At 52.3% G+C, this 247,701-nt stretch overlaps 3 protein-coding genes across 12 annotated transcripts; 2 read left to right on the top strand and 1 right to left on the bottom strand.

Moving 5' to 3' along the window:
• The first annotated feature begins 4,187 nt into the window (after positions 1 to 4,187).
• On the top strand, positions 4,188 to 87,394 carry LOC147122422 (leucine-rich repeat and IQ domain-containing protein 3-like). Of its 3 annotated transcripts, XM_085983576.1 has the most exons (7): positions 4,256 to 4,537; positions 8,327 to 8,647; positions 21,816 to 21,949; positions 24,633 to 24,732; positions 26,015 to 26,104; positions 81,798 to 81,945; positions 87,223 to 87,394. In XM_085983576.1, exons 1-7 carry the CDS (start codon positions 4,340 to 4,342, stop codon positions 87,240 to 87,242), a joined length of 1,011 nt encoding a protein of 336 aa, XP_085839702.1. In that variant the 5' UTR covers positions 4,256 to 4,339; the 3' UTR covers positions 87,243 to 87,394. The 3 variants fall into 3 exon arrangements, with proteins under 3 accessions (XP_085839704.1, XP_085839703.1, XP_085839702.1); XM_085983577.1 differs by lacking the exon at positions 87,223 to 87,394 and having other exon boundaries at positions 4,189 to 4,537; positions 81,798 to 81,990; XM_085983578.1 differs by lacking the exons at positions 81,798 to 81,945; positions 87,223 to 87,394 and having other exon boundaries at positions 4,188 to 4,537; positions 26,015 to 26,122.
• A 5,020-nt stretch (positions 87,395 to 92,414) lies between these two features.
• On the bottom strand, positions 92,415 to 131,691 carry cryz (crystallin, zeta (quinone reductase)). 3 transcript variants are annotated; one of them, XM_085983568.1, is made up of 9 exons: positions 131,610 to 131,691; positions 128,019 to 128,144; positions 115,826 to 115,978; positions 111,812 to 111,975; positions 103,393 to 103,444; positions 101,872 to 102,021; positions 100,236 to 100,337; positions 99,387 to 99,482; positions 92,415 to 96,501 (listed from the first exon to the last, which is right to left on the bottom strand). In XM_085983568.1, exons 2-9 carry the CDS (start codon positions 128,136 to 128,138, stop codon positions 96,340 to 96,342), a joined length of 999 nt encoding a protein of 332 aa, XP_085839694.1. In that variant the 5' UTR covers positions 128,139 to 128,144; positions 131,610 to 131,691; the 3' UTR covers positions 92,415 to 96,339. The 3 variants fall into 3 exon arrangements, with proteins under 3 accessions (XP_085839694.1, XP_085839693.1, XP_085839692.1); XM_085983567.1 differs by having other exon boundaries at positions 131,606 to 131,689; XM_085983566.1 differs by lacking the exon at positions 100,236 to 100,337 and having other exon boundaries at positions 131,606 to 131,689.
• Positions 131,677 to 157,454, top strand: tyw3 (tRNA-yW synthesizing protein 3 homolog (S. cerevisiae)). 6 transcript variants are annotated; one of them, XM_085983573.1, is made up of 6 exons: positions 131,677 to 131,765; positions 139,961 to 140,041; positions 142,220 to 142,318; positions 144,414 to 144,485; positions 151,588 to 151,721; positions 156,875 to 157,454. In XM_085983573.1, the coding sequence occupies exons 1-6, from the start codon at positions 131,703 to 131,705 to the stop codon at positions 157,068 to 157,070; spliced, it is 645 nt and encodes a 214-aa protein (XP_085839699.1). In that variant the 5' UTR covers positions 131,677 to 131,702; the 3' UTR covers positions 157,071 to 157,454. The 6 variants fall into 6 exon arrangements, with proteins under 6 accessions (XP_085839699.1, XP_085839695.1, XP_085839697.1 ...); XM_085983569.1 differs by having other exon boundaries at positions 131,703 to 131,936; XM_085983571.1 differs by lacking the exon at positions 139,961 to 140,041 and having other exon boundaries at positions 131,703 to 131,936.
• The last annotated feature ends 90,247 nt before the right edge of the window (positions 157,455 to 247,701 follow it).

The following is a 247,701-nucleotide window of genomic DNA, read 5'->3' as shown; positions in this document are numbered from 1 at the left end:
CGCGAGGGAGGGGGGCAGAGCGCGAGGGAGGGGGGCAGAGCGCGAGGGAGGGGGGCAGAGCGCGAGGGAGGGGGGCAGAGCGCGAGGGAGGGGGGCAGAGCGCGAGGGAGGGGGGCAGAGCGCGAGGGAGGGGGGCAGAGCGCGAGGGAGGGGGGCAGAGCGCGAGGGAGGGGGGCAGAGCGCGAGGGAGGGGGGCAGAGCGCGAGGGAGGGGGGCAGAGCGCGAGGGAGGGGGGCAGAGCGCGAGGGAGGGGGGCAGAGCGCGAGGGAGGGGGGCAGAGCGCGAGGGAGGGGGGCAGAGCGCGAGGGAGGGGGGCAGAGCGCGAGGGAGGGGGGCAGAGCGCGAGGGAGGGGGGCAGAGCGCGAGGGAGGGGGGCAGAGCGCGAGGGAGGGGGGGCAGAGCGCGAGGGAGGGGGGGAGAGCGCGAGGGAGGGGGGGAGAGCGCGAGGGAGGGGGGGAGAGCGCGAGGGAGGGGGGGAGAGCGCGAGGGAGGGGGGGAGAGCGCGAGGGAGGGGGGGAGAGCGCGAGGGAGGGGGGGAGAGCGCGAGGGAGGGGGGGAGAGCGCGAGGGAGGGGGGGAGAGCGCGAGGGAGGGGGGGAGAGCGCGAGGGAGGGGGGGGAGAGCGCGAGGGAGGGGGGGAGGAGAGCGCGAGGGAGGGGGGAGAGCGCGAGGGAGGGGGGGGAGAGCGCGAGGGAGGGGGGGAGAGCGCGAGGGGGGGGGGAGAGCGCGAGGGGGGGGGGAGAGCGCGAGGGGGGGGGGAGAGCGCGAGGGGGGGGAGAGCGCGAGGGGGGGGAGAGCGCGAGGGGGGGGGGAGAGCGCGAGGGGGGGGGAGAGCGCGAGGGAGGGGGGGAGAGCGCGAGGGAGGGGGGGAGAGCGCGAGGGAGAGACAGCGAGGTGAGGAGAGAGACAGCGAGGGGGGAGACAGTGAGGGGGGGGGAGAGAGACAGCGAGGGAGAGACTGAGGTGGGGAGAGAGACAGCAAGGGGGGAGACAGTGAGGGGGGGAGAGAGACAGCGAGGGAGAGACAGTGAGGTGGGGAGAGAGACAGCAAGGAGAGAGACAGTGAGGGGGGGGAGAGAGACAGCAAGGGGGGAGACAGTGAGGGGGGGAGAGAGACAGTGATGGGGGGAGAGAGACAGCGAGGGGGGAGAGAGACAGCGAGGGGGGAGGGAGACAGCGAGGGGGGGAGGGAGACAGTGAGGGGGGGGAGGGAGACAGTGAGGGGGGGGAGGGAGACAGTGAGGGGGGGAGGGAGACAGTGAGGGGGGGAGGGAGACAGTGAGGGGGGGAGGGAGACAGTGAGGGAGGGAGGGAGACAGTGAGGGGGGGAGGGAGACAGTGAGGGGGGGAGGGAGACAGTGAGGGGGGGGAGGGAGACAGTGAGGGGGGGAGGGAGACAGTGAGGGGGGGAGGGAGACAGTGAGGGGGGGAGGGAGACAGTGAGGGGGGGAGGGAGACAGTGAGGGGGGGAGGGAGACAGTGAGGGGGGGAGGGAGACAGTGAGGGGGGGGAGGGAGACAGTGAGGGGGGGGAGGGAGACAGTGAGGGGGGGAGGGAGACAGTGAGGGGGGGAGGGAGACAGTGAGGGGGGGAGGGAGACAGTGAGGGGGGGAGGGAGACAGTGAGGGGGGGAGGGAGACAGTGAGGGGGGAGGGAGACAGTGAGGGGGGGGAGGGAGACAGTGAGGGGGGGAGGGAGACAGTGAGGGGGGGGAGGGAGACAGTGAGGGGGGGAGGGAGACAGTGAGGGGGGGGAGGGAGACAGTGAGGGGGGGAGGGAGACAGTGAAGGGGGGGAGGGAGACAGTGAGGGGGGGGAGGGAGACAGTGAGGGGGGGGAGGGAGACAGTGAGGGGGGAGGGAGACAGTGAGGGGGGGAGGGAGACAGTGAGGGGGGGGAGGGAGACAGTGAGGGGGGGGAGGGAGACAGTGAGGGGGGGGAGGGAGACAGTGAGGGGGGGGAGGGAGACAGTGAGGGGGGAGGGAGACAGTGAGGGGGGAGGGAGACAGTGAGGGGGGGAGGGAGACAGTGAGGGGGGGAGGGAGACAGTGAGGGGGGGAGGGAGACAGTGAGGGGGGGAGGGAGACAGTGAGGGGGGGGAGGGAGACAGTGAGGGGGGGGGAGGGAGACAGTGAGGGGGGGGGAGGGAGACAGTGAGGGGGGGGGAGAGGCAGTGAGGGGGAGAGAGTGTGAGAGACAGCAAGGAGGGAGACAGTGAGGGGGGGAGAGAGACAGCGAGGGGGAGAGAGACAGCGAGGGGGGAGACAGCAAGGGGGGAGAGAGACAGCGGGGGAGACAGCGAGGGAGAGACAGTGAGGTGGGGAGAGAGACAGCAAGGGGGGAGACAGTGAGGGGGGGGGAGAGAGACAGCAAGGGGGAGACAGTGAAGGGGGGAGAGACAGCAAGGGGGGAGACAGTGAAGGGGGGAGAGACAGCAAGGGGGGAGACAGTGAGGGGGGGAGAGAGACAGTGAGGGGGGAGACAGCAAGGAGGGAGACAGTGAGGGAGGGAGAGAGACAGCAAGGAGGGAGACAGTGAGGGAGGAGGGAGACAGTGAGGCGGGGGGAGAGACAGTGAGGGAGGGAGAGAGACAGCAAGGAGGGAGACAGTGAGGGAGGGAGGGAGAGAGACAGTGAGGGGGGAGAGAGACAGAGGGGGGATTATGACGTTACCTGAGGTGTGAGGAGGGGGATTGTGATGTGATGTGATGCTGCCCTCCCCCTGTCCCCTGTTACCTCGGATGTCCTGGAAATGCCGCAGCCTCCGTCGGCTGTCCGCCTGGAGGCGGGCCGCCCGCGCCTGAGCCTGAGCTCCAGGCCCCGCCATTGTCCGCCTCCCTGCCCGGGTCAGGGGTCAGAGGCACCGCACCAAGCACCGCGGACAGTGGGGGTAGTGAGGAGAACACAACACACTCCGCGGCATTCACTGATTTTGTTTTTTAAAAAGTCATGTTGTGTGATGTAATAATACAGGGGCGGAGATGATTGGTGTTGTGGGGCGCGGGGTTTGGTTGCTTCCTGCCCCAAACGGCGGCCTGTGAGCAGAAGCCGCGGGTGTTTCCATAGCAACCGCGGGCCAGAGAGACAGAGACAGACAGAGAGAGAGAGACAGACAGCGAGAGAGAGAGAGACAGAAAAAGAGAGAGAGAGAGACAGAAAAAGAGAGAGAGAAAGAGAGACAGAAAGAGAAAAGGAGGGAGGGAGAGAGATAGAGATGACGGGTCCCCGAGACAGGGCCCGGAGCAAGGCGAGTGTCCCCAACCTTACAAACTCGGATGAATACAAGCCCAGTCTGTGCAACCTGACCTCATAATTTAACCCTTTTAGCCCCGGTGTCATTCTAGTGAATCTGGGCTGCTCCCCCTCCAAGGCCAGTATATCTTTCCTGAGGTGCGGGGCCCTGAACTGAACGCAGTGTCCAGATAGGGTCTGATTAAAGCTCTGTACAACTTGCTGACCTCTTGAGATAAAGGCCTACATTCCTTTACCCTTTTTGTACCTGCACACTAGCTTTTAGTGATTTGTGCACCTGGACACTCAAATCCCTTTGCTCTTGCACGGTTCCGCCTCCCTCGTCGTTAAGATTATCTGAATTGTCTTTCTTGGATGACATCACACTTGTTCACATTAAGCCCCATTTACCACAGTTTTGCCCATTCATTTAATCTTAATCTATGTCTGTTTGTAACTTCCTCCTCCGATCTACACTACTTACCATGCCTCCTAATACATTTTCAAACTAGTAAAACATTGAGAAAGAAAGAGCTTGTGTTTATATCGTACGTTTCACATCTCCAGAATGTCCAAAATCATTTCACAGTCAATGAAGTACTTCTGAAGTGTAGACACTTGTAATGTAGGCAAATGTTGCAGCCAATTTGCATGCAAGGTCCCAGAAACAGCAATGAGGTAATGACCAGATCATCTATTTTAGTGATGTTGGTTGAGGGATAAATATTGGCCCCAGGACACACAGGAGAACTCTCCTGCTCTACTTTGAATAGTGCAGTGGGATCTTTTATGTCCACCTGAGAGGGCAGAGGGGCCCCGGTTTAGACATTTCGAAAGACAGCACCTCCCGACAATGCAGCACTCCTTCAGTGTTGCACTGAAGTGTCAGCCGAGATGATGTGCTTTTTTAAAAGAGATGGGGAAGAGAGGAATGCTTTCTACAGAAAATACACTCTAGCCTCTGCATTTGTCCTGGTCGTGGTTAACATTTTTTCACCTTTCTCACTCCTTGGTGTCGTGTATCCCACAGATCTCCACAGATAAGAGAGGTCTTGTAGATAACAGTCACCTTGTGTCGCCTTCAAAATCCTTAATCCTGTCGCATGGAGAGATGGATCACATGGACAAAGAGAAGAAACTGGAGGAGATTGTGGTAGTAAACTTGTCCGGACATTATCTGATAAACCTGGGCGACTTGACCAATTGCCCGGCTCTGAGGATTTGCATCCTGTCCAGGAATTACATCACTAATATTAAACCCCTCTCATACTGTCGAAATTTAATCAAGCTGGATCTCCATGGAAACCATGTAAGTGAGGCAGGATGTGTGCTCAACAAAACAATGTCGCACAATTGGAAATCTAAGAATGACAGATCTGTGTCCCGAATGTTAAATGTTAGCAGCAACAGTATAGCTACTAACTAGTGCACAGTAAGAGCTAGTGAGTGAGACTCGTTGCATTCCTGTGTACGTGGGCTGTCGAAAGAACTTGTGCCTCATCCTGTCCTCGTACGTCCCAAAGTGCTTGACTGGCAATGCATTACTATTTACAGACAGTCACTCCAGAGTTAACAGGAGGGAGAACGTCTGTCCCAGACAGCGCAGTGCTCCACAGAGTAGAAGGGCATGGTGTGGCACCCATTGCATTCAACATGGTAAACCCTGCTCTCAGCTGTCTCATCTGGGCACATGTTGAGTGGAGGCCATAACCTTAGTGGGAGGGATAATCAAGACCAATTGTTTTGGTGTGTGTTTGTGTAAAGGGCTCATAAAATGTGCATCAGTGCTCAATAAATATTAGATAGAATTAACAGCACAGAAACAAACCATTTGCTCCACTCGAGCCTCCTCCCACTCGATTTACTTCATCTCACCCTATCAGCATATCTTTCTATTCCTTTCTTCTTCCTGTGTTTATCCAGCCTCCCTTTAAATGTATCTATACTATTCACCTCAACCACTCCCTGTGGTAGTGAGTTCCACATTCTCACCACTCTCTGGGTGAAGAAGTTTCTCCTGAATTCCCTATTGGATTTATTAATGACTATTTTATATTTCTGGTCTCCACTACAAGTGGAAACATCTTCTCTGTCTACCATATCGAACCCCTTCATAAAATTTAAAGACCTCTATCAGATCACTAGACAGATCAGATAGACTAGACAGACTAGATGCAGGAAGGATGTTCCCGATGGCCGGGGAGTCCAGAACCAGGGGTCACAGTCTAAGGATAAGGGGTAAGCCATTGAGGACAGAGATGAGGAGGAATTTCTTCACCCAGAGAGTGGTGAACCTGTGGAATTCTCTACCACAGAAGGCAGTTGAGGCCAATTCATAAAATATATTCAAGAAGGAGTTGGATATATTTCTTAAGGCTAAAGGGATCAAGGGATATGGGGAGAAGTCAAGGACAGGGTACTGAGTTTGGATGATCGGCCATGATCTCATTGAATGGCGGAGCAGGCTCGAGGGGCCGAATGGCCGACACCTGCTCCGATCTTCTATGTTTCTATGTTTCTATCACCCCCTCCGTCTTCTCTTTTCTGGAGAAAAGAGTCACAGCCTGTTCAGTCTTTCCTGCTGGCTGTGTCTTTTCTGGAAGAGAGAATTACATGGCAGCTCACCTTGCAAGGGGTCTCGTCCTCTGCCTACCAGCTGGCTCATGAGTGGTATTCAGGTGCCAGGTGGGTAAGGAGCACGCACCGCCTAGCGTGGTGGTAAGCCAGCAAACCCGACATCCCAGCTTTGGTTCCTGGTCTTTGCCGAGTTTGTTGATCTAAGCCGGCTCAGCCTGTGGCTCAGTGCCTGTGCTCTTGTTCCTGATCGATATGCAGCAACAACCTCGGAAATGTACACTCAATTTAATTGTTCTTGCGCTATGAGGTTGATTTCATGTCAGACAGGAGGAGCTCGTGTTAGCAAGCCCTGTGTCTTGGCAAATGGTCCTCATAAATTCTGGTGGTTTTTCTGGCCTCTTGCGCATCCCCGATTCCTGGGCCCCTAAGCTCTGGAATTCCCTCCCTAAACCTCTACGCCTCTCTACCTCTCCTTCCTCCTTTAAGACACTCCTTCAAACCTACCTCTTTATAGAAACATAGAAGATAGGAGCAGGAGTAGGCCATTCGGCCCCTCGAGCCTGCTCCGCCATTCAATGCGATCATGGCCGATCATCCAAATTCAGTACCCTGTCCCTGCTTTCTCCCCATATCCCTTGATCCCTTTAGCCTTAAGAAATATATCTAACTCCTTCTTGAATATATTTAATGAATTGGCCTCCACTGCCTTCTGTGGTAGAGAATTCCACAGGTTCACCACTCTCTGGGTGAAGAAATTCCTCCTCATCTCTGTCCTAAATGGCTTACCCCTTATCTTTAGACTGTGACCCCTGGTTCTGGACTCCCCCGCCATCGGGAACATCCTTTCTGCATCTAGTCTGTCTAGTCCTGTTAGAATTTTATAAGTTTCAATGAGATCCCCTCCCATTCTTCTAAACTCCAGCGAGTATAAGCCCAAGCGACCCAATCTCTCTTCATACGTCATTCCTGCCATCCCAGGTATCAGTCTGGTGAATCGTCGCTGCACTCCCTCCATGGCAAGAACATCCTTCCTCAGATAAGGCGACCAAAACTGCACACAATACTCAAGGTGTGGTCTCACCAAGGCCCTGTATAACTGCAGCAAGACATCCTTGCTCCTGTACTCGAACCCTCTCGCTATGAAGGCCAACGTACCATTTGCCTTCTTAACCGCCTGCTGCACCTGCATGCTTACCTTCAGCGACTGGTGCACAAAGACACCCAGGTCTCGTTGCACCAAGACCTGTCCTAGTATTTCCTCATGTGGCTCGGTGTCAAATTTTGTTGATTACGCTCCTGTGAAGCGCCTTGGGATGTTTTATTATGTTAACAACAGCAACAACTTGCATTTATATAGCACCTTTAATTTTCTCTTACAGGAGAGACACAGCTATCAGGACCTAGACAGCTGAAGGCACAGCCGGCAATGGTGGGGTGATGAAACTCAGGGATGCGCAGGAGGCCAGAATTGGAGGAGCGCAGAGATCTCGGAGGGTTGTAGGGCTGGAGGAGGTTACAGAGATAGGGAGGGTGTGAGGTCGTGGAGGGATTTGAAAACAAGGATGAGAATTATCCTTAAAAGCGCTTAGTTCTTAATCAGCGCAGATAACGGAGTGGGGAGGTTCCTTTTGCATTGCCTTAATCCACAACAGCTTGAGAAGTGGGGTCATGCTTGTTTAATAACACAATTGATAATAATGCTTTTATTTCTAGGTCTTCATCAGAAATAGGCTGATAGCGAATTGCACCCGATCTCTTGTTCTACTGATTTGCTCCTGTTGCGTTTTAAAAGGGAATGAGGAAAGGGCAGGGGAATAGGACTGTGGGGGAAAAAAAGAGCTTGAATTAATGTAGTGCCTTTCATGTCCCTCGGTCCCGTTTCAAAGTGCTTCACAAGTAAACACGCCAGCCAATTTGCGCACAGCAAGGTCCCACAATAAATGAATGAATGACCATTGAATCTGTTGGTTGAGGGATGAAATATGACCAGGACACCGGGAGAAGTCCTTGCTCTTCTCTGAATAGTGCCCGAGGGGCCCTTTACGACCACCTGACCAGGCAGTCGGGGCCTCAGTTTAACATCTCATTTGAACATCGGCGCCCCCTCAGTACCACACTGGAGGGTCAGCCTGGATTCTGCGCTCAACTGCCGGTGTGGGGCTCGATCCCATAACCTTCTGACTCCGAGGCAAAAGTGTCGCCAATTGATTAGCTCTTTCAGAGAGCTAGCACAGGCAGAATGGGCCAAATGGCCTCCTCCTGTGCTCCAAAATCCTATGAAACTAGGTGGAGAAAATAAATCTTGATAGCTGAGTGATTCTTCAGATCAAGCAGCATTACGCCTTCAGATGAGGTTCATTTTACTGCAGTATCATGTATAGTTAGAATGATAGAGCACAGAAGGAGGCCATTCGGCCCATTGTTCCTGTGCCGGCTCTTTATAAGAGCTATCCAATTAGTCCCACTCCCCTGCGAATGGCTATAATGTACAGTACTAATATCATTTGTTTTTGTTTATCAGATTACAGATCTCCCGGATGAATACTTTTGGTCTAATATGAAGTATCTGCAGGTCCTATATCTCCATGACAACATCATTGGAGACCTGAACAGTATCAAATCCCTGTATTTCTGCCCAAGCCTCGTTGCTCTGACCCTGTTCGACACCCCAGTGAGCCTCATACCAAAGTATCGGCATTACCTCGTCAACAACATCTGGTCTCTCAAAGCGTTGGACAACTTTGTCATTGCAGATGAGGAGATCATTGAGGACGGCTTGCACGGTGACAAATTCAAAGCTTTAAGCCCACATTTCTTTATTCATCTCCCCGTCCCTCCACAGGTTGGTGCCTACTTCTGTTGTTGAGGGAAAGAAACAGTTTGTTTTCCACATGGATATGCACTTGAGGTGCCGTGACCTACAAGGTTATGGACCAGGAGCTGGAAAGTGGGATTAGACTGGGATAACTCTTTCTCGGCCGGCGCCGACACGATGGGCCGAATGGCGGCCTCCTTTGCCGTAAATTTCCCTGATTTCTATGGGAACAGGCTGAAAATCAGAAATTAATTCAGAAAAAGGGGGACATCGACTTGAAATTAGAGCTAGGCCGTTCAGGGGTGAAATCACGAAGCACATTTTTTCTGCCCTCGCAGCGCGTTCCTATGCAGAGCTAGACAGGTAGCTAACAACTTGATATCTTCCCATAAAAATCACAAGGCTTGACTTTTCTTGTAAAGCTTTACTGAAAGATTCTTATTGTAAAACTGAAATACAACACAGAAATGGAAGCACACATTAGTATACAAGCGCATAACTGATATGCATACACAAATTTAGGTACGCTGAGCAACACAGTACATTTGGCATGTAACTTACCAAACACGTGGAAACACAGCTTACTGTGAATATACATTTAGCAAACTGGAAGGCATTCTCTTTAAATTAGCCCTGTACATAGTGCATCAAAATACAGCTACTAGTTAACCAGCTAGACAGAGAGCGAGCACTTCACGGCTAGCTGTGTAAGTTTGCTTACAGAGAAAAGTTACAAACTAAACATTTTCTACAACATACAGTGTACACTAATCATCTATAACATTCTCAAGTACTTACAGACAAATAATATCCAAGACTCAGGCGTGGGAACAATATAACTTCCCAGAGCATGTGCCGCTGTAGGTCTGTAATATACAGTAGTTTACTTTACTGCACTTACTGTGCTTTACTGCACTTTACTGCGCTTTTACTGCAGTTGCTAGGTACCAAATAGCCACTAGGTGGCGGCCCCCACAATGGGAATCGACCCAACTTACTCAAACCCCTGAATTAACTGGAAAACTAACATAAATTGCTACAGAGAGACAGCACAACATTGATGTAAAAAGACTACTGAGAGCTTGGTTTGAGTATAAAACAAGGCTTTAATCAACTGTTTCACAACCATGAGATTTCTAGTTACATCACGAGTTCCTGGTTACAGAAACATCCTGAGCAAGCTGGGCCCACGCCCGAGTATTTATACTCCTTGGACGGTGCCACCAGCTGGCCGCCCAGTGTTACTTCATGAGTTATTTCTTCATGAATGATGAGATTCGTGACACACTTTTTCACACAAAGGGTAGTGGAAATCTGGAAAACTCTCCCCCAAAAGTCTGTGGATGCTGGGGGTCAGCTGGAGCTTTCAAGTTTGAGATTGGTAGATTTTTGTTGGGTAAGGGTATCAAGGAATATGGAGCTAAGGAGGGTTGAGGTACGGATCAGCCATTTCCTAATTGAATGGCGGAGCAGGCTCGAGGGGCTGAATGGCCTCCTGTTCCTATGTTACTATTGAATCTGCTTCCACCACCCTGTTATGCAGTGCCTTCCAGATCATCACAACGCGCTGCATTAAAAACAAATTCTCCTCATCTCCCCTCTGGTTCTTTTGCAAATTACCTTAAATCTGTGTCCTCCTGTTACCGATCCTCCCGCCAGTGGACACCTTTGTCCCAATCTAATCTATCAAAACCCCTCCCAAAGATGAGACTTGCAAATGAAGATTAATTTGGAAAAAAAACCTACCCAATAAAAATATCACTGGGAGTCGGAGGAAATCCTAGGAAGGACCAAAAAACCAGGCACGGGAGTTGTTATCATTTGAATCTGCTTGGAAACCTGGATTGCCACTGCCCGTTGGAGTTGTTTTGCAAGATTTGGTCATTTGAGCGGCTATACTTACAATAAGTGTAAGTGAAAATTTGATTGATTTCACTCGGGATGTCGTGCTGTGCCCAATCATTACCTTACCTCGCCCCCCCTCCCTATCTCTGTAACCCCCTCCCACCCTACACCCCTCCCTATCTCTGTAACCCCCTCCCACCCTACACCCCTCCCTATCTCTGTAACCCCCTCCCACCCGACACCCCTCCCTATCACTGTAACCCCCTCCCACCCTACACCCCTCCCTATCACTGTAACCCCCGCCCACCCTACACCCCTCCCTATCACTGTACAATACAATACAATACAAATCGCTTTATTGGCATGATAAGGTACATCTTATGTTGCCAAAGCATCAAAATACATTTATGGTTGAACACATAAACGCGGTTCCATTCATACAGTGTATAAACAGGTATATCCCTGAGTTTATAATTATATTTTCGCCTTGTTTATATATACTCTTGTCTTAGTTTACTGGTTGTCCCTCTGTTCATGGCAAGCTGTAACATAGTGTGCCGCCAGTGTTACACAGCTTCTCTCCTCCCCCAGTAGGAATGGGAGTTTTTGGTTGTCAGTCAGATTTCTGAATTCAGGGCATATTTGTGAGAATTTTATCCCCCGCCCACCCTACACCCCTCCCTATCACTGTAACCCCCTCCCACCCTACACCCCTCCCTATCACTGTAACCCCCTCCCACCCTACACCCCTCCCCATCACTGTAACCCCCTCCCACCCTACACCCCTCCCTATCACTGTAACCCCCTCCCACCCTACATCCCTCCCTATCTCTGTAACCCCCTCCCACCCTACACCCCTCCCTATCACTGTAACCCCCTCCCACTCTACACCCCTCCCTATCTCTGTAACCCCCTCCCACTCTACACCCCTCCCTATCTCTGTAACCCCCTCCCGCCCTACACCCCTCCCTATCACTGTAACCCCCTCCCTATCTCTGTAACCCCCTCCCGCCCTACACCCCTCCCTATCACTGTAACCCCCTCCCTATCCCTGTAACCCCCTCCCACCGTACACCCCTCCCACTGTACACCCCATCCATCGCTGCAACCCCCTCCCACCCTACACCCCTCCCTATCACTGCAACCCCCTCCCACCCTACACCCCTCCCTATCACTGTAACCCCCTCCCACCCTACACCCCTCCCTATCACTGTAACCCCCTCCCACCCTACACCCCTCCCTATCTCTGTAACCCCCTCCCACCCTACACCCCTCCCCATCTCTGTAACCCCCTCCCACTCTGCACCCCTCCCTATCTCTGTAACCCCCTCCCGCCCTACACCCCCCCATCTCTGTAACACCCTCCCACCCTACACCCCTCCCTATCTCTGTAACCCCCTCCCACCCTACACCCCTCCCTATCACTGTAACCCCCTCCCACCCTACACCCCTCCCCATCACTGTAACCCCCTCCCACCCTACACCCCTCCCCATCACTGTAACCCCCTCCCACCCTACACCCCTCCCTATCACTGTAACCCCCTCCCACCCTACATCCCTCCCTATCTCTGTAACCCCCTCCCACCCTACACCCCTCCCTATCACTGTAACCCCCTCCCACTCTACACCCCTCCCTATCTCTGTAACCCCCTCCCACTCTACACCCCTCCCTATCTCTGTAACCCCCTCCCGCCCTACACCCCTCCCTATCCCTGTAACCCCCTCCCACCGTACACCCCTCCCACTGTACACCCCATCCATCGCTGCAACCCCCTCCCACCCTACACCCCTCCCTATCACTGCAACCCCCTCCCACCCTACACCCCTCCCTATCACTGTAACCCCCTCCCACCCTACACCCCTCCCTATCACTGTAACCCCCTCCCACCCTACACCCCTCCCTATCACTGTAACCCCCTCCCACCCTACACCGCTCCCTATCTCTGTAACCCCCTCCCACCCTACACCCCTCCCCATCTCTGTAACCCCCTCCCACTCTACACCCCTCCCTATCTCTGTAACCCCCTCCCGCCCTACACCCCCCCATCTCTGAAACCCCCTCCCACCCTACACCCCTCCCTATCTCTGTAACCCCCTCCCACCCTACACCCCTCCCTATCACTGTAACCCCCTCCCACCCTACACCCCTCCCTATCTCTGTAACCCCCTCCCACCCTACACCCCTCCCTATCACTGTAACCCCCTCCCGCCCTACACCCCTCCCTATCACTGTAACCCCCTCCCACCCTACACCCCTCCCTATCTCTGTAACCCCCTCCCACCCTACACCCCTCCCTATCTCTGTAACCCCCTCCCACCCTACACCCCTCCCCATCTCTGTAACCCCCTCCCACCCTACACCCCTCCCCATCTCTGTAACCCCCTCCCACCCTACACCCCTCCCTATCTCTGTAACCCCCTCCCGCCCTACACCCCTCCCTATCTCTGTTACCCCCTCCCGCCCTACACCCCTCCCTATCACTGTAACCCCCTCCCACCCTACACCCCTCCCTATCTCTGTAACCCCCTCCCACCCTACACCCCTCCCTATCTCTGTAACCCCCTCCCACCCTACACCCCTCCCTATCACTGTAACCCCCTCCCACCCTACACCCCTCCCTATCTCTGTAACCCCCTCCCACCCTACACCCCTCCCACCCTACACCCCTCCCCATCACTGTAACCCCCTCCCACTCTACATCCCTCCCATCACTGTAACCCCCTCCTGCCTGTTGTCGGGAATTGCTGGAGTCTATAATTCTTCTTCTTCTTAGGCAGTCCCTCGGGAACCAAAGATGACTTGCTTCCACATTAAAAATTAGTTCTCAGGTGACTGATCTGTCACAGGTGGGGCAGACGGTGGTTGAAGGGGCGGGTGGGTGGGGTGCTTGGGTTGATGTGCGCTCCTTGCACTGCCTGCGCTTGGCTTCCGCTTGCTCCCGGCGAAGAGACTCGAGGTGTTCGGCACCTTCCCGGATGCTTCTCCTCCACTTTGTGCGGTCTTGGGCCAGGGATTCCCAGGTGTTGGTGGGGATGTTACACTTTTTCAAGGAGGCTTTGAGCGTGTCCGTGAAGCGTTTCCTCTGCCCACCTGGGGCTCTCTTGCCGTGCCGGAGCTCCGAGTAGAGCGCTTGTTTTGGGAGTCTCATACCGGGCATGCGGACAATGTGACCCGTCCATCAGAGCTGATTGAGCGTGGTCAGAGCTTCGATGCTGGGGATGTTGGCCTGAGCAAGAACACTGACGTTGGTGTGCCTATCCTGCCAATGGATTTGCAGGATCTTGCGGAGGCAGTGTTGGTGGTACCTCTCCAGTGCTTTGAGGTGCCTGCTGTACATGGTCCATGTCTCTGAGGCATACAGCTGGGCGGGTATCACTGCTGCTCTGTAGACCATGAGCTTAGTGCTGGGTTTGAGGTCCTGGTCTTCAAACACTCTCTTCCTCAGGTGACCGAAGGCTGCACTGGCACACTGAAGGCGGTGTTGGACTTCGTCATCGACGTCTGCCCTTGTTGACAGTAGGCTCCCGAGGTATGGAAAGTGGTCCACGTTGTCCAAGGCCTTGTCGTGGATTTTGATAATCGGGGGCAGTACTGTGTGGCGGGGGCAGGTTGGTAGAGGACCTTTGTCTTACGGATGTTTAGTGTAAGGCCCATGCTCTCGTACGCTTCGGTGAAGGTGTTGACGATGGTTTGGAGTTCGACCTCCGAGTGAGCGCAGACGCAAGCGTCGTCTGCATACTGTAATTCGACGACAGAATTAAAGACAGGGTGACTGAACGTCTTGAAAATTTTCAGTTGATCGGAGAGAGCCAGGATTTGTGAAAGGTAGGTCATGCCTGACAAACCTGATTGAATCTTTTGAAGAGATGACTATAGTGGACAGGGGCATGTTTATGGATTTTATTAATATGGACTTCCAGAAGGCATTTGATAAAGATCCACAGAAGAGTCTGTTAATTGAGGTTGAAGCCCGTGGAATTGAGGGCAACTTGTTGACCTGGTTAGGAAATTGGCTGAGCGGCAGGAGACAGAGAGTAGGGATAATGGACAGGTACTCTAATTGGCAGGAGGTGACTAGTGGTGTCCCGCAGGGATCGGTGTTGGGGCCTCAACTATTCACTGTATTTATTGATGACAACTAAGATAATGGGATAGAAAGCCATATATCCAAATTTACCGACGACACAAACATAGGTGGCATTGTAGACAGTGTAGATGGAAGCATAAAATTACAAAGGGTAGATGGATTAAGTGAATGGGCAAAACTGGGGCAAATGGATTTCAATGTAGGCAAATGTGAGGTCATCCACTTTGGACCTAAAAAGGACAGAACAGGGCACTTTCTAAATGGTGAAATGCTGAAAACAGTGGAGGTCCAAAGAGACTCGGGGGTCCAGGTACATCGATCATTAAAATGTCATGAACAGGTACAGAAAATAATTTAAAAGACTAATGGAATGCTGGCCTTTATATCTAGAGGACTAGAATACAAGGGGGTAGAAGTTATGCTGCAGCTGTACAAAACCCTGGTTAGACCACACCTGGAGCACTGGGAGCAGTTCTGGGCACCACACCTTAGGAAGGATATATTGGCCTTGGAGGGAGTGCAGCGTAGGTTTACCAGAACACCCGGACTCCAGGGGTTGTTACAAGGAGAGGTTACACAAACTAGGGCTGTATTCCCTAGAATTTAGAAGGTTCAGGGGTGATCTGATCGAAGTTTCCAAGATATTAAGGGGAACAGATAGGGTAGATAGAGAGAAACTATTCCACTGGTTGGGGATTCTAGGAGGCATAAAAATTAGAGCCAGACCTTTCAGGAGTGAAATTAGGAAACACTTCTACACACAAAGGGTGGTAGAAGTTTGGAACTCTCTTCCGCAAACGGCAATTGATGCGTGATCAATTGTTCATTTTAAATCTGAGATTGATAGCTTTTTGTTAACCAGAGGGATATGGGGAAAAGGCAGGTATGAGGAAAAGGCGGGTATATGAAGTTAGGTTGCAGATCAGTCATGATCTCATTGAATGGCAGAATAGACTCGAGGGGCTAAATGACCTCCTCCTTTTCCTATGTTCCAGCCCTACCCCCCTCCCTATCAGTATAACCTTCTCCCGTCGTACATCCCTCCCTATTTCTAACCTCCTCCGGCTCTACACTGCTCCCCATCCCTGTGAGCTGCCCTACAACCCTCTCTCTGTAACCTCTTCCCGCCCTACATCCCTCTCCATCTCTGTAACCTCTTCCCGCCCTACAATCCCCTCTATCTTTGTAACCTCCTTCAGTCCTACAACCCTCCCTATCTCTGTAACCTCCTCCAGCCCCTACAATCCTCCGAGATCTCTGCGCTCCTCCAATTCTGACCTCTTGCACATCCCCGATTTAAATCGCCCCACCATTGAAGGCTGTGCCTTCTGCTGCCTGGGCCCTAAGCTTTGGAATTCCCTCCCTAAACCTCTCCGCCTCTCTACCTCTCTCTCTCCTTCTTTAAGATGCTCCTTAAAACCTACTTCTTTGACCAAGCTTTTGGTCACCTGTCCTAATATCTCCTAATGTGGCTCGGTGTCAAACATAGAAGATAGGAGCAGGAGTAGGCCATTCGGCCCCTCGAGCCTGCTCCGCCATTCAATGAGATCATGGCTGAGCATCCAAATTCAGTACCCTGTCCCTGCTTTCTCCCCATATCCCTTGATCCCTTTAGCCTTAAGAAATATATCTAACTCCTTCTTGAATATATTTAATGAATTGGCCTCAACTGCCTTCTGTGGTAGAGAATTCCACAGGTTCACCACTCTCTGGGTGAAGAAATTCCTCCTCATCTCTGTCCTAAATGGCTTACCCCTTATCCTTAGACTGTGACCCCTGGTTCTGGACTCCCCCGCCATCGGGAACATCCTTCCTGCATTTAGTCTGTCTAGTCCTGTTAGAATTTTATAAGTTTCAATGAGATCCCCTCTCATTCTTCTAAACTCCAGCGAGTATAAGCCCAATCGACCCAATCTCTCCTCATTCGTCATTCCTGCCATCCCAGGTATCAGTCTGGTGAATCTTCGCTGCACTCCCTCCATGGCAAGAACATCCTTCCTCAGATAAGGCGACCAAAACTGCACACAATACTCAAGGTGTGGTCTCACCAAGGCCCTGTACAACTGCAGCAAGACATCCTTGTTCCTGTACTCGAACCCTCTCGCTACGAAAGCCAACATACCATTTGCATTCTTAACTGCCTGCTGCACCTGCATGCTTACCTTCAGCGACTGGTGCACAAGGACACCCAGGTCTCGTTGCACTTCCCCTTCTCCCAATCTATTGCCGTTCAGATAATAATCTGCCTTCCTGTTTTTGCCACCAAAGTGGATAACCTCGCATTTATCCACATTATACTGCATCTGCCATGTATCTGCCCAATCACCCAACCTGTCCAAATCATACTGGAGTTTCTCGGCATCCTCCTCACAGCACACATGCCCACCCAGCTTTGTGTCGTCTGCAAACTTGGAGATATTACATCTAGTTCCCTCGTCTAGATCATTAATATATATTGTGAATAGCTGGGGTCCAAGGACCGATCCCTGCGGTACCCCACTAGTCACTGCCTGTCACTCAGAAAAAGAGCCGTTTATTCCAACTCTTCGCTTCCTGTCTGCCAACCAGTTCTTTACCCAAGTCAGTACCTTGCCCCCAATCCCTTGTGCTTTAACTTTACATGCTAATCTCTTACGCAGGACCTTATCGAAAGCCTTCTGATAATACTCCTGTAATGTGCCTGGGGTCATTTTACGATGAGAGATCTTGGAGGAGGTTACGGAGATTGGAAGGGGCCATGGAGGGATTTGAACACAAGGTTGAGAATTTTAACAGCGAGACGGTGTCTGATTTACGCTTTTCTGATGCGCCTTGGGAATTATTACTAGGTTAAAGGTGCTATATCAATGTAAATTGTTACTGTATGAACAAGCTGTGATGAAATATTCCATTCATCACTCATCAGTATTTCTCTGCCTGTGACTGTGGTTGGTTTCAGTTTCATTTCCATTGTATTGTACTGTGTGTAGGGCTCCGCCCATACCTGGCTCCTATGTAAGCTGGCCCAGCCTGCAGCACATCCAGTACGGCAGACCTCTGGATGGAAGATACATTCTCCTCTGTGTGTTACCTTCTAAGTCAATAAAAGCCTTGTTTTGTTTCGCTAACATCGAGTCTCGGATTTATTGAGGCACATCAATTTTATTGACTTAATTTTCAACACAATGGATCAACTCTTGAAACCCAAATGTTTGGATTTGGACCAGCATGCTTCGGACGCATCGGCACGCTTCGGACACTGGTTTATGTGTATGGAATTCTTCCTGGACAATTCCGCAGCCGTCAAAGACGCTACGGACGCTGCGAGTATGAAACTCGGAATTCTGCGGAATTGGGTAAGCCACCGGGTTTACCCTCTCATCCAAGACGCCGACACGTACCCGGCTGCCTGCGACATCTTAAAGGCGCATTACCAGCAGCCTACGAATGAGGTGTATGCTAGGCATCTGCTCGCTACTCGCGCACAGCGACCTGGGGAATCGGTGGAGGAGTTCCTAGGCACCCTGAAAACGCTTGGCAAAGACTGCAAGTGCCAAGATGTAAAAGCCGCAGTGTACACTGACGAGCTTGTTCGCGATGCCTTTATCACAGGCCTCAGCTCCACTTACATCCGGCAGAGACTGCTGGAAAAAACGGGATTGGACCTGAAACAGGCTGCGGACACAGCACGATCCCTGGATGTGGCCCAGAGAAACTCGGACGCCTACTCTTCAGCCCGCGCCGTCCACGCCGCCACGTGTGCACCAAGGGCGCCGCCATCTTGGAAGGCATCTTCCCCGCCCGGCAGCCCGACACCGTCGGGGCCCCGCTCTCCCCCCAGAAGCCCTACGACAGCCGCGACGCGTCGGGGACCCAACTGCTACTTCTGCGGGCAGCCGAAGCACACCAGAAACCTGTGCCCGGCGAAAGGCACCACCTGCTTTAAGTGCGGTAAGAAGGGGCACTTCGGGAAGGTGTACAGAGGGAACCCCGCCGGAAAACCCGCTACCGCCGTGTGTGCGCCGTGGGAGCGGCCATCTTGGACGCCATCTTGCCCGACCTCGTGGGGTCCGCCATCTTGTGAGCAGACAGCGTGGACGCCATCTTGTCTCGATCAGGGCCCTACAGTGGCATCGGTCACAGTGGACCAGACCAGGCCGCACCCGCTATCCAAATCAATGGTGGACATCGAGGTAAACGGGTGCAGGGTTAAATGTTTAATTGACAGTGGAAGCACGGAGAGTTTTATCCACCCTGAACTGGTACAACAACTCTCCCTAAAGGTGGTCCCTACTTGGGGTACCATCTCTATGGCTGATAAAACCCAGACATCGACCATTATGGGTTACTGCACGGTACAATTGTCCGTTAACGGAACTGTATACGATAATTTTAAAGTATTAATCATGAAGAATCTATGTGCGAGCGTGATCTTGGGCCTGGATTTCCAGTGCTACCACCAAAGCATCACGCTCAATTACGGTGGGTCCCAGCCGCCCCTCACAGTGTGCGGTCTGGCTACCCTGAAGGTAAAGCCGCCTTCGCTATTCGCGAACCTTACCCCTAACTGCCGGCCAATAGCGACCAAAAGCAGGAGGTACAGCTGGGAGGACAGGCGGTTTATCGCAACCGAGGTAGACAGGCTCCTGAAAGAGCGCATTATTGAACGCAGCAATAGCCCGTGGCGCGCCCAAGTGGTGGTGGTGGTAAGGGGTAGCGAGAAGAAACGGATGGTGATCGACTATAGCCAAACGATCAACAGGTACACCCAACTAGACGCCTACCCGCTACCCCGCATATCAGAAATGGTGAACCAAATCGCCCAATACCGGGTGTTCTCCACCATCGACCTCAAGTCAGCGTACCACCAGCTCCCTATCAGACCAGAGGACCGCCCGTACACCGCCTTCGAGGCGAACGGACGCCTCTACCAATTCCTCAGAGTCCCCTTTGGGGTGACGAATGGGGTCTCGGTCTTCCAGAGGGAGATGGACCGCATGGTCGATGACCACCACTTGCAGGCAACCTTCCCCTACCTCGACAACGTCACCATCTGCGGTCACAACCAGCAGGATCACGACTCGAACCGCGAGAGGTTCCTGAAAACCGCACAAAAACTCAACCTCACCTACAACGAGGACAAGTGCGTTTACAACACCACGCGCCTCTGCATACTAGGCAGCGTGGTGGAGAATGGGGAAATCGGACCAGACCCCGACCGATTGCGCCCCCTACGGGAGCTGCCCCTGCCCAACACTCCCAAAGCCCTGAAAAGGTGCCTGGGGTTATTTTCTTATTATTCCCAATGGGTCCCCCACTACTCCGACAAAGCCCGCCCCCTCTTGAAAGCATCCTCTTTTCCGCTCTCTGCTGAGGCCCGTGCCGCCTTCAAAAGCATTAAGCAGGATATTGAGCGGGCCACGCTACAGGCAGTGGACGAGAACACCCCCTTTCAAGTGGAAAGTGATGCGTCTGACTTTGCCTTGGCGGCCACCCTCAACCAGGCGGGGCGGCCCGTAGCTTTCTTCTCGAGGACCCTCCAAGGGCCCGAGATCAGACACTCCTCCGTAGAAAAGGAGGCCCAAGCCATCGTGGAGGCAGTGCGCCACTGGCGCCACTACCTAGCCGGCAAACGCTTCACCCTACTTACCGACCAGCGGTCGGTAGCGTTTATGTTCAATAATAAACAGAGGGGGAAGATTAAAAATGATAAGATTCTTAGGTGGCAGATCGAGCTCTCCACCTTCGATTATGACATCGTTTACCGGCCAGGGGCCCTTAACGAATCCCCCGACGCCCTCTCACGAGGGATGTGTGCCAGCGCCACCGGGGATCGGCTACAGACCCTCCACAATGACCTCTGCCACCCAGGGGTCACGCGGCTGTTCCACTTCATAAAGTCCCGCAACTTACCCTACTCGATTGAGGAAGTTCGGTCCCTGACCAGGAACTGTCGCACTTGCGCTGAGTGCAAGCCTCGGTTCTACCGCCCAGATAGAGCCCACTTAATCAAAGCTACACGGCCCTTTGAGTGGCTCAGCTTAGATTTCAAGGGCCCCCTCCCGTCCGTCGACCGCAATGTTTACTTCCTGAACATTGTGGACGAATACTCTCGTTTCCCATTCGCTTTCCCCTGCCCAGACATGACCAGCGCCACGGTCATTAAATGCCTCAACAGCCTGTTCTGCCTGTTCGGTATGCCGAGCTACATCCATACGGATAGGGGGGCGTCCTTCATGAGTGAAGAGCTACGCCAGTACATGCTGTCCAGGGGGATCGCCACGAGCCGTACCACCAGCTACAACCCCCGGGGTAACGGTCAAGTGGAGCGAGAGAACGGGACAGTATGGAAAGCAGTCACTCTAGCTCTAAGGACCAAAGGCCTCCCTATCTCCCACTGGCAGGAAGTCCTCCCAGATGTGCTCCATTCGATACGGTCATTATTGTGTACTGCCACTAATGCCACGCCTCACGAGCGAATGTTTGTCTTTCCCCGGAAATCCACCTCAGGCGTATCCATGCCGTCATGACTCTCCACCCCAGGTCCGGTATTCGTGCGAAGGCATGTGAGGGGCCACAAGACGGACCCTCTCGTGGAGTCAGTGCACCTACTCCACGCCAACCCCCAATACGCGTATGTCCGGCACGCCGACGGAAGGGAGGACACCGTGTCCATAAAAGACGTCGCCCCAGCCGGTAACGACAACAACCACGACAACAGCAGCAACAACGACCACAGCAACTCTTACCCACCCACTACTCTTTCATCACCCCCGGAAGAACATCGACCAACGGCACCCCCACCAACTACCCCTTCAACAACCCTGGCGGCACCCCCGGCAGAGACCCAGGAGGCCACCGGGGACACCCAGCTGACACCCGCGGCACCACAACAGCCACGTCGGTCGCAGAGGACTATCAAACCCCCGAACAGACTAAATCTATAGAAGGGGTGAATGTGATGAAATATTCCATTCATCACTCATCAGTATTTCTCTGCCTGTGACTGTGGTTGGTTTCAGTTTCATTTCCATTGTATTGTACTGTGTTTAGGGCTCCGCCCATACCTGGCTCCTATGTAAGCTGGCCCAGCCTGCAGCACATCCAGTACGGCAGACCTCTGGATGGAAGATACATTCTCCTCTGTGTGTTACCTTCTAAGTCAATAAAAGCCTTGTTTTGTTTTGCTAACATCAAGTCTCGGATTTATTGAGGCACATCACAAGCCCTTAGATCTTTTGCTGAAATGCAATCACTTATTGGTGTTTTTATCTCTCACACAGATCTCGACCTGGCGGAGTGAGTTGAAGCAGATCAGGGATCTGATCTCTATCATGAACAACATTCTTGCCCATCAATCTCCAGTGCTGATCCTTCAGCGATGGGTCCGTGGATACTTGACCAGAACGAAGCTGGGGTATAGATTGATTTACATGTGTTTTTGTTTCACGCGCTGTATAACAATAACTTGCATTGGTCAAAGGAGTCATGTTGCATGTAGGCACCCCGTTCACCACCTTAAACATTCACTCCCTCCACCACCGGCGTACCGTGGCTGCAGTGTGTACCATCTACAAGATGCACTGCAGCAACTCGCCAAGGCTCCTTTGGACCTGCGACCTCCACCACCTAGAAGGACAAGGGCAGCAGGCGCATGGGAACACCACCACCTCCAAGTTCCCCTCCAAGTCACACACCATCCTGACTTGGAAGTATATTATCTTTCCTTCACCGTCGCTGGGTCAAAATCCTGGAACTCCCTCCCTAACAGCACTGTGGGAGCACCTTCACCACACGGACTGCAGCGGTTCAAGAAGGCGGCTCACCACCACCTTCTCAAGGGGCAACTAGGGATGGGCAATAAATGCCGGCCTTGCCAGCGACGCCCACATCCCATGAACGAATTAAAAAAAAGATAGGTTTTAAGGAGCTTCTTAAAGGAGGAGAGGATTAGGGAGGGAATTCCCGAGCTTGGGGCCTAGGCAGCTGAAGGCACGGTCACCAATGGTGCAGCGAAGAAAATCGGGGTTGCGCAAGAGGCCAGATTTGGAGGAGCGCAGAGATCTCGGAGGGTTGTAGGGCTGGAGGGGGTTACAGTGATAGGGAGGGTTGTAGGGTGGGAGGGGGTGACAGTGATAGGGAGGGGTGTAGGGCTGGAGGGGGTTACAGTGATAGGGAGGGGTGTAGGACGGGAGAAGGTTGCAGAGATAGGGAGGGGTGTAGGGTGGGAGGGGGTGACAGTGATAGGGAGGGGTGTAGGACGGGAGAAGGTTGCAGAGATAGGGAGGGGTGTAGGGTGGGAGGGGGTGACAGTGATAGGGAGGGGTGTAGGGCTGGAGGGGGTTACAGTGATAGGGAGGGGTGTAGGACGGGAGAAGGTTGCAGAGATAGGGAGGGGTGTACGGTGGGAGGGGGTTACAGGGATAGGGAGGGGTGTAAGACGGGAGAAGGTTGCAGAGATAGGGAGGGGTGTAGGGTGGGAGGGGTGTAGGGCTGGAGGAGGTTACAGGGATAGGGAGGGTTGTAAGACGGGAGAAGGTTGCAGAGATAGGGAGGGGTGTAGGACGGGAGAAGGTTGCAGAGATAGGGAGGGGTGTACGGTGGGAGGGGGTTACAGGGATAGGGAGGAGTGTAGGGCTGGAGGAGGTTACAGGGATAGGGAGGGGTGTCTCTCTTCTCTTAGGCAGTCCCTCGGAACCGAGGATGACTTGCTTCCACATTAAAAATGAGTTCTCGGGTGACTGATGAGTCCAATGCGGGACCTACAGTCTCTGTCACAGGTGGGGCAGACGGTGGTTGAAGGGGCGGGTGGGTGGGGTGCTTGGGTTGACGTGCGCTCCTTGCGCTGCCTGCGCTTGGCTTCCGCTTGTTCCCGGCGAAGAGACTTGAAGTGTTCGGCGCTTTCCCTGATGCTTCTCCTCCACTTTGTGCGGTCTTGGGCCAGGGATTCCCAGGTGTCGGTGGGGATGTTGAACTTTTTCAAGGAGGCTTTGAGGGTGTCCTTGAAGCATTTCCTCTGCCCACCTGGGGCTCTCTTGCCGTGTCGGAGCTCTGAGTAGCGTGCTTGTTTTGGGAGTCTTGTATCGGACATGCGGACGATGTGGCCTGTCCATCAGAGCTGATCAAGCGTGGTCAAAGCTTTGATGCTGGGGATGTTGGGCCTGAGCGAGAAAACTGAGGTTGGTGCACCTATCCTGCTAATGGATTTGCAGGATCTTGCGGAGGCAGCGTTGGTGGTACCTCTCCAGTGCTTTGAGGTGCCTGCTGTACATGGTCCATGTCTCTGAGGCATACACCACCTTCAGTGTGCCAGTGCAGCCTTCGGTCGCCTGAGGAAGACCAGGACCTCAAACCCTGCACTAAACTCATGGTCTACAGAGCAGCAGTGATACCCGCCCTCCTGTATGCCTCAGAGACATGGACCATGTACAGCAGGCACCTCAAAGCACTGGAGAGGTACCACCAACGCTGCCTCCGCAAGATCCTGCAAATCCATTGGCAGGATAGGTGCACCAACGTCAGTGTTCTCGCTCAGGCCAACATCCCCAGCATCGAAGCTTTGACCACGCTCGATCAGCTCCGATGGACAGGCCACATCGTCCGCATGTCCGATACGAGACTCCCAAAACAAGCACGCTACTCAGAGCTCCGACACGGCAAGAGAGCCCCAGGTGGGCAGAGGAAATGCTTCAAGGACACCCTCAAAGCCTCCTTGAAAAAGTTCAACATCCCCACCGACACCTGGGAATCCCTGGCCCAAGACCGCACAAAGTGGAGGAGAAGCATCAGGGAAAGCGCCGAACACCTCGAGTCTCTTTGCCGGGAACAAGCGGAAGCCAAGCGCAGGCAGTGCAAGGATTGCACGTCAACCCAAGCACCCCACCCACCCGCCCCTTCAACCACCATCTGCCCCACCTGTGACACAGACTGTAGGTCCCGCATTGGACTCATCAGTCACCTGAGAACTCATGTTTAATGTGGAAGCAAGTCATCCTCGGTTCCGAGGGACTGCCTAAGAAGAAGAGAAAAACTGGACATTCTGGTACCTGGTACTGAAATACTAATGCTGCTGTATTTTATGTTTTATTTTACTAAACCAGAGCTGTCTCAAACCTACATAAACAAACTGTGCCAAGTAGGCAGGTGACCGCAGAGTTATGCAAACAGGGCATCCATGTACTGGAGGATGGCAGTATGTGGGTGAGTCAGTATGGTGCTGGGCTGTTGTAGTACTTGAAATTTGTGTTTTGAATAAGGGTAGGTCTGTGTATCAAAGCACTGAGTAGGACTGTGTAAAAAGACTTGCATATATAGCGCCTTTTATGACCTTAGGTTTCCCAAAACTCTCTCAGTACTGCCCTTCCGACAGCGCGGCGCTCCCTCAGTACTGCCCCTCCGACAGCGCGGCGCTCCCTCGGTGCTGCCCCTCCGACAGCGCGGCGCTCCCTCGGTGCTGCCCCTCCGACAGCGCGACGCTCCCTCGGTACTGCCCCGCCGACAGCGCGATGCTCCCTCAGTACTGCCCCTCCGACAGCGCGGCGCTCCCTCAGTACTGCCCCCCGACAGTGCGTCGCTCCCTCAGTACTGCCCCTCCGACAGCGCGGCGCTCCCTCAGTACTGCCCCCCGACAGTGCGTCGCTCCCTCAGTACTGCCCCTCTGACAGTGCGGCGCTCCCTCGGTGCTGCCCCTCCGACAGTGCGGCGCTCCCTCAGTACTGCCCCTCCGACAGTGCGGCGCTCCCTCAGTGCTGCCCCTCCGACAGTGCAGCGCTCCCTCAGTACTGCCCCTCCGACAGCGCGGCGCTCCCTCAGTACTGCCCCTTCGACAGTGCGGCACTCCCTCAGTACAGCCCCCTGAGACAGTGCGGCGCTCCCTCGGTGCTGCCCCTCAGACAGCGCGGCGCTCCCTCAGTACTGCCCCTCCGACAGTGCGGCGCTCCCTCAGTGCTGCCCCTCCGACAGTGCAGCGCTCCCTCAGTACTGCCCCTCCGACAGCGCGGCGCTCCCTCAGTACTGCCCCTTCGACAGTGCGGCACTCCCTCAGTACAGCCCCCTGAGACAGTGCGGCGCTCCCTCGGTGCTGCCCCTCTGACAGCCCGGCGTTCCCTACGTGCTGCTCTAGAGCACTGTGTGGGACTGTGTATTAACACTGGGTGAGGGACAGTTTAGTTCCAGTTTCATTTCCATGGGTGCAGTTCAGTTATTTGAATCTGTGCCTCTCCCTTTTCATTTTGTGCCACAGTAAACAATGCTGGTGGAGATAGGAAATATCGTCTGGCAATAGGTTTCGTTCAGAGAGCTGCTGGTGATGTAAAGTTACTATTTATTTATTGGTTTTATTTAAATGGTGCTGTTACAAAATCGAGTTCAATCTTAATCATCAGACTTTTTCAAAATGCCTCAAATGTATTTCTAATGTTTATTTAATGGTAGATTTGATCAATAGATATCTGGTAATGGAATTGTATTATTGATTATCCAGGTAGAAGAGAGCAGCAGCAAGCGGGATGGTCAATGTAATGCCGTCCATTTACAGATAGACATCAACAAACTGCAGCTTGAGATGTTAGAGGTACGTCTGATTTCATGAGCTGTTTATGTTAGTGCTGTTTGCATAGAATTACATGGAATATACGGCACAGAAATGGACCATTTGGCCCAACTCGTCTATTTACACTCCATTAGCGTCTCCTCCCATTCCGTCTACCTCATCTCAGCCCTTCAGCATATCTTTCTATTCCCTTTTCTCTCATAAGAACATAAGAATATAAGAAGTAGGAGCAGGAGTAGGCCATACGGCCCCTTGGGCCTGCTCCGCCATTCAATAGGATCATGGCTGATTCGAACCTAGACTCACGTCCACTTCCCTGCCCTCTCCCCGTAACCCCTAATTCCCTTATCTGCTAGGAAACTGTCTATCTCCGTTTTAAATTTATTTAATGTTGCAGCTTCCACAGCTCTCTGGGGTAGCAAATTCCATAGATTTACCACCCTCTGAGTGAAGAAGTTTCTCCTCATCTCAGTTTTGAAAGGGCAGCCCCTTATTATAAGATTATGCCCCCTAGTTCTAGTCTCACCCATCAGTGGAAACATCCTCACCGTATCTACCTGATCAAGCCCCCTCACAATCTTACATGTTTCGATAAGATCGCCCCTCATTCCTCCGAACTCCAATGATAGAGGCCCAACCTACTCAACCCCCCCTCATACGTCAACCCCCTCATCTCCGAAATCAACCGAGTGAACCTTCTCTGAACCGCCTCAAGAGCAAGCATATCCTTTCTTAAATATATAAACCAAAACTGCACGCAGTATTCCAGGTGTGGCCTCACCAATACCCTGTATAACTGCAGCAAGACTTCCCTGTTTTTATACTCCATCCCCCTTGCAATAAAAGCCAAGATTCCATCGGCCTTCCTGATCACCTGCTGCACCCGCACACCAACTTTCCGTGTTTCATGCACCAGGACCCCCAGATCCCCCCGCACTGCAGCACCCTGCAGCCTCTCTCCATTTAGATAATAACTTGCTCTTTGATTTTTTCTGCCAAAATGCATAACCTCACACTTTCCAACATTATATTCCATCTGCCAAATCTCTGCCCACTCACTTAGCCTATCTATGTCCCTTTGCAGGTTTTTTATGTCCTCCTCACTCACTGCTTTCCCTCCCATCTCTGTATCGTCGGCAAACTTGGATATGTTGCACTCGGTCCCTTCCTCCAAATCGTCAACATAGACTGTAAAGAGTTGGGGTCCCAGCACCGACCCCTGTGGAACACCACCAGCCACCGACCGCCAGCCCGAGAACGAACCATTTATCCCAACTCCCTGTTCTCCGCCAGACAGCCAATCTTCCACCCATGCCAATATATTACCCCCGATCCCGTGATTCGCCACCTTGATCAGTAATCTTTTGTGTGGAACCCCGTCAAATGCCTTTTGGAAGTCCAAATACACTACATCCACTGGTTCCCCCCCATCCACCCTGCATGCCACGTCCTCAAAGAATTCGAGCAAATTTGTCAAACATGACTTCCCCCTCACAAAACCGTGCTGACTCTGTCCTATTAAATTATGTTTATCCAAATGCTCTGTTACTGTTTCCTTAATAATGGACTCCAACATTTTGCCAACCACAGATGTTAGGCTAACTGGTCTATAGTTTCCAGCTTTTTGTCTACTTCCCTTCTTAAATAAGGGTGTTACATTAGCAGTTTTCCAATCTGCCGGGACCTTTCCTGAGTCCAGGGAGTTTTGGAAAATAATCACCAATGCATCCACAATCCCTACCGCCACTTCTCTCAAGACCCTAGGATGTAGGCCATCAGGTCTGGGGGATTCATCCGCCTTAAGCCCCATTATTTTACTGAGTACCATCTCCCCAGCGACCCCAATCGTGTCTAGCTCCTCCCCCCCCACCGCCCCCCGTTTGTCCAGTGCCGGGACACCTCCAGTGTCCTCCACTGTAAAGACCGACACAAAACATTTGTTCAGCGTCCCTGCCATCTCCATGTTCCCCACCACCAGCCTCCCGGTCTCATCCTCCAAGGTACCAACGTTCACTCCAGCCACCCCCCTTCCTTTTATATAGCTGTAGAAACTCTTGCTATCCGTTTCTATATTTTTTGCTAGTCCACCTTCACAATCTATCTTCCCCTTCCTAACCAATCTTCCAGTTACTGTTTGCTGGCTTCTAAATGCTTCCCAATCCTCTATCCTCCCACCAGATCCAGCCACCCCATATGCCCCTGTTTTCAGTCGGATACCATCCTTCATTACTCTACCAAGCCACGGATGGCTGTCTTCTCCCTTACTCCCCTTCTTCCTCAGTGGAATACATTTATCCTGAAAGATGTGAAATATCTCCTTGAATGTAGACCACTGCTCTTGTACCGTCCCACACCTCAATCTGTTTTCCCAGTCCACTTTAGTCAACTCTACTCTCATACCTTCATAGTCTCCTTTATTTAAGCTTAGTACGCTGGTTTGAGATCCAACTCTCTCACCCTCCAACTGAATTTGGAATTCAACCATATTATGGTCACTCATTCCAAGGGGATCCTTTACTAGGACATCTTTTATCAATCCTGTCTCACCACACAGGACCAGATCCAAGACTGCCTGCCCCCTGGTTGGCCCAGCCACACACTGCTCAAGGAACCCGTCCCCAATACACTCCATGAACTCTTCCTCAAGGCCGCCATGCCCAACCCAATCAGTCCAGTCAACATGAAAGTCAAAATCCCCCATGATTACAGCTGTTCCCTTATTACAAGCCCCAACTATTTCCCGATTTATACTCCGACCAACAGAGCTGCAACTGTTAGGAGGCCCAACAACCACACCCACTAGCGACCCCCTCCCCTCACCATTCCTTATCTCCACCCAAACTGCCCCACCATCCCGATCCCCCGACCCAACACCACCTCTGACTATTGCAGCGATTCCATCCCTGATCAACATAGCAACCCCACCTCCCTTTCCTTCCTGTCCGTCCCTCCTAATTGTCAAATACCCTTGTATGTTTAGTTCCCAGTCATGATCATCTTGCAGCCATGTTTCCGTAATGGCCACCAGATCACACCCACGTGCAGTCACTTGCACCGTCAACTTGTCCATCTTGTTACGAATGCTGCGTGCATTCAGATAAAGAACTTTCAAATATGTTTTCTGACAATTTATTGCCGCTTCTGTAGTGTATGTACCCGTCTACCTTTAAGGGAACTATTGAATGTAACCGTTCACCTTTAAGAGAACTACTTTAGGTGTGGCACTATTTGTTTGGCTTCTGTATACTGTAATACCGATAGTGACCACACCAGTATATAAGTGTTGTGGCAGGATTGCTGGGGCAGATTCGCCCGGACCTTCGAATAGTAAAGACCTGTTTGTTTGTTACTTCTGAAGTCTGTGTATTTATTAACTGCACAACCCACAGACTTTACAGTGGCGACGAGTCCGATCGTACCCTGCGGCAAGACTACCAAAAGCAACGAAGAGCGTCGAAGAGAGACAACCGCCCTCGTCGTGCTACCAAAAGAAAACACGAGGCTGCAACAACAGAAAGCAGGAAGACTAACAACAAAAGCTGTATCAGCAACAGGCACTGACTACCCTTCTGCCACGGTGCGGAGTGAGCCGACCAGCAAGAAACAAGGCGGCCGAAGAGACTGTGAGTAGGGGAAGGTGTAGAAGTATCCGGAGGATAAGGGCAGAGCACTCGACCTCGGTCGAGGGGGAGCTGTGCCGGCCAAAAGTCGGGTCCAACGGCATCGGGTGACAGCCGGACCGCGATCGGCGGGAAAACTCCGGGCAGCGACCGCAGCCACGAAGCGCTGAGCCTGCGAGTAGGCACGGGAAGAGAAACCCAGCCGCAGCCGGGGAGGGAAACACCGGTCTGCGAGAGGGCTGGGGAGGCGAACGGGAACCGTGCGGGTGAGAGCCGGGTGCGGAGAGAGAGACTGCGAGGAGCCAGTCCAGCGGCTGAGCTGTTCTCCACCAACGGGGTACTCAGAGCCGGCAAAACTGAACGTGCGGGAGTGGGTGAGAGACACAGCCGAAAACGGGGTGAGAGACTGCGCGAGAGCCAGTCCAGTGGCTGAGCTGTTCTCCACCAACGGGGTACCCAGGGCCGGTAGCACCGAACGTGCGGGTGAGAGAGCGACAGAGCCGGGTACGGAGAGAGAGACTGCGCGAGAGCCAGTCCAGCGGCTGAACTGTCCTCCGCTAACGGGGTGTACCCAGCGCCGGTAGAGCCGTGCGGGCGGGTGGAAAAGACATAGCCGAGTAAGGGGAGCTGTGCGGTAGCCAGCCAGCGGCTGAACCTGTCCGCTGTGGGGGAAGCGTACCCCTTCCACCGGGAAGAAACGCGGGAAGCCGCCATTAGGCGGAGAAGACGCCAGAAGCGGGAAACCGCCATTGAAGTGGGCGGGGCGAGAAAGGAAGAGCGGGAAACCGCCATTTTCGCGGGAAAACCGCCATCTTGATTGACATACCGCCATTGAAGTGGGCGGGGAGAGAAGGAAAGAGCGGGAAACCGCCGATTTCGCGGGAAAACCGCCATCTTTGAAACAAACAAAAAAAATAAGAATACTTAAAGAAATACTGGTGCTGCTCCCAAGGGAAGAAAGATGCCTAAGCGAGGGAATATTAATGATTTTAATTCTGAGATAGAAGACTGGGCCACGTACGTGGAACGCATCGAAATCTATTGTGAAGCCAACAAAATAGAGGAAGACGACAAGGCGATAACATTGTTAAACTCGATGGGCGCAAAGACATACGGGCTCTTGAAGGATTTACTAGCACCAGCTAAACCGGCGGATCAGTCTTTCGAAGAGATTGTGGTTGTTCTGAAGGACCACTTGAACCCCACACCGTTGATGTTGGCTGAACGATTCAAATTCTATGCAAGAACGCAACGGGAAGACGAAAACAACGCAGAATACTTGGTCGAACTGCGTAGGCTAGCGAAATACTGCCAGTTCGGAGGGAATCTGACAGAGGCACTGCGAGACAAGTTCGTAGGCGGATTGTCAAAGGAAGGGACGCAAAAGCGCCTACTCGAAGAGAACGACCTTACACTTGACAGGGCTGTCCTTATAGCCGCATCACACGAAGCCGCAGCGAAAGGAACGGCGGAAATGCAACTAAAGGCGGCGGCGCTCGGGGTGGACCAAATTACCTCGAGTACAACAAAATGCTATCGTTGTGGGAAGACAACACACGACCAGAATCAATGCTGGTTTAAGAACCAAGAATGTAGGAAATGTGGCAAACTGGGTCACATCGCTAAGGTATGCCGGTCAGGGAAGAAGACCAACAACCAAAGGAAGCCATCACAAGAAAAGTACAACAAGGTATACAAGGGGGCTGAGAAGAGTTCAGACGAACAGAATCCAGACTCAGATCCAAACGGCCAGGAGCTGGGTAGTCTGAGTATCCACCATGTGAGTAAGGAAGCTGACCTACAAACTATCTGGGTCATGCTAAAAATAGCTGGAGTCCAAGTGAAAATGGAGTTGGACACTGGATCAGCTGTATCAGTCATAAATCGAGGGGATTACCACCGGCTATTCTCACACATACCCTTAAGAGATACCAAGTTCGTATTGCAGACATACACGGGGCATAAAGTATACCCCATGGGAAAAATAAGTCAAGGTGAGAGATAGGGGTAAAGAACACCCAAGAATGAACTTGTATGTACTACATGAGGGAGGACCACCACTTCTAGGACGGGAGTGGATCAAGAAAATAGACATGGAATGGCACTACCTACAAGCAATGACGAGTGAGGACTCGGTGCAGACAAGCAGCTCAGACTCTGAGCCGGAAGACGATAAGTCCAGCCCACGTATGAAAAACAAGGTTAACATGAACTCACTGACTAAGGTTGGAAAAACGATGGCGTGCATAAAGACAGAGAATTCTGAGTCTGTTCAAGTCACAGACATATGCATTACGGAGGAACACCGAGCTCGAACTCAACGTTATTTCAAAGTACGACAACAATTCGAACAATTAAGTTACCGTCTCGTACAAGAGATGAAAACAATGAAAAAGTTCTATGACACCGAATGGGAGAGTCTGGAAAGACAACAGAACCTGCTGGCTCAAGCAGAGAGCGACCATAGAGCCATCGTGACCAATTACCGATCACACCTCCCTTATGATGTTCAGGAGTTAGAATATTTGCATGATCTAGAGATACAGCATAAAGGCAAACCACGCTACACTGAGGATTTTGTTCTGCAATTGGAGACGGAGCTAGTGCAGGCAAGGTTAAGAGAAGCTGAATCGCAGTGTGCACTTAAAGAGATGCAGAAAAAAATCTTGGACATGGAAAAGAGAAACGCTTCTTTACCTGATGTGAATAATGTGGCCATGTTGCAAGAGGAGCTTATCACTCAGTTAAATGAAAATAAACGGAAAATGACTGAGATAGACTGCAAGAATAAAGAAGATTTGATGGCAGTGAGACTTCAAGAGGCAGATAGCATAGCAGCCTTGGCTGAACTCCAACAGGAAATTGCGAAAGAAGCAAATGAAGAGGAATCTTCAGGAAGCCGGGATTTTGTTCCAGTTCTTCTCTACGACTCCTTACAAGCAGAGTGTGAGAAGTTGAAAGAACAGTATGAACAGGCCCAGGCTACAATTCTGGAGGGGATTAACTCGGCAACCTCCGAAAAGCTAGTTTCAGTAGAAGCATATGAACAACTAAAGGTTGAACATGAGCAAGAAGTCCAAAGGCTGCAGGAAATTCTTGATGAGCTCAAGGCCAAGACAGACTCATCGGTAGAAGTTCCATCCATAGATGAGAATTTAGAGGTGAAAGACATGGCAGAACATGAAAGACAAGATGTCCAAGAACTCATAAAAATATTGAAGGAAACCCAAGACAAATATGAGGCGGCAATGACCGAGGTTCAACGACTTGAAGAGCAGAGTCAACTGGGAATCCTTTCAGTGGAAGGGAAGGAAACTGTAAGAAACACAGAGACTGTAAGAATGGGCTCTGAACATGAGCTTGGGAGCATCAAGGCGCAACTTCTTCGAGCGCTTGAAACCAAAGTACAAGAGGAAAGGAAGGTGAAAGCATTGGAGGGAAAGGTGGATGAAATGGTGAAGACTCTGATCCACAGAGTCCCCGTGGAAGAGTTAACGGTCAGCCAACTCCTTCACATGCTGAGAGACAAGACTCCACAATGGGAACACGAGCTTCAATCTGCAAAGGGAAGGAATTCGGAGCTCCCAAAAGTTACGGAAATAACTGAGGTGGCAACACAGATTTTGTGTTACAGTTTACTCTATGAAGAGTTCGTTGAATCACGTCAATGTGAACAGAAGAATGTTGAAACAGCTGCTTCAGTAGAAGGATTAAATAGCCTGATACCGCAATCCCCGGTGGAAGGGAAGGTATTGAACTCACAAATGAGGTCAGTAGTGAAGGAATGGCAGACAACCCAGGAAGAGCGGGATGAATATGAATGCATGAAGAAGTCTTTTCAAGAAAGATGTCTAGGGAAGGAACCACCGTCAGCTAACGTCCAGACGGGTGAGGAGGAAGAAGAAGGCTCTCTCGCTGGCCTAACTCAGGACGAACCCGAATATTACCATGACCTGTTGAGTGACACTGAATATTACGAGGATGTGGTCTGCCCAGCTTGTGATGAAAACTCCCAAAGTGCTGAAATCCGGAGGAAGCACTTAAGGTCTAAGCAACATAGAGAGTTGGTGGCGCTACAGCTGGCAGCCGAGAAAGGAGCTCCGAGAGTTTCAAAAAGGCAGAAAAGAAAAAGAAGAAGCAGAAGATAATAACTGTCTAAAATATTAGCACTTCTACCATCTCAGGCGGGGCACTACGAAAGGAGCTAAATTAGCTGAAAAACTGGAAAATGTCAAGACAGCCAGTTGGTTGTAAAAGTCCGCACTGCTGGTTCAACAGGACGAAAGTTCAAGCTGTTACGTCAAGAAAAAGGCTATGGAGGAGTCACGCTAGCCAGGTGAACCGGCTACACCAAAGAAATGTTGTTTGGAACGAGTCAAGATCAGAGACTGAATCTATGAACTGTTTCCGCAGAGACTGAACCTGTGAACTGTTCCCACCGAGATTATATCTGTAAATTGTTTTATATGACATTGACTCCACCGAGATTATATCTGTAATTTGTTTATAGGAAGTTGAAGATATGTATGTTTAACGGGGACTCTGTAAGTAATAAGCTAAAAAGGGAGGATTGTAGTGTATGTACCCGTCTACCTTTAAGGGAACTATTGAATGTAACTGTTCACCTTTAAGAGAACTACTTTAGGTGTGGCACTATTTGTTTGGCTTCTGTATACTGTAATACCGATAGTGACCACACCAGTATATAAGTGTTGTGGCAGGATTGCTGGGGCAGATTCGCCCGGACCTTCGAATAGTAAAGACCTGTTTGTTTGTTACTTCTGAAGTCTGTGTATTTATTAACTGCACAACCCACAGACTTTACAGCTTCTACCCCTTTTACTACTTTACCTTTATCCTTATACATTCTGTCCCTTCCTGACACGCCCCGGCTTCCAATTACCCCACTGCCACCCTGCTCTATTGCCCTCTCCGCTGTCATTTTTATTTTTCACTCTCTTAAAACCTCCCCCCCACCAACCAGCCCAAAGCCTTCTCTACAGCCCTAGTTATTCGATTCGCCAGGATTCTAGTCCCAGCACTGGCCAAGTGAAGTCCGTCCCAACGGAACAGCTCTCTCCCGTCCCAGTACTGATGCCAGCGTCCCAAGAAGCAAAACTCATGTACTCGTCTAGTTTCCTTTTGAAAGTATCTATGCTATTTGCCTCAACCACTTCCTGTGGTAGTGACTTCCACATTCTAACCACTCTCTGAGTAAAGACATTTCTCCTTATTTCCCTATTGGATTTATTAGTAACTATCTTGTATTTATGGCCCCTAGTTTTGGATTCTCCCACAAGTGGGAACATTCCCTCCAGATCTACTCTGTCCAACCCATTGATTATTTTAAAGACATCAGGTCACCTCTGAAGAAAAAAAGCCCCAAACTGTTTGATACAGGTGTTTGTTCGCATAGATACAGCTGATACATTACATTATTACATTATCATCTACACTGCAAGTAACTGTACTCATTCTTAAAGAGAAATGGAAGACAGTTCATGGACTCCATTTCTCCATTGAAACAAATGATCTCAGATCCTGCAATTCTATATTTACTGAATTCAAAGAATTAATTGAAGTAAGAAATGTTCTATGGTTTGATTTCACAGCACAATTCTGCCTTGCAATCAATGTTAAAAACTATTGCTGAGGTATCTGGAGATAGTATTGGAGGCCGTCCCACTGGGTTCAGGGGTAAAATGCTCCATGTGATGTGATACTAACTAGGAAGGCCCCATGTGTGTTCCCCGGAGAGAGCTGGTAGCCAGGGCAATGCTGGGAGTTACATTCAGCTTTTAAGAGTGGAAAACTTGCCAGAATTCCAGTTCCTAATTGTTGGTGTGTCCCCCCATCTATGTGTGTGTGTGTGTCCCCGCCTGTGTGTGTGTGTGTGTGTGTGTCCCCGCCTGTGTGTGTGTGTGTCCCCGCCTCTGTGTGTGTGTGTGTGTCCCCGCCTGTGTGTGTGTGTGTGTGTGTGTGTCCGCCTGTGTGTGTGTGTGTGTGTCCCTGCCTGTGTGTGTGTGTGTCCCGCCTGTGTGTGTGTGTGTGTCCCCCCCGCCTGTGTGTGTGTGTGTGTCCCCGCCTGTGTGTGTGTGTGTGTCCCCGCCTGTGTGTGTGTGTGTGTGTGTGTGTGTGTGTGTGTCCCCGCCTGTGTGTGTGTCCCGCCTGTGTGTGTGCGTGTGTCCCCGCCTGTGTGTGTGTGTGTGTGTGTCCCCGCCTGTGTGTGTGTGTGTGTCCCCGCCTGTGTGTGTGTGTGTGTCCCCGCCTGTGTGTGTGTGTGTGTCCCCGCCTGTGTGTGTGTCCCCCGCCTGTGTGTGTGTGTCCCCGCCTGTGTGTGTGTGTGTGTCCCCGCCTGTGTGTGTGTGTGTCCCCGCCTGTGTGTGTGTGTGTCCCCCGCCTGTGTGTGTGTGTGTGTCCCCCCGCCTGTGTGTGTGTGTGTGTGTGTCCCCGCCTGTGTGTGTGTGTGTGTCCCGCCTGTGTGTGTGTGTGTGTGTGTGTGTCCCCCGCCTGTGTGTGTGTGTGTGTGTCCCCGCCTGTGTGTGTGTGTGTGTCCCGCCTGTGTGTGTGTGTCCCCGCCTGTGTGTGTGTGTGTCCCCCGCCTGTGTGTGTGTGTGTGTGTCCCCGCCTGTGTGTGTGTGTGTGTGTGTCCCCGCCTGTGTGTGTGTGTGTGTGTGTGTCCCCGCCTGTGTGTGTGTGTGTGTCCCCGCCTGTGTGTGTGTGTGTCCCTGCCTGTGTGTGTGTGTGTGTGTCCCGCCTGTGTGTGTGTGTGTGTGTGTGTCCCCGCCTGTGTGTGTGTGTGTGTGTGTCCCTGCCTGTGTGTGTGTGTCCCCCGCCTGTGTGTGTGTGTGTGTGTGTGTCCCCGCCTGTGTGTGTGTGTGTCCCCGCCTGTGTGTGTGTCCTCGCCTGTGTGTGTGTGTGTGTGTCCCCGCCTGTGTGTGTGTGTGTGTCCCGCTTGTGTGTGTGTGTCCCGCCTGTGTGTGTGTGTCCCCGCCTGTGTGTGTGTGTGTCCCGCGTGTGTGTGTGTGTGTCCCCGCCTGTGTGTGTGTGTGTGTGTCCCCGCCTGTGTGTGTGTCCCCGCCTGTGTGTGTGTGTGTGTCCCCGCCTGTGTGTGTGTGTGTGTCCCCGCCTGTGTGTGTGTGTGTGTCCCCGCCTGTGTGTGTGTGTGTCCCCGCCTGTGTGTGTGTGTGTCCCCGCCTGTGTGTGTGTGTGTGTGTCCCGCCTGTGTGTGTGTGTCCCCGCCTGTGTGTGTGTGTGTCCCCGCCTGTGTGTGTGTGTGTGTGTGTCCCCGCCTGTGTGTGTGTGTGTGTCCCTGCCTGTGTGTGTGTGTGTGTGTCCCACCTGTGTGTGTGTGTGTGTGTCCCCGCCTGTGTGTGTGTGTGTGTGTGTGTCCCCGCCTGTGTGTGTGTGTCCCCCGCCTGTGTGTGTGTGTGTGTGTCCCCGCCTGTGTGTGTCCCCGCCTGTGTGTGTGTCCTCGCCTGTGTGTGTGTGTGTGTGTGTGTCCCCGCCTGTGTGTGTGTGTGTGTCCCGCTTGTGTGTGTGTGTCCCGCCTGTGTGTGTGTGTGTGTGTGTCCCCGCCTGTGTGTGTGTGTGTGTGTCCCGCGCGTGTGTGTGTGTCCCCGCCTGTGTGTGTGTGTGTGTGTCCCCGCCTGTGTGTGTGTGTGTGTGTGTCCCCGCCTGTGTGTGTGTGTGTGTGTGTCCGCCTGTGTGTGTGTGTGTGTCCCCGCCTGTGTGTGTATGTGTGTCCCCGCCTGTGTGTGTGTGTCCCCGCCTGTGTGTGTGTGTGTGTCCCCGCCTGTGTGTGTGTGTCCCGCCTGTGTGTGTGTGTGTGTGTCCCTGCCTGTGTGTGTGTCCCCGCCTGTGTATGTGTGTGTCCTCGCCTGTGTGTGTGTGTGTGTGTGTGTCCCCGCCTGTGTGTGTGTGTGTGTGTCCCCGCCTGTGTGTGCGTGTGTGTGTGTCCCCGCCTGTGTGTGTGTGTGTGTCCCCGTGTGTGTGTGTGTGTGTGTCCCCCGCCTGTGTGTGTGTGTGTCCCGCCTGTGTGTGTGTGTGTCCCCGCCTGTGTGTGTGTGTGTGTCCTTGCCTGTGTGTGTGTGTGTGTGTCCCCGTGTGTGTGTGTGTGTCCCGCCTGTGTGTGTGTGTGTGTGTCCCGCCTGTGTGTGTCCCCGCCTGTGTGTGTGTCCCCGCCTGTGTGTGTGTGTCCCCGCCTGTGTGTGTGTGTGTGTGTGACCTCGCCTGTGTGTGTGTGTGTCCCCGCCTGTGTGTGTGTGTTCCGCCTGTGTGTGTGTGTGTGTGTGTGTGTCCCCGCCTGTGTGTGTGTGTGTGTGTCCCCGCCTGTGTGTGTGTGTGTGTCCCCGCCTGTGTGTGTGTGTGTGTGTCCCCGCCTATGTGTGTGTGTGTGTGTGTCCCCGCCTGTGTGTGTGTGTGTGTGTCCCCGCCTGTGTGTGTGTCCTCGCCTGTGTGTGTGTGTCCCGCCTGTGTGTGTGTGTGTCCCGCCTGTGTGTGTGTGTCCCGCCTGTGTGTGTGTGTGTCCCGCCTGTGTGTGTGTGTGTCCCCGCCTGTGTGTGTGTGTGTGTCCTCGCCTGTGTGTGTGTGTGTGTGTGTGTCCCCGCCTGTGTGTGTGTGTGTGTGTGTCCCGCCTGTGTGTGTGTGTGTGTGTGTCCTCGCCTGTGTGTGTGTGTGTCCCGCCTGTGTGTGTGTGTGTGTCCCCCCGCCTGTGTGTGTGTGTGTCCCGCCTGTGTGTGTGTGTGTGTGTGTCCTCGCCTGTGTGTGTGTGTGTGTCCCCGCCTGTGTGTGTGTGTGTGTGTCCCGCCTGTGTGTGTGTGTGTGTGTCCCCGCCTGTGTGTGTGTGTGTGTCCTCGCCTGTGTGTGTGTGTGTGTCCCGTGTGTGTGTGTGTCCCCCCCCGCCTGTGTGTGTGTGTGTGTCTGTGTCCCCGCCTGTGTGTGTGTGTGTGTGTGTCCCCGCCTGTGTGTGTGTGTGTGTCCCGCCTGTGTGTGTGTGTGTGTGTGTGTCCCCGCCTGTGTGTGTGTGTCCCCGCCTGTGTGTGTGTGTCCCCGCCTGTGTGTGTGTGTGTCCGCCTGTGTGTGTGTCCCCGCCTGTGTGTGTGTATGTGTCCCGCCTGTGTGTGTGTGTGTGTCCCCACCTGTGTGTGTGTGTGTGTGTCCCCACCTGTGTGTGTGTGTGTGTGTCCCGCCTGTGTGTGTGTGTGTGTGTCCCCGCCTGTGTGTGTGTGTCCCCCCGTCTGTGTGTGTGTGTCCCCGCCTGTGTGTGTGTGTGTGTGTCCGCCTGTGTGTGTGTGTGTCCCGCCTGTGTGTGTGTGTGTGTGTCCCGCCTGTGTGTGTGTGCGTGTGTCCTCGCCTGTGTGTATGTGTGTGTCCTCGCCTGTGTGTGTGTGTGTGTCCCCGCCTGTGTGTGTGTGTGTGTGTGTCCCCGCCTGTGTGTGTGTGTGTGTCCCGCCTGTGTGTGTGTGTGTCCTGCCTGTGTGTGTGTGTGTGTCCTCGCCTGTGTGTGTGTGTGTGTGTGTGTCCCGCCTGTGTGTGTGTGTCCCGCCTGTGTGTGTGTGTGTGTGTCCCGCCTGTGTGTGTGTGTCCTGCCTGTGTGTGTGTGTCCCCGCCTGTGCATGTGTGTGTCCCCGCCTGTGTGTGTGTGTGTCCCCGCCTGTGTGTGTGTGTCCCCGCCTGTGTGTGTGTGTGTCCCCGCCTGTGTGTGTGTGTCCTCGCCTGTGTGTGTGTGTGTGTCCCCGCCTGTGTGTGTGTGTGTGTCCCCGCCTGTGTGTGTGTGTGTCCCCGCCTGTGTGTGTGTGTGTGTGTGTGTCCCCGCCTGTGTGTGTGTGTGTGTCCCGCCTGTGTGTGTGTGTCCCCGCCTGTGTGTGTGTGTGTGTGTCCCCGCGTGTGTGTGTGTCCCCGCCTGTGTGTGTGTGTGTGTGTCCTCGCCTGTGTGTGTGTGTGTGTCCTCGCCTGTGTGTGTGTGTGTCCTCGCCTGTGTGTGTGTCCCCGTCTGTGTGTGTGTGTGTGTCCCGCCTGTGTGTGTGTGTGTCTCCCCGTCTGTGTGTGTCCCCGTGTGTGTCCCTGTGTGTGTGTGTGTGTCCCCGCCTGTGTGTGTGTGTCCCCCGCCTGTGTGTGTGTGTGTGTTTCCCCGCCTGTGTGTGTGTGTCCCCGCCTGTGTGTGTGTGTGTGTGTCCCCGCCTGTGTGTGTGTGTGTCCCTGCCTGTGTGTGTGTGTGTCCCCCGCCTGTGTGTGTGTGTGTATGTCCCCGCCTGTGTGTGTGTGTGTGTGTCCCCGCCTGTGTGTGTGTGTGTGTGTGTGTCCCCCGCCTGTGTGTGTGTGTGTCCCCCGCCTGTGTGTGTGTCCCCGCCTGTGTGTGTGTGTGTGTCCTGCCTGTGTGTGTGTGTGTGTGTGTCCCCGCCTCTGTGTGTGTGTGTCCCCCGCCTGTGTGTGTGTGTGTGTGTCCCGCCTGTGTGTGTGTGTGTGTCCCCGCCTGTGTGTGTGTGTGTGTGTGTGTGTCCCCGCCTGTGTGTGTGTGTGTCCCCGCCTGTGTCTGTGTGTGTGTCCCCGCCTGTGTGTGTGTGTGTCCCCGCCTGTGTGTGTGTGTGTCCCCGCCTGTGTGTGTGTGTCCCGCCTGTGTGTGTGTGTCCCCGCCTGTGTGTGTGTGTGTCCCCGCCTGTGTGTGTGTGTGTGTGTGTGTGTCCCCGCCTGTGTGTGTGTGTGTGTCCCTGCCTGTGTGTGTGTGTGTGTGTGTCCCGCCTGTGTGTGTGTGTGTGTGTGTGTCCCCGCCTGTGTGTGTGTGTGTGTGTGTCCCCGCCTGTGTGTGTGTGTGTGTGTGTGTGTCCCCGCCTGTGTGTGTGTGTCCCCCGCCTGTGTGTGTGTGTGTGTGTGTCCCCGCCTGTGTGTGTGTGTGTCCCCGCCTGTGTGTGTGTGTGTGTGTCCTCGCCTGTGTGTGTGTGTGTGTGTGTCCCTGCCTGTGTGTGTGTGTGTGTGTGTCCCGGTTGTGTGTGTGTGTCCCGCCTGTGTGTGTGTGTGTGTGTGTCCCCGCCTGTGTGTGTGTGTGTGTCCCGCGTGTGTGTGTGTGTCCCCGCCTGTGTGTGTGTGTGTCCCCGCCTGTGTGTGTGTGTGTCCCCGCCTTTGTGTGTGTGTGTGTGTGTCCGCCTGTGTGTGTGTGTGTGTGTCCCCGCCTGTGTGTGTGTGTGTGTCCCCGCCTGTGTGTGTGTGTCCCCGCCTGTGTGTGTGTGTGTGTGTGTGTCCCCGCCTGTGTGTGTGTGTCTGTCCCGCCTGTGTGTGTGTGTATCCCCGCCTGTGTGTGTGTGTGTCCTCGCCTGTGTGTGTGTGTGTGTCCCCGCCTGTGTGTGTGTGTGTGTGTCCCCGCGTGTGTGTGTGTGTCCCCGCCTGTGTGTGTGTGTTTGTGTGTCCTCGCCTGTGTGTGTGTGTGTGTGTCCTCGCCTGTGTGTATGTGTGTGTCCTCGCCTGTGTGTGTGTGTGTGTCCCCGCCTGTGTGTGTGTGTGTGTGTGTCCCCGCCTGTGTGTGTGTGTGTGTCCCGCCTGTGTGTGTGTGTGTCCTGCCTGTGTGTGTGTGTGTGTCCTCGCCTGTGTGTGTGTGTGTGTGTGTGTGTGTGTCCCACCTGTGTGTGTGTGTCCCGCCTGTGTGTGTGTGTGTGTGTCCCGCCTGTGTGTGTGTGTCCTGCCTGCGTGTGTGTGTCCCCGCCTGTGCGTGTGTGTCCCCGCCTGTGTGTGTGTGTGTCCCCGCCTGTGTGTGTGTGTCCCCGCCTGTGTGTGTGTGTGTGTCCCCGCCTGTGTGTGTGTGTCCTCGCCTGTGTGTGTGTGTGTGTCCCCGCCTGTGTGTGTGTGTGTGTCCCCGCCTGTGTGTGTGTGTGTCCCCGCCTGTGTGTGTGTGTGTGTGTGTGTCCCCGCCTGTGTGTGTGTGTGTGTCCCGCCTGTGTGTGTGTGTCCCCGCCTGTGTGTGTGTGTGTGTGTCCCCGCGTGTGTGTGTGTCCCCGCCTGTGTGTGTGTGTGTGTGTCCTCGCCTGTGTGTGTGTGTGTGTCCTCGCCTGTGTGTGTGTGTGTCCTCGCCTGTGTGTGTGTCCCCGTCTGTGTGTGTGTGTGTGTCCCGCCTGTGTGTGTGTGTGTCTCCCCGTCTGTGGGTGTCCCCGTGTGTGTCCCTGTGTGTGTGTGTGTCCCCGCCTGTGTGTGTGTGTCCCCCGCCTGTGTGTGTGTGTGTGTTTCCCCGCCTGTGTGTGTGTGTCCCCGCCTGTGTGTGTGTGTGTGTGTCCCCGCCTGTGTGTGTGTGTGTCCCTGCCTGTGTGTGTGTGTGTCCCCCGCCTGTGTGTGTGTGTGTGTGTGTCCCCGCCTGTGTGTGTGTGTGTGTGTCCCCGCCTGTGTGTGTGTGTGTGTGTGTGTCCCCCGCCTGTTTGTGTGTGTGTCCCCGCCTGTGTGTGTGTGTGTGTGTGTCCCCCGCCTGTGTGTGTGTCCCCGCCTGTGTGTGTGTGTGTCCTGCCTGTGTGTGTGTGTGTGTGTGTCCCCGCCTCTGTGTGTGTGTGTCCCCCGCCTGTGTGTGTGTGTGTGTGTCCCGCCTGTGTGTGTGTGTGTGTGTCCCCGCCTGTGTGTGTGTGTGTGTGTCCCCGCCTGTGTGTGTGTGTGTCCCCGCCTGTGTCTGTGTGTGTGTCCCCGCCTGTGTGTGTGTGTGTCCCCGCCTGTGTGTGTGTGTGTCCCCGCCTGTGTGTGTGTGTCCCGCCTGTGTGTGTGTGTCCCCGCCTGTGTGTGTGTGTGTCCCCGCCTGTGTGTGTGTGTGTGTGTGTGTGTCCCCGCCTGTGTGTGTGTGTGTGTGTCCCTGCCTGTGTGTGTGTGTGTGTGTGTCCCGCCTGTGTGTGTGTGTGTGTGTGTCCCCGCCTGTGTGTGTGTCCCCGCCTGTGTGTGTGTGTGTGTGTGTGTGTCCCCGCCTGTGTGTGTGTGTCCCCCGCCTGTGTGTGTGTGTGTGTGTGTGTGTCCCCGCCTGTGTGTGTGTGTGTCCCCGCCTGTGTGTGTGTGTGTGTGTCCTCGCCTGTGTGTGTGTGTGTGTGTGTCCCCGCCTGTGTGTGTGTGTGTGTGTGTCCCGGTTGTGTGTGTGTGTCCCGCCTGTGTGTGTGTGTGTGTGTGTCCCCGCCTGTGTGTGTGTGTGTGTCCCGCGTGTGTGTGTGTGTCCCCGCCTGTGTGTGTGTGTGTCCCCGCCTGTGTGTGTGTGTGTCCCCGCCTTTGTGTGTGTGTGTGTGTGTCCGCCTGTGTGTGTGTGTGTGTGTCCCCGCCTGTGTGTGTGTGTGTGTCCCCGCCTGTGTGTGTGTGTCCCCGCCTGTGTGTGTGTGTGTGTGTGTGTCCCCACCTGTGTGTGTGTGTCTGTCCCGCCTGTGTGTGTGTGTGTGTATCCCCGCCTGTGTGTGTGTCCCCGCCTGTGTGTGTGTGTGTCCCCGCCTGTGTGTGTGTGTGTGTCCCCGCGTGTGTGTGTGTGTCCCCGCCTGTGTGTGTGTGTTTGTGTGTCCTCGCCTGTGTGTGTGTGTGTGTGTGTCCTCGCCTGTGTGTGTGTCCCCGTCTGTGTGTGTGTGTGTGTGTGTCCCGCCTGTGTGTGTGTGTGTCTCTCCGTCTGTGTGTGTCCCCGTGTGTGTGTGTGTGTGTCCCCGTGTGTGTGTCCCCGTGTGTGTGTGTGTCCCCGCCTGTGTGTGTGTGTGTGTGTCCCCGCCTGTGTGTGTGTGTGTCCCGCCTGTGTGTGTGTGTGTGTGTCCCGCCTGTGTGTGTGTGTGTCCCGCGTGTGTGTGTGTGTGTGTGTCCCCGCCTGTGTGTGTGTGTGTGTGTGTGTCCCGCCTGTGTGTGTGTGTGTGTGTGTGTGTGTCCCCGCCTGTGTGTGTGTGTGTGTGTCCCGCCTGTGTGTGTGTGTGTCCCCGCCTGTGTGTGTGTGTGTCCCCGCCTGTGTGTGTGTCCCCCGCCTGTGTGTGTGTGTCCCCGCCTGTGTGTGTGTGTGTGTCCCCGCCTGTGTGTGTGTGTGTCCCCGCCTGTGTGTGTGTGTGTCCCCCGCCTGTGTGTGTGTGTGTCCCCCGCCTGTGTGTGTGTGTCCCCGCCTGTGTGTGTGTGTGTGTCCCCGCCTGTGTGTGTGTGTGTCCCCGCCTGTGTGTGTGTGTGTCCCCCGCCTGTGTGTGTGTGTGTGTCCCCCCGCCTGTGTGTGTGTGTGTCCCCGCCTGTGTGTGTGTGTGTCCCGCCTGTGTGTGTGTGTGTGTCCCCCCCGCCTGTGTGTGTGTGTCCCCGCCTGTGTGTGTGTGTGTGTCCCGCCTGTGTGTGTGTGTCCCCGCCTGTGTGTGTGTGTGTCCCCCGCCTGTGTGTGTGTGTGTGTGTGTCCCGCCTGTGTGTGTGTGTGTCCCCGCCTGTGTGTGTGTGTGTCCCCGCCTGTGTGTGTGTGTGTGTCCCCCCGCCTGTGTGTGTGTGTGTGTCCCCGCCTGTGTGTGTGTCCCCGCCTGTGTGTGTGTGTGTGTCCCCGCCTGTGTGTGTGTGTGTGTGTCCCCGCCTGTGTGTGTGTGTGTGTCCCCGCCTGTGTGTGTGTGTGTCCCCGCCTGTGTGTGTGTGTGTGTCCCCGCCTGTGTGTGTGTGTGTGTGTGTGTGTCCCGCCTGTGTGTGTGTGTCCCCGCCTGTGTGTGTGTGTGTGTGTGTGTCCCCGCCTGTGTGTGTGTGTGTGTGTCCCCGCCTGTGTGTGTGTGTGTGTCCCTGCCTGTGTGTGTGTGTGTGTGTCCCGCCTGTGTGTGTGTGTGTGTGTCCCCGCCTGTGTGTGTGTGTGTGTGTCCCTGCCTGTGTGTGTGTGTCCCCCGCCTGTGTGTGTGTCCCCGCCTGTGTGTGTGTGTGTCCCCGCCTGTGTGTGTGTCCTCGCCTGTGTGTGTGTGTGTGTCCCCGCCTGTGTGTGTGTGTGTGTCCCGCTTGTGTGTGTGTGTCCCGCCTGTGTGTGTGTGTGTGTGTGTGTATCCCCGCCTGTGTGTGTGTGTGTGTCCCGCGTGTGTGTGTGTGTGTGTCCCCGCCTGTGTGTGTGTGTGTGTGTCCCCGCCTGTGTGTGTGTCCTCGCCTGTGTGTGTGTGTCCCCCCGCCTGTGTGTGTGTGTGTGTCCCCGCCTGTGTGTGTGTGTCCCCGCCTGTGTGTGTGTGTGTCCCCGCCTGTGTGTGTGTGTGTCCCCGCCTGTGTGTGTGTGTGTGTGTCCCGCCTGTGTGTGTGTGTCCCCGCCTGTGTGTGTGTGTGTGTGTGTCCCCGCCTGTGTGTGTGTGTGTGTGTCCCCGCCTGTGTGTGTGTGTGTGTCCCTGCCTGTGTGTGTGTGTGTGTGTGTCCCGCCTGTGTGTGTGTGTGTGTGTCCCCGCCTGTGTGTGTGTGTGTGTGTGTCCCCGCCTGTGTGTGTGTGTCCCCCGCCTGTGTGTGTGTGTGTGTCCCCGCCTGTGTGTGTGTGTGTCCCCGCCAGTGTGTGTGTCCTCGCCTGTGTGTGTGTGTGTGTGTGTGTCCCCGCCTGTGTGTGTGTGTGTGTCCCGCTTGTGTGTGTGTGTCCCGCCTGTGTGTGTGTGTGTGTGTGTGTCCCCGCCTGTGTGTGTGTGTGTGTCCCGCGTGTGTGTGTGTGTGTGTCCCCGCCTGTGTGTGTGTGTGTGTGTCCCCGCCTGTGTGTGTGTGTGTGTGTGTGTGTCCCCGCCTGTGTGTGTGTGTGTGTGTGTCCGCCTGTGTGTGTGTGTGTGTCCCCGCCTGTGTTTGTATGTGTGTCCCCGCCTGTGTGTGTGTGTCCCCGCCTGTGTGTGTGTGTGTGTGTCCCCGCCTGTGTGTGTGTCCCGCCTGTGTGTGTGTGTGTGTGCCCCCGCCTGTGTGTGTGTCCCCGCCTGTGTGTGTGTGTGTCCTCGCCTGTGTGTGTGTGTGTGTGTCCCCGCCTGTGTGTGTGTGTGTTTGTCCCCGCCTGTGTGTGCGTGTCCCCGCCTGTGTGTGTGTGTGTGTCCCCGTGTGTGTGTGTGTGTGTGTGTGTCCCCCGCCTGTGTGTGTGTCCCGCCTGTGTGTGTGTGTCCCCGCCTCTGTGTGTGTGTGTGTCCTTGCCTGTGTGTGTGTGTGTCCCCGTGTGTGTGTGTGTCCCGCCTGTGTGTGTGTGTGTGTCCCGCCTGTGTGTGTGTGTGTGTGTGTCGCCTGTGTGTGTCCCCGCCTGTGTGTGTGTGTCCCCGCCTGTGTGTGTGTGTGTGTGACCTCGCCTGTGTGTGTGTGTGTCCCCGCCTGTGTGTGTGTGTGTGTGTCCCGCCTGTGTGTGTGTGTGTGTGTGTGTGTCCCCGCCTGTGTGTGTGTGTGTGTGTCCCCGCCTGTGTGTGTGTGTGTGTGTCCCCGCCTGTGTGTGTGTGTGTGTGTCCCCGCCTATGTGTGTGTGTGTGTGTGTCCCCGCCTGTGTGTGTGTGTGTGTGTGTGTCCCCGCCTGTGTGTGTGTCCTCGCCTGCGTGTGTGTGTCCCGCCTGTGTGTGTGTGTGTCCCCGCCTGTGTGTGTGTGTCCCGCCTGTGTGTGTGTGTGTCCCGCCTGTGTGTGTGTGTGTCCCCGCCTGTGTGTGTGTGTGTGTCCTCGCCTGTGTGTGTGTGTGTGTGTGTCCCCGCCTGTGTGTGTGTGTGTGTCCCGCCTGTGTGTGTGTGTGTGTGTCCTCGCCTGTGTGTGTGTGTGTGTCCCCCCGCCTGTGTGTGTGTGTCCCGCCTGTGTGTGTGTGTGTGTGTCCTCGCCTGTGTGTGTGTGTGTGTCCCCGCCTGTGTGTGTGTGTGTGTGTCCCGCCTGTGTGTGTGTGTGTGTGTGTCCCCGCCTGTGTGTGGGTGTGTGTCCTCGCCTGTGTGTGTGTGTGTGTCCCCTGTGTGTGTGTGTGTGTCCCCCCGCCTGTGTGTGTGTGTGTGTCTGTGTCCCCGCCTGTGTGTGTGTGTGTGTGTGTCCCCGCCTGTGTGTGTGTGTGTGTCCCGCCTGTGTGTGTGTGTGTGTCCCCGCCTGTGTGTGTGTGTGTGTCCTCGCCTGTGTGTGTGTGTGTCCTCGCCTGTGTGTGTGTCCCCGTCTGTGTGTGTGTGTGTGTCCCGCCTGTGTGTGTGTGTGTCTCCCCGTCTGTGTGTGTCCCCGTGTGTGTCCCTGTGTGTGTGTGTGTGTCCCCGCCTGTGTGTGTGTGTCCCCCGCCTGTGTGTGTGTGTGTGTGTCCCCGCCTGTGTGTGTGTGTCCCCGCCTGTGTGTCTGTGTGTGTCCCCGCCTGTGTGTGTGTGTGTCCCCGCCTGTGTGTGTGTGTGTCCCCCGCCTGTGTGTGTGTGTGTGTGTCCCCGCCTGTGTGTGTGTGTGTGTCCCCGCCTGTGTGTGTGTGTGTGTGTGTCCCCCGCCTGTGTGTGTGTGTGTCCCCGCCTGTGTGTGTGTGTGTGTCCCCCCCGCCTGTGTGTGTGTCCCCGCCTGTGTGTGTGTGTGTGTCCCGCCTGTGTGTGTGTGTGTGTGTGTGTCCCCGCCTGTGTGTGTGTGTGTCCCCCGCCTGTGTGTGTATGTGTGTCCCCCGCCTGTGTGTGTGTGTGTGTCCCCGCCTGTGTGTGTGTGTGTGTCCCCGCCTGTGTGTGTGTGTGTCCCCGCCTGTGTGTGTGTGTGTGTCCCCGCCTGTGTGTGTGTGTGTCCCCGCCTGTGTGTGTGTGTGTCCCCGCCTGTGTGTGTGTGTCCCGCCTGTGTGTGTGTGTCCCCGCCTGTGTGTGTGTGTGTGTGTCCCCGCCTGTGTGTGTGTGTGTGTGTGTGTGTCCCCGCCTGTGTGTGTGTGTGTGTCCCTGCCTGTGTGTGTGTGTGTGTGTGTCCCGCGTGTGTGTGTGTGTGTGTCCCCGCCTGTGTGTGTGTGTGTGTGTGTGTCCCCGCCTGTGTGTGTGTGTCCCCCGCCTGTGTGTGTGTGTGTGTGTCCCCGCCTGTGTGTGTGTGTGTCCCCGCCTGTGTGTGTGTGTGTGTGTGTCCCCGCCTGTGTGTGTGTGTGTGTGTGTCCCGGTTGTGTGTGTGTGTCCCGCCTGTGTGTGTGTGTGTGTGTGTCCCCGCCTGTGTGTGTGTGTGTCCCCGCCTGTGTGTGTGTGTGTGTCCCCGCCTGTGTGTGTGTGTGTGTGTGTGTCCGCCTGTGTGTGTGTGTGTGTGTCCCCGCCTGTGTGTGTCCCCGCCTGTGTGTGTGTGTCCCCGCCTGTGTGTGTGTGTGTGTGTGTCCCCGCCTGTGTGTGTGTGTCTGTCCCGCCTGTGTGTGTGTGTGTGTGTCCCCGCCTGTGTGTGTGTCCCCGCCTGTGTGTGTGTGTGTCCTCGCCTGTGTGTGTGTGTGTGTCCCCGCCTGTGTGTGTGTGTGTGTGTCCCCGCGTGTGTGTGTGTCCCCGCCTGTGTGTGTGTGTTTGTGTGTCCTCGCCTGTGTGTGTGTGTGTGTGTGTGTCCTCGCCTGTGTGTGTGTCCCCGTCTGTGTGTGTGTGTGTGTGTGTCCCGCCTGTGTGTGTGTGTCTCTCCGTCTGTATGTGTCCCCGTGTGTGTGTGTGTGTGTCCCCGTGTGTGTGTGTGTCCCCGTGTGTGTGTGTGTGTCCCCGTGTGTGTGTGTGTCCCCGTCTGTGTGTGTGTGTGTGTGTCCCCGCCTGTGTGTGTGTGTGTCCCGCCTGTGTGTGTGTGTGTGTGTGTGTGTGTCCCGCCTGTGTGTGTGTGTGTCCCGCGTGTGTGTGTGTGTGTGTGTCCCCGCCTGTGTGTGTGTGTGTCCCGCCTGTGTGTGTGTGTGTGTGTGTCCCCGCCTGTGTGTGTGTGTGTGTGTCCCGCCTGTGTGTGTGTGTCCCCGCCTGTGTGTGTGTGTGTGTCCCCGCCTGTGTGTGTGTCCCCCGCCTGTGTGTGTGTCCCCGCCTGTGTGTGTGTGTGTGTGTCCCCGCCTGTGTGTGTGTGTGTCCCCGCCTGTGTGTGTGTGTGTCCCCCGCCTGTGTGTGTGTGTGTGTCCCCCCGCCTGTGTGTGTGTGTGTGTGTGTCCCCGCCTGTGTGTGTGTGTGTGTCCCGCCTGTGTGTGTGTGTGTGTGTGTCCCCGCCTGTGTGTGTGTGTGTGTCCCCCCCGCCTGTGTGTGTGTGTGTGTGTCCCCGCCTGTGTGTGTGTGTGTGTGTCCCGCCTGTGTGTGTGTGTCCCCGCCTGTGTGTGTGTGTGTCCCCTGCCTGTGTGTGTGTGTGTGTGTCCCGCCTGTGTGTGTGTGTGTCCCCGTCTGTGTGTGTGTGTCCCCGCCTGTGTGTGTGTGTGTCCCCTGCCTGTGTGTGTGTGTGTGTGTCCCGCCTGTGTGTGTGTGTGTCCCCGTCTGTGTGTGTGTGTCCCCGCCTGTGTGTGTGTGTGTGTCCCCCCGCCTGTGTGTGTGTGTGTGTCCCCGCCTGTGTGTGTGTCCCCGCCTGTGTGTGTGTGTGTGTCCCCGCCTGTGTGTGTGTGTGTGTCCCCGCCTGTGTGTGTGTGTGTATCCCCGCCTGTGTGTGTGTGTGTCCCCGCCTGTGTGTGTGTGTGTGTCCCCGCCTGTGTGTGTGTGTGTGTGTGTGTGTCCCGCCTGTGTGTGTGTGTCCCCGCCTGTGTGTGTGTGTGTGTGTGTGTGTCCCCGCCTGTGTGTGTGTGTGTGTGTCCCCGCCTGTGTGTGTGTGTGTGTCCCTGCCTGTGTGTGTGTGTGTGTGTCCCGCCTGTGTGTGTGTGTGTGTGTGTCCCCGCCTGTGTGTGTGTGTGTGTGTGTCCCTGCCTGTGTGTGTGTGTCCCCCGCCTGTGTGTGTGTGTGTGTGTGTGTCCTCGCCTGTGTGTGTGTGTGTGTGTGTCCCCGCCTGTGTGTGTGTGTGTGTCCCGCTTGTGTGTGTGTGTCCCGCCTGTGTGTGTGTGTGTGTGTGTGTGTGTCCCCGCCTGTGTGTGTGTCCCGCGTGTGTGTGTGTGTGTGTGTCCCCGCCTGTGTGTGTGTGTGTGTGTCCCCGCCTGTGTGTGTGTCCTCGCCTGTGTGTGTGTGTGTCCCCCCGCCTGTGTGTGTGTGTGTGTCCCCGCCTGTGTGTGTGTGTGTGTCCCCGCCTATGTGTGTGTGTCCCCGCCTGTGTGTGTGTGTGTCCCCGCCTGTGTGTGTGTGTGTGTGTCCCGCCTGTGTGTGTGTGTCCCCGCCTGTGTGTGTGTGTGTGTGTGTCCCCGCCTGTGTGTGTGTGTGTGTCCCCGCCTGTGTGTGTGTGTGTGTCCCTGCCTGTGTGTGTGTGTGTGTGTCCCGCCTGTGTGTGTGTGTGTCCCCGCCTGTGTGTGTGTGTCCCCGCCTGTGTGTGTGTGTGTGTGTGTGTCCCCGCCTGTGTGTGTGTGTGTCCCCGCCTGTGTGTGTGTCCTCGCCTGTGTGTGTGTGTGTGTGTGTGTGTGTGTCCCCGCCTGTGTGTGTGTGTGTGTCCCGCTTGTGTGTGTGTGTCCCGCCTGTGTGTGTGTGTGTCCGCCTGTGTGTGTGTGTGTGTCCCGCGTGTGTGTGTGTGTGTGTCCCCGCCTGTGTGTGTGTGTGTGTGTCCCCACCTGTGTGTGTGTGTGTGTGTGTCCCCGCCTGTGTGTGTGTGTGTGTGTGTCCGCCTGTGTGTGTGTGTGTGTCCCGCTTGTGTGTGTGTGTCCCGCCTGTGTGTGTGTGTGTGTGTGTGTGTGTGTCCCCGCCTGTGTGTGTGTCCCGCGTGTGTGTGTGTGTGTGTGTCCCCGCCTGTGTATGTGTGTGTGTGTCCCCGCCTGTGTGTGTGTCCTCGCCTGTGTGTGTGTGTGTCCCCCCGCCTGTGTGTGTGTGTGTGTCCCCGCCTGTGTGTGTGTGTGTGTCCCCGCCTATGTGTGTGTGTCCCCGCCTGTGTGTGTGTGTGTCCCCGCCTGTGTGTGTGTGTGTGTGTCCCGCCTGTGTGTGTGTGTCCCCGCCTGTGTGTGTGTGTGTGTGTGTCCCCGCCTGTGTGTGTGTGTGTGTCCCCGCCTGTGTGTGTGTGTGTGTCCCTGCCTGTGTGTGTGTGTGTGTGTCCCGCCTGTGTGTGTGTGTGTGTGTCCCCGCCTGTGTGTGTGTGTCCCCGCCTGTGTGTGTGTGTGTGTGTGTGTCCCCGCCTGTGTGTGTGTGTGTCCCCGCCTGTGTGTGTGTCCTCGCCTGTGTGTGTGTGTGTGTGTGTGTGTGTGTCCCCGCCTGTGTGTGTGTGTGTGTCCCGCTTGTGTGTGTGTGTCCCGCCTGTGTGTGTGTGTGTGTGTGTGTCCGCCTGTGTGTGTGTGTGTGTCCCGCGTGTGTGTGTGTGTGTGTCCCCGCCTGTGTGTGTGTGTGTGTGTCCCCGCCTGTGTGTGTGTGTGTGTGTGTCCACGCCTGTGTGTGTGTGTGTGTGTGTCCGCCTGTGTGTGTGTGTGTGTGTCCCCGCCTGTGTGTGTATGTGTGTCCCCGCCTGTGTGTGTGTGTCCCCGCCTGTGTGTGTGTGTGTGTCCCCGCCTGTGTGTGTGTGTGTGTCCCGCCTGTGTGTGTGTGTGTGTGTCCCCGCCTGTGTGTGTCCCCGCCTGTGTGTGTGTGTGTCCTCGCCTGTGTGTGTGTGTGTGTGTGTGTGTCCCCGCCTGTGTGTGTGTGTGTGTCCCCGCCTGTGTGTGCGTGTGTGTGTGTCCCCGCCTGTGTGTGTGTGTGTGTCCCCGTGTGTGTGTGTGTGTGTGTCCCCCGCCTGCGTGTGTGTGTGTCCCGCCTGTGTGTGTGTGTCCCCGCCTGTGTGTGTGTGTGTCCTTGCCTGTGTGTGTGTGTGTGTGTCCCCGTGTGTGTCTGTGTGTCCCGCCTGTGTGTGTGTGTGTGTGTGTGTCCCCGCCTGTGTGTGTGTGTGTGTGTCCCGCCTGTGTGTGTGTGTCCCCGCCTGTGTGTGTGTGTGTGTCCCCGCCTGTGTGTGTGTCCCCCGCCTGTGTGTGTGTGTCCCCGCCTGTGTGTGTGTGTGTGTGTCCCCGCCTGTGTGTGTGTGTGTCCCCGCCTGTGTGTGTGTGTGTCCCCCGCCTGTGTGTGTGTGTGTGTCCCCCCGCCTGTGTGTGTGTGTGTGTGTGTCCCCGCCTGTGTGTGTGTGTGTGTCCCGCCTGTGTGTGTGTGTGTGTGTGTCCCCGCCTGTGTGTGTGTGTGTGTCCCCCCCGCCTGTGTGTGTGTGTGTGTGTCCCCGCCTGTGTGTGTGTGTGTGTGTCCCGCCTGTGTGTGTGTGTCCCCGCCTGTGTGTGTGTGTGTCCCCTGCCTGTGTGTGTGTGTGTGTGTCCCGCCTGTGTGTGTGTGTGTCCCCGTCTGTGTGTGTGTGTCCCCGCCTCTGTGTGTGTGTGTCCCCTGCCTGTGTGTGTGTGTGTGTGTCCCGCCTGTGTGTGTGTGTGTCCCCGTCTGTGTGTGTGTGTCCCCGCCTGTGTGTGTGTGTGTGTCCCCCCGCCTGTGTGTGTGTGTGTGTCCCCGCCTGTGTGTGTGTCCCCGCCTGTGTGTGTGTGTGTGTCCCCGCCTGTGTGTGTGTGTGTGTCCCCGCCTGTGTGTGTGTGTGTATCCCCGCCTGTGTGTGTGTGTGTCCCCGCCTGTGTGTGTGTGTGTGTCCCCGCCTGTGTGTGTGTGTGTGTGTGTGTGTGTCCCGCCTGTGTGTGTGTGTCCCCGCCTGTGTGTGTGTGTGTGTGTGTGTCCCCGCCTGTGTGTGTGTGTGTGTGTCCCCGCCTGTGTGTGTGTGTGTGTCCCTGCCTGTGTGTGTGTGTGTGTGTCCCGCCTGTGTGTGTGTGTGTGTGTGTCCCCGCCTGTGTGTGTGTGTGTGTGTGTCCCTGCCTGTGTGTGTGTGTCCCCCGCCTGTGTGTGTGTGTGTGTGTGTGTCCTCGCCTGTGTGTGTGTGTGTGTGTGTCCCCGCCTGTGTGTGTGTGTGTGTCCCGCTTGTGTGTGTGTGTCCCGCCTGTGTGTGTGTGTGTGTGTGTGTGTGTCCCCGCCTGTGTGTGTGTCCCGCGTGTGTGTGTGTGTGTGTGTCCCCGCCTGTGTGTGTGTGTGTGTGTCCCCGCCTGTGTGTGTGTCCTCGCCTGTGTGTGTGTGTGTCCCCCCGCCTGTGTGTGTGTGTGTGTCCCCGCCTGTGTGTGTGTGTGTGTCCCCGCCTATGTGTGTGTGTCCCCGCCTGTGTGTGTGTGTGTCCCCGCCTGTGTGTGTGTGTGTGTGTCCCGCCTGTGTGTGTGTGTCCCCGCCTGTGTGTGTGTGTGTGTGTGTCCCCGCCTGTGTGTGTGTGTGTGTCCCCGCCTGTGTGTGTGTGTGTGTCCCTGCCTGTGTGTGTGTGTGTGTGTCCCGCCTGTGTGTGTGTGTGTGTGTCCCCGCCTGTGTGTGTGTGTCCCCGCCTGTGTGTGTGTGTGTGTGTGTGTCCCCGCCTGTGTGTGTGTGTGTCCCCGCCTGTGTGTGTGTCCTCGCCTGTGTGTGTGTGTGTGTGTGTGTCCCCGCCTGTGTGTGTGTGTGTGTCCCGCTTGTGTGTGTGTGTCCCGCCTGTGTGTGTGTGTGTGTGTGTGTCCGCCTGTGTGTGTGTGTGTGTCCCGCGTGTGTGTGTGTGTGTGTCCCCGCCTGTGTGTGTGTGTGTGTGTCCCCGCCTGTGTGTGTGTGTGTGTGTGTCCCCGCCTGTGTGTGTGTGTGTGTGTGTCCGCCTGTGTGTGTGTGTGTGTGTCCCCGCCTGTGTGTGTATGTGTGTCCCCGCCTGTGTGTGTGTGTCCCCGCCTGTGTGTGTGTGTGTGTCCCCGCCTGTGTGTGTGTGTGTGTCCCGCCTGTGTGTGTGTGTGTGTGTCCCCGCCTGTGTGTGTCCCCGCCTGTGTGTGTGTGTGTCCTCGCCTGTGTGTGTGTGTGTGTGTGTGTGTCCCCGCCTGTGTGTGTGTGTGTGTCCCCGCCTGTGTGTGCGTGTGTGTGTGTCCCCGCCTGTGTGTGTGTGTGTGTCCCCGTGTGTGTGTGTGTGTGTGTCCCCCGCCTGCGTGTGTGTGTGTCCCGCCTGTGTGTGTGTGTCCCCGCCTGTGTGTGTGTGTGTCCTTGCCTGTGTGTGTGTGTGTGTGTCCCCGTGTGTGTCTGTGTGTCCCGCCTGTGTGTGTGTGTGTGTGTGTGTCCCCGCCTGTGTGTGTGTGTGTGTGTCCCGCCTGTGTGTGTGTGTCCCCGCCTGTGTGTGTGTGTGTGTCCCCGCCTGTGTGTGTGTCCCCCGCCTGTGTGTGTGTGTCCCCGCCTGTGTGTGTGTGTGTGTGTCCCCGCCTGTGTGTGTGTGTGTCCCCGCCTGTGTGTGTGTGTGTCCCCCGCCTGTGTGTGTGTGTGTGTCCCCCCGCCTGTGTGTGTGTGTGTGTGTGTCCCCGCCTGTGTGTGTGTGTGTGTCCCGCCTGTGTGTGTGTGTGTGTGTGTCCCCGCCTGTGTGTGTGTGTGTGTCCCCCCCGCCTGTGTGTGTGTGTGTCCCCGCCTGTGTGTGTGTGTGTGTGTCCCGCCTGTGTGTGTGTGTCCCCGCCTGTGTGTGTGTGTGTCCCCTGCCTGTGTGTGTGTGTGTGTGTCCCGCCTGTGTGTGTGTGTGTCCCCGTCTGTGTGTGTGTGTCCCCGCCTGTGTGTGTGTGTGTCCCCTGCCTGTGTGTGTGTGTGTGTGTCCCGCCTGTGTGTGTGTGTGTCCCCGTCTGTGTGTGTGTGTCCCCGCCTGTGTGTGTGTGTGTGTCCCCCCGCCTGTGTGTGTGTGTCCCCGCCTGTGTGTGTGTCCCCGCCTGTGTGTGTGTGTGTGTCCCCGCCTGTGTGTGTGTGTGTGTCCCCGCCTGTGTGTGTGTGTGTATCCCCGCCTGTGTGTGTGTGTGTCCCCGCCTGTGTGTGTGTGTGTGTGTGTGTGTGTCCCCGCCTGTGTGTGTGTGTGTGTGTGTGTCCCCGCCTGTGTGTGTGTGTGTGTGTCCCCGCCTGTGTGTGTGTGTGTGTCCCTGCCTGTGTGTGTGTGTGTGTGTCCCGCCTGTGTGTGTGTGTGTGTGTGTCCCCGCCTGTGTGTGTGTGTGTGTGTGTCCCTGCCTGTGTGTGTGTGTCCCCCGCCTGTGTGTGTGTGTGTGTGTGTGTCCTCGCCTGTGTGTGTGTGTGTGTGTGTCCCCGCCTGTGTGTGTGTGTGTGTCCCGCTTGTGTGTGTGTGTCCCGCCTGTGTGTGTGTGTGTGTGTGTGTGTGTCCCCGCCTGTGTGTGTGTCCCGCGTGTGTGTGTGTGTGTGTGTCCCCGCCTGTGTGTGTGTCCTCGCCTGTGTGTGTGTGTGTCCCCCCGCCTGTGTGTGTGTGTGTGTCCCCGCCTGTGTGTGTGTGTGTGTCCCCGCCTATGTGTGTGTGTCCCCGCCTGTGTGTGTGTGTGTCCCCGCCTGTGTGTGTGTGTCCCGCCTGTGTGTGTGTGTCCCCGCCTGTGTGTGTGTGTGTGTGTGTCGCCTGTGTGTCCCCCCGCCTGTGTGTGTGTGTCCCCGCCTGTGTGTGTGTGTGTGTGACCTCGCCTGTGTGTGTGTGTGTCCCCGCCTGTGTGTGTGTGTGTCCCGCCTGTGTGTGTGTGTGTGTGTGTGTGTCCCCGCCTGTGTGTTTGTGTGTGTGTCCCCGCCTGTGTGTGTCCCCGCCTGTGTGTGTGTGTGTGTCCCCGCCTATGTGTGTGTGTCCCCGCCTGTGTGTGTGTGTGTGTGTGTGTCCCCGCCTGTGTGTGTGTCCTCGCCTGCGTGTGTGTGTCCCGCCTGTGTGTGTGTGTGTCCCGCCTGTGTGTGTGTGTCCCGCCTGTGTGTGTGTGTGTCCCGCCTGTGTGTGTGTGTGTCCCCGCCTGTGTGTGTGTGTGTGTGTCCTCGCCTGTGTGTGTGTGTGTGTGTGTCCCCGCCTGTGTGTGTGTGTGTGTCCCGCCTGTGTGTGTGTGTGTGTGTGTCCTCGCCTGTGTGTGTGTGTGTCCCGCCTGTGTGTGTGTGTGTGTCCCCCCGCCTGTGTGTGTGTGTCCCGCCTGTGTGTGTGTGTGTGTGTCCTCGCCTGTGTGTGTGTGTGTGTCCCCGCCTGTGTGTGTGTGTGTGTCCCGCCTGTGTGTGTGTGTGTGTGTGTGTGTCCCCGCCTGTGTGTGTGTGTGTCCTCGCCTGTGTGTGTGTGTGTGTCCCCTATGTGTGTGTGTGTCCCCCCCCGCCTGTGTGTGTGTGTGTGTCTGTGTCCCCGCCTGTGTGTGTGTGTGTGTGTGTCCCCGCCTGTGTGTGTGTGTGTGTGTCCCGCCTGTGTGTGTGTGTGTGTGTGTGTGTGTGTGTCCCCGCCTGTGTGTGTGTCCCCGCCTGTGTGTGTGTGTCCCCGCCTGTGTGTGTGTGTGTGTGACCTCGCCTGTGTGTGTGTGTGTCCCCGCCTGTGTGTGTGTGTGTGTGTCCCGCCTGTGTGTGTGTGTGTGTGTCCCCGCCTGTGTGTGTGTGTGTGTGTCCCCGCCTGTGTGTGTGTGTGTGTCCCCGCCTGTGTGTGTGTGTGTGTGTCCCCGCCTATGTGTGTGTGTGTGTGTGTCCCCGCCTGTGTGTGTGTGTGTGTGTGTGTCCCCGCCTGTGTGTGTGTCCTCGCCTGCGTGTGTGTGTCCCGCCTGTGTGTGTGTGTGTCCCGCCTGTGTGTGTGTGTGTCCCCGCCTGTGTGTGTGTGTGTGTCCTCGCCTGTGTGTGTGTGTGTGTGTGTCCCCGCCTGTGTGTGTGTGTGTGTCCCGCCTGTGTGTGTGTGTGTGTGTCCTCGCCTGTGTGTGTGTGGGTCCCGCCTGTGTGTGTGTGTGTGTCCCCCCGCCTGTGTGTGTGTGTCCCGCCTGTGTGTGTGTGTGTGTGTGTCCCGCCTGTGTGTGTGTGTGTGTGTCCCCGCCTGTGTGTGTGTGTCCCCGCCTGTGTGTGTGTGTGTGTGTGTGTCCCCGCCTGTGTGTGTGTGTGTCCCCGCCTGTGTGTGTGTCCTCGCCTGTGTGTGTGTGTGTGTGTGTGTGTGTCCCCGCCTGTGTGTGTGTGTGTGTCCCGCTTGTGTGTGTGTCCCCCCGCCTGTGTGTGTGTGTGTGTCTGTGTCCCCGCCTGTGTGTGTGTGTGTGTGTGTCCCCGCCTGTGTGTGTGTGTGTGTCCCGCCTGTGTGTGTGTGTGTGTCCCCGCCTGTGTGTGTGTGTGTGTCCTCGCCTGTGTGTGTGTGTGTCCTCGCCTGTGTGTGTGTCCCCGTCTGTGTGTGTGTGTGTGTCCCGCCTGTGTGTGTGTGTGTCTCCCCGTCTGTGTGTGTCCCCGTGTGTGTCCCTGTGTGTGTGTGTGTGTCCCCGCCTGTGTGTGTGTGTGTGTCCCCGCCTGTGTGTGTGTGTGTGTCCCCGCCTGTGTGTGTGTGTGTCCCCGCCTGTGTGTGTGTGTGTCCCCCGCCTGTGTGTGTGTGTGTGTGTCCCCGCCTGTGTGTGTGTGTGTGTCCCCGCCTGTGTGTGTGTGTGTGTGTGTCCCCCGCCTGTGTGTGTGTGTGTCCCCGCCTGTGTGTGTGTGTGTGTCCCCCCCGCCTGTGTGTGTGTCCCCGCCTGTGTGTGTGTGTGTGTCCCGCCTGTGTGTGTGTGTGTGTGTCCCCGCCTGTGTGTGTGTGTGTCCCCCGCCTGTGTGTGTGTGTGTGTGTCCCGCCTGTGTGTGTGTGTGTGTCCCCGCCTGTGTGTGTGTGTGTGTCCCCGCCTGTGTGTGTGTGTGTCCCCGCCTGTGTGTGTGTGTGTGTCCCCGCCTGTGTGTGTGTGTGTCCCCGCCTGTGTGTGTGTGTGTCCCCGCCTGTGTGTGTGTGTCCCGCCTGTGTGTGTGTGTCCCCGCCTGTGTGTGTGTGTGTGTGTCCCCGCCTGTGTGTGTGTGTGTGTGTGTGTGTCCCCGCCTGTGTGTGTGTGTGTGTCCCTGCCTGTGTGTGTGTGTGTGTGTGTCCCGCGTGTGTGTGTGTGTGTGTCCCCGCCTGTGTGTGTGTGTGTGTGTGTGTCCCCGCCTGTGTGTGTGTGTCCCCCGCCTGTGTGTGTGTGTGTGTGTCCCCGCCTGTGTGTGTGTGTGTCCCCGCCTGTGTGTGTGTCCTCGCCTGTGTGTGTGTGTGTGTGTGTGTCCGCCTGTGTGTGTGTGTGTGTGTGTGTCCCGGTTGTGTGTGTGTGTCCCGCCTGTGTGTGTGTGTGTGTGTGTCCCCGCCTGTGTGTGTGTGTGTCCCCGCCTGTGTGTGTGTCCCCGCCTGTGTGTGTGTGTGTGTGTGTGTCCGCCTGTGTGTGTGTGTGTGTGTCCCCGCCTGTGTGTGTCCCCGCCTGTGTGTGTGTGTCCCCGCCTGTGTGTGTGTGTGTGTGTGTCCCCGCCTGTGTGTGTGTGTCTGTCCCGCCTGTGTGTGTGTGTGTGTGTCCCCGCCTGTGTGTGTGTCCCCGCCTGTGTGTGTGTGTGTCCTCGCCTGTGTGTGTGTGTGTGTCCCCGCCTGTGTGTGTGTGTGTGTGTCCCCGCGTGTGTGTGTGTCCCCGCCTGTGTGTGTGTGTTTGTGTGTCCTCGCCTGTGTGTGTGTGTGTGTGTGTGTGTCCTCGCCTGTGTGTGTGTCCCCGTCTGTGTGTGTGTGTGTGTGTGTCCCGCCTGTGTGTGTGTGTCTCTCCGTCTGTATGTGTCCCCGTGTGTGTGTGTGTGTGTCCCCGTGTGTGTGTGTGTCCCCGTGTGTGTGTGTGTGTCCCCGTGTGTGTGTGTGTCCCCGTCTGTGTGTGTGTGTGTGTGTGTGTCCCCGCCTGTGTGTGTGTGTGTCCCGCCTGTGTGTGTGTGTGTGTGTGTGTGTCCCGCCTGTGTGTGTGTGTGTCCCGCGTGTGTGTGTGTGTGTGTCCCCGCCTGTGTGTGTGTGTGTCCCGCCTGTGTGTGTGTGTGTGTGTGTGTCCCCGCCTGTGTGTGTGTGTGTGTGTCCCGCCTGTGTGTGTGTGTCCCCGCCTGTGTGTGTGTGTGTGTCCCCGCCTGTGTGTGTGTCCCCCGCCTGTGTGTGTGTGTCCCCGCCTGTGTGTGTGTGTGTGTGTCCCCGCCTGTGTGTGTGTGTGTCCCCGCCTGTGTGTGTGTGTGTCCCCCGCCTGTGTGTGTGTGTGTGTCCCCCCGCCTGTGTGTGTGTGTGTGTGTGTGTCCCCGCCTGTGTGTGTGTGTGTGTCCCGCCTGTGTGTGTGTGTGTGTGTGTGTGTGTCCCCCCCGCCTGTGTGTGTGTTTGTGTGTCCCCGCCTGTGTGTGTGTGTGTGTGTCCCGCCTGTGTGTGTGTGTCCCCGCCTGTGTGTGTGTGTGTCCCCTGCCTGTGTGTGTGTGTGTGTGTCCCGCCTGTGTGTGTGTGTGTCCCCGTCTGTGTGTGTGTGTCCCCGCCTGTGTGTGTGTGTGTGTCCCCCCGCCTGTGTGTGTGTGTGTGTGTGTCCCCGCCTGTGTGTGTGTCCCCGCCTGTGTGTGTGTGTGTGTCCCCGCCTGTGTGTGTGTGTGTATCCCCGCCTGTGTGTGTGTGTGTGTCCCCGCCTGTGTGTGTGTGTGTGTCCCCGCCTGTGTGTGTGTGTGTGTCCCGCCTGTGTGTGTGTGTCCCCGCCTGTGTGTGTGTGTCCCGCCTGTGTGTGTGTGTCCCCGCCTGTGTGTGTGTGTGTGTGTCCCCGCCTGTGTGTGTGTGTGTGTCCCTGCCTGTGTGTGTGTGTGTGTGTCCCGCCTGTGTGTGTGTGTGTGTGTGTCCCCGCCTGTGTGTGTGTGTGTGTGTGTCCCTGCCTGTGTGTGTGTGTCCCCCGCCTGTGTGTGTGTGTGTGTGTGTGTCCTCGCCTGTGTGTGTGTGTGTGTGTGTCCCCGCCTGTGTGTGTGTGTGTGTCCCGCTTGTGTGTGTGTGTCCCGCCTGTGTGTGTGTGTGTGTGTGTGTGTGTCCCCGCCTGTGTGTGTGTCCCGCGTGTGTGTGTGTGTGTGTGTCCCCGCCTGTGTGTGTGTGTGTGTGTCCCCGCCTGTGTGTGTGTCCCCGCCTGTGTGTGTGTGTGTGTCCCCGCCTGTGTGTGTGTGTGTGTCCCCGCCTGTGTGTGTGTGTGTATCCCCGCCTGTGTGTGTGTGTGTCCCCGCCTGTGTGTGTGTGTGTGTCCCCGCCTGTGTGTGTGTGTGTGTGTGTGTGTCCCGCCTGTGTGTGTGTGTCCCCGCCTGTGTGTGTGTGTGTGTGTGTGTGTCCCCGCCTGTGTGTGTGTGTGTGTGTCCCCGCCTGTGTGTGTGTGTGTGTCCCTGCCTGTGTGTGTGTGTGTGTGTCCCGCCTGTGTGTGTGTGTCCCCGCCTGTGTGTGTGTGTGTGTGTGTCCCTGCCTGTGTGTGTGTGTCCCCCGCCTGTGTGTGTGTGTGTGTGTGTGTCCTCGCCTGTGTGTGTGTGTGTGTGTGTCCCCGCCTGTGTGTGTGTGTGTGTCCCGCTTGTGTGTGTGTGTCCCGCCTGTGTGTGTGTGTGTGTGTGTGTGTGTCCCCGCCTGTGTGTGTGTCCCGCGTGTGTGTGTGTGTGTGTGTCCCCGCCTGTGTGTGTGTGTGTGTGTCCCCGCCTGTGTGTGTGTCCTCGCCTGTGTGTGTGTGTGTCCCCCGCCTGTGTGTGTTGTGTGTGTGTCCCCGCCTGTGTGTGTGTGTGTGTCCCCGCCTATGTGTGTGTGTCCCCGCCTGTGTGTGTGTGTGTGTCCCCGCCTGTGTGTGTGTGTGTGTGTCCCGCCTGTGTGTGTGTGTCCCCGCCTGTGTGTGTGTGTGTGTGTGTCCCCGCCTGTGTGTGTGTGTGTGTCCCCGCCTGTGTGTGTGTGTGTGTCCCCTGCCTGTGTGTGTGTGTGTGTCCCGCCTGTGTGTGTGTGTGTGTCCCCGCCTGTGTGTGTGTGTCCCCGCCTGTGTGTGTGTGTGTGTGTGTCCCCGCCTGTGTGTGTGTGTGTCCCCGCCTGTGTGTGTGTCCTCGCCTGTGTGTGTGTGTGTCGTGTGTGTGTGTGTGTCCCCGCCTGTGTGTGTGTGTGTGTCCCGCTTGTGTGTGTGTGTCCCGCCTGTGTGTGTGTGTGTGTGTGTGTCCCCGCCTGTGTGTGTGTGTGTGTCCCCGCCTGTGTGTGTGTGTGTGTCCCCCCTGTGTGTGTGTGTGTGTCCCCGCCTGTGTGTGTGTGTGTGTGTGTCCCCGCCTGTGTGTGTGTGTGTGTGTGTCCCGCCTGTGTGTGTGTGTGTGTCCCCGCCTGTGTGTGTGTGTGTGTCCCCGCCTGTGTGTGTGTGTCCCCGCCTGTGTGTGTGTGTGTGTCCCCGCCTGTGTGTGTGTGTGTGTCCCGCCTGTGTGTGTGTGTGTGTGTCCCCGCCTGTGTGTGTCCCCGCCTGTGTGTGTGTGTGTCCTCGCCTGTGTGTGTGTGTGTGTGTGTGTCCCCGCCTGTGTGTGTGTGTGTGTGTCCCGCCTGTGTGTGTGTGTCCCCGCCTGTGTGTGTGTGTGTGTCCCCGCCTGTGTGTGTGTCCCCCGCCTGTGTGTGTGTGTCCCCGCCTGTGTGTGTGTGTGTGTGTCCCCGCCTGTGTGTGTGTGTGTGTCCCCGCCTGTGTGTGTGTGTGTCCCCGCCTGTGTGTGTGTGTGTGTCCCCCGCCTGTGTGTGTGTGTGTGTGTGTCCCCGCCTGTGTGTGTGTGTGTGTCCCGCCTGTGTGTGTGTGTGTGTGTCCCCGCCTGTGTGTGTGTGTGTGTCCCCCCGCCTGTGTGTGTGTGTGTGTGTCCCCGCCTGTGTGTGTGTGTGTGTGTCCCGCCTGTGTGTGTGTGTCCCCGCCTGTGTGTGTGTGTGTCCCCTGCCTGTGTGTCGTGTGTGTGTGTCCCGCCTGTGTGTGTGTGTGTCCCCGTCTGTGTGTGTGTGTCCCCGCCTGTGTGTGTGTGTGTCCCCTGCCTGTGTGTGTGTGTGTGTCCCCGCCTGTGTGTGTGTGTGTCCCCGCCTGTGTGTGTGTGTCCCCGCCTGTGTGTGTGTGTGTCCCCCGCCTGTGTGTGTGTGTGTGTCCCCGCCTGTGTGTGTGTCCCCGCCTGTGTGTGTGTGTGTGTCCCCGCCTGTGTGTGTGTGTGTGTCCCCGCCTGTGTGTGTGTGTGTATCCCCGCCTGTGTGTGTGTGTGTCCCCGCCTGTGTGTGTGTGTGTGTCCCCGCCTGTGTGTGTGTGTGTGTGTGTGTGTGTCCCGCCTGTGTGTGTGTGTCCCCGCCTGTGTGTGTGTGTGTGTGTGTGTCCCCGCCTGTGTGTGTGTGTGTGTGTCCCCGCCTGTGTGTGTGTGTGTGTCCCTGCCTGTGTGTGTGTGTGTGTCCCGCCTGTGTGTGTGTGTGTGTGTGTCCCCGCCTGTGTGTGTGCTGTGTGTGTGTCCCTGCCTGTGTGTGTGTGTCCCCCGCCTGTGTGTGTGTCGTGTGTGTGTGTCCTCGCCTGTGTGTGTGTGTGTGTGTGTCCCCGCCTGTGTGTGTGTGTGTGTCCCGCTTGTGTGTGTGTGTCCCGCCTGTGTGTGTGTGTCGTGTGTGTGTGTGTCCCCGCCTGTGTGTGTGTCCCCGCGTGTGTGTGTGTGTGTGTGTCCCCGCCTGTGTGTGTGTCCTCGCCTGTGTGTGTGTGTGTCCCCCCGCCTGTGTGTGTGTGTGTGTCCCCGCCTGTGTGTGTGTGTGTGTCCCCGCCTATGTGTGTGTGTCCCCGCCTGTGTGTGTGTGTGTCCCCGCCTGTGTGTGTGTGTGTGTGTGTCCCGCCTGTGTGTGTGTGTCCCCGCCTGTGTGTGTGTGTGTGTGTGTCGCCTGTGTGTCCCCCCGCCTGTGTGTGTGTGTCCCCGCCTGTGTGTGTGTGTGTGTGACCTCGCCTGTGTGTGTGTGTGTCCCCGCCTGTGTGTGTGTGTGTCCCGCCTGTGTGTGTGTGTGTGTGTGTGTGTCCCCGCCTGTGTGTTTGTGTGTGTGTCCCCGCCTGTGTGTGTCCCCGCCTGTGTGTGTGTGTGTGTCCCCGCCTATGTGTGTGTGTCCCCGCCTGTGTGTGTGTGTGTGTGTGTGTCCCCGCCTGTGTGTGTGTCCTCGCCTGCGTGTGTGTGTCCCGCCTGTGTGTGTGTGTGTCCCGCCTGTGTGTGTGTGTCCCGCCTGTGTGTGTGTGTGTCCCGCCTGTGTGTGTGTGTGTCCCCGCCTGTGTGTGTGTGTGTGTGTCCTCGCCTGTGTGTGTGTGTGTGTGTGTCCCCGCCTGTGTGTGTGTGTGTGTCCCGCCTGTGTGTGTGTGTGTGTGTGTCCTCGCCTGTGTGTGTGTGTGTCCCGCCTGTGTGTGTGTGTGTGTCCCCCCGCCTGTGTGTGTGTGTCCCGCCTGTGTGTGTGTGTGTGTGTCCTCGCCTGTGTGTGTGTGTGTGTCCCCGCCTGTGTGTGTGTGTGTGTCCCGCCTGTGTGTGTGTGTGTGTGTGTGTCCCCGCCTGTGTGTGTGTGTGTCCTCGCCTGTGTGTGTGTGTGTGTCCCCTATGTGTGTGTGTGTCCCCCCCCGCCTGTGTGTGTGTGTGTGTCTGTGTCCCCGCCTGTGTGTGTGTGTGTGTGTGTCCCCGCCTGTGTGTGTGTGTGTGTCCCGCCTGTGTGTGTGTGTGTGTGTGTGTGTGTGTGTCCCCGCCTGTGTGTGTGTCCCCGCCTGTGTGTTTGTGTCCCCGCCTGTGTGTGTGTGTGTGTGACCTCGCCTGTGTGTGTGTGTGTCCCTGCCTGTGTGTGTGTGTGTGTGTCCCGCCTGTGTGTGTGTGTGTGTGTCCCCGCCTGTGTGTGTGTGTGTGTGTCCCCGCCTGTGTGTGTGTGTGTGTCCCCGCCTGTGTGTGTGTGTGTGTGTCCCCGCCTATGTGTGTGTGTGTGTGTGTCCCCGCCTGTGTGTGTGTGTGTGTGTGTGTCCCCGCCTGTGTGTGTGTCCTCGCCTGCGTGTGTGTGTCCCGCCTGTGTGTGTGTGTGTCCCCGCCTGTGTGTGTGTGTCCCGCCTGTGTGTGTGTGTGTCCCGCCTGTGTGTGTGTGTGTCCCCGCCTGTGTGTGTGTGTGTGTCCTCGCCTGTGTGTGTGTGTGTGTGTGTCCCCGCCTGTGTGTGTGTGTGTGTCCCGCCTGTGTGTGTGTGTGTGTGTCCTCGCCTGTGTGTGTGTGGGTCCCGCCTGTGTGTGTGTGTGTGTCCCCCCGCCTGTGTGTGTGTGTCCCGCCTGTGTGTGTGTGTGTGTGTCCCGCCTGTGTGTGTGTGTGTGTGTCCCCGCCTGTGTGTGTGTGTCCCCGCCTGTGTGTGTGTGTGTGTGTGTGTCCCCGCCTGTGTGTGTGTGTGTCCCCGCCTGTGTGTGTGTCCTCGCCTGTGTGTGTGTGTGTGTGTGTGTGTGTGTCCCCGCCTGTGTGTGTGTGTGTGTCCCGCTTGTGTGTGTGTCCCCCCGCCTGTGTGTGTGTGTGTGTCTGTGTCCCCGCCTGTGTGTGTGTGTGTGTGTGTCCCCGCCTGTGTGTGTGTGTGTGTCCCGCCTGTGTGTGTGTGTGTGTCCCCGCCTGTGTGTGTGTGTGTGTCCTCGCCTGTGTGTGTGTGTGTCCTCGCCTGTGTGTGTGTCCCCGTCTGTGTGTGTGTGTGTGTCCCGCCTGTGTGTGTGTGTGTCTCCCCGTCTGTGTGTGTCCCCGTGTGTGTCCCTGTGTGTGTGTGTGTGTCCCCGCCTGTGTGTGTGTGTGTGTCCCCGCCTGTGTGTGTGTGTGTGTCCCCGCCTGTGTGTGTGTGTGTCCCCGCCTGTGTGTGTGTGTGTCCCCCGCCTGTGTGTGTGTGTGTGTGTCCCCGCCTGTGTGTGTGTGTGTGTCCCCGCCTGTGTGTGTGTGTGTGTGTCCCCCGCCTGTGTGTGTGTGTGTCCCCGCCTGTGTGTGTGTGTGTGTCCCCCCCGCCTGTGTGTGTGTCCCCGCCTGTGTGTGTGTGTGTGTCCCGCCTGTGTGTGTGTGTGTGTGTGTCCCCGCCTGTGTGTGTGTGTGTCCCCCGCCTGTGTGTGTGTGTGTGTGTCCCGCCTGTGTGTGTGTGTGTGTCCCCGCCTGTGTGTGTGTGTGTGTCCCCGCCTGTGTGTGTGTGTCCCCGCCTGTGTGTGTGTGTGTGTCCCCGCCTGTGTGTGTGTGTGTCCCCGCCTGTGTGTGTGTGTGTCCCCGCCTGTGTGTGTGTGTCCCGCCTGTGTGTGTGTGTCCCCGCCTGTGTGTGTGTGTGTGTGCCCCGCCTGTGTGTGTGTGTGTGTGTGTGTGTCCCCGCCTGTGTGTGTGTGTGTGTCCCTGCCTGTGTGTGTGTGTGTGTGTGTCCCGCGTGTGTGTGTGTGTGTGTCCCCGCCTGTGTGTGTGTGTGTGTGTGTGTCCCCGCCTGTGTGTGTGTGTCCCCCGCCTGTGTGTGTGTGTGTGTGTCCCCGCCTGTGTGTGTGTGTGTCCCCGCCTGTGTGTGTGTCCTCGCCTGTGTGTGTGTGTGTGTGTCCCCCCGCCTGTGTGTGTGTGTGTGTGTGTCCCGGTTGTGTGTGTGTGTCCCGCCTGTGTGTGTGTGTGTGTGTGTCCCCGCCTGTGTGTGTGTGTGTCCCCGCCTGTGTGTGTGTGTGTGTCCCCGCCTGTGTGTGTGTGTGTGTGTGTGTCCGCCTGTGTGTGTGTGTGTGTGTCCCCGCCTGTGTGTGTCCCCGCCTGTGTGTGTGTGTCCCCGCCTGTGTGTGTGTGTGTGTGTGTCCCCGCCTGTGTGTGTGTGTCTGTCCCGCCTGTGTGTGTGTGTGTGTGTCCCCGCCTGTGTGTGTGTCCCCGCCTGTGTGTGTGTGTGTCCTCGCCTGTGTGTGTGTGTGTGTCCCCGCCTGTGTGTGTGTGTGTGTGTCCCCGCGTGTGTGTGTGTCCCCGCCTGTGTGTGTGTGTTTGTGTGTCCTCGCCTGTGTGTGTGTGTGTGTGTGTGTGTCCTCGCCTGTGTGTGTGTCCCCGTCTGTGTGTGTGTGTGTGTGTGTCCCGCCTGTGTGTGTGTGTCTCTCCGTCTGTATGTGTCCCCGTGTGTGTGTGTGTGTGTCCCCGTGTGTGTGTGTGTCCCCGTGTGTGTGTGTGTGTCCCCGTGTGTGTGTGTGTCCCCGTCTGTGTGTGTGTGTGTGTGTGTGTCCCCGCCTGTGTGTGTGTGTGTCCCGCCTGTGTGTGTGTGTGTGTGTGTGTGTCCCGCCTGTGTGTGTGTGTGTCCCGCGTGTGTGTGTGTGTGTGTCCCCGCCTGTGTGTGTGTGTGTCCCGCCTGTGTGTGTGTGTGTGTGTGTGTCCCCGCCTGTGTGTGTGTGTGTGTGTCCCGCCTGTGTGTGTGTGTCCCCGCCTGTGTGTGTGTGTGTGTCCCCGCCTGTGTGTGTGTCCCCCGCCTGTGTGTGTGTGTCCCCGCCTGTGTGTGTGTGTGTGTGTGTCCCCGCCTGTGTGTGTGTGTGTCCCCGCCTGTGTGTGTGTGTGTCCCCCGCCTGTGTGTGTGTGTGTGTCCCCCCGCCTGTGTGTGTGTGTGTGTGTGTCCCCGCCTGTGTGTGTGTGTGTGTCCCGCCTGTGTGTGTGTGTGTGTGTGTCCCCGCCTGTGTGTGTGTGTGTGTCCCCCCCGCCTGTGTGTGTGTGTGTGTGTCCCCGCCTGTGTGTGTGTGTGTGTGTCCCGCCTGTGTGTGTGTGTCCCCGCCTGTGTGTGTGTGTGTCCCCTGCCTGTGTGTGTGTGTGTGTGTCCCGCCTGTGTGTGTGTGTGTCCCCGTCTGTGTGTGTGTGTCCCCGCCTGTGTGTGTGTGTGTGTCCCCCCGCCTGTGTGTGTGTGTGTGTGTGTCCCCGCCTGTGTGTGTGTCCCCGCCTGTGTGTGTGTGTGTGTCCCCGCCTGTGTGTGTGTGTGTGTCCCCGCCTGTGTGTGTGTGTGTATCCCCGCCTGTGTGTGTGTGTGTCCCCGCCTGTGTGTGTGTGTGTGTCCCCGCCTGTGTGTGTGTGTGTGTGTGTGTGTGTCCCGCCTGTGTGTGTGTGTCCCCGCCTGTGTGTGTGTGTGTGTGTGTGTCCCCGCCTGTGTGTGTGTGTGTGTGTCCCCGCCTGTGTGTGTGTGTGTGTCCCTGCCTGTGTGTGTGTGTGTGTGTCCCGCCTGTGTGTGTGTGTGTGTGTGTCCCCGCCTGTGTGTGTGTGTGTGTGTGTCCCTGCCTGTGTGTGTGTGTCCCCCGCCTGTGTGTGTGTGTGTGTGTGTGTCCTCGCCTGTGTGTGTGTGTGTGTGTGTCCCCGCCTGTGTGTGTGTGTGTGTCCCGCTTGTGTGTGTGTGTCCCGCCTGTGTGTGTGTGTGTGTGTGTGTGTGTCCCCGCCTGTGTGTGTGTCCCGCGTGTGTGTGTGTGTGTGTGTCCCCGCCTGTGTGTGTGTGTGTGTGTCCCCGCCTGTGTGTGTGTCCTCGCCTGTGTGTGTGTGTGTCCCCCCGCCTGTGTGTGTGTGTGTGTCCCCGCCTGTGTGTGTGTGTGTGTCCCCGCCTATGTGTGTGTGTCCCCGCCTGTGTGTGTGTGTGTCCCCGCCTGTGTGTGTGTGTGTGTGTCCCGCCTGTGTGTGTGTGTCCCCGCCTGTGTGTGTGTGTGTGTGTGTCCCCGCCTGTGTGTGTGTGTGTGTCCCCGCCTGTGTGTGTGTGTGTGTCCCTGCCTGTGTGTGTGTGTGTGTGTCCCGCCTGTGTGTGTGTGTGTGTGTCCCCGCCTGTGTGTGTGTGTCCCCGCCTGTGTGTGTGTGTGTGTGTGTGTCCCCGCCTGTGTGTGTGTGTGTCCCCGCCTGTGTGTGTGTCCTCGCCTGTGTGTGTGTGTGTGTGTGTGTGTGTGTGTGTCCCCGCCTGTGTGTGTGTGTGTGTCCCGCTTGTGTGTGTGTGTCCCGCCTGTGTGTGTGTGTGTGTGTGTGTCCGCCTGTGTGTGTGTGTGTGTCCCGCGTGTGTGTGTGTGTGTCCCCGCCTGTGTGTGTGTGTGTGTCCCCGCCTGTGTGTGTGTGTGTGTGTGTCCCCGCCTGTGTGTGTGTGTGTGTGTGTCCGCCTGTGTGTGTGTGTGTGTGTCCCCGCCTGTGTGTGTATGTGTGTCCCCGCCTGTGTGTGTGTGTCCCCGCCTGTGTGTGTGTGTGTGTCCCCGCCTGTGTGTGTGTGTGTGTCCCGCCTGTGTGTGTGTGTGTGTGTCCCCGCCTGTGTGTGTCCCCGCCTGTGTGTGTGTGTGTCCTCGCCTGTGTGTGTGTGTGTGTGTGTGTGTGTCCCCGCCTGTGTGTGTGTGTGTGTGTCCCCGCCTGTGTGTGCGTGTGTGTGTGTCCCCGCCTGTGTGTGTGTGTGTGTCCCCGTGTGTGTGTGTGTGTGTGTCCCCCGCCTGCGTGTGTGTGTGTCCCGCCTGTGTGTGTGTGTCCCCGCCTGTGTGTGTGTGTGTCCTTGCCTGTGTGTGTGTGTGTGTGTCCCCGTGTGTGTGTGTGTGTCCCGCCTGTGTGTGTGTGTGTGTCCCGCCTGTGTGTGTGTGTGTGTGTGTCGCCTGTGTGTCCCCCCGCCTGTGTGTGTGTGTCCCCGCCTGTGTGTGTGTGTGTGTGACCTCGCCTGTGTGTGTGTGTGTCCCCGCCTGTGTGTGTGTGTGTCCCGCCTGTGTGTGTGTGTGTGTGTGTGTGTCCCCGCCTGTGTGTTTGTGTGTGTGTCCCCGCCTGTGTGTGTCCCCGCCTGTGTGTGTGTGTGTGTCCCCGCCTATGTGTGTGTGTCCCCACCTGTGTGTGTGTGTGTGTGTCCCCGCCTGTGTGTGTGTCCTCGCCTGCGTGTGTGTGTCCCGCCTGTGTGTGTGTGTGTCCCGCCTGTGTGTGTGTGTCCCGCCTGTGTGTGTGTGTGTCCCGCCTGTGTGTGTGTGTGTCCCCGCCTGTGTGTGTGTGTGTGTGTCCTCGCCTGTGTGTGTGTGTGTGTGTGTCCCCGCCTGTGTGTGTGTGTGTGTCCCGCCTGTGTGTGTGTGTGTGTGTGTCCTCGCCTGTGTGTGTGTGTGTCCCGCCTGTGTGTGTGTGTGTGTGTCCCCCCGCCTGTGTGTGTGTGTCCCGCCTGTGTGTGTGTGTTGTGTCCTCGCCTGTGTGTGTGTGTCCCCGCCTGTGTGTGTGTGTGTGTCCCGCCTGTGTGTGTGTCCCCGCCTGTGTGTGTGTGTGTCCTCGCCTGTGTGTGTGTGTGTGTCCCCTGTGTGTGTGTGTCCCCCCCCGCCTGTGTGTGTGTGTGTCTGTGTCCCCGCCTGTGTGTGTGTGTGTGTGTGTCCCCGCCTGTGTGTGTGTGTGTGTCCCGCCTGTGTGTGTGTGTGTGTCGTGTGTGTGTGTGTCCCCGCCTGTGTGTGTGTCCCCGCCTGTGTGTGTGTGTCCCCGCCTGTGTGTGTGTGTGTGTGTGTCCGCCTGTGTGTGTGTGTGTGTCCCCGCCTGTGTGTGTGTATGTGTCCCGCCTGTGTGTGTGTGTGTGTCCCCACCTGTGTGTGTGTGTGTGTGTCCCCACCTGTGTGTGTGTGTGTGTGTCCCGCCTGTGTGTGTGTGTGTGTCCCCGCCTGTGTGTGTGTGTGTCCCCGCCTGTGTGTGTGTGTGTGTGTCCGCCTGTGTGTGTGTGTGTCCCGCCTGTGTGTGTGTGTGTGTCCCGCCTGTGTGTGTGTGTGTGTGTCCTCGCCTGTGTGTATGTGTGTCTCCTCGCCTGTGTGTGTGTGTGTGTCCCCGCCTGTGTGTGTGTGTGTGTGTGTCCCCGCCTGTGTGTGTGTGTGTGTGTCCCGCCTGTGTGTGTGTGTGTCCTGCCTGTGTGTGTGTGTGTGTCCTCGCCTGTGTGTGTGTGTGTGTGTCCCACCTGTGTGTGTGTGTCCCGCCTGTGTGTGTGTGTGTGTGTGTGTGTCCCACCTGTGTGTGTGTGTCCCGCCTGTGTGTGTGTGTCCCCGCCTGTGCGTGTGTGTGTGTCCCCGCCTGTGTGTGTGTGTGTGTCCCCGCCTGTGTGTGTGTGTCCCCGCCTGTGTGTGTGTGTGTGTCCCCGCCTGTGTGTGTGTGTCCTCGCCTGTGTGTGTGTGTGTGTCCCCGCCTGTGTGTGTGTGTGTGTGTCTCCGCCTGTGTGTGTGTGTGTCCCCGCCTGTGTGTGTGTGTGTGTGTGTGTCCCCGCCTGTGTGTGTGTGTGTGTCCCGCCTGTGTGTGTGTGTCCCCGCCTGTGTGTGTGTGTGTGTGTCCCCGCGTGTGTGTGTGTCCCCACCTGTGTATGTGTGTCCTCGCCTGTGTGTGTGTGTGTGTCCTCGCCTGTGTGTGTGTGTCCTCGCCCGTGTGTGTGTCCCCGTCTGTGTGTGTGTGTGTTTGTCCCGCCTGTGTGTGTGTGTGTCTCCCCGTCTGTGTGTGTCCCCGTGTGTGTCCCTGTGTGTGTGTGTGTGTCCCCGCCTGTGTGTGTGTGTCCCCCGCCTGTGTGTGTGTGTGTGTGTCCCCGCCTGTGTGTGTGTGTCCCCGCCTGTGTGTGTGTGTGTGTCCCCGCCTGTGTGTGTGTGTGTCCCCGCCTGTGTGTGTGTGTGTCCCCCGCCTGTGTGTGTGTGTCCCCGCCTGTGTGTGTGTGTGTGTGTGTCCCCGCCTGTGTGTGTGTGTGTGTGTGTCCCCCGCCTGTGTGTGTGTGTGTCCCCGCCTGTGTGTGTGTGTGTGTCCCCCCCACCTGTGTGTGTGTCCCCGCCTGTGTGTGTGTGTGTGTCCCGCCTGTGTGTGTGTGTGTGTGTCCCCGCCTGTGTGTGTGTGTGTCCCCCGCCTGTGTGTGTGTGTGTGTGTCCCGCCTGTGTGTGTGTGTGTGTCCCCGCCTGTGTGTGTGTGTGTGTGTGTGTCCCCGCCTGTGTGTGTGTGTGTCCCCGCCTGTGTGTGTGTGTGTGTCCCCGCCTGTGTGTGTGTGTGTCCCCGCCTGTGTGTGTGTGTGTCCCCCGCCTGTGTGTGTGTGTGTGTCCCCCCGCCTGTGTGTGTGTGTGTGTGTGTCCCCGCCTTTGTGTGTGTGTGTGTCCCGCCTGTGTGTGTGTGTGTGTGTCCCCGCCTGTGTGTGTGTGTGTGTCCCCCCGCCTGTGTGTGTGTGTGTGTGTCCCCGCCTGTGTGTGTGTGTGTGTCCCGCCTGTGTGTGTGTGTCCCCGCCTGTGTGTGTGTGTGTCCCCCGCCTGTGTGTGTGTGTGTGTGTCCCGCCTGTGTGTGTGTGTGTCCCCGTCTGTGTGTGTGTGTGTCCCCGCCTGTGTGTGTGTGTGTGTGTCCCCCCGCCTGTGTGTGTGTGTGTGTCCCCGCCTGTGTGTGTGTCCCCGCCTGTGTGTGTGTGTGTGTCCCCGCCTGTGTGTGTGTGTGTGTCCCCGCCTGTGTGTGTGTGTGTGTCCCCGCCTGTGTGTGTGTGTGTCCCCGCCTGTGTGTGTGTGTGTGTCCCCGCCTGTGTGTGTGTGTGTGTGTGTGTGTGTCCCGCCTGTGTGTGTGTGTCCCCGCCTGTGTGTGTGTGTGTGTGTGTCCCCGCCTGTGTGTGTGTGTCTGTCCCGCCTGTGTGTGTGTGTGTGTGTCCCCGCCTGTGTGTGTGTCCCCGCCTGTGTGTGTGTGTGTCCTCGCCTGTGTGTGTGTGTGTGTCCCCGCCTGTGTGTGTGTGTGTGTGTCCCCGCGTGTGTGTGTGTCCCCGCCTGTGTGTGTGTGTTTGTGTGTCCTCGCCTGTGTGTGTGTGTGTGTGTGTGTGTCCTCGCCTGTGTGTGTGTCCCCGTCTGTGTGTGTGTGTGTGTGTGTCCCGCCTGTGTGTGTGTGTCTCTCCGTCTGTATGTGTCCCCGTGTGTGTGTGTGTGTGTCCCCGTGTGTGTGTGTGTCCCCGTGTGTGTGTGTGTGTCCCCGTGTGTGTGTGTGTCCCCGTCTGTGTGTGTGTGTGTGTGTGTGTCCCCGCCTGTGTGTGTGTGTGTCCCGCCTGTGTGTGTGTGTGTGTGTGTGTGTCCCGCCTGTGTGTGTGTGTGTCCCGCGTGTGTGTGTGTGTGTGTCCCCGCCTGTGTGTGTGTGTGTCCCGCCTGTGTGTGTGTGTGTGTGTGTGTGTCCCCGCCTGTGTGTGTGTGTGTGTGTCCCGCCTGTGTGTGTGTGTCCCCGCCTGTGTGTGTGTGTGTGTCCCCGCCTGTGTGTGTGTCCCCCGCCTGTGTGTGTGTGTCCCCGCCTGTGTGTGTGTGTGTGTGTCCCCGCCTGTGTGTGTGTGTGTCCCCGCCTGTGTGTGTGTGTGTCCCCCGCCTGTGTGTGTGTGTGTGTCCCCCCGCCTGTGTGTGTGTGTGTGTGTGTGTCCCCGCCTGTGTGTGTGTGTGTGTCCCGCCTGTGTGTGTGTGTGTGTGTGTCCCCGCCTGTGTGTGTGTGTGTGTCCCCCCCGCCTGTGTGTGTGTGTGTGTGTCCCCGCCTGTGTGTGTGTGTGTGTGTCCCGCCTGTGTGTGTGTGTCCCCGCCTGTGTGTGTGTGTGTCCCCTGCCTGTGTGTGTGTGTGTGTGTCCCGCCTGTGTGTGTGTGTGTCCCCGTCTGTGTGTGTGTGTCCCCGCCTGTGTGTGTGTGTGTGTCCCCCCGCCTGTGTGTGTGTGTGTGTGTGTCCCCGCCTGTGTGTGTGTCCCCGCCTGTGTGTGTGTGTGTGTCCCCGCCTGTGTGTGTGTGTGTGTCCCCGCCTGTGTGTGTGTGTGTATCCCCGCCTGTGTGTGTGTGTGTCCCCGCCTGTGTGTGTGTGTGTGTCCCCGCCTGTGTGTGTGTGTGTGTGTGTGTGTGTCCCGCCTGTGTGTGTGTGTCCCCGCCTGTGTGTGTGTGTGTGTGTGTGTCCCCGCCTGTGCGTGTGTGTGTGTGTCCCCGCCTGTGTGTGTGTGTGTGTCCCTGCCTGTGTGTGTGTGTGTGTGTCCCGCCTGTGTGTGTGTGTGTGTGTGTCCCCGCCTGTGTGTGTGTGTGTGTGTGTCCCTGCCTGTGTGTGTGTGTCCCCCGCCTGTGTGTGTGTGTGTGTGTGTGTCCTCGCCTGTGTGTGTGTGTGTGTGTGTGTCCCCGCCTGTGTGTGTGTGTGTGTCCCGCTTGTGTGTGTGTGTCCCGCCTGTGTGTGTGTGTGTGTGTGTGTGTGTCCCCGCCTGTGTGTGTGTCCCGCGTGTGTGTGTGTGTGTGTGTCCCCGCCTGTGTGTGTGTGTGTGTCCCCGCCTGTGTGTGTGTCCTCGCCTGTGTGTGTGTGTGTCCCCCCGCCTGTGTGTGTGTGTGTGTCCCCGCCTGTGTGTGTGTGTGTGTCCCCGCCTATGTGTGTGTGTCCCCGCCTGTGTGTGTGTGTGTCCCCGCCTGTGTGTGTGTGTGTGTGTCCCGCCTGTGTGTGTGTGTCCCCGCCTGTGTGTGTGTGTGTGTGTGTCCCCGCCTGTGTGTGTGTGTGTGTCCCCGCCTGTGTGTGTGTGTGTGTCCCTGCCTGTGTGTGTGTGTGTGTGTCCCGCCTGTGTGTGTGTGTGTGTGTCCCCGCCTGTGTGTGTGTGTCCCCGCCTGTGTGTGTGTGTGTGTGTGTGTCCCCGCCTGTGTGTGTGTGTGTCCCCGCCTGTGTGTGTGTCCTCGCCTGTGTGTGTGTGTGTGTGTGTGTGTGTGTCCCCGCCTGTGTGTGTGTGTGTGTCCCGCTTGTGTGTGTGTGTCCCGCCTGTGTGTGTGTGTGTGTGTGTGTCCGCCTGTGTGTGTGTGTGTGTCCCGCGTGTGTGTGTGTGTGTGTCCCCGCCTGTGTGTGTGTGTGTGTGTGTCCCCGCCTGTGTGTGTGTGTGTGTGTGTCCCCGCCTGTGTGTGTGTGTGTGTGTGTCCGCCTGTGTGTGTGTGTGTGTGTCCCCGCCTGTGTGTGTATGTGTGTCCCCGCCTGTGTGTGTGTGTCCCCGCCTGTGTGTGTGTGTGTGTCCCCGCCTGTGTGTGTGTGTGTGTCCCGCCTGTGTGTGTGTGTGTGTGTCCCCGCCTGTGTGTGTCCCCGCCTGTGTGTGTGTGTGTCCTCGCCTGTGTGTGTGTGTGTGTGTGTGTGTGTGTGTGTGTCCCCGCCTGTGTGTGCGTGTGTGTGTGTCCCCGCCTGTGTGTGTGTGTGTGTCCCCGTGTGTGTGTGTGTGTGTGTCCCCCGCCTGCGTGTGTGTGTGTCCCGCCTGTGTGTGTGTGTCCCCGCCTGTGTGTGTGTGTGTCCTTGCCTGTGTGTGTGTGTGTGTGTCCCCGTGTGTGTGTGTGTGTCCCGCCTGTGTGTGTGTGTGTGTCCCGCCTGTGTGTGTGTGTGTGTGTGTCGCCTGTGTGTCCCCCCGCCTGTGTGTGTGTGTCCCCGCCTGTGTGTGTGTGTGTGTGACCTCGCCTGTGTGTGTGTGTGTCCCCGCCTGTGTGTGTGTGTGTCCCGCCTGTGTGTGTGTGTGTGTGTGTGTGTCCCCGCCTGTGTGTTTGTGTGTGTGTCCCCGCCTGTGTGTGTCCCCGCCTGTGTGTGTGTGTGTGTCCCCGACTATGTGTGTGTGTCCCCGCCTGTGTGTGTGTGTGTGTGTGTGTGTCCCCGCCTGTGTGTGTGTCCTCGCCTGCGTGTGTGTGTCCCGCCTGTGTGTGTGTGTGTCCCGCCTGTGTGTGTGTGTCCCGCCTGTGTGTGTGTGTGTCCCGCCTGTGTGTGTGTGTGTCCCCGCCTGTGTGTGTGTGTGTGTGTCCTCGCCTGTGTGTGTGTGTGTGTGTGTCCCCGCCTGTGTGTGTGTGTGTGTCCCGCCTGTGTGTGTGTGTGTGTGTGTCCTCGCCTGTGTGTGTGTGTGTCCCGCCTGTGTGTGTGTGTGTGTCCCCCCGCCTGTGTGTGTGTGTCCCGCCTGTGTGTGTGTGTGTGTGTCCTCGCCTGTGTGTGTGTGTCCCCGCCTGTGTGTGTGTGTGTGTCCCGCCTGTGTGTGTGTCCCCGCCTGTGTGTGTGTGTGTCCTCGCCTGTGTGTGTGTGTGTGTCCCCTGTGTGTGTGTGTCCCCCCCCGCCTGTGTGTGTGTGTGTGTCTGTGTCCCCGCCTGTGTGTGTGTGTGTGTGTGTCCCCGCCTGTGTGTGTGTGTGTGTCCCGCCTGTGTGTGTGTGTGTGTGTGTGTGTGTGTGTCCCCGCCTGTGTGTGTGTCCCCGCCTGTGTGTGTGTGTCCCCGCCTGTGTGTGTGTGTGTGTGTGTCCGCCTGTGTGTGTGTGTGTGTCCCCGCCTGTGTGTGTGTATGTGTCCCGCCTGTGTGTGTGTGTGTGTCCCCACCTGTGTGTGTGTGTGTGTGTCCCCACCTGTGTGTGTGTGTGTGTGTCCCGCCTGTGTGTGTGTGTGTGTCCCCGCCTGTGTGTGTGTGTGTCCCCGCCTGTGTGTGTGTGTGTGTGTCCGCCTGTGTGTGTGTGTGTCCCGCCTGTGTGTGTGTGTGTGTCCCGCCTGTGTGTGTGTGTGTGTGTCCTCGCCTGTGTGTATGTGTGTGTCCTCGCCTGTGTGTGTGTGTGTGTCCCCGCCTGTGTGTGTGTGTGTGTGTGTCCCCGCCTGTGTGTGTGTGTGTGTGTCCCGCCTGTGTGTGTGTGTGTCCTGCCTGTGTGTGTGTGTGTGTCCTCGCCTGTGTGTGTGTGTGTGTGTCCCACCTGTGTGTGTGTGTCCCGCCTGTGTGTGTGTGTGTGTGTGTGTGTGTCCCACCTGTGTGTGTGTGTCCCGCCTGTGTGTGTGTGTCCCCGCCTGTGCGTGTGTGTGTGTCCCCGCCTGTGTGTGTGTGTGTGTCCCCGCCTGTGTGTGTGTGTCCCCGCCTGTGTGTGTGTGTGTGTCCCCGCCTGTGTGTGTGTGTCCTCGCCTGTGTGTGTGTGTGTGTCCCCGCCTGTGTGTGTGTGTGTGTGTCCCCGCCTGTGTGTGTGTGTGTCCCCGCCTGTGTGTGTGTGTGTGTGTGTCCCGCCTGTGTGTGTGTGTCCCCGCCTGTGTGTGTGTGTGTGTGTCCCCGCGTGTGTGTGTGTCCCCACCTGTGTATGTGTGTCCTCGCCTGTGTGTGTGTGTGTGTCCTCGCCTGTGTGTGTGTGTCCTCGCCCGTGTGTGTGTCCCCGTCTGTGTGTGTGTGTGTTTGTCCCGCCTGTGTGTGTGTGTGTCTCCCCGTCTGTGTGTGTCCCCGTGTGTGTCCCTGTGTGTGTGTGTGTGTCCCCGCCTGTGTGTGTGTGTCCCCCGCCTGTGTGTGTGTGTGTGTGTCCCCGCCTGTGTGTGTGTGTCCCCGCCTGTGTGTGTGTGTGTGTCCCCGCCTGTGTGTGTGTGTGTCCCCGCCTGTGTGTGTGTGTGTCCCCCGCCTGTGTGTGTGTGTCCCCGCCTGTGTGTGTGTGTGTGTGTCCCCGCCTGTGTGTGTGTGTGTGTGTGTCCCCCGCCTGTGTGTGTGTGTGTCCCCGCCTGTGTGTGTGTGTGTGTCCCCCCCACCTGTGTGTGTGTCCCCGCCTGTGTGTGTGTGTGTGTCCCGCCTGTGTGTGTGTGTGTGTGTCCCCGCCTGTGTGTGTGTGTGTCCCCCGCCTGTGTGTGTGTGTGTGTGTCCCGCCTGTGTGTGTGTGTGTGTCCCCGCCTGTGTGTGTGTGTGTGTGTGTCCCCGCCTGTGTGTGTGTGTGTCCCCGCCTGTGTGTGTGTGTGTGTCCCCGCCTGTGTGTGTGTGTGTCCCCGCCTGTGTGTGTGTGTGTCCCCCGCCTGTGTGTGTGTGTGTGTCCCCCCGCCTGTGTGTGTGTGTGTGTGTGTCCCCGCCTTTGTGTGTGTGTGTGTCCCGCCTGTGTGTGTGTGTGTGTGTGTGTCCCCGCCTGTGTGTGTGTGTGTGTCCCCCCGCCTGTGTGTGTGTGTGTGTGTCCCCGCCTGTGTGTGTGTGTGTGTCCCGCCTGTGTGTGTGTGTCCCCGCCTGTGTGTGTGTGTGTCCCCCGCCTGTGTGTGTGTGTGTGTGTCCCGCCTGTGTGTGTGTGTGTCCCCGTCTGTGTGTGTGTGTGTCCCCGCCTGTGTGTGTGTGTGTGTGTCCCCCCGCCTGTGTGTGTGTGTGTGTCCCCGCCTGTGTGTGTGTCCCCGCCTGTGTGTGTGTGTGTGTCCCCGCCTGTGTGTGTGTGTGTGTCCCCGCCTGTGTGTGTGTGTGTGTCCCCGCCTGTGTGTGTGTGTGTCCCCGCCTGTGTGTGTGTGTGTGTCCCCGCCTGTGTGTGTGTGTGTGTGTGTGTGTGTCCCGCCTGTGTGTGTGTGTCCCCGCCTGTGTGTGTGTGTGTGTGTGTGTCCCCGCCTGTGTGTGTGTCCCCGCCTGTGTGTGTGTGTGTCCCGCCTGTGTGTGTGTGTGTGTGTGTGTCCCCGCCTGTGTGTGTGTGTGTGTGTCCCTGCCTGTGTGTGTGTGTCCCCCGCCTGTGTGTGTGTGTGTGTGTGTCCCCGCCTGTGTGTGTGTGTGTGTCCTCGCCTGTGTGTGTGTGTGTGTGTGTCCCCGCCTGTGTGTGTGTGTGTGTCCCGCTTGTGTGTGTGTGTCCCGCCTGTGTGTGTGTGTGTGTGTGTGTGTCCCCGCCTGTGTGTGTGTGTGTGTCCCGCGTGTGTGTGTGTGTGTGTCCCCGCCTGTGTGTGTGTGTGTGTGTCCCCGCCTGTGTGTGTGTCCTCGCCTGTGTGTGTGTGTGTCCCCCCGCCTGTGTGTGTGTGTGTGTCCCCGCCTGTGTGTGTGTGTGTGTCCCCGCCTATGTGTGTGTGTGTCCCCGCCTGTGTGTGTGTGTGTCCCCGCCTGTGTGTGTGTGTGTGTGTGTGTGTCCCGCCTGTGTGTGTGTGTCCCCGCCTGTGTGTGTGTGTGTGTGTCCCCGCCTGTGTGTGTGTGTGTGTGTCCCCGCCTGTGTGTGTGTGTGTGTCCCTGCCTGTGTGTGTGTGTGTGTGTCCCGCCTGTGTGTGTGTGTGTGTGTGTCCCCGCCTGTGTGTGTGTGTCCCCGCCTGTGTGTGTGTGTGTGTGTGTCCCCGCCTGTGTGTGTGTCCCCGCCTGTGTGTGTGTCCTCGCCTGTGTGTGTGTGTGTGTGTGTGTGTGTCCCCGCCTGTGTGTGTGTGTGTGTCCTGCTTGTGTGTGTGTGTCCCGCCTGTGTGTGTGTGTGTGTGTGTCCCCGCCTGTGTGTGTGTGTGTGTCCCGCGTGTGTGTGTGTGTCCCCGCCTGTGTGTGTGTGTGTGTGTCCCCGCCTGTGTGTGTGTGTGTGTGTGTCCCCGCCTGTGTGTGTGTGTGTGTGTGTCCGCCTGTGTGTGTGTGTGTGTGTCCCCGCCTGTGTGTGTATGTGTGTCCCCGCCTGTGTGTGTGTGTCCCCGCCTGTGTGTGTGTGTGTGTCCCCGCCTGTGTGTGTGTGTGTGTCCCGCCTGTGTGTGTGTGTGTGTGTCCCCGCCTGTGTGTGTCCCCGCCTGTGTGTGTGTGTGTCCTCGCCTGTGTGTGTGTGTGTGTGTGTGTGTGTCCCCGCCTGTGTGTGTGTGTGTGTGTCCCCGCCTGTGTGTGCGTGTGTGTGTGTCCCCGCCTGTGTGTGTGTGTGTGTCCCCGTGTGTGTGTGTGTGTGTGTCCCCCGCCTGCGTGTGTGTGTGTCCCGCCTGTGTGTGTGTGTCCCCGCCTGTGTGTGTGTGTGTCCTTGCCTGTGTGTGTGTGTGTGTGTCCCCGTGTGTGTGTGTGTGTCCCGCCTGTGTGTGTGTGTGTCCCGCCTGTGTGTGTGTGTGTGTGTGTCGCCTGTGTGTCCCCCCGCCTGTGTGTGTGTGTCCCCGCCTGTGTGTGTGTGTGTGTGACCTCGCCTGTGTGTGTGTGTGTCCCCGCCTGTGTGTGTGTGTGTCCCGCCTGTGTGTGTGTGTGTGTGTGTGTGTCCCCGCCTGTGTGTTTGTGTGTGTGTCCCCGCCTGTGTGTGTCCCCGCCTGTGTGTGTGTGTGTGTGTGTCCCCGCCTATGTGTGTGTGTCCCTGCCTGTGTGTGTGTGTGTGTGTGTGTGTGTGTGTCCCCGCCTGTGTGTGTGTCCTCGCCTGCGTGTGTGTGTCCCGCCTGTGTGTGTGTCCCGCCTGTGTGTGTGTGTCCCGCCTGTGTGTGTGTGTGTCCCGCCTGTGTGTGTGTGTGTCCCCGCCTGTGTGTGTGTGTGTGTCCTCGCCTGTGTGTGTGTGTGTGTCCCCGCCTGTGTGTGTGTGTGTGTCCCGCCTGTGTGTGTGTGTGTGTGTGTCCTCGCCTGTGTGTGTGTGTGTCCCGCCTGTGTGTGTGTGTGTGTCCCCCCGCCTGTGTGTGTGTGTCCCGCCTGTGTGTGTGTCCTCGCCTGTGTGTGTGTGTGTGTCCCCGCCTGTGTGTGTGTGTGTCCCGCCTGTGTGTGTGTGTGTGTGTGTGTCCCCGCCTGTGTGTGTGTGTGTGTCCTCGCCTGTGTGTGTGTGTGTGTCCCCTATGTGTGTGTGTGTCCCCCCCCGCCTGTGTGTGTGTGTGTGTCTGTGTCCCCGCCTGTGTGTGTGTGTGTGTGTGTCCCCGCCTGTGTGTGTGTGTGTGTCCCGCCTGTGTGTGTGTGTGTGTGTGTGTGTGTCCCCGCCTGTGTGTGTGTGTCCCCGCCTGTGTGTGTGTGTCCCCGCCTGTGTGTGTTTGTGTGTGTGTCCGCCTGTGTGTGTGTGTGTGTGTCCCCGCCTGTGTGTGTGTATGTGTCCCGCCTGTGTGTGTGTGTGTGTCCCCACCTGTGTGTGTGTGTGTGTGTCCCCACCTGTGTGTGTGTGTGTGTGTCCCGCCTGTGTGTGTGTCCCCGCCTGTGTGTGTGTGTCCCCCCGTCTGTGTGTGTGTGTGTCCCCGCCTGTGTGTGTGTGTGTGTCCGCCTGTGTGTGTGTGTGTCCCGCCTGTGTGTGTGTGTGTGTCCCGCCTGTGTGTGTGTGTGTGTGTCCTCGCCTGTGTGTATGTGTGTGTCCTCGCCTGTGTGTGTGTGTGTGTCCCCGCCTGTGTGTGTGTGTGTGTCCCGCCTGTGTGTGTGTGTGTCCTGCCTGTGTGTGTGTGTGTGTCCTCGCCTGTGTGTGTGTGTGTGTGTGTCCCACCTGTGTGTGTGTGTCCCGCCTGTGTGTGTGTGTGTGTGTCCCACCTGTGTGTGTGTGTCCCGCCTGTGTGTGTGTGTCCCCGCCTGTGCGTGTGTGTGTGTCCCCGCCTGTGTGTGTGTGTGTGTCCCCGCCTGTGTGTGTGTGTCCCCGCCTGTGTGTGTGTGTGTGTCCCCGCCTGTGTGTGTGTGTCCTCGCCTGTGTGTGTGTGTGTGTCCCCGCCTGTGTGTGTGTGTGTGTGTCCCCGCCTGTGTGTGTGTGTGTCCCCGCCTGTGTGTGTGTGTGTGTGTGTCCCCGCCTGTGTGTGTGTGTGTGTCCCGCCTGTGTGTGTGTGTCCCCGCCTGTGTGTGTGTGTGTGTCCCCGCGTGTGTGTGTGTCCCCACCTGTGTGTGTGTGTGTCCTCGCCTGTGTGTGTGTGTGTGTCCTCGCCTGTGTGTGTGTGTCCTCGCCTGTGTGTGTGTCCCCGTCTGTGTGTGTGTGTGTTTGTCCCGCCTGTGTGTGTGTGTGTCTCCCCGTCTGTGTGTGTCCCCGTGTGTGTCCCTGTGTGTGTGTGTGTGTCCCCGCCTGTGTGTGTGTGTCCCCCGCCTGTGTGTGTGTGTGTGTGTCCCCGCCTGTGTGTGTGTGTCCCCGCCTGTGTGTGTGTGTGTGTCCCCGCCTGTGTGTGTGTGTGTCCCCGCCTGTGTGTGTGTGTGTCCCCCGCCTGTGTGTGTGTGTGTGTGTGTGTGTCCCCGCCTGTGTGTGTGTGTGTGTGTCCCCGCCTGTGTGTGTGTGTGTGTGTGTCCCCGCCTGTGTGTGTGTGTGTGTCCCTGCCTGTGTGTGTGTGTGTGTGTCCCGCCTGTGTGTGTGTGTGTGTGTGTGTGTCCCCGCCTGTGTGTGTGTGTGTGTGTCCCCGCCTGTGTGTGTGTGTGTGTGTGTGTGTGTCCCCGCCTGTGTGTGTGTGTCCCCCGCCTGTGTGTGTGTGTGTGTGTGTGTCCCCGCCTGTGTGTGTGTGTGTCCCCGCCTGTGTGTGTGTGTGTGTGTCCTCGCCTGTGTGTGTGTGTGTGTGTGTCCCCGCCTGTGTGTGTGTGTGTGTGTGTGTGTGTGTCCCGGTTGTGTGTGTGTGTCCCGCCTGTGTGTGTGTGTGTGTGTGTCCCCGCCTGTGTGTGTGTGTGTCCCGCGTGTGTGTGTGTGTGTGTCCCCGCCTGTGTGTGTGTGTGTGTGTCCCCGCCTGTGTGTGTGTGTGTGTCCCCGCCTGTGTGTGTGTGTGTGTCCGCCTGTGTGTGTGTGTGTGTGTCCCCGCCTGTGTGTGTGTGTGTGTCCCCGCCTGTGTGTGTGTGTCCCCGCCTGTGTGTGTGTGTGTGTGTGTCCCCGCCTGTGTGTGTGTGTCTGTCCCGCCTGTGTGTGTGTGTGTGTGTCCCCGCCTGTGTGTGTGTCCCCGCCTGTGTGTGTGTGTGTCCTCGCCTGTGTGTGTGTGTGTGTCCCCGCCTGTGTGTGTGTGTGTGTGTGTCCGCGTGTGTGTGTGTGTCCCCGCCTGTGTGTGTGTGTTTGTGTGTCCTCGCCTGTGTGTGTGTGTGTGTGTGTGTGTCCTCGCCTGTGTGTGTGTCCCCGTCTGTGTGTGTGTGTGTGTGTGTGTGTGTGTCCCGCCTGTGTGTGTGTGTGTCTCTCCGTCTGTGTGTGTCCCCGTGTGTGTGTGTGTGTGTCCCCGTGTGTGTGTGTGTCCCCGTGTGTGTGTGTGTGTCCCCGTGTGTGTGTGTGTCCCCGCCTGTGTGTGTGTGTGTGTGTGTGTCCCCGCCTGTGTGTGTGTGTGTCCCGCCTGTGTGTGTGTGTGTGTGTGTCCCGCCTGTGTGTGTGTGTGTCCCGCGTGTGTGTGTGTGTGTGTGTCCCCGCCTGTGTGTGTGTGTGTGTGTGTGTCCCGCCTGTGTGTGTGTGTGTGTGTGTGTCCCCGCCTGTGTGTGTGTGTGTGTGTCCCGCCTGTGTGTGTGTGTGTCCCCGCCTGTGTGTGTGTGTGTGTGTGTGTCCCCTGTGTGTGTGTGTGTGTGTGTGTCCGCCTGTGTTATGTGTGTGTGTCCCGCCTGGCCTCTCTCTGCCTGCGCGCGGGGGTGTCTGTGTAATATACTAAGTTGATGGCAGGGCCAAGCTTAGCCAGGACGTCCTTTAAGTGTTACCTTTGTTGATTTGGTGGTGCTCTCGCTCTGAGTGAGAGGGATGTTGTTTGAAGTCTCACACTGGGACTTGAGCATGTATCCTGGGCTGACTCTCCAGTGCAGTGAAGCCTCCACCTGAAACGTTCAGCTGTCCTCTGAGCTCGCAGAGGCTGCTCGACCTGCTACAGAGTTGCAGCATTTTCTGTTCCTACTTCAGATCGCCAGCATTTGCATTTTTGATTATATCTCTCTACTCGATTGTTCATATAATTTGATGAGCTAATCACAGCGGACAATTATATATTTCAACAGTTTATTCTCAGTGCATTGTGTTTGTTTAGGATCGATGTGAAGCCAAGGAAATAACCTCTGGCATTTTTCCATGCATTTCACGGTGGAGAAAGGAGAACACGCCAAACTTAAAGCCTCAGAAAAGCAACATTTTCCAACCTAGAACATTCAGAGAGCCAATGTTTGACCCTCAAGCAGGTAACATAAGCTTGCATCCGAACGTACAAAAATGACGGCCAGGCAAAGTCCATCTAGTCCATCCATCCATATAGTTGCGATGCCTTATGCATTACAATACAGATCACCCTCCAACCCATCCTTTAAAAAAAAAATTCCCAAAATGTGGGCGTCGCTGACAAGGCCGGCATATATTGCCTATCCCCTACTTCATAGGATGATACGGCACAGGAGGAGGCCATTCGGCCCATCGTGCCTGTGCCGGCTCTTTGAAAGAGCTCTCCAATCAGTCCCACTCCCTGCTCTTTCCCCACAGCCCTGTACATTTTTGCCCTTTCAAGTATTTCTCCAATTCCCTTTTGAAAGTTCCTATTGAATCTGCTTCCACCGCCCTTTCAGGCAGCGCATTCCAGATCACAACAACTCGCTGTAAAAACATTCTCCTCATCTCCCCTCTGGTTCTTTTGCCAATTCCCTTCACTCTGTGTCCTCTGGTTACCGACCCTCCTGCCACTGGAAACAGTTTCTCCTGATTTACTCGATCAAAACCCCTCATGATTTTGAACACCTCTATTAAATCTCTGCTTAACCTTCTCTGTTCTAAGGAGAACAACCCCAGCTTCTCCAGTCGCCCCTGTGAAGGTGGTGGTGAGCCGCCACCTTGAACCGCTGCAGTCCGTGTGGTGAAGGTGCTCCCACAGTGCTGTTAGGTAGGGAGTTCCAGGATTTTGACCCAGCGACGATGAAGGAACGGCGATATATTTCCAAGTTGGGATGGTGTGTGATTTGGAGGGCAACTTGGAGGTGGTGGTGTTCCCATGCGCCTGCTGCCCTTGTCCTTCTAGGTGGAAGAGGTCGCGGGTTTGGGAGGTGCTGCCGAAGAAGCCTTGGCGAGTTGCTGCAATGCATCTTGTAGATGGTACAAACTGCAGCCACGGTGCGCCGGTGGTGGAGGGAGTGAATGTTTAAGGTGGTGGATGGGGTGCCCATCAAGCGGGCTGCTTTGTCCTGGATGGTGTCGAGCTTCTTGAGTGTTGTTGGAGCTGCACTCATCCAGGCAAGTGGAGAGAATTCCATCGCACTCCTGACTTGTGCCTTGTAGATGGTGGAAAGGCTTTGGGGAGTCAGGAGGTGAGACACTCACCACAGAATACCTAGCCTCTGGCCTGCTCTTGTAGCCACAGTATTTATGTGGCTGGTCCAGTTAAGTTTCTGGTTAGTGGTGACCCCCAGGATGTTGTTGGTGTGGGATTTAGGGATGGTAATGCCATTGAATGTCAAAAGGAGGTGGCCATTGCCTGGCACTTGTGTGGCGTGAATGTTACTTGCCACTTATCAGCCCAAGCCTGGATGTTGTCCAGATCTTAATACAGGCAATTTTCTGGGAGAAAAGAAAGACTTGCATTTCTATATTGGTGAAATCAAGCATAGGTCCCTTGCAGTCAGAATCAGGGGAATTTATAATGGGGAACAAAGAAATGGCAGACCAATTAAATACATACTTTGGTTCTGTCTTCACAAAGGAGGACACAAATAACCTCCCAGAGATGTCGGGGAACATACGGTCTAATGAGAGGGAGGAACTGAAAGAAATCAGTATTTGTCAGGAAATGGTGTTAGGGAAATTGACGGGATTGAAGGTCGATAAATCCTCAGGGCCTGATAATCTACATCCTAGGGTACTTAAGGAAGTGGCCCTAGAAATAGTAGATGCATTGCTGGTCATCTTCCAAAATCCTATAGACTCTGGAACAGTTCTCATGGATTGGAGGGTAGCTAATGTTACCCCACTATTCAAAAAAGGTGGTAGAGAGAAAACGGGGAATTATAGACCAGTAAGCCTGACATCGGTAGTGGGGAAAATGCTAGAGTCCATTATAAAAGATGTAATAGCAGAGCACTTGGAAAACAGTGACAGGATCGGACAAAGTCAACATGGATTTACAAAAGGTAAATCGTGCTTGACTAATCTACTGGAATTTTTTGAGGATGTAACTGGTAGAATAGATAAAGGAGAACCAGTGGATGTGGTGTATTTGGACTTTCAGAAGGCTTTCGATAAGGTCCCGCATAAGAGATTAGCGTGTAAAGTTAAGGCACATGGGATTGGGGGCAAGGTACTGACTTGGATAGAGAACTGGTTGGCAGACAGAAAGCAAAGAGTTGGAATAAACGGGTCTTTTTCCGAGTGACAGGCAGTGACTAGTGGGGTACCGCAGGGATCGGTCCTTGGACCCCAGCTATTCACAATATATATTAATGATCTAGACGAGGGAACTAGATGTAATATCTCCAAGTTTGCAGATGACACAAAGCTGGGTGGGCGTGTGTGCTGTGAGGAGGATGCAGAGAAACTCCAGTATGATTTGGACAGGTTGGGTGATTGGGCAGAAGCATGGCAGATGCAGTATAATGTGGATAAATGTGAGGTTATCCACTTTGGTGGCAAAAACAGGAAGGCAGATTATTATCTGAACGGCAATAGATTGGGAAAAGGAGAAGTGCAACGAGACCTGGGTGTCCTTGTGCACCAGTCGCTGAAGGTAAGCATGCAGGTGCAGCAGGCGGTTAAGAAGGCAAATGGTATGTTGGCCTTTGTAGCGAGAGGATTCGAGTACAGGAACAAAGATGTCTTGCTGCAGTTGTACAGGGCCTTGGTGAGACCGCACCTTGAGTATTGTGTGCAGTTTTGGTCCCCTTATCTGAGGAAGGATGTTCTTGCCATGGAGGGAGTGCAGCGAAGATTCACCAGACTGATACCTGGGATGGCAGGAATGACGTATGAGGAGAGATTGGGTCGATTGGGCTTATACTCGCTGGAGTTTAGAAGAATGAGAGGGGATCTCATTGAAACCTATAAAATTCTGTCAGGCCTGGACAGCCTAGATGCAGGAAGGATGTTCCCGATGGCGGGGGAGTCCAGAACCAGGGGTCACAGTCTAAGGTTAAGGGGTAAGCCATTTAGGACAGAGATGAGGAGGAATTTCTTCACCCAGAGAGTGGTGAACCTGTGGAATTCTCTGCCACAGAAGGCAGTTGAGGCCAATTCATTAAATATATTCAAGAAGGAGTTGGATATATTTCTTAAGGCTAAAGGGATCAAGGGATATGGGGAGAAAGCAGGGACAGGGTACTGAATTTGGATGATCAGCCATGATCGCATTGAATGGCGGAGCAGGCTCGAGGGGCCGAATGGCCTACTCCTGCTCCTATCTTCCATGTATAGCGCCTTTCATGACCACCGGACTTCCCAAAGCACATTACAGCCAATGAAGTACTTTTTGAAGTGTCGTCACTGCTGTAATGTAGGAAACGCGGCAGCCAATTTGCACACAGCAAACTCACTCAAACAGCGATGTGTTGATGACCAGATAATCTGTTTTTAGTGATGTTGATTGAGGAATAAATATTGGCCAGGACACCGGGGATAACTCCTCTGCTCTTCTTCGAAATGCTGCTATGGGATCTTTTACGTTCACCTGAGAGTAGACGGGGCCTCAGTTTAACATCTCATCTGAAAGACGGCACCTCCAACAGTGCAGCACTCTCACTCAGTAATGCAATACAGTGTCAGCCTAGATTTTCGTTCTCAAGTCTCTGGAGTGGGACTTGAACCCACAATCTTCTCACTCAGAGGTGAGGGTGCTACCAACAGAGCCACTGGCTGACGCATTGACCCCAGGACACGGGGGGCGAGCTCCCTGCTCTTCTTAGAAACAGTGGCCATGCAATCTTCTACATCCACCTGAGAGGGCAGATAAGACCTTGGTTTAATGTCTTATCCGAAAGATCGCATTTCCGACAGTGCAGCACTCCCTCAGTACTGCCCCTCCGACAGTGCAGCGCTCCCTCAGTACTGCCCCTCCGACAGTGCAGCGCTCCCTCAGTACTGCCCCTCCGACAGTGCAGCACTCCCTCAGTACTGCCCCTCCGACAGTGCGGCGCTCCCTCAGTACTGCCCCTCCGACAGTGCAGCGCTCCCTCAGTACTGCCCCTCCGACAGTGCAGCACTCCCTCAGTACTGCCCCTCCGACAGTGCAGTGCTCCCTCAGTACTGCCCCTCCGACAGTGCAGCGCTCCCTTAGTACTGCCCCTCCGACTGTACAGCGCTCCCTCAGTACTGCCCCTCCAACAGTGCGGCGCTCCCTCAGTACTGCCCCTCTGACTGTACAGCGCTCCCTCAGTACTGCCCCTCCGACAGTGCAGCGCTCCCTCAGTACTGCCCCTCCGACAGTGCAGCGCTCCCTCAGTACTGCCCCTCCGACTGTACAGCACTCCCTCAGTACTGCCCCTCCGACTGTGCGGCACTCCCTCAGTACTGCCCCTCCGACTGTGCGGCACTCCCTCAGTACTGTCCCTCCGACAGTGCAACACTCCCTCAGTACTGCCCCTCCGACAGTGCAGCGCTCCCTCAGTACTGTCCCTCCGACAGTGCAGCGCTCCCTCAGTACTGCCCCTCCGACAGTGCAGCGCTCCCTCAGTACTGCCCCTCCGACAGTGCAGCGCTCCCTCAGTACTGACCCTCCGACAGTGCAGCGCTCCCTCAGTACTGCCCCTCCGACAGTGCAGCGCTCCCTCAGTACTGTCCCTCCGACAGTGCAGCGCTCCCTCAGTACTGCCCCTCCGACAGTGCAGCGCTCCCTCAGTACTGCCCCTCCGACTGTGCGGCACTCCCTCAGTACTGTCCCTCCGACAGTGCGGCGCTCCCTCAGTACTGCCCCTCCGACAGTGCAGCGCTCCCTCAGTACTGCCCCTCCGACTGTGCGGCACTCCCTCAGTACTGCCCCTCCGACAGTGCAGCGCTCCCTCAGTACTGCCCCTCCGACAGTGCAGCGCTCCCTCAGTACTGCCCCTCCGACTGTGCGGCACTCCCTCAGTACTGCCCCTCCGACAGTGCAGCGCTCCCTCAGTACTGCCCCTCCGACAGTGCAGCGCTCCCTCAGTACTGCCCCTCCGACAGTGCAGCGCTCCCTCGGTACTGCCCCTCCGACTGTGCGGCACTCCCTCAGTACTGCCCCTCCGACTGTGCAGCGCTCCCTCAGTACTGCCCCTCCGACAGTGCAGCGCTCCCTCAGTACTGCCCCTCCGACTGTGCGGCACTCCCTCAGTACTGCACTGGGAGTGTCAGCCTGGATTATGTGCTCAAGTCTCTGGAGTGGGGCCTTGAACCCAGAACCTTCTGATTCAGAGGCGAGAGTGCATGGCAGACACATTAGAGGGGGAGAAAACTGGAACCTTCTCCTCCGACCACTTCCGGCGATTGAATCTAGTGCACACTGACCCTGATTTATCTTACAGACTATGTACGTCTTTTATGAGTTGATCTCCAGCCCAGCCAGAAACAGGTCCAGCGTTCGCCTGAAGGAATAATGCGTCACTGTGCTGTGAAGACATACTTTGACAACTTTGAGCTTCCTGCTGCGTAATTCACAAACATATCAAACAGTACAATAAATAAATCTGCACAAATCATTTCTCTAACTACGGTTTCAGTTTTTCGAACCACCGGTCCCACCCACCTCCCCACCCAAAAAAAATCAGAAGTTTGAAGTACCTTTATAAACACGTTAGTTTGTAGCTGGACCAGCTCTGGAATGCAGTCAGCTTCGAATCACAGCACAGAAACAGGCCATTCGGCCCAACTGCTCCGTGCCGGTGTTTCTGCTCCACACCAGCCTCCTCCCACCTCTCTTCATCTCACCCCATCAACATATCCTTCTATTCCTTTCTCCCTCATGTGTTTATCCAGCTTCCCCTTAAATGTATCTCTGCTATTCGCCTCAACCACTCCCTGTGGGAGCGAGTTCCACATTCTCTCCACTCTCTGGGTAAAGAAGTTTCTCCTTATCCCTATTGGATTTATTAGTAACTATCTTATATTTATGGCCCATAGATTTGGATAAGTAAAAATATCTTTTCTATGTCGAACCCTTTCATAATAAAGACCTCTATTAGGTGTCCCCTCAACACTCCCTTAGTACTGACCCTCTAGCAGTGCAGCACTCCCTCAGTACTGCCCCCTCCGACAGTGCAGCACTCCCTCAGTACTGACCGTCTGACAGTGCAGCGCTCCCTCAGTGCTGCCCCTCCGACAGTGCAGCGCTCCCTCAGTACTGCCCCCTCTGACAGTGCAGCGCTCCCTCAGTACTGCCCCTCCGACAGTGCAGCGCTCCCTCAGTACTGCCCCTCCAACAGTGCAGCGCTCCCTCAGTACTGCCCCCTCCGACAGTGCAGCGCTCCCTCAGTACTGCCCCCTCTGACAGTGCAGTGCTCCCTCAGTACTGCCCCTCCGACAGTGCAGCACTCCCTCAGTATTGACCGTCTGACAGTGCAGCACTCCCTCAGTACTGCCCCTCCGACAGTGCAGCACTCCCTCAGTATTGACCGTCTGACAGTGCAGCGCTCCCTCAGTACTGCCCCTCCAACAGTGCAGCGCTCCCTCAGTACTGCCCCTCCGACACTGCAGCGCTCCCTCAGTACTGCCCCTCCGACACTGCAGCACACGGGGTTCGGGGTAATATATTAGCATGGATAGAGGATTGGCTAACTTACAGAAAACGAAGAGTCGGGATAAATGGGTAATTTTCCAGTTGGCAAACTAACTAGTGGGGTGCCACAGGGATCAGTGCTGGGGCCTCAACTATTTACAATCTATTTGGATGAAGGGACCGAGTGTACTGTCGCCAAATTTGCTGAGGATACAAAGATAGGTGGGAAAGCAAGTTGTGAGGAGGACACAGAGTCTGCAAAGAGATATAGATAGGTTAAGTGAGTGGGCAAAGATTTGGCAGATGGAGTATAATGTGGAAAATGTGAGGTTATCCACTTTGGTAGGAAAAATAAAAAAGCAAATTATTATTTAAATGGAGACTGCATAATCATGTGCTACAGAGGGATCTGGGGGTCCTTGTACATGAAACACAAAATGTTAGCAAGTAATTAGGAAGGCAAATGGAATGCTGGCCTTTATTTCAAGGGGGTTGGTGTATAAAAGCAGGGAAGTCCTGCTACAACTGTACGGGGGGTTGGTGAGACCACACCTTGAGTACTGCGCACAGTTTTGGTCTCCTTATTTAAGGAAGGATATACTCGCATTGGAGGCAGTTCAGAGACGCTTCACTAGGTTAATTCCAGAGATGAGGGGGTTGACTTATGAGGAAAGGTTGAGCAGGCTGGGCCTATACTCATTGGAATTTAGAAGAATGAGAGGTGATCTTATTGAAACATATGATACTGAGGGGGCTCGATAAGGCAGATGCAGAAAGGATGTTTCCCCTCATGGGGAAATCTAGAACGCGGGGGCACAGTTTTAGAATGAAGGGTCACCCTTTTAGAACTGAGATGAAGAGAAATTTTTTCTCTCAGAGGGTCGTAAATCTGTGGAATTCTCTGCCCCAGAGAGCCATGGAGGCTGGGTCATTAAATACATTTAAGGTGGAGATAGACAGATTTTTGCAAGATAAGGGAGTGAAGGGTTATGGGGAGGGGGCAGGGAAGTGCATTTGAGCCCAAGATCAGCCATGATTTTATTGAATGGCGGAGCAGGCTCAAGGGGTTGAGTGGCCTATTCCTGCTCCTTTTTCTTATGTTCTTATGGTACAGTGATCAGAGGGAGATAGATAATGGTGTGCCTCTCGCTCCATGTCTGTCCCTGTGTGTGTCTCTCTCCATGTATGTCCCTGTGTGTGTGTCTCCATGCCTGTCCCTGTGACTCTCCATGTCTGTCCCTGTGTGTCTCTCCATGTCTGTTCCTGTGTGTCTCTCTCTCCATGTCTGTCCCTGTCTCGCTCTCTCTCCATGTCTGTCCCTGTGTGTCTCTCTCTCCATGTCTGTCGCTGTGTGTGTCTCTCCATGTCTGTCCCTGTTGCGCTCTCTTTCCATGTCTGTCCCTGTGTGTCTCTCTCCGTGTCTGTCCGTGTGTGTCTCTCTCCATGCCTGTCCGTGTGTCTCTCTCCATGTCTGTCCCTGTCTCTCTCTCTCTCCATGTGTCCCTGTCTCTCTCTCCATGTCTTTCCCTGTCTCTCTCCATGTCTGTCCCTGTGTGTGTCTCTCCATGTCTGTCCTTGTGTCTCTCTCTCCATGTCGGTCCCTATCTCTCTCTGCATGTCTGTCCTTGTCTCTCTCTCTCCATGTCTGTCCCTGTGTCTCTCTCTCCATGTCTGTCCCTGTGTGTGTCTCTCCATGTCTGTCCCTGTGTGTGTCACTCTCCATGTCTGTCCCTGTGTGTCACTCTCCATGTCTGTCCCACTGTGTCACTCTCCATGCCGGTCCCTGTCTCTCTCTCCATGTCTGTCCCTGTGTGTCACTCCGTCTGTCCCTGTGTGTCTCTCTCCATGTCTGTCCCTGTCTCTCTCTCTCTCCATGTCTGTCCCTGTGTGTCTCTCTCCATGTCTGTCCCTGTGTGTCACTCTCCATGTCTGTCCCTGTGTGTCTCTCTCCATGCCTGTCCCTGTGTGTCTCTCTCCATGCCTGTCCCTCTCTCCATGTCTGTCCCTGTGTGTCACTCCGTCTGTCCCTGTGTGTCTCTTTCCATGTCTGTCTGTGTCTCTCTCCATGTCTGTCCCTGTGCGTGTCTCTCCATGTCTGTCCGTGTCTCTCTCCATGTCTGTCCCTGTGTGTCTCTCTCCATGTCTGTTCCTGTGTGTCTCTCCATGTCTGTCCCTGTGTGTCACTCTCCATGTCTGTCCCTGTGTCTCTCTCCATGTCTGTCCCTGTCTCTCTCTCTCTCTCCATGTCTGTCCTTGTGTCTCTCTCTCCATGTCTGTCCCTATCTCTCTCTCCATGTCTGTCCCTGTCTCTCTCTCTCTCCATGTCTGTCCCTGTCTCTCTCTCCATGTCTGTCCCTGTGTGTGTCTCTCCATGTCTGTCCCTGTGTGTGTCACTCTCCATGTCTGTCCCTGTGTCTCTCCATGTCTGTCCCTGTGTGTGTCACTCTCCATGTCTGTCCCTGTGTGTCACTCTCCATGTCTGTCCCTGTGTCTCTCTCCATGTCTGTCCTGTGTGTCTCTCTCTCCATGTCTGTCCGTGTGTCACTCTCCATGTCTGTCCCTGTGTCTCTCTCCATGTCTGTCCGTGTGTCGCTCTCCATGCCTGTCCCTGTGTGTCTCTCTCCATGTCTGTCCCTGTGTCTCTCTCCATGTCTGTCCCTGTGTCACTCTCCATGTCTGTCCCTGTGTGTCACTCTCTCCATGTCTGTCCCTGCGTGTCACTCTCTATGTCTGTCCGTGTGCCTCTCTCCATGTCTGTCCCTGTGTGTCACTCCATCTGTCTGTGTGCCTCTCTCCATGCCTGTCCCTGTGTGTCCCTCTGTCCATGTGTCTCTCTCCATGTCTGTCCCGTGTGTCTCTCTCCATGTCTGTCCCTGTGTGTCACTCCATCTGTCCGTGTGCCTCTCTCTCCATGCCTGTCCGTGTGTGCCTCTCTCCATGTCTGTCCCGTGTGTCTCTCTCCATGTCTGTCCGTGTGTCTCTCCATGTCTTTCCGTGTGTCTCTCCATGTCTGTCCCTCTCTCCATGTCTGTCCCTGTGTGCCTCTCTATCCATGTCTGTCCCTGTCTCTCTCTCTCCATGTCTGTCCCTGTCTCTCTCTCTCTCTCCATGTCTGTCCCTGTCTCTCTCTCTCCATGTCTGTCCCTGTCTCTCTCTCTCTCTCCATGTCTGTCCCTATCTCTCTCTCCATGTCTGTCCCTGTCTCTTTCCATGTCTGTCCCTGTCTCTCTCTCTCTCCCCATGTCTGTCCCTGTTTCTCTCTCCATGTCTGTCCCTGTCTCTCTCTCCATGTCTGTTCCTGTCTCTCTCTCCATGTCTGTCCCTGTGTGTCTCTCTCTCCATGTCTGTCCCTGTCTCTTTCCATGTCTGTCCCTGTCTCTCTCTCTCTCCCCATGTCTGTCCCTGTTTCTCTCTCCATGTCTGTCCCTGTCTCTCTCTCCATGTCTGTTCCTGTCTCTCTCTCCATGTCTGTCCCTGTCTCTCTCTCCATGTCTGTCCCTGTCTCTCTCTCTCCATGTCTGTCCCTGTCTCTCTCTCTCCATGTCTGTCCCTGTGTGTCTCTCTCTCCATGTCTGTCCCTATCTCTCTCTCCATGTCTGTCCCTGTCTCTCTCTCTCCATGTCTGTCCCTGTGTGTCTCTCTCTCCATGTCTGTCCCTATCTCTCTCTCCATGTCTGTCCCTGTCTCTCTCTCTCCATGTCTGTCCCTGTCTCTCTCTCCATGTCTGTCCCTGTGTGTGTGTGTGTGTGTGTGTCTCTGAAGTCCATCCACCTGCTTCTCATCAAACGAAAGAAAACGGTTCTGTGAACTGTGATCAGCGAGTAGTCGGATTAACTCCACAGGTGGGCAGGCGGGTCTCCGCAGGACATTTAACTTCTCTGACGCTGCTGGACCCGTTCTGTGAGTTTTCGCTATTTTCCTTCTGCTATTCACTGGACAAAGTCGTTGAATCGTTTGATGTCCCTCCCACACAAACCTCCCAAACAGTGAGCACACCAAGAATTTTACAATTTACTCCTTTATTAAACAGCAACCATGAAATTGCAAATCATTCATAAGAGCCATTCGATTCCATATATTTGCATGTCTAAGGTGAGCCATATAAAAGACCCAATTTGATTTCAATGCCCACTGATTGCTCTACATCTGCCACCAGCGTGAACAGGTAGGGACCAGGTTCCCGAGAGATGCGAGCGGGAGACCAGGAGCTGGAGAATGGGGATAGATAAAGGTGTGACTGACTACAGTGATAGAGAGAGACACCGACAGGGAGATAGATAACAGTGTGACTGACTCTCTACAGACTACAGTGATAGAGAGAGACACCGACAGGGAGATAAAGGTCTGACTGACTCTCTACAGACTAGTGATAGAGAGAGACACTGACAGGGAGATAGATAAAGGTCTGACTGAGTACAGTGATACAGAGAGACACCGACAGGGAGATAGATAACGGTCTGACTGACTCTCTACAGACTACAGTGATACAGAGAGACAGTGACAGAGGGAGATAGATAACGGTGGGAGTGAGTACAGTGATACAGAGAGACACCAACAGAGGGAGATAGATAACGGTGTGAGTTAGTAGTGATACAGAGAGACACCAACAGAGGGAGATAGATAACGGTGTGAGTTAGTAGTGATACAGAGAGACACCAACAGAGGGAGATAGATAATGGTGTGAGTTAGTAGTGATACAGAGAGACACCAACAGAGGGAGATAGATAACGGTGTGAGTTAGTAGTGATAGAGAGAGACACCAACAGAGGGAGATAGATAACGGTGGGAGTGAGTACAGACAGACCCGGCTGCCAAGAGAGGACAGGATATGCTCTCACTGCAGTCAGGGAGTGGTGGAGACAGAGATGCACTTCCTCACAGCTTGTGGAAAATATCAGAGCATCAGGGAGAATTTCTACCAAAAATATGCCCTGAATTCAGAAATTTGAATGACGACCAAAAACTCCCATACCTACTAGGGGAACAGATAAATTGTGTAACCTTAGCGGCACACTATGTTACAGCTTGCCATAAACAGAGGGACAACCAGTAAACCTAAGAAAAGAGTATATACAAATTATACGAATGTATATTTATACACTCAGGGATATATCTGTTTATACACTGTATGAATAGATCTGCGTTTATGTGTTCAACCATAAATGTTTTTCGATGTTTTGGCAACATAAGATGTATCTTATCATGCCAATAAAGCGATTTGAATTGAATTGAATTGAATTGAGTACAGTGAGTGTTATAGTAAGTAAAGCACATTTGCAACACTCAACTGGTGGCTCTGAATTGTTCCCCTTCGTCTCAGTGACCTCGTAGATAACACATTTCCCCAAAGTACGTGCGGTGTCTTTAACACACAATAGGATCAGACAGCACAGGAGGAGGCCATTCGGCCCATTGTGCCTGTGCCGGCTCTTTGAAAGAGCTCTCCAATTAGTCCCACTCCCTGCTCTTTCCCCACAGCCCTGCAATTATTCCTTTTCAAGTGTTTCTCCAATTCTCTTTTGAAAGTTCCTATTGAATCTGCTCCCACCGCTCTTTCAGGCAGCGCGTTCCAGATCACAACAACTCGCTGCGTTTAAAAAAAAACTCTTCTCCCCTCTGGTTCTTTTGCCAATTATCTGAATTCTGTGTCCTCTGCTTCCCGACCCTCCTGCCACTGGAAACAGTTTCTTCTTATTTATCAAAACGCTTCATAATTTTGAACACCCATTGGCCCAGGCAGTAGTCCCTACATGCTTCAAGACCGCTACCATTATTCCTGTGCCAAAGCAAACGGCTGTGACGTGTCTGAATGACTATCGACCTGTCGCACTCACACCCATCATAATGAAGTGTTTCGAGAGACTGGTCCTGGCTCACATCAAAGCCAGTGTTCCCGCCTCTCTTGACCAACACCAGTTTGCCTATCGTGCAAACAGATCAACGGAGGATGCAATCACAACTGCTCTACACTGCACTGAATCACTTAGACGGTAAAGAGACCTACATCAGAATGCTGTTCATAGACTACAGCTCAGCATTCAACACTATCATCCCCAACAAGCTGGCCACCAAACTCCACACTCTTGGCCTGAACACTTCCCTCTGCAACTGGACCCTAGACTTCCTAACAAACAGACCCCAGTCTGTCAAATTAGGTAACCACACCTCCCCCCCCCTGACCCTGAACACGGGGGCCCCACAAGGATGTGTGCTGAGCCCCCTCCTCTACTCCCTCTTCACCTACGACTGTGTGGCTGTTCATGGTTCCAACACCATCATCAAGTTTGCGGATGATACCACGGTAGTAGGCCAGATCACCAACAACGATGAGTCAGCCTACAGGGAGGAGGTCCAGCATCTCGTGAAGTGGTGCGCCGATAACAACCTGGCCCTCAACATCAAGAAAACCAAAGAAATCATTGTGGACTTCAGGAAGTCTAAAGGCGGAAGTCACACCCCCATCCAAATCCATGGGGCTGTGGTGGAAAGGGTGGACAGCTTTACGTTCCTCGGAGTCCACATCACGGAAGACCTCTCCTGGTCCCTCAATACCTCCTCTCTGGTGAAGAAGGCCCAGCAGCGCCTATATTTCCTAAGGAGGCTGAAGGGATGTAACCTGTCACCACTGATCCTCTCTAACTTTTACCGCTGCACAATAGAGAGCATCCTGACGAACTGTATCACAGTATGGTATGGCAGCTGTAGCTACTGTGACCGGAAAGCCCTGCAGCGGGTAGTCAAAACTGCCCAACGCATTACCGGCACCCGGCTACCGACCATAGAGCACATATACCAGAAACGCTGTTTACGGAGGTCACGGTCCATCATCAAAGACCCTACCCACCCCAGCCACAGTCTGTTCGCCCTCCTGCCATCTGGGAGACGCTACAGATGCATTCGCACCCGAACGACCAGATTTAGGAACAGCTTCTTTCCCAGGGCTGTCATCCTACTGAACTCCACAAATAAACTCTAAAGCCTGCACATCTGCCAATGCACTTTATTATGTTTATGTTAATGTATTACAAGCCAAATGTATGTTGAATGTTTAAATGTCTTAATCTAAATGTACACTCTTGGGAGCCGCAAGCCTACATTTCGTTGTACTGCACTTGTGCACTAACAATGACAATAAAGTTGATTATTATTATTATTGAGTCTCCACAGTATATATTCCTGCCAAAAAGCCATACATTCCCTTCTGGCACCCTGTCACAGGGCATGTGGACCATCCGACGTATGATTGGGTTTGTGTAAACCTGAAGCTGCTGGGACCGACTCGTGTAACAATATAAGTCAGACCACCCGTTCATACACACGCGGGATGTATTCAGGGGCATCGAGGGCGCACCTTTACCCGGCCGAGTCTTGGCAGCCAACTTTCTGTGCTGGGCTAGGAATCGCTGTTGGCATGGTTACCGTGCCCTCGCCCGTCAGCAATCTCACCCCGCCACTTTAACAGAGGCTAAAAGAGGTGGAAAATCAACATGTTTCAATAACGGGAGAGGAGGAAGTTGGGTAGCAGTGTTAAACGGTGATCAGCAGCCACAGCAATTCCCCTATTGTCTGCTGACCCTGGTATTCTGATTTTTAGGCACAGTCAGTGCGTTACAATCACACCAAATTAACAGGGCAGGAGAAGACCGGCAGGTCCGTCAAGCCTGCCCCACACCACGATGGCTGCGGCATCATGGCTAAAAGCAATCACAATTAGCGTTCATTCTTTTGCCCAAATTAAGTGCAAATGGGGGTGCAATCATGCCGTGCGATGGGAGCACTGGAATCCTACTCGCTCCCCTCGCCCCAACCCCCTCAAAAAAAAAAAAATTCCCCGGTGATCGGGAATATTAAAAGACCTCCTTTTGGTTTCGACAGGGGTGACCTGAAGCTCACTGGGCAGCGATGCTCCTCCCACAGGAGAGACGGATCACATTGTAAGTATCATCTTGCCCGCCGCTCCAGGCCCCTTAATGATGTCCTCGTGAGCCTGAGTCACCTTGTCCAGTGGGTACTCCGGCCCCACCACCGGCCTCAGCCAGCCCGCTTCCATTCCCGCAAGTAACGCAGCCGCCGTCTCCAGTCGATCCTCCTGCGGCAGACAGAAAGACTCAAAGAATTCACCATTCATTGGCCGTGAAAGTGCTTTCAGACATCCTGAGGTCGTTAAAGGCCCTATATAAATGCAACAACAACTTGCATTTCTACAGTGCCTTTTAACATAGTAAAACGTCACAGGAGCGTTGTCACATAAGGAGATATTAGGACAAGTGACCAAAAGCTTGGTCGAAGAGGTAGGTTTTAGAGAGACACGGAGAGGTTTAGGGAGGGAATTCCAGAGCTTAGGGCCCAGGCAGCTGAAGGCACGGCCGCCAATGGTGGGGGAATTAAATCGGCCAGGGGCAAGAAGCCAGAATTGGAGGAGCGCAGAGATCTCGGAGGGTTGTAGAGCTGGAGGAGGTTACAGAGATAGGGAGGGGTGAGGCCATGGAGGGATTTGAAAAAGAAGAGGATGAGAATTTAAAAATAAAATGGAGGCCTTGCCAGACTGGAGCCAATATAGATGAGCAAGCACAGGGCGAAGTAATGCATGTAGTGTTAGACTGGGATGTGACAAACCTTGCATTCTGCTCCTTTGAGGTAAATAATAACACCAACAACGACTTGTATTTATATAGTGCCTTTAACGTAGTAAGACGTCCCAAGGCGCTTCACAGGAGTATTAAAAGACAAAGGGGGAAAAGTTCGGCTGCTTTGCGCCTCCTGTTAGCTCCCTAAGAGGACGCTAACGGCGCGCAAAGCAACCAGTGACCGGGCACGGCACGGCCAACGCCTCCCGCGAAATTCAGCAGGAGGTTAGTGGCAGCGCTAACTTAGCGCCCGCCGCCGCCGCCGATGACATCATCGCCGTACGCAGCGCCCCCTGACTTATCGCCAGACGCTATGTCCGCTGGGGTCAGGGGGGCCTACCTGCGGCCGGGGCGGCCATTTTTGTTGCTGGCCGCCTGCCAGCACCTGCCTCTGCTGCCGTCCCCCTGACTCCCCCCGCCAGAGTTCCGGCTGCGCTCCATGAGCCCGGCAGTTCTCTTCAGTGCCGGGCTCTTTTGCCGGCACTCCGATCCCCGGTGGCCCAGCTGGGCCCCAGGTCGCGCTGCGCAAGGCCCCTCACCTTTAAGAAGGGGAGGAAGGCCTGCAATACCGCGGTGCGACGTGCCGCGATATTCCCTCGCAGCGCCCCAAGAGGGAGGCAGGGTGCTTCCAGTAGCACCCCGTTTCCTTCTTGGGGCGCTACCACTCAATTTTTCCCCCAAAGAATTTGACACCAAGCCGCATAAGGATAAATTAGGGCAGGTGACCAAAAGCTAGGTCCAAAAAGGTCGGTTTTAAGGAGAGTCTTAAAGTAGGAAAGAGAGGCGGAGGGAGGGGTTTAGGCAGGGAATTCCAGGCAACAGAAGGTACGGCCACCAATAGTTGAGCGATTATAATCAGGGATGCTCAAGAGGGCAGAATTAGAGGAGCGCAGATATCTCGGGGGGTTGTGGAGCTGGAGGAGATTACAGAGATAGGGAGGGGTGAGGCCATGGAGGGATTTGAAAACAAGGATGAGAATTTTGAAATCGAGACGTTGCTTAACCGGGAGCCAATGTAGGTCAGTGAGCACAGGGGGTGATGGGTGAACGGGACTTGGTGCGACTTAGGACACGGGCAGCCGAGTTTTGGATGATCTCAAGTTTACGGAGGGTAGAATGTGGGGGGCCAGCCTGGAGTGCGTTGGAATAGTCAAGTCTAGAGGTAACAAAGACACAGATGAGGGTTTCAGCAGCGGATGAGCTGAGGCAGGGGCGGAGACGGGCGATGTTACGGAGGTGGAGGTAGGCGGTCTTAGTTATGCTGCAGAGTGATCAGAAGCTCATTTCAGGGTCAAATATGACACCAAGGTTGCGAACAGTGTGGTTCAGCCTCAAACAGATGTTAGGGGAAGGGATGGAGTCAGTGGCTAGGGAACGGAGTTTGTGGCAGGGACCGAAAACAATGGCTTCGGTCTTCTCAATATTTAATTGGAGAAAATTTCTGCTCATCCAGAACTGGATGTCAGACAAGCAGTCGGACAATTTAGAGACCGTGGAGAGGTTGAGAGAAGTGGTGGTGAGGTAGAGCTGGGTGTCGTCAGTGTACATGTGGAAACTGATGCTGTGTTTTCGGATGATGTCGCCAAGGGGCAGCATGTAGATGAGAAATAGCAGGGGGCCAAGGATAGATCCCTGGGGGGACACCAGAGGTAACGATGCGGGAGCGGGAAGAGAAGCCGTTTTAGGTGATTCTCTGGCTACGATTAGATAGATAAGAATGGAACCAGGCGAGTGCAGTCCCACCCAGCTGGACGACGGTGGAGAGGCGTTGGAGAGGATGGAGTGGTCAACCGTGTCAAAGGCTGCTAAACAGATAAAGTGAGATCCAAATAATTAACCTGTAGATGTAGGGAAGGGAAAAACCTAAAGAAACACATTTAAGAACGATAAATTCCTGTGTTGGTCGCTTACACACGTGGAAGGGTAGAAATTCTAATTGTTACTGTTCTCATACATTAACACTTGTAGCAAATCCCTCTCTTTGCTGTGTTGATGAAAGTGGTGATGCGCTATCAATTCTAATAAAAGGCTGAGCAGAGTTCAGAACGACAGGCTTTTATTAACTACTGAATTGCACTTCAACAGATCAGGACTATGCCTCTAGTGGACGACCGAATGCCAGAGAGCTGCCGTGCGGCCGTCCTTATACTAGGTAGCCAAGGGCGGAGTCAGCTGAGGCAGAGTCAGGTATAAACAGTGAAACAAGAGTGAACGACAACAACAACAACAATAGTGAACACAGTGAACGACAGTGGTTTACCACAAGTGGTACAGGTGCATTAGGAGTCCATGCGAGAACCCTACCCTCTGATCCTTAAAACAACCATTTGAAAAGTGCCCTTCTTACCTTAGTTGCAGTACCCAATGCAACCCCGATGATGCTGGACTCCTTGGCCATGGTATCCCTGGGATTTATCTCAATGGAACCTCTGCAGCCTACAATCTGTAGAATAAAAGCAGTTCTAACTGCAGTGTAAATTGCACATCTTACTGCCAACTGCATTCAGTTCTGGGCCTCGCACCTCAGGAAGGATAGACTGGCCTTGGAGGGGGAGCGGCCCAGATTCACCAGACTGACACCGGGGCTAAAAGGGTTAAATTATGAAGACGTTTCAGGGACTAGGCTTGTATTCCCTTGATTATAGAAGATTAAGGGGTGATCTAATTGAGGTGTTTAAGATGATTAAAGGAGGTGATCGGGTCGATAGAGAGAAACTATTTCCTCTGGTGGGGGGAGTCCAGAACAAGGGGGCAGAACCTTAAAATTAGAGCCAGGCCGTTCAGGGGTGATGTCAGGAAGCACTTCTTCACACAAAGGGTAGCGGGAATCTGGAACTCTCTCCCCCCTAAAATGTTTTGAGGCTGGGGGTCAATTGAAAGTGTCAAAACTGAGATTGATAGATTTTTGTTGGGTAAGGGTATTAAGGGTTACAGAACCAAGGCGGGTATATGGAGTTAAGATACAGATCAGCCACAATCTAATTGAATGGCGGATTAGATGAAATGGGGTGGGAGGAGGCTCGTGTGGAGCATGAACACCGGCATGGACCAGTTGGGCCGACTGGCTTGTGTCTGTGCTGTACATTCTAGCTATATGCAGCAGCCTCAAGGGGCTGTTCAATAAAACGAAGACCAATCACAGTGCCAATATAATCAGCTGCTATGCGATGACACTGTTCAGTGACCTCTTACTTACAATCACTCGCCCACCATTTGAAAGGAGCTGCAGATCGTTGCTCAGATTCACATTGGACAACATTTCTATGATCATATTTACTCCTCGACCTCCTGTATAATCCTTAACGGAAAAAAGTGGAGGTTATTAATTAGCTACTCGTAAATGATAATGCCAATCAAGGTACAATTTTCTGACCAACTGAAGTAGACCATTATGTTGGTTTGCTTTCTCCATTCCTGCGCGCAACTGAATCGATTGGTCAACTTAGCTGAACCAAAGTCGGGCAATCAAAAGAAAGACAGACTTGCATTTCTATAGCGCGTTTCACAACCTCAGGATGTCCCAAAGCAGTTCACGGCCAATGAAGTACTTTTTTTTGAAGTGTAGTTACTGTTGCAATGTAGGAAATGCAGCATCCAATTTGTGCACAGCAAGCTCCCGCAAACAGCAATGAGGTAATGATCAGATAATCTGTTTTTAGTGATGTTGGTTGAGGGATAAATATTGGCCCGGAACACCGGGGAGAACTCCCCCTGTTCTTCTTTGAAATAGTGCCGTAGAATCTTTTACATCCACTTGAGGAGCCAGACGGGGGGGCAGTACTGAGGGAGTGCTGCACTGTCGGAGGGGCAGTACTGAGGGAGCGCTGCACTGTTGGAGGAGCAGTACTGAGGGAGCGCTGCACTGTTGGAGGAGCAGTACTGAGGGAGTGCTGCACTGTCGGAGGGGCAGTACTGAGGGAGCGCTGCACTGTTGGAGGAGCAGTACTGAGGGAGCGCTGCACTGTCAAGGGCAGTACTGAGGAAGCGCTGCACTGTCGGAGGGGCAATACTGAGGGAGCGCTGCACTGTCGGAGGAGCAGTACTGAGGGAGCGCTGCACTGTCAGAGGAGCAGTACTGAGGGAGCGCTGCACTGTCAGAGGAGCAGTACTGAGGGAGCGCTGCACTGTCAGAGGAGCAGTACTGAGGGAGCGCTGCACTGTCAGAGGAGCAGTACTGAGGGAGCGCTGCACTGTCAGAGGAGCAGTACTGAGGGAGCGCTGCACTGTCAGGGGCAGTACTGAGGGAGCGCTGCACTGTCGGACGTACAGTCTTTGGGATGAAACATTAAACCGAGGCCACGTCTGCTCTCTCAGGTGGCCGTAAAAGATCCCACAGCCACTATGTGGAAGAGGAGCAGGGGAGTTTTCCCTGGTGTCCTGGCCAACATTTATCCCTTAACCGTATCACTAAAACATTATCTGGTGATTTATTTCATTGCTGTTTGTGGGAGCTTGCTGTGCGCAAACTGGCTGGCGCGTTTCCTACATTACAACAGTAACCACACTTCAGAAAGTACTTCATTCGCTGTAAAGCGCTTTGGGACGTCCTGAGGTGGTGAAAGGCGCTTTAGAAATGCGAGTTCTCTCAGTTTACACGGCTGTTTATTACTCGCAATCCTCTGAGCAGGACCACAGCCGTGGGCTACACCGTCCTTTTTATACTTGAGTGCCAGGAGACAAGAAGAAGACTGACGGGGCCTGCCAGCAACACGGAGTCATTAGTCAGTCTGCTAACTCTTGTGCCTTGTTTCGTTTTGGAACCACGCAGCCTTAGGAAATGTAAATATAGTCAGTGCATGACCAATGGAGATTTGGAAGTGCTGGGTCTGTACCTTGATCTTATCGATGTAGCCAGTCTCCCTGTGGTTGAAAGTCTTGTGAGCTCCATTCTGCTGAGCCAGACTTAGTCCTTCCTGAGTCCCGGCTGTACCGAGCACCTTTAGGCCGTAGGCTCTGGCAATCTGACAGGCTGCTATCCCAACCTGAAAGTCAGTACAATAATTACACACTACCTTTCAAGGAGGCAGCTTCTCAGTTTCATCAGTGGTCCCGCTGCAGCCAAACACAATAGCTCTGCTCTCCAACTGCTGCAAGCAAGCTCACAAATCCAAATTCCAAGTGCTGACATTTTTTTCCAGACTGCACTTCTCATTTCAAATTGAGATTTATTCATTTTTTTCACATGCGGATACGAGTCAGGAAAAGCAGCGCTGGGATTGTGCTGTGCAATATTAATAATCCCACGGGTTTGTACAAACTATTTAAACAAAGTGGCTCATCGCCTTTGTTATAAAAAGTTAAAAAATAAAGAGGAATTTCATAGAAACGTGTTTGACACCGATGTCGCACAGGGTGATTTCAAACATGGACACATATAACATGAAATATAGTGGGACTAACTGGAGCTCTTTCAAAGAGCTGGCACAGGCACGATGGGCCGAATGGCCTCCTCCTGTGCTGGATGATTCGAACGCGTGTCTGAATGCCAGAAATGGAAAATTATAATTACGATGAGATACTCGAGATGGTGGGTTATTTCTACTGGATCAGAGAAGACCAATAGATTTAATAGAGGTTTTAAAAATTGTGAGGGGTTTGATTAAGTTGAATAGGGAAAGAATATCTCCTCTGGTTCGGGAGTCAGTAATGAAAAGTCATCGATTTAAAACTGTCACTTAAAAGTAAGGAGAGATCTCAGGGGAAATTTCTATTGCCTAGGGTTTGGTTGGAGCATGGGTTGCTTTTCCACAGGGAGTGGTTGAGGCAGAGACCATCGCGCCTTTTAAGGGAAAAGATCTGGAGTAGAGGAAGATGGAGGGCTACGAGGAGAAAGCAGGGCAGAGGGATTCGTTTTGGATTGCTGTCGCAAGGAGCCAGCAGACACAATGGGCCAAATGGCCTCCTTCTGCGCTGTAACATTCTGTGGTTCTAAACTATTTTGTACTTGAACGTGAATAGAGACTAAGGATTGGGGCAAGTTTAAACTCTCCCCTTCCAACACTGTTCAACTATATAGATAAAATAGAAAAGAGTGGCATGTACCTATGGTTTAGCCTCTGGAATATAGTGGATGAAAACGTATTCTCTCTATGAAGTATTTCATAGGGTGAAGAAGTAGACACCAACGGGAAAAAGGAGGAACTGGGGGAACGAGGACAAGAGATGGACTTTGGAATTCAGGGAGGCAGATGGCAGGACAACATGATTTGGGGAGAGAATTGCAGAGACGGAGTTTAGCGAATGAAAGATTGGCAGCCGCCGGTAGCGATGTCATTGGTTATACGAGGCTGCAGCAATCCCCAAGTATTATGATTTGCCCCAGAACTCCTGGGCCTTTAGTCGATGCAGCTTACCCCTCCGCTCGCCCCATGAACCAGAACCGTCTCTGCTGCTCTCGCACCAGCTCTGAAACAGAAAGGAGTCCAAATGAGAGATTGTCCGTTTGGGATTTCTCCACAACTAGAACTGAAGCTGGTGATTGCTCACTGCTCGGATACTGGCATTTACACAACCTCTGGGGCGACTTCCGTCAAAACCGTGGGGACTCGGCAGGAAATCTGCCGAATTTAGGCTTGTATTCCCTTGAGTATAAAAGACTGAGGGGTGATCTAATTGAGAGTAAAGGATTCGATGGGGTCGAGAGAGAGAAACTATTTCCTCTGGTGGGAAAGTCCAGAACAAGGGGGCAGAACCTTAAACTTAGAGCCAGGCCGTTCAGGGGTGATGTCAGGAAGCACTTCTTCACACAAAGGGCAGTGGGAATCTGGAACATTCTCCCCAAAAAGCTGTTGAGGCAAGGGGGTCAATTGAAAATTTCAAAATTGAGATTGATAGATTTTTGTTAGGTAAGGGTATTGAGGGTTACGGAACCAAGTCGATCAAGTTAAGATACAGATTAGCCACGAACAGGCTCAAGGGGTTGAAGGGCCTCCTCCGGTTCCTAAGTTCTTAATCTGTCGCAGGATGTGTTGCCTTGACAAATCACTTGTCAAATCCTCATTTGTTCATTTCATTTGACGGAACACAAACATTGGATAATAAAACAGAGGGATAATCAGAGACTGTAAAGTCTGTGGGTTGTGCAGTTAATAAATACACAGACTTCAGAAATAACAACAAACAGGTCTTTACTATTCGAAGGTCCGGGCGAATCTGCCCCAGTTATCCTGTCACAACACTTATATACTGGTGTGGTCACTGTCGGTATTACAGTATACAGAAGCCAAACAAGTAGTGCCACACTTAAAGTAGTTCCCTTAAAGGTGAACGGTTACACACAATAATTTCCTTAAGGGTAGACGGGTACATACACTACAATCCTCCCTTTTTAGCTTTCAACATACTGAGTCCATAGTGGACATACATTATCACATATATATATACAGATTTATTTAAGACAGTTCATAGATTCAGTCTTTCGGGAGGTTTCCAGATTCTGTCCGGGTAACGCCGCAGTGGTGTCGTCATTCCAAGCGGGCTAGTAGGTGTTTCTGGTAAAGTTGAATCGGCTCGAAGCACAGTGTCAGGTTCCTCTGACTCCAGAACTACCAGATCGGACGTAGGTGTTCTGGGTAACTCAGTCTCAACCTTATCCGGGTAAGGTGGTGAAGTCGGGGGCCCATTTGTGGCGGACCCTATGATCTGGTCAACATGGCGCCTTATTATATTGTCTCCAATGTCCACAGTGTACATCAACGGGCCTAGCCTTTTTCCAATCGTTCCAGGCTGCCATTTCTCAGTACGATAGTCCCGGGCCAAAACTCGTTGACCGGTCTGGAAGGATCTAGTGGCCCTTTCGTTCATGCCCTGGAATTGCCGGTTCTCTACGTCCCTTCTGACGTTTGGTTTGAGTAAATCCAGCCGACATCGTAGGCATCTATTACAAAACATCATCGCGGGAGTTTGATTTGTGACCGCATGGGTTGCATTTCGGTATGCCAACAAAAAACTATCCACCTTATGCTGTAAACTTATGTCTTCATTACTCATGGCCTTTACGGCCTTCTTGAAGGTCTGGACAAACCTTTCAGCCAATCCATTGGAGGCGGGATGGTATGGGGCTGACGTGCAATGTTTAACTCCATTGCTCTTTAAGAATTTCTTAAATTCCTCAGATACAAATTGCGGTCCATTGTCAGAACAGATCTGTTCTGGCAGGCCATTCCGAGCAAACATAGTCCTTAACACCGTGATGGTTTTTTCCGTCGTGGTGGTGGTCATCTTAATTACTTCTGGCCACTCGGAGTGGGCATCTACCGCTATTAGGAACATCGAGTCCATAAATGGACCAGCAAAGTCGATGTGTACTCTTTGCCAGGGAGATGAGGGCCACTCCCATGGGTGCAGAGGAGCCTGTGGTGGCGCATTCTGAACCCTCTGACATCCTAGGCAATTCTTCGTGATCTCCTCTATGTCCCCATCGATGCCTGGCCACCACACAAACGCCCTTGCTAGATTCTTCATCTTTACGCCACCCAGGTGTCCTTCGTGCAGCTCCTTGAGTACCCTCTTTTGGAGTTTGGGTGGAATCACCACTCTAGACCCACACATCAGGGTTCCTCGACACACTGACAGTTGTTCTTTCCTCTGTGAGAATGCTTGCAGTGTTGGTTCGCACTGTGCTGGCCATCCCTCCACCGTTAAATCATAGACTCGTGAAAGAGTCGGGTCATTCCTTGTCTCATTCTCAATCATTGAGTTTGTTATCGGCAGACACTCCACTACTGATGAGTGGAACAACTCTACTGGGTCCACTGTCCTCGCTTCTTCTACCATCGGCAATGGCAAGCGTGATAGCCCATCAGCGTTACCATGCTGTTTGGACCATTTGTATTCAATATCATACTGGTGTGCCCCAAGTAAAACTGACCATCTTTGTAACCTTTGTGCCGTCATGGTAGAAACGGCCTTGTTTGGGTTGAATATGGACACCAACGGCTGGTGGTCCGTCAGCAATGTGAACCTCTTACACTGCAGGTAATGGTTGAATTTCTTCACGCCCCACACAAGACTGAGGGCCTCCCTATCTATCTGGGCGTAATTTCGTTCCGCTGGTGTCAATGATCGGGACGCGAATGCCACCGGCCTTTCCGAGCCATTTGGTAGTCTGTGCGAAAGTACTGCCCCAATTCCGTACGGGGAAGCATCACAAGCTAGCCGAAGGGGTAATGCTGGGTTGAAATGAGCCAACACTTCTTCAGAGGTAATCAACTCCTTGCTCCTGCGAAAAGCCTTTTTGCATTCTTCACTCCACCTCCATGGTGTTTCTTTCCGCAACAGCTCATTTAGCGGATGCAGCACCGTAGATAAATTTGGCAGAAACTTGTGATAATAATTAATCAACCCCAAGAATGACCTTAGCTGTGACACGTTTCCTGGAGCGGGGGCCTTCACGACCGCTTCTATCTTTTCCGGTGACTTATGTAGTCCCTCTCGGTCAATGACATGACCGCAGTATGAGATCCGTTTTTGGAAAAACTCACACTTCTTGCGATTAACCCGAAGGCCATACTCCTTCAACCTGGTGAGTACCAGTTTCAAATTCGTGAGGTGTTCTTCCTCATCTTTTCCCGTGATTAGAATATCATCTAAGTAGCACTGCGTGCTTGGAATTCCTTGTAACACCTGTTCCATGGCCCTCTGCCAAATTGCTGGCGCCGAAGCTACTCCAAAGACCAGTCTATTATAGCGATACAAGCCTCTGTGAGTGTTGATGGTGAGGTATTGGCGTGACTCTTCCTCAACCTCCATCTGTAAATATGCCTGAGCCAAGTCTATCTTCGTGAAGTGCTTCCCTCCAGCCAATGAAGCAAAAATATCTTCAATCCGCGGAAGCGGGTATTGTACCGTGTGCAGTACCGGATTCACTGTGATCTTGAAATCTCCGCAGATACGGACCTTCCCCGGTCCCCCTGGCTTATTACTTGGTGAGGATTTCATGACGGGAACAATGGGCGTGGCCCACTCACTCCAGTCTACTTTTGACAGAACCCCTGATCGTTCAAGTTCTTCTAGTTCTGCCTCTACTGCTGGTCGTATTGCGTACGGTACCGATCTGGCCTTAAAAAACTTTGGGCTTGCATGTTCTGCAATCTTGACCTTTGCTTTAATACCTCGCAGCGTTCCCAGTCCTTGCTGGAATACCTCTTTAGCTTCGTCTAATATTCTGGACAACCGTTCAGGTTTGACATCCTCTTTTTCAGACTCCACCGTCATGGTGTTTAGTGCATGCCAGTCCATCTTTATTTTTCGGATCCACTCTCGTCCCAGAAGTGGTGGACCTCCCTCAGGCAACACATACAGATCTAACCGGTGGTGAACTTTATCCTGGTATCTCACCTTAACCTCTAGTTTTCCGATGGGGAATACTTTGTGCCCCGTGTATGTCTGCAGCACTAGATCCGTATTCCGTAGTGGAATATGCTTGAAAAACTTTTTATAGTCATGCTTATTCATGACAGTCAACGCCGATCCGGTGTCTACTTCCATTTTTACTTGGACCTTCTCAATCTGTAACGTTATCCAAATAGTTTGTCGGTCGGCTTCATTGCTCACGTTGTGGATTCTCAGACTGTCCAGTCCTTTGTGTTTGGAGTGTGAGTCCGACTTCTGTTCCTTCAGACTCTTCCTAGTCGCCTCTTGTACCTTTCTGTACCATTTTTGTGAGGACTCGTCATTGTTGTACGTCGTTCCTGACCGGCACACTTTAGCTATGTGCCCGATCTTGCCACATTTCCGGCATTCTTGGTTTTTACCCCAGCAACGCTTCTGGTCGTGTGTTGTCTTCCCACAACGATAGCATTTCGTAGTCCTCGAGGTGATGTGGTCCACCCCTAGTGCCACCGTCTTCCGCTGCATTACCGCCGTTCCTTTTGCTGCGGCTTCGTATGATGCGGCTATAAGGACAGCCCTGTCAAGTGTGAGGTTGTTCTCTTCCAGTAGTCGCTTTTGCGTCCCTTCTTTGGACAATCCACATACGAACTTGTCTCGCAGTGCCTCTGTCAGATTCCCTCCGAACTGGCAGTGTTTCGCTAGCCTCCGCAGTTCGACCAAGTATTCCGCGTTGCTTTCGTCTTTCTTCTGCGTTCTCGCATAGAATCTGAATTGTTCAGCCAGCTTCAACGGTGTGGGGTTCAAGTGATCCTTCAGCACCGCTACTATATCCTCGAAAGTCTGATCCGCCGGTTTAGCTGGAGAGAGAAGATGTTTCAACAACCCGAATGTTTTCGCACCCATCATGTTAAGTAAGGTTACAGCTTTTTCCTCCTTAGCTATTTTGGTAGCCTTACAATGTATCTCAATACGTTCCACGTACGTGGGCCAGTCTTCTATTTCGGAGTTAAAATCGTTGCTGTCCCCACGCTTAGGCATCTTCCTTTCTTTGGGTACAACACAAATATTTCTTTAAATTCTTATGTATTTTTTTTTTTCTAAGATGGCAGCTTTTCCCGCGAATTTGGCGGTTTCCCGCTCTTCCTTTCTCTCCCCGCCCACTTCAATGGCGGTTTCCCGCTTTTGTTGGCTCCTCCGCCTAATGGCGGCTTCCCGCGTTTCTTCCTGGTGGAAGGGGTACGCTTTCCCCGCAGCGGACAGGTTCAGCCGCTGGGCTGGCTCTCGCACAGCTCCCCCTACTCGGCTCTGTCTTCTCCTCCCGCCCGCACGGCTCTACCGGCGCTGGGTACACCCCGTTAACGGAGGACAGTTCAGCCGCTGGACTGGCTCTCGCGCAGTCTCTCACCCCGTTTTCGGCTGTGTCTCTCTCCCACTCCCGCACGTTCGGTTTTGCCGGCTCTGAGTACCCCGTTGGTGGAGAACAGCTCAGCCGCTGGACTGGCTCCTCGCAGTCTCTCTCTCCGCCCCCGGCTCTCACCCGCACGGTTCCCGTTCGCCTCCCCAGCCCTCTCGCAGACCGGTGTTTCCCTCCCCGGCTGCGGCTGGGTTTCTCTTCCCGCGCCTACTCGCAGGCTCAGCGCTTCGTGGCTGCGGTCGCTGCCCGGATTTTTCCCGCCGATCGCGGTCCGGCTGTCACCCGACGCCGTTGGACCCGACTTTTGACCGGCTCAGCTCCCCCTCGACCGAGGTCGAGTGCTCTGCCCTTATCCTCCGGATATTCTCTACACCTTCCCCTACTCACAGTCTCTTCGGCCGGCTTGGTCCCTGCTGATCGGCTCACTCCGCACCGTGGTAGAAGGGTAGTCAGTGCCTGTTGCTAATGGAAGCTTTTGTTGCTAAAGTCTTCCACCTTTCTCCTGCTGCAGCCTCGTGTTTTCTTCCAGCAGCACGACGAGGGCGGTTGCCTCTCTTCGACGCTCTTCTTGCTTTGGTAATCTTGCCGCAGGGTACGATCGGACTCGTCGCCACTGTAAAGTCTGTGGGTTGTGCAGTTAATAAATACACAGACTTCAGAAATAACAACAAACAGGTCTTTACTATTCGAAGGTCCGGGCGAATCTGCCCCAGTTATCCTGTCACAACACTTATATACTGGTGTGGTCACTGTCGGTATTACAGTATACAGAAGCCAAACAAGTAGTGCCACACTTAAAGTAGTTCCCTTAAAGGTGAACGGTTACACACAATAATTTCCTTAAGGGTAGACGGGTACATACACTACAGAGACGTAAACGGGCTTCCTGAGCCACACAGTGACAGCACTCATTACAAGCTACTGGCAGATTCAGTCAGGGTTATTTTGCAGTGTTTACAGGTGAAGCATTTCATAATGATCAACTTTCATTAATATGTACCACCCTCTCCCGGACTGGTTTCCATCACCTGAGGGGGTCGGAGAGGAATATGCCAGAGGATTTTTTTCCCTTATTGGCCCGGGTTTTTTCTCTGTTTTATTACCTCAGGAGATTACATGGCTGCGGGGTGGGGGGAGGAGGGGTAGGAAGGGTCTCGTCACGATGCACCAGCCATCATGGTGTGGCGCAGGCTTGATGAACCCGCTGCTCTTTTCCTGCCCTTGAATTCCATATGTTTGTAAATGTCAAGTAGAGGACTGTGCATGGCAGACTGGTCACGAAAGTAAAAGCCCATGGGATCCAAGGCAAAGTGGCAAGTTGGATCCAAAATTGGCTCAAAGGCAGGAGGCAGAGGGTAATGGTCGAAGGGTGTTTTTGTGACTGGAAGGATGTTTCCAATGGGGTCCCGCAGGGCTCAGTACTGGGTCCTTTGCTTTTTGTGGTATATAGCAATGATTTGGACTTGAATGTAGGAAGTATGATTAAGAAGTTTGCAGATGATATAAAAATTGGCCGTGTGGTGGTTGATGAATAAAGCTGCAGACTGCAGGAAGGTATCAATGGACTGGTCAGGTGGACAAAACAGTGGCAAATGGAATTCAATCTGGAGAAGTGTGAGGTAATGCATTTGGGGAGGGCTAACAAGGCAAGGGAATACACAATAAATGGTAGGATACTGAGAAGTGTAGAGGAACAAAGGGACCTTGGAGTGCAGGTCCACAGATCCCTGAAGGTAGCAGGCCAGGTAGATAAGGTGGTTAAGAAGGCATACGGGATACTTGCCTTTATTAGCTGTGGCATAGAATATAAGAGCAGGGAGGTTATGCTTGAACTGTATAAAACACTAGTTAGGCTGCAGCTAGAGTACTGCGTGCAGTTCTGGTCACCACATTACAGGAAGGATGTGATTGCACTAGAGAGGGTGCAGAGGAGATTTACGAGAATGTTGCCTGGGCTGGAGAATTTTAGCTATGAGGAAAGATTGAATAGGCTGGGGTTGTTTTCTTTGGAACGGAGGAGGCTGAGGGGAGATTTAACTGAGGTGTATAAAATTATGAGGGGCCTAGATAGAGTGGATAGGAAGGACCTATTTCCCTTAGCAGAGGTCAATAACCAGGGGGCATAGATTTAAAATAATTGGTTGGAGGTTTAGAGGGGATTTGAGGAGAACTTTTTTCACCCAGAGGGTGGGCTGCCTGAAAGGGTGGTAGAGGCAGAGACCCTCATCACATTTAAACAGTGCTTGGATATGCACTTGAAGTGCCGTAACCTACAGGGCTACGGACCAAGAGCTGGAAAGTGGGATTAGGCTGGAGAGCCCTTTGTTGGCCGGCATGGACACGACGGGCCGAATGGTCTCCTTCTGTGCTGTAAATTTCTATGATTCTATATGTTTGTAAATGTCAAGTAGAGGACTGTGACTATGTCCATCTCAAGTAGGGCTTTGTAACCTGTTAATTATCACACAGCGTAGGGGACTCATTTTTTATACTGCTGCACTCTATATTGTTTATTTGCCTAAAGTGATACAGAAATAGGAAAAAAAGGAATTGCGTTTCTATAGTGCCTTTCAAACAGCAATAATGACCAGATAATCTGTTTTAGTGATGTTGGTTGAAGGATAAATATTGGCTAGAACACTGGGGAGAACTCCCCTGTTCTTCTTCGAAATACTACTGTGGGATCTTTTACATCCATCTTAGGGGGCAGACAGGGCCTTGGTTTTAACGTTTCATCCGAAAGACGGCACCTCCGACAGTGCAGCACTCCCTCAGTACTGCACTGGAGTGTCAGCCTAGATTTTTGAGCTCAAGTCCCTGGAGTGTGGCTTAAACCCACAACCTTCTGACTCAGAGGCGAGGGTGCTGCCCACTGAGTCACGGCTGATACTCAAGGAGCCAACAAGCGTTAAGGGTCTGCGCGTTAAGGTATACCAATGGGTAAAGACAACGCAACTCCTGCAATAGTGTGACATCTCTCATGGTAAAAACAATTACAGTCGATATAAGATTCACGATTGTCTTACTTGTGCAGGAGCGCTCGATACGCAGTGAAGTAAGGAATTCCAATAGCCGATCCTTCCTTGTAGCTAAGATTATCTGGCAAAGGGTAAACTGAGTCATCTGAAGCGATGGTATACTCCGCATAACCGCCAGTGATGGTTCCACTTGTAAAAACACGGTCCCCTTTCTCTCTCGGAGCAAAAAGGACACATTTATTGACAAAGAGTTTCATTTTTAAATCTGTTCAAAATGTGTAAAAACTTTGCAATTTATTGATTATAGAGCATACCAAAAACAACATTTTATAATATATTAGAAATGTCAAGTCTGTGCACTAAGGGCCTTGCCTCTTCCCGTTGGTTTCTCAATAAAAACACATCTCCGCTATAAATTCCTCTGTTGACATTTATAATGAGAATTGCCTATGTAAACTCGTCACGCTGTAATTACACCCTCCCACCACCGGTGGCACTGCAGCACTCCCATAGTGTGGCTCCCAGCTTCTCATCCTGTACAGGAACTCCAATGCTCCAACCAACTCTGCTTCTCAACTTGCCCCAAGTTTTGCAATTTAACTATAAATAATAATAATATGAATTTAGAAGCATTATTTAAAAATTTCAGAAAATGGGGACTGAATAACATTTGCATACCCTGGTCCAATTATCCCCTGCTATTTAACCCCGATTCACCTGAAGGCTCTACTTAGTCTCAACTCCCTGCAGCATATGATTTTTTCATATTATATCATTTGCTTTAATAAATGTCATTACAACACAACACACAAAACACATGAATCTGGAGGACCGTGTTATAAAGAGCATCCAGCAATCTGAGCTTGTGTGGAATACATTAGATAAATCATTTTTCTATTGCATCAGATGTGTTTTTATTGAGAAACCAATGGGAAGAGGCAAGGCCCTTAGTGCAGGTTGAAAAAGGAGAGTACAGGAGGTAAACCATGAAACCAAGTTTGGGTTGTAAAAGCCTGAAGATGTAGGAGAAGTGGGCTGGATTTTCCTAAGCCCCTGGAGTCGGGTTGGAGGCGTGCGGGCGATAAAAATCGGAGATCCGGGGGTCCCGACCCCATCCCGCCTCCAACCCGCCTCCATGTCAATTTCATAGGAGTCGGGTTGCCGACAAGTGCTGGAACCCGACTCCCAGAGGCGGGAAGGGATTAAAGGCAATTAAACTGCCTGTTAACAGGTAGTTAACAGGTAGTTTTTTGCCTATTCGCGATTTTTATTGCTGGTTTGTGGGCTTCCCGACAGCTCCAAACCACGAAAAGTTTTCGAGGCGGGACGTGGGTCTGAGGTCTTGGAGGGGTCGGGATGCCCAGTGTTCAGGTGAGTGAGGGGTGCAGGAGTGCAAAGGTAAGTGTTTTGCAAGTGTTTAAATAAGTTTAACTTACTTTTACTTACCTTTACAGGAGTCCTGCATTCCGGTGTCGGGAGTCGGCTGCAAGAACCACAGAAGCTCCGATTTTAAAAAAAAAATCAGCTTCTTGGTTTCTGCTGCAAAATGATTTTAAAGTTATCCTGAGAAAGGACTGAGGCTGAATTAGCAGTTTTTCAGTGCTTGACAGCTTCAAACAGCTGTTAAACACTGATATTTCATCAGCCAAAAGCTTTTGACAGGTGAAATGTCAATCTCTGACGTCACCTGTTGCTGGGTGGCCCTTAATTGGCCTGCTGAGCCCACAGGGCGGGCTCAACAAGGTCAATCAGAGGAAAATCCAGTGGGTTGGCCACATCTCCATGGAGGCGGGACAACAAGCCCGAATGTGGGTTTCCCACCTCCAACCCGCCCCCGTAGCAAAGTCCAGCCCAATGTTTCTGTCTAAGAGTGCAAGAAAGAGGTCAAATAAAGCTCTCCACGGATGGTAACAGTATTCAAGTCCTGGAAAGACCTTGTGTTCAAATCCCTCCGTGGTCTCGCCGCTCCCTATCTGTCACCTCCTCCAGCCCGACAACCCTCTGAGAACTTGGCGTTTTTCCAGTTCTGGCCTCTTGCGCATCCCCCACTTCCTTCGCCCCACCATGGGTGGCCATGCCTTCAGCCGTCTAGGGCCTAAGGAATTCCCTTTCCAAACCTTTCCACCTCGCTCTCCTCCTTTGTTGCCCGTGTCCTAACTCACACCCAGTGCCGTTCACCCCTCACCCGCTGTGCTCACTGCCCCATGTCCTAACTCACACCCAGTCCCGTTCACCCCTCACCCCTGTGCTCACTGCCCCGTGTCCTAACTCACACCAGGTCCCGTTCACCCCTCGCCCCTGTGCTCACTGCCCCGTGTCCTAACTCACACCCAGTCCCATTCACCCCTCACCCCCTGTGCTCACTGCCCCGTGTCCTAACTCGCACCAAGTCCCGTTCACCCATCACCCCCTGTGCTCACTGCCCCATGTCCTAACTCACACCCAGTCCCGTTCACCCATCACTCCCTGTGCTCACTGCCCCGTGTCCTAACTCACACCCAGTCCCGTTCACCCCTCACCCCCTGTGCTCACTGCCCCGTGTCCTAACTCACACCCAGTCCCATTCACCCATCACCCCCTGTGCTCACTGCCCCGTGTCCTAACTCACACCAAGTCCCGTTCACCCATCACCCCCTGTGCTCACTGCCCCGTGTCCTAACTCACACCAAGTCCCGTTCACCCCTCACCCCTGTGCTCACTGCCCCGTGTCCTAACTCACACCCAGTCCCGTTCACCCATCACCCCCTGTGCTCACTGCCCCGTGTCCTAACTCACACCAAGTCCCGTTCACCCCTCACCCCGTGCTCACTGCCCCGTGTCCTAACACACACCCAGTCCCGTTCACCCCTCACCCCCTGTGCTCACTGCCCCGTGTCCTAACTCACACCCAGTCCCGTTCACCCCTCACCCCCTGTGCTCACTGCCCCATGTCCTAACTCACACCCAGTCCCGTTCACCCATCACCCCCTGTGCTCACTGCCCCGTGTCCTAACTCACACCCAGTCCCGTTCACCCATCACCCCCTGTGCTCACTGCCCCGTGTCCTAACTCACACCAAGTCCCGTTCACCCCTCACCCCGTGCTCACTGCCCCGTGTCCTAACACACACCCAGTCCCGTTCACCCCTCACCCCCTGTGCTCACTGCCCCGTGTCCTAACTCACACCCAGTCCCGTTCACCCATCACCCCCTGTGCTCACTGCCCCGTGTCCTAACTCACACCAAGTCCCGTTCACCCCTCACCCCTGTGCTCACTGCCCCGTGTTCTAACTCATACCAAGTCCCGTTAACCCATCACCCCCTGTGCTCACTACCGCATGTCCTACCTCACACCAAGTCCCGTTCACCCATCACCCCCTGTGCTCACTGCCCCGTGTCCTAACTCACACCAAGTCCCGTTCACCCATCACCCCCTGTGCTCACTGCCCCGTGTCCTCACACACACCCAGTCCCGTTCACCCATCACCCCCTGTGCTCACTGCCCCGTGTCCTAACTCACACCAAGTCCCGTTCACCCATCTCCCTCTGTGCTCACTGACCTACATTGGCTCCCGGTCCAGCAACGCCGCAATTTTTAAATTCTCAGCTTTGTTTTCAAATCCCTCCATAGCCTCGTCCCTCCCTATCTCTGTAACCTCCTCCAGTCCCTACAAGAGATCTGTGTTTCTCCAATTCTGGCCTCTTGAGCATCCCCGATTTGAATTGCTCCACCAGCTGCCTCTGCCCTAAGCTCTGGAATTCCCTCCCTAAATCTCTCCCTCTCCTCCTTTAAGACTCTGCAAAAAACCTACCTCTTTGGCTAAGCTTTTGGTAACCTGTCCTAATATCATCTTATGTGGTTCGGTGTCAATTTTTAACTGATAACGCTCCTGTGAAGTGCCTTGGGACATTTTACTACGGTAAAAGCGCTATATAAATGCAAGTTGTTGTTTATGGTGATTTAAGAGCTGTTAAGAGAAATAAAACATTTGCCACAAAAGAGGCTGCACACTATTTTTAAAATACAATTTTTTTGGGATGGGGAAGCAGCCACTTTAAGACTCACAAAATACAACAAAATTACCTTAAATTTCGTGACATCTTGTCCCACTTGTTCCACGACTCCCGCTACATCATTTCCTGGTGTCCAGGGCAAAGGTGGCTTCCTAGCATGGGTTCCGGAACGGATGTACGTTTCAACTGGATTTACACCACAAACATGGACTCTGATTAGAACCTAAGAGGGCAAAGATCATCCTTAGTCTTCAAAAAAGGGCAGGAGGTCAGAAATTCCACTGGCCCACGGTCTAGGGCTGGCCATTCTAAGTCAGCCCCAATAGGTACTACTTAGTTCTTCACTAAACCAACGTGTGCACAAATGGAGATGCAGACTTTGAGGAACTTTATACGCTCAACATTGGAGAATCAAACAGCACAGGCGGAGGCCATTCAGCCCATCATGCCTGTGCCGGCTCTTTGAAAGAGCTCCCCAATTAGTCCTACTCCCTGCTCTTTCCCCACAGCCCTGTGAATTTCTCCTTTTCAAGTATTTATCCAAATCCCTTTTGAAAGTTACAACTGAATTGTTTATATTTATTTTTGGTCCAGGTTAACAACCATGCATAAGAATAAGAGACAAAATAGAAAAGGCACAAAGAATATAGGAAGTCAAGTGATTCGTTATCCAGTTGGCTATCATCCGCAAACTATTAGGACTCAGGGCTTCAAGTTGGATCAGATGGGTTCAGCTGTTGGTCTGCAGCTTTCGGTCAGGTCATTTACATACGAACCATGACGGACGGGTAAAGACCCTCTGGTCCATCCAGCCTGCCCCACATAATTGTGATCACAATCCACCCCACCCGAAACCAGGTGATCCCTAGGAGGGGCAAAAAAATGGTAAAAAAACCCAGGCCAATTTGGGGGAAAAAAAATCTGGGAAATTCCTCTCCGACACATCTAGGCGATCGAAACGAGTCCAGATCATCACTCTGGCCCTGAACTCCCTGCAGTACCTACCTTCTGTAAGAGGTGATCTCCAGCTCAGCCAGAAACAGGTCCAGCTCTCACTCGAAGGGATTCAGCGAGTCCGCGTCCACTGCATGAGATGCCAGCCTGTTCCAGAGGTCCGCTATTCTCTGGGAAAACAACCACCTCATAGAAACAGAGAAGATAGGAGCAGGAGTAGGCCATTCGGCCCCTCGGGCCTGCTCTGCCATTCAATGAGATCATGGCTGATCATCCAAATTCAGTACCCTGTCCCTGCCTTCTCCCCATATCCCTTGATCCCTTTAGCCTTAAGAAATATATCCAACTCCTCCTTGAATATATTTAATGAATTGGCCTCAACTGCCTTCTGTGGTAGAGAATTCCACAGGTTCACCACTCTCTGGGTGAAGAAATTCCTCCTCATCTCTCTCCTAAATGGCTTACCCCTTATTCTTAGACTGTGACCCCTGGTTCTGGCTCCCCGACCATCGGGAACATCCTTCCTGCATCTAGTCTGTCCATTCCTGTCAGAATGTTATAAGTTTCAATGAGATCCCCTCTCATTCTTCTAAACTCCAGCGAGTACAAGCCCAATCGACCCAATCTCTCCTCATACGTCATTCCTGCTATCCCAGGTATCAGCCTGGTGAATCTTCGCTGCACTCCCTCCATGGCAAGAACATCCTTCCTCAGGTAAGGCAACCAAAACTGCACACAATACTCAAGATGTGGTCTCACCAAGGCCCTGTACAACTGCAGCAAGACATCCTTGCTCCTGTACTCGAACCCTCTCGCTACGAAGGCCAACTCCTCTCGCAGTCCGTGTCCATATGCAGCAAGACCTGGACAACATTCAGACTTGGACTGACAAGTGGCAAGTAACATTCGCACCATACAAGTGCCAGGCAATGACCATCTCCAACAAGCGAGACTCTAACCATCCCCTTGACATTCAATGGCATTACCATTACTGAATCCCCCACTATCAACATCCTGGGGGTTACCATTGATCAGAAACTGAACTGGACCAGCCATATAAATACTGTGGCTACAAGAGCAGGCCAGAGGCTGGGAATTCTGCAGCGAGGGTCTCACCTCCTGACTCCCCAAAGCCTTTCCACCATCTACAAGGCACAAGTCAGGAGTGTGATGGAATACTCTCCACTTGCCTGGATGAGTGCAGCTACAACAACACTCAAGAAGCTCGACACCATTCAGGATAAAGCAGCCCGCTTGATTGGCACTCCATCCACCACCTTCACCATTCACTCCCTCCACCACCGGCGCACTGTGGCTGCAGTGTGTACCATCTACACGATGCACTGCAGCAACTCGCCAAAGCTCCTTCAACAGCACCTTCCAAACCCGCGACCTCTACCACTTAGAAGGACAAGGGCAGCAGACGCATGGGAACATCACCACCTACAAGTTCCCCTCCAAGCCACACACCATCCTGACTTGGACCTGTATCGCCGTTCCTTCACTGTCGCTGGGCCAAAATCCTGGAATTCCCTTCCTAACAGCATTGTGGGTGTACCTACACCATATGGACTGCAGCGGTTCAAGAAGGCGGCTCACCACCATCTTCTCAAGGGCAATTAGGGATGGGCACTAAATGCAGGCCTAGCCAGCGACGCCCACATCCCATCAATGAATAAAAATAAAAAAAACATACCATTTGCCTTCTTAACCGCCTGCTGCACCTGCATGCTTATCTTCAGCGACTGGTGCACAAGGACACCCAGGTCTCGTTGCACTTCCCCTTCTCCCAATCTATTGCCATTCAGATAATAATCTGCCTTCTTGTTTTTGCCACCAAAGTGGATAACCTCACATTTATCCACGTTATATTGCATCTGCCATGCTTCTGCCCAATCACCCAACCTGTCCAAATCATACTGGAGTTTCTCGACATCCTCCTCACAGCACACACGCCCACCCAGCTTTGTGTCGTCTGCAAATTTGGAGATATTACATCTAGTTCCCTTGTCTAGATCATTAATATATATTGTGAATAGCTGGGGTCCAAGGACCGATCCCTGTGGTATCCCACTAGTCACTGCCTGCCACTCGGAAAAAGACCCGTTTATTCCAACTCTTTGCTTTCTGTCTGCCAACCAGTTCTCTATCCAAGTCAAAACCTTGCCCCCAATCCCATGTGCCTTAACTTTACACGCTAATCTCTTATGCGGGACCTTATCGATGGCCTTCTGAAAGTCCAGATACACCACATCCACTGGTTCTCCCTTATCTATTTTACCAGTTACATCCTCAAAAAATTCCAGTAGATTAGTCAAGCACAATTTACCTTTTGTGAATCCATGTTGACTTTGTCCGATCCTGTCACTGTTTTCCAAGTGCTCTGCTGTTACATCTTTTATAATGGACTCTAGCATTTTCCCCACTACCGATGTAATTCCCCGTTTTCTCTCTACCACCTCTTTTGAATAGTGGGGTAACATTAGCTACTCTCCAATCCATGGGTACTGTTCCAGGTTCCATCGAATGTTGGAAGATGATCAACAATGCATCTACTATTTCTAGGGCCACTTCTTTAAGTACCCTAGGATGTAGATTATCAGGCCCTGGGGATTTTTTGGCCTTCAATCCCATCAATTTCAGTAACACCATTTCCCTGCAAATACTGATTTCTTTCAGTTCCTCCCTTTCATCAGACTCTATGTTCCCCGGCATCTCTGGGAGGTTATTTGTGTCCTCCTTTGTGAAGACAGAGCCAAAATATGTATTTAGTTGGACTGCCATTTCTTTGTTCCCCATTATAAATTCCCCTGATTCTGACTGCAAGGGACCTACGCTTGACTTCACCAATCTTTTTCTCTTCACATATCTATAAAAGCTTTTACAGTCAGTTTTTATGTTCCCTGCAAGCTTACTCTCATATTCTATTTTCCCCTTCTTAATTAATCCCTTTGTCCTCCTTTGTTGAATCCTAAACTGCTCCCAATCCTCAGGTTTACTGCTTTTTCTGGCCAATTTATATGTCCTCTCCTTGGATCTTATGCTATCCCTAATGTCCCTTGTTAGCCACGGTTGAGTCACCTTTTTTGTTTTATTTTTATGCCAAACTGGGATGAACAAATTCTGTAGTTCATCCATGCGGTCTTTGAATGTTTGCCATTGCCTATCCACCGTCAACCCTTTGAGTGACATTCCCCAATCAATCCTACCCAACTCGCGCCTCAGACCATCGTAGTTTCCTTTATTTAAATTTAGGACCCTAGTCTCTGAGTCAACGACTTCATTCTCCATCTTAATGAAGAATTCGATCATATTATGATCACTCCGACCCAAGGGGCCTCGTACAACAAGATTGCTAATTAATCCTTTCTCGTTACATAATACCCAGTCTAAGATGGCCTGATCTCTGGTTGGTTCCTCGACATATTGGTCCAGGAAACCATCCCATAAACACTCCAGGAATTCCTCCTCCACAGTATTGTTACTAATTTGGTTAGCCCAATCTATATGTAGATTAAAGTCACCCATGATGACTGCTGTGCCCTTATTGCACGCTTCTTTAATTTCCCTTTTAATGCCATCCCCAACCTCCGCCTTACTGTTTGGAGGTCTATATACCACTCCCACTAACGTTTTCTGCCCCTTGGTATTTCTCAATTCTACCCATACAGATTCCACATCATCAGAGCTTCTTCTTCTTATCGTGTCCACGGACAGTCTATACATAGCCCAGCCAGAACTGGACACATTTTTGCGCCTTGTTGTTGGATTCGGCAAGATCTGCAACAGTGCAGGGTTCCTCTAACGATGGGCATTGCAGGAGATGTTGCATAGTCTGTGCCTCAGTTCCACATTCACAAGTTGTCAGGCTGGTTGAATATCCCCATTTGCTTAGTGACACCTTTGCGCAACCTACACCGGTCCTAAGTCTGTTAAGGCACTTCCAGATTGCCCAGTTGCAATTAGCTCCTGGGGGAAGGCTTTCATCAGGTAAAATTTCCATCACTGGCGGTTGTTCAAGACTGGTGAGCCGGTCTTTCCACAAGGCGATGCGGACTTCAGATGAGGTTGATTGTAATGGAACAACACTGTTCATGAAGCTCTTCCTTGACTTTAGGCGGCTGGGTGTAGGTGTATGACAATGCAGAGGGTGCCTCTCATCTGATGTTTGACGGAGTCGCTCTTTCTTGCTGGCTACCGTTCTTCTTATATCAGGGGGAATGATACCCGCCAGGATATATAGGCTGTTGGTGTTTGTTGGTTTTAAGCAACCTGTGATAAATCGGCAGCTTGCATTCAGAACGGCATCCATCTTCTTGGCATGAGTAGACCTTTCCCATGCAGGGCAGGCGTATTCGGCAGTGGAATAGCAAAGAGCAAGTGCACTGGTTCGCAATGTTTTCGGGCTTGCTCCCCATCTTGTGTTAGTGAGCTTATTCAGGATGTTGTTTCGTGCGCTCACTTTTGCCTTTGTCTTCTCGATGTGGTTCTTGAAGGTGAGGCATCGGTCAAGGGTGACTCCTAAGTAGATAGGGTGCTCGCAATGCGTCAGTGTTGCTTCACACCAGGTTACTTTCAACTGGCGTTTGGCTTCACGGTTTCTGAGGTGGAATGCACAAACTTGCGTCTTTGATGGGTTTGCACGAAGGTGGTTTTCTTCATAGTAGGATTTTAGTCCCTCCAAGGCCTCAGAAAGCGTTTTCTCCACGGTGTTAAAATCAGAGCTAATATCCTTCCTTACAATTGTGTTAATCCCGTCTTTAACCAGTAATGCTACCCCACCTCCCTTTCCTTTTTGCCTATCTTTCCTGAATATCGAATACCCCTGGATGTTGAGTTCCCAGCCTTGGCCATCCTTGAGCCATGTTTCCATAATCCCAACCAAATCATATTCGTTTACCTCTATTTGCGCAGCCAATTCGTCCACCTTATTACGAATGCTCCTCGCATTAAGACACAAAGCCTTCAGGCTTGTTTTTTTAACGTTCTTAGACCTATTAGAATTATTATTTACTGTGGCCACGTTTTATTTAAACCGTTGATTTCTCTGACTGCCACTTTTGTTTTTCTCCTTCCTATCTTTTGCTTTTATCCTTGTTTCCCTTTCCTCTGTCTCCCTGCTCAGGTTCCCAACCCCCTTCCATTTTAGTTTAAACCCTCCCCCAAGAGCACTAGCAAACACGCCCCCCTAGGACATTGGTTCCAGCCCTGCCCAGGTGCAAACCTCCTGACATCTAACCTAGATCTGGCCGTATAAATGTGTGACCCCTGGTCCTCCCTAACCTATTTAATTGGAACAAACTGTCAACTGGAACACAATCTATTCCCTTCATTATCTTATGAACCTCAGTCAGATCACCTCTAGGTCTACACCTCTCTAAAGTGTAGAGTCCCAACTCTTTTAGCCTATCTTGATAATAACTAAGATGCTTTAAACGGGGAATTAGTCTAGTGGTCCTCCTCTACATCCTCTCCAATGCCTCAATATCACCCACCACGTGAGGAGACCAAACCTGGACACAATTTTCCAAGTGCGGCCTGACTAAGGTCTTGTACAAGGACAAAACAGTATGCCTCGTCTTATACTCAGTTGTCCTATGGATACAATCCAACACCCTATTTGCTCTAGCTATAGCTTCACGGCTTTGCTCATGTACCTTTAAGGATGTATGCACTAGAATGACCAAATCACTTTCTATCTCCACTTTCTTTAATGCTTTTCCCTGCAGGGTGTATGAATATTGAGCATTTGCCCTGCCCACATGCATAACACTACACTTACCTAAGTTATACATCATTTTCCAGTCATGAGCCCAATCTCCCAACACCTTAAGATCTGCCTGAAGCAGACGAGCGTCGTCTACAGTTCTAAGATCTAGGTATCATCATCAAATTTGCAGATTGTGCCCCCAACACCTACATCCAGATTATTAAGAAAAATAGCAAAGAGCAACAGTCCCAACACTGATCCCTGCAGGACACCACTGGTGACTGGTCTCTCCAAACAGATCCAGATCCGTCTATAACTACATTCATCATGGGAACGGTAGCATAGTGGTTATGTTACTGGGCTAGTAATTCAGAGGCCTGGACCAATAATCCAGAGAGGTGATTTAAATCCCACCACGGCAGCTGGGGAATTTAAATTCAGTTAATTACATAAATCTGGAATAAAAAGCTAGTATCAGTAATGCTGACCATGAAACTATCAATTGTCTTAAAAACCCATCTGGTTCACTAATGTCCTTTAGGGAAGGAAATCTGCCATCCTTGCCTGTGATGTTGCTGGTCATCTTCCAAAATTCGATAGACTCTGGAACAGTTCCCATGTATTGGAGGGTAGCTAATGTTTACCCCACTGTTCAAAAAAGGTGGTAGAGAGAAAACGGGGAATTACAGACCGGTAAGCCTGACATCGGTAGTGGGGAAAATGCTAGAGTCCATTATAAAAGATGTAATAGCAGAGCACTTGGAAAACAGTGACAGGGACAAAGTCAACATGGATTCACAAAAGGTAAATCGTGCTTGACTAATCTACTGGAATTTTTTTGAGGATGTATCTGGTAAAATAGATAAGGGAGAACCAGTGGATGTGGTGTATTTGGACTTTCAAAAGGCTTTCGATAAGGTCCCGCATAAGAGATTAGCGTGTAAAGTTAAGGCACATGGGATTGGGGGCAACGTACTGACTTGGATAGAGAACTGGTTGGCAGACAGAAAGCAAAGAGTTGGGATAAACGGGTCTTTTTCCGAGTGGCAGGCAGTGACTAGTGGGGTACCGCAGGGATTGGTCCTTGGACCCCAGCTATTCACAATGTATATTAATGATCTGGACGAGGGAACTAGATGTAATATCTCCAAGTTTGCAGACGACACAAAGCTGGTTGGGCGTGTGTGCTGTGAGGAGGATGCCGAGAAACTCCAGTATGATTTGGACAGGTTGGGTGATTGGGCAGAAGCATGTGAGATGCAATATAACGTGAGTAAATGCGAGGTTATCCACTTTGGTGTCAAAAACAAGAAGGCAGATTATTATCTGAATGGCAATAGATTGGGAGAAGGGGAAGTGCAACGAGACCTGGGCGTCCTTGTGCACCAGTCGCTGAAGGTAAGCAGGCAGGTGCAGCAGGCGGTTAAGAAGGCAAATGGCATGTTGGCCTTCGTAGCGAGAGGGTTTGAGTACAGGAACAAGGATGTCTTGCTGCAGTTGTACAGGGCCTTGGTGAGACCACATCTTGAGTATTGTGTGCAGTTTTGGTCGCCTTATCTGAGGAAGGATGTTCTTGCCATGGAGGGAGTGCAGCGAAGATTCACCAGGCTGATACCTGGGATGGCAGGAATGACGTATGAGGAGAGATTGGGTCGATTGGGCTTGTACTCGCTGGAGTTTAGAAGAATAAGAGGGGATCTCATTGAAACTTATAAAATTCTAACAGGACTGGACAGACTAGATGCAGGAAGGATGTTCCCGATGGCGGGGGAGTCCAGAACCAGAGGTCACAGTCTAAGGATAAGGGGTAAGCCATTTAGGACTGAAATGAGGAGGAATTTCTTCACCCAGAGAGTGGTGAACCTGTGGAATTCTCTACCACAGAAGGCAGTGGAGGCCAATTCATTAAATATATTCAAGAAGGAGTTAGATATATTTCTTAAGGCTAAGGGGATCAAGGGATATGTACTGAATTTGGATGATCAGCCATGATCGCATTGAATGGCGGAGCAGGCTCGAGGGGCCGAATGGCCTACTCCTGCTCCTATCTTCTATGTTTCTATGTTTTCTATGACTCCAGATCCACAGAAATGTGGTTGACTCTTAACTGCCTGACTCTGAAATGGCCCAGCAAGTCACTCAGTTGTAAAAAAATGCTACAAAAAATAATAAGAATAAAACCAGATGGACCACCTGGCATTGCCTTGGCACAGGCTTTGGACACGACAGTGGCACACCCAGCCCAGTCGACCCTGCAAAAGTCCTCCTCACCAACATCTGGGGACTTGTGCCAAAATTGGAAGAGCTGTCCCACAGACTAGTCAAGCAAAAGCCTGACATAGTCATACTCACAGAATCATACCTTTCAGCTAATGTCCCGAACTCCTCCATCACCATCCCTGGGTATGTCATGTCTCACCAGCAGGACAGACCCACCAGGGGTAGCGGCACAGTGGTATACAATCAGGAAGGAGTGGCCCTGGGAGTCCTCAACATTGACTTCGCACCCCATGAAGTCTCATGGCATCAGGTCAAGCATGGGCAAGGAAACCTCCTGCTGATTACCACCTACCGCCCTCCCTCAGCTGATGAATCAGTACTCCTCCATGTTGAACACCACTTGGAAGAAGCACTGAGAGTAGCAAGGGCACAGAATGTACTCTGGGTGGGGGACTTCAACGTCCATCAACACTGCTGGCTGAGTCTTCACGGACATAGCTGCCAGATTGGGCCTGCGGCAGGTGGTGAGAGAACCAACACGAGGGGAAAAACCTACTTGACCTTGTTGTCGCTGAATTGGAGCCTGAACGCACCAAGTGATATTCGAGGTCGACGTATACCCAACTTCAGCTTCGAGTAATAAGACTCAGACGACTGTGGTATAATCGAATTGTGAGAGTACACCTTTATTACAGAGCTCTGGGAGAAGCTGCTATGCACCCGCGTGCAACCGCCGGACTTCTCGTTTTGCACACTTAAAGATCCTACCTTTATACAGTAGTCAAAACAATTCATTTGATTACATAATCACCGCGATACCCCGTGACATCTATAGCAGTTGGCTATTTTAAGCAAGCGATGTGCCACAGGGCTAAAACCTTTTGGGACCTTTGACCGCAGACAAGATAAGCAGAAGTAAAACAATAGCTCCAGACTGTCCGTCCTTGCAAGATAACCACAAACGTTCAATAACAAGATGCATCTGGCAATTACCTCATCCCTGCGTACGTGCGAGCCCAAGGCCCACTGTTAGCCAGTTTTAATGTCAAGTATCCCGACAGTCTTTGCAAAGTCTTTGCTCCAAAATTATCTTCAACAACCTCGTCCTCACCAATCTACCTGTCGCAGATGCATCTGTCGATGACAGCATTGGTAGACAGTAGTGACCACCGCACAGTCATTGTGGAGACGAAGTCCCGTCTTCACACTGAGGACACCCTCCACCGTGCTAAATGGGACAGATTCAGAACAGATCTAGCAGCTCAAAACTGGGCATCCATGAGGCGCTGTGGATCAGCAGCAGCAGAATTGTATTCCACCACAATCTGTAACCTCATGGCCTGGCATATCCCTCACTCTACCATTACCATCAAGCCAGGGGACCAACCCTGGTTCAATAAGGAGTGTAGAAGAGCATGCCAGGAGCAGCACCAGGCGTACCTAAAAATGAGGTGCCAACCTGGGGAAGCTGCAACACAGGACTACATGCATGCTAAAAAGCGGAAGCAGCATGCTATAGACAGGGCTAAGCGATCCCGCAATCAACGGATCAGATCAAAGCTCTGCAGTCCTGCCACATCCAGCCATGAATGGTGGTGGACCATTAAACAACTAAGGGGAGGAGGAGGCTCCATGAATATCCCCATCCTCAATGATGGTGGAGCCCAGCACGTGAGTGCAAAAGACAAGGCTGAAGCGCTTGCAACCATCTTCTCACTGGATCCATTTGACTAAATCTTCTGCACTGCACTGCACCTTTAGCTCAGGTAGGATAAGAAAATAAGAAATAAGAGCAGGAGTAGGCCACACAGCCCCTCGAGTCTGCTCCACCATTCCACGAGATCATGGCTGACCTTCTACCTCAACTCCACTTTCCTGCCTGCTCCCCATATCCCTTGATTCTCTGATTGAGTTAGACAGGATCAGGTCATGACACTAGTTGGGAGTCGGGCCTGCGAGCACTCTCAATTACACACCAATTTTGATTACCCATCAGGGACCCCTTTCCACTATGGTGGATAATTGGGGTTTCACCCTAAAAGAGGGGAAAAAAACATTTAGGACAGTAATCTAAATCAGTTCTTTTCCCGTGACTAACTAAATCCATAAGTTTGAAGTCAAGACCAATATATTCTTGCAAAGACCAATATATTCTTGCACAGTGGCCGGGAATTGTGTCTGTACCCTGCAGGTTTAGTCATTAAAATGAAGCCAAGTGCCTCATAATTCAACAAAGTTATAATCTCGGCACAAAACCATTGCCTTGTAAAGCAAATGACTCTCTTGTACATTGATAGCATCACTGATACTTAAAAGGATAAAGGAGTTTTTTAATGCCCATCATAGGGAGTACTGGAGAATGAAACACTTCAATGTTGGCATGCACTGTCAGGGTCGAGCACTCCTACCTCGTGTGGAGCAGGGGCTGGATGGAAAGCAAAATTGTCTCTCTACTGCCTCCAACCTCAAAAGCACCAGCAATTTTCATTTCTCTTCGCCGCCCATTTGGATAGCCTGAATGACAGACTCTCAAGTTAATGCAAATTAGAACTGAATTAGAGAATGTACCTCACAGAAACAGGCCATTCAGCCCAACTGGTCCGTGCCGGTGTTTATGCTCCACACCAGCCTCCTCCCACCCCTCTTCATCTCACCCCATCAGCATATCCTTCTATTCCTTTCTCCCTCATGTGTTTATCCAGCTTCCCCTTAAATGTATCTGTACTATTCACCTCAACCACTCCCTGCGGTAGTGAGTTCCACATTCTCACCACTCTCTGGGTAAAGAGGTTTCCCTGAATTCCCCATTGGATTTATTGGTGACTATCTTAGATTTATGGCCTCTAGTTTTGGAATTCCCCAAAAGTGGAAACATTATCTCTACGTCTACCCTATCGAACCCCTTCATAATTTTAAAGACCTCTGTCAGGTCACCCCTCAGCCTTCTCTTGTCTAGAGAAAGGAGCCCCAGCCAGTTCAGCCTTTCTTGGTAGTCATAACCTTTCAGTTCTGGTATCATCCGTGTGAATCTTATTTTGCACAGTCTCCAGTGCCTCTATATCCTTTTTATAATATGGAGACTAGAACTGTGCCCAGTGCTCTGAGTATGGTCTAACCAAGGTTAGATACAGGCTTGTTTCGTACTTGAAGAGTTGGGTTGACACTGGCCAAACTTCATTCACTTAGGATCCTTTCAACCAACAGAAATGGGAAAAGCTGCGTGTTAATTTACCGCTTCGTAAACCCAAATCTAATTTAACCCGATCATTCTAAACTGAATTTGAAGCTTGTTCCGAGAGGTGAAAGTAGAACCGTTCTAAACTAATGTATCATCAAGTCCCTCTAATATGATGGTACTGAGCAGAATGATGCATTTTACCTGATTTTCGCTTGGTTTAGGTACAGGAATATCCAATTGTAGCTTGAGGACTGCTGGCCCTCCAAACTCAGAGACTCGCACAGCCCGCATGAAGGATGCAGCTGATCGTCCAGAAGCCATGGCGATCTAAGGATGAATTAGTTACTCCATTAAATCCTGCCCACACTCCTGTATTCTCCTGCAATAATTCACACACAGTTTAACGAGCCGGCCGTGGCTCAGTGGGCAGCACTCTCGCCTCTGAGTCAGAAGGTTGTGGGTTCAAGTCGCAGTCCAGAGACTTGAGCACATAATTTAGGCAGACACTCCTAGTGCCAGTACTGAGGGAGCGCCGCACTATCGGAGGGGCAGTACTGAGGGAGCGCTGCACTGTCGGAGGGTCAGTACTGAGGGAGCGCCGCACTGTCGGAGGGGCAGTACTGAGGGAGTGCTGCACTCTCGGAGGGGCAGTACTGAGGGAACGCCGCACTGTCGGAGGGGCAGTACTGAGGGAGCGCCGCACTGTCGGAGGGGCAGTACTGAGGGAGTGCTGCACTGTCGGAGGGGCAGTACTGAGGGAGCGCTGCACTGTCGGAGGGTCAGTACTGAGGGAGCGCCGCACTGTCGGAGGGGCAGTACTGAGGGAGTGCTGCACTGTCGGAGGGGCAGTACTGAGGGAGTGCTGCACTGTCGGAGGGTCAGTACTGAGGGAGCGCTGCACTGTCGGAGGGGCAGTACTGAGGGAGTGCTGCACTGTCGGAGGAGCAGTACTGAGGGAGTGCTGCACTGTCAGAGGGGCAGTACTGAGGGAGCGCCGCACTGTCGGAGGGGCAGTACTGAGGGAGTGCTGCACTGTCAGAGGGGCAGTACTGAGGGAGTGCTGCACTGTCGGAGGGGCAGTATTGAGGGAATGCTGCACTGTCGGAGGGGCAGTACTGAGGGAGTGCTGCACTGTTGGAGGGGCAGTACTGAGGGAGCACTGCACTGTCGGAGGGGCAGTATTGAGGGAGTGCTGCACTGTCGGAGGGGCAGTACTGAGGGAGCGCCGCACTATCGGAGGGGCAGTACTGAGGGAGTGCTGCACTGTCAGAGGGGCAGTACTGAGGGAGTGCTGCACTGTCGGAGGGGCAGTACTGAGGGAGCACTGCACTGTCGGAAGGGCAGTACTGAGGGAGCACCACACTGTCGGAAGGGCAGTACTGGGGAGTGCTGCACTGTCGGAGGGGCAGTACTGAGGGAGCACTGCACTGTCGGAAGGGCAGTACTGGGGAGTGCTGCACTGTCGGAGGGGCAGTACTGAGGGAGCACTGCACTGTCGGAAGGGCAGTACTGAGGGAGTGCTGCACTGTCAGAGCTGAGAGAGCGCTGCACTGTCAGAGCTGAGAGAGCGCTGCACTGTCAGAAGGGCAATATTGAGGGAGTTCTGCACTGTCTGAGGGGCAGTACTGAGGGAGTGCTGCACTGTCAGAGGTGCTGTCTTTTGGAGGAGGTTAAAACGAGGCCCCATCTGTCCTCTCAGGTGGACATAAAAGATCCCAGGGCACTATTTCGAAGAAGAGCAGGGGAGTTCTCCCCGGTGTCCTGCCCTTTATTTATTCCTCAACCAACACCACTAAAACAGATTATCTGGCCATTATCACATTGCTGTTTGTGGGAGTTTCCTACATTACAACAGTGACTACACTTCAGTAATGTACTTCATTGGCTGCAAAGCGTTTTGGGATGTCCTGAGGTTGTGAAAGGCGCTGTAGAAATGCAAGACTTTTCTTTTGACAAATTGCTGTCTTCAACAGTCCACACATTCCATGCTTCCAAATTGCTTAATTCAAAGTATCTGGTTTTCTGTTAAATTCCTACTTTGTGTTATTTATGTTGCTGAATTCAAATGATTGGATAATTCAATTTAATGCATAGAACAAAATAAAGACTTTAAATGATCAGGAGTAGACTGTATCTTGGGAGACGGGTCGAGATTACTCAAACTCATTTGATGCAGATTCACGCAGGGAGCAGACGTTCATTCAGTCAGCTGGATTCAAACACAGGTCCCCGAGGCAAAACTCCCAGTGTTTCTAACCACCAATATGCAATATGCTGATATCTGTCTATCAGCTTCTTTACTTTGATCATTATATTAAATAACTGACAGGGCCCTGTCAGCATGAAATCATGCTGAAGATCAGCACTGCACTTGGCAAATCATACACTGAACTAACAGCTAGCAGAAGTAGTTCCTGCTACGTAATTAGCTTTTTAAACTCAAAACCTGATTAATATCTGTCTGACAATCATTTTGAGGGTTAAGGGATGTGTATGGTGTATGTACTGCTTTGGGCTGTGAAAGAATCACTTCTCCAACACAACTGGTTAGAGTTTTTAACAGTAGGATGTAAGTTTAGATTAATGTCCTAAAGTTTTGTGTTATTGCCCAAGGGGAGGAGAGAGGGGAAACATTTTAGAAAACTTTATCTTCTTGGAAATTTACCAGAGTCCAAATCGGAGCAAATTGTCTATGGAGGTACCAACTATAAACTACCTTTGGTGGGGCGATGAGTGTCACTGGGAACTTGCTCAGCTCAGGTCAGACAGTCATGGGTTCAAGTTCCACTCCAGGGACCACTGCACATAATCCAGGCTGACACCCCCAGTGCAGTACTAAGGGAGTTATGCACTGTCAGAGGGGCAGTACTGAGGGAGAGCTGCACTGTCGGAGGGGCAGTACTGAGGTAGCGCTGCACTGTCGGAGGGTCAGTACTGAGGGAGCGCTGCACTGTCGGAGGGGCAGTACTGAGGGAGCCACTGTCGGAGGGGCAGTACTGAGGGAGCGCTGCACTGTCAGAGGGGCAGTACTGAGGGAGCACTGCACTGTCGGAGGGGCAGTACTGAGGGGGCGCTGCACTGTCGGAGGGGCAGTACTGAGGGAGCGCTGCACTGTCGGAGGGGCGGTACTGAGGGAACGCTGCACTGTCGGAGGGGCAGTACTGAGGGAGTGCTGCACTGTCGGAGGGGCAGTACTGAGGGAATGCTGCACTGTCGGAGGGGCAGTACTGAGGGAGTGCTGCACTGTCGGAGGGGCAGTACTGAGGGAGTGCTGCACTGCCGGAGGGACAGTACTGAGGGAGTGCTGCACTGTCGGAGGGGCAGTACTGAGGGAACGCTGCACTGTCGGAGGGGCAGTGCTGAGGGAGCGCTGCACTGTCGGAGGGACAGTGCTGAGGGAGCGCTGCCCTGTCGGAGGGGCAGTACTGAGGGACTGCTGCCCTGTCGGAGGGGCAGTACTGAGGGAGGCGAAAGCTGCTATATAAATGCAAATTTGTCCTTTTTGTCAGGCTGGAGTGGGATTTGAACCCACAGCCTCCTGCCACATGGAAACAATTTCTCCTTATTTACTGCATCAAACCCCCCCCTCATAGTGAACTTGTAAACTGAGAAACCCTCAAATTGTGTGTTTGCACAAACAGCAACTGCAGGACGTCGCTCAGGTGTTCGCTGGAAAATTACAAGTCTAAGGAAGCTAATTGCAGCTTTGCGATGGAAGCGGCGTCGATGAGATTCGCACCGTCAGCGCAATTAATGAAAACAAAAGGAAGGAGAATGAAACTGCCAACCTGCCTGGGTGTCGGGGTGAAAGTCCCTGCCGGAATTAGCGGCCGCGCTCCGCCCACCGGCCTGTTTGTTCCGGGGCGGCCTTTGGTTTGATTGAAAATGGCGGCCCGGCCGGTTTCCCCGGCAACCCCGCGCCAGCCCAGGGCCCGGCCGGTTTCCCCGGTAAGCCCGGGCCGGTTCGCCCGGCGGAAGGAGCAGCGCCTGCGGGCCGGCACCGACCCGAGCCGGAGAGGGCGCTGGGACCCAGCGATCGTCCAGCTGCTGGACCTGGTGAACGGCTCGGAGCGATACTGCAGCACCAGCTCCTGCTCGGGCCGGGTGCTGCTGCTGGGGGTGAGAGAGAATGGGGGGCAAGGGGAGGGGGGTGGCGAGAATGGGGGGCAAGGGGAGGTGGGGGGAGAGAATGGGGGGCAAGGGGAGGTGGGGGGAGAGAATGGGGGGGCAAGGGGAGGTGGGGGGAGAGAGAAGGGGGGGCAAGGGGAGGTGGGGGGAGAGAGAAGGGGGGGCAAGGGGAGGTGGGGGGAGAGAGAAGGGGGGGCAAGGGGAGGTGGGGGGAGAGAGAATGGGGGGCAAGGGGAGGTGGGGGGAGAGAGAATGGGGGGCAAGGGGAGGTGGGGGGAGAGAGAATGGGGGGCAAGGGGAGGTGGGGGGAGAGAGAATGGGGGGCAAGGGGAGGTGGGGGGAGAGAGAATGGGGGGCAAGGGGAGGTGGGGGGAGAGAATGGGCAAGGGGAGGTGGGGTGAGAGAGAATGGGGGGCAAGGGGAGGTGGGGGGAGAGAATGGGGGGCAAGGGGAGGTGGGGGGAGAGAATGGGGGGCAAGGGGAGGTGGGGGGAGAGAATGGGCAAGGGGAGGTGGGGGGAGAGAACGGGGGGCAAGGGGAGGCGTGGGGGGAGAGAACCGGGGGGCAAGGGGAGGCGTGGGGGGAGAGAACCGGGGGGCAAGGGGAGGCGTGGGGGGAGAGAACCGGGGGGCAAGGGGAGGCGTGGGGGGAGAGAACGGGGGGGCAAGGGGAGGCGGGGGGGGAGAGAACAGGGGGCAAGGGGGGGCAAGGGGAGGCGGGGGGAAGAGAACGGGGGGCAAGGGGAGGCGGGGGGGCAAGGGGAGGCGGGGGGGAGCGGGCGGGGGGGCGCGGGGAGGCGGGGGGGAGAGGGCGGGGGGCGCGGGGAGGCGGGGGGGAGAGGGCGGGGGGCGCGGGGAGGCGGGGGGAGAGGGCGGGGGGCGCGGGGAGGCGGGGGGGAGAGAACGGGGGGCGCGGGGAGGCGGGGGGAGAGAACGGGGGGCGCGGGGAGGCGGGGGGGAGAGAACGGGGGGCAAGGGGAGGCGGGGGGCAATGGGAGGGAACGGGAGGCGGGGGGGAGAGAACGGGGGGCGGGGGGAGGCGGGGGGAGAGAACGGGGGGCGGGGGGGAGAGAACGGGGGGCGGGGGGGAGAGAACGGGGGGCGGGGGGAGAGAGCGGGGGGGAGGCGGGGGGGAGAGAGCGGGGGGAGGCGGGGGGGGAGAGAACGGGGGGGAGAGAGCGGGGGGAGGCGGGGGGGAGAGAGCGGGGGGAGAGAACGGGGGAGAGAACGGGGGAGAGAGCGGGGGGAGGCGGGGGGAGAGAGCGGGGGGAGGCGGGGGGGAGAGAACGGGGGGCGGGGGGAGAGAACGGGGGGCAAGGGGAGGCGGGGGGTAAGGGGAGGCGGGGGGAGAGAACGGGGGGCAAGGGGAGGCGGGGGGAGAGAAAACGGGGGGCAAGGGGAGGCGGGGGCAAGGGGAGGCGGGGGGCAAGGGGAGGCGGGGGGCAAGGAGGCGGGGGGAGAGAACGGGGGGGGCAAGGGGAGGCGGGGGAGAGAACGGGGAGGCGGGGGGGAGAGAACGGGGGGGAGAGAGCGGGGGGAGGCGGGGGGGAGAGAACGGGGGGAGAGAGCGGGGGGAGGCGGGGGGGAGAGAACGGGGGGAGAGAGCGGGGGGAGGCGGGGGGAGAGAGCGGGGGGGAGAGAACGGGGGGCGGGGGGAGAGAACGGGGGGCAAGGGGAGGCGGGGGGTAAGGGGAGGCGGGGGGAGAGAACGGGGGGCAAGGGGAGGCGGGGGAGAGAAAACGGGGGGCAAGGGGAGGCGGGGCAAGGGGAGGCGGGGGGCAAGGAGGCGGGGGGAGAGAACGGGGGGGGCAAGGGGAGGCGGGGGAGAGAACGGGGAGGCGGGGGGAGAGAACGGGGGGCAAGGGGAGGCGGGGGGAGAGAACGGGGGGCAAGGGGAGGCGGGGGGAGAGAACGGGGGCAAGGGGAGGCGGGGGGAGAGAATGGGGAGTGAGGTGGAGAGAATGGGGAGCAGTGAGAGGTGGAGGAGGGGGTAAAAGAGGGGGCAATGTGGGAGGGAGGAGGGGTAAAAGAGGGCAATGTGGGAGGGAGGAGGGGGTAAAAGAGGGCAATGCGGGAGGGAAGAGGGGAAAAGAGGGCAATGTGGGAGGGAGGAGGGGGTAAAAGAGGGCAATGTGGGAGGGAGGAGGGGGTAAAAGAGGGGGCAATGTGGGAGGGAGGAGGGGGTAAAAGAGGGGGCAATGTGGGAGGGAGGAGGGGATAAAAGAGGGGGCAATGTGGGAGGGAGAGGGGGTAAAAGAGGGGGCAATGTGGGAGGGAGGAGGGGGTAAAAGAGGGGGCAATGTGGGAGGGAGGAGGGGGTAAAAGAGGGCAATGTGGGAGGGAGGAGGGGTAAAAGAGGGGGCAATGTGGGAGGGAGGAGGGGGTAAAAGAGGGGCAATGTGGGAGGGAGGAGGGGGTAAAAGGGGGCAATGTGGGAGGGAGGAGGGGGCAATGAGGGAGGAGGGGGTAAAATAGGGGGCAATGTGGGAGGGAGGAGGGGGTAAAAGAGGGGGCAATGTGGGAGGGAGGAGGGGGTAAAAGAGGGGGCAATGTGGGAGGGAGGAGGGTAAAAGAGGGGGCAATGTGGGAGGGAGGAGGGGGTAAAAGAGGGGGCAATGTGGGAGGGAGGAGGGGGTAAAAGAGGGGGTAAAAGGGGGCAATGTGGGAGGGAGGAGGGGGTAAAAGAGGGGGCAATGTGGGAGGGAGGAGGGGGTAAAAGAGGGGGCAATGTGGGAGGGAGGAGGGGGTAAAAGAGGGGGCAATGTGGGAGGGAGGAGGGGTAAAAGGGGGCAATGTGGGCGGGAGGAGGGGGTAAAAGAGGGGGCAATGTGGGAGGGAGGAGGGGTAAAAGGGGGCAATGTGGGAGGGAGGAGGGGGTAAAAGGGGGGGCAATGTGGGAGGGAGGAGGGGGTAAAAGAGGGGGCAATGTGGGAGGGAGGAGGGGGTAAAAGAGGGGCAACGTGGGAGAGGGTAAAAGAGGGGCAATGTGGGAGAGGGTAAAAGAGGGGGCAATGTGGGAGGGAGGAGGGGGTAAAAGAGGAGGCAATGTGGGAGGGAGGAGGGGGTAAAAGGGGGCAATGTGGGAGGGAGGAGGGGGTAAAAGAGGGTGTAATGTGGGAGGGAGGAGCGGGTAAAAGAGGGGGCAATGTGGGAGGGAGGAGGGGGTAAAAGAGGGGCAATGTGGGAGGGAGGAGGGGGTAAAAGGGGGCAATGTGGAGGGAGGAGTTGGTATAAGAGGGGGCAATGTGGGAGGGAGGAGGGGTAAAAGGGCAATGTGGGAGGGAGGAGGGGGTGAAAAAGGGGGCAATGTGGGAGGAGGAGGGGGTGAAAGAGGGGGCAATGTGGGAGGGAGGAGGGGGTAAAAGAGGGGGCAATGTGGGAGGGAGGAGGGGGTAAAAGAGGGGCAATGTGGGAGGGAGGAGGTAAAAGAGGGCAATGTGGGAGGGAGGAGGGGGTAAAAGAGGGGGCAATGTGGGAGGGAGGAGGGGGTGAAAGAGGGGGCAATGTGGGAGGGAGGAGGGGGTGAAAGAGGGGGCAATGTGGGAGGGAGTGAAAGAGGGGGCAATGTGGGAGGGAGGAGGGGGTAAAAGAGGGGGCAATGTGGAGGGAGGAGGGGTAAAAGGGCAATGTGGGAGGGAGGAGGGGGTGAAAAAGGGGGCAATGTGGGAGGAGGAGGGGGTGAAAGAGGGGGCAATGTGGGAGGGAGGAGGGGGTAAAAGAGGGGCAATGTGGGAGGGAGGAGGGGGTAAAAGAGGGGCAATGTGGGAGGGAGGAGGGTAAAAGAGGGCAATGTGGGGAGGGAGGAGGGGTAAAAGAGGGGGTAATGTGGGAGGGAGGAGGGGGTGAAAGAGGGGGCAATGTGGGAGGGAGGAGGGGGTGAAAGAGGGGCAATGTGGGAGGGAGTGAAAGAGGGGGCAATGTGGGAGGGAGGAGGGGGTAAAAGAGGGGGCAATGTGGGAGGGAGGAGGGGGTAAAAGAGGGGGCAATGTGGGAGGGAGGAGTGGGTATAAGAGGGGGCAATGTGGGAGGGAGGAGGGGGTAAAAGGGGGCAATGTGGAGGGAGTAGTTGGTATAAGAGGGGGCAATGTGGGAGGGAGGAGGGGTTAAAAGAGGGGGCAATGTGGGAGGGAGGAGGGGGTAAAAGAGGGGGCAATGAGGGAGGAGGGGGTAAAAGAGGGCAATGTGGGAGGGAGGAGGGGTAAAAGGGCAATGTGGGAGGGAGGAGGGGGTGAAAAAGGGGGCAATGTGGGAGGAGGAGGGGGTGAAAGAGGGGGCAATGTGGGAGGGAGGAGGGGGTAAAAGAGGGGGCAATGTGGGAGGGAGGAGGGGGTAAAAGAGGGGGCAATGTGGGAGGGAGGAGGGGGTAAAAGAGGGCAATGTGGGAGGGAGGAGGGGGTAAAAGAGGGGCAATGTGGGAGGGAGGAGGGGGTGAAAGAGGGGGCAATGTGGGAGGGAGTGAAAGAGGGCGCAATGTGGGAGGGAGGAGGGGGTAAAAGAGGGGGCAATGTGGGAGGGAGGAGGGGGTAAAAGAGGGGGCAATGTGGGAGGGAGGAGGGGGTAAAAGAGGGGCAATGTGGGAGGGAGGAGGGGGTAAAAGAGGGGGGCAATGTGGGAGGGAGGAGGGGGTGAAAGAGGGGGTAATGTGGGAGGAGGAGGGGTGAAAGAGGCGGCAATGTGGGAGGGAGGAGGGGGTGAAAGAGGGGGCAATGTGGGAGGGAGAGAGGTTGGGAGAGGTCCATGTGGCAAAGGTTGACAACCCGCTCCCACCATGACGTCACGGTGACACCGCACTCTTGCCATGGCGTCACGGCAATTATTGACAAAGAGGAAGAGAGGGATCTGTGGGTACAGATAGACAAATCACCAAAAGTAGCGACACAGGTTAATAAGGCCATAAACAAGCAAACACAGCACTGGGGCTCGTTTCTAGAGTGATAGAATTGAGAGGTAGAGAAGTGATGTTAAACTTGTATCGAACCTTGGTTAGACCACACTTGGAGCACTGTGAGCAGTTCTGGCCTCCATATTACATAGAGGATACAGAGGCATTGGAAAGGGTGCAAAAAGAATTACAAGCATGTTACCAGAACACTGAGATTGGGCCAAAAATTGCAGTTGGCCGCGTACCTCCAGAGTACGCCGCCGCCGAGAATACGCACCTACCTGATGGCGGCCCTCCTGCGAAAACCTGCGCCCTGACGCTGCGAGTAGGAGGGCAGCGCAATGGATCCCGGGGCACTGCCAGTGCGGAAGAGTACCTCCAATCAGGAAACAGAATTAGATTTTACAGCATTTCAGAAGGGAATCCCGTAATTGGATTTAATGCAATCCTGTAATCAGATTTAATTACAGTTTACAGAATTGTGATTTAATTCCTAATTAGCTTCATTCTACCAACTTCGCTGAAAATTTAATTTTATCGACCTCATCAAAACTTTGCAGAAACAAGAAAAAACTCTTTGGTACAGTTAAACTGTATGATTCCCGAGATGAAAGTGTTTAAAACCTGCCTGAGGTATCCCCTTACGTTGATGCCAACCGGCCCTGTGCCTGTTTGCATCAACCTAACATTCCATACACAGTTGGTGGGCAGATAATAAGAAAAAAAGAAAGACTTGCATTTATATAGCGCCTTTCACGACTACTGGACGTCTCAGCGCTTTACAACTAATGAAGTACTTTTTTGGAGTGCAGTCAGTTGTAATGTGGGCAACGTGACAGCCAATTTGCGCACAGCAAGCTCCCACAAACAGCGATGTGATAATGACCAGATACTGTAATCTGTTTTTGTTATGTTGGTTGAGGGATAAATAATTGGCCAGGGCACCGGGGAGAACTCCCCTGCTCTTCTTTGAAATAGTGCCACGGGATCTTTCACGTCCACCCGAGAGAGCAGACGGGACCTCGGTTTAATGTCTCCCCAACTCTGCGCCAGCAATTGTTTTTTCTTTGGTCGTGCGGATGGCCTGTCGACGCGAACGTTGACGGACCGCAAGTTCGGGATTTATCGCATGCGGATTTCAAACTACGTATGGCGGCGTACTCTGAGAATCCGCCGCCATACCCACTGCAAAATCCAAGCCATTATACCTAACAAGAAAGATTGAACAGGCTGGGGCTCTTTTGAGTAGAAACATAGAAACATAGAAGATAGGAGCAGGAGTAGGCCATTTGGCCCCTCGAGCCTGCTCCGCCATTCGGCCCCTCGAGCCTGCTCCGCCATTCGGCCCCTCGAGCCTGCTCCGCCATTTAATGAGATCATGGCTGATCATCCAAATTCAGTACCCTGTCCCTGCTTTCTCCCCATATCCCTTGGTCCCTTTAGCCTTAAGAAATATATCCAATTTCTTCTTGAATATATTTAATGAATTGGCCTCAACTGCCTTCTGTGGTAGAGAATTCCACAGGTTCACCTCTGGGTGAAGAAATTCCTCCTCATCTCTGTCCTCAATGGCTTACCCCTTATCCTTAGACTATGACCCCTGGTTCTGGACTCCCCGACCATCAGGAACATCCTTCCTGCATCAAATCTGTCTAGTCTGTAGAATTTTATAAGTTTCAATGAGATCCCCTCTCATTCTTCTAAACTCCAGCGAGTATAAGCCCAATCGACCCAATCTCTCCTCATACGTCATTCCTGCCATCAAGAGAAAGCTGAGGGGTGACCTAATAGAGGCTTTCAAAATTAAGAAAAGGGTTTGATCGGGTAGATATAGAGAAGGTGTTTCCACTTGTGGGGGAGACCAGAACAAGGGGCCATAAATATAAGACAGTCACTAATAAATCCAATAGGGAATTCAGGAGAAACTTCTTTACCCGGGTGAGGTGAATAGCATAGATGCGCTTGAGGGAGGAAGGAATAGAAGGATATGTTGATGGGGGTGAGATGAAGAGGGGTACGAGGAGGCTCGCGTAGAGCATCAACACCACCTTGGACCAGTTGGGCTGAATGACCTGTTTCTGTGCTATAAATTCTATGTAACGTGCTCTCGCCATGACATCACGGCGACGATTGACTGCGCGCCGACCATGACGTCACGGCGGCGATCTACAGCGCGCCTCCAAACCTGTCATGGGCAAGCAATGTGCAGAGGATGCATCACTAGAGTAAAGCAGACTAGAATAGCGCCTTTAACTGAGTAAAATGCCCCAAGGTGCATCACAGGAGCATTACCAGGCAAAACAGTTGACACCGAGCCACATCAGGAGATATTAGAGCAGGCGACCAAACACTTGGTGAAAGAGGTAGGTTTAAGCTGCGTCTTAAATGGGGGTTGGGGAGAGAGAGGTTTAAGGAGGAAAGTCCAGAGCTTAATGCCTAGGCAGCTGAAGGCACGGCCACCAATGGTGGGGCGAAGGGATGCACAAGTGTTGGAGGAACGTAGAGATCTCGGAGGGTTGTAGGACTGGAGGAAGGGGCAAGGCCATGGGGGGAATAAGGAAAAACTGACAACCTGACTGGAGAGGAGAGTGCTACCCACTGAGCGACGGCTGACACCAAGATGCTACGAGTCAGCTACTGTTAACCAAACTACTCGCTATTTTATCTATAAAACCATAGCAGGCAATTGTTGTTTGACAGGGATTGACCTGGCAGGTTACCATACTACAGGAAACTCTCGATTTACCGGCACCCAAACAACCGGAAATCTCGGTTAACCGGCAAAATTCAGGAGTAGGTTCAGTTAAGTTTTTCTTCATATTAGTGGTCGTTCCTTGATTCTTGGCTGTGTAATCGGGGGTTTCTGCACTTGTTGCTAAGCAACAGGGACGCTTGGTCTGTGGCCGGGCTTCTTGCAGCTGTTGCTAAGCAACAGGGAAGCCTGGATTTGTTGCTGTGTACGGAGCTCTCGTACCTTTTAACTATACCTCTCTGTATTCCGGACTTTTTGATAAACCGGCACCACGCCGGTCCCGTCGGTGCCGGATAAAAAAAAGAGTTTCCTGTATCGTTCTTTTCTGATTGACTCCATATTGGAAACCATGTAATCTGTAATGAGCTTGTGATTTGTTTAGGGCTCCGATCACACTGAAGTACAGAAAAAGAACTGCTCCTGGCTATATGTGACTCACCAGAAGTGTCTGAAAGAAGATGTGGTATGGCACCAATACACTGTTCATAGAATAGTACAGCACTGAAGGAGGCCTTTCGGCCCATTGCGTCTGCACCGGCTCTTTCGAAGAGCAATCCCGTTAGTCCCGTTCTTTCCCAATATCCGTCCAATGTTTTCTTCAAATATTTATCCAATTCCCTTTTTGAAGGCTGCTATTGAATCTGGATCCACCACCCGGTCAGGCAAATCCTGACCACTCATTGTGTAAGAGTTTTTCCTCCTGTCGCCTCTGGTTCTTTTGCTGATCACCTTAAATCTGTGCCCTCTGGTTATCGACCCTTCAGCCATTGGAACCAGTTTCTCTTTATTTACTCTATCTAAATCCTCCATGATTTTGAACGTCTCTATCAAACTTCCTCTTAGCCTTTGCTGCTCCAAGGAGAACAACCCCAGCTTCTCCAGTCTCTCCATGTAGCTGAAGTCCCTCATCCCTGGCACCATTCTAGTCAATCTCTGCACCCTCTCCAAGGCCTTGACATCCTTCCTAAAGTGTGGTGCCCAGAATTGGACACAATACACCAGCTGGGGCCAGACTGTCCCCCTTTGTGCCTCTAGCTTGGTCTGACAGAGGATTCTGTTCAACTGACAGCCCACTCGTTCGTTTAATTCACATATCTTGGTATCCCCGGTTTGTAGTCCTGTATTGCTGCGGTGGGTTTCTTTAAGCAGTATAATTGAATCAGCATGATCTCCTTACAGTAGTAGGATTTATAAGTAATAAGAATGTTGTTTTTCAATACACGGAACAAATATATCGATGTTGCTCTGTGCACGGAGAATAATCTGCAATTTTAAGACCACATCCCTTGAGCTAAAGTTTCCCCCAGTGGAAATAGTTTCACTCTATCTACCCGATCTAATCCTTGGTTACAATTATTGTACAGGAAACTCTTTTTTATCTGGCACCGGCGTGGTGCCGATTGATCAAAAAGTCCGGATTACAGAGAGGTATACTTACCAAGTACGAGAGCCCCGTACACGGCCACAGGTGCAGGAGCCTCGGTTACACGGCCACAGATCCAGGAGTCCCTGTTGCACGGCCACAGTGCAGGAACCGCGGTTACACGGCACTTGTGCAGGAACCCCGGTTACACGGCCACAGATCCAGGAACCCCGGTTACACGGCCACAGATCCAGGAGTCCCTGTTGCACGGCCACAGTGCAGGAACCGTGGTTACACGGCCACAGGTGCAGGAGCCCCGGTTACCCGGCACTTGTGCAGGAGTCCCGGTTACACGGCCACAGATCCAGGAGTCCCTGTTGCACGGCCAGAGGTGCAGGAGTCCCAGTTACACGGCCACAGATCCAGGAGTCCCTGTTGCACGGCCAGAGGTGCAGGAGTCCCGGTTACACGGCCACAGATCCAGGAGTCCCTGTTGCACGGCCAGAGGTGCAGGAACCCCGGTTACACGGCCACAGATCCAGGAACCCCGGTTACACGGCCACTAATATATAGTAAAACTTACCTGAACCTACTCCTGAATTTTGCTGGTTAAGAGAGATTTCCGGATATTTAGGTGCCGGTTAAAAGAGAGTTTCCTGTATAAATAGTGGAGCCAATATCAGAGAATCAGACAGCACAGGAGGAGGCCATTCGGCCCATCGTGCCTGTGCCAGCTCTTTGAAAGAGCTCTCCAATTAGTCCCTCTCCCTGCTTTTTCCCCACAGCCCTGCGAATCTCTTCCCTTCAAGTATTTCTCCAATTCCCTTTTGAAAGTTCCTATTGAATCTGCTTCCACTGCCCTTTCAGGCAGCGCATTCCAGATCACAACAACTCACTGTAAAAACATTCTCCTCATCTCCCCTCTGGTTCTTTTGCCAATTCCCTTCACTCTGTGTCCTCTGGTTACCGACCCTCCTGCCACTGGAAACAGTTTCTCCTTATTTATGCTATCAAAACCCTTCGTGATTTTGAGCACCTCTATTATACCTCCTCTTAAACTGTCGAAGGTGAACAATCCCAGCTGCTCCAGTCTCTGCACATAACTGAAGTTCCTCATCCCTGGATCCTCTGTATATCTGTCCAAAGTTGTGTGACAGTGACGGGATTGTAGCGAGTATCCAGTAGCATGTTCAGCTGTATTTTCCTTTGGTATGTAAACTGCTGCATCCCTTTTTTTCTTTAACTTCTGACATTTTTTTGCTCTTTTTCACCCTGTAGGTTACGGGGCTGCAGAAAGCACACGACAACGCAGTGTTTAAATTTGAGCCATTTGTTCTCCACGTCCAGTGCAGGAAGGTGGAGGACGCACAACTCCTGGTAAGAGTCGGTCGGGGATTAACTTCAGATGTTGAGAGCTTGCCTTGGTCGCTCAAGCTGGAGAGCAAACGAGACGCACCGGCTAAGGGACTGACCCAGGGAGCCTCGGTCAGACCCCATCTGGACACTGCGTTCAGTTCTGGGCCCCGACCCTCAGGAAGGATATACTGGCCTTGCAGGGGGGGCAGCGCAGATTCACCAGACTGACACCGGGGCTAAAGGGGTTAAATAACAAGGACAGGTTGCACAGACTGGGCTTGTATTCCCCTGAGTTTAAAGATTGAGGGGTGATCTAATTGAGGTGTTTAAAATGTTAAAGGGATTCAATAAGGTAGAGAGAGAGAAACGATTTCCTCTGGTGGGGGGAGTCCAGAACAAGGGGGCACAACCTTAAAATTAGAGCTAGGCCGTTCAGGAGTAAAATCAGGAAGCACTTCTTCACACAAAGGGTAGTGGAAATCTGGAACTCTCCCCCCCTATCGGAATTATTAGTGACTATCTTCTATTCAAGGCCCCTAGCTTTGGCCTCCCCCCCACAAGTGGAAACATCGTCTCTACGTCTACCCTATCATAATCTTAAAGGCCTCGATCAGGTCACCCCTCAGCCTTCTCTTTTCTAGAGAAAAGAGCCCAGTCTGTTCATCCTTTCCTGATAGTTGTAACATCTCAGTTCTGGGATCATCCTTGTAAATCTTATTTGCACCTTCTCCAGTGCCTCTTTGGCTGTGGATGCTGGGGGTCGATTGGAGTTTTCCAGACTGAGGTCGATAGATTTTAGTTGGGTAAGGGTATCGAGGAATATGGAGCAAAGGCAGGCGAATGGAGTTGAGGTATAGATCAGCCAAGATCGAATGGAATGACGGAGCAGGCTCGAGGGTCTCTTCCTGGGCGTAGGAACACCAGGGAGTAGGAACACTCTCCGGAGTTACAACTCCCCATCACCATTCAGCAACAACCCCCTTCTAGAGCAGGACCTGGGTGGAGGTCAACTGAGGAGCAGGTTGAATTCAGCCGTGCCATCCTGCGGTCAAACCGCCCGCCAACGTTAACGGTCAGGTGTTGCAGGCGAGAGGGGCTGCTTGGGCCAGGTACAGGAAGGGGAGGTACCTGTGGAAGCGTTCCCCAGTGAAGGGGAGTCGGGGCCTCCAGGTGGAGGAGAAAACAGTTGTTTTGAGAAGGGGGAAAGGAGGAGTAAATATAAGATTAGACACATTTAAAGGACCGCTCCAGAAGGTAAACCGCTCTCTATAGTATGTGGGACACTCTGCTGATATTTAATGCTTGTTATGTTCTGGATTTCTAAAGATCGCTGTAACATTAACATTTTTTATTCAGAACTGGATTTTAAGTAAAACATTTATTGGTTTATTAAACCTATTTCTAGCTTAAATGAATTCAGAAAGCATTACAGTTTAATCAGTTGGTCAGACCGCACTTGGAGCACTGTGCATCGTTCTGGTCTCCATATCACAAAAAGGATATAGAGGCACTGGAGAAGGTGCAAAATAAGATTCACACGGATAATACCAGAACTGCGAGGTTACAACTATCAGGAAAGGCTGAACAGGCCGGGGCTCTTTTCTCTAGAGAAGAGAAGATTGAGGGGGGACCTGATCGAGGTCTTTAAGATTATGATAGGGTTTGATAGGGTAGACGTAGAGAAGATGTTTCCACTTGTGGGGGAGACCAGAACTAGGGGCCATAAATATAAGATAGTCACTAATTAATAAATCCAATAGGGAATTCAGGAGAAACTCCTTTACCCACAGAGTGGTGAGAATGTGGAGGTGAATAGCAGAGATGCATTTAAGGGGAAACTAGATAAGCACATGAAGGAGAAAGAGTGGGAGGAGGCTCGAGTGGAGCATAAAAGCCGGCACGGACCAGTTGAGCTGAAGGGCTGGTTTCTGTGCGCTAAATTCTATGTAAAACTACTGACTTGAATATCAAAATGTTATAGAAGAACTTATCTTAATTAGAGAGCCAAAGTTTGATTTTTTTTTTTGCAATTCTACGATACATTCTTGATTTTAAATTCAATCTGTGCCGATAACCACATACTGTCTTGTTGACTTGGTACTGTTCTGGGTTACAGCACTCTGTCGCTATAAACTCCGGCTTCAGGAACTCTGGGATCACAATTGGCAAGAAAGGAAAAATAATGATGGTAACTTGATTTTGCTTATATTACTTCATTAAAAGTTATTTGCGCATGTTGATTTTATACCGCATTCTCTACAGATGAAGGCCTGCAAGTTAATCATGGGACTATTAGAATCCCATTCTGAGCACGACCTAACCTAGCCGCGTCTTGATGGTTCCCACATGTCAGTAATCAGCAGGCTGTGCCCCTATGATTGAATGATATATTCAGCAGCAGGCTATATGCACCGTGCAACTTTCACTGCCTTCCGATTGAATTCTGAGCCACTGCCGCTCCCTTCCCTAGGCCAGGTTTATCCCTGGGAGGTCGGGTCCCAGTAATCGTCCCGTCTCACTGTAACAGATCCTAAAAACTCTTCTAGTTAGCCGTTGCACTCCTAGAATCTCTCAGCACAGGAAGCGCGTCGGCCCATTGTGCCTGTGCCTGTCCCATCCCCCCTGCTCTCTTCCCATAGCCCTGCAAATGTTTCCTTTTTAAGTATTTTTCTGATTCCCCTTTGAAAGTTACTATTGAATCTGCTTCCACCACCCTTTCAGACAGCGCATTCCAGATCACAACAGCTCACTGTATAAAAAAAAAAAAAACTCTCCTAAACTCAATTCCCTTCAATCTCTGTCCTCTGGTTACCGATACTCCTGCCACTGGAAACAGTTTCTCCCTATCTACTCTATCTAAAGCCCTCCTGATTTTGACCTCTATTAAATCTGCCCTTAACCTTCTCTGCTCTAAGGAGAACAATCCAGTCTTCAATCTTCATATTTATTAACGTCGCCGTTAACATGAACCTCAGGCTTCACCATCAAAATAAGTAGCGCGGTCATTGCAGCACTTCCGGCGGTTGAGAGGTTTAAGCTAATTAAGGAGAGCCAACACGGGTTTGTAAAATGCAGATCGTGTTTGAATAATCTAATTGAATTTTTTGAGTAACAGAGAGGATTGATGAAGGGAATGCAATGGATGTTGTCTACATGGATATTTGGAAGGCGTTTGACAAAGGACCACATAGAAGGCTGGTTAACACAATTGAGGCTCATGGAATAGGTGGGCCAGTGACAGCTTGGATAAGGAATTGGCTTAAGGACAGAAAACAGCGAGTTGTGGTAAATGGCTGTTTTTCAGACTGGAGGATGGTAGACAGTGGTGTTTCCCAAGGGTCAGTGCTGGGGCCACTGCTTTTTTTGATATATATAAATGACCTGGATATTGGAATACAGAGTAGAATTTCTAAATTTGCCGATGACACCAAACTTCGGGGTGTGGCCAACAGTGATGGTGATTTCAATCAACTGCAACAGGACATAGAAAGGCTAGCAGAATGGGCAGACAAGTGGCAGATGGAATTTAATACAGAGAAGTGTGAGGTGATGCATTTTGGCAGAAGGAACAAGGAGAGGCAATATACACTTAATGGCACAGTTTTAAAGAGTGTGCAGGGACAGAGGGACCTGGGCGTTAATGTGCATAGGTCCCTGAAGGTGGCGGGACATATTGAGAGAGTTAGCAAAGCATATGGGATCTTGGGCTTCATAAATAGAGGTATTGAGTACAAAAGTAGAGAAGTCATGCTGAATCTTCATAAAGCGCTGGTTAGGCCACAACTGGAGTATTACGTCCCGTTCTGGTCACCACACTTTAGGAAGGGTGTGAAGGCCCTTGAGAGGGTGCAGAGGAGATTTACCAGAATGGTTCCGGGGATGGGGGATCTTAGCTACAAGGACAGGTTGGAGAAGCTGGATTTGTTTTCATTAGAGCAAAGGAGGTTGAGGGGTGATTTAATAGAGGTGTACAAGATTATGACGGGTTTGGATAGGCTAGACTGGGAAAGGCTGTTCCCACTAGCTGATGGTACAAGGACTAGGGGACACAGATTTAAAGTTTTGGGCAAGAGATACAGGGGGGACGTGAGGAAAACCTTTTTTACGCAGGTGGTGAGGACCCGGAACTCGCTGCCGACGGAAGTGGTGGAAGTGGACACACTCGATGTTTTCAAGGGGAGACTGGATAGGCACTTGAGGGAAATAAACTTGCAGGGCTACGGGGATAGAGCGGGGGAATGGGACTGACTGAATTGCTCTACAGAGAGCCGGCACGGACTCGATGGGCCGAATGGCGGCCTCCTGTGCAAAACTTGGTTGCTTTGCGCCTCTCGATAGCGCCCCAAGAGTGAGACTGCCAGCAGAAAGACACGGCCTGGACTGTGGTCTAGTTTATGACCGAACTAGGCCCAATTAGCCGCCGCCTTGAACCGCTGCAGACCGTGTGGTGAAGGTTCTCTCTCAGTGCTGTTAGGGAGGGAGTTCCAGGATTTTGACCCAGCGACGATGAAGGAACGGCGATATAATTCCAAGTCAGGATGGTTTGAAATGTCTCTTGAATGAGGCTGGAGAGCACTAGGATGGTGCACTGTGGATTGGAAGGTGAATTTATGGCTATAGTTCCTACGTGGTGAGATTCAGGTCGTTGTGAGCTGAAGCCCAAGTGGAGCTTAAAGTTATCTTTGAAGGAACGGAGAGAAGGCATGCCGGAGACGTAAGCAAGTTGACTGCTAGGAGGTGCCCGAGATGATATTCTTAATGAGTTTTGAGCCTATTCTAAAACCTGCAGTCCTCTTCCCAACCAACTGGTTGTTTATCTGTTTTTGTTACTGGATCAACACCAGGTGTTTTAGCTGAAAGTCTGTTCTGTATATCCATTAACCATGGGGCAGGGAGGAACAATTCTCTCAAGGTTTGCTAATTTTGAACTTGGCTTCACTTTCCCACCCCCCCCCCCCCCCCCCAATCACACTTGCAATGTATTGTATCAATGCCTTTTTGAAAGTTGGAGGCACAATCTGGAAATTAAAAAGTTGCTGCCAGTAAAAGTGACCATGAAGCTGTCGGATCGTCATTAAAAACCCAACTGGTTCACTGATGTCCTTTTTAGGGAATGAATGAAAACCTGCCGTCCTTGCCCGATCTGGGCCTATATGTGACTCCAGTCCCACACCAACGTGGCTGACTCTTAACTGCCCTCCTGAAGTGGCCGAACAAGCCTCTTCGTTGTATCAGAAGCTTCTACCAGTGGTTGAAGAAGGCGGCTCACCCTGACATTCTCAGAGTAGCACGGATGGGCCATAAATGCCAGCCTTGCCAGCCACATCCCAAGAATGAATGAAATAAAAAGCTACACGTAACGTTACAAATATAGCCTCACCAGTACTCTGTGGAAGTGGAGAATAACTTGCTTTGGTTTACAGTCAAATGTCAGTCAGATACACCCTGTTGTTTGGTTAAACTTTCTTCCCAAAGAAAATAAATACAGGTTCTTCTATAGCACAGATTTACATAGGATGTCCAGCACAGAAACAGGCCATTCGGCCCAACTGCTCCGTGCCGGCGTTTATGCTCCACACGAGCCTCCTCCCACCCCTCTTCATCTCACTCCATCAACATATTCCTTTCTCCCTTGTACTTATCTAGTTTCACCGTGAATGCATCTGTACTATTCACCTCAACCACTCCCTGTGGTAACGAGTTCCACATTCTCACCACTCTCTGGGTAAAGAAGTTTCTCCTGAATTCCCGATTGGATTTATTAGTGACTATCTTATATTGATGGCCCCATGTTTTGGACCCCCTCTCTCACACAAGTGGAAACATCTCATCTACGTCTAACCCTATCGAAACCATTTCATTATCTTAAAGACCTTTATCACGATGCACCCCAGCCTGTTCAGTCTTTCTATTAAAAGGGATGGGAGAAGTACTTGAAAGGAAGAATTGGGAGCGAATGGAATTAGACTCGAGAGTTGCAGTTGAAACAGTAGGACTGGTGCAAATGTCGATGGCCAAGCGGCTGTCTTCTCCACTGCCATTTCTATGATTCTGTGGTGAAACATAGAAACATAGAAGATAGGAGCAGGAGTAGGCCATTCGGCCCCTCGAGCCTGTTCCGCCATTTAATGAGGTCATGGCTGATCATCCAAATTCAGTACCCTGTCCCTGCCTTCTCCCCATATCCCTTGATCCCTTTAGCCTTAAGAAATATATCCAACTCCTTCTTGAATATCTTTAATGAATTGGCCTCAACTGCCTTCTGTGGTAGAGAATTCCACAGGTTCACCACTCTCTGGGTGAAGAAATTCCTCCTCATCTCTGTCCTAAATGGCTTACCCCTTACCCTTAGACTGTGACCCCTGGTTCTGGACTCCCCCGCCATTGGGAACATCCTTTCTGCATCTAGTCTGTCTAGTCCTGTTAGAATTTTATAAGTTTCAATGAGATCCCCACCAGCACGGTGGCATCGTGGTTAGCACTGTTGCCTCACAGCGCCAGGGACCCGGGTTCAAATCCGGCCTCGGGTGACTGTCTGTGTGGAGTTTGCACATTCTCCCCGTGTTTGCGTGGGTTTCCTCCGGGTGCTCCGGTTTCCTCCCACAGTCCAAAGATGTGCGGGTTAGGTTGATTGGCCATGATAAAAAAAAGTGGCCCTTAGTGTTAAGGGGGATTAAATATACGGGGTTACGGGGATAGGGCTTGGGTGGGATGGCTGTCGGTGTAGGGACCGGGTGCTAGGGTTTGGATGATCAGCCATGATCTCGTTGAATGGCGGAGCAGGCTCGAAGGGCCGAATGGCCTACTCCTGCTCCTTGTTTCTATGTTTCTTCTAAACTCTAGCGAATATAAGCCTAATCAACCCAATCTCTCTTCATACGTCATTCCTGCCATCCCAGGTATCAGTCTGGTGAATCTTCATTGCACTCTCTCCATGGCAAGAACATCCTTCCTCAGATAAGGCGACTAAAACTGCACACAATACTCAAGGTGTGGTCTCATCAAGGCCCTGTACAACTGCAGCAAGACATCCTTGCTCCTGTACTCGAATCCTCTCGCTATGAAGGCCAACATACCATTTGCCTTCTTAACTGCCTGCTGCACCTGCATGCTTACCTTCAGCGACTGGTGCACAAGTACACCCAGGTCTCGTTGCACTTCTCCTTTTCGAAATCTATTGCCATTCAGATAATAATCTACCTTCCTGTTTTTGCCACCAAAGTGGATAACCTCGCATTTATCCACATTATACTGCATGTGCCCAATCACCCAACCTGTCCAAATCATACTGGAGTTTCACGACATCCTTCTCACAGCACACACGCCCACCCAGCTTTGTGTCGTCTGCAAACTTGGAGATATTACATCTAGTTCCCTCGTCTAGATCATTAATATATATTGTGGAGAGCTGGGGTCCTAGCACCGATCCCTGCGGTACCCCACTAGTAACTGCCTGCCACTCGGAAAAAGACCCGTTTATTCCAACACTTTTTTTTTTCTGTCTGCCAACCAGTTCTTTATCCAAGTCAGTACCTTACCCCCAATCCCATGTGCTTTTAACTTTGCACGCTAATCTCTTATGCGGGATCTTATCGAAAGCCTTCTGAAAGTTCAAATACACCACATCCACTGGTTCTCCCTTATCTATTCTACCAGTTACATCCTCAAAAAATTCCAGTAGATTAGTCAAGCATGATTTACCTTTTGTAAATCCATGTTGACTTTGTCTGATCCTGTCACTGTTTTCCAAGTGCTCTGCTATTACATCTTTTATAATGGACTCTAGCATTTTCCCCACTACCGATGTCAGGCTTACCGGTCCATAATTCCTCGTTTTCGCTCTACCGCCTTTTATAAATAGTGGGGTTACATTAGCTATCCTCCAATCCATGGGAACTGTTCCAGAGTCTATAGAAATTTGGAAGATGACCAGCAATGCATCTACTATTTCTAGGGCCACTTCCTTAAGTACCCTGGGATGTAGATTATCAGGCCCTGGGGATTTATCGGCTTTCAATCCCGTCAATTTCCCTAACACCATTTCCCTACAAATACTGATTTCATTCAATTCCTCCCTCTCATTAGACCCTGTGTTCCCCGATATCTCTGGGAGGTTATTTGTGTCCTCCTTTGTGAAGACAGAACCAAAGTATGTGTTTAATTGGTCTGCCATTTCTTTGTTCCCCATTATAAATTCCCCTGATTCTGACTGCAAGGGACCTATGCTTGACTTCACCAATCTTTTTCTCTTCACATATCTATAGAAGCTTTTACAGTCAATTTTTATGTTCCCTGCAAGCTTACTCTCATAATCTATTTTCCCCTTCTTAATTAATCCCTTTATCCTCCTTTGCTGAATCCTAAACTGCTCCCAATCCTCCGGTTTGCTGCTTTTTCTGGCCAAATTATATGTCCTCTCCTTGGATCTTATGCTATCCCTAATTTCCCTTGTTAGCGACGGTTGAGTCACCTTTTTTGTTTTATTTTTATGCCAAACAGGGATGAACAAATTCTGTAGTTCATCCATGCGATCTTGAAATATTTGCCATTGCCTATCCACCATCAACTCTTTAAGTAACGTTCCCCAATCCATCCTAGCCAACTCGTGCCTCATACCATCGTAGTTTCCTTTATTTAAATTCAGGACCCTAGTCTCTGAGCCAACTACTTCACTCTCCATTTTAATGAAGGATTCTATCATATTATGATCGCTCGTCCCCAAGGGGCCTCGCACAACAAGATTGCTAATTAACCCTTTCTCATTACATAATACCCAGTCTAAGATGGCCTGATCTCTAGTTGGTTCCTCGACATATTGGTCCAGGAAACCGTCCTGTATACACTCCAGGAATTCCTCCTCCACAGTATTGTTACTAATTTGATTAGCCCAACCTATATGTAGATTAAAGTCACCCATGATAACTGTTGTGCCTTTATTGCACGCGTCTCTAATTTCCCGTTTAATGCCATCCCCAACCTCCGCATTACTGTTTGGGAGTCTGTATATAACTCCCACTAACGTTTTCTGCCCCTTGGTATTTCTCAGCTTTACCCATACAGATTCCACATCATCAGAGCTAATATCCTTCCTTACTATTGTGTTAATCTCCTCTTTAACCAGCAATGCTACCCCACCGCCTTTTCCTTTTTTTCCGGGAGGAGCTCAGTGGTCCCGAATTCCATGTTAGCGAGGACCGTGCTCTGACGGGAACATGTTTACACTCCTTCCATTGGGGCTTCAAAAACTGCTTTAATATTTGTTTTTGTTTCTTGCTGTCTGGGGTCACTAGGCCGTTCGCAGCACCCATTGCCTGGAGGTGCCTTTGTGCCATCAAGGGACAGTGTTGGTGAGTGAAAAGTACATCGATTACCTTGTGGACGTGGCGAATCAGAAAATGGAGGAAAACCAAAGGAGGATAGAAAGGTAAAATCGCAATTCTACGGTGGCAAAATCTCCTCCTGCGATCGGAGAGGCACTGAGGAGGAGTTTAATACATGGGTGGGTGCCGGCCATGGCTCGCCGGGCAGCACTCCCGTCTCGGAGTCAGGTCGTGGGTTCAAGTCCCACCCCAAAGACGTGAACACATAATCCAGGCTGACGCTCCAGTGAAGTTACTGAGGGAGCGCGGCAGTGCCATCTTTTGGATGAGATGTTAAATCGAGGCCCCCATCTGCCCCCTCAGGTGGACGTATAAGATCTCACGGGCATTATTTTGAAGAAGAGCAAGGGAGTTCTTCCCAGTGTCCCGGCCAATATTTAGCCCTCAACCCCCATCACTAAAAAACAGATGATCTGGTCATTATCGCATTGTTGTTTATGGGACCTTGCTGTGCGCAAATTGGCTGCCGTGTTTCCTACATTACAACTACATTGACTACATTATTTTTTAAAAGTACTTAAGTGGCTGCAAAGTGCTTGAGGTTGGGAAAGGCGCTATAGAAATTCAAGTCTTACTTTAATTCCGCGGCACGCTGTTTATTACCACAGATCCTCATTACAACACGTCCCCTCAGAGCCAGCCAGATAACGTATCTCGGTGCTTGAGAGACGGTGGTGGATAAACAGCCGGGGTCTGTTAAAGGTGGTAGCACCTTTTAAACACCAAACCTCTGTCGCGATGCAGGCTTTTCTTAAACCTGCCCAGGCTCTCCTTGAATTACCTGGGGAAAATTTTAATGATTTAACAGCAGAAAGCGTCATTCGGATTGGTTTCCAACGCAGCATTTACCATGACTTGCATTCACGATTGGCTGTGAAAGGAAGACGCTGCAATTGTCGGTTGTCATTTGTTTTAATGTTTGTATTTCTCATTACATCCATGCCTTTGTTACATCTAGACTTGACTATTCCAACGCACACCTGTCCAGCCTCCCATGTTCTACCCTCCGTAAACTTGAGGTCATCCAAAACTCTGCTGCCTGTGTCCTAACTCGCACCAAATCCCGTTCACCCCCCCCCCCCCCCCCACGTGCTCTCTGACCTACATTGGCTACCAGTTAAGCAACGCCTCGATTTTAAAATTCTTTTCAAAGCCCTCCATGGCCTCGCCCCTCCCTAGCTCTGTAATCTCCTCCAGCCCCACAACCCTCTGAAATATCTGGGCTCCTCTAATTCTGCCCTCTTAAGCATCCCTGATTTTAATCGCTCCACCATTGGTGGCCGTGCCTTCAGCTGCCTGGGCCCTAAGCTCTGCTCTCGAATTCCCTCCCTAAACCTCTCCACCTCTCTTTCCTCCTTTAAGACGCTCTTTGACCAAACTCTCATGTAGGCTCTGTGTCAAATTTTGTTTTATAATGCTCCTTTGAAGCGCCGTGGGACGTTTTACTACGTTAAAGGTGCTGTGTAAATACGAGTAAGAACATAAGAAATGGGAGCAGGAGTAGGCCATTTGGCCCTTCGAGCCTGCTCCGCTATTCAATGAGATCATGGCTGATCTTCTGCCTCAACTCCATTCACCGGCCCTATCGCCATATCCCTTGATGCCCTTACTAGTCAGAAATCTATCGACTTCTGTTTTGAATATACCCAATGACTGAGCCTCCACAGCCCTCTGGGGTAGAGAATTCCAAAGATTTACCACCATCTGTGAAGAAATTTCTTCTCATCTCAGTCCTGAATGGCCTACCCTTTAACCTGAGACTCCCCAGCCAAGAGAAACATTCTCCCAGCATCCACCCTATCAAGCCCCTCTCATTCTTCTGAATTCAAGAGAGTACAGGCCTAGTTTACTCAATCTCTTCTCATACGACAGTCCCGCCATCCCAGGAATCAATCTCGTGAACCTTCGTTGCACTCCCTCTATGGCAAGTATATCCTTCCTTAGGTAAGGAGACCAAAATTGTACACAATACTCCAGGTGTGGTCTCACTAAGTAAGACTTCTTTACTCCTGTACTCAAATCTTCTTGTAATGAAGGCCAGCATACCATTTGCCTTCCTAATGGCTTGCTGCACCTGCACATTCACTTTCAGTGACTCATGTACAAGGACACCCAGGTCCCTTTGAGCATCTGCATTCCCCAATCTTTCACCATTTAGGAAATACTCTGCCTTTCTGTTTTTTCTACCAAAGTGGATAACTTCACATTTATCCACATTATATTCCATCTGCCATGTTCTCGCCCACTCACTGAGCCTGTCGAGATCCCCTTGAAACCTCTTCACATCCTTTTCACAACTGACACTGCCACCTAGCTTTGTCTCATCAGCAAATTTGGAAATGTTACATTTAGTCCCTTCATCCAAATCATTGATATAGATTGTGAATAGCTGGGGCCCAAGCACCGATCCTTGCGGTACCCCACTAGTCACAGCCTGCCATTCTGAAAACGACCCGTTTATTCCTACTCTTTGTTTTCTGTCTGTTAACCAATTCTCAATCCATGCCAGTATATTACCCCCAATTCCACGTGCCCTAATTTTGTTCACCAACCTCTTGTGTGGGACCTTATCGAAGGCCTTCTGAAAATCCAAATACACCACATCTACCGGTTCCCCTTTGTCTACTCCACTAGTTACATCCTCAAAGAACTCCAATAGATTTGTCAAACAGGATTTCCCTTTCATAAATCCATGTTGACTCTGCCCAATCTTACTATTAGTTTCTAAGTGCCCAGTTATTGCATCCTTTATAATAGATTCCAGCATTTTCCCAACTACTGATGTGAAGCTAACAGGTCTGTAGTTCCCCGTTTTCTCTCTCCCTCCTTTCTTAAATAGCGGGGTTACATTTGCTATCCTCCAATCTGCAGGAACCGTTCCAGAATCTATAGAATTTTGGAAGATGACAACCAATGCGTCCACTATTCCAATGGCCACCTCTTTCAAAACCCTAGGATGTAGGTCATCCGGTCCTTGGGATTTATCGACTCTTAGTCCCATTAATTTTGCTAGTACTGTTTTTTTACTAATAATAATTTCTTTAAGTTCCTCACTCTCACCACACCCTTGGTTTTCTCATATTTCTGGGAGTTTTTTTGTGTCTTCCTCCGTGAAGACAGAAACAAAGTATTTATTTAATTTCTCTGCCATTTCCTCATTCCCCATTATAAATTCTCCCATCTCTGACTGTAAAGGACCTACATTTACCTTCGCCAGTCTTTTCCTTTTCACATACCTATAGAAGCTTTTACAATCCGTTTTTATATTTTTTGCTAGTTTGTGCTCATATTCCATTTTCCCTTTCTTTATCAATTTCTTGATCCCCCTTTGCTGATTTCTAAAAAGATCCCAATCCTCAGGCTGACTGCTTTTTTGGCAACTTTATAAGCTTCCTCCTTTGACTTAATACTAGCTTTAATTTCTTTTGTTAGCCATGGTTAGATCACTTTTCCTTTTGGGTTTTTATGCCTTAGAGGAATATATGTTTGTTGCAAATTATGCATTATTTCCTTGAATGTTTGCCATTGTATGTCCACCTTCATACCATTTAGTGTAGTCTCCCAATCTACCATGGCCAACTTGTCCCTCATACCCTTGTAGTTTCCTCTGTTTAGATTGAAGACCTTAGTTTCAGATTGGACTACATCACTCTTAAACTTAATGTAAAATTCAGTCATATTATGGTCACTTGTCCCTAAAGGCCCCTTTACCACAAGATTATTGATTAGCCCTTTCTCATTACACAGTACCAGATCCTGAATAACCTGTTCCCTGGTTGGTTCCTCCACATACTGATCCAGGAAAGCATCTCGCATACATTCCAAGAATTCGTCCTCCACACCATTAGTGGTAATTTGATTTGCCCAGTCAATATGTAAATTAAAGTCCCCCATGATTACCGTATTGCCCTTGTTACATGCACTTCTAATCTCTTGATTGATCCTGTGCCCTACATTACCATTACTGTTTGGTGGCCTATACACAACTCCCACCAATGTTTTCTGCCCTTTGCTGTTTCTTAGCTCCACCCAAACTGATTCCGGTTCTACATCACGATCTGCCGAACCAAGTTCTTTTATCTCTACCGTACTGATCTCATCCCTTATTAACAGCGCTACGCCACCTCCTTTTCCTTTTTATCTGTCCTTCCTAAATGTTGAGTACCCTGGAACATTCAGTTCCCAGCTTTGGTTACCCTGCAACCATGTCTCTGTAATGGCAATTACATCATACCCATTTACTTCTATTAGTGCCATTAATTCATCCACCTTTTTGCGACTGCTACGTGCATTTAGATAAAGTGCCTTCAACTTTGCCTGTTGAATATTTTTCTGCACTTTGACCCTCTTTACTGTTGGCCTTTGTTTCTGCTCCCTACTAGTTTTGCTGATTACTTTTCTAACTTGCACTTCAAGCTTTGTTTCTCTCCGTTCTGGGCCCACACTTAGGTTCCCAGCCCCCTGACAAACTAGTGTAAACCCTTCCCAACAGCGCTAGCAAACCCCCCTGCGAGGATATTGGTCCCGGTTCTGCCGAGGTGTAACCCGTCCAGCTTGTACAGGTCCCACATTCCCCAGAATCGATCCCAGTGCCTCAGGAATTTAAATCCCTCCCTCCTACACCATCTCGCCAGCCATGCATTCATCTGGTCTATTCTCCTATTTCTGTTCTCACTAGCATGTGGCACTGGCAGTAATCCTGAAATTACTACCTTTGAGATCCTGCTTTTTAATTTATTTCGCAGTTCCCTATATTCTGCTTGCAGGACCTCGTCCCTCTTTCTACCTATGTCGTTGGTACCGATATGGACCATGACCTCTGGTTGTTCACCCTCCCCCTTCAGAATGTCCTGCAGCCACTCAGTAACATCCTTGACCCTGGCACCAGGGAGCCAACATACCATCCTGGAGTTACGCCTGCAGCCACAGAAACACCTATCTGTTCCCCTTACGATAGAGTCCCCTATCACTATTGCTCTCCCATTCTTTTTCCTCCCCTCCTGTTAATAAGGGATGATCTCCCCCAGTGCAGTCCAGATCACAACAACTCGCTGTGTTTAAAAAAACCTCTCCTCATCTCGTTATTTTAAATCTGTGTCCTCTGGCTACCGACCCTCCTGCCACTGGAAACAGTTTCTCCTTATTTACTCTTATCAAACCTGCTCCTCACCATTTTAATTTGTGTTTTGGATTCTAGGTTTTACACTGGACTTCAGGCTGCCATAAGTGCTACCGTGCCACCTGAACAGCCCGACGAAAAGGCGGAGCGAGCTGCCTCCGCCTATACTCGCAGAAGGAGACAGAGAACCACTGAGAGGGAACGGGGAAACGGAGAGCCGACAGCTAACAGCGATGGCGAGAGTGACCTCGTGTTTCTGATGGGTACCACGTGATCGCCACTTTTTAATACCCAGAATGAATTTAAAGAAAGCGCAGCCCTTGTCTGCAGTGGGAAAACCTGGAGGGGGTGAACCGATAGCTCCAGAAATAATCTTCTATCCGCAGTTGGATAATTTAATCAGAGGTCTGATACTTTCCGTTATGTGGGTCCGTTTTGGGTTTTTTTTTTGGACTACTTTTGTAAAGTGAATTTTATCGCCGCTCACTTTTTTTTTCTTTTTAAACGAACACTACATTTTAGATAAGCTGAGCTGGGTCAGACCATGAATGTATTTATTTTAGGGTCATGTTGTTTCTGAAAATGTTCGTTTGGCAAAAGAAACGTGTAAGATGAAAAGTGAACGACGTTTATAAATGCTGTACTTTTTATACCTTTATCATATTCTCCTTTTTATATGTGCTTTAAATGCTTGAAAGGGGGGAAAATGTGCAGGGCTGTAGGGAAAGAGCTGGGGGAGTGGGACTAATGGGAGAGCTCTTTCAAAGAGCCGGCACAGGCACGATGGGCCGAATGGCCTCCTTCTGTGCTGTAAGATTCTATATAACACTAAGCACTACAAACAAAAGTATTTGTTTTACTCTGCAGCTGTATTGCTAGCAAAACAAGAGCAGAAGGTTAATGATATGGGGAGATTTGGGCTCGCCCACAATGTAACAACTTGCATTTATATAGCGCCTTTAACATAGTAAAACATCCTAAAGCACTTCACAGAAGCGATTATCAAACAAAACTTGACACCGAGCCACATAATGAGATGTGAGGTAAAGCATTTGGGGAGGGCTAACAAGGCAATGGAATACACAATAACTGCTAGGATACTGAGAAGTGCAGAGGAACAGAGGGACCTTGGTGTGCATGTCCACAGATCCCTGAAGGTAGCAGGACAGGTAGATAAGGTGGTTAAGAAGGCACACGTGATACTTGCCTTTATTAGCTGAGGCATAGAATATAAGAGCAGGGAGGTTATGCTTCAACTGTATAAAACACTAGTTAGGCCACAGCTAGAGTACTGTGTGCAGTTCTGGTCACCACATTACAGGAAAGATGTGATTGCACTAGAGAAGGTGCAGAGGAGATTTACAAGGATGTTGCCTGGGCTGGAGAATTTTAGCTATGAGGGATGATTATTAAAGTCCCCTGGATTACCAGCTGAGTAAGATTGATTGGGTTTCCCAGGGGTGTTGGAAGTTTACAGACTTCCCCATTAAGCCAGTAGATGGTGTGGTTCTCTAACAGTCAGACTGCTCGCTCATTCAGCTGAGGGATGAAGCGTGCCTTTGACTTAAATGTTTCCCACTGAATCAGAGTAGATTTTTAGTAATTACTCCCCGCAGTCTTTTACTGCGGGGTGGGGATGTTCTTTCTGTATAAGAGCATTGCACAAATGCACATACTGCAGTTTCAGTTATAGCTAAGATATCAGGAGTCAATAGGTGGCAAGAAAGAACTTTCATTTCTATAGCGCCTTTCACAACCTCGGGGCCTCCCAAAGTGCTTTACAGCCAATGAAGTACTTTTGAAGTGTAGTCACTGTTGTAATGTAGGAAACGCGGCAGCCAATTTGCGCAAAGGAAGCTCCCACAAATAGCAATGTGATAATGACCAGACAATCTGTTTTAACAATGTTGGTTAAGGAATAAATATTGGCCACCACACCGGGAAGAACTTCTGTGCTGCTCTTCAATATAGTGCTATAGGATCTTTCACGTCAAGCTCAGACAGGGCCTTGGTTTAACGTCCCATCCAGAAGACGGCACTTCTGACAAAGCAGCACCCCCCCAGTGCTGCGCTTCCTCGCTACTGCCCCTCCGACAGTGCAGTGCTCCCTCAGTACAGCCCCTCTGAAAGTGCAGCTCTCCCTCAGTATTAACCCTCCGACAGTGCAGCACTCCCTCAGTACTGCCCCTCTGACAGTGCAGCGCTCCCTCAGTACTGACCCTCCGACACTGCAGCGCTCCCTCAGTACTGCCCCTCCGACAGTGCTGCACTCCCTCAGTACTGCCCCTCCGACAGTGCAGCGCTTCCTCAGTACTGCCCCTCCGACAGTGCAGCTCTCCCTCACTACTAACCCTCCGACAGTGCAGCACTCCCTCAGTACTGCCCCTCTGACAGTGCAGCGCTCCCTCAATACTGCCCCTCCGACAGTGCAGCGCTTCCTCAGTACTGCCCCTCTGACAGTGCAGCTCTCCCTCAGTACTAACCCTCCGACAGTGCAGCACTCCCTCAGTACTGCCCCTCTGACAGTGCAGTGCTCCCTCAGTACTGCCCCTCCGACAGTGCAGCGCTTCCTCAGTACTGCCCCTCCGACAGTGCAGCGCTCCCGCAGTACTGCCCCTCCGACAGTGCAGCGCTCCCTCAGTACTGCCCCTCCGACAGTGCAGCGCTCCCTCAGTACTGCCCCTCCGACAGTGCAGCGCTTCCTCAGTACTGCCCCTCCGACAGTGCAGCGCTTCCTCAGTACTGCCCCTCCGACAGTGCAGCTCTCCCTCAGTACTAACCCTTCGACAGTGCAGCGCTCCCTCAGTACTGCCCCTCTGACAGTGCAGCGCTCCCTCAGTATTGCCCCTCCGACGGTGCAGCGCTCCCTCAGTACTGCCCCTCCGACAGTGCAGCGCTCCCTCAGTACTGCCCCTCCGACAGTGCAGCGCTCCCTCAGTACTACCCCTCCGACATTGCAGCACTCCCTCAGTACTGCCCCTCTGACAGTGCAGGATGAATGTTCTGCTGAACTTTTCTTGCCCTTGTTCCTTCTAAGCTCGAAACCATCCTTTTCCCTTCTGTCTTTCTCCAGCATGTTAATCAGTAGTTGTTGATGTTGAAATCATACTGTGACATTACTAACAAACGTAAGGTGTGCATGAAACTCCTTTGCTAATATCGCACAGTGTGATTTCAACCCATCAGCTTTCTTGGAATCAGACAGCACTGAAGAGTCCATTCGGCCCAGCTTGCCTGTACTGGCTCTTTGAGTCCCACTCCCCGGCTCTTTCCCCAGAGCCCTGCAATATGTTCCCCTTCAAGTATTTCTCCAATTCCCTTTTGAAAGTTCCTGTTGAATCTGCTTCCACTGCCCTTTCAGGCAGCGCGTTCCAGATCACAACAACTCACTGCATTTTTTTTTTTTTTAAAGTACTCTCCTTCCCTCGGGTTCTTTTGCCAATTATCTTTTAGTCCAAGAATTAAGTTTTTTCTCTATGATCAGCATAAGATTACCATGAGTTTGTGATTGACATCCAGTTGCTTCGGCACACAGAGCAGCACGCTAGAATACTGACCATTAAATCAGTGGTTTCAGTAGCCAAGCCCACTGTACAGCTCCTACCAGAGCTGGAAATGGCACAATACTTTGGTAGGAAATCTTCCCAGAATGGGGATTAGGCAAGGATAACGAGGGCTTACCTCTTTCCAGCCTATGCTGCACCTTCCCTGTGAGTACTTGCTGCTTGTACTAGGTGCCATTCAGCCCCTCGGGTATGCGCTGCCATTTTGCTAGATCATGGCTGATCTGTACCTCAACTCCATTGACCTGCCTTTGCTCCATATCCCTTGATAACCTTACATAGGAACAGGAGGAGGCCCTTTAGCCCTGTCTGCCATTCAGTGAGATCTTTTCTGATCTGTATCTTAACTCCATCTCCCCGCCTTGGTTCCCTAACCCTTCATACCCTTGCCTAAGAAAATATCTCCATTTCTGTTTCAAAATTTTCAATTGGCCCAGCCTCAGTAGCTTTTTGGGGGCGAGAGTTCCAGATTTCCACCACCCTTTGTGTGAAGTAATGCTTCCTGACATCACCCCTGAACAGCCTGGCTCTAATTTGAAGGTTATGCACCGTTGTTCTGGACTCCCCCCCCCCCCCCCCCACCACCAGAGGTAATCGTTTCTCTCTCTACCCATCAACTCTTTTAATCATCATAAACGCCTCGATTAGATCACCCCTTAATTATCTATACTCACCTAACAAAATTTATCAATCTCAGTTTTGAAATTTTCAGTTGACCCATCATGCCACCTTAATCGGTAGAAATATTTCCCCAAACTAACCTTAAAAGAAACCCTGCAAGAACAATGACTGGCAAATTATATGTAGTACTGAGCGAACGCTGCACTGTCGGAGGTGCTGTCTTTCAGATCAGTCGTTAAACCGAGGCTCCATCTGCCCTCCCTTGGCAATATTTCGAAGAAGAGTTCTCCCCGGTGTCCTGACCAATATTTATCCCTCAACCAACATCACCTCAAACAGATGATCTGGTCATTATCACATTGCTGTTTGTGGGACTTTGCTGTGTGCAAATTGGCTGCTGCGTTTCCTACATCACAACAGTGACTACTGTTTGATTGGCCACTATCATTGACTGTCATGGGCTTTGGGCTGTCCTGAGGTTGTGAAAGGAGCTTGTATAAACGCAATCTTTCTTTCAAAGAGGGACGGGGTAAAAAATAGATTGCAAAGTTCCGCTGGGGCTCCTCGTGCTGGTTTCCAGGGAAGTTATGAAGGGGGCAGACTGGAACCTGTCATCTGGAGATTGGTACACGGAGCAGGAGGAGACAAATGGTGGTGTGGAGGATGGGAGGAAATTGCCTTCCCAAATCCATTTCAGATGTAGTTGTGATTACAATTTTCTGTCATGGTTTAGCTATAACACACCAGCCATGGGAGTGTGGTTAATATTGTGGTTTTCTTTAACAAGACCAGGGAGGTAATGTAACACTAATAAATTATTTTCTTTCCACAGCAAAGTCTGATACTTCATACAAAACACATGTCAGCCAAGTTATCCCTTCAAGCAATGTGGTGAAATATGTCACCCCTAGCAAATTATGTAAAAGAATATACAATGTTATATTCATATTGGGGAGGGGGGAGAGAAAGGTGGCTTTACATGTAACAGAATCCTCATTGGGTGGTGAAAATGCTCGCTGTTTGACCGTGAATGTGTACTGGTATTAAATCTTCTTAGGCAGTCCCTCGGAACCGAGGATGACTTGCTTCCACATTAAAAATGAGTTCTCAGGTGACTGATGAGTCCAATGTGGGACCTACAGTCTCTGTCACAGGTGGGGCAGACGGTGGTTGAAGGGGCGGGTGGGTGGGGTGCTTGGGTTGACGTGCGCTCCTTGCACTGCCTGCGCTTGGCTTCCGCTTGCTCCCGGCGAAGAGACTCGAGGTGTTCGGCGCCTTCCCGGATGCTTCTCCTCCACTTTGTGCGGTCTTGGGCCAGGGATTCCCAGGTGTCGGTGGGGATGTTACACTTTTTCAAGGAGGCTTTGAGGGTGTGCTTGAAGCGTTTCCTCTGCCCACCTGGGGCTCTCTTGCCGTGCCAGAGCTCCGAGTAGAGCGCTTGTTTTGGGAGTCTCGTATTGGGCATGCGGACAATGTGACCCATCCATTGGAGCTGATTGAGCGTGGTCAGAGCTTCGATGCTGGGGATGTTGGCCTGAGCAAGGACACCAACGTTGGTGAGCCTATCCTGCCAATGGAGTTGCAGGATCTTGCGGAGACAGCGTTGGTGGTACCTCTCCAGTGCTTTGAGGTGCCTGCTGTACATGGTCCATGTCTCTGAGGCATACAGCAGGGCGGGTATCACTGCTGCTCTGTAGACCATGAGCTTAGTGCCGGGTTTGAGGTCCTGGTCTTCAAACACTCTCTTCCTCAGGCGACCGAAGGCTGCACTGGCACACTGAAGGCGGTGTTGGACTTCGTCATCGACGACTGCCCTTGTTGACAGTAGGCTCCTGAGGTATGGAAAGTGGTCCACGTTGTCCAAGGCCTTGTCCTGGATTTTGATAATTGGGGGGCAGTACTGTGTGGCGGGGGCAGGTTGGTAGAGGACCTTTGTTTTACGGATGTTTAGTGTAAGGACCATGCTCTCGTACGCTTCGGTGAAGGTGTTGACGATGGTTTGGAGTTCGACCTCCGAGTGAGCGCAGACGCAAGCGTCGTCTGCATACTGTAATTCTATGACAGAGGATGGGACGATCTTGGATCTGGACTGGAGGCGACGGAGGTTGAACAGTTTCCCGTTTGTTCTGTAAATTAGCTCCACTCCAGTGGGGAGCTTACGGAGGGTGAGATGGAGCATTACAGCAAGGAAGATCGAGAAGAGCGTTGGTGCGATGACACAGCCTTGCTTGACCCCGGTTCGTACGTGAATTGGGTCTGTGGTGGAACCGTTAGTCAGGATCATGGCTTGCATGTCGTCGTGAAGCAGATAGTGACAAACTTTTGAGGGCAGCCGAATTCGAGGAGGACACTCCATAATCCCTCACGGTTGACAGTGTCAAAGGCCTTTGTGAGATCAAAGAAGGCCATGTACAGCGGTTGGTGCTGTTCCCTGCATTTCTCTTGTAGTTGACGCGTGGTGAAGATCATGAAGGCATTAAATGACCACAGGACAAATGCAAGGAATGAAATTTTGAACCATTTAGCCTTTTTTTTAAACAAAAGTCTAAAGGGCCCACTGCCCAATTTGAATTGGGCATGATCGAAGCACCCAAGCTTTTTGTTTAATTAATTCTCGGGATCTGGGCATCGCTGGCAAGGACAGCATTTATTACCCATCCCCTAACGACCCTTGAGAAGGTGGTGGTGAGCCGCCTTCTTGAACCGCTGCAGTCTGTGTGGTGAAGGTGCTCCCACAGTGCTGTTAGGGAGGGAGTTCCAGGATTGTGACCCAGCGACGATGAAAGAAGGGTGATATATTTCCAGGTCGGGATGGTGTGTGTGACTTGGAGCTGGTGGTGTTCCCATGCACCTGCTGCCCTTGTCATTCTAGGTGCTGGAGGCCATGGGTTTGAGACACTCGTATGTCCACCAATGGTCCCTTTAATTTTTTTTGGGTGCGTGACCCCTTTAAGGGGTGTGTGACCCATTCAAAATACCACGCATGCGTGGTTTTCCCCATTTAATATCCAATGAGCCGACTGTGCGGGAGTACCAGAGTGCCGCTTGGCTGTGCAGCTTAAAGGGAACATTGAGGTCTCCCTCCCTGTGCACACAATCTGGTTTACCGGTAACTGTTGGGGCTTAATAGGTTGTTCCCAAATTTTTTAAAATTACAATAAGACACAAATTTAGAACAGCAGAGATAATTAAAATTCAGATTTCTGTCATATAAACCAATAGTTCTAAAAATCAAATGGAATGAAAAGTTAGCTCAGGTTCCCACATCTGAATAAATTACATAGAATTTACAGCACCAAAACAGGCCATTCGGCCCAACCTATCTGTGCTGGTGTTTATACATGTAAAAGAGAACATTTAAACAATGAAAAAAATATTCAGCACTTAACCCTTCTCCATATACGGCCTGAAAATAAATCCAGTAATCACAACAGCAACCTCAACAACTTGTATTTATATAGCGCGTTTAATGTAGTAAAACGTCCCAAGGTGCTTCACCGGAGCGATATCAAACAAAATTTGACACCAAGCCACATACAGGAAACTCTCTTTTAACCGGCACCTCAATATCCGGAAACCTCTCTTAACCGGCAAAATTCAGGAGTAGGTTCAGGTAAGTTTTACTATATATTAGTGGCCGTGTAACCGGGGTTCCTGGATCTGTGGCCGTGTAACCGGGGTTCCTGGATCTGTGGCCGTGTAACCGGGGTTCCTGCACCTGTGGCCGTGTAACCGGGGTTCCTGCACCTGTGGCCGTGTAACCGGGGTTCCTGCACCTGTGGCCGTGTAACCGGGGTTCCTGCACCTGTGGCCATGTACGGGGCTCTCGTACCTTAGTAAGTATAGCTCTCTGTAATCCGGACGTTTTGATCAACCATGGTGCCGGATAAAAAAGAGTTTCCTGTATTAGGGCAGGTGATCAAAAGCATGGTCAGAGAGGTAGGTTTTAAGGAGCGTTTTAAACGAGGAGAGAGAGGTGGAGAGGTTTAGGGAGGGAAGTGGAGAGGTGTTGGAGCAGAATTGAGTGGTCAACCATATCAAAGGCTGCAGCCAGGGCGAGGAGGGATAGTTGACCACAGTCACAGTCAACTAGGATGTTATTTGTGAATTTGGTAAGAGCTGTTTTGGCACTGTATTAATATAAATATCACAAATATTACTAAATTACCATTTTGGGAAAAGGAGTATTAGTATAATAGCTTTGTGGAATATAAATATGGAAAGCATTATGGAGGTTTTATAGAGCTTTGCCTAAAGCATAAATGTAACGCTATACCTTCTCACTCTGCAGTCAGAAATATTTTAAATTTCAAATATAGAATCTTAGAGCACAGAGGGAGGCCATTCAGCCCATCGTGCCTGTGCCGGCTCTTTGAAAGAGCGCTCCAATTAGTCGCACTCCCCTGCTCTTTCCCCATAGCCCTTGCAAATTTTTCCTTTTCAATTACTTATCCAATTCCCTTTTGAAAGTTATTATTGAATCTGCTTCCACCGCCCTTTCAAGCAGTGCATTCCAGTTCATCATAACTCGCTGTGTAAAAAAATTCACATCTCCCCCTGGATTTTTTTTTGCAAATTACCTTAAATCTGTGTTCTTGTGGTTACTAACCCTCCTGCCAGTGGAAACAGTTTCTCCTTATTTACTCTATCAAAACCCCTCATCATTTTGAACACCTACATAATAAGAAGTAGGAGCAGGAGTAGGCCATACGGCCCCTCGGGCCTGCTCCGCCATTCAATAGGATCATGGCTGATCCGAATCTAGACTCGCGTCCACTTCCCTGCCCTCTCCCCGTAACCCCTAATTCCCTTATCAGCTAGGAAACTATCTATCTCCTTTTTAAATTTATTTAATGTTGCAGCTTCCACAGCTCTCTGGGGTAGCAAATTCCATAGATTTACTACCCTCTGAGTGAAGAAGTTTCTCCTCATCTCAGTTTTGAAAGGGCAGCCCCTTATTCTAAGATTATGCCCCCTAGTTCTAGTCTCACCCATCAGTGAAAACATCCTCACCGCATCCACCCGATCAAGCCCCCTCACAATCTTATATGTTTCGATAAGATCGCCTCTCATTCTTCTGAATTCCAATGAGCAGAGTCCCAACCTACTCGACCTTTCCTCATACGTCAACCCCCTCATCTCCGGAATCAACCGAGTGAACCTTCTCTGAACCGCCTCGAGAGCAAGTATATTAAATCTCCTCTTAGCCTTCTCTGCTCTCAGGAGAACAATCCCAGACACTCTAGTCTCCCCACATAACTGAAGTCCTTCAGCCCTGGTAAATCTCCTCTGCACCCTCTCCAAGGCCTTGACATCCTTCCTAAAGTGTGGTGCCCAGAATTGGACCTAATACTCCAGCTGAGGCCTACCCAGTGATTTGTAATGGTTGGTAGCAATCACGGATATTCACTAGGCAAGCAGTGTCTTACTGCTCACAACACACTAGAGTCACTGCCTTGGGGACTTCTTTCTGCAAAGTTGCAGTTGCTGGGCAACAGAAGACATGGGATGTTGTGCCTTGCCAAGTCACTCATCAAAACCAACTGTTTTCTGATGCCCAACAGTGTTGTATTTATAATTCTTTAACTTGACTACAAACTTTCTGCACGCTACCCAATTGGAATTGCCCCAATAAACCATCACATTTCGACCTCCGGACGTCCCAAAGCACTTTACAGCTTTGTAATGTGGCCAATTTATGCACAGCAAACTCCCACAAACAGCAATGCGATAATGACCAAATCATCTGTTTTTTTAGTGATGTTGGTTGAGGGATAAATATTGGCCCCAGGACACCTGGGAGAACTCCCCCTGCTGTTCTTCAAAATAGTGGCTGAGGGATCTTTTCCGACCCCCTGAGAGGGCAGACGGGGCCTCGGTTTAATATCGCATCCGAAAGACGAAACCTTCGACAGTGCGGCACCCCCTCAGCACTGCTCTGGGAGTGTCCGCCTAGATTATGGGCTCAAGTCTCTGGAGTGGGACTTGAACCCACCACCTGCTGTCTTAGTGACACGGGTGCTACCCACTGAGCCACGGCTGACACCTAGCCATGGTTCTGTGTGTGTGTGAATTCTACATTAAAATATTCATAATTTCATAAGAGTGGTTCAGCCCCCTCAAACCATTTGATCTCAACCCTACCGTCCTGGTATAGCCTCCACCTAAAGGATATTTGGGATAAAAATTACACATCCACCTGCTAAATTTTATGTATACAGGAAACTTTGTGCTATCCGGCACCGACGGGACCGAGCTGTTGCCGTTCCCTCAAAACTGCCGGACACTCCAGCATTAATGTTGAAGCATACGGAGCTTTTCATCTCCGTATCTGACAACAAACACTGTTGCTTAGCAACAGCTTCTAAACAGTCGGCCCGTACCTTGGAAGCGTCTCTGTAGCTTAGCAACAGCTTCAGAGAGACTCCAGAGCCTGACCGTTGGGGAAAAAAAAGCCACGAGAAGGAAAAAAAAGCCACGAGAAGAAAAAAAAACCTAACAAAACGGCTCCTGATTTTTGCCGGTGGCTCGAGCTTGCCGGACACTTAGCCTCCGGATAACACACAGTTTCCTGTATTTTAAAAGAACCTTAAACGTTTGAGGATCCAGAGGAATGATTTACCTAAAGCTTAATAAGGTGGAACAAAGACAGTATATAATATTTCAAATGTTAACTCTGCATCGGTAAAGTTCCCCATACCAAATTACAATTGAACTCTGGATGACCATGGGCTGAGTTACCTTAAAGGAAAAGGCCACCTTAAAACGAACTCCACCTTAACAGCAGAATAATACTTGGTGTGGTTGTCTGCTGGTATTTTACTAAGTGCCATCATCGTAATCTGTCATAAAGATCTTTTTACAACAAGCTACAATATAAAGATTTTGAATTAGTATGTAACCAACTCCAGCCCTGCAATCCTTTGAGAATTGTTTCCAGTGGCAGGAGGGTTGGTAACCAGAGGACACAGATTGAAGATAATTGGCAAAAGAACCAGAGGGGAGATGAGAATTTTTATTATGCGGCGAGTTGTTGTGATCTGGAATGCGCTGCCTGAAAGGGCGGTGGAAGCAGATTCAATAGTAACTTTCAGAAGGGAATTGGAGAAATACTTGAAGGGGATAAACTTGCAGGGCTGTGGGGAAAGAGCAGGGGAGTGGGACTAATTGGAGAGCTCTTTCAAAGAGCCGGCACGATGCGCTGAATGGCCTCCTCCTGTGCTGTATTATTCTAACTATGTTCCACCAATTCTGGCCTCTTGCACATCCCCGATTTTAATCGCCCCGCCATTGGCGGCCGTGCCTTCAGCTGCCTGGGCCCTAAGCTCTGGAATTCAATACAATACAATACAAATCGCTTTATTGGCATGATAAGGTACATCTTATGTTGCCAAAGCATCAAAATACATTTATGGTTGAACACATAAACGCGGTTCCATTCATACAGTGTATAAACAGGTATATCCCTGAGTTTATAAATATATTTTCGCCTTGTTTATATATACTCTTGTCCCTCCCTAAACCTCTCCGCCTCTCTCTCCTCCTTTTAAGATGCTCGTTAAAACCGACCTCTTTGACCAAGCTTTTGGTCACCCGTCCTAATATCGCCTTACGTGACTCGGTGTCAAAGTTTGTCTGATTTACGCTCCTGTGAAGCACCTTGGGACGTTTTACTATGTTAAAGGCTCTATATAAGTTGTTAACTTTACATTTGACCCATCCATAAAAGAGTTAAAACTCCTTTATTGGGCTGGAGCGGAGTTACATAAAAATCAAAATTATACGCTTTATGCAATGGGTGTAACTTCAAAACCATCAGGGATTCGCAGTTATTTTGCTAAAACGTAACTGAAGTAGCACGTTAACACTTTCATTTTGAAGTCCCAGCAGTTTTTGAATATTGGATCGATCTTTGGCTGTGAGAACTGCTTTTCACCAATTGATCCCCACACCACAGCTTCAGTGCCCACTCTTGGCCGACACTCCATGGAACAACTAGGGCAATGCTGCCTCAGGGAAGGACTCGGGGGTGACCCGATAGAGGTCTTTAAAATGACGAAGGGGTTCGATAGAGTCGACGTAGAGAAGATGTTCCCACTTGTGGGGGGGACCAGAAATAGAGGCCAACAATATAAAATAGTCACTAATAAATCCGATAGGGAATTCAGGAGAAACTTCTTTACCCAGAGAGTGGTTACAGAGTGGAACTCGCTACCACAGGGAGTGGTTGAGACGAATAGCATAGATGCATTTAAGAGGCACCTAGATAAACACTTGAGGGAGAAAGGAATAGAAGGTTAATGATACAGAAAAAAGAAAGACTTCCATTTATTTGGCACCTTTCACACCCACCGGACGTCTCGAAGCGCTTTACAACCAATTAAGTATTTTTGGAGTGTAGTCACTGTTGTAATGTGGGAAACATGGCAGCCAATTTGCGCAAAGGAAGCTCCCACAGACAGCAATGTGATAATGAGCAGAGAATCTGTTTTTGTTATGTTGATTAAGGGATAAATATTGGCCCAGGACACCAGGGAGAACTCCCTTGCTCTTCTTCGAAATCGTGACACAGGATCTTTTACATCCACCTAAGAGGGCAGACAGGGGTCTCGGTTTAACGTCTCATCCAAAAGACGGCACCTCCGACAGTGCAGCACTCCCTCGGTACTGCACTGGAGTGTCGGCCTAGATTTTTGTGCTCAAGTCCCTGGAGTGGGACTTGAACCCACAACCTTCTGACTCGGAGGCGAGAGTGCTGCCCACTGAGCCACAGCTGATGGGGTGAGCTGAAGAGGGGTGGAAGGAGGCACGTGTGAAGCATAAACACCGGCACAGACCAGTTGGGTCGAGTGGCCTGTTTCTGTGCTGTAAAATTCTATATTATTCCCATGTCCTCCTTTGGGTGAGACATCAAGCAGAGGTGGACACGAGGCAACCCATAGCCCCGTTGAAAGAAGGGGCTGTTCTCCAGGTTTCCTCAGCAATCATCCCTCCCTTAACCAACGTCACTAAATCAGAAGAATTGGACCTTCATTTCATTGCTGTTTGTGGGATCTTGCTGGGCACCATATTGACTGCAGTGTTTGCCTAAAATTCAAGTCACTGCACTTCAAAATGATTCATTGCATATGAAAGACTTTGAGATGTTCTTGAGAGACGTGTTAATAAGGCACTGTATAAATGCCAGTCTTCTTTTGACTGACCCACTTTCCCCCAACACACATGCAAAAAGAAAAAGATTATACAGCACTTTTCGCAACCTCAGGACGTCCCAAAGCGCTTACAGCCAGTGAAGTACTTTTTTTGAAGTGTAGTCACTTTTGTAATGTAGAAAATGCAGCAGCCAATTTGCACATAGCAAGCGCCCACATACAGCTATGTGTTAATGACCAGATAATCTGTTTTAGTGATGTTGGTTGAGGGATAAATATTGGCCCAGGACACCGGTGAAAACTACCCTGCTCCTCTTCCAAATAGTGCCATGGGATCTTTTACACACACCTGAGAAGGTAGACGGGGCCTCGGTTTAACGTCTCATCTGAAAGACAGCACATCTGAAAGATGGCACCTCCGACTCAGTACTGCCACTCCCGCAATGCAGCACTCCCTCAGTACTGCCCCTCCAACAGTCCAGCACTCCCTCAGTACTGCCCCTCTGACAGTCCAGCACTCCCTCAGTCCTACTCCTCCAACAGTGCAGCTCTCCCTCTGTACTGCCCCTCTGACAGTGCAGCTCTCCCTCTGTACTGCCCCTCCGACAGTGCAGCTCTCCCTCAGAACTGCCCCTTCGACAGTGCGGTGCTCCCTCAGTACTGCCCCTCCGACAGTGCAGCTCTCCCTCAGTACTGCCCCTCCGACAGTGCGGTGCTCCCTCAGTACTGCCCCTCCGACAGTGCAGCTCTCCCTCAGTACTGCCCCTCCGACAGTGCAGCGCTCCCTCAGTACTGCCCCTCCGACAGTGCGGTGCTCCCTCAGTACTGCCCCTCCAACAGCGCGGTGCTCCCTCAGTACTGCCCCTCCGACAGCGCGGTGCTCCCTCAGTACTGCCCCTCCGACAGCACGGCGCTCCCTCAGTACTGCCCCTCCGACAGCGCGGCGCTCCCTGAGTACTGCCCCTCCGACAGTGCGGTGCTCCCTCAGTACTGCCCCTCCGTCAGTGCAGTTCTCCCTCAGTACTGCTCCATCTCAGGACAACTGGGTGTGGTGTATGTAACCTGTTCCACCTTAAGAGAACTTAAGCCTGTTCCACCTTAAGAGATGTACTACTTTCTCTGGCTGCTGTATACGTAATACCGGTGGTGACCACCGGTATATAAGCACTGTGTAGTAAGATGTATTTCAGATAGTCCCTACCTCCAACCAGTAAAGACCTGTGTGCTTTTCTGGCTGTCTCAAGCAGCAAGAGGAGAAGGAGCTGCCAAAGCAAGAGAGTGGAGAGTGGTGGTCTCCTGACCAGGAAGAGGAGTAGCAGAAAGATAGATCACCACCTCCACCTCCTCCAACATCTTCAAACAACTGAGGTGCCTGGAGAGATTGGGCAGAGGAGGAGAAGGAGAAAGGAGGCCTATATCAACATCAACCGGGGAGAGGCCTTTTCTATCACTGCCTCCCCAAATTGGCCTCCACTTCAGGAGAGAGGGGAGAGAAACATCGGGAAAAAAACCACCAACTGTTTGGAAGGAGGGAAGATTCATCTCGTTGAAACATCTACAGGTGGGTGTTATTTGGGGCACTCTCCCAAGACTTTGTATTTTAGGTGGGGGGAGAAAAGAAGAAGCAAGGCCGGACCATCAAGGGGTGTAGTGTGTGTGTGGCTCTTGTTAAAAGCTAGGCCACACACACCACTAATTAGCACCCCTACTATTGCCTGTCCTGGGAGAGCTGGAGCTGACCAGGTGAAGTCTCTAATTTCATTAATTACATCATTAAGACCTGTTGCAGGACTGAGCCTGGGCTTCTCCAGCTTTTCCAGGTGAAGACCATCACCAAAGACTTTTAAACTACATCAGAGAGTGCCCCCCTGCCAACACCCACCCACCATCCTGAGTGGCAACACTGCCCTTGTGGTCTCCCTCCTTCCTACCCCCCTCTATCTCTCTCTGCCTGTCTTTCTAAGGCACCTCAGTCCCATCACCTTTTATTAATTGCCTATTGAGCAGAGGGGAGAGGGCCCCTCCCCCAATTTCATTCAGTAAGGGGAGAGGTGTGTCCTCATTTTAATCAGCTCCCTCTGCTCAATAGAGGACAAAAAAATATATATTACCTGAGGCCATTAACACCTTCAGGCCTGTGACTTGGGGTGAGTGTAGCCCTTAAAGCACCCCAGAATGGCGACTACATCATCGCCGGTGGCGGGGCAAGCCAAGACTTATGCGGGGGCGGCAGCCGCAGCCACAGCCACAGCTGCTCCCGCTGCTTCTGCTGCCCCGTCACCATTTAAACTGATAACGAAAAAGCTTGGGGTGAAGAGCTACACTCACCCCACTATGACCATCGAGGCCTGCGTCAAAGCCATGGCTGGGGTTGTCGGCCCCTCAGCCATCGTCGCGGCCTCGAAAATGTACGGGAAGGCTGTGTTCTTCCTGGGGTCGGAGCGGGCGGTGTCCCTGGCAGTCACCAAGGGGCTCACCGTGGGCGGGACCTTCCTGCCGGTGGATGCTCTCGAGGCCACCGCGCAGAGGATTGTCATCTCTAACGTCCCGCCCTATGTTCCCGGTGAGCTCCTCCTTCCCCATTTGCGTCAGCTTGGGGAGGTGAGGTCGGGGATCACGCCCATCCCGCTCGGCTTCCAGGAGGCCAGCCTTCGCCACGTCTTCTCCTTCCGGCGCCAGCTGTTTATCCAGCTGGCGCGGGAGGAGGACACTGACGGAGCGTTCGTCGTCCTCCACGAGGGGACCGCCTATCGCGTCTTTTGGACGTCGGACGGTGTGCGGTGCCACGCCTGCAAGGAGGTGGGGCATATCAGGAGGAACTGCCCTGCCTCCAAGGCCGCCGGATCATCTCGTGCGGCCGAGGCTGGCGCCGCCGCTGCTCCTCCCCCCGGGTCTGCCCGCGCGTCAAGTACGTCTGATGCGCGGTTGACGTCGGGGGCCGATGCCACCAAAGCTTCCGGCGGGGGTGAGGGAGCGTGTCCGGCCGGAAAAAAGGCGCGGGGAAAGAAAAAACACCTTAGGGCGGGTCCCCCCGTGGATGGCGAGCCCTTGCCCCTTGAGCCCCTTACACCCGCGCTCCTCGCGGAGTTGACCGGGGCAGATGCGAGCGGGAGGGGCCTCGTGCCCGAGCCTGTGGCCGCAACCGCCGCAGCGGTATTGCCATTACCTGCGGCTGGGCTCGGGCCCGAGGAACCCGACAAACCTGCTCCGCCGGAGGGAGTTGAGGAGGAGGCCTTTGCAGACATGGAGGTCTCCCTCGCTCCCTCCGCGCTAAAAAGAAGGCGCGACACCCTGGATGAGGAGGAGGACCGGGAGGAGGAGGAGGGTCCCTCCGAACAGGGGGAGTCGTCGCCCGCCGCGGGTGCTGCGCCCCCCCCCACCGCTGCCACCATCACCGGCGATCGGCAGGGGTCGCCTGTCCCTCGGGAGGCTGAGGCAGATGTGTCTGTGCAGCACGTGCCTCCCGGGGATGAGGACGAGACCCTGCCCGTGGGGGGGGTCGCGGATCAACCCGCGGCTGAAGTAGACTATTATCTATGCCGTTACCCCTCGACGGGTCGGGCGGCCTGGGGTCTGGGTCGGGCGAGTTCGAAGAAAGTGAGCTCGCCCAAAGCGGCCCGGTCATTTCCCAGGGGCTGCTCGACCTGGTCGAGGATTTAGCCAAAGACGTCCCATCTGCCGGGTCAGAGGCCGGTGGCGCGGAAGAGGAAGGCCCTCTGGCTGTGTCTCGGGCGCCGGACGTCCTGGGGGAGTTCGGATTTGTGTTCTCCCCGATTTCTCCGTTCGATCTGGCGTCTGGGGCGGAGGGGGGCTCCGAACCGCCGCCGCCGTCTTCTGGCCCGGCGCCCCCGGAGGAGCCCAGGGAGAATTCCTCCGCCACCGATCCTGGGGGTGGGATCTGGGCGGAGGCGGGGCCGGCTGTTGCGGCCGAGCCGTCCGCTGTGCACTGCGCGGTGGGCGGGTCGGCCGCTGGTGACGACCCCCTGGAGGAGGATGGGGACTCGGTGATGGGCACGGAGGACGAGTCGGACTCCGGCGCCGACGAGGCGGTGGACGACCTCGTGCCCCTTGCCAAGTCTCCCCTCATTCCCGCAAGGGAACTCCGGGATTTTATGGCTACGTGCCTGGGTCGGCGCGGGAAGGTCCGGCTGGCCCTCGACAGGTGGTCGGAGCTGGCGCTGCTCATTGATTCCGTCCGCGCCGCCGTTAAGACCACGGACGCGGACGAGGGTGTGAACCCACTTGAGCTGCGTCGGCTCAGAACACTTCTCACTGGGCTGCTGAGGAGGTGGCGGCTGACTAGCGGCCGCGCTTCCTCCCCCCGTTAGTTGTAGGTAGAGGTTGCACTATGCTTCTGACATGCAGATAACCATAGCCAGCCTCAACATCAACGGCAGCGGGTAGGCGCGCCGCAGATTCAATAACTTCTCGGTCCTTCGGGACGGGAAGTATGCGGTGTGCTTCCTGCAAGAAACCCACACCGTTCCGGGAGACGAAGCCACGTGGCTCCTGGAGTGGCAAGGAGGGGTCAGCATGAGTCACCTCTCCAATAATTCCAGCGGGGTGGCTATCTTGCTGGCCCCGCATTTTCAGCCGGAGATCTTGGGGGTCAAGGAGCACGTGCCGGGCCGCTTGCTCCAGGTCACTGTTCGCCTGGGGGGCGTGCCGCTCCATCTAGTGAACGTGTATGCCCCTCAGGCCGGTGCGCAGCAAGTGCGCTTCTTTGAAGAAGTGTCTGCTCTTCTGGGCTCCATCGACGTGGGCGAGTGCGTCATCCTCGGGGGGGATTTTAACTCTACCCTCGAGGCGAGGGACCGTACGGGTCCCCCGCGATGCCCGCCGGCGATGGAGAAGTTGAGGGACCTGGTCGGGTCCTTCGACTTGGTGGACGTCTGGCGAAATCTTCATCCCGACTCCAGCGCCTTCACTTACGTGAGGTCTGGAGGAGGAGGGTCCAGAATCGACCGCCTCTACATTTCCCGGGTGTACGTATCCTGCGTTCCGGCGGCTTCCATGCGGCCGGTGCCGTGCACGGACCACCACCTGGTGTGGGCAGAGCTCGTCCCGCTGCGCGCTCGGGGAGGGTCCGCGTACTGGCACTTTAACAACCTGCTGCTGGAGGACGCGCGGTTCCGGGATTCGTTTCGTCGGTTCTGGGCCGACTGGAGAAGGAAGCAGGGGGGCTTCCCCTCCTTGAGGCTGTGGTGGGACGTGGGCAAGGCTCACGTGCGTCTCTTCTGTCAGAAGTATGCGAAGGGGTCGACCAAGAGGCGGGAGGCCCGGGTCGGGCGGTTGGAGAAGGAGGTGCTCGACCTGGAGTCCCGTCTCGGTCAAGTCGTCGGGGACTCGGCCCTGCGGAAGGTGTACGAAGAGAAGAAGGGCGCGCTGAAGGACCTGCAGCTCGTCGGGTCCCGAGGCGCGTACGTGAGGTCGCGGATCCAGCTCCTGCGGGACCTGGACCGCGGCTCCCCCTTCTTCTACTCGCTGGAAAAAAGACGAGGGGTCCGTAAGCAGCTCTTGGGGCTGCTGGCCGACGACGGATCTCTGGTCTCGGATCCGGAAGGAATCAGCGCGGAGACCCGCGCCTACTACGGGGCTCTGTTCTCTCCGGATCCGTCCAGCGAGGATGCGCGCAGAGTTTTGTGGGAGGACCTGCCGAAGGTCAGTCCGGAGGGCGCCGAAAAATTGGACGCTCCGCTAAGCCTGGCGGAGCTGACCGGCGCCCTCCACCAGCTCTCTAGGGGAAAGTCCCCGGGGCTGGACGGGCTGACCGTGGAGTTCCACAGGGCGTTCTGGGACGTCTTGGGGGGCGACTACGCGCGGGTCCTGGGGGAAAGTTTGGCGACCGGGGAGATGCCCCTCTCTTGGCGCAGGGCGGTCATTGTCCTGCTACCTAAGAGGGGCGATCTCCGCCTCCTCAAGAACTGGCGCCCGGTCTCCCTCCTTAGCACGGACTATAAAATCTTTGCCAGGGCTATGTCTGCTCGCCTTGGCACCGTGCTGGCCCACATGATCCACCCCGACCAGTCCTACACGGTCCCGGGCCGGACCATCCACGACAACATCCATCTGGTCCGGGACCTGGTCCACCACTCCCAGAGGGCTGGTCTGTCGGTCGCCTTCCTCTCCCTGGATCAGGAGAAGGCGTTCGACAGGGTGGATCGCGAGTATCTTTTCGGGACTCTGCGCACATTCGGGTTCGGGACGCATTTCGTCGCCCGGATCCGACTTCTGTACGCCGCCGCAGAGTGTCTGATTAAAGTTAACGGGTCCTTGACGGCGCCCCTTCGCTTCGGGAGGGGGGTGCGTCAGGGATGCCCCATGTCCGGTCAGTTATACGCCATTTGCGTGGAGCCATTCCTGCGCCTCTTGCGGAAGAGGTTGACGGGACTGGCTCTGCAAGGGCCGGGCGTGGAGGTGGTCCTCTCGGCTTACGCCGATGACGTGCTCCTCACGGTCACGGATCCCGCTGACTTGCGGAGGATGCGGGAATGCCAGCAGATTTACTCGGACGCATCCTCCGCCAAGATCAACTGGGAGAAATGTTCCGGACTCCTGGTGGGTCAGTGGCGGGTGGACTCCCTGCAGGAGGAGTTCAGGCCTTTCGCCTGGAGCACCACGCACCTCCTCTATTTGGGAGTCTACCTTAGCCCTGCCGAGGACGCCTGGCCGGCAAACTGGCAGGAGCTGGAGGCCAAAGTCACCGCTCGCCTAGGACGCTGGACAGGACTGCTCCGAGTGTTGTCCTACAGGGGTCGAGCGCTGGTCATAAACCAGCTGGTGGCTGCCATGTTGTGGTACCGGTTGGTCACTTTGATCCCTCCCCCTGCGTTTGTCGCCAAGATACAGAAGAAGCTCATCGACTTCTTCTGGGACAAAAGGAAGCACTGGGTCTCTGCTGCGGTTCTGTGTCTCCCGCTTAGGGAGGGCGGTCAGGCGCTGGTGTGCCTTCGCACTCAGGCGGCGACTTTCCGTCTTCAGACGCTGCAGAGATACCTGTACGTAGAGAATCCTCCGAGATGGTGTGCGCTGGCGACGTTTTTCTTCCGCCAGCTGCACGGCCTCAATTACGACACGCAGCTCCTGTTTGTGAAAGTGGGCTGCAGGCGTGCCGGCCTGCAGGAGCTGCCTGTCTTCTACCAGGAACTACTATGGGTTTGGAACTATGTCGCTTCCAGGCGGAGCTCTCCCCCGTCAGGAGCGGCAGCTCTCCTTCGGGAGCCGCTGCTCAGGAATCCGCACCTCCGTGAATGTGGGTTCGGGCGGCTGGCGGAGGGTGGGGCTGTGGCTGGCGGTGTGACCAGAGTCGGGGACCTGCTTGATGTCGGAGGAGCGGGCTGGATGGCGCCGGAGGAGCTGGCGTGGCGCCTGTCCTGGGCCAACGTCCGGCTCGCGGCCGAAGCCATCGAGTCGGTGAAAGTGGCACTGGGCCCCGATTCCACTAGGTGTGTCGAGGCGGCTCAAGCACGTGGGGCGATCCCGTCCGAGCTTACCCCCGTCCGGACGGAATTCCTTATTGGCGCCCGGCCCCGAAACTCCCCTCGGGAGCCGGCGCCTCACAACTTGAGCCGTCTCGAGGAAATACCCTCCGTGCCTTTTCATTCCGCGCGGAGGGGTTTCCTGTACGGGCTGCTCCTGCACACTCTCCACTTTGCCATCTTCGTCTGCCGTCCGGACACGCCTTGGCGTGGCGTCTTGCCGACTGGCGGTGGCGGAGGTCCCCAATGGAGGGCTCTCTACGCAGGAGTCCTCCCTTGTTCCATCGGGGACTTGGCCTGGAGGGTGTTGCACGGAGCGGTCCCGTGCAATAAGGTTTTAAGTAGGTTCACGGACTCCCAGACCGCCTGTGTTTTTTGCGGCCTGGAGGAGTCCGTTTTCCACGTTTATATGGAGTGTGAGAGGTTGCAGCCCCTCTTTCACTACTTAAAGGGGCTGCTCCTCGATTTTTGGTTGCACTTCAGACCCACGCTCTTGATCTACGGTCACCCGGTGCGGAGGGGAGCGGGTAGGCTGGAGGACCTCCTTGTGGGCCTGCTCCTGGGCCTGGCTAAAAGAGCAATCAATTGGTCCAGGCAGCGGGCGATCGAGGGGGTCATCCAGCCGGATTGCCTGCCTCTCTTCCGCGGCCATGTTCGCGGCCGGGTAGCCCTGGAGATGGAGCACGCGGTGTCCGCTGGTACGCTTGAGTATTTCCGCGACCGTTGGGCGCCGCGGGGGCTGGAGTGCATCGTCAATTTGGAACACCAAATTTTAATTTGATTTATTAAGGTTTAGTTGAACTTTTGTTTATTTACAGTTGATCTGGTTTAAATTTTAAATTTTGGTTCAAATAAAAAGAGGACCTCCAACCAGTAAAGACCTGTTGAACTTTAATCTTGTAGCCTGTGTGTTATTAATTACAACTAGAACACACAGACTTTACAGTGGCGACGAGTCAGATTCTTACCCTGCGGCAGTTATATCCACGGCGGCTTCGTCCACTGAACAGACGTCGAAGAGAGGTTTCCACCCTCGTCACCCTGCTGGAAGACGCGTCGCGCGGCAGACATTGAGAAACCAGAGTGCAGAAGACACCCTGAACTCGAAGCCTCCATCAGCGGCTGTCAGCTATCTTCTTTCTACCTCGGTAGTGAGTAAGCCGGGCAGCGACGCGATCAGAAAATCGGCCATGTTGGCTGTACAGACGGGGAGGGAAGACGGAGGAATAAGGGTGGTGAGATCGATCGCGACCGGAGATAAGGGCCGGGCCGAAAGGCGCAGCGCGGGGACATCGATCGCGGCTGGTGATAAGGGCCGGGCCGCATTCGGGCTAAAAAGGCGCAGCGTCTGGGGGCAACTGAAGGCACGAGAGCCGCGGTGAAGCGGAGACAGTATCGGGGGAAGGGTGAAGACCGCCAAGCGCGGGAAAACCGCCATTTTGTAGGAGGATGAAGAAAAGAGCGCGGAAGCCGCCATCTTGGATTAAAAAAAAATTAAATTGCAACGATGCCTAAGCATGGGAACATTAATACCTTTGATAGCGACATCGAAGATTGGGCTATATATGTAGAACGCATACAAAATTATTGTAAAGGAAATAAAATCCCAGATGCAGAGAAAGCACTAACATTATTAAACTTAATGGGTGCGAAGACATACGGGCAATTGAAATACCTTGTATCACCAGATGAACCGGCGGATAAGACGTTTGAGGAGATTGTTACTGTCCTGAAAAATCATCTAAACCCCACGCCGCTGATGCTAGCGGAACGATTAAAATTTTACAGCAGAAGGCAGCTGAAGGATGAAAGCAATGCTGAATATTTAATGGAATTGCGTAAGCTAGCAAAGTACTGTCAATTCGGAACGAGATTGACAGAGGCGCTACGAGATAAATTTGTTAAAAGAAGATACACAAAAGTGATTGCTCGAGGAGAATGAGGTGACGCTTGAGAAAGCGGTCACTATGGTAGCAGCACACAAAGCCGCAGCGAGAGGCACGGCAGTAATGCAGCTACGGTCACCGGAACTCAGTACAAATAAATTGGGTTTGAGTACTGTAAAATGTTATCGTTGTGGAAAGACAACGCACGATCAGAACCAGTGTTGGTTTAAAAACCAAGAATGCAGAACGTGTGGCAGGCTTGGCCACATAGCTAAAGTATGCCGGTCAGGAAAGAAGACCAGCAACAAAAAGTCACCGCAAGGAAAATACATAAAGGTACACAAGGTGACAAAGAACAGTTCGACCGAACAGAAGTCAGATTCAGACGCTAGCAGTAATGAACTGGGTAGCTTAAGAGTACACAACGTTGGTAAGGATGCAGATCTCCAGACAATTTGGGTCACCCTTCAGATAACAGGAGTCCAAGTAAAGATGGAATTGGACACTGGATCGGCATTGACGGTCATGAATAAGAAAGATTACAAAAGGTTATTCCAACATATTCCCCTACAGGATACGGAGATTATATTGAAAACCTACACGGGGCAAAGAGTGTACCCCGTCGGAAAGATAGAGGTAAAAGTGGTCCACAAGGGCGAAGAAAGCCAAGTAATGGACTTATATGTGCTACCTGAAGGAGGTCCACCACTACTGGGACGGGAGTGGATTAGGAAAATGAATATGGACTGGCACTCCTTGAAGGCACTAACGGTAGATTCCGGGGAAACATGTCAAACCTAAACGATTGTCCAGAATATTGGATGATGCTAAAGAGGTGTTCCAGCAGGGACTGGGAACACTGAGAGGAATTACGGCAAACATCAAGATTGATGAACATGCACAACCAAAATTTTTTAAAGCCAGACCAGTACCCTATGCAATACGACCTACTGTAGAAGCAGAACTGGAAGCGCTAGAACGTTCAGGTGTACTGTCTAAGGTAGATTGGAGTGAGTGGGCTACGCCCATTGTTCCCGTTATGAAACGTCCTTCGAGCAACAAGCCAGGAGAACCAGGGAAGGTTCGCATCTGTGGAGATTTCAAAATCACCGTTAATCCGGTGCTTCACACGGTACAGTATCCGCTTCCGCGGATTGAGGATATTTTTGCTTCGTTGTCTGGAGGGAAACACTTCACCAAGATAGACCTGGCGCAGGCGTACTTGCAGATGGAGGTTGAAGAAGAGTCACGCCAATACCTCACGATCAACACGCATCGAGGTTTGTACCGGTACAATAGACTGGTTTTTGGAGTGGCATCGGCTCCAGCAATTTGGCAGAGGGCCATGGAGCAGGTATTACAGGGAATTCCAGGCACACAATGTTACCTGGACGATATTCTGATTACAGGTGATGGTGATGAAGAACACCTCGCAAACTTGGAACTGGTGCTCAACAGACTGAAAGAGTATGGACTTAGAGTTAATCGGCAGAAATGTGAGTTCTTCCAGAAGCGGATCTCGTACTGTGGTCATGTCATTGGCCGGGAGGGGCTTCATAAGTCTCCTGACAAGATAAAGGCAGTTGTAAAGGCTCCCGCTCCGGATAATGTCTCTCAGTTGAGGTCGTTTCTAGGATTGATTAACTATTACCATAAATTTCTACCAAATCTATCCACGGTACTGCACCCGCTAAACGCTCTTTTACAGAAGGGGGTACCATGGGAATGGAGCGAAAACTGTAAGAAGGCATTTCGCAAAAGCAAAGAATTGATCACCTCAGAGGAAGTGTTGGCTCACTTCAACCTGACACTGCCTATTCGGTTGGCTTGTGATGCTTCTCCATATGGTATTGGGGCAGTACTCTCACACAAGTTGCCAAATGGCACGGAAAGGCCAGTCGCGTTTGCATCCAGATCATTGACCTCCACTGAGCGCAACTATGCACAGATCGATAGGGAGGCTCTCAGCCTTGTATGGGGAGTGAAGAAGTTTAATCATTACCTGCAGGGCCAAAAATTCACACTTCTGACAGACCATCAGCCGTTGGTATCCATTTTCAACCCTAAGAAGGGTGTTTCAGTGATGACAGCACAGCGTCTCCAGAGATGGTCCCTTTTCCTAGGGGCACATCAATATCAAATAGAATTCAAAGGTGCGAAGCAGCATGGAAATGCTGATGGGCTGTCGCGCCTGCCACTACCTGAAGAAGAAGAAACGACGAAAGTTGACCCTGTTGAGTTATTTCATTCGACCATCATCGAGTGTTTACCAGTCACCAATGCAAGTATTGAAAGAGAAACCAGGAACGACCCGACACTGTCCAGAGTCTACGAGGTGACAGTGAAAGGATGGCCAACACGTGGTGATCCTCTGTTACCGGCATTCTCGGCAAGGCGAGACCAGCTGTCCGTCTGCCATGGTACTTTGATGTACGGGACAAGAGTGATTATTCCTCCCAAGTTAAGGGAAAGAGTTCTAAAAGAACTGCATGAAGGTCATCTGGGGGGAGTTAAGATGAAAAGTCTTGCTAGGGCTTATGTATGGTGGCCGGGTATTGACCAACAGATAGAGGAGTTGACGAAAAGCTGCGCTGGGTGCCAAAAAGTGCAAAATGCACCTCCGATCGCACCACTACACCCATGGGAATGGCCTTCAGCCCCATGGCAACACGTACATATTGACTTTGCTGGTCCATTCATGGACTCCATGTTCCTAATTGCGGTGGACGCACATTCCAAATGGCCAGAAGTGATCAAGATGAATACCACTACTTCAGAAAAGACAATTGCGGTGTTAAGAACAATATTCGCAAGGAACGGATTGCCAGAACAGATCTGTTCGGACAACGGACCACAGTTCGTGTCGGAAGAATTCCAAAAATTCTTAAAGAAGAATGGGGTGAAACATTATACCTCTGCCCCATATCACCCGGCGACAAACGGGCTGGCCGAGAGATTTGTCCAAACATTCAAAAAGGCAATAAAGGCCATGAACGATGATCAGATTCCGCTACAGCACAAGGTGGACAATTTCCTAATGGCGTATCGAAACGCCGCTCATGCAGTGACTAACCAAAGTCCTGCCATGATGTTTTATAACAGGAGGTTGCGGTCCAGGTTGGACTTGTTAAAACCAAATGTGCGGAGGGAAGTGGAAAACAAACAGTTCCGGCATATTAATAACAAGTCCACTCGAAGTTTCGAAGTAGGACAACCAGTGTTGGCAAGGGGCTATGGAAACGAAAAATGGCAGCCCGGAACAATTCGGGCCAGACAAGGACCTCTGATGTACACAGTAGATATTGGTAACAATGTGATAAGGCGTCATGCGGATCAACTGGTAGAATCAAGAGCAAGAGTCGAACCCATGGTTGCGACAGAGACAACTGTGGAAGACGTTAATGAACCTGAAGCATCTACCTCGGCAGGGACTGTACCTGATGATGACGTCCAATACATAGGGAACCAACAAGCAGAGTCACCTCAGCAACAAGAATCAGAGACCACTGAAAGGCGTTATCCAGACCGAATCAGAAGGCCTCCTGAGAGACTGAACCTTTGAACTGTTTATACCTGAAGTTATATATGTATATATGTTATGATGTTATGTTAAATGGGGATATGACTATTAAGCTAAAAAGGGAGGATTGTGGTGTATGTAACCTGTTCCACCTTAAGAGAACTTAAGCCTGTTCCACCTTAAGAGATGTACTACTTTCTCTGGCTGCTGTATACGTAATACCGGTGGTGACCACCGGTATATAAGCACTGTGTAGTAAGATGTATTTCAGATAGTCCTGACCTCCAACCAGTAAAGACCTGTTGAACTTTAATCTTGTAGCCTGTGTGTTACTAATTACAACTAGAACACACAGACTTTACACTGGGGACTGGCAATAAATCGGGCATTGCAAGCAGTGCCCATTTCCGAAGAGCAAATAAATAAAATCTAAACCTTCTTGCCCTGTTTCCTAACCGCCAGCTAGACGACCTCTTTCCCTTTTGGGGCAATTGATCTGTATCGCACTGGAGTAACTTGGCTTGTTTCCCAGTGACTAAAGTGCGAGGACATCTGAGTTCAGGACAGTCCCGACGCACGATTCAAAACATTCCAGGCTAGCACCGCTGTACTAGTGTCAGCCGTGGCTCAGTGGGTAGCACACTCGCCTCTGTGTCAGAAGGTTGTGGGGTCAAGTTCCACTCCCGAGACTTGAACATAAAAATCTAGGTTGACACTCCAGTGCAGTACTGAGGGAGTGCTGCACTGTCAGAGATGCCGTCTTTCAGATGAGACATTAAACCACGGCCATGTCTGCTCTCTCAGTTGAACATAAAAGATCCCACAGCCACTATTTCGAAGAAGAGCAGGGGAGTTACCCCTGATGTCCTGGACAATATTTATCCCTCGATCAATATCACAAAAACAGATTATCCGATCATTATCATATTGCTGTTTGTGGGAGCTTGCTGCGCGCAACTTTGCTGCTGCGTTTCCCACATTACAACAGTGACTACACTTCAAAAAGCACTTCATTAGCTGTAAAGCATTTTGGGACATCTGGTGGTCATGAAAGGCGCTATATAAATGCAAGTCTTTTCTTGTTACAAACTGGATCCTGACGATCTCTTCTCACTCCCTGATTATCAGAATGTGCGAGTACCAGATATGGAGTGGATCAATATACGGCATCAAATATGCAAAACACAGCATGGATCAATAGATGACACCTTCCCTCAGTGTTCATCCCCTCTTCCTGGGCAGGAAATGGTTCCCAAACGTGCTCCACCACAGAAGGCTGTTCCTGCACATGGTGAAGGCAGGCCTGAATGCTACCAGTTCATAATACAGCTCATCCGTGCAGATCAACAGTAAAACCGGCAGAGGAAGCCAAAAAACATACTCCGGATAATTTGCTTTGAAGTTTTTCTACTTTTACTACAACAGCGACATTACCACCTGCACAGGGAGGCTGAGATTGGGCCCAGCTTGTTGCTAAGGACACCCTAGTGACGTCAGCTACAGGACGCATCCCTGTACGTGGCAAAGTATAAATATTACGGGATGCAACTTTCAACTTATGCATAAAAACAATCAGGAGCAGCAGGACCATGGGGCAACCTCGCTAGTGACGGTAGATGCAGACTCAGGTAATTGCACAGTGGGTAGCACTCTCGCCTCTAACTCGGAAGGCTGTTTGTTCAAGTCCCACTCCAGAGACTTGAGCGCAAAATCTAGGCTGACACTCCAGTGCAGTACTGAGGGAGTGCTGCACTGTCGGAGGGGCAGCACTGAGGGAGCACCGCACTGTCGGAGGGGCAGTACTGGGGGAGTGCTGCACTGTCGGAGAGGCAGTACTGGGGGAGTGCTGCACTGTCGGAGGGGCAGTACTGAGGGAGCGCTGCACTGTTGGAGGGGCAGTACTGAGGGAGCGCTGCACTGTGAGAGGGGTAGTACTGGGGGAGTGCTGCACTGTCAGAGGGGCAGTACTGGGGGAGTGCTGAGGGAGCGCTGCACTGTCGGAGGGGCAGTACTGGGGGAGTGCTGCACTGTTGGAGGGGCAGTACTGAGGGAGCGCTGCACTGTCAGAGGGGTAGTACTGGGGGAGTGCTGCACTGTCGGAGGGGCAGTACTGAGGGAGCGCTGCACTGTCGGAAGGGCAGTACTGGGGGAGTGCTGCACTGTTGGAGGGGCAGTACTGGGGGAGTGCTGCACTGTCGGAGGGGCAGTACTGAGGGAGCGCTGCACTGTCGGAGCGGCAGTACTGAGGGAGCTCCGCACTGTTGGAGTGGCAGTACTGAGGGAGCACTACACTGTCAGAGGTGCCGTTTTTGAGATTGGTCTTTAAACTGAGACCCCCGCTTGCCCTCAGGTGGATGTAAAAGATCCCATGGCCATTATTTCGAAGGAGAGCAGGGGAGTTCTCACCGGTGTCCTGGGGCCAATATTTATCCCTCAACCAACATCACTAAAAACAGAAATATCAACAGAAAATGCTGGAAAAACTCAGCAGGCCAGGCAACATCCGTGGAGAGAAATTAGAGTCAACGTTTTGGGTCGAACCCTTTTTAGACCCGAAACGTCGACTCTAATTTCTCTCCATGGATGTTGCCTGGCCTGCTGCGTTTTTCCAGCATTTTCTGTTGTTATTTCGGGTTTCCAGCATCTGCAGTATTTTGCTACATCACTAAAAACAGATTATCTGGTCATTATCACATTGCTGTTTGTGGGAGCTTGCTGTGCGCAAATTTGCTGCCAGGTTTCCTACATTACAACAGTGACTACACTTCCAAAAAGTACTTCATTGGCTGGAAAGTGCTTTGGGAATGTGGTGAAAGGCGTCTATATAAATGCAAGTTCCTCCTTTAAAGGACAGTTCCTTCAGCCCATCACAATTTTTCAGCAGTTAAAGATATGCGATGACCAGTTATTTTAAGGCCTGTAGTATTATTATGTTTATCTCAGTTGAGATTAAATAAATCGTGTTGTGGTCCAGATGCGACCGGTATAAAACTGGCTAATCATTCGAATTACTAAACACACAGGCGGAAACTATTAGAGACACAGATGGGAATGGGACCAATCAAACCTTGATCTGAATGAGGAAGAGAAATGATTTAATTGGTTGCCTTCCAATTGCTAGGGTTTTCCTCTTTACAATTTGTTTTCATGGAAAGTGATATCGTCCGAGACCATCTGGCGCTGACGGCTCGCTTCTCTGAAGAGGTTTTGCTGTCCAGCGCTGGCTCAATGTGAGACTGAATGGGATCAGCGAGGGAGATTCAGCAGTCGCATCAATCTCTTCAGCGAGCCTCCCTACAAGGAGGCCGTGGGTGACCCACACCACTTTTTAAAAAGGCAAGAAAGAACTTGTATTTCTATAGCGCCTGTCACAACCTTAGGATGTCCCAAAGCGCCTTACGGCCATGAAGTATTTTTCGTGAAGTGTTGTCACTGTTGTAATGTGGGAAATGCGGCAGCCAATTTGCTCACAGCAAGCTCCCACGAACAGTAATGTGAGAAGGACCAGACAATCTCTTATCATGATGTTGAAGGATAAATGTTGGCCAGGACACCGGGGATAACTGCCCTGCTTTTCTTCAAAATAGCTCCATGGGATCTTTTATGTCCACCTGAGAGGGCAGACTGCCGGAGGTGCCGTCTTTCGGATGAGATGTTAAACCAAGGCGCCGTCTGCCCTCTCAGGTGGATGTAAAAGATCCCATGACACTATTTAATAAAAGAAAAGGGGGAGTTCTCCCCGGTGTCCTGGTCAATATTTATCCCGCAACCAACATCACTGAGAACAGATTATCTGGTCATTATCACAAGAGCCCAGAAATTCGGGTCGGGGGCTTCCCGCGGGTGCAAGCCTCCGACCTGCACTTACCTAGCGCGCTGGCCGTTGAGCTGTGGGGCCCCGTGGGATTCCGATCCTGGGCCTCCTCCAACTGCCGGCGCGCAGTGCTCGCGTATCCCAGGGGCGCAGTTAGCTCGAAGCGTCCCCTGGGATCACGTGGGCCATGGAGAGCCAATCGTAGCAGGGAATCTGTATTCATAGGTTTGACAGGAAGAGCTGTCAAATCTATGAATACAATTCAGCCCCAAAACATAACTAAAACTTCAAATACATTTTTTTTTTAATCACATTTTTAAAATAACTATAAATTATATAAAATAACTATTTTAAACAATAATTAAAATTTTTGAAAAAATTAATTACATTTTCTAACGGGGCTAAAAATAAACTTACCTTTCTTCAAAGTATTTAAAAATAATAAACCTGTGGAAAAAATATTTTAATTTTACTTAATTCACCACTTACCTTGTTAAAAGCAGGCCTTGCGACTGCTTTTTAGAAGCGTAACTCCTGGAGACTTACCCTCCCGGAGAAACCTGGATAAAACCGGAAGTTCCAGGCGTACGCGCTGCCTCTCCGGCGCACGTGTTTGACCTGTGAACACCTTCCTTTAAGGGAACGGAAGTTCCAGTTTCCCGCGCATGCACAGTGCATGCACGAAACCGGCACTTTCGTTGGGCCTATGCGTGAGTACCCAGCGCGTACTCACCTGTGGGGACCCGAAGTTCTGGCCCAATTATGTTTGTGGGAGCTTGCTGTGCACAAATTGGCTACCGCATTTCTTAGTGACTAAACTTCAAAAGTACTTCAACAGCAACTTGTATTTATATAACGCCTTTGATGTAGTAAATTGTCCCAACGTGCTTTACAGGAGTATTATAAAACAAAATGTGACACCGAGCCACAAGGAGATATTAGGACAGATGACCAAAAGCTTGGTCAAAGAGGGAGGTTTTAAGGAGCGTCTTAAAGGAGGAGAGAGAGGCGGAGAGGTTTAGGGAGGGAATTCCAGAGCTTAGGGCCTCGGCAGCTGAAGGCACGGCCGCCAATGGTGGAGCGATGAAAATCGGGGATGCTCAAGAGGCCAGAATTGGAGGAGCGCAGAGATCTCATAGAGTTATAATGGCACAGAAGGAGGCCATTCGGCCAACCGAGTCCATGCTGGCTCTCTGTGGAGCAATCCAGTCAGTCCCATTCCTGCGCTCTATCCCCGTAGCCCTGCAAGTTTATTTCCCTCAAGTGCCCATCCAGTCTCCCCTTGAAAACACTGAGTGTCTCCGCTTCTACCACTTCCGTCGGTAGCGAGTTCCAGGTCCTCACCACTCACTGCGTAAAAAAGTTTTCCCTCACATCCCCCCTGTATCTCTTGCCCAAAATCTTAAATCTATGTCCCCTAGTCCTTGTACCATCAACTAGTGGGAACAGCCTTTCCCCGTCTAGCCTATCCAAACCCGTCATCATCTTGTACACCTCTATCAAATCACCCCTCAACCGCCTTTGCTCTAATGAAAACAAATCCTGCTTCTCCAACCTGTCCTTGTAGCTAAGATCCCCCATCCCCGGAACCATTCTGGTAAATCTCCTCTGCACGGGGCCTTCACATCCTTCCTAAAGTGTGGTGACCACTCCAGAGACTTGAGCACATAAATCTAGACTGACACTCCAGTGCAGTGCTGAGGGAGCGCTGCACTGTCGGAGGTGCCGTCTTTCGGATGAGACATTAAACCGAGGCCCCCGTCTGCTCTCTCAGGTGAACATAAAAGATCCAATGACACTATTTTGAAGAAGAGCAGGGGAGTTCTCCCCGATGTCCTGGGCCAATATTTATCCCTCAATCAACATCACTAAAACTGATTATCTGGTCATTATGCTGTTTGTAGGAGGTTGCCGTGCTTGCTTGTTTCCTACATTACAACAGTGACTACACTTCAAAAGTTCTTCAGTGACTGAAAATTGTTTTGCGACATCTTGAGGTTGTGAAAGGCGCTGTAGAAATGCAAGTCTTTCTTTTATAAACGGGCTTTGGAGAAAAATCTAGTCAGAATAATAGCTGGAATAAAGTTAGTATGAAAGACTGAGTAAATTTGGATTATATTCCCCAGCGATGAGGAGGTTAAGGTTATACTGATTAGGGTGTTTAAAATGATAAAGGCAATTGAAAATGTAGATAGGATAAGACTCTTGTAGGAGAATCCAGAACAAAGGGGCCAAATTCAACCTAAACCAATTGAAACCAAATCCAGGATAACTCTTCACACTGACGATTGTGAGGATATTGAATGCGCAGCCTCAGAATGCCAAGGCTGCAGAATCAATTCAGATGTTTAAAAGGGAAATTAATACTTACATCATAGAATCGGACAGGACAGAAAGAGGCCATTTGGCCCATCGTGCCTGTGCCGGCTCTTTGACAGAGCTCCAATTAGTCCCACTCCCTGCTCTTTCCCCACAGCCCTGCACATTTTTCAACTTCAAGTATTTCTCCAATTCCCTTTTGATAGTTATTATTGAATCTGCTTCCACTGCCCTTTCAGGCAGCGCATTCCAGATCACAACAACTCGCTGCGTAAAAAAAAATTCTCCTCGTCTCCCCTCTGGATTTTGTTTGCCAATTCCCTTCAATCTGTGTCCTTTGGTTACCGACCCTCCTGCCACTGGAAGCTGTTTCTACTCTATCGAAACCCCTCATGATTTTGAACACATGCATTAACTCTCGCTCCTTAACCTTCTCTGCTCTAAGGAGAACAATCCCAGCTTCTCCAGTCTCTCCACATAACTGAAGTTACGTGGGAAGAGCTATTGACCTTGAAATTGCTGTTTGTGTACTAGTTGTGTTACATCATTGAGTTACATAGAATGTACAGCACAGAAACAGGCCATTCGGCCCAACTGCTCCGTGCCGGTGTTTATGCTCCACACCAGCCTCCTCCCACCCCCTCTTCATCTCACCCTATCAGCGTATCTTTCGCCTCGTGTGTTTATCTAGCTTCCCCTTAAATGTATCTCTGCTATTCGCCTCAACCACTCCCTGTGGTAGCGAGTTCCACATTCTCACCACTCTCTGGGTAAAGAAGTTTCTCCTGAATTCCCAATTGGATTTATTAGTGACTACCTTAGATTTACGGCCCCTAGTTCTGGTCTCCCCCACAAGTGGAAACATTTTTTCTATGTCTACCCTATCAAACCCCTTTCATTATCTTAAAGATGTGGGTTAATATAAAATTTCTAGGAGAATTTATGCTGCTGGTTTACTCAGGATGTTCCTGTATTTTTTCTGTGGAATTCTTCCCCATATATTGGGTTAACCAACGTGAATGAAGCAGCTTAAAATGAGCTGTGATTTGTAATTAGGAACCGCTTCACCACCTGAAATAGCAAAACTGGTTGACGGGGCACCAGGTGAGTATGAGTTTGGTCATTAGCGAGTGAGAAAGTCCGTTTGACTGACCAGGTTCAAAAGCAAAATACTGCAGATGCTGGAAATCTGAAATAAAAACAGAAAACGCTGGAAACATTCAGCAGGCCAGGCAGCGTCTGTGGAGAGAGAAGCCGAGTTTCAGATCCATGACCTTTCATCATCGTTGATTGGCCAGGAACTGTACTGAAGTCTTGGAGTGGGACTTTGAACTACAATGTTCTGACTCAGAGGTGAGTGTGAATCTTATTATATGACTATAGGGCAACGGGAGATGACGTGAACAATTCTCTCTCTCTCTCTCACTCTCTCACTTTCTCACTTTTTGACCCGCCAATATACAAGTAGTCATTGCTGTGATGGAGTGTTACATTATCGGAGATGCTAACCTTCGGATTAGACATTAAACTAAGGCCTGTTCTGACAGCTGAGGTGAGGTTAAAGATACAAGACTACAGAGAAACATAGAAGACAGGAACAAGAGTAGGCCATTCGGCCCCTCGAGCTTGCTCCGCCATTTAATGAGATCATGGCTGATCATCCAAATTCAGAACCCTGTCCCTGCTTTCTCCCCATACCCCTTGACCCCTTTAGCCTTAAGACTAGGTTTGTATTCCCTTGAGTACAGAAGATTAAGGGGTGATCTAATTGAGGTGTTCATGATGATTAAAGGAGGTGATCGGGTCGATAGAAAGAAACTATTTCCTCTGGTGGGGATGAGTCCAGAACAAGGGGGCAGAACCTTAAAATTAGAGCCAGGCCGTTCAGGGGTGATGTCAGGAAGCACTTCTTCACACAAAGGGCAGTGGGAATCTGGAACTCTCTTCCCCCAAAAAGCTGTTGAGGCTTGGGGGTCAGTTGAAAATGTTGAAACTGAGATTGATAGATTTTTGTTGGGCAAGAGTATTAAGGGTTACAGAGCCAAGGCGGGTAGATGGAGTTAAGATACAGAACAGCCCATGATCTGATTGAATGGCGGAACAGGCTCGAGGGGCTGAATGGCCTCCTCCTGCTCCTGTGTTCCCAAGATTCCATGGTACCAGTTGAAGAAGATTGGGGAGTTTTGGGTTCCTGGCCAACGTGCTTCCCTCAAACAATAGTCAAAAACAGGGTAACTGGTTACTTGTCCAATTACTGCTTGTACAGGCTTGCTGTGCTTAAGATAATACCATGTTTGCCTACATAATAACAGGCACTGTACCTCAAATTAATTCACAGAATCATCGAAATTTACAGCACAGAAGGAGGCTGTTCGACCTATTCAATGCCGTCAATGGGTCAGCTATTACCGACCCTCTCCGCATCTCCCTCCAGAATGTCCGTTCACTTGCGAACAAGGCCCTTGCCATCCATGAGCTTATCATGGATGATTGCATCGACATCATGGCCCTGAGGGAAACTTGGTTGAGGGGTGATGACACCTTACCCTTAAATGAAGCCTCCCCGCCTGGCTATACCTTCCACCACTTGCCCTGCTCAGACCGGCGTGGTGACGGCGTGGCTCTCATCACCAAATCACACCTTGGTCAGTCCCCCTACTCCTCCGGCACTTTCTCCTCCTTTGAGCATCTCATCTTATTCCACCCTCCTCACCTCTCATTTAAAATTCTCGTTCTCTACCGCCCACCCAACTACCATAAAAATTTTATTACCAAGACATCTTCACTGCTTTCCTCCCTCAGCCTCCGGACCGAGCGACTTCTCATCCTCGGTGATTTCAACCTCCATCTCAATTCATCATGCTCTCTCTCCTCTGAGTTCACTAGCCTCCTACCCTCCCTTAATCTCTCCCTCCATGTGAACTCCCCAACCCATCTTCACGGCCACCCCCTTCACCTTGCCTTCTCTCGTGGCCCCTCTACTCCCACCGTGTCAATCGCAGATAAGGCCTTACCTGACCATTTCCTCGTATCTCTCTCCACCCCCATCCCCCTTCTACCCCCCAACCCTACTTCCTTCTGTGTCCGCCACTGGGAAAAAAACTCTCTCCCAACTCTCTTACAACTGCACTTATGAAATCCCAACTGTCCGGCCTTTGACCCTCCATTCACCACGACATTTCTGCAGCTACCGATCTGTTCAACCACACCCTCACCACCACCTTTGATGCCCCAGTCCCTATTAAAACAATAACTCCCTCTCACTCTGGCTGTTCCCCCTGATACGGCCCTCATCTTCACTCCCTTAAGTCCAAGGGACGCAGACTTGAACAGATATGGTGGACAACTGGTTTAGCCATTCACCGCCGGATCTGGCTGGACCACATAAAGCTTTATCGGGTCCTGCTCTCGTCTGCCAAAATTGCTCACTATTCCAGGATCATTCTGGAATGCCAAGATAACCCCCGGCTTCTATTCTCTACTGCTAACCGTCTTCTTAAACCCCTCTCCCCTGTCTCCTCCACCCTCACCTCCAACAACAAGTGTGAGGAGCTCATGAACTTCTTTGTCTCTAAGATTGAGACCATCCGATCAGCTGCCTCTGCCACTTCCTTTCCTACTGCTAGCCCACTGGGCCAAACTTCCTCTGTGGTTCCTCCCTGCCCAAGCCCTAAACTTGCATCTTTCTCCAGTTTCTCTCCGATCTCCCCTCATGACATCTCTGTGCTCATCTTGTCCATGAGACCCACTTCCTGCTCCCTCGACCCTATTCCCACTGAACTGCTGACCACCCAGCTTCCTTTTCTGGCTCCCATGTTAGCTGACGTTGTTAATGGTTCTCTGTCCTCAGGTAATGTCCCCCTCTCCTTCAAATCTGCTGTCATCACCTCTCTCCTCAATGAAACCAATCCTTGACCCCTCTGTCCTTGCAAACTAACGCCCCATCTCCAACCTCCCTTTCCTCTCCAAAGTCCTTGAACGTGTTGTCGCCTCCCAATCCGTGCCCATCTTTCCCAGAAATCCATGTTTGAATCCCTCCAATCAGGTTTCCGCCCCTGCCACAGTACCGACACGGCTCTCATCAAAGTCACAAATGATGTCCTTTGTGACTGTGACAAAGGTAAACTATCCCTCCTCGTCCTTCTTGACCTGTCTGCAGCCTTTGACACGGTTGACCACTCCATCCTCCTCCAACGCCTCTCCACCGTTGTCCAGCTGGGTGGGACTGCACTTGCCTGTTTCCATTCCTATCTATCTAATCGTAGCCAGAGAATCACCTGCAACGGCTTCTCTTCCCGCTCCCACATCGTTTCCTCTGGTGTCCCCCAAGGATCTATCCTTGGCCCCCTCCTATTTCTCATCAACCAACAGCGTCAGTTTCCACATGTACGCTGATGACACCCAGCTCTACCTCACTACCTCTTCTCTCGACCCCCTCCACGCTCTGTAAATGTCAGACATCCAGTTCTGGATGAGCAGAAATTTTCTCCAATTAAATATTGGGAAGACCGAAGCCATTGTTTTCGGTCCCCGCCACAAACTCCGTTCCCTAGCCACTGACTCCATCCCTCTCCCTAACATCTGTCTGAGGCTGAACCACACTGTTTGCAACCTTGGTGTCATATTTGACCCTTAAATGAACTTCCGACCATATATCCACGGCATAACTAAGACCGCCTACTTCCACCTCCGTAACCTCACCTGTCTCTGCCCTTGCCTCAGCTCATCCGCTGCTGAAACCCTCATCCATGCCTTTGTTACCTCTAGACTTGACTATTCCAACACACTCCTGGCTGGCCTCCCACAGTCTACCCTATGTCAACTTGAGGTCATCCAAAACTCGGCTGCCCGTGTCCTAACTCACATCAAGTCCCATTCACCCATCAACCCTGTGCTCGCTGACCTACATTGGCTCCCGGTTAAGCGGTGCCTCGATTTCAAAATTCTCATCCTTGTTTTCAAACCCCTCCATGGCCTCGCCCCTCCCTATCTCTGTAATCTCCTTCAGCCCCCCAACCCCGCAAGATCTCTGCGCTCCTCTAATTCTGTCCTCTTGAGCATCCCTGATTATAATCGCTCAACCATTGGTGGCCGTGTCTTCAGCTGCCTGGGCCCTAAGCTCTGGAATTCCCTCCCTAAACCTCTCCGCCTCTCTCTCCTCCTTTTAAGACGCTCCTTAAAACCGACCTCTTTGACCGAGCTTTTGGTCACCTGCCCTAATATCTCCTTCTGTGGCTTGATGTCAAATGTTGCCTGATTCATGCTCCTGTGAAGCGCCTTGGGACGTTTTACTACATCAAAGGTGCTATATAAATGCAAGTTGTTGTTGTAATAAAGTGCAAGGCCTTCGACCTATCACAATAATTGCTCCCTGAGGTTGCAGGAGGCTTAGGCATTGGTGAGGAAATGTTGGCGAGTTCACCAGGTTCCCGCCTCTCTAGTCTGTGCACAGCGGTTATAGAGTCTCGGAATTCAATATTCTATATGTTCTCCTGTATTTCTTCAATGTCTGGTACCTTGTTAATGTCACTGTATACTAAGAAGGGTCTAATGAGGGTGAGGAACTTAACGTAATCAATATAAGTAGAGAAAAAGTACTAGAGAAACTAATGGGATGAAAAGCCAACAAATCCCCTGGACCTGATGGCCTACATCCTAGGGTTCTAAAAGAGGTGGCTGAAGAGATAGTGGATGCATTGGTTTTGATCTTCCAAAATTCCCTAGATTCTAGAATGGTCCCAGCAGATTGGAAGGTCGCAAACTTAACACCGCTATTCAAGAAAGGAGGGAGAGAAAAAACAGAGAACTACAGGCCAATTAGCCTGTCATCGGGAAAATGCTGGAATCCATTGTTAAGGAAGTGGTATCAAGTCACTTAGAAAATCATAACATGATTAGGCAGAGTCAACATGGTTTTATGAAAGGGAAATCGTGTTTGACAAATTTATTAGAGTTTTTTGAGGATGAAACTAACAGGGTAGATAAAGGGGAACCAGTGGATGTACTATATTTGGATTTCCAAAAGGCATTTGATAAGGTGCCACATAAAAGGTTATTACACAAGATTAGGGCTCATGGGGTTGGGGGTAATGTAATAACCTGGATAGAGGATTGGTTAATGGACAGAAAACAGAGAGTAGGGATAAAGGGATCTTTTTCAGGTTGGCAGGCTGTAACTAGTGGGGTGCGGCAAGGATCAGTGCTTGGGCCTCAGCTATTTACAATCTATATTAATGACTTAGATGAAGGGACCGAGTGTAATGTACCCAAGTTTGCTGATGATACAAAGCTAGGTGTGACAGTAAGCTGTGAGGAGAACACAAAGGGCTGGATTTTGCTACGGGGGCGGGTTGGAGGTGGGAAACCCACATTCGGGCTTGTTGTCCCGCCTCCATGGAGATGTGGCCAACCCACTGGATTTTCCTCTGATTGACCTTGTTGAGCCCGCCCTGTGGGCTCAGCAGGCCAATTAAGGGCCACCCGGCAACCGGTGACGTCAGAGATTGACATTTCATCTGTCAAAAGCTTTTGGCAGATGAAATATCAGTGTTTAACAGCTGTTTGAAGCTGTCAAGCACTGAAAAACTGCTAATTCAGCCTCAGTCCTTTCTCAGGATAACTTTAAAATCATTTTGCTGCAGAAACCAAGAAGCTGATTTTTTTTTTTAAATCGGAGCTTCTGTGGTTCTTGCAGCCGACTCCCGACACCGGAATGCAGGACTCCTGTAAAGGTAAGTAAAAGTAAGTTAAACTTATTTAAACACTTTAAACACTTGCAAAACACTTACCGTTGCACTCCTGCACCCCTCACTCACCTGAACACTGGGCATCCCGACCCCTCCAAGACCTCAGACCCACGTCCCGCCTCGAAAACTTTTCGTGGTTTGGAGCTGTCGGGAAGCCCACAAACCAGCAATAAAAATCGCGAATAGGCAAAAAACTACCTGTTAACTACCTGTTAACAGGCAGTTTAATTGCCTTTAATCCCTTCCCGCCTCTGGGAGTCGGGTTCCAGCACTTGTCGGCAACCCGACTCCTATGAAATTGACATGGAGGCGGGTTGGAGGCGGGATGACCCGGGACCCCCGGATCTCCGATTTTTATCGCCCGCACGCCTCCAACCCGACTCCAGGGGCTTAGGAAAATCCAGCCCAATGAGTCTGCAAAGGGATATGGATAGACTGAGTGAGAGGGCAGTAAGGAGGCAGATGGAGTATAATGTAGGGACATGTGAGGTTATTCACTTTGGTAGGAAGAATAGAAAAACAGAATATTTTTTAAATGGTGAGAAACTTTCAAATGTTGGTGTTCAGAGAGATTTGGGTGTCCTCGTGCAAGAAACACAAAGCTAGCATGCAGGTACAGCAAGAAATAAGGAAGGCAAATGGCATGTTGGTCTTTATTGCAAGGGGCGGGGGGGGGTGTTGGAGTATAAGAGTAAGGAAGTCTTGCTACAATTGTACAGGGCCTTGGTGAGACCACACCTGGAGTACTGAGCACAGTTTTGGTCTCCTTACCTAAGGAAGGATATACTTGCCTTGGAGGCGGTGCAACGAAGGTTCACTAGATTGATTCCTGGGATGAGAGGGCTGTCCTATGATGAGAGATTGAGTAGAATGGGCCGATACTCTCTGGAGTTTAGAAGAATGAGAGGTGATCTCATTGAAACATACAAGATTCTGAGGGGGATTGACAGGGTAGATGCTGAGAGGTTGTTTCCCCTGGCTGGAGAGTCTAGAACTAGGGGACACAGTCTCAGGATAAGGGGTCGGCCATTTAAGACTGAGATGAGGAGGAATTTCTTCACTCAGAGTGTTGTGAATCTTTGGAATTCTCTGCCCCAGAGGGCTGTGAATGCTGAGTCGTTGAGTATATTCAAGGCTGAGATCGATAGATTTTTGGACTGTAGGGGAATCAAGGGATATGGAGATCGAGCGGGAAAGTGGAGTTGAGGTCGATGGTCAGCCATGATCTTACTGAATGGCGGAGCAGGCTCGAGGGGTCGTATGGCCGACTCCTGCTCCTAATTCTTATGTTCTTAAGAAGTGATGTTTTCCATGGCACAGCTGCCTCTATCTTGTGAAAGTTAGGAGTTCGGTCCCCAGAATGGTGCCAATATTTACAGGGGGGGTCCCTAGGACCTTGCCAATATTTACAGGGGGGTCCCTAGGACCATGCCAGTATTTCCAGGGGTGGTTCCTAGGACCGTGCCAATATTTACAGGGGGGTCCCCAGGACTGTGCCAATATTTACAGCTGCCTTTTAAATGACTCTAAAGTTCTCCGGCTCCACCACCCTACCTGTAAATCAAAAATTTTTTGTCCACTCTTTGTATGAAGAAGAAATTCCAAAATATAGGAATTTCAGCCGATTGCAAAAGACAAAGCTGAAGCATTTGCAACCATCTTCAGCCAGAAGTGCCGATTGGATGATCCATCTCGGCCTCCTCCTGAGGTCCCCACCACCGCAGAAGCCAGTCTTTAGCCAATTCAATTCACTCAACGTGATATCAAGAAAGGGCTGAGTGCACTGGATACAGCAAAGGCTGTGGGCCCCGACAACATCCCAGCTGTCATGCTGAAGACTTGTGCTCCAGAACTAGCCGCGCCTCTAGCCAAGCTGTTCCAGTACAGATACAACACTGGCATCTATCCGACAATGCGGAAAACTGCCCAGATATGTCCTGTCCACAAAAAGCAGGACAAATCCAATCTGGCCAATTACCGCCCCATCAGTCTACTCTCAATCATCAGCAAAGTGATGGAAGGTATCATCGGCAGTGCTATCAAGCGGCACTTACTCACCAATAGCCTGCTCACTGATGCTCAGTTTGCGTTCCGCCAAGACCACTCGGCTCCCGACCCCATTACAGCCTTGGTCCAAACATGGACAAAGGAGCTGAATTCCAGAGGTGAGGTGAGTGACTGCCCTTAAAGGAGCGATCACACTGCTGGGAGTGTACTACAGACCCACAAACAGTGAGAGAGAGATAGAAGAACAAATATGTAGACAAATTTCTGAGATGTGCAAAAACTATAGGGCAGTAATAGTAGGGGATTTCAACTACCCCAATATTAACTGGGATAAAATTAGTGTGAAGGGTATAGAGGGTGCGGAATTCCTAAAATGCATCCAGGAGAACTTTTTTAGCCAGTATGTAGCAAGCCCAACAAGGGATGGGGCGGTTCTGGACTTAGTTTTAGGGAATGAAGCTGGGCTGGTAGAAGGCGTATCAGTGGGGGAGCATTTTGGTGCTAGTGATCATAATTCAGTTAGATTTAAGGTAGTTATGGAAAAGGACAAGGATAGACCAGGAATAAAAATTCTAAATTGGGGAAAAGCAAATTTTGCTAAGCTCAGAGGGGATTTAGCTATAGTGGACTGGAACCAGCTATTTAAAGGTAAATCAGTGTCAGTGCAGTGGGAGGCATTCAAGGAGGAGATCCGGGGGGTTCAGACCAAACATGTGCCCTTAAAGAAAAAAGGTGGGACTAACAAATCTACAGATCCCTGGATGTCTAGGGACATACAGGGTAGGATAAAGAAAAAAAGAGAGGCGTATGACAGATACCGAGGGCTAAATACTCCAGAATCTTTAGAGGAGTACAGAAAGTGAAGGGATGCAATTAAAAAGGATATTCGGAAAGCAAAGTGTGTGGCGCTGGAGGACTGCTAATGTGGTACCCTTGTTTAAAAAGGGAGAAAAGGATAGACCGAGTAATTACAGGCTAGTCAGCCTAACCTCGGCGGTGGGAAAATTATTGGAAAGAATTCTGAAGGACAGGATAAATCTTCAATTAGAAAGACACGGATTAATCAAGGATAGTCAGCACGGATTTGTTAAGGGAAGGTCGTGTCTGACAAACTTGATTGAACTTTTTGAGGAGGTAACATGGAGGGTAGATGAGGGTAGTGCGTTTGATGTAGTTTATATGGCCTTTAGCAAGGCTTTTGATAAGGTTCCACATGGCAGACTGGTCACGAAGTTAAAAGCCCATGGAATCCAAAGCAAAGTGTCAAATTGGATTCAAAACTGGCTCGGAGACAGGAAGCAGAGGGTAATGGTTGATGGGTGTTTTTGTGACTGGAAGGCTGTTTCCAGTGGGGTTCCGCAGGGCTCAGTACTAGGTCCCTTGCTTTTTGTGGTATATATCAACGATCTAGACTTGAATATAGGGGGTATGATTAAGAAGTTTGCAGATGATACTAAAATCGGCTGTGTGGTTGATACTGAAGAAAGCTGTAGACTGCAGGAAGATATCAATAAATTGGTCAGGTGGGCAGAACAGTGGCAAATGGAATTCAATCTGGAGAAGTATGAGGTAATGCATTTGGGGAGGGCTAACAAGGAAAGGAAATACACATTAAATGGTAGGACACTGAGTAGGGTAGAGGAACAAAGGGACCTTGGACTGCATGTCCACAGATCCCTGAAGGTAGCAGGCCAGGTAGATAAGGCGGTTAAGAAGGCATACGGAATGCTTGCCTTTATTAGCCGTGGCACAGAATACAAGAGCAGGGGAGTTATGCTTGAACTGTATAAAACACTAGTTAGGCCTCAGCTAGAGTACTGCGTGCAGTTCTGATCACCACATTACAGGAAAGATGTGATTGCACTAGAGAGGGTACAGAGGAGATTTACAAGGATGTTGCTGGGAGTAGAGAATCTTAGCTATGAGGAAAGACTGGATAGGCTGGGTCTGTTTTCCTTGGAACAGAGGAGGCTGAGGGGAGACCTTATTGAGGTGTATAAAATTATGAGGGGCCTAGATAAAGCGGATAGAAAGGACCTATTTCCCTTAGCAGAGGGGTCAAAAACCAGGGGGCACAGATTTAAAGTAATTGCTGGAAGGTTTAGAGGGGATTTGAGGGGAAATTTCTTCACCCAGAGGGTTGTGGGGGTCTGGAACTCACTGCCTGAAAAGGTGGTAGAGGCAGGAACCCTAACCACATTTAAAAAGTACTTAGATATGCACTTGGGATGCTGTAACCTGCGGGGCTACGGACCAAGAGCTGAGAAGTGGATTTGGCTGGATAGCTCTCTGTTGGCCGGTGTGGACACGATGGGCCGAATTAGCCTCCTGGCGTGCTGTAACTTTCTATGATTCTTGACATCAAGGCAGCATTTGACCGAGTGTGGCATCAAGGAGCCCTAGTAAAATTGAAGTCAATGGGAATCGGGGGGAAAACTCTTCACTGGCTGGAGTCATACCTAGCACAAAAGAAGATGGTTGTGGTTATTGGAGGTCAATCATCTCAGCCCCAGGACATCGTGCAGGAGTTCCTCAGGGCAGTGTCCTAGGCCCAACCATCTTCAGCTGCTTCATCAATGACCTTCCCACCATCATGCTCATGTGTTGAATTCCATTCGTAATTCCTCAGATAATGAAGCAGTCCACGCCTGCGTGCAGCAAGACCTGGACGATATTCAGGCTAACAACTGCCCCTTGACATTCAACGGCATTACCATCGCCGAATCCCCCACCATCAACATCCATTAACCAGAAACTTAACTGGACCAGCCACATAAATGCTGTGGCTATAAGAGCAGGTCAGGGGCTGGGATTTTCTACAGTGAGCGACTCACCTCCTGAACTATGTTCCCTGTAATTTTATTTGGCCCTGCGCGGCCCCTTTAAGGGGCTGCACGGCCCATTCAAAATACCGTGCATTCGCGGTTTTTACATTGAAATAGCTGCAAGCCGGCTGCGCGGGTTCCCTGGAGCAGTTCGCAGTCGCACAACTTACAGGGAACACTGCTCCTGACTCCCCAAAGCCTTTCCACCATCTACAAGGCACAAGTCAGGAGTGTGATGGAATACTCTCCACTTGCCTGGATGAGTGCAGCTCCAACAACACTGAAGAAGCTCGACACCATCCAGGACAAAGCAGCCTGCTTGATTGGCACCCCATCCACCACCTTAAACATTTACTCCTTCCACCACCGGCGCACCGTGTCTGCAGTGTGTACCATCTACAAGATGCACTGCAGCAACTCGCCAAGGCTTCTTCGGCAGCACCTCCCAAACCTACGACCTCTTCCACCTAGAAGGACAAGGGCAGCAGGCGCATGGGAACACCACCACCTCCAAGTTGCCCTCCAAGTCACACACCATCCTGACTTGGAAATATATCGCCAATCCTTCATCGTCGCCGGGTCAAAATCCTGGAGCTCCCTGTGGGAGTACCTTCACCACACGGACTGCAGCGGTTCAAGAATGTGGCTCACCACCAGCTTCTCAAGGGCAATTAGGGATGGGCAATAAATGCTGGCCTTGCCAGAGATATCCACATCCTGTGAATGAATTAAACAAAATAATTTAATTAATATGGCACCAGCAATATTGGCGCTTTCAAGACTGTGATCGATATATATTTTTTGGGTAAGGTTATCAAGGTACATATGGAGTTAAGGTGCAGATTGTAAAGTCTGCGCCTCAATAATACACGGACTTCGGGAGAACAGTTTAACAGGTACTTTACTGAACAAGAGGCAGCTTGAAACTGAAACTACAGAAGCCTGCTAGGGCCTTTTATACAGGGGTGGTCACTGCCGGTACTGCAGTCTAAGACCAGTTATTCCCTTAAAGGTACATACACAACAATTGCTCCCCTTTTAGATAAACAGTACATAACATTCATTTAACAACTAAATAATAACTAATTACAATTACAATTTTCTCAGTAATATATACATCAACTGAAATAGTCATTTATAAGTTCAGTCTTTGAGGAGGCTTCCTGATCCGGACTGGATAGCGCCTTTCTCGAGTATCCTGTTCTGGCGGTGGAGTCAATTCTGGCTCATTGTCATTGGTTGGTTCGTCAGCTTCCAATACCCCTGCTTCTGAGGTAGACGCAATCTGTACTTCGGGCTCATTACCAGGTGCACATGCTTGTGGTACAGGTTTGGCTTGTTCCTGTGACTCTAGAATCTGGTCAGCATGGCGTCTCACGATGCTCTCTCCAACGTCCACTGTGTACATTAGTGGTCCCTGCTGTGTGCATATCGTGCCTGACTGCCATTTTTCTGTTCGGTAGTCGCGGGCCAAGACTGGTTGCCCTATCTTGAAGCTCCTGGTTGGCTTCTCATTTATGTGCTGGAACTGCTTATCCTCAACATCTCGTCTTATGTTTGGTTTGAGCAAATCCAAGCGACATCTTAGTCTCCGGTTGAAAAACAGTACGGCTGGAGTTTGGTTGGTTACTGCATGTGTCGCATTCCAGTAAGCAAACAGGAAGTTATCCACCTTGTGTTGCAGTGGTATGTCGTCATTATACATTGCCTTTATGGCCTTTTTAAAGGTCTGAACAAACCTCTCAGCCAATCCATTTGTGGCTGGATGATATGGGACAGATGTGTAATGTTTCACCCCATTATTCTTCAGGAACCTCCGGAAATCCTCAGACACAAACTGTGGGCCATTGTCGGAACAGATCTGTTCTGGCAACCCATTCCTGGCGAAGATGGTCCTTAGGACTGCAATAGTTTTCTCCATGGTGGTGGAGGACATTTTAATGACCTCTGGCCATTTCGAATGGGCGTCCACAGCGATTAGAAACATTGAGTCCATAAATGGACCAGCGAAATCAATGTGTACCCGTTGCCATGGAGATGAGGGCCACTCCCATGGATGTAGTGGGGCCTGTGGTGGAGCGTTTTGGACCTTCTGGCATCCTGTGCATCTCTTGGTCATATCCTCGATTTCTTTATCGATTCCCAGCCACCACACAAACGCCCTGGCTAGGCTCTTCATTTTTACCTCTCCCAGATGACCCTCGTGAAGCTCATTGAGTACTCTATCTCTCAACTTGGGTGGAATTACCACTCGGGATCCACACATCAAGGTTCCCCGGCACACTGACAGCTGTTCCCTCCTTGGCGAGAATGCTGGCAACAGTGAGTCGCCATATGCTGGCCATCCCTTCACCGTCAAATCATAGACCCGAGAGAGTGTCGGGTCATTTCGGGTTTCCTTCTCAATACTTGCGTTTGTAACAGGCAAACATTCGACTATGGTCGCATGGAATATCTCCACAGGGTCCACTGCAGGTGCTTCTTCCGCCGTAGGCAACGGTAGGCGTGACAGCCCATCAGCATTTCCATGTTGTTTTGTACCTTTGTACTCTATGTCATACTGATGTGCCCCTAGAAACAGTGACCATCTTTGCAGCTGTTGCGCCCTCATCACCGGAACGCCCTTCTTTGGGTTAAAAATTGAGACCAGGGGTTGATGATCAGTCAGTAGGGTGAATTTCTGCCCGCGCAGATAGTGATTGAACTTCTTCACCCCCCACACCAGGCTGAGGGCCTCCCTGTCAATCTGGGCGTAGTTACGCTCGGCTGAGGTTAGCGAGCGCGATGCAAAGGCTATTGGCCTCTCTGAACCGTCACGGAATTTGTGTGACAGCACCGCTCCAATGCCGTAAGGTGACGCATCACATGCCAACCGAATCGGTAGTGTTGGGTTGTAGTGGGCCAATACTTCTTTTGAAGTGATTTGGCATTTACATTCCTGAAAGGCACGCTTACACTCATCACTCCATTTCCATGTTACACCAGTTTGAAGGAGGGCGTTCAGTGGGTGCAGAATTGTAGATAAATTCGGCAAGAACTTATGGTAGTAGTTCACCAACCCGAGGAACGACCTCAGTTGCGACACATTTTCTGGTGCTGGAGCCTTGACTACAGCCTCAATCTTGTCCGGCGACTTATGCAACCCTTCCTCATCAATCATGTGGCCACAATACAAGATTTGTCTCCTGAAGAACTCGCATTTGGGATGGTTGGCTCGTAGCCCATATTCCTGCAATCTCGTGAGCACCTGTTCCAGGTTGGCAAGGTGTTCATTGTCATTTTTGCCCGTAACCAGGATGTCGTCCAAATAACACTGTGTCCCCGGGATCCCTTGCAGGACTTGTTCCATTGCCCTCTGCCACATAGCCAGGGCCGATGTTACCCCAAATACCAGTCAATTGTACTGGTAAAGGCCTTTGTGAGTGTTTATCGTGAGGTATTTCCTAGCTGCTTCTTCCACCTCCATTTGTAGATACGCTTGAGCCAGGTCAATCTTTGTAAAACGTTTCTCTCCAGATAGTGAGGCGAAAATATCTTCTATCCGCGGAAGCGGATACTGTACTGTGTGCAGGACTGGGTTCACAGTCACCTTGAAGTCCCCACAGATGCGAACCTTCCTTGGCTCCCCAGGCATGCTGCTCAATGCTTTCTTCATTACCGGAACGATGGGTGTGGCCCACTCGCTCCAGTCCACCTTAGACAGCACCCCCGAACGCTCCAGACTCTCCAGTTCAGCTTCCACAGCTGGGTGTATCGCGTATGGCACCGGTCTGGCCTTGAAAAATTTTGGGGTTGCGTTATCCTCAATCTTTATGGTTGCCTTTACTCCTTTTAGAGTCCCAAGTCCTTGTTGGAACACCTCTTCCGCGTCAGATAGAATTTGTGACAGACGTCCAGGTGCGACGTCATCATCTTTTTTGTCAGTCACAGTTAGTGCCAGAATGGAATGCCAATCCAATTGTAGTCTTCGGATCCATTCACGTCCCAATAATGGTGGTCCTCCATCTCGTAGTATATACATGTATAGTTTCTGTGTTTCCTTTCCGTTATATTCAACTGGCACCCTTATTTTTCCTCTGGGGTAGACCTTTTGCCCCGTGTATGTCTTCAATACAATGGACGTGTCCTTTAAGGGTATGTGTGAGAATAGCCGCTCATAGTCTCGTCGATTCATGACAGTTAGGGCTGATCCTGTGTCCAATTCCATCTTCACTGGGGAGCCTGCTATCATGCGGGTGACCCAAATGGTTCGGTGATCTTCTTTTGCGATCACGTTGTGTAACTTTAAACAACTTAGTCGCCTGCTCCCGGAGTCCTTATCACTCTCCTGATCTTCTGAACTACTATCTGTCAGTTTCTTTACTTTCCTGTACTGTTCCTTAGTAGTTCTTGTCGTGTTGGTCTTCTTTCCCGACCTGCAGACTCTTGCTATATGTCCCATTTTCCCGCATTGCCTGCATATTTTGTCTTTAAACCAGCAGTCCTTCTGCTCATGGGTTGTTCTGCCGCAGCGATAGCACTTTTCGGCTCCATACGCCATTTTGTTAGTGCTGTATTCTTGTGGTTTCTGTTGTATTTCCGCAGCTCCCCGTGCTGCTGCTTCGTAGGATACTGCCACGCTGAAAGCCTGTTCTAGCGTCAGGTCCTTTTTTGAAAGTAGTCATTTCTGGGTTCCTTCACTCTGGAGCCCGCAGACAAACTTATCCCGTAAGGTGCCTGCCAGTCCTGCTCCGAACTGGCAGTGCTTCGATAACTTGCGTAGTTCCGTAAGATAGTCAGCATTGCTCTCATCTTTGTGCTGGTTTCTTTTATGGAACTTGAATCTTTCTGCTATCAGCAATGGTGTAGGGCTTAGATGTTCCTGTAAGATATGAACAATCTCCTCAAAACTTTTCTCCATTGGTTTAGCTGGGGTAATTAAATTCCGCAATAGGCCGTACGTACTCACACCCATCAGATTTAATAATACCGACGCCCTCTTTCCATCAGCCACCTCATTTGCCTTGCAGTACACTTCAATTCTTTCCACATACGTGGTCCAGTCTTCTACCTCGTTGTCGAAAGCAGTGATACTGCCACTTTTCAGCATCTTGGGTGATTTAAAATGGCACCTCCCGCGCTTTTGCTTCTTCCCCAATGGAATAAAATGGCGCCTCCCGCGCTTTTGCTTCCTCCCCAACGGGATAAAATGGCGCCTCCCGCGCTTTTGCTTCTTCCCCTTACTGCCACGCTGCTCCTAGCGTTCTACGGGGTAATGGCGGCGACCCGCAGCTTCGGCGCGTCTCACTTTCCTTCCCCCCCATTTAGTTTCTCTCCGCTGTCCTGTTCTCGAGCACCGACTGCACCCTGTGCGCTCCACCCTCTCTCTCTTGTTTTCTTTTCCCGGCGATGCTGCGCGGCCCGATTTGTAGAGCCGCTCGATTGAGCTTGAGCCCGCCACAGTCCGGAAGGGTCAGTGCGCTACCTGCTACCAGCACGATTCACTGGAACCACAGTCTCTCCCGCAATTCTCCAAACACCGATGGATTCTTCGGGCGGTTGCCCTCGGTCGACGCCCGTTGCTCAGACTACGACCTTCCAGGACCTTCCTTTCAGGCGAGATCCCCGTGAGATGATGCCACACTGCAGGTGAGTTCGAACTTACTCGTCGCCACTGTAAAGTCCACGCCTCAATAATACACGGACTTCGGGAGAACAGTTTAACAGGTACTTTACTGAACAAGAGGCAGCTTGAAACTGAAACTACAGAAGCCTGCTAGGGCCTTTTATACAGGGGTGGTCACTGCCGGTACTGCAGTCTAAGACCAGTTATTCCCTTAAAGGTACATACACAACACAGATCAGACGGAGTTAAGGTGCAGATCAGACGGAGTTAAGGTGCAGATCAGACGGAGTTAAGGTGCAGATCAGACGGAGTTAAGGTGCAGATCAGACGCAGTTAAGGTGCAGATCAGACGCAGTTAAGGTGCAGATCAGACGGAGTTAAGGTGCAGATCAGACGCAGTTATGGTGCTGATCAGACGGAGTTATGGTGCAGATCAGACGGAGTTAAGGTGCAGATCAGACGGAGTTAAGGTGCAGATCAGACGGAGTTATGGTGCAGATCAGACGGAGTTAAGGTGCAGATCAGACGGAGTTAAGGTGCAGATCAGACGGAGTTATGGTGCAGATCAGACGGAGTTATGGTGCAGATCAGACGGAGTTAAGGTGCAGATCAGACGGAGTTAACGTGCAGATCAGACGGAGTTAAGGTGCAGATCAGACGGAGTTAAGGTGCAGATCAGACGGAGTTATGGTGCAGATCAGACGGAGTTATGGTGCAGATCAGACGGAGTTATGGTGCAGATCAGACGGAGTTAAGGTGCTGATCAGACGGAGTTATGGTGCAGATCAGACGGAGTTAAGGTGCAGATCAGACGGAGTTATGGTGCAGATCAGACGGAGTTAAGGTGCTGATCAGACGGAGTTATGGTGCAGATCAGACGGAGTTATGGTGCAGATCAGACGGAGTTATGGTGCAGATCAGACGGAGTTAAGGTGCTGATCAGACGGAGTTATGGTGCAGATCAGACGGAGTTATGGTGCAGATCAGACGGAGTTAAGGTGCTGATCAGACGGAGTTATGGTGCAGATCAGACGGAGTTATGGTGCAGATCAGACGGAGTTAAGGTGTTGATCAGGCGGAGTTAAGGTGCAGATCAGACGGAGTTATGGTGCAGATCAGACGGAGTTAAGGTGCTGATCAGACGGAGTTATGGTGCAGATCAGACGGAGTTAAGGTGCTGATCAGGCGGAGTTATGGTGCAGATCAGGCGGAGTTAAGGTGCAGATCAGACGGAGTTATGGTGCAGATCAGACGGAGTTAAGGTGCTGATCAGGCGGAGTTATGGTGCAGATCAGACGGAGTTAAGGTGCAGATCAGACGGAGTTAAGGTGCAGATCAGACGGAGTTAAGGTGCAGATCAGACGGAGTTATGGTGCAGATCAGACGGAGTTATGGTGCAGATCAGACGGAGTTATGGTGCAGATCAGACGGAGTTAAGGTGCAGATCAGACGGAGTTATGGTGCAGATCAGACGGAGTTATGGTGCAGATCAGATGGAGTTATGGTGCAGATCAGACGGAGTTATGGTGCAGATCAGACGGAGTTAAGGTGCTGATCAGGCGGAGTTATGGTGCAGATCAGACGGAGTTAAGGTGCAGATCAGACGGAGTTAAGGTGCAGATCAGACGGAGTTAAGGTGCAGATCAGACGGAGTTATGGTGCAGATGAGCTACGAATACAATCCCATTGAATGGCAGAACAGGCTGGAGGGTCGGAATGGCCTTTTCCTGTTCCTAACGTTCCTAAAGAGAAAAAGAAAGACTGGCATTTCTATAGCGCCTTTCACGTCCTCAGGACGTCCCAAAGGGCTTTACAGCCAATGAAATACTTTTTGAAGTGTAGTCACTGTTGTCATGTAGAAAACGCGGCAGCCAATTTGTGCACAGCAAGCTCCCACAAACTGATGTGATAATGACCAGATAATCTGTTTCGGTGATGTTGATTGAGGGATAAATATTGACCCAGGACACCGGGGAGAACTCCCCTGCTCCTTTTTGAAATAGTGCCGTGGGATCTTTTACATCCGCCTGAGAGAGCAGACGGGGCCTCGGATTATCCGAAAGACAGGTCTCATCCTAAATTCCTGTTCCGTGCGTTCTTGGGGTACTTTATGCTCCTCCCTCTACCCAAATCTGATGCCAACCTATACTTTAAAACCGCCTTTACTGTACTGTTGTGTTTGCAGAGCACAAACATTGCTTTACACAATAGACGACCTTTCACGGGACTTTTACACAGTGCCTGAATCTCGGGGTAAAATTTGAATCTTTGTCCCTGCCAGGAGATTTCACTCTTCCGAGGGAATGAATCGCATCTGACGGTAGCACCTTCACAGCCTCGCTCTGTGAGAATCCGGAATCAGAGTGGCCTTTGCTTCCAAGCTCTAATTACGCTTCGACAGTTAAAACACTGGCATAATCAGGTGAAGAGCGCCGTAAATAAATATCGGGCTAAATCCCTCCCGAAATAAGTATAATTAGTCTAAAAATTGTTAGCGAAATTATTATAATTTTTTTTCAAATGAATACTTGTTTAAAAGATCAGAATAAGTCAGGTCCTTTTGTAATCAGCAGTAAACGCTGGAATTACAGAGTAAGGAGCACTTGTCTGATTGTGAAGTGTGGCCCATTATTGTGTTGATTTGAGTCTTTCTCAATCCTTCTGATTTTGATGTTGAGGGGGTGGGTGCGGGGGGAATGTTGAACATATTCACCGCTCTCTCCTGAGCAATCAAAGTCTTTCCTGTGCTGGGCTTTTTTCAAAATTATTTTTCCCGATTGATTCAGAATGTCAAACCGATTCCCAGCTGCGAACTTTAATCTCCTTCCTCAGGGAGCAGAATCGGAGAGCGAATGTCTACGGCACACACTCGCGTTCAGTCAGTCACAGAAACAGGCGCTGGACTTTTACACAGCGGGAGAGGGAACGCCGACACTTTCCTCCTCTTCTCCTTCCATATTTTACCAATCGTGTGAATACGACGTTCGTTCACGTCATGGCTCCATTCATTTTCAAAACAAAATCTAGTCCAAAACTCCCAGTGCAGTACTGAGGAAGCGCTGCACTGTTGGAGGGGCAGTACTGAGGGAGCGCTGCACTGTCGGAGGGTCAGTACTGAGGGAGCGCTGCACTGTCGGAGGGACAGTACTGAGGGAGTGCTGCACTGTCGGAGGGGCAGTACTGAGGGAGCGCTGCACTGTCGGAGGGGCAGTACTGAGGGAGTGCTGCACTGTCGGAGGGGCAGTACTGAGGGAGCGCTGCACTGTCGGAGGGGCAGTACTGAGGGAGTGCTGCACTGTCGGAGGGGCAGTACTGAGGGAGCGCTGCACTGTCAGAGGGGCAGTACTGAGGGAGCGCTGCACTGTCAGAGGGGCAGTACTGAGGGAGAGCCGCACTGTCGGAGGGGCAGTACTGAGGGAGCGCTGCACTGTCAGAGGGGCAGTACTGAGGGAGCGCCGCACTGTTGGAAGGGCAGTACTGAGGGAGTGCTGCACTGTCGGAGGGGCAGTACTGAGGGAGCGCCGCACTGTCGGAGGGGCAGTACCGAGGGAGTGCTGCACTGTCGGAGGGGCAGTACTGAGGGAGTGCTGCACTGTCGGAGGGGCAGTACTGAGGGAGCGCTGCACTGTCAGAGGGGCAGTACTGAGGGAGAGCCGCACTGTCGGAGGGGCAGTACTGAGGGAGCGCTGCACTGTCGGAGGGGCAGTACTGAGGGAGTACTGCACTGTCGGAGGGGCAGTACTGAGGGAGCGCTGCACTGTCGGAGGGGCAGTACTGAGGGAGCGCTGCACTGTCGGAGGGGCAGTACTGAGGGAGCGCTGCACTGTCGGAGGGGCAGTACTGAGGGAGCGCTGCACTGTCGGAGGGGCAGTACTGAGGGAGTGCCGCACTGTCGGAGGGGCAGTACTGAGGGAGCGCTGCACTGTCAGAGGGACAATACTAAGGGAGTGCTGCACTGTTGGAGGTGCATACTATCGGCTGCAATGTTAACTTGAGGCCCCGTCTGCCCTCTCCGGTAGAGATCCCATGGCACTATTTCGAAGTAGAGCAGGGGAGCTCTCCGGTGACCTGAGGCCAATATTTATCCCTCAACCACTATCACTAAAACAGATTATCCAGTCATTATCACATTGCTGTTTGTGGGAGCTTGCTGTGCGCAAATTGGCTGTCGCATTTCTTACATTACAACAGTGACTACACTTCAAAAAGTACTTCATTGGCTGCAAAAAGCTTTGGGACATCCTGAGGTTGTGAAAGGTGTTCTAGAAATGCAAGTCTTTCTTCCTTCGTGTTTGTGAAGATTAAAATCGCCTTTGCCTGAAGCAGATTCAAGAGTAACATTCAAAAGGGAATTGGATAAATACTTGAAAAGGAAAAACATTTGCAGGGCTCTGGGGAAAGAGCAGGGACAGTGGGACTAATTGGAGAGCTCTTTCAAAGAGCCGGCACAGGCACGATGGGCCGAATGGCCTCCCTCTGTGCTGTGAGATTCTCTGAACCCGTGGCGCTATTCTTGCAGTTTTTGAGTGGAATCAAATGCACTTGTCAGACAGGAGCTGCTGTCAGGTACTTTCAAAACCTGGGCCCTTGATTTCAAATCACAACCCTTTAAGAAATCTGTCTCCAAAAAAGTAAGCGGCAGCAGCGGAAGCGGCGGACCTGCGAGGGAGCAGCGGCTGTGGGTGAAAATAAAGGTCGGTGATTTTCAGGCCCAGTCGAGCAGCGGCAGCAGCGGGAGCGGCGGACCTGCGAGGGAGCAGCGGGAGCGGCGGCAGAATTCGAGAGTGACGTCACATTACAGAAAGTGACGCCAGCGCAGGGGAAGCAGCTGATTGGGTGAGTACGACCAGGTGAGTATTTATACTACTCTATAGTTTGACAGTTAAGGTTAATAGTTTATAAAGTTTAAAAGGTCTTAATTTTGTGGTTTATAGTTGCTAAAGTCTCTGTGGTGTAGCGGGGAGTGCTAGGACACAAGGGCCCTTGAGTATATCATTTAATTGTAGTGTAATTAGTGGTATTGATTTGATTTAATTTAATTTGAATTAATTAAAGGGTATTCATGGCAGGACGGCTCGGCCCCGTGGCATGCTCCTCCTGCGCTATGTGGGAAATCGGGGATACTTTCTGTGTCCCTGACGACCATGTGTGCGGGAAGTGTATCCAGCTGCAGCTACTGGCAGACCGCATTGCGGCATTGGAGCTGCGAATGGATACATACTAGAGCATTCGCGATGCTGAGGACGTCATGGATATCACGTTTAATCAGTTGGTCACACCGCAGGTAAAGGCTGCACAGGCAGGAAGGGAATGGGTGACCGCCAGGCAGAGTAGTAGGCGCAGGCAGGTAGTGCAGGGGTCCCCTGTGGCCATCCCCCCCCCCTCAAACAGATATACCGCTTTGGATATTGTTGGGGAGGATGGCTTATCAGAGGAAGGCAGCAGCAACCAACTTCCTGGCACCATGGGTGGTTCTACTGCATAGGACAGGAGGAAAAAGAGTGGGAGAGCTATAGTAATAGGGGATTCTATTGTAAGGGGAATAGATAGGCATTTCTGCGGCTGCAAACGAGACTCCAGGATGGTATGTTGCCTCCCTGGTGCAAGGGTCAAGGATGTCTCGGAGCAGCTGCAGGGCATTCTGGGGGGGAGGGTGAACAGCCAGTTGTCATGGTGCATATAGTTAAAAAACGGGATGAGGTCCTAAAAGCTGAATATAGGGAGTTAGGAGGTAAATTTAAAAATAGGACCTCAAAGGTAGTAATCTCAGGATTGCTGCCAGTGCCATGTGCTAGTCAGAGTAGAAATAGATGGCTTTTTCAGATGAATACGTGGCTAGAGGAATGGTGCAAGGGGGAGGGATTCAAATTCCTGGGACATTGGAACCGGTTCTGGGGGAGGTGGGACCAGTACAAACTGGACGGTTTGCACCTGGGCAGGACCAGGACCGATGTCCTTGGGGGAGTGTTTGCTAGTGCTGTTGGGGAGGGTTTAAACTAAAATGGCAGGGGGTTGGGAACCTGTGCAGGGAGACAGAGGAAAGGGAAACAAGGATAGAAGCAAAAGACAGGAAGGAGAAAAGCAAAAGTGGCAGTCAGAGAAATCAAGGGTTTAAATCAAACATGGCCACCTTAAATAATAATTCTAAAAGGTCTAAGAGTGTGAAAAAAACAAGCTTGAGGGCTTTGTGTCTTAATGCGAGGAGCATTCGTAATAAGGTGGATGAATTAGCTGCACAAATAGATGTAAACGGATATGATATGATTGGGATTACGGAAACATGGATCCAGGGTGACCAAGGCTGGGAACTCAACATCCAGGGGTATTCAATATTCAGGAAAGACAGACAAAAAGGAAAAGAAGGTGGGGTAGCATTGCTGGTTAAAGAGGAGATTAACACAATAGTAAGGAAGGATATTAGCTCTGATGATGTGGAATCTGTATGGGTAGAGCTGAGAAATACCAAGGGGCAGAAAATGTTAGTGGGAGTTGTATACAGACCCCCAAACAGTAATGCTAAGGTTGGGGATGGCATTAAACGGGAAATTAGAGACACGTGCAATAAGGGCACAGCAGTTATCATGGGTGACTTTAATCTACATATAGAGTGGGCTAAGCAAATTAGTAACAATACTGTGGAGGAGGAATTCCTGGAGTGTATACGGGATGGTTTCCTGGACCAATATGTCGAGGAGCCAACTAGAGATCAGGCCATCTTAGACTGGGTATTATGTAATGAGAAAGGATTAATTAGCAATCTTGTTGTGCCAGGCCCCTTGGGGAGGAGCGATCATAATATGATAGAATTCTTCATTAAGATGGAGAGTGAAGTATTTGACTCAGAGACTAGGGTCCTGAATTTAAATAAAGGAAACTACGATGGTATGAGGCGCGAGTTGGGTATGATGGATTGGGGAACGTTACTTAAAGGGTTGACAGTGGATAGGCAATGCAAACATTTAAAGATCGCATGGATAAACTACATAATTTGTTCATCCCTGCTTGGCATAAAAATAAACAAAAAAGGTGACTCAACCGTGGCTGACAAGGGAAATTAGGGATAGCATAAGATCCAAGGAGAGGACATATAAATTGGCCAGAAAAAGCAGCAAACCTGAGGATTGGGAGCAGTTTAGGATTCAGCAAAGGAGGACAAAGGGATTAATTAAGAGGGGGAAAATAGAGTATGAGAGTAAGCTTGCGGTGAACATAAAAACTGACTGTAAAAGCTTTTATAGATATGTGAATAGAAAAAGATTGGTGAAGTCAAGCATAGGTCCCTTGCAGTCAGAATCAGAGGAATTTATAATGGGGAACAAAGAAATGGCAGACCAGTTAAATACATACTTTGGTTCTGTCTTCACAAAGGAGGACATAAATAACCTCCCAGAGATGTCGGGGAACATAGGGTCTAATGAAAGGGAGGAACTGAATGAAATCAGTATTTGTAGGGAAAGGTGTTAGGGAAATTGATGGGATTGAAGGCTGATAAATCCCCAGGGCCTGATAATCTACATCCTAGGGTACTTAAGGAAGTGGCCCTAGAAATAATAGATGCATTGCTGGTCATCTCCCAAAATTCTATAGATTCTGGAACAGTTCCCATGGATTGGAGGGTAGCTAATGTTGCCCCACTATTCAAAAAAGGTGGTAGAGAGAAAGCAGGGAATTTTAGACCGGTAAGCTTGACATCGGTAATGGGGAAAATGCTAGAGTCCATTATAAAAAGATGTAATAGCAGAGCACTTGGAAAACAGTGCCAGGATCGGACAAAGTCAACATGGATTTACAATAGGTAAATCGTGCTTGACTAATCTACTGGAATTTTTTGAGGATGTAACTGGTAGAATAGATAAGGGAGAACCAGTGGATGTGGTGTATTTGGAGTTTCAGAAGGCTTTTGATAAGGTCCCGCATAAGAGATTAGCGTGTAAAGTTAAAGCACAAGGGATTGGGGGAAAGGTACTGACTTGGATAGAGATCTGGTTGGCAGACAGGAAGCAAAGAGTTGGAATAAACGGGTCTTTTTCTGAGTGGCAGGCAGTGACTAGTGGGGTACCGCAGGGATCGGTGCTAGGACCCTAGCTATTCACAATATATATAAATGATCTAGACGAGGGAACTAGATGTAATATCTCTAAGTTTGCAGATGACAGAAAGCTGGGTGGGCATGTGTGCTGTGAGGAGGATGCCGAGAAACTCCAGTATGATTTGGACAGGTTGGGTGATTGGGCAGATGCATGACCCATGCAGTATAATGTGGATAAATGCGAGGTTATCCACTTTGGTGGCAAAAACAGGAAGGCAGATTATTATCTGAACAGCAATAGATTGGGAGAAGGGGAAGTGCAACGAGACCTGGGTGTCCTTGTGCACCAATCGCTGAAGGTAAGCATGCAGGTGTAGCAGGCGGTTAAGAAGGCAAGTGGTATGTTGGCTTTTGTAGCGAGAGGATTCGAGTACAGGAACAAGGATGTCTTGCTGCAGTTGTACAGGGCCTTGGTGAGACCACACCTTGAGTATTGTGTGCAGTTTTGGTTGCCTTATCTGAGGAAGGATGTTCTTGCCATGGAGGGAGTGCAGCGAAGATTCACCAGACTGATACCTGGGATGGCAGGAATGACGTATGAGGAGAGATTGGGTCAATTGGGCTTATACTCGCTGGAGTTTAGAAGACTGAGAGGGGATCTCATTGAAACTTATAAAATTCTAACAGGACTGGACAGACTAGATGTAGGAAGGATGTTCCCGATGGCAGGGGAGTCCAGAACCAGGGGTCACAGTCTAAGGATAAGGGGTAAGCCATTTAGGACAGGGATGAGGAGGAATTTCTTCACCCAGAGAGTGGTGAACCTGTGGAATTCTCTACCACAGAAGGCAGTTGAGGCCAATTCATTCATTATATATATTCAAGATGGAGTTGGATATATTTCTTAAGGCTAAAGGGATCAAGGGATATGGGGAGAAAGCAGGGACAGGGTACTGAATTTGGATGATCAGCCATGATCTCATTGAATGGCGGAGCAGGCTCGAGGGGCCGAATGGCCTACTCCTGCTCCTATCTTCTATGTTTCTATGTAAGGTTCCGCAGTTTCCGTTTCGATGCTTGAACTAGCGACCTGCAGATGAATGCAATTGGCTAGAAATGCTCACTGTGACAGGCAAACATCCTGAAGTAGTCATCTATTCCTTCACGGTGGCTAGAAAAGCAAGTAGTGTGTGAGCGTTACATGAGCGAACACATTGCTGTGCTTGGCATTCGGAAGCGGAATGACTTCACGTTGAGGTTGTAAATCACAGACCGTGTGTGTGGCGGCCCCAGTACTACATTGTGCTGAAATGACAGCCAGCGGTTTATAATCAGAACTCGTTAACAACCAAATCAACCCCCGGCCTCCCCTTTCATCTCCACAAGGCAATAATCTTTTCATTGTAAAAGAATACGGCCAAACCCACCACCCCCCCACCCCCCACACACAATGGCAAGAGAAAATAAACATTCCACTCAAGGCTAGGACGGCATGATCGTAACCGGGAGCAGCCCCTGAAACCTGAGAGCCGCAACATCTGGAGCGCATTGGCCACTTCAGCTGACAGATGTGCTGTGTTTGCAGTTATGACAAAGTAGCGGGGAGGTAGATGCATGATGATGTATTGCGATTACCTCATCTACACAACACCGTGCAGATATGGACATATATTGTGGGCAAGGGTGGGTGTGAGAGGGAGGGAGCCACAGGAACTGAGTCCCATCCACCCATCACCCTCTGTGCTCACTCTCCTACACTGGCTCCCGGTCCGGCAACGCCTCCATTTTAAAATTCTCATCCTTGTGTTCAAATCCCTCCGTAGCCTCGGCCCCCCCCCTCCCTATCTCTTTAATCTCCTCCAGCCCCACAACCCTCCGAGATCTCCGCACTCCCCCAATTCTGGCCTCTTGCGCGTCCCCGATTTCCTCCCTTGAGAGAGAGAAGACTCCCCTTTGGTTTAAAGAAAAATTCGCATTTCTATAGCGCCTTTCACGACCTCAGGACGTCCCAAAGTGATTTGCAGCCAATGAACTAGTTTTGAAGTGTAGTCCCTCTTACTGTAACCTCCTCCAGCTCCAGAACCCTCCGAGATCTCTGCGTTTCCTCAATTCTGGTCACTTGAGCATTCCCGATTTCCATCGCTCCACCATTGGTGGCTGTGCCTTCAGCTGCCTGGGCCCTAAGCTCTGGAATTCCCTCCCTAAACCTCTCCCCCTCTCTCTCCTCCTTTAAGATTCTCCTTAAAACCTCCCTCTTTGACCTAGTTTTTGGTCACCTGCCCTAATATACCCTTATGTGGCTCGGTGTCAAATTCTGTCTGAAAATCGCTCCTGTGCAGCGCCCTGGGATGTTTTAGTGCATTAAAGGCACTGTATAAATGCAAGTTGTTGTTGTAAACGGTTCCAGAACTTGGTCTCTAATCTTGGTGGGGGCCAGTGATTGGGAGGCTACACAAACATTGGTGCTCATTAGGCGAACGTGGGGAAAAGCAAGAGAGTAACGTTACATAGCAAAATTAGGAGGCCATTCAGCCCCTCCAGCCATTGAGTAAGATGGAGGCTGATCTGTATCTGAAATCTATTTACCCGCCTTTGCTCCACATCCCTCGAGACCCAAAAAAAATCCACCCATCTCAGTCTAGAAAGCTCCAATTGACCCACCGCCTCTTAGGGCAGAGAGTTCCAGATTTCCACGACCTTTTGTGTGAAGAAATGCTTCCTGACATCACCTGTAGTGTATGTACCTTTAAGGGGAGAACTACTTTTTACAGCTCCTGTATACTGTAGTACCGGCAGTGACCACACCTGCATATAAACCCTGAGTAGGGATCTGTACTGTTAGTTTTAGAGTAACCCTCATCCAGTAAACACCTGTTGATTGTTCCTCTGCAGTCTCTGTCTATTGATTGAAGGACACACTACATTAAGATACACGGATTTAACATTGGCGACAAGAAAATTCGAATCTACCTGCAACTCTGCAGAAGGAAATTCCATCATTGCTGTGAATTCTGTTGTAAACGGCTCTTTGACAAGGAGATAGTGAAGAAAGTACTGCTGTTTCTTCGGAGAGTCCAGAGGCACGGGCATCGACCATCCGGCGGAGACTCCAGCGAGACAGGCTGGCAGCAGGTATGGCGCAGACCCTTCCCGGACGGCGGCGGCTGGAGCCGACCGACGGCACAGGGGAAGGCCGAGCAGCGTCGGCGTGATAAGAGAGAGGGTAAAGCGCACAGGGCGCAGCCGGGGTTGAAGACCGAGCGGCGTCAACGGAAAAAAAAAAGAGAGAGAGGGTAGAGCGCATGGGGCACAGCTGGGGTTCAGGACCGAGCAGCGTCAACGAGAGAGGCGCGCAGGAAAACGCGCAGAGCGCGGCCGGTGTTCAAGGGCTGAACAGCGTCCACGGGGGAACAAAGGAAAGCGCGGGAGACGCCATTTGAGCCGCAGCGAAGAAGAAGGGAGAGCGCGGGAGATGCCATTTTTGAGCCGCAGCGGAGAAGAGGGGAGAGCGCGGGAGACGCCATTTTTGAGCCAGCGGAGAAGAAGGGAGAGCGCGGGAGACGCCATTTTTAGCCAGTCTAACCACACCCAGGGATGCCGAAGAGTGGCAGTGTCACAGCGTTCGACAATGAAGTCGAAGATTGGGTGACATATGTAGAACGCATAGAAGTGTACTGCAAGGCGAATGAAGTGCCAAATGCCAGGAAAGCACTGGTATTGTTGAATTCCATGGGTGCAAAAACGTATGGCTTACTGCGAAACCTAGTAACCCCAGAGAAGCCAGTGGAAAAGGATTTTGAAAGCATAGTGGCAATCCTACAGGACCACTTAAACCCCGCACCGCTGCTGATAGCAGAAAGATTTAAGTTTCACAAAAGGAACCAGCATAAAGATGAAAGTAATGCTGAGTATTTAACGGAACTGCGCAAGCTATCAAAACACTGCCAGTTTGGAACGGGACTAGCAGATACTTTAAGGGACAAGTTTGTGTGTGGGCTTCAAAGTGAAGGAACCCAGAAACGGCTTCTATCAGAAAAGGATCTTACGCTGGACAAGGCTTTCAGCATGGCAGTATCACATGAAGCAGCCGCACGGGGCGCTGCAGAGATACAACGGAGACCGCAAGAATATGGCACAAATGAAATATCATATGGAGCAGTGAAGTGTTATCGCTGCGGCAGAACAACACACGACCATAAGGATTGTTGGTTCAAGGACCAAGTGTGCAGACAGTGTGGAAAATTAGGACACATAGCAAGGGTCTGCAGGTCGGGAAAGAAAACCAGCAGCAAGAAATCTCCACAGGAGAAGTACAAAAAGGTACATAAGGTGACGGAGAGCAGTTCAGACGAACAGAAAAGTGATACAGACTCCGGAAGCAAGGAGCTGGGTTGTCTGAAACGACATAATGTAATCAAAATGGAGGATCACCAAACTATCTGGGTCACGCTCAAGATAGACGGAGTCCAAGTGAAAATGGAATTGGACACAGGATCAGCCCTAACAGTCATAAACCGAAGGGACTACAAGCGGCTATTCTCACATATACCCTTGAGAGATACAGAGATTGTCTTGAAGACGTACACGGGGCAAAAAGTCTACCCCAAAGGAAAAATAAGGGTGAACGTTATATATAACGGCAAGGAAACACCAAAAATTGACCTATATGTATTGCCAGATGGAGGACCACCACTACTAGGACGTGAATGGATCCGGAAGATACAGCTAGATTGGCATTCCATACAAGCACTGACTGTAGATGCCAAAATGGATGACGATGTCACACCTGGGCGACTGTCAAAAATGCTAACTGACGCACAAGAAGTGTTCCAGGAGGGACTCGGAACACTAAAAGGCATAACAGCGATGATCAAAATAGAGGAAAAGGCAAGCCCAAAGTTTTTTAAGGCCAGACCGGTGCCTTATGCGATCCGCCCAGCCGTCGAAGCAGAGCTGGAAGGTTTGGAACGTTCTGGAGTGCTGTCCAAAGTGGACTGGAGCGAGTGGGCTACACCCATCGTTCCTGTAATGAAGAGGTCGTTGAGTAATATGCCTGGGGAACCAAAGAAGGTTCGCATCTGTGGGGGACTTTAAGGTGACAGTGAACCCAGTCCTTCACACGGTACAATATCCGCTTCCGCGGATTGAAGATATTTTTGCCTCGCTATCTGGAGGAAAACGCTTCACTAAGATTGATCTGGCCCAGGCGTACCTGCAAATGGAGGTAGAAGAAGCCTCGAAACAGTACCTCACGATCAACACTCATAAAGGTCTCTACCAATACAATCGGCTGGTGTTCGGGGTAGCATCAGCTCCGGCTATTTGGCAAAGGGCAATTGGTCAAGTCCTCCAAGGGATTCCAGGGACCCAGTGTTATTTGGACGACATCCTGGTCACGGGCGAAAATGACAGTGATCACCTCGCCAACCTGGAGCAGGTGCTCACTAGATTGAAGGAATATGGGCTCCGAGCTAATCGCCACAAATGCGAGTTTTTCCAGAAGCAGATCTCGTATTGTGGCCACGTTATTGATGAAGAGGGGTTACATAAGTCCCCTGAAAAGATTGAGGCAGTAGTCAAGGCTCCAGCACCGGAAAATGTGTCACAACTGAGGTCGTTCCTCGGGCTGGTGAACTACTACCATAAGTTCTTACCAAATTTGTCTACGGTACTACACCCACTGCACACCCTACTGCAAACGGGGGTACCATGGAAGTGGGATGACGAACGTAGACGAGCTTTCCAGAAGTGCAAAGAATTGATCACATCCAAAAAGGTGTTGGCCCATTTCAACCCAGCACTACCAATTCGGTTGGCGTGTGATGCATCACCCTATGGTATTGGAGCGGTGCTGTCGCACAAACTCCTGGACGGCTCGGAGAGGCCAGTAGCCTTTGTGGCTCGGTCACTAACCTCAGCCGAGCGTAACTACGCCCAGATTGACAGGGCGGCCCTCAGCCTAGTGTGGGGAGTGAAAAAGTTCAACCACTATCTGCATGGGCAGAAGTTCACCTTGCTGACTGACCACCAACCACTTGTCTCCATCTTTAATCCAAAGAAGGGCGTTCCGGTGATGACTGCGCAATGGCTACAAAGATGGTCCCTTTTTCTAGGGGCGAACCAATATGAAATAGAGTATAAGGGCATGAAACAGCATGGAAACGCTGATGGGCTATCACGCCTGCCACTGCCTACTGCGGAGGAAGCACCAGCAGTGGACCCTGTCGAAATACTTTATTCGACTATAATTGAATGCTTGCAAGTAACTAACGCGGATATAGAGAAGGAGACCCGAAATGACCCGACACTGTCTCGGGTATATGACTTGACGGTGAAGGGATGGCCAACGCATGGTGACTCACTGTTGCCAGCATTCTCATCCAGAAGAGAACAGCTGTCAGTATGCCAGGGGACCTTGATGTGTGGATCCCGAGTGGTAATTCCACCCAAGTTAAGGGAGAGAGTGCTCAATGAGCTTCACGAAGGCCATCTGGGAGGGGCAAAAATGAAAAGCCTTGCTAGGGCTTATGTGTGGTGGCCGGGGATCGATCAGCAAATCGAGGACCTGACAAAGAGCTGCTCAGGATGCCAGAAGGTCCAAAATGCACCACCACATGCCCCTCTACACCCATGGGAGTGGCCCTCCTCTCCATGGCAACGGGTGCATATTGATTTTGCTGGTCCATTCATGGACTCAATGTTTTTAATAGCCGTGGATGCGCACTCGAAATGGCCTGAGGTGATCAAAATGTCCTCCACCACCACGGAGAAAACTATTGCAGTCCTACGGACCATATTTGCCAGGAACGGCTTGCCAGAGCAGATTTGCTCTGATAACGGACTACAGTTTGTGTCCGAAGAGTTTCGGAAATCTATGAAAAGGAATGGGGTAAGGCATTACACATCCGCCCCGTATCAAATGGATTGGCTGAGAGGTTCGTACAAACCTTTAAAAAGGCAGTAAGGGTCATGTGCGATGACGACATTCCACTGCAGCATAAGGTGGACAATTTCCTGTTAGCCTACAGAAATGCGACACATGTAGTCACCAACCAGACCCCGGCCATGATGTTCTTTAACCGAAGGTTGAGATCTCGTCTGGATTTGCTCAGACCAAATGTACGAAGAGATGTTGAGAATAAGCAATTCTAGCACATCAATGAGAAGCCGACAAGGAGCTTCAATGTAGGGCAACCAGTCTTGGCCCGCGAGTACCGAACAGAGAAATGGCAACCAGGGAACGATATGCACACGGCAGGGACCACTAATGTACACAGTGGATGTTGGGGAGAACATTGTGAGACGCCATGTCGACCAGATCCTAGAGTCACAGGAACGAGTCAACCCCATGTCTCGCGTACCTGGTGATGAACCCGACATACAGGTAGCATCTACCCCAGAAACAGTAGCATTGGAAGCTGATGAACCAACCGACGACAGGGAGCCAGAATCGCCTCCGCACCAAGAGCAAGACACTCAGGAAAGGCACTATCCAGAAAGGATCAGGAAGCCGCCCCAAAGACTGAATTTATAAATGGACTATTTTCAGTTAATGTTGCATGTTAAAAGTGTTAATTGTTAAATGAATGTTATGGTACTGTTACTCTAAAAGGGGAGGAATTGTAGTGTATGTACCTTTAAGGGGAGTACCGGCAGTGACCAGACCTGTATATAAAGCCTGAGTAGGGATCTGTACTATTAGTTTTAGAGTAACCCTCATCCAGTAAACACCTGTTGATTGTTCCTCTGCAGTCTCTGTCTATTGATTGAAGGACACACTACATTAAGATACACGGATTTAACATCACCCTTCACGGCCTGGCTCTAATTTTAAGGTTATGTCCGCTTGTTCTGGACTCTCCCCACCACAGGAAATAGTCTCTCTCTATCGACCCGATCAAGTCCTTTAATCATCTTAAGCACCTCAATCAGATCACCCCTTAATCTTCTATACTCGAGGGAATACAAGACTAGTCTGTGCAACCTGTCCTCGTAATTTAACCCTTTTAGCCCCGGTATCATTCTGGTGAATCTGGGCTGCATCCTCTACATTGGGGAGACCAAATGCAGATTGGGTGACCGCTTTGCGGAACACCTCCGTTCAGTCCGTAAGGTTGACCCCGAGCTTCCGGTCGCCTGTCACTTTAATTCTCCGCTCCATTCCCACTCGGACCTCTCCGTCCTCGGCCTCTTGCACTGTTCCAATGTAGCTCAACGTAAGCTCGAGGAACAGCACCTCATCTTTCGACTAGGCACTTTACAGCCTTCTGGCCTCAACATTAAGTTCAACAATTTCAGACCATAACCTCTGCCCCTATCCTTTTTTTCATTTTTCTTTCTCTCTCACATGGCAGCTGTTGATTATTCTGCCATTTACACTTCATCTAGAGTCATCTTTTGTTTCTTAACTTGTCCCATTACCTTTTGCCTTGCACCATCATCTCTTTTGTCATTTAATCTCTCCTGCCTTCCATCCTATCACAGACCTTCCCTTTTGTTCTTTCCTCCCCTCCCCGCTCTCCCTGTCCCTGCACTTGCTTAAAAACCTGTCCCATCTCCAGCTTTTTCCAGTTCTGACGAAGGGTCATCGACCTGAAACGTTAACTCTGTTTCCCTCTCCACGGACGCTGCCTGACCCGCTGAGTATTTCCAGCATTTTCTGTTTTAATTTTCAGATTTACAGCGTCTGCAGTATTTTGCTTTTAGAGAGTAGTAATTATGGGGGACTTCAACTATCCTAATATAGACTGGGATAGTAATAGTGTAAAGGGCAGGGAGGGGGGAAGAATTTCTGAAGTGTGTTCAGGAGAACATTCTTGATCAGTAAGTTTCTGGCCCAACGAGGGAGGAGGCATTGCTGGATCTGGTTCTGGGGAATGAGGTGGGTCAAGTGGAGCAAGTGTCAGTAGGGGAACATTTAGGGAACAGTGATCATAGTATCATAAGGTTTAACTAGTTATGGAAAAGGACGGAGCAATCGAGAGTAAAAGTATTTAATTGGAGGAAGGCAAATTTCAGTGGGATGAGAACGGATCTGGGTCGGGTAAATTAGACTCAAAGACTGGTATACAGGCAAAACTGTAGTGGAACAATGAGCTGCCTTTAAATAGGAGATAGTTTGGCTACAGTTGAGGTACATTCCCACTAGGGGGAAAGGTAGGGCAACTAAAGTCAGAGCTCCCTGGATGACGAAAGAGATAGAGAGGAAGATGAAGCAGAAAAAGAGCGCGTATGACAGATGTCAGGTCGAGAATACATCTGAGAATCAGGCTGAATATAGAAAGTTCAGAGGGGAACTGAAAAAAAAACTAAGAGGGGAAAAGGGAATAGAATGGCAACCAACATAAAAGGTAATCCAAAAGTCTTCTACAGGCATATAAATAGTAAACTGTAGTAAGAGGAGGAGTGGGGCCAATTAGCGACCAAAAAGGAGACCTACGCATGGAGGCAGAGGGCTGAGGTACTAAATGAGTATTTTGCATGTGCCTTCACCAAGGAAGAGGATGCTGCCATAGACATAGTGAAAGAGGAGGTAGAGGAGGTACTGGATGGGATCAGAATTGATAAAGACAAGGTTCTAGAAAGGCTGGCTGTACTTAAAGTAGATAAGTCACCAGGACCAGATGGGAGGCATCCTATGCTGCTGAGGGAAGTGAAGGAAGATATCGTGGAGGTACTGGCCATAATCTTCCAAACCTCCTTAGAAATGGGGGTGGTGCCAGAGGACTGGAGAATTGCAAATGTTGCAATATTGTTCAAAAAAGCGTATAAATACAAATCCAGCAACTAGGGACTGCTGCACTGTCGGAGGGGCAGTACTGAGGGAGTGCTGCATTGTCGGAGGGGCAGTCCTGAGGGAGTGCTGCACTGTCGGAGGGGCAGTGCTGAGGGAGTGCTGCACTGTCGGAGGGGCAGTACTGAGGGAGTGCTGCACTGTCGGAGGGGCAGCACTGAGGGAGCGCTGCACTGTCGGAGGGGCAGCACTGAGGGAGCGCTGCACTGTCGGAGAGTCAGTACTGAGGGAGTGCTGCACTGTCGGAGGGGCAGTACTGAGGGAGTGCTGCACTGTCGGAGGGGCAGTACTGAGGGAATGCTGCACTGTCGGAGGGGCAGCACTGAGGGAGTGCTGCACTGTCGGAAGGGCAGTACTGAGGGAGAGCCGCACTATTGGATGGGCAGTACTGAGGGAGCGCCGCACTGTCGGAAGGGCAGTACTGAGGGAGAGCCGCACTATTGGATGGGCAGTACTGAGGGAGCGCCGCACTGTCGGAGGTGCAGTATTGAGGGAGCGTGGCACTGTCGGAGGGGTAGTACTGAGGGAGCGCCGCACTGTCGGAGGTGCGGTATTGAGGGAGCGCGGCACTGTTGGAGGGGCAGTACTGAGGGAGCGCTGCACTGTCGCAGGGGCATTACTGAGGGAGCGCTGCACTGTCGGAGAGGCAGCACTGAGGGAGTGCCGCACTTCGGAGGGGCATTACTGAGGGAGCACTGCACTGTCGGAGGGGCAGTACAGAGGGAGTGCTGCACTGTCGGAGGGGCAGTACTGATGGAGCGCTGCACTGTCGGAGGGGCAGTACTGAGGGAGCGCTGCACTGTCGGAGGGGCAGTACTGAAGGAGTGCTGCACTGTCGGAGGGGCAGTACTGAGGGAGCGCTGCACTGTCGGAGGGGCAGTACTGAGGGAGAGCTGCACTATTGGATGGGCAGTACTGAGGGAGCGCCGCACTGTCGGAGGTGCAGTATTGAGGGAGCACGGCACTGTCGGAGGGGCATTACTGAGGGAGCGCTGCACTGTCGGAGGGGCAGCACTGAGGGAGCGCCGCACTGTCGGAGGGGCAATACTGAGGGAGCGCTGCACTGTCGGAGGGGCAGTACTGAGGGAGTGCTGCACTGTTGGAGGGGCAGCACTGAGGGATCACCGCACTGTTGGAGGGGCATTACTGAGGGAGCGCTGCACTGTCGGAGGGGCAGCACTGAGGGAGTGCTGCACTGTCAGAGCGGCAGTACTAAGGGAACGCTGCACTGTCGGAGGAGCAGTACTGAGGGAGCGCTGCACTGTCGGAGGGGCAGTACTGAGGGTGCGAATCACTGTCGGAGGGGCAGTACTGAGGGTGCGTTGCACTGTCGGAGGGGCAGTACTGAGGGAGCGCTGCACTGTCGGAGGGGCAGTACTGAGGGTGCGCTGCACTGTCGGAGGGGCAGTAGTGAGGGAGCGCTGCACTGTCGGAGGGGCAGTACTGAGGGAGTGCTGCACTGTCGGAGGGGCAGTAATGAGGGAGCGCTGCACTGTCGGAGGGGCAGTAACGAGGGAGTGCTGCACTGTCGGAGGGTCAGCACTGAGGGAGCGCCGCACTGTCGGAGGGGCATTACTGAGGGAGCGCTGCACTGTCGGAGGGGCAGTACTGAGGGAGTGCTGCACTGTCGGAGCGGCAGTACTAAGGGAACGCTGCACTGTTGGAGGAGCAGTACTGAGGGAGTGCTGCACTGTCGGAGGGGCAGTAACGAGGGAGTGCTGCACTGTCAGAGTGGCAGTAACGAGGGAGTGCTGCACTGTCGGAGGGTCAGTACTGAGGGAGCGCTGCACTGTCGGAGGGGCAGTACTGAGGGAGCGCTGCACTGTCGGAGGTTCAGTACTGAGGGTGCGCTGCACTGTCGGAAGGGCAGTACTGAGGGAGCGCTGCACTGTCGGAGGGGCAGTACTGAGAGAGCGCTGCACTGTCGGAGGGTCAGTACTGAGGGAGTGCTGCACTTTCGGAGGGTCAGTACTGAGGGAGCGCTGCACTGTCGGAGGGGCAGTACTGAGGGTGCGCTGCACTGTCGGAGGGGCAGTACTGAGGGAGTGCTGCACTGTCGGAGGGGCAGTAACGAGGGAGCGCTGCACTGTCGGAGGGGCAGTAACGAGGGAGCGCTGCACTGTCGGAGGGGCAGTACTGAGGGAGCGCCGCACTGTCGGAGGGGCAGTACTGAGGGAGCGCTGCACTGTCGGAGGGGCAGTACTGAGGGAGTGCTGCACTGTCGGAGGGGTAGTAACGAGGGAGCGCTGCACTGTCGGAGGGGCAGTAACGAGGGAGTGCTGCACTGTCGGAGGGTCAGCACTGAGGGAGCGCCGCACTGTCGGAGGGGCATTACTGAGGGAGCGCTGCACTGTCGGAGGGTCAGTACTGAGGGTGCGCTGCACTGTCGGAAGGGCAGTACTGAGGGAGCGCTGCACTGTCGGAGGGGCAGCACTGATGGAGCGCCGCACTGTTGGAGGGGCAGTACTGAGGGAGTGCTGCACTGTCGGAGGGGCAGTACTGAGGGAGTGCTGCACTGTCGGAGGGGCAGTACTGAGGGTGCGCTGCACTGTCGGAAGGGCAGTACTGAGGGAGTGCTGCACATTCGGAGGGTCAGTACTGAGGGAGCGCTGCACTGTCGGAGGGGCAGTACTGAGGGAGTGCTGCACTGTCGGAGGGGCAGTAACGAGGGAGCGCTGCACTGTCGGAGGGGCAGTAACGAGGGAGTGCTGCACTGTCGGAGGTGCAGTACTGAGGGAGTGCTGCACTGTCGGAGGTGCAGTACTGAGGGAGTGCCGCACTGTCGGAGGGGCAGTACTGAGGGAGCGCTGCACTGTCGGAGGGGCAGTACTGAGGGAGTGCTGCACTGTCGGAGGTGCCATCTTTCGGATGATACGTTAAACCGAGACCCCTTTGGCCCACTCAAGTGGAAGTTAAAGCTCCCACGGCTCTAATTCGAAGACGAGCAGGGGAGTGCTCTCTGGTGTCCTGCGCCAATATTTCTCCCTCAACCAACATCACTAAGAAACGTCAGTACGGGGTTTTGTACTTAAATCTCAAAAATTGGACTTGAACGCACGACCTTCTAGATTCAGTGGCGACAGAGGTACCACTGAGTCACGGCTGACACTATATATCACGCACATACGTGTGATAGTGTGTCACGTATCGGCAACACAGGAGGCTGAGGGGAGATTTAATAAGGTGTATAAAATTATGAGGGGCTGAGATCGAGTGGATAGGAAGGACCTATTTCCCTTAGCAGAGAGGTCAATAACCAGGGGGCAGAGATTTAATGTAAAGATCTCATCGAAACCTATAAAATTCTGTCAGGTCTGGACAGACTAGATGCAGGAAGGATGTTCCCGATGGCGGGGAGTCCAGAACCAGGGGTCACAGTCTAAGGATAAGGGGTAAGCCATTTAGGACACAGATGAGGAGGAATTTCTTCACCCAGAGAGTGGTGAACCTGTGGAATTCAGGAGGCAGTTGAGGCCAATTCATTAAATATATTCAAGAAGGAGTTGGATATATTTCTTAAGGCTAAAGGGATCAAGGGATATGGGGAGAAGGCAGGGACAGGGTACTGAATTTGGATGATCAGCCATGATCTCATTGAATGGCGGAGCAGGCTCGAGGGGCCGAATGGCCGACTCCTGCTCCTATCTTCTATGTAGAGGGGAGTTGAGGGGAACTTTTTCACCCAGAGGGTGGTGGCGGTCTGGAACTCACTGCCTGAAAGGGTGGTAGAGGCAGAAACCCTCATCACATTTAAAAAGTACTTGGATATGCACTTGAAGTGTCGTAACCTACAGGGCTACGGACCAAGAGCTGGAAAGTGGGATTAGGCTGGAGAGCTCTTTGTCGGCCAGCACGGACACGATGGGCCGAATGGCCTCCTTCTGTGCTGTAAATCTCTATGATTCTATGAAAGTTCTTTGGTATTACTGCGTATTGCAGCGATGGGCGCCTGTTGTCAGCAGTTATTGCAGATTGAATCCCATCCCTCAGTCACCCTTTGCCGGAGGACATTCAATGGGGTTAAAATCAAAGAAAAAAAGTTTACGAGAAAGTTTTCCCCTTTACTTGGAATCGATTCTCTAAATGTCACCGCAAATGGCGCACGAAAAAATAATTTGTCGAAACGCAGTAGGTAGGAAAAGCTTTGATGATTGTTTTAAATGACTCCCAATTGCCAGAACAGGAACACTTGGCTGATTGTGAAGTGGCAGACACAGCACAGAATGATGAAGCAATTTCTAGCGAGCTCTCTGATTTCTCCCAGCACTGCATCTAATCAACCGTCTGTTCCAGCATGTCTGAGGCCGGCTGTTGTGTACAGTCGACAGGCAGCTTCAGATCAGGACACGATACCGAAAGTTTGGGCATGCGATGTCATGGGGTGGGGTGGGGCGGGGGGGGGGCGCGGAGAGAGGGGTGGGTGTGGGGGAAATCTGCCTTTAAATCTTGCACGAATGCTTTTTTTTTGATGCATGTGTCAGAAAGAGAGAGAGAGAGAGAGAGAGGGAGATGGTACCGAAACAGACAAATCTTTACTGTCACACCGCATCATCAAAACAAACCCGTCAACTCTCTTAAAGTGGGCGGCTGTGGGATTTTTTTTCCTTCCTTCTAAAGGTTGAACGGATCGCAGTCGGACGCATGACCCAGGGGCTGAGCAGTTGAGAACGCCCCCAGGCACCTCAGTCGCGCTTACCTGATCAAGAAAGATTGTCACCTTAATGTGTCCTGGGGCCAATATTTATCCCTCAACCAACATCACTAAAACAGATTATCCGGTCATTATCACATTGCTGTTTGTGGGAGCTTGCTGTGCGCAAATTGGCTGCCGCGTTTCCCACATTACAACGGTGACTACACTTCAAAAGTACTTCATTGGCTGTAAAGCGCTTTGAGACGTCCGGTGGTCGTGAAAGGCGCTATAGAAATGCAAGTCTTTCATTCTTTAATATGGACAGGCTGCTGGATGTAGCATTTTGCCGTCAGTTCAAACCGGCGTGGTACATAAGAACATAAGGAGCAGGAGTCGGCCATTCGGCCCCTCGAGCCTGCTCCGCCATTCAATCAGATCATGGCTGAAATTTTATATCAACTCCACTTTCACGCCCGATCGCCATATCCCTTGATTCCCTTAGTGGCCAATAATCCATCGATCTCTGTCTTGAATATACTCAGCCACTGAGCCTCCACAGCCCTCTGGGGCAGAGAATTCCAAAGATTCACCACCCTCTGAGTGAAGAAATTTCTCCTCATCTCAGTCCTAAATGTCCGACCCCTTATTCTGAGACTGTGACCCCTGGTTCTAGACTCTCCAGCCAGGGGAAACAATCTGCATGTAATCAAAGCTAAATGACCCCTTTAGAAATCGGTCGTGTCGTCAGAATAAAGAGCTGTGTAGAGCACTCCAAATGATACCTGTGCTTATTATAGCACCGTATTGCATCGAAAATTCTCCACAATGAATTGCTCTCGATGACTGTGTGTGGCTGGTGTTTCCTCTTTACATCTTTTGTATCAATGCTTCACGTAATTTATAGTCTTGGTCCTAAAATTCGGACTTGTTTGAACCTCAATTTATTAGGTCAATGGCTAGTTGACTATTTAAGATTGCTTCAGATCAGCCATCCCCGAGGTCAAGTGGCTGCGGATTATATTACACCGCTATTAGGGGCGGTGGCACTGAAAACTACTTCAACAAGACCAAAAAAAAATAGCCCGCAAATCTGAAATTAAAACAAAATTAGAAATGAGAAATGCTCAGCGAGTCTGTCAACACCTGGGGGAAAGACAGATTAATGTTTCAGGCGTAGACCCTCTACCCCCTGTTCTGAGTTCTGACAAAAGGCCTTATGCCACCCTCTTGCCTATCCCCCCACTCCCATCGCCCCACCATTGGTGGCTGTGCCTTCAGCTGCCTGGGCCTTAAACTCTGGAATTCCCTCCCTAAACCTCTCCACCTCTCTCTCCTCCTTTAAGATGCTCCTTAAAACCTCCCTCTTTGACCCAGCTTTTGGTCACCTGTCCTAATATCTCCTTATGTGGCTCGGTGTCAAATTTTGTTTGATAATCACTCCTGTGGAGAGCCTTGGGATGTTTTAATATGTTAAAGGTACTATATAGATGTGGCCACTTATTCCTTATGCATCCCTGAAGCACCTTGGAGGCATTCTATGTTAAAGGCGCTCGTTAACTATATAAGTGGAACTATAAACCAGTTAGCCTGACATCAGTAGTAGGCAAAATGCTAGAATCTATTATTAGGGACGTGGTAACAGGGCACTTAGAAAATCATAATATGATTGGCGCAGAGTCAACATGTTTTTATGAAAGGGAAATCGTGTTTGACAAATGTTGTTTGAAGATGTAACTAGTAGGATGGATAAGGGGGAACCAGTGGATGTGGTGTATTTGGATTTTCAGAAGGCATTCGATAAGGTACCACACAAGAGGTTATTACACAAAATTGGGGCTCATGGGATTGGGGGTAATATACTAGCATGGATTGAGGATTGGTTAATGGACAGAAAACTGAGAGTAGGAATAAACGGGTCATTTTCGGGTTGGCAGGCTGTAACTAGCGGGGTACCGCAAGGATCAGTGCTTGGGCCTCAGCTATTTACAATTTATATTGATGACTTAGATGAAGGGACTGAGTGCAACGCATCCAAGTTTGCTGATGAGACAAGGTTAGATGGGAAAGTAAGCTGTGAGGAGGATGCAAAGAGGCTGCAGAGAGATATAGACAGGTTGACTGAGTGGGCAAGAACATGGCAAATGGAATACAATGTGGGGAAGTGTGAAGTTATCCATTTTGGTAGGTAAAACAAAAAAGCAGCATATTTTTTGAATGGTGAGAGATTGGGAAATGTTTGCACTCAGGCGCACCTGGGTGTCCTGGTACATGAATCACAGAAGGTTAACATGCAGGTATAGCAAGCAATTAGGAAAGCAAATGGTATGTTAACTTTTGTTACAAAGGGATTAGAGTATATAAGAATAAAGAAGTCTTACTACAATTATCTAGGGCCCTGGTGAGACCACACCTGGAGTATTGTGTACAGTTTTGGTCTCCTTACCTAAGGAAGGATATACTTGCCATAGAGGGAGTGCAACGAAGGTTCACCAGACTGGTTCCTGGGATGAGGGGATTGTCCTATGAGGAGAGGTTGAGTAGACTAGGCCTATATTCCCTAGAGTTTAGAAGGATGAGAGGTGATCTCATTGAAACATACAAAATTCTTAAGGGGCTTGACAGTGTTAATGCTAGGAAAATGTTTCCCCTGGCTGGGGAGTCTAGAACCAGGGGTCACAGTCTTGGAATAAGGGGTCGGCCATTTAGGACTGAGATGAGGAGAAATTTCTTCACTCAGCGGGTGGTGAATCTTTGGAATTCTCTACCCCAGAGGGCTGTGGAGGCTCAGTCGTTGAGTATATTCAAGACAGAGATTGATAAATTTTTGGGAACGAAGGGAATCCAGGGATATGGGGATAGTGCGGGAAGGTGGAGTTGAGGTAGAAGATCAGCCATGATCTTATTGAATGGTGGAGCAGGCTCGAAGGGCTAAATGGCCGACTCCTGCTCCTAATTCTTATGTTCTTATGCAAGCTCAAAAAATTACAAAATAATACCGGGGTCTAGAGGATTAAATTATGAGGACAGGTTGCATAAACTTGGCTTGTATTCACTTGAGTTTAGAAGGTTGAGGGGTGATCTGATTGAGATGTTTAAGATGATTAAATAATTTGATAGGTTAGAGAGAGAGAAACTATTTCCTCAGGTGGGGGGAGTCCAGAACAAGGGGGCAGAACCTTAAAATTAGAGCCAGGCCGTTCAGGGGTGATGTCAGGAAGCACTTCTTCACACAAAGGGTCGTGGGAATCGGGAACTCTCTCCTCCAAATGGCTGTGGATGCTGGGGGTTAATTTGAGCTTTTCAGACTGAGATTGATAGATTTTTGTTCGGTAAGGGTATCAAGGGATATGGAGTAATGGCGGGTAAATGGGTTTGAAGTACAAATCAGCCATGATCAAATAGAATGGTGGAACAGGCTCAAGGGGCTGAATGGGAGAATGTTCACAGTAAACTAGTCGCAACAGCAGTGAAGTCCAAAACAAAAACACCCAAAGCAAGTGTTCTGCCAGTGGCACACGTCACTGAAATGAAACGGCACCGATTAACCCTTTTAAGTGCGGAATGTGTTTGGGATCTTGCACGTTGTGGTAACTCCCAAAGATGGCCTCCTCTTGTTCCTAATGTTCCTGAAACAAACTTAAAATATGGGAATGTGCAGCAGGTCAGTCATCATCTGAAAGACAACGGTCATGGACAGAGTGTTCACGTCACGCCCTGTCAGCCTGCGACTCCCTGCACTACTTCACATTATTCTCCAAAGGGAAGACAAAGGGAGATACAAAAATCAACAACAACTTGCATTTATATAGCGTCTTTAACTTAATAAAACCTCCCACGGGGCTTCACAGGAGTGTTATCAGACAAACCTCGATACCGAGACAATGAAAGATATTAAAAAGAAAAACGAACATTTCTATCGCGCATTTCACGACCACCGGACGTCTCAAAGCACTTTACAGCCAATGAAGTACTTTTGTAATGTGGGAAATGTGGCAGCCAATTTGCGCACAGCAAGCTCCCACAAACAGCAATGTGATAATGACCGGATAATCAGTTTTTGTTATGTGGATTAAGGGATAAATATTGGTCAGGACACCGGGGATAACTCCCCTGCTCTTCTTCGAAATAGTGCTATGGGATCTTTTACATCCACCTGAGAGAGCAGACGGGGCCTCGGTTTAACATCTTATCCAAAAGATGGCACCTCTGACAGTGCAGCACTCCCTCAGTACTGCACTGGGAGTGTCAGCCTAGATTTTTGTGTTGAAGTCTCTGGAGGGGGTCTTGAACACACGACCTTCTGACTCAGAGGCGAGAGTGTGACCCACTGAGCCATGGATGTCACTCAATTATTACAGGTGACCAAAAACTTGGTCAAAGAGGGAGGTTTTAAGGAGCGTCTTAAAGGTGGAGAGAGAGGTAGAGAGCTTAGGACCCAGGCAGCTGAAGGCATGGCTGCCAATGGTGGGACGAAGGGAGTGGGGGATGGACAAGAGTGTAATGATCAGTAACATGTCATTCTAGAATGGTACACTAGGTGGAGCTGTATGTTTAGTAGGGGGCTACCCACAAGGCAGTAGTCAAGATGGATGCCTGTACACTAGTCCACATGGCTGAATAAATGACTAGCTCAAGCTAGCTGTTCATAATGGAAAACGTCTATTTATTTATGAACATAACATGGTACCAGGATTGGTAATATCTGCTGAATATTGTGAAACACGACATGGAGAATTTGAAGCCACCGGAGAGTTTGAAACTCACGGGGAATGTCGACTGCAATTGGCGGACTTTCAAACAACAATTCGAACTCTACATTGCTGCCATCGGGTTCGGTACGAAGCCAGACGCAAGGAAAATAGCTTTACTGCTCACAGTTGCAGGCCCGCAGGTGATAGAGGTATTTAATACGTTTGTATTTGATCAAGAGGAGGACAGAGAAAAAATGGACGATGTGCTAAAGAAGTTTGATACACATTGTTCTCCCAAAAAGAACGAGACCTATGAGAGGTACGTGTTCCGTTCACGGACACAGCAGCAAAATGAGACTTTTGATAGCTTTGTGACCGATCTGAAACTGAAAGCACAGACATGTAATTTCTCTGTACTGAAATCATCCATGATTCGTAACCAGATTGTGTTTGGTATTCATGATAAAAAGGTCAGGGAATGTTTGTTGAGAGAAACCGAACTAACATTGGAGAAAGCTGTGAAAATATGTCATGCCAGTGAGCTAGCTCAACAGCACGCAAAGACTTTCAGTGAAATTAATAATAATGCGACTGTAGTAAGTGATAGTGCTGCTGTCGGTGCTGTGTCCTACGAGGGGAAGAAACATGGGCAGAACAGAAATGCAAAGCAATCAGAGGATGGAATTTTTAATTGTAAATGCTGTGGTTACCAGCACCAGCCAAGACAATGCCCAGCGTTTGGGAAAATGTGCACAAAATGTAATGGAAAGAATCACTTTGCCAAACAATGCTTTTCAAAAGTAAAAACAAAGAAAGGGCAACAAGTCAATGTCATTGAGGACACTGATTTAAGTGAGACATTTTTTGTAGGAGTGGTGTCATGTGACAATATAGACAAGGATACAGAAAATGTGCAGCCCTCAGGAATGGACAATGCTGAACATAAAGTTAATGCAGCAAAAGAGGACAAATGGATGATGCCACTGCAGGTAAATGGAGCATTAGTTACATTGAAACTAGACACTGGGGCAAAAGCAAACTTAATCAGTATGAGTGACATTAAAAATATGAAAGAAAAGCCCAAAATACAGAAAAAGTCAGTACTACTGAAGAACTATAATGGACAGAAAATTGATAGCTTAGGTGTATGCAGACTTAAAGTGACAGTCAAAGACAAAGTGCATCATCTCATGTTTTCTGTTGTGGCTGAAGGACTTGATTCACTATTAGGTGACAAAGCTTGTGAGGACTTAGAACTGGTCAAGAGAGTCTACCGTATAAACTGTGCCATAAGCAGACCAGATGACTCAGTGGATTCTGTAGTGAGTAATTTCCAGGATGTGTTCAAAGGATTTGGAGTTCTACCATTCTCTTACAAGATCCAGCTAAAGGAGAATGCTCAGCCAGTGGTACATGCTCCACGGAGAGTTCCAGCACCCCTGCATGACCGGCTCAAGAAAGAACTGGACAGAATGACCACACTAGGAGTCATCAGGAAAGTCGAAGAGCCAACAGACTGGGTTAACTCCATGGTATGTGTAAAGAAAAAGAACAATGATCTAAGAGTATGCATGGATCCAAAGGACTTAAATGCAAACATAAAACGTGAACACTACCAGATTCCCAAGCAAGAAGAAATCACCAGTGAAATGTCAGGTGCCAGATACTTTACAAAGCTCGATGCCTCACAAGGATTTTGGCAACTAAAACTGGATGAGGAGAGCACCAAATACTGTACCTTCAACACACCATTTGGCAGGTATTGTTTCCTCAGAATGCCTTTCGGGATAATATCTGCATCTGAAATCTTTCATAGAGCGATGGAACACATAATTGAAGGTCTGGAAGGAGTTCGGGTCTATGTTGATGACATCATCATCTGGGGCTTCACACTGAAAGAACACAGTGAGAGACTGACTAAAGTGCTACAGAGCATACGCCGGAATGGACTGAAGCTCAACAAAGCCAAGTGTCAGTTTGGCGTCCAGGAAGTCACTTTCCTAGGAGATAATCTATCTGGTAAAGGAATAGAGCCAGATATGGAAAAAGTAAACGCCATACTCAAAATGCCCCGACCCACTGACAAAAAAGGAGTGCTACGCATCATGGGGATGATAAACTTCATTGGAAAGTTCATTCCTAACTTGTCAGCCAAGACAGCCTGTCTGCAAGACCTGCTACATAAAACAAATGAGTTCGCATGGACAGAAAGACATGAACAAGAGTGGATGAACCTCAAAATAGTGCTGACAACCACACCTGTACTCACCTTCTTTGACCCAACAAAGAGAATCAAAGTGTCAACGGATGCATCAAAAGATGGCCTAGGCATGGTCTTGCTACAAGCAGAGGATGAAGATTGGAAGCCTGTTGCCTATGCCTCCAGGTCTATGACTGATTCTGAGTGTCGATACGCCCAGATTGAAAAGGGATGTCTAGGCTTGGTAGTTGGACTAGAAAAGTTCCATGGCTACGTATATGGACTTCCCACCTTCACAGTTGAGACAGACCACTGCCCACTGGTTGCCATCATAAAAAAAAATCTGAATGAGATGTCTCCAAGGATTCAACAACTCATGATGAAGCTGCAAAGATATGACTTTGAACTGATCTACACACCAGGCAAACACATAGGCCTAGAAATTCAGTGGGTTGCGCCAGCCGCTAACGCCATAAAAGGGCTATATTTCCGGCGCTAGACACTTAGCGCCTGAGCGCAGTCCGATCTGCGCCGACGCCCAAATTCAGTTGACATTTAGCGCCGGCGCAAAGTGTTTGTGCCCGCTCAGGTGCGCGCGCAGCTTATGATGTCATATCGTCGCGCAATGCTGTTTGTGCGCCCCAAACCGGAAATTCAGTGGCGCCCGCCCAATGTGGGCATGGCGCTGCTAAGAACTGTGAGGTGGAACGCAAAAGAGGCCCTGTGGGCCTCGGGGAGCGCAAATTAAAGGGCACTTACACTGACCTATAAAGCCCAGCCATTTTGCTGCAATGACTTCACTGCTTTGGATTTCTGGACAGAGACCAAGGGACAGAGGTTACTGATTTGGGACAACATAGGAGAGGTATTTTTGGCTTCCGGCCAGTGCTTTGACATTTGATTCATTGTGATTTATCTGTTCTCAACTTTATTATGGGGGCTGTATGGGGGGCCAACCCTCAGTTGCAGCATTATGTGCGAAGGGCTCGCAGACACTGTGAGAGAGAGCCAGCCATGCCTAGACGCAGAGGGGCCATCAGGCGTCGGCAACGTAGGCCTTACCCACTCAGGCAATACCGGCAGCAGGTGTCGTATCTCACCATGACTGCGGCGCATTGTGTGAAGAGGCTGCGCTTCAGAAGGGAGGTGGTTGCAGAGATCTGCCAGTTGCTTCACACAGATCTGCGTCCACAGCTGATGTGCAGGACGTCTCTCTCGGTGGAAGTGAAGGTCACGGTGGCTCTGAACTTTTATGCAAGCGGCTCCTTCCAAGCCGCTGCTGCGGACATAGCGAACATCTCCCAGTTCACCGCGCATCGCTGCATCCGGCAGGTCACCGATGCACTTTACACGAGGAGACACCAATTCATCTCCTTCCCCATGACCCGACAGAGGCAGGAGCAGCGTGCAGTCGGATTTGGCAGGATCGCGGGCTTCCCCATGGTGCAGGGCGCCATTGACTGCACACATGTGGCTATGCGGGCACCTATCCACAATGCCGAGGATTACCGCAACCGGAAGGGCTACCATTCCCTAAATGTACAGCTGGTGTGTGACCACAGGCAGCGCATCCTAGCTGTCAATGCCCGCTTCCCAGGAAGCAGCCACGATGCATTTATCCTGCGCCAGACTACTGTGGCTGACATGTTCGAGGCACAGCCTCCACCAAGGGGATGGCTTATCGGGGACAAGGGCTACCCTTTGTGTACATGGCTCATGACCCCGCTCCGCGCGCCCAGGACCCCAGCGGAGGAGGCATACAACGAAAGCCATCAAGCCACAAGGAACATCATCGAGCAAACGATAGGCATCCTCAAGCAACGGTTCCGCTGCCTGGATCGTTCCGGAGGATCTCTTCAGTATTCGCCGGATAGAGTCTCCCAGTTCGTCGTCGTGTGCTGCATGCTGCACAACCTGGCTATCCGCAGGACTCAGGCACTGCCACCTGGCATTGCACCACCACCTCAGGAGGACGAGCAGGAGGAGGAGGAGGAGGAGGAGGAGGACCAGCCCAGGAGGGAGCGACAAGGGCCAAGGGCCGTCCGCCGGGGGCTTATTGATCGACACTTCTAGGCCCCCTGTCAGGGAATGGCCTGTGGCAATGAACGCACCTGAGGCAGCCGCTCCGCAAGCCCTCAGCCGGTTACTGCAACAACCACTTCAAACATGACACCTGGACATGCTGAATAAATCAAAAGCTTTATTTCACAAACTCAGGGCCCTTCCCACATGAAACAGAAAAACAGACAAGACCCCCAAAAAACAGTCAAAAACATCTGTCACTCCCAAAACCTGGGGAGGACTAACAAAACTAGCCCATCCAAAAGGCCTTCAACAGCGGCCTTACAAAAATAAGCCCCCCCCCCACAACAGAGACACCCCCATGAAAACAAAAAATGCCTTGATCCTCAGCCTTAACAAAATAATGCCCCCCCACAACACAAGCCCCCCAATATAAAAGAAACCGCTCTCACCACACTCTAATGGGTGTGCCGAGAGGGCGAGTCCTTAGACAGGCTTCTCCGGCCCCTGGCCGACCTGCTGCTCTGCCTCAACCTGGGCCCTGCGGGTGTGGCGAGGCTGGGGGAAGGCTCATGAGGGCCACAAAGCGTGTCGGCAGATGCCCTTGGGGGTCGGCCTAGACGAGGCCTGGCCCGGGAGGGGCCGCCTGCTGACTGCTGCAGCTGTGGCTGGGCAGCATCAGTCTTAGCAGCAGCTCGTCGCACCTTGGCTGGGGGAGTGGCAGTGTCGGCAGCACCATTGGGGGCAAGCTGGCTGATGGCAGGTGCGCGCTGCTCGCCAGAGACACTGGCACTCGGCCGGGCTGGCAGTGTAGCAAGCGCAGCAATCTGGGGGAGGCCAGACCGCTGTGCTGCAGCAGGGCGGCGGCTGCCATGGCGATGCCTCCGTGCCACAGCGAGTGTGGCAGAAGTGAGTGCCCGAACTGCCCTGGTATGTGCCCGCATCAGCTCTGCCAGTGTCTGGACGGCACCACTCATCTCGCGAATCGCGTCCTGCGCTGCCGCCAGTTGCTGCACACCCGCGTCCTGCACTGCCGCGAGTTGCTGCACACCCCTGTCCTGCGCTGCCGCGAGTTGCTGCACACCCCTGTTGTGCGCTGCGGCCAGTTGCTGGACACCCCTGTCGTGCGATGCCGTGAGTTGTTCGAACCCCCTGGCCTGTGATTCCCCGAAAGCCACCACACTCTGAGCCAGGGACTCAATGGCGTGAGGCATCTGTTCGACCACCCCCATGAACTCTTGGTGGCGCCGCTCAGACGCCGCTGACATCTCATCGAGGACGCGCACCTCCTGGGCGAGGACCGTGTCCGGACTGGAGGGCGGACTCTCCCTCCGGGGAGAAGGCCGCCGTGCTGGCCGACCCTTCCCGCGTGCATCGACCCCACTTGGGCCAGGTTCTGCCCTCCCCTCCAACACCTCCCCCCTCTGGGCAGAAGGCCGGCGTGCTGCCGGAGCCTTCCCGCGTGCGTCCACCCTACTGGGACCAGCTTCGGCCCTCCCCTCCAACACCTCCCCCCTCTGGGGAGAAGGCTGGCGTGCTGCCGGACCCTTCCCGCGTGCGTCCACCCTACTGGGACCAGCTTCGGCCCTCCCCTCCAACACCTCCCCCTGGCTCTCCTGCAGGCCAGACGTCTCCCCTCCATTGCCATCCCCTGGCGCGGAGGAGGGTTCCCCCGATGTGCCGCCTTCCTCCTGGTCCTCGACGTCCTCCTCCTCCAAGGGCCTGGCTCTCTGCGCTTCAGGGACCACCTCCTCCTCACCAGCTGAAAGCAGGAAGGCACAAGAGTAGCTTTAGAGTGAGGACAGGCCGTCAGCGAGGGAGGCCTGAGTGGTGCATTATGCGCATTTGTCGGTCAGTGGGAAAGGATGTAGATCTGAAGCGCGAGGGCAACGAGAGAGGTGCAACCGGTCATGTCCTTACCAGTGGGTACCAGTACAGGGTCCGCCTCGCCGATCGTGACAGGGCCAGTCACCCGGCCACGCATGAGTCGTGCCACGCTCTCCTCCAGATCAGTGAGCGCCTGGTACTCGGGACGGCCTCCACCAGTGACAGCCTGGCTCCTTACATTGCTCGCCAGCTTGGCCTGCAAGAGAAAGGACGGCCTCTAAGTACAGTGTGGTGCCCTGTCGCTGTGTGCACTGCCTCCCATGGTGGAATAGCTTGGCCAGTGTGGTGCCCTGTTGCTGGGTGCACTGCCTCCCATGGTCGAATAGCTTGGCCAGTGTGTTAAGTGCAGAAAGTGCTATTGATGAACATGCAAGTGCCATTGCTGCGGGAGGAGGGCTGCCCATTAGGCCTTTGAGGTCCCTTTGCCCATAATGTGAGGTGCACATGCAAGGATGAGGGGGACACTGGAAAGGGTACTCACCTTCACCATCCGAGTGAGGTCGTTGAACTTCTTGCGGCATTGGTCCGCACTCCTGGGGACATCACAGGTGGATGACACCCTGCGGGCGATTTTGCCCCAGGCTCTCCTGTACTGGCTCCTGGGAGCCTTCCTGCCACTGTCCGGGCACAGGATCTCTCTTCTCTTCTCCACACCATGAATGAGCACACTCAGAGCATGCTCTGAGAAGCGCTGCGCTCGCTCACGGGCCCTCTCCATTGCTCCAGGCGCTATTTTGGCACACCAGTAGTGCTGAGGCCTAGCTGCAGGGCTCCAGTATCCAGGGCGTGGCAGCAGTCAAAGTTGACCCTTCCCCCTTTAAGAGCTGGCCGGCGTCAGGGTGTCTGCTGTCAATCAAAACATGACCGCACCTGCGCTGCGCCCGGCTTCGGCATTATTAGGCCGCATCGCCGGCTTAGCGCCGGAACACAGCATTTCAACGCCAGTTTCAGCGCTCGGCCAAACTTAGGGCCAACTCTACTGAATTTCGGCGATATGGCCTACACTTTCCGGCGGGCGCTAACTTTAGCGAGCGCCCGACTTTAGCGCCCCAAAAGTGTCCAGACTGAATTTCTAGGCCATAGTGTTAGAGATACACTATCCCGAGCACCCACAATGAGTCATGTGAGCTCTACTGAGGAAGACGTGGATGTTCATGTGAGTATGGTCACTGCTGCGCTGCCCGTGTCAGACACAAAATCAAAGCAAATAGCAGAAGAAACAGTAAAAGATACAGTGTTACAAACAGTAATAGAGAACATTCATCATGGTTGGCCAAAAGATTCCGGTCCAAAGTACTATCACATCAGGTCAGAGTTAAGTGTTGCAAGTGGACTATTACTAAAACAGAACAGAATAGTCATTCCACAGGCTCTACGTCAAGACATGCTCAAAAGGATTCATGAGAGACACCTCGGAATTGAAAAATGCAAAAGGAGAGCAAGAGACACTGTTTATTGGCCTGGCATAAATAAGGACATTGAGAACATGATAGGCATATGCGAGACATGTCAGAAACACCAAAACAAACAAGCAAAGGAACCAATGATAGTAGCTGACTTACCAACAGCACCATGGCAAAAGGTTGGTATGGACCTTTTTCATTTGAATGGTAAAGACTATCTATTAGTGATTGACTACTATTCTAACTATCCTGAGATGGCGCTGCTCTCAAGCACATCAGCAAGCAGTGTCATAATGCATGTTAAATCCATCTTCGCCAGACATGGAATTCCCAGGATTGCCGTTAGCGACAATGGTCCGTGCTTCAACTGTAAGGAGTGGCAACAGTTTGCAGCACATTATGACTTTCAACACATCACATCCAGTCCTCTGTATGCTCAGTTGAATGGTAAGGCAGAGAAAGGTGTTCAAGTTCTCAAACAGCTACTGAAGAAAGCAACAGAAAGCAAGTCTGATCCTTATCTCGCCCTGCTGAGCTACCGAGCCTCCCCTTTAGACTGTGGTTCTTCACCTGCTGAACTCCTAATGGGTCACAAGTTGCGCACCACACTACCCTGCTGTGCAAAAGAAAAGCAGAGTAAGGAACTGAGACAGAGACTTCAACTGTTAAAGCTGAAACAGAAATCACACTATGACAAGTCATCCAAAACTCTGAAACCTTTGACAAGGGATGATGTTGTCAGGATTGAGGATCCAGATGCATGGAACAGGAAAGCTACAGTTCTTGAGGAAGTAGGACCAAGGTCATACACTGTTAGAACTGAGGAAGGACAGATTCTCAGGAGGAACCGCCGTTCCCTCCTGAAAACACAAGAAACTATCCAAGAGCAAATCGATGACAATGCCGCAACTGGATCTTGTCACTCACCACCAGAACAATCTAACAGAAACACACATACAGGCTCTCATGAAAACACATCAGACTTACCTGTGCTGAGAAGATCCACACGTGAAGTAAAAAAGCCTGATAGACTTAATCTTTGAGTACAAAGAAAACTATAATAAAAGAATGAAAAGCTTAGAGTTCATAAAGTAAAGCTTTGAAAATGTGTTGACTGTTGTGAAGATGTTTATGTCGTTATGATTGATTGATATTGATTGATATTGATTTTGTTTAACCTCTAAGGAAGGGGGATGTAATGATCAGTAACATGTCATTCTAGAATGGTACACTAGGTGGAGCTGTATGTTTAGTAGGGGCCTACCCACAAGGCAGTAGTCAAGATGGATGCCTGTACACTAGTCCACATAGCTGAATAAATGACTAGCTCAAGCTAGCTGTTCATAATGGAAAACGTCTATTTATTTATGAACATATAACAAAGAGGTCACAGTCGGAGGAATGCAGAGATCTCGCAGACACTCCCAGTGCAGTACTGAGGGAATGCTGCACTGTCGGAGGTGCCAACTTTTGGATGAGACGTTAAACTGAGGCTCCGTCTTCCCTCTCAGGTCAGCGTAAAAGATCCCATGACACTATTTTGAAGAAGAGCAGGGGAGTTCTCCCCGGGGTTCCGGCCATTATTTAACCAACATCACTAAAAACAGATGATCTGGTCATTATCTCATTGCTGTTTGTGGGAGCTTGCTGTGTGCAAATTGGCTGCTGTGTTTCCCTACATTACAACAGTGACTACAATATAAAAATACTGTAAAGCACTTTGGGACGGGCTGGTGTTGTGAAAGGCGCGATAGAAATCAATGTCTTTCATTTTTTAGGTGTGAGTTCAAGGTGAAATGGAAACTAAAGGGTGCCAAATATTGTTTTTCAGCTGATTTCTATAGCTTTTCCCTCAATAATAAACTCTTTTGACAAACCAAGTACAAGAGCCCGGGCTCTGGACTTCACTCCAGCTGCAGAGTTTCTGATTATGGGATGGCATATTGGATTTCATTTCCTCGATATAATTTGAATGTCAGAAGAATGGAATTAAGAGGATTTGTTGCTCTGAGTGACTTCTCCTAGCACAGGATGGATGCTGAGTTTCACCCTGTTTCCTCTCACTAAAAACCAGGGCAACTTGACATTGATGAAGTTTAACATTTTACCTCGGCCTATTGCCTTTGTGTGAACCCATTGGACTCTAAAGGGGAGAAATTCAGTTGCTTTGCGTCCCCCGTTAGCGTCCTAAGAGGATGCAAAACAACTCGCGCCCAGGCGCGGCGCCACCAACACCGCCCACGAAATTCAGCGGGAGGCTAGCGGCGGCGTTAACCGTTAGTGCCCCGCGGCACATTATTGCCGTGTGCAGCGCCCCGCTCGCGATCTTCGGTAGCTCCCCCTGACTTACCGCCAGACGTTGTGTCCGACGCGGTCAGGGGTCCTACCTGCGGCTGGGGCGGCGCTATTTAAAGGTGAGATGGCGGGCGGCCATTTTTGTTGCTGGCCGCCTGCCAGCACCTGTTCCCGTTGCCGTTCCCAGCCACCTGACCAGCACTGCCCCCCCCCCCCAGCGGAGTGCCGGCTGTGCTTTAAGAAGGGGAGGAAGGCCTGCCATACCATGGCGCGATGTGTCCCAATATTTCCTTGCAGTGCCCCAAGAGGGAGGTGGGGTGCTTCCAGTAGCGTCCCACTTCCCTCTTGGGGTGCCAGCACTCGATTTCGGTTGCGGGGGATGCTAATTTTTCCGGGGAACTAAACAGCGAAGTTAGCACCCCAAAGTGGGCGCGACTCAATTTTTCACCCCGAGTGCCTGGCACGTGAAAGAAAGAAAGGACTTGGATTTCTCCAGCACCTTTCACCACCTCAGGACGTCCCAAAGAGCTTTAAAGACAATACAGAACCTTTGAAGTGTGGTCACTGTTGTAATGTGGGAATTGTATTAACCACAATGTGAGGACTACTTTCTGTCCTCGGCCTCTTACACTGCTCCAATGAAGCTCAGCGTAAGCTCGAGGAGCAGCACCTCATCTTTCGATTAGGCACTTTACAGCCTTCTGGACTCAACATCCTATCACAGACCTTCCCTTTTGTTCTTTCCTCCCCTCCCCACTTTCCCTGCCTCTGTAGTTGCTTAAAAACCTGTTACACCTCTAACTATTTCCAGTTCTGATGAAAGGTCATCGACCTCAAACATTGACTCTGTTTCTCCCTCCACAGATGCTGCCTGACCAGCTGAGTATTTCCAGCATTTCCTGTTTTTATTTCAGAGTCCCAGCACGGTCTGTATCTTTGCTTTTGACAATGTGTGTGTGCCCTCTGATCAGTAATCCGATAAAGCCCATTCAACGCCAATGGCTGGAACGAGACACACAGTTATTTACGCACGACATTCTCTTTATGTTTGAGATGCGTGTGTGTTAACATCCAAAGCCTGGAGGGAGAGATATCCTTCATGTCAGTGCAAGCCAAGCCTGTGAAACTGTTCACCAACAACTCCTCCCACCAGCCCCGGACCGTGCTGGAACCATTATAAGGCCACAGTGTGTGCTTTTAGTCATTAACCCCTCAACACCCACAGCAGAACCACTTCGAGAAATAGTTCACAGATTATTTGCGCGCGTTTAACTTTATAAAGTGTCAGATCCATTGAAAATGTCAAAACAGGGATCATAGAATCTTACAGCACAGAAGGAGGCCATCTGCCCTCTCTCTCCCCATAGCCCTGTAAATATTTTGCCTTCAAGTATTTATCCATCGATAGATTTTTGTTAGGCAAGGGTATTAACGGTTACGGAACTAAGGCGGGTAGATGGAGTTAAGATACAGATCAGCCCATGATCGGATTGAGTGGTGCAACAGGCTCGAGGGGCTGAATGGCCTCCTCCTGTTCCTGCGAATGGTGCAACAGGCTCGAGGGGCTGAATGGCCTCCTCCTGTTCCTGCGAATGGTGCAACAGGCTCAAGGGGCTGAATGGCCTCCTCCTGTTCCTGCGAATGGTGGAACAGGCTCGAGGGGCTGAATGGCCTCCTCCTGTTCCTGCGAATGGGGGAACAGGCTCGAGGGGCTGAATGGCCTCCTCCTGTTATTGTCTGCTGAAAAGAAAGCTCCATAGGATAGAAATGGAAACAGAAAATGGGAGAAATAGGCAACAGGTTCGTCAGCATCTGATCAAAGGAGACGGGCAAGGTGATACTCCTGTGTGAGCTGTGGCTCAGTTAGTAACGTTCTCGCCTCTGAGTCACAATGGCAAAGGGTTCAAATCCTACTCCAGGAATTTGAGCACGAACTCCCAGTGCCAGTGCTGAGGGAGCGCTGCACTGTCGGAGGGATCAGTACTGAGGGAGCGCTGCACTGTCGGAGGGATCAGTACTGAGGGAGCGCTGCACTGTCGGAGGGGCGGTACTGAGAGAGTGCTGCACTGTCGGAGGGATCAGTACTGAGGGAGCGCTGCACTGTCGGAGGGGCAGGACTGAGGGAGCGCTGCACTGTCGGAGGGGCAGTACTGAGGGAGCGCTGCACTGTCGGAGGGGCAGTACTGAGGGAGCGCTGCACTGTCGGAGGGGCGGTACTGAGAGAGTGCTGCACTGTCGGAGGGATCAGTACTGAGGGAGCGCTGCACTGTCGGAGGGGCAGTACTGAGGGAGCGCTGCACTGTCGGAGGGGCAGTACTGAGGGAGCACTGCACTGTCGGAGGGATCAGTACTGAGGGAGCACTGCACTGTCGGAGGGGAAGGACTGAGGGAGCGCTGCACTGTCGGAGGGATCAGTACTGAGGGAGCGCTGCACTGTCGGAGGGGCGGTACTGAGAGAGTACTGCACTGTCGGAGGGATCAGTACTGAGGGAGCGCTGCACTGTCGGAGGGGCAGTACTGAGGGAGCGCTGCACTGTCGGAGGGGCGGTACTGAGAGAGTGCTGCACTGTCGGAGGGATCAGTACTGAGGGAGCGCTGCACTGTCGGAGGGGCAGTACTGAGGGAGCGCTGCACTGTCGGAGGGGCAGTACTGAGGGAGCGCTGCACTGTCGGAGGGGCAGTACTGAGGGAGTGCTGCACTGTCGGAGGGGCAGGACTGAGGGAGCGCTGCACTGTCGGAGGGATCAGTACTGAGGGAGCGCTGCACTGTCGGAGGGGCAGTACTGAGGGAGCGCTGCACTGTCGGAGGGGCAGTACTGAGGGAGCGCTGCACTGTCGGAGGGGCAGTACTGAGGGAGCACTGCACTGTCGGAGGGATCAGTACTGAGGGAGCACTGCACTGTCAGAGGGGAAGGACTGAGGGAGCGCTGCACTGTCGGAGGGATCAGTAATGAGGGAGCGCTGCACTGTCGGAGGGATCAGTGCTGAGGGAGCGCTGCACTGTCGGAGGGGCAGTACTGAGGGAGCGCTGCACTGTCGGAGGGGCAGGACTGAGAGAGTGCTGCACTGTCGGAGGGGCAGTGCTGAGGGAGCGCCGCACTGTCGGAGGGATCAGTACTGAGGGAGCGCCGCACTGTCGGAGGTATCAGTACTGAGGGAGCACTGCACTGTCGGAGGGGCAGGACTGAGGGAGCACTGCACTGTCGGAGGGGCAGGACTGAGGGAGCGCTGCACTGTCGGAGGGATCAGTACTGAGGGAGCGCTGCACTGTTGGAGGGATCAGTACTGAGAGAGTGCTGCACTGTCGGAGGGGCAGTACTGAGGGAGCGCTGCACTGTCGGAGGGGCAGTACTGAGGGAGCGCTGCACTGTCGGAGGGGCAGTACTGAGGGAGCGCTGCACTGTCGGAGGGGCAGTGCTGAGGGAGCACTACACTGTCGGAGGGGCAGTACTGAGGGTACGCTGCACTGTTGGAGGGGCAATACCGAGGGGGTGCTGCACTGTCGGAGAGGCAGTACTGATGGAGCGCTGCACTGTCGGAGGGGCAGTACTGAGGGAGTGCTGCACTGTCGGTGGGGCAGTACTGAGGGAGCGCTGCACTGTCGGATGGGCAGTACTGAGGGAGCGCTGCACTGTCGGAGGGGCAGTACTGAGGGAGCGCTGCACTGTCGGTGGGGCAGTACTGAGGGAGCGCTGCACTGTCGGAGGGGCAGTACTGAGGGAGCGCTGCACTGTCGGAGGGGCAGTACTGAGGGAGCGCTGCACTGTCGGAGGGGCAGTACTGAGGGAGCGCTGCACTGTCGGAGGGGTAGTACTGAGGGAGTGCTGCACTGTCGGAGGTGCCGTCTTTTGGATGAGATGTTAAACCAAGGCCCCGGCTCCTCTCTCAGGTGGATGTAAAAGATCCTACGGCCACTATTTTGAAGAAGAGCAGGGGTGTTTTCTCTGGTGTCCTGGCCAATATTTATTCCTCAACCGACATCACTAAAAATTAGATTATCTGGTCATTCTCACATTGCTGTCGTCCTAATCCTCTTCCAATGTTATTAGGAACTGATCTGCTGTGTATATTCAGCTTTTAGTTTATAACTAATTAGGAACATAGTAAAATGTCCCAAGGCGCTTCACAGAAGCGTAATCAAATAAAATTTGACACCGAGCCAGATAAGGAGATATTAGCACAGGTGACGAAAAGCTCGGTCAAAGAGTAAGGTTTTAAGGAGCGTCTTAAAGGAGGAGAGAGAGGCAGTGAGAGGTTTAGCGAGAAAAATCCAGGCCCAAGGCAGCTGAAGCCAATGGTGGAGCGATGAAAATCATAAGAGGCCAGAATTGGAGGAGCGCAGAGATCTCGGAGGGTTGTCGGGCTGGAGGAGGTTACAGAGATAGGGAGGGGGTGAGGCCATGGAGGGATTTGAAA

Source organism: Somniosus microcephalus, chromosome 3 (genome assembly GCF_052327205.1).
Source record: "Somniosus microcephalus isolate GS21.2 chromosome 3, FLI_Smic_1.0, whole genome shotgun sequence".
NCBI lineage: Eukaryota > Metazoa > Chordata > Chondrichthyes > Squaliformes > Somniosidae > Somniosus > Somniosus microcephalus.
This window is presented reverse-complemented; position numbering and strand designations above follow the sequence as displayed.

Excerpts from the sequence above, each read along its gene's own strand:
- LOC147122422 (XM_085983577.1), top strand. The coding sequence starts at position 4,340 with ATGGATCACATGGACAAAGAGAAGAAACTGGAGGAGATTGTGGTAGTA. Across the intron at positions 4,538-8,326 it reads TGGATCTCCATGGAAACCAT|ATTACAGATCTCCCGGATGA; the intron begins GTAAGTGAGGCA and ends TTTGTTTATCAG. Across the intron at positions 21,950-24,632 it reads TTGACCAGAACGAAGCTGGG|AGCTGTCTCAAACCTACATA; the intron begins GTATAGATTGAT and ends TTACTAAACCAG.
- cryz (XM_085983568.1), bottom strand. The coding sequence starts at position 128,138 with ATGGCTTCTGGACGATCAGCTGCATCCTTCATGCGGGCTGTGCGAGTC. Across the intron at positions 100,338-101,871 it reads GCTACATCGATAAGATCAAG|GATTATACAGGAGGTCGAGG; the intron begins GTACAGACCCAG and ends TTTTCCGTTAAG. Across the intron at positions 99,483-100,235 it reads CAAATGGTGGGCGAGTGATT|ATTGTAGGCTGCAGAGGTTC; the intron begins GTAAGTAAGAGG and ends TTTATTCTACAG.
- tyw3 (XM_085983569.1), top strand. The coding sequence starts at position 131,703 with ATGGCGGCCCGGCCGGTTTCCCCGGCAACCCCGCGCCAGCCCAGGGCC. Across the intron at positions 131,937-139,960 it reads GCCGGGTGCTGCTGCTGGGG|GGCTCCGATCACACTGAAGT; the intron begins GTGAGAGAGAAT and ends TGATTTGTTTAG. Across the intron at positions 151,722-156,874 it reads AACCAAAGGAGGATAGAAAG|GTTTTACACTGGACTTCAGG; the intron begins GTAAAATCGCAA and ends TTTGGATTCTAG.